Here is a 288,358-nt window from a genome sequence, read left to right as displayed (position 1 = left end):
TTATTTTCTTCCTCTCAGCTACCCCGTTCTGCTATGGGTTATGGGGAGCTATGAGCTCTCTACGAATCCCTTCTGTCTTGCAGAAATCCTTGAACTCATCCGAGATGTATTCACCACCATTATCGCTCCTAAGAGCCTTCACCTTCTTCCCCGACTCCTTCTCGACCAGTGCTTTGAATTCACAGAACTTTGAATATGTCTCGCTCTTCTTCTGCATGAAGAAGATCCAGCACTTACGAGATAAAACATCAACAAAAATCACATAATACCTGTGTTTTGTTGTCGAAGCAACTGAGAAAGGTCCACACATGTCTGTGTGAATTCTCTCAAGGATCGTCGTGGTGCGACTATCCTTCTCGTGAAAGGTGGCTTTCACAAACTTCCCCAAAGTACACCCCTTGCACTGATCTGACTGCGCAAGTGTGCCTTTAGGAAGCCCTATAGTGATCTGTTGCAGTATCTTCAAGGCTCCATGGTGAAGGTGACCCAATCTTCTGTGCCACAACTCGCCATCATCCCGGCTCACCAATCCTTCTGCCTTGCCTGCCATTGCTGCGCATCCATCTACATGCAACTGATAAAGGTTCCTCACTCGAACCCCTATCTTCCGGGTCTCACCAGTTGTCTTGCTGCGCAGGAAGGCCTTTCCCTCGCTGAAAACAACATCATACCCCTTGTCTTCTAACATCGCCACTGAGATGAGATTCTTCTTCAATCCTGGAACATGCATGACTTCCTTCAATACAAAGGGTTTACCAGACTCCCTCTCAAAGGAAATGGTACTGATATCGGTCGCACTGTATCTACCATCATCGCCCATCTCGATGTGCACTCCAAGATATTTGTCCTCCAGATCAGAGAACAAATCTCTATCTCCCGTCATGTGAAAAGACGCACCACTGTCCAAGAACCACACTGATCCCATCACACTTGAAGCCAAGCATGCGATCAATGAAAAATCAAGCTCAAACTGAGAAGCTAAGGCCTCTCCCCCTGCAGATCCAGCAGCTTGCTTGTTCTTCTTCTTCTGCGGACAATTTGTGGCATAGTGTCCGTGCTGGTGACAGTGAAAACACTTCACCTTGGACATATCCTGCTTCTTGCCTTTCACACCAGACTGAGAAGCTTTCTTGTTCTTCCCCTTCTTTCCTTTGGCAGCCAAAGCGCAATTCTCTTCATCAGATACCTTTGATGAAGATCCATTCTCACCTTTATTGTTTCTGAGTTTATCCTTGAGCGCTAGGTCGCTCTTGCTTTGGAATAACATTTGCAATCCATTGAAAGACATTTCAACAACACTGCTGCAAATTCGATTTCCACCAGCTCCCAAACTCAACTGCTTCCGATCTAAAATTCGTGAGAACAAAATATTTCTCGTACAGAGATTGACTGTATGGGCATTCACTGGATATCTCACCTTCCAAAGGAAGGATGAATCCAGAGGCTACCTGGCCCGATTACAGACTCTGCCTGAAGAAATAGAATGTAAACACTTCCTGAATAGTAGATCTGATGATCAATCCTCACTTGATATCCTGTAAAAATCTCTTCTACAAATCAAGCAGCTCCGATACCATGTAGAAACTTTTTCTACAATTATCTAGCTCGCTCTGATACCATGTAGAAACGTTTTCTACAATTATCTAGCTCGCTCTGATACCATGTAGAAATTTTGAATAATTTAACACATATTCACAGAGATTATCCTGATCATACAATTATAAGCTGAACATGTATAATACATAATCTCCTCTACATTGATCATCAATTTACAGAAGCAGAAACATTCACAGGCACACATAGAAGCATCAATCACACATATCAACACAGTATTTTCCTGGGGAAAGCATCTCGCTAAAAACCCCAACTATCTGTATATTATATTGATTGAATCATGTAACAATACATAGTACAATACTCATCCCAAGTACTCAGTACTATCTCCTCATGCTACACACAATACAACTCAGATTTGATCTCCAAATCTCCCCCGCTGCTTTCCTGCCTCCACTGCTCAATACCTGCTTAAGAACTGATGAGAATGGCTCACCAAACTCGTTTTTCACCTGAAAAATAGTCACTCACACTTTTTTGGACGTGAGCACAAGCTATAATGTGGGCAAATACGTGAGCAAACTCATTGGCATACTCAATCCCTTGATTGTGCAAGATCTGGTGCACAACTATAGTCACAACTGATAGCAATCTGATTCTCTACCACCTGTCCCTGTTGAACTGAACATGCACTGACATGCAACTGAGTTAACTGATGTATTAATTAGTTGTATTATGAGTTAATAACTTGTGAATTAATTAATAACTAATTCACCCAACTCATCTCTAGTCTATTTGCCAATTAGACTAAATACAACCAGTTTAACAAAGCTAAACTGAACACAACTCCATCAACTCCACAATCAACTCCACCAAACTCAACTGATTGAGTTCTAACTGAAGTCATGCATGAAACAACTCAACTAACTCATAAGAAAAGCGTATTTCCTTCTGACAACTGCATGTGCCACCTCTATAGCTCAAGCTGAAGTGCTCCAAGAGAATAAGATTAAGTTTATAGTCCAAATATTATTGTGAGATAATAATATTTGACTTTTCTATTTTTGACAGCCAGTCTAAAAATAGACTTTGATCACTCACACTGTGATCACTCACACTTTCATCAAAAATAGAAGTCCATCTATTTTTTCCCAACTTGATCAATCATCCATAAACAGCAACCTGCAATCCATAGACATGATCCATATGTCTAAAAATAGACATAGTCTAAAAATAGACTTGCACCAAAAATAGCCTGCGGGCCCACTTAGTGAAGGCGACTCTTTTCAATAAGCTCCATCATCTTGTTGCAATCTCAACACATAGCAGCAAATCCTTGCTCCTTTGATCCCACATCATCTTTGGATTTGAGTCTAGTCTCCTCAATTTTGCATAGAGACCAAAGTTCATTTAGTGGGGTAGCTTCCTTCTTGGCATATATACTTGATGTGAAGTTACTCCATTCCTTAAGTAGATCCTTGAGTACTACAATTGTCTTTCTCTGTCAAATATAACTTCTCCTAGCTCTTGTAGTTGATCTCTCATCTCAGAGATTTTTATGAAGTAGGGATCTATTCCTTTCTTGGATATCTTCATCTTATACAATTCATTACGCAATGATATCACTTCTCCAGTTGTGCTAACTGAGAATAGCTCCACCAATTTATCATAGATTTCTTTTGATGTTTCAAGTTTGTAAACATAAGGAATGAGAGAGTCCTTGATGGGCTCTATTAGAACTATTTAATCCCTTGTTTCATCCTTATTATACGTTTCTAGGGCTTGAGTTTGTTCCTTGGTAGGGACAGTGATACTCCCTTTGATGTGGTCTAGAAGTTCATTCTCCTTGAGAAGTAAATAAGTCCTCTTTTTCCATGCAAGGAAATTAGCAGTCCCAACCAATTTGTTGCTTTCCTTGCAAAAAGACATTGTGATATGTCTAGAAGAGGACATACAAATACTTACTTGATATTGTTAGTGGTGAAGAAGTCTTGCTACTTCCTTGAAGATTTGATTATTTGTCTTCTTGGATATTAGAGATCTTCAAATTGCCTCCTTCAATGTGCTTTGAAAGAGATTGCTTGGTGATGAATACTTCTTAGTCTGTGAGGCTTAAATTGAAGTACTTTCCTTTTCTTGAAGATGATGTATCTTGATGTAAATTATTCTTTGAATGGATCTTCTTGTAGGTGCCTTTATATGAAAGTCTCTTCTTCTTCCTTTGTAGTCCTTCTTGATGGATCTAGAATGGTAGATGTTATACCTCCTTGTCTTTGATGCATTTGAACCCCTTATCTTGTAGATTTTATGCTTCAACTTTGTATGTGTTCTTGAGATTTCGTTCCTTGATGTGTCACCTTAGCTTTGATACCATGTTGAAGAATCTATGGCATCTGAGTTATGATGAGATTCTTCTATAAATGATAACAATTTGTGATTTACTTTTTCTTTTCTAGTTAACAAGATCTTCTTCTTGTTCTTATTATTGTATGTTCTCTAAATTCATCAAACAGTTACCGAAAACACAAGAGACAAGAACACAAGATGTTGGCTCTCAACCAAGGCAAAACCTCTCTCTCCTAGAGAGGAAAACCCTTCTTCAAATTTCTCTTATTGAAGTTTCAACTGACAAATTCCAAACCCTAGACCCTTAACAAGAGTATCCTCCAAGCACAAGTCAAGCCATTTTCCTTTGATGCAAGATCACTTCCTTTTGCAGCGCTTTTTCCTCCTTCTTCTGGCACTTTGTCCTCTCACTATGTTCTTCTTTCGGCAACTGATAGTAGCCCTAGTTATGCTTGCCTTAGAAGAGATATTTCTCTTTGTTCCTTTGTAGACTTTCTCACTTAGAAAGAGGACCTTATATTTTATCCAATTGATTTCTTTCTTTTGATATAGTTGCAGATCTGATGTGGTCACAGTATGGTTGTAATTCTTCGCATGAGTGAGAGGATTTTTTCACAAAATGGTGCTTGACTCCTTCTCTTTCATTTGATTGAGTAGTCTCCTTCTTCATTTGAGTAAGAGGCCTAACAGAAATTCTTTCCTATCCCAACCAGTTTTATTTGTATGGCTGCAATAGGAGGGTTGTTATGACAACAGAGAGAGCCTCCCTTCCTTCGCACGTGTGATTTTAATAGGCCTTAAGACAGCCCTATAAAACTCTATATTCTTCCTTCCTTCTTTGCTACACTAGAGACACCTTTCGTCATCCTTCTTATACCCTTTACTTGTCTTCCTTCTTTTCTGATTTCAGAGATGAGATGATGGTTCTTTTGTGGTGTCATATGACCCTTTATCTAGGAGTCTACCCCTCTTATTAGGCCGACTTGATCCCTATAATTCGGATTGCTTCCTTTTATGATGTCAACATATGGAGGAGGCTTGTGAATTTTCTTGGAGGTATTTATTGGACTCTAATACATAAATATACATGGTGTAGCATGCCCTTAAGGGTCTTCAATATTCTTTTGATTCTTTGACTACCCTATAGCACTTTGACATGTGCTAGACCTATGAAATGAGAAAGAAACGCATTTCTATAATTTACAAAAATAATATTTCTTTTCTTTTACAAGTACAAAGATAAAAATTACATTTATGAAGACCGAACCTAGTTACACTTTCTTCAAAACCTCAAACCACCAAGTCAACCTCCTCTTCCAGCAACTTTGACCCATAACTTCGACCTTGAAGCAACAACACTTCGACCCAGTGAATTACAGCAACAACAATAGCTTTGACTCAACAAGGATGATCTCCTATATGAACCCACATGAGAGAGAGATAGCCCCAAATTTTGATCTTTCCTTCTTCCTTCTTATCCAAACTTGAACTTCATTTAGCCTCCTTTCCTACTTCGCACTTTTCTAGCTCTTTCTTTTGGATATCGAACTTGTGTGAGAGTGATTGAATGCCCTAAATGAATTCGATCTACTTGTATATATAGGATTGAGGTGAGGTTGAATTGCCCTGTTTGAGGCCGACTTTATCTCATTGACGCCGACTTGGTGTGGAGGTGTCAAATACCTAATTTGACTCAATAACAATTTTTTTTGCATGATTCAAAAGCCCAAGGGCCTCATAAAATGTATAATGACTCAATATAAATCCTAAGAGTCCACAATGGGGACTTTGAATAATAAAATATGACCCAAGCATGAAACCCATGCTTTAATAAGTCTTTGTAATAATTTATAAAAACAAAATATTTTTCATTCTTTTGACAAGTACATTACATAATGACTCAAATACATTTATGAAGACCGAACCTAGTTACATTTTTTAACACTCCTGCTTAACTAGGGAGGTATTCATAAATGTTGGACCTCAAATATGCCCATTTTTCCACTGTATATTACCACTATTCATAACCTAAATTCCTATATTTTTAACTTGTTTCATACCATAATTCCACAGCTTGCCGCCAATTCATATCTTACACTTCATGGTTGATTATCATTAGATTTCTTGAATTTTTAATGATTAGAGATGACTTTGCTATGATTTTATAATGATGGTTTTACCAAGTGTATTTACTGCAAGGAGCCATTGTCGAAATTCTTCATAAGTTAATTAAACTAAATGTTATAGGACTAAGTATAGAATGCAGAATTCCTATAGGTGAAAATATAAAATTTGTAATCAAATGAGGAAGAATATCAGGATTACGAGACATGGGTTTTGTTCAGAATAACCTCATTCAAGTAACTCAAAAATCATTTGGAAAAAATCGTCATCACAAAGAAGTTATGGTTAGGGGAGTATTAAGTACATAATCAGTGCTGAAATGTTGCGTTGAGAACAAAAAACCTAGGTTTAATGGTTTCAGCGACCAAGCCGTGCGAAGGACCACGATTGGGACAGTTGGTTGCACCCTCTAGAATATTTTCATTTTGATTATATTCGATCTATTCTTCTACTTTACTTGGCTATTATCTATTCGTTACTCCACTTAGTTAATTTGTTGCAACCATTTCCATCGCTTGAACTCTTTAAAAAGGTCGTTGCTCTATAAGGAGATATGCATATGCATAGTCTTTTGTAAAGAGAGAAGGAGATATATGCTCAGATTGGACTGGATATTTTAAATGCCTTTCTAGACTATGTTTGAATTGATGTTTTACTGAACATAATATAATTTTTCTCTCAGCATTCATTGTTTCTTGTAAGTGTTATGTCTCTTTAATCTGCACATACTGAATTAGATTGGGATTTCTCTGGTTAGTGGCAAGGGCCCACAACCTCCTAGAAACAAGTCCTGTAATCATATAGATCGTAGGAAGTGTGTTTTACTACAATTCATAACTTTATATCTTGTTTTAAAGTTGTTTTCCAAATAGAACTTAGATTTACTATTTTCTATTCTATACTTAAACCATTGCTATGTTACTTTCTTGAATATGGAAAAACGTATTGTCTTTAAGCCTTTTGAACAGAAGGATGGTGTTAATTAGTATTTCTTGTGCATGAATGATTTCTCAATCATATTTCCATAGTTAAGAATACTGAGAAAAAAAAATTGTCTCCAATTTCAAACGAATTCCGAAAATGATAATTGTGTTATGACCTTAATCTCTTGATTCAAATTGCATTTGGCCTTTATAATTTTAAATCATGTGTGATTGTCAATAACACAGAGTTCTTTTAGTATTTAGTTCTATACGAAATGTCCAGAAACAGAAAAGGCATAACGTTATTCATTAATGTAGATCGTAAGTTAATATATTAAGGGCGGTTGCATAGCTTTGAGATTCAACGTAGTTGTAGTGAAATCATGTTTAGATCTCAGGTTACTTTTCTTTTCCATAGAATATTTTCTGAGTTTATTTAGATCGGTTTTGAATTAGAATGTAAGCTTTGACTTTTGATGTAATAGATATGACCTAAAAATATATGATAAAGTAAATATACCCAGAAATAACAAGAGATAAATAGATAAACTTCTCTTTATTAATATCAAAACCCTTAAGGTAGGGCAACACCATACATTCACTCCTTAAGGAAGGAGAACACTCCACAAGCCATATGCTTGTCCATAAAATATTCCTTGACATCTCTCAATGGGGAGTCTCTAGCCTCTATATAGGATTTATACATACAATACCATGGGTCATTACTATGGTTCTCTCAATACCATCCATCTAATACAATAAGCTTATCACATTATTGCTAACTGCTTGTGGTCCCTTACATGATGTGGGTCAACCACATTATTTATTAACTATGGCCCATCCCATTATTACATTATTCCCTTAGGTACCTCCCTCTGTACCCCATACTATCCCCCCTAGGTATACTACATTCCATCCTCCTTAAACATGTTTCATCCCTGAAAGATAAGAAGAACACAAATACTAATATCTACTCAAAAGAGTAGTCCAATGGTACCATGCACGTGCATCTAGCCATCCAAGAGAAAGGTGAACCCTTGATATAGCTAGTGCCTCACTCGCTTGAGATGGAAGTTGATCCTAGTAGCTCTTTTTTTTTGATGTGTTGTGGGTGGATCATCACCCATCTCTATCTATCATGCGGGGGTTGTTGTCCTTGTGGCTAATTTGTTGCCATCGTGTTGCTTGTTTTCTTTTGGGGTGATGTGGGTGGTGATATGCTGAAGTTTTAACCAACGGTGTATCTTTCTTTAATTCACCACCTAATGGAGCCTGATTGGTATCTGGTACATGTTGTGGCACTTGTTGTTGTTGCTTATCTTCCAATATTACTTCAACCACGGATTCCTCATTTGATGTATCAGTACCTGTAACATTTTCTGCTTCAGCCTCCTTGGACTCTACCTATTTTTCTGGTACCTGGTTTGATGTTTGTGTTTGGTTGTCAACCATCAAAGGCTCATCATATGATGTGTTAGTGTCATTAGAGCTTTGTGCTTCTTCCTCCATAGTCTCTGCTTGGGTGTTAATTGAAATATCATGCAATGTAATTTTCTTCTTTTTATACCAGAGCTTCATGAATTTCTTCAGCACATTAATATTGACAATACCCAAAGATTCTGTTATGAAACCAGCTTATAAAAAGATAGAAAAGAGAGATAAACACCTTAGCATTTAGCCTCTTCAAAGGGGCAACCACCTTTACATTACACAAATGAACAATTCATGGATTATACAAGTGACAAGACCTCCTTTCTATATATAGGAGTCTAAGGGGTCATAATATAATCAGAGTCGACATAACAATATTAATGTAAGGGCACAATAATAACAGTATTGGGCTTCTATGGGGCACAATAATAATAATATTGGGACTACATGGGCACAACAATATAATAAGGGGGTTGCACTAATAACAATAAGGGGTTACACTAGTAGTATAGGGACCTAACATGCCCCTCTCCTTCAAAAATTGTTGTCCTCAACGCTTGAGTAGTTATGGATGCTTCTGTATAAAATTCTTATCCTCTCATGTGGAATCTTCAGTGGGTAAGTTCTTCCACTTAATGAGATACTCTGAAATTGATCGATTTCATAGCTATCAGGTTCTTGTTTCTGTGAGTGCTCTAGGTTCCAATATGATTTTTGTTTTCTCATCAAGTTCTGGCAATATTGTTCGAACTGGGATATTCTCATTATGTAAGGTCGACATTTCTTAAGTGCATGTTTCTTGCCAACATTTCCTTATCATAAATAGCTTTGTGTAAATAATTTCCTTTGATTGGACGACTTTCGAAAGCAATGGGTCTTTCTTCTTGCATTTAAACAACACCAATTCCATTTCCTGACGCTTCATATTCCACAATAAAGGTTTTTGTGAAGTCTGGCGTAGCTAAGACCGGTGCTTGGCACATTGCCTCTTTAAGATGTTCAAAGGCCTTCGTTGCTTCTGGAGTCCATGAAAATGCATCTTTCTTTAATAATGTTGTTTTCAGAATGTCTTCAGTCTTCATTCTTATTTGATGATATACTGAACGAAGATCCAAGTTGGTGAAGTAAATAAATCCATGCAATTCATCCAATACTTCATAAAAGACAGGAATGGGAAATTTAACTTTAATAGTGATTTTGTTGAGCTCTCTATAATCCAGACACATTCACCATAACCCATCCTTCTTGTGCATTAATACTACTGGAGCAGAGAAAGAACTTTGACTAGGTTGAATTCTACTAGCCTCTAGCATTTCTACAACCATACGTTCAATTTCACTCTTTTTGGCATAGGGATATCCGTAAGGCCTTATGTTTGGAGGAAAACTTCCTAGAATAAAATGAATAGAATTATCATGATCACGAATAGGTGGGAGGCCTTTAGGAGTCTCCAATACCTTGGAATGATTTTCCAAGACTTTTTGGAGATTTGGAGAAATAGATGATTTCGATGTGAGAACCTCTAGTGAACATAATTGTGCAATTACTCCTCGATTTTTCTTTCTTTAGAAGTTTTGTCAGTCTGTTAGAGATGATTATCTTTCTTGGCTTCCCTGTGATAACCCTTAATTCAACTTCCTTTCCTTCCGAAGAAAATTTCATGAGAAGTTCTTGAAAATTAAGAGCTATTGTACCCAAGGATTGTAGCCATTGGACACCTAGTACAACATCAGCACCACACATTGGAATGGAAAGTATTAGGCTATTCAATACATATTCTCCCATGGATAGCTTGATATTATGGCACTTTCTAGAGCAATTTATGGTTCCTCCACTTGCAACCATTACTTGACACTCAGGTGCTAGTTATAGGAAGAAATTCAATTCCTTGGCTATCTTATAATGAATACAATTATGGGTACTGCCCGAATCAATAAACACTATTACCTTTTTCTTCTTGATATGTCCTTCTATCTTGATAGTTTGAGGAGTGGTAATTTCGGCCAATGCACTACAAGATATGGTCGGATTCATTTCTTCTTTCTTTGGGGTTGATTCCTCGTGTATATCCTCTTTTTTTGATGTTTCTTGATCATTTTCTTCCTCCTCTTCACAACCTATGTAAAATAATTTCTTCTCAGCACACTTATGACCTTTAATGTACTTGTTATCACAATTGTAGCAAAGCCCTTTTTCTCTTTTTTCTTCCAATTGTTGTGGTGTCAACCTTGTAGGTTGTGGAAGGCTAAGAGAAACAACACTGAGTGGTGGGATTCCTTGTTTCCATAATTTCGCTTTCAATTTTTCTTGCCAACCTGAATGCCTTCTCCAACGAATCAAGTTCCCAAAGACGAACCTCATGTTTAATGTTATCCTTTAAAGTCTCTATGAAGACATCAATCCTTTACTTCTCTATAATATCATTTACCCTTATATTCTGTTTTTGAAAGTCCTCAATGTGATCTACCATTGAACCCTCTTGTTTGAGATTTATGAATTGGCTAAAGAAGGTGTTTCTCTTTGTATCCTCATAATGTGATATCATTTCCTCGGTGAAAATTGACCACGTGACAACTGGTTTACGAGAAGAGTTCCCTTGATACCATAAAAATTGATTCGGTTCTAAATATAAAGATGCAATATGTACCTTCTGTAACAGTTTCGCCTCATGTAGATCAAAATATTTCTCCATCTGTAGTAACCAATTTACCGGATCCTTACCATCAAACTTCCTCATCTCGCCTTTTCTTGATTTTAGGAGCTCGATCTTGAAACGACTGTAACTCTGTAATTTTGGATCTTTAAGTTCTGAAATTTTGACCTGTAATATCCCTCTAAGTCATCTTTCTAACTCCACAATTCTGATCGCAATTGGATTCCCGAAGAAAGATTTATTCCCAATCTCCCATGATGACCTAATTATAGACTAGTTCAGTAAAGTTCACTTGTACGACATGCCACGTGTCACATTTTTAACCTTAGGTTCTGAAAATTATACCCAAACAAAATAAAGTCCGTCCTCTTTCTCTAACTTCTTACGAAATTTCAATCTGATGCTCAGAGAGAAAGTTATGACGATTTCCCCAAGGTCACCTGTTTAGGATGTAATTTGGGAGTCTACAAAAACCCTAACTTCCTCAGATCATATATCTAAAAATATAGCGAGACAAGATCTGAAATTCGGACCTGAGGTTCAGACCGATTTCTTATCAAATGATTTTTTTTTATCTTCTGAAATGTTGTAGAAAAAATTTATAGCGGAAATACCATGATGATCTGTTTGGAGCAACGAAACCCTAGAATCCAAAACTCTGATACCAAATGTTATGAAACCAACTCACAAAAAGATAGAAAAGAGAGATAAACGCCTTAGAATTCAGCCTCTTCGAGGGAGAAACCTCCTTTACATTACACAAATGAACAATTCATGGATGATACAAATGACAAGACCTCATTTCTATATATAGGAGTCTAAGGGGTCACAATATAATCAGAGCCGAAATAACAATAATAATGTAAGGGCGCAATAATAATAATATGGGGACTACATGGGCACAACAATATAGCATGGTGGTTGCACTAATAACAATAAGGGATTACACTAGTAGTATAGGGACTTAACAGATTCCATCCAAGGACATCTCAAAACAACATCCATGTTATCCATACTTGAAGTATAAAAATCACAATGCAACACATACTTATCCATAGAAAGCTTCAAATCTTTATAAACTTGAACACCCTCATTATCAACCTGTGTGTTTTCAATATGTTTTGCTGGAACTTGCAATTTTTTTGCCAAATTAACATTGATAAAATTATGCTTGCAACTAGGATTTATAGACACAGTGGTCTTCTCCTTCTGAATCAACCCATGAACCTGTAATAAGGAGATACTAGCAGAAAATAACCCTTTAGGTTTCTTGGTTTCCTTCTTTCCTGTAAAAATAAAATATTTACTAGTTTTTTTGGTTTCCTTCTTTCCAGTATGAGACCATTTGTCCAAAAATAGTTATTCAATTTCGTCAGCACGACATAAATTCAAAATCTCACAACCAACTGATTTCCACCATATAACAGCCTCATCTTTCAAATAATACCCTATTTTGTCCTTCCAACACCCTGGGAAGTCAAACTTATAAAATGATATAAAATTTTCAATAGTCCGCCCATCATTTTTTTCCTATAAAAAACATCTTGCTAGAAGCCACGAAGAGGGTTTTGAAAAAATCACTTACTTGGCAAAAAATTTAAAATGGCCTAGTTCGGTCAATATTGCTCAGAATCCTTAATATGACCTGTTTTCGAAAATGAAATGACCATTTTGAATCTTCCCATGTGATAGAAATCCCGATCTAGACACTGGAATTTTATATTTGCACTGCAACTATCCTGTCGTCACAAAAAATTCTGCAAAAAAAAAAATTGATTTTAAATCGGCGATATCTCCCTCATCCGGACTCCGATTCAACTGAGTTGCTTTTTTGAAATTGGGTAATTTTTCAAAAGGATCTCAGATATGAAATTAGTTTCTCAAAATTCCCCACAAAAACAACAAAAATTAATTGGAGATCTGATTCTACAACAAAGCTGATTTTTAAATCAGCGATATCTCCCTCATCTGGACATCGATTCGGCCAATTTATTTTTTTGAATTTGGGTATTTTTTTTCAAATAATGCAAATATGCAATTTTTTTCTTCAAATTTTGCACCAAAAGTTACAAATCTAATCTACAAAATCGCCGCCCCAAAAATTTTTGCAAAAAAATAAAAATAAAAATAAAAAATATCTCTCTTCTTGCCCAAGAAAGTGCTTTGATACCACTTGTAATAGATCTGACCTAAAAATATATGATAAAGCAAATATACCCAGAAATAGAAAGAGATAAGTAGATAAATTTCTCTTTATTAATATCAAAACCCTTAAGGTATGCAACACCATAAATTCACTACTTAAGGAAGGAGAACACTCCACAAGTCATATGCTTGTCCATACAATATTCCTTGACATCTCTTCAGGGGAGTCTCTAGCCTCTATATAGGATTCATACATACAATACCATGGATCATTACCATGATTCTCTCAATACCATCCATCTAATACCATGGGCTTGTCACATTATTGCTAACTACTTGTGGTCCCTTACATGATATGGGTTAACCACTTTATTTATTAACTATGGCCCATCTCATTATTACATTATTCCCTTGCCTACCTCCCTCTGTACCCCATACTATCCCCCCTAGGTATACTACATTTGAATTTGAATATGTTGAATTAAGTAGTATAAGAGCATTGATTGAAATTGTTATTTAATTTTCCTTGAATACTATCAGAATTACATGTGTGGACTAGGTAGAATAGAAGGAATCAGTTTGAGTTATTATGGGTTTTCATTAGTTTACAAACCCCGAGGATTGCTTATGAAAGTGATTGGTATTGCTTGTATAGTAAAATTGTTTCACATGTGCAGTAATTTGAATAGCGATTTGTATTTTTATCATTGGTACAATCGTTTGTGTTACTAGTGAAGTGATTTATATTACCTATGCAATAACTTGGATACTGTGCAATGATTTTTTAGCAGCTCATGCAATAATTTTGAATTAGGATTACTGTTGGTTTGGTTTAGAAGCATTTGTAGTACTAGTTGTTTGTTTTATTTATAATGATTTCTTGAGTTAAATAAGTCATAGTTAAAATAGAATAGTGATTCGAGTTTTTGAGATAGATTAAATTACAGTAAAATAGGTTTCTCCACTTCAGCTTTTCTGGATGATATCATTAGATATAGGAATTGGATTTTTCATACTTCATTCTGTACTTCATGATGTTAGTTTAGGCTAGATGCTCTGATCCTACGTTACATGCGCTTGTGCCTTTAACTCTTATGACCCTGGATTGATAATTAATGATGGAATTATAACACATAATTTCCCCAACATTTTTGGCATCGTTGCGGGGAAGGTGTTAAAGGGATTAGAGCATAGTTTCTTTCACAAGTTTTCGGTGTGATCTTAGTTACGGGCTATGAAACAAGATTCGTCCAAAACAGGCCATGTGTCCGAATCCCACGAATCTGACATGATTCGTTGGTAATTCTAATCCAAAAGTGGGACACAATGTGTCCTAACGAGACACGATCGAATCCCGGTCATGTCTCGATTTTGGGATTCGAATCCCAAAAAAGTGAGGGTTGATGATGTTTATGAGGGAGGGTTTAGGGTTTATGAGGTTTACGAGGGTTTATGAGGTTTGTGAGGGTTTATGAGGTTTGTGAGGGTTTATGAGGGTTATTTTTGTTAGAACTATACTGGCAGCTATGTACCCATAAGGATTTTTCAAGACTCGATTTATTTTAGTCCTTGTCATGATTGCACTACCAAGGAGTGTTATCAGGACCAGTTGATCCACACTGGTACAGATGTTCAGTCTTCAAACCAGTAGCTGAACTAGATCAGGGGGCTAGTTCAGACCCATTCACAACTGGTTTGGTACTGACACCAGCTAGTTCACACCAATTCACACACTAATGGACTGTGGGAACACCAGTGGTTCCAGGGAGGGGAATGAAAAATAAGGGGAAAAGAGAAAACCCTTCCTCCTCACTCCCAAACCCTGAAATGCGCAAACTTTACATATTGGTGCCTAATGGTTAAGATATACCTATGTGTGTGTGTGTGTGTGAGTGAATCATTAAATTCTGCATATTTTGTGTTTTTTTTAGTAGACTCGTTCACGGGCCTATTCTGGTTCTATACCAGTCTGACTGTTGGTTGGTTCTGGTTTTAATAACACTAAGTGTGGATAGAATCAGATTACTAAAGTCGAAGTATATATTATATTATTTTAGCACAGTCTTAGATATCATCAAATCTTTACCATTAGACATTTTATCTTTTAACATTGCATTCTGCCACCAATGTCTCCAGTGCCAGTGCTTCTTTGTATGCATGATTTATCCATGCTATTGACATTATGTGGTTTAGAATCTGATGAGTAAAATTGTTGGGAACCTATCTACATTACAGTAAAACTAACATCTAGATGAAGATCTATGTTTGAAATCAATGAATTTGTATCATTAATGAGAATTTGTGTAAGAAATATCTAATTTTTAATATATATATATATATATATATATATATATATATCTATATATATATATATATATATATATATATATATATATATATATATATATATATATATATATATATATATATATATATATATATATGCCAGTGCTTCTTTGTATGCATGATTTATTCATGCTATTGACATTATGTTGTTTAGAATCTGATGAGTAAAATTGTTGGGAAGCTATCTACATTACAATAAAACTAATATCTAGATGAAGATCTATGTTTGAAATCAATGAATTTGTATCATTAATGAGAATTTGTAAGAATTATCTAATTCTTAATATATATATATATATATATATATATATATATATATATATATATATAACGAATCCTACGCATCCTATTCCGCGGGTCAAGGTGTCTGAATCTGACACTCGAATCCCCGTATCCTACGAATCCCGAATCCCAATGTCAGGTGACTTAGGTTACAGGGAAACTAGAGGGTGGATATGGCGGTAACACGTGAGTGAAGAGCCACGCATCCAGCTTGGTTTGGGGTCGCTCCAAAGTCTGGTTGTCCAATTAAGCGAGGAGTTCAAGTTTGGTAAGTTTTTATTGCAATTAGTAGTTTTTATTCATTTAGATTAAAATTCAAGCTCTTTAAAGACAAAAACATTTTTGGGGTGATATAAGAACCCCCAGGTACTAATCCATGTTGCGAGACAGGGATCATCAACTAGTAGGAGAAATTCATGAATGATTAAGAGCTTGAAGAATGTCCCTCGATGTATTTTCTCAAATCCTAGCAGTACCTGGGGTATCTGCCTCTCAGGAAGATTTCATCCTCACCACATTCAAGAAATTATCTATCTCTCCACAACCAGAAAAGGATTTGGAAGTCTCCCTTGATTCCTTTTTCCTATCTACCAAGGAGATCGAGAAATCATGTACCAAATCCAATGAGGAGCATCCTCTTGAACCTGAGATCGAGGAACTTTCACCATACCCACCAGCAAGCCTTCTATGCATTTCGGAGACCAATTATCCATGTTTTCCTGACATGACCGAGGAGGACTTTCAGAGTGGTCCAAATGAAGAAATTGGCCAATACCACCAGGATTACATCAATCATTGGTTCCAGAACACAATCCAGTCAAAGTACCACTCTCATATTCAAATACTCTTTGTATCACATCTTTCAAAACTGTTGATTTTTCATGCTCATGTACTTTTTAAATTTTATATGTTGAATATGGGCATGAATATATCTTTGTACATGATCTGCACATGGCTTCATTGGAAGTAATCTTTCACTTAAAGGTGGACTTCTTTTCTACAATAGAGTAGGAAAGTTTTAATTGTAATAAATAAATGAAAATAGTAAAGAGAAAAATAATTCCTTTTGTGAAAACCAATTTGTCTGGCTCAACTAGATAGGGACTTTGCTTGAAAACTAGGTAACTGGTGGGCAAGGTTCCCAATAACGTTTGTAAATTTTTTTGAGTTCTTCAAATCATTTATCTTTCAAGTCTTTATGTCTTGTACTCGTGTTGATTGATGTGGGATCCCTTAAGGCCCACTTGCCAACAAGCCTTGTCCCATCGACATCAACACATTATTTGGGATCAAGGTTAGGGTTATATAAAGTACCTAGGAGCCCGCATGCCTTAATGGCAGGTTTCTTTTTCATCTACTAAGGAAATAAATCAATGTTTCCTGGTGGATGAATTTTGCAGTCCATTCGACATCAATAAATCCATTCATGGCTAGTAAAATATACCTAGTGCCTTGATTCCCATTGACATCAAAGGTTGGATATCTCGCATTGGTTAACGACCTCCTCAATGGTCAATAATCTAATTATTCTTTCGTATGTTCAACATCGACACCATTTATTCACATATGAAAGATTGCACATGGGTGTGTAGCGGTTGTAGACTATATGGTTTTTTGATATCAACACAAATTTGCAGCAGCTTGGATCTTTGTATCAGCATTTCCATTTTCATTTGCAGTAGTATATTCATTTCCGTAAAGGCTTCCATATAGTAACCTAGCCATTAATTTACAACAGCAGTCACTTTTCCTCATTTGTTTGGGGACATACAACTCCTCAGGCATGGGGGAGAAGGGGACCTTCTGTTCAACCCTAATCTCAACTTCCTTCAGCAAATCCAAAGAAAATTCCATTGCAGCTCTATTTCTTCCTCTCAAATCATATCAACAGTCACATTAGGTCCCGTCATTCCATCATTCTCTTCATCTTGCAACACCGAGCACATCAACAACAAACTTGGTAAAACTTGAAGTAAATTTGACTTCAGATTCTCTAATTCATTAGAAAGTTTAAGAAACTTAATGATTAACCACTTCTCATTCCATGCATTTTATCTTTCCTAAATCATTATCCTTTCATTTCCCTTCCATTCGCTACTCATAATAAAAATACTTATACTATGATTACAAGACCATGTAAAAGAAAATACTTATGGTGTATCAATAAAGGCAGTGTCTATAGTGTCTTCTCCTAGCATTTTGTTCGAAGGATGAAGTCATTACTACCATGATACGATAAAGGAAAATAGCTATAAGCATTGGCCTCGTGATGACAGAGTATGCAAGCACCCATTCACATACTTACCATCTCCATCACCACCTCATTTCATCCATCATCTTTTCCCCATCCATCCCTTTCTTGTCTTCAATTTGTATTCCTCAGTAAATTAGTATGATATGTTAAATGTGAAGAGTGTTTCTCCACAAGAACCAACACCTCCAAATATTCAAGTAGTTCTTCTCCATAAGAACCAGCACCTCCAAATATTCAAGCAATGTTTCTCCACAAGAACCAGCACCTCCAAATATTCAAGCAATGCTGTCCCGCAAAGAACCAACATCTAGAAAATAATGCTAAGAATATGTCAATGAGAAAGGGATCTATTTGCATGAGGATATTAAAATCCTCAGGCATGGGGGGATGTTGGGCCTCAAATATGCCCATTTTTCCACCATATATTACCACTATTCATAACCTAAATTCCTATATTTTTAACTCATTTCATACCATAATTCCACAACTTACCGCCAATTCATATCTTACTCTTCGTGGTTGATTATCATTAGTTTTCTTGAATTTTTAATGATTAGAGATGAATTTTCTATGATTTTTTAATGATGGTTTTTCCAATTTTATTTACTGTAGGGATCCATTACCGAAATTTTCCATAAATTAGTTAAACTAAAAGTTGCAGGACTAAGTACAAAATGCAGAATTCATGTAGGTGAAAATGTAAATTTTGTGATAAAGTGAGGGAAAATATCAAGATTCTGAGATGTGATTTTTGTTCAAAATACTCTCATTCAAGTAACCCAGAAGTTGTTTGGAAAAATTCATCATCAAAAAGAAGTTATGGTCAGGGGAGAATTAAGTACAGAATCAGTGTTGAAACTCTGCATCAAGTACAGAAAACCTGGGTTTGACAATTTCAGCGACTAAGCACGCAGAGGACCACGATTAGGACAATTAGTTGCACCCTCTAGAAGATTTTCATTTGGATTATCTTCGATCTACTCTTCTACTTTACTTGGATATGATATATTCCTTATTCCACTTAGTTAATTTGCTGCAACCATTTCCATCGCTTGAACTATTTAAAAAGGTTGATGTTCTGTAAGGAGATATGCATATGCATAGTCTTTTGTAAGGAGAGAAGGAGATATACGCTCATATTGGACTGGAGAATTGCAGCACCTTTTTGGACTATGTTTGAACTGATGTTTTACTGAACTATAATATAATTTTTGTCTTGGCATTCATTGTTTCCTGTAAGTGTTATGTCTCTTTAATATGCACATACTAAATTAGATTGGGCTTGCTCTGGGTAGTGGAAAGGTCTAACCATCACCTGGAAACAAATCTTGTAATCATATAAATCATAGGAAGTGTGTTTTATTGCGATTCATAAGTTTATATCTCGTTTTAAAGTTGTTTTCCAAATAGATCTTAGATTTACTATTTTCCATTATGTACTTAAACCACTGCTCTGTTTCTTTCTTGAATCTAGAAAAAATGTATTGTCTTTAAGCCTTTGTGAACAGAAGGATAGTGTTAATTAGTATTTCTTGCGCATGAATGATTTCTCAATCATATTTCCAAAGTTAAGAATACTCAGAAAAAACGCTCTCCAATTTCAAACGAATTCCAAAAATGATAACTTTGTTATGAGCTTAATCTCTTGATTCAAATTGGATTTGGTCTAATTTTAAATCATGTGCGATTGTCAATAACATAGAGTTCTTGTAGTATTAAGTTTTATACAAAATGTCTAGAAACAAAAAAGGCAGAACGTTATTCAATAATGTATATTGTATGTTAATATATCGAGAGTGGTAGCATAGCTCTGAGATTCAACGTAACTATAGTGAAATCACGTTTAGATCACAGGTTACTTTTCTTTTCCATAGAATATTTTCTAAGTTTATTTAGATCGGTTTTGAATTAGAATGTAAGCTTTGACTTTTGAAGTCTTTCGAATCTGAATATGTTAAATTAAGTAGTATAAGAGCATTGATTGAAATTGTCATTTAATTTCCTTTGAAGACTTTTGGAATTAAATGTGTGAACTAGGTAGAATAGAAGGAATCAGTTTGAGTTATTATGAGTTTTCATTAGTTTACAAACCTCGGGGATTTCTTGAGAAAGTGATTGGTATTGCTTGTACAGTAAACTTGTATCACCTGTGCAGTAATTTGAATAGTGATTTGTATTTGTATCACTAGTACAGTGGTTTGTGTTACTAGTGCAGTGATTTATATTACCTATGCAATAACTTGGATATTGTGCAATGATTTTTTAGTAGCTCATGCAATGATTTTTTAGCAGCTCGTGCAATAATTTTGAATTAGGATTATTTTTGGCTTGGTTTAGAAGCATTTGTAGTACTAGTTGTTTGTTTTACTTATAATGAGTTCTTGAGTTAAATAAGTCATAGTTAAAATAGAATAGTGATTCGAGTTTTTTAGATTATATTACAGTAAAATAGGTTTCTCCACTTCAGCTTTTCTAGATGATATCATTAGATATGGGAATTGAATGTTTCTTACTTCATGATGTTAGTTTAGGCTAGATGCTCTGATCCTGCGTTACCTGCGCTTGTGCCTCTAAGTCTTACGACCCTAGATTGATAATTTAATGTTGGAATTATAACGCATAATTTCCCCAACAATAACAACATATACAAGTACAAGGAATATCTCAAAACACATGAACTATGAAGAGTTTAGGCACCGAAATTCCATGGACTAGATTCCTGACCAGGGAAATCTATCCAAGGTCCTCCAACAGTTTAGGCACTCATGATGTCATAGACTAGATTCCTAACTAGGGAAACCTATCCGAGGAGGACTAATATGGACTAAAGCTTTTATCCTCTCTAGATACCATCAGGCTTACTTGTTACCCATCAACCCAGGGATCTAAGTGTGTATCTAAGGTCATAGCTCCATGACCAATTCCACCCTCCCTACTTCGGGATCCAGAAATCAATACATAGAGTTGGCTAGATGTCCTCCTAGGAAATGTGTCTCACACATAAAGCCTCAACAAATCTCTTCCAATGTTTTATCATCAACAAGATCAGCAATATCAACTAAACCAAGCATGCTTCTAAGATATTCAAACTTCTTATTTGGAAAATACTTTGTTAGTATATCAATTACCTGACCGTCTATCGAGACATACTGTAGCTTCACGATCCCATCCTGCACCAAGTTCCTAATGTGGTGGAACTTATTGTTGATATGCTTCGTCCTGGCATGAAACACCGTATCTTCAAACATCTTGATACAACTTTGATTGTCATAATTGATCACAGTAGGACCTAGAGGCTTCTCGAATAAATCTGTCAGAAGCTTCCTTAACCATACAATGTCCTTTCCTAATTCACATGCAGTCACATACTTTGCTTCAACACTACTCAAAGCAACAGGATATTTCTTTCTACTAATCCATGAGATCATGGCAAATCCCAAACTAAAGCATCCACCAGTAGTGCTCCTTCCATCAGTCTCACTGCCACCCCAATCAGAATCTATGAAGCTAATCAACTTGAATTCCTTGCTATCATATTTTAAGCGATGATGTATAGTGCCACAAAGATATTTCTGTTGGAAATACTGAGAGGGGGGGTGAATCAGTACTTCTTTTTCCCACTATTGTTTTACCAGTTAAAACATATATATTCAGAACACAATATGAACAACAAGAATAAATGCTTTTATTAATATAAACTGTGTAGTAAAATAGATACAATATATAGATGGTCACAATCAGTTGCCAAGTTCCAACTTGGACTTTGGTGAGGCTCCAACCTCCAGAGCACCAACTCTATTTTGCCAAGACACCAATCTAGGACTTAGGAGCACAAACTCCCAAGGACTTCAATCCTTCCTACTTCTAAGGCATCAACCCCAAGGACTCCAATCCTACTTACTTCTGAGGCACCAGCCCCAAAGACTCCTATCCTTCTTGCTTCTGAGGCACCAACCCCAAGGACTCTGACCCAATCTTGTCAGGATTTATTTGATAGTAATGTTCTGATCTCATAACTCTTCTTTGTTGAGTTCTGTTGATCCAAGTGTATGTTGGTGGCCACCCACCTATCCCATTTGGACCCCCACAACTATCTCTTTCAGTTTTTCAGTTTCCTTAATTATAGCGCAGTTTACTATTTTTAGCAGTTTTTCGGGTCCTAAACTTCCGGATCCGTTTTGAGGCCCTAAACGACATTTTTTGGGAAATCTACCTCTGCAATTTTTTACATAAGCAATTGTCTTTTTCATCGTAGTCCTCGGAGAGATCTTTCCAACGGGCTATCATGCGCGTCAAATGGATATCGTATGCCAAAGTTACGACCCCGGGAAGTTGATGTACCAATTTACCCAAACGGGGCCCATAGTTTGGCGTTTCATCTTCTAGGGTTAGGTTTTGGAATGTTAAGGGTTTTCCATTATTTCTCAATAATAAATAGGCCTTCGAGCCTCATTGTAAAGACAGTTTGAAACAGTTCAGAGGCATGTAGCCGACACATCTCTTCTCAGAGATAAGCTACCATCGCCCTAGCTGGGTTATTACTATTTGTAAGCATATTTCAGTATTCCCCATTAATAAAATGAAGTATTATTTCCACTGCATCTATGTTTTTATGGTTATCGCATCTCTGTATTTATGGTTATCTCTATAATCTATTGCGTTCCTGCTGAAATCTGGATCATCTGACTATTTACAGCTTCACTGTAGTCTCCAAACTACAATATCAATAAAAAACCAGTATTCTTATGAATGAGTCTTTACAGCTCTGCACACTGCCCATGCATAGTCTCCAATAGCCTTCATGCTCTCTGATAATGTCTTCACACAGCTCTAGTCAGTCTACTGTTAGTTGCACTAAGCTCTGCATAAAGAACAACTTCTTGTTCAAGCTTATGTTCTCTGCTAGTTGCTTCTCCCCTTCGACTGTTTGATGTCTTGTTAGCCCTGCGACCCTCTTTCTGTTCTGCTAGATCCTCTCGCTACCTCCGGCTCCACCAGCTTCTTCTGCTATCTCACACTTTGGTTCTTCACCACACCAACCGCTCCCACAGTCCTCTGTTTTTACTGTTTTATGCATTCCCGTGCCTCTATCCATTCGTTTCCTCTTACACCGCCTCTTAGACTTCCTCAACGCTCACTGTCATTTCCTCAACACTCGCTTGATTCTTCAGCTTCCCATATTTCGGTTTCCTTTGTCTATTCATGCTCACAGGACACGTTGAATCAATGGCTAGGTCCAAGTCATATGCAGAGGACACATATTCAGAAAACTGTAACAACGCTCCTGTTTTCTCATGATAGCAGGCGTACACAGGGATGGAATTATTTAATGGACCTGCCACGTCCTGATCGCAATCGCCATCGACATTATTTCAGCCTCCTGAACTATCGGAACCATTATCATATGCATTTTGGCCCTTCAAACCGCACGTAAGTAAAATATGTAAATACACAGGAAATATGAGCAAAAACAGGCGAAAAGGCTAAGGGGCAGATTTCAATATTAATTCACCCGCAACTATTCTTGTATCGGATCCACAGCATATGTCGAAATCGGCACTCAAGGCTTCCAAGGGTCCTTTATACATCAACACCATGATATTTCCGATGACCGATGGACCGATTCTCCTATGAACGCGATATAACAATAGGGTGCTATATAATAGGACCATCGGGTCCGCATACATTATCGCAATCGGTGCTTCCAGAGGTTCTCCTATAAGTCGATCCTAAAACATTGTCGATGACCGATGGTTGATACACCACTGCTCCGATGAACCGAATGCGATATGATATTAAGCAACAGTTGATATTCTCGTCGGGTCTGCAACAGTTCATCGCAATCGGGAGTTTCCCTTTGGCGGAGGTCCGATGCAATATCGCTATCGGTGATCGCAATGGTCCACTTGACATTGTATCGCCGCTCCCGAAGTGTCGATGCGATATAATATTATGTACGGGACCCGATACAACTCAACGCTCCCGTTCATAAAAATTCAAGTCCGCTCTCTGCCTCTGATAGTGTATTTGCCTATGTACACGCCTTAGCCTCTGTTTGCGCCTCCGATAGTGTTAAACACATATATGCATAGTTTTTGCCGTTGATGGGTAAATACATGAGTTTGAGACATATGTATAAGCTTTCTGCCTCCGTTTGCGTTAAATGCATATTTATATGGTTTTTAACCACCGATAATGTTAAAGCATGCATACATTGGTTTTACATGCCTGATAACGTAACTGGATATATCTATATGAGTTCTACTCCCATTGGCTCCCGATAACTCTGTCTGCTTCCTCTGATGCTCTGTCTACTCCTCTGTTGCTCCGATGGTTGTGTCCTCCACTCTTCCTCTATGCTCCTTTGATTGGTCTCTGTGTGCTCCTCTTCTTTGGAATATATATATATATATATATATATATATATATATATATATATATATGGCTCCTCTTGTAGCTCCTCTTGCTCCAATGTGGCTCCTCTCATTTCCATCTGCTCCTTTGGTGGCTCTGTCTGCTCCTCTCGTCTCCATCTGCTCCTCTGGCTTGGCAGTGTCTTTCAAAGACCTCCTTGCATATATGAACGCCTCTCTTGCTCTAATATCCTGTGATATGCTTTGATCTGCCTCCTTAGGTAACTCCTCTTTGCTTATGGCTTGGCTATCCTGATGGCCTTGCTCCTGTCTCTTCATGAATCTGTTCTGCTTCCCCTTGGCTTCATGTCATCCTTTAGTATCCATAATATTGCCATATTGACATCAATGACAACCTAGGTCAACAATCTCCCCCTTTGTTATTGATGGCAATATTCTTCTTCTCTCCCCCTTTGACATCAATGGCAAAGGAGTGCTCTGGGACTCCCCCTATCATAGTGCTCTTCTTCTTTTTACTCAAGATAGAAGGATTGATATTTTATCATCAATTTGCACTTTGCACATTATTCCCTCTTCATGTCTTAGAACTCTGTTATCATGGCTTCAACAATGCTTAAGGATGCTCTACTTTAATGCTTTCATTTAGATTGCAAATGGCCATACACCAAATGTCCAAGTCCAGGCTTTCATGCTTCAATCCATATTGATATCTCCATAGGCAGAATTGAGAGACCTTCATAGTCTGAATCAAGAGTGACCGCCCCTGAGATCATCTTTCTTGCTATCTTTCTTTGGATCTGAGTTCATTTGTGTCTATGTGCTTCTTCTTAACTCACTGCCATCCTTTCCTTGTGTTCTTGTACATATCTCAGCTAGATTCAGATATCCAATCAATGACTGTCCTTTAAATTTATTCTGCTGATTTGCATCTTCATGCAATGCTACAGTTTTGTTATATGCTGCCAGCTGCTCTTACTTCAAACTCCATTCCAGATGTATCTGTTTGTTTGAAGATTGCCTCTATTAGTGTCCATAGTTTCTTTTTTCACATCAAATCCCTGAGTCAATACATTTAGCATCTATAATATCAGCACCATAATTATTTTCCCTATTACATAATCATGTTCTTCAATGGAGTATTCCTGAGAAATGATCTTCAGCAAAGAATGATTGTTAATATAGCTCAACAAGGATTTCATAGGGACTCTTTCACTAATAGCTTCAACAATAATGATCAAGAATCACAGGATCCCCCTAACTGTATGCATCATCTCCTTTTGGCAGAGTCTTCCCATCAAATGCTTAGATTCGCTAGAGAGCTCAAGGGACTTTTGGACTCTATTTCCTTCTCCATACTTGTGTAACTTTCTTCTTTTGCATGGTTCTAGCTTGTGTAAGAGCCCATGTTAAGTTACAATCGCGTGCCATATGACCAATGTTATGACACTTGAAGCATTCTACATTGTTCATGAATAAGAATTCACGATTTCTTCCTGCAAAATTGTTTCTTGGAGGTTGTCGGAGACTATAACATCTATCTCTATGAGATGGTTGGGGACCATAACATCTATCTTTATGATATGTTTTACAGTCTTTTGCCATGTGACCAAAGTTTGTACAAGAATAACAATAACCAAAAAATGAACTTTGGTACCTGGGAGATGAGATTTCCTTGATGTACTTCTGAATCATTTCTGTCTTGAGATCCTTTGATGATAACCATTGCCTCTCGCATCTTTGTCATCATCTACATTTCTTCTTGGAGCTGGGTTTCTTCTTGGAGCAGGATCTCTTCTTGGAATAGGATTTCTTCTATTGTAGCCTTGAATTTTCTCCTTGCCTTTGCTGGAGCTGGGAGCATCACCATTTCTTTCTGGCTTCTTCACATCTCTTTTGTTTAAAGCATTTTCATTCTTGTTTGAGGATTCACCTACATACCCGAGACCTGGTTTATCAGATGGACATCTGTGATAGCTGAGCATGTCATCCAAGGCTTGAGAGCTCTTCAAGATTTTGTTCATCCCTTCAACCTTTTTTCTGAGCAGGACAACCTCTTCTTCCAATCTTTCACGGTCACTATTCTTTTTTGCATGTTGTTCCTCAGCTTCTTCCTTGTTACGAGTAGCTTCAGCTGCTACTATTTTAAGGGAGATGATATCTAACTTCATTTTGAAGATTTCTTCATTCTTTTCTTGACTGCTCTCCATTCTCTTCTCAGCTCCTTGTGCCTGTTTCCTGGCTTATTTTAATTGAGACTTAAGGGAGGAGACCTCTACCTTGTACTGACCGATCTCTTCTTCAAGTTTGTTCACACTCTTGTGCCTTTGTTCAAGTTTACTTGACAAGGTATTTTCCTGCTTCTTTTCTTTATTCAATTGATTTGTCATGGATATGACTTCTTCATGATGCTTCCTTTTGCTTTGATGAAATTCCTTCTTAAGCTTGGCAAGCTCTTCATCCCTTTCTTGTACTTGAAGCTTGATGAGGTCAACTTTCTTCCTTGTTTGATCTTGGTTACCAACTGGAGCTATCTTCTTAAGTGCCTCATTTTCCTTTTTCAAATTGTTAATCTCTTCCATGGCAGTCATAAGTTGAGCGAGGGGTTCTTCTACAAAGTCTTTTTCATTCTCTTCATCTTCTAGGTCTGCTTCAGCCTTGATGTCATCATTCTCATTTTCAGCTTCTATGATGGGTTCAGGATCTCCTTCTTGATTGATGGTCATGGTCAGTGCTCCTTTTGAGTGAAGGTCATGAAGTTTGTCCCATATATCCTTTACTGGTGAATATTTTCCTAGATTGTTCTTTACAGAATCAGGTAGCCCATTTAAGATTGCCTTCATTGCTTTTGCATTGTACTCCTTGGATTCCTCATCCATCCTGCTATCAGCAATCACTGATTTCCAGATTTGAATGCCTTGAGTCTGTAGGAAATTCCTCATTCTTGCTTCCCATATATTAAAGTTCCCATTGAGCATTGGAGCCTCCTCAAATTGATTGTCTTATATTTTAGTAGTAGAGGGAGACACATCCTTACGAGGATTGGAGACTTTCTTCCTTGGCTTCGCCATTTGTGTTCTAAGGTTCAACCTTCAAGCTGTTAGGCTTTGAATGAAGGTACCGGTTCTGATACCAATTGTTGGAAATACTGAGAGGGGGGTGAATCAGTATTTCTTTTTCCCACTACTGTTTTAGCAGTTAAAACATATATATTGAGAACACAAGATGAACAGCAAGAATAAATGCTTTTATTAATATAAACTGTGCAGTAAAATAGATACAATATATAGATGGTCACAATCAATTGCCAAGTTCCAACTTGGACTTTGGTGAGGCTCCAACCTCCAGAGCACCAACTCTATTTTGCCAAGACACCAATCTAGGACCTAGGAGCACAAACTCCCAAGGACTTTAATCCTTCCTACTTCTGAGGCATCAACCCCAAGGACTCCAATCCTACTTACTTCTAAGGCACCAGCCCCAAGGATTCCTATCCTTCTTTCTTATGAGGCACCAACCCCAAGGACTCTGACCCAATCTTGTCAGGATTCATTTGATAGTAATGTTATGCTCTCAGAACTCTTCTCTGCTGAGTTATGTCTATTTACAGCTTCATTGTAGTCTCCAAACTATAGTATCAATGACAACCAGTCTTCTTATGAATGAGTCTTTACAGCTCTGCACACTGCCCACGCATAGTCTCCAATAGCCTTCATGCTCTCTGATAATGTCTTCACACAGCTATAGTCAGTCTATTGTTAGCTGCACTAAGCTCTGCATAAAGAACAACTTCTTGTTCAAGCTTATGTTCTCTGCTAGTTGCTTCTCCCCTTTGACTGTCTGTTGTCTTGTTAGCCCTGCGGCTCTCTTTCTGTTCTACTGGATCCTCTCGCTACCTCTAGCTCCTCCAGCTTATTTTCCATAGCGTTCAACAGCCTTCAACATCATTCACTATTGTTTCTTCTGCTATCTCACACTCTGGTTCTTCACCACACCAACCACTCCCACAGTCCTCTGTTTTTACTGTTTTATGCATTCCCGTGCTTCTGTCCATTCGTTTCCTCTTACACCACCTCTTAGACTTCCTCAAAGCTCGCTGTCATTTCCTCAACGCTTGCTTGCTTCTTCAGCTTCCCATCTTTCGGTTTCCTTTGTCTATTCATGCTCACAGGACATGTTGAATCAATGGCCAGGTCCAAGTCATATGCAGAGGACACATATTCAGAAAACTGTAACAGCACTCCTGTTTTCTCATGATAGCAGGCATACATAGGGATGGCATTATTTAACGGACCTGCCACGTCCTGATCGCAATCACCATCGACATTTTTTCAGCCTCCTGAACTATCAGAACCATTATCATATGCATGTTGGCCCTTCAAACCGCGCGCAACGAAAATATGTAAATACACAGGAAATATGAGCAAAAACAGGCGAAAAGGCTAAGGGGTGGACTTCAATATTAATTCACCTGCAACTATTCCTGTATCGGATCCACACCGTATGTCGCAATCGGCACTCAAGGCTTCCAAGGGTCCTTTATACATCAACCCCATGATATCGTCGATGACCGATGGGTCAATTCTCCTATGGACGTGATATAACAATAGGGTGCTATATAATAGGACCATCGAGTCCGCATACATTATCGCAAACTGTGCTTCCAGAGGTTCTCCTATAAGTCAAGCCTAAAACATTGCCAATGACCGATGGTTGATACACCACTGCTCCGATGAACTGGATGCGATATGATATTAAGCAGCAGTTGATATTCTCGTTGAGTCCGCAACAGTTCATCGCAATCGAGGGTTGCCCTTTGGCGGAGGTCCAATGCGATATCGCTATCGGCGATCGCAATGGTCCACTTGACACTATATCGTCGCTCCCGAAGTGCCGATGCAATATAATATTATGTACCGGACCCGATACAACTCAACGCTCTCGTTCATAAAAATTCAAGTCCGATTTCTACCTCTAATAGTGTATTTGCCTATGTACATGCGTTAACCTCCGTTTGCGCCTCCAATAGTGTTAAACACATATATGCATAGTTTTTGTCGCTGATGGGTAAATACACGAGTTTGAGACATATGCATAAGCCTTCCGCCTCCGCTTATGTTAAATGCATATTTATATGGTTTTTAACCTCCGATAATGTTAAAGCATGCATACATGGGTTTCGCAGGCCCGATAACGTAACTGGATATATCTATATTAGTTTTGCTCCCGATGGCTCCCGATAACTCTGTCTGCTTCCTTTGATGTTTTGTCTACTCCTCTGTTGCTCCGATGGTTGTGTCCTCCGCTCTTCCTCTATGCTCCTTTGATCGGTCTCTATGTGCTCCTCTTCTTTGGCATATATATGGAATATATATATATATATATATATATATATATATATATATATATGGCTCCTCCTGTAGCTCCTCTTGCTCCAATGTGGCTCCTCTCATTTCCATCTGCTCCTTTGGTGGCTCTGTCTGCTCCTCTCTTCTCCATCTGCTCCTCTAGCTTGGCAGTGTCTTTCAAAGACCTCCTTGCATATATGAATGCCTCTCTTGCTTTGATATCCTGTGATATGCTTTGATCTGCCTCCTTAGGTAACTCCTCTTTGCTTATGGCTTGGCTTTCCTGATGGCCTTGCTCCTGTCTCTTCATGAATCTGCTCTGCTTCCCCTTGGCTTCATGTCATCCTTTAGTATCCATAATATTTCCATATTGACATCACTAACAACCTAGGTCAACAATTTCAATATATGCTTGGCAGCTATCCAGTGATCATGACAAGGCTCCAACTGAAACTGACTAAGAATGTTCACAACAAATCATATATTCAACCTATTATTTACCAGATACATCAAAGTACCGACCCATTGACGATAGGAGGTAGGATCTACGAGACTTGAGTCATAGCTCCCCAACATCATGAGATTGGTGATCATGGGAGTAGTCATGGGCTTGGAGTCCATCATCCCAAATTTCTGCAACAACTTGATGATATATTTTCCTTTCCCCAAATATATCTCCCCAGGCTTTTGCCATACTTCCATACCTAGGTAATAGTGGATCAGTCCTAGATCCTTCATCTCAAATTTCGTTGCCAACATCTTCTTGCAATATTGTATCCTTCGCTCCACACTGTAATGAATAGATCATCCACATATAGTAGAATAATGACTAGCTCATTATCCACAACCTTGATGTAGAGATTTGGATCAGCATAACTCTTGGTGATCCCAATTCTTAGAAGGTATGCATCCATTATTGTATACCATGCCCTAAGAGCTTGCTTCAAACCATATAGGGCCTTCTTGGGTCTACAAACATGAGTATCTTTTTTATTTACTTCAAAGCATTCGGGTTGTTCAATGTATACTTCCTCATCGTTTGTCCCATTCATAAATGGTGTCTTCACATCCATTTGATGGATATTCAATCCCATTGTAACATCCAATGAAACCAAAGATCTAATGGTAGTATACCTTGCAGTGGGTGCAAACGTTCCTTCATAATCTATGCCTACCTTTTGAGAGAAACCCCTTGCAACAAATATAGCTTTGTATTTATCTATACCTTCATCAACAGCGTGCTCGATCTTGTAGGCCCATTTGGAGGTGACAACTGATTTGTCACTAGGTCTAGGAACGATTTCCCAAACCCCATTCTTCATGATGGATTGATATTCTTCCTGTATTGTCTTTTTCCATACTTCTGTGATGAACATCTTCTTCAAATATAGATGGTCCAGCTTCAATCAATTTTGTCATATATGTAGCATCTCCAAAATATCTTTTTGGCCTTTTACTTTCTCTAAATCCATGTCCTTCAACATCTTCAAGAGTAGTTTTTAACCAATTTGGCCTCTTCCTTGTATTCAATATGATCACGGGTTGAATAGGCTCACTTGATCCTTCTTCTTCTTCTTGAATTGTAGATGGATTTTCATGTTGTACTTCCTCTTCTTCGAATATTGGTGTATCTTCGTCATCGAAATCAATAGGAATCTCGTTGGATCTTTTGTAGGCATTTTTCATAAACTATAATGTCCCCACTTACTTCAATGTCTTCCTTCCTTGATGTCAATTCTATATGCCTTTTAGAAGAGACTATAGCCAACGAAGATCCCTTTGATGCTTGTAGAATCTAACTTCTTTCGTTTGTCCTTTGGAATGTGGATATAGGCAGGACTCCCAAAGATTAGGAAATAGTCCACACTTGGATTCTTCCCTGTGAATGCTTCCTTAGGTGTCATATTCTCAAGAAATTCTATGAGGACTTCTATTTTGATTATATACCATTGTCAATGTTGCTTCTCCCTATATAAATTTTGGTAAGTCTCGATCAAGGAGAATTGTTTGTATACCTTCTTTAATTGTTCTATTATTTCTTTTGACCACTCCATTTTGTTTTGGATAGTAGGGAAAAACGAGCTACCTCTTAATTCTTGCTTCTTTACAATATACAATCAATTCTTTGGAAGTGTATTCCCCACCATTGTCAGATATCAAAGTATTTATTTTTCTTTCAGTTAGGGTTTCCACTTCAGATCTAAACTCCTTGAATTTTTCAAATTGTTGGCCCTCGTTTTTTAATCAAATTTTGCTTATTAAAATCCACCTAATTTCCATCATTTTACACCATATACCATCCATATACACCTTATTTTGACCTTATTATTCATATTCAAGAAAATAAATTATGTTTTTCAATTTTTAGATATTTTTGCAAAAATTGGATTTTAAGAGTATTTTTAGACAGAATCATAAATTCTTGTAATGGCTATGTGGATGACATATTTGCAGAACACTTGGGCTCAAGATAAATATATGAATTTAAAGCTTGGGAACTAGGACTGAACTAATTCCAATTGGTTCGGTCAAAACAAGCTAAATCAGGGCCGGTCAAGGCTAATCAAACATGACTAGTCATCCAGAAATCCCTAGGAAATAGGGCAATTTTATGATTTCATGGGATTTTCCATATTTTTAGTGATAAATTGGATGGATTCAACTTGGATAGGTGGATATGGATAGATATAGTTGTTAGAGATACTTTAAATCAGTTTGTTTCATGATCTTCTATTTAAGCCAAAACTTTGAAGGCTTATGGAGGTAGAATTAATGTAGAATTTATGTAATTTGATTATGAGACTCTTTGAAGACTGAAAGATAATTGAAGAACCTATTTCATTTCAATTTGTTGTTCATGCTTGGTTGATTTACTGAAGTTGTTGTAGCTGAAATTTCTTCAAGTGTGCAAGGCAAGGGTGGAGGGTCCCCACACCAAGCTAAGTGCACTTCTTGGTTAAATCTTCTTAGTTTTCATAAATTAGTTCTTGTTTCAAATGTATTTAGATGTGTGATGATTATTGAATGAATATTGGTTTAATTCTAATCTACATATGAAGGGACACACAGGAATTTAAGTTAAATTCCCCTTCTATTTGATCTTGAACTAAAACTGAATTTCATTCTCCTTTTCTTATTTGAAGTTATTTTTGCATTTCTGGTTTGAAGCAATGGTGATTATGACATAGTAGAATTGCAAAGGACAATCTGGTCCTCCTTAATCAATAACCTCTTCTTTTACATCTTCTGCGTCATAAACCATTGTTAATTAGTGATTTGGATTTATCTTCATGAAAGTAGTATTGTAGGGAAGGACAACCTGGTTCTCCTAAGTTAGGAGCCTCATCCCTCATATTACATAAGTGAATTAGAAATTGTTAAAATAGGTTTATATCTATAATATGTACTTCCTTAACCCTTTAAATTTTATCTTCTAAGCTTGGCTACATCTGATATCCATACACTGTGGACTTGCCTCCAAGTTTTACAAACCCGGATTGATAATTAAATACTTGTGTTAATTTGTGTTAATAAATTAGCTCAACACAAATACTTCATTTTTTTTCTTGAGAAGGTATGGCCATGTCTTTCTAGAGTGATCATCAATGAATGTTACATAGTAAAGATGACCTCCAAGTGATTTTTCAGACATAGGCCCACACCTATCAAAATGAATGAGGTCTAATATTTCTTTAGACCTTTTTTCACTATTTGAAAATGGTTTTCTTATATGTTTACCCAAAGAACATCCCATGCAAACTCCTTCACGATCTTCTTTTATATCGGGGATGCCATGAACTAGTTGATTAAGAGTGGTAATAACCTTGTAGTGTAGATGACCATATTTTCTATGTCATATCTCAATGGGATTGATTTCCATATCAACCAGGGCTTGAGGAGGTGGTGTAGTGACTCTATATAAGCTTCCTTCATGAACTCCAATAACCCTAGCTTCATCAATACTAGAATCTTTTCTCCAAACCAAGACATTTCCATTAACAAAAGCAACTCTATCCCCTTTACCTTCTAAGAAAGAAATTGAAATCAAATTCTTTCTCAAGCCTGGAACATATAGTATATTGTTGATATGTAGTTTAGCTCCATTCTCCAACTTCAAAGATGTTGATCCCAGGCCTCTAACAACATAGTTTTTGTTGTCTCCCAATTCCACTGCATGAGAAGATGGTACCTTTGATAGAGTGTGAAGTTGTTTACGTTCCCTGTCATATGCCTTGATGCTCCACTATAAATAATCCATGCATTATCATCATTAAGTGCACCTATAAGTGCAACTAAGAACCCTTGACTTTTGACCTTGTTGAATAAGTAGCAGATCTTCTTGATCCAACCTCCTGTAGTATTGAATCCCATTCGTATCATAGGGTGAGTAACAATTTCCTTCAAGCCAACTAAGTGATCTTCTATCTTCCTTGACCTTAACTCTGATCCCATGTTGAGAAATCAATGCTAGTAGAGTTAGGGTTAGATTCTTCTTTCTTGATAATAACTTGTCAATTATGTTGGCTTCTTTTACTTCTTTGTTATATTATCTTTCAACAAGTAATTACCAAAATTATGTGTGTATGAAGATCACAAAAATACAAGACATAAGATGTAGGCACTCGGCCAGGGAAAAACCCTTATCTAGGGGAAAACTCAGTCAAAATCTCTTTTCTTGAGACTCTTCAACCTAGACACGGACCTCCTCTTCCAGCAACTTCGACCTTGAAGCAGCAGCACTTCGACCCAACAAATGGCAGCAACAACAACTTCGACTTGACAATGACTTTGATCTCCTAGATGAACCCACACAAGAGAGAGATATATAGCCCAAATTTTCGATCTTGCCTTCTTCTTCCTTCTCCCAACTCGCACTTCTTTTAGCCTCCTTTCCTACTTCGCACTTTTCCATCTCTTTCTTATAGATCTTGAACTTGTGTGAGAGTGAGTGAATGCCCCAAATGAATTCTATTTGCTTGTATAGGTGAGGTCGAATTGCTTTGTTTGAGGCCAACTTAATCTCCTTGAGGCCGACTTGGTGTGAAGGTGTCAAATACCTAATTTGACTCAATAATAATATAAAATTCATGATTCAAAAGCCCAAGAAGGGTCTCACAAAATGTACAATGACTCTAATGACTCAATATAAATCCTAGGAGTCCACACTGGGGACTTTGACTAATAAAATATGACTCAAGCATGAAATCCATGCTTTAATAAGTCATTGTAATAATAATAATAAAATTATTTTTCATTCTTTTGAGAAATACATTACATAATGACTCAAATACATTTATGAAGACCAAACCTCGTTACATTTTTCAACACTACAGAGATTTGGCTTAGGTCTTCTTGTGGCTCAGATTAGGATTTCTTTTTCCTTAAATCAGGATTTTTTTTTACCTAGGCTCTAATACCATGTTGATTTTTCAATAGTCCTCTAGACTGATAATTGTTTCTTATTATTTCCCTTCTATTGATTTTTTATTACATTTTTTATTCATCATAAAACAATTACACAAAGAACTTCAACAGTAAAAAAAAATGCTAGAGTATCGTAAAGAGACAGCGACACAAGAACACAAGATTTTGCCCTAGGAAAACCCCAACAACCTTTTCCTTAGAGAGATTATTCAATTCAATAGAGATACATCTTAGTTAAATACTAAGTCAAACCTGGTCCATTCTTCATCCTATTCAAGTCATCTTCCCACAGAACATGGTCTAATTTGGTTTGTTGGTGGCTTAGAAGATTTGACTTTGTCATAAAGATTATATTCATGGTTTGCCTCAGTTATGTATGTCTCATAATCAACATAGCCTTCTTCAGAACAAGGGCCTTGATCAACCTTAGAATAGTCCAACAAGAAGCCACAGATTAGTCTTATTCTTAGCCTCAAATTTATCTTATGTTTGCCTCAGATGATGTGATTTTCTTGTCTTGTCTTTGCCTCATACCTTCGCTTCCCTCAAACTTCTCCTTTCCTTATATCTTTGCATTGTGTTGACCTCAAACAAATCGAATTGTTTGGCTTGAAGGAGGATGAAGTGATGCCTATATATAGTGCCTTGAGAGGCCGAATAGGTACCTCTAGAAGTTGGGTCAACTTGACTAGGAGGAGACTGACTTGGCTTCTTTTGGAGTAAAAATTCCTAATTTTAAAAGTTCAGGTTTTCTTTTTTTGAAAAGAGCATGAAAAAATTGCTTCAAAATATTTTTCTTTTGACCCAAGCATGAAGAACATGCTTTACAAATACATTAAGGAAAAAAATAATAATTATGGATACCGACATAGTTACAAAAATTCAACAGGAGGAGCAATGAAAACCAGAAGAGCTCAAGACACTGAAACAGGGAGTGACTCGGGAAGCTAGAAAAAGAGGTTGGAATAGAACGTAAGAAAATAATTGTTTGAATCTAGTGTGACAAACAACGTGTATGCTAATACATAGCATAGAATATAATTGTACACTAATTGTAAGAACAATTGTTGCATATGTGAATAAAGAATTAGAAATTTGATGTTGTCTCTTATCTTGTTTCCTATGAAAATTTTCAATTTCCTCATTGTCTATGTTAGCTTTTAAATCTTTGTTAGCTAGCATATAAATATCTATGAGCTCTACGGGCGGAGATCAAGTCCCTATAGTGCTTGTGTATAAGTTGTATGGTCCTCTATATCACTAGTTATAAGCATATTATAAATTCCATCAACAAATTTGAAATAATGGAAATTATTTTATAAGGTGGCGCTATATATATATAGTGAAAAGACACCAAAGGGGAGGAAAAGATACCAAGTCAAGTTCTTAAAATATTTTTTGAAGTCTTCAATTCAATATTAGTGAGGCATTTGCATTTTGTATGCCCATTTAACGTTAAAGATGTAATATTATTCAATCATGACATTATCATGTAAAGGAGTTATCATATAATATTATTCAATCATGATATATTCATGTAAAGAAGTTATCGTATTGACATTTTAACGACTTAAAGATATTAATAAAAAAAAAATGAGGCCACCAAAATATGACAATAAATAAATTAAAATGAACTAATGACATCTAGAAGGTGATACACTTAAGTGGTTCACAAAGTGGCAAAAAATAGCCCAACTCATTAAGTAAAATATTTGAAACAAAACTATTAACAATAAATCAAAAATTAGAAAAGAGTAATCAATATCTAAAGAAGAAATCCATCAAAATCTTGTTAAAGGAAGCTCATGTCAAAAATCATAATCACAACTTGCTTACAATAAATTAAAATAATGAGATGCAATGCAATAAAAAAATTAGAAGTGAACGAAGATCTCAGGAAGAAACTCAACAAGATTTTATTACAAAATGATGATAAAATTCCTTCAATAAAAATTTAATCATTGCTCACAATCACTAAGTTGGAGGAGAAAAAAACAGAATAGAAAAACCTATTAACATCAATCAAAAACAAATTGATTAATCAAGTTCAATAAAAATAGTCATCAAATGTTAAAGGTCAAGCCATGGATGAAGAAATTGGCACAGATGCGATAAAAATTGAAAAAACAAGTAAAGGTCCACAAACAATCAATTGATAAAGTGACACGTACAAAGTCAATCACAAATGAAGGCCCATATGTTGCCACTGAAGATCCTAGTATATTAGAAGTTCAATGATAAAATTATATTGTCACCCAAATCACAAAATTTATCACAACTACAAAATAATTTTACATTTCTAAATATTAAAATGTCAATTCAACTCATTTCCAAAGAGTACCGAAAATTGCAATCAAATAAGTCATAATAAAATATCGCAACATACAGTTTTACATGAATCAAATTAGGATAGGTTAACCCTTTCACAATGTGATTATTTTATTCAACACTTCAAAGATCATATTGTCTTACTTCTCCAACCAAGACAACATCCAAGGCAAAACATCAAGTAAAATCATTACAAGGAAAAAAACAAAAATCTCTTCTAAATTATGCTTTCAAAATGTACATTTGAAAGAGGAGAAAATATAAGATGCATAACTATAATAATAATACATGATAATGAATAATAATCATAGTCATAATAAACAAAGTAAAGATAATAAACAATATGAAATAGTCCAAGGTACATCCCTCTAATGTGTAGGAGGGAGCAACTGTGGTACATGAGGTACCCCGACCTTGATTTTTCCACCCTTCTTTATATGTCTTTTGCCTTTTATGAATTTCTTTAATTAACTTCTCGGGGCTCAAAGGATAAGAGCATTATTTGTAAGATATAGCAGCGATTACCCCCTTTTAGGTATGGTGGTTCATTGGTTGGGACAATCATGGGTTCCTGAATGATAAAGGAGGCTCATCTACGGCCTATGGAACCAGGGTGATGGCCATGGATTGGGTTAGAGCTCATGCATTAGATTTTGCCCACGTGTTGATTATTTTGTCCCTTGTGGTACAATTTCCTATTAAATGTGGCCAATTATGCTTTTCACTTTTTCTTTTAATTGCTTCAACATCCGGGGCATTATTCTAGACCTTACCCAATGTGGGGGCAAGGGGATAGGGAGGTTGGCCCTATGTGGATCCAAAATGGAAATTTGGACCCAAGTGGGAGAAAAAATGAATGGGGGTATAGTGAGTGGAAAAGGAGTAATATGTGCAGGTAAAGGAGCGGGACCACGCACCCAAAGTCGAGGTTTCCCAAGTAGTACCACCCTAGAACCAAATGGTCAATAAAGGAGATCCCACGGGACTAAGATCCAAGGGTAACAACCAAAAGAGATCAAGGGGACAAGAGCACAAACTAAGCCCACTCTTTCCACCAAATCCCCCCATCAATCCACACTCAGAAGTATCCATGGTAATTAAACCCAATACTCAATTACCAAATGACAAGACATACCTTTAGATTCGGGAGGCCCACCTTCAAACATACAATCAATACAGGTGGGTGAGGGACCACATGACTGGCTCAGGTGGCAGAGAAATGGCACAACGAGCTAGTAGGAGGCTTCAAGGGGTTGTTGGCTGCCGACTAAGGCTCATCATGGAGAAAAATTTCTCCTGGGGATATCACCCACAAAGTGGTGGGTAACATTTGGCTCCAACTGGGACGTGATCTCTTGAAGAAGTGGACGAGGCTGCTCGAACAGGAGCTCAAGAGAACTCCAAAAATCGCTTGGTTAATGTAGGGCTATTATCTACACATGTCAAAGATCAAAGCCACGAGGCAACATGTTTTTCACAGTGTCTTATGATCACCCATGCTTAATGTTAGCCCATAAACCAACAAGAAATAAAATATGCAATTTATTTATTTATTTATTTTAACCTAAATGCAATCTTATATATCACGAGAAACATCATATGCGGTTAGCTCTAATGCAAAAATCATCATGCAATGCATGCACATGTATATGACGAAGCTATTATTAAGTGTAATCATAACACCAATGTATCCAACATATCATCAAGTCAATATAAATATGTCTGCCTATATGATTACTCATGTAGCAAATCCCAAAGCGAATGAAAATCCAAACACATAGAGGATGTTGTGGGTGGGAGGTGGGAAAATATGATGTCCACACATGGATAATTATGCGAGAAGAGGTAAGAAAAATTCAAAAATATGTAATCTAGTCCATGAGATCTTCTCTTGCAACTAAAATATAGCGATGTCAACAACCAAGCTCATAAACATTTGATAGATGGGGCATATCACTTCTGCCATCATTGTTGTTATTTACGTCATGGCTTATGGCCTTCATTGGGTTATGATTAGTAGGAAAGGGAGGTCGATGAGATGGAGAAACACAAGTAGGTTGCACATGATGATTACACTAGAAAAGGGGGACAATGGAATGATCAGAACCCTGAGGGTGCTCCCAAGGAGAAAATGTGTAATCAATGAAGGGCTTCTCCTTGACACTATACCCGGGAGGGTAAAAGGGCTCACAGTTACTTGATATTATGTGACCAAGGACGAGGGAATCACTTGATGAAGACTTAGATGATTACTAATAGGAAAAAGGGAGAACGAAATATTGTATTCAACTGTTTGTGCTTTTCCAAAATCATAATCTAAAGGCTTAAGTGATTTGAACATAGAATCATACTCAAGAGAAGTGGGAGCCCTATCAATGTCCTTAGTACCAAAGAATAGGTCTTTTCTAAAAGGAAAATTGATCATTTCCAACTGCTCCTTTTTATGCAAAGGAAAATGAAGATTCCCCTTCCCAAGTATATCAATGGGTATGTCATCGTGAGTAGTGCCTAAGGGGAAAGGAAGATCAATCTCATCCTCATCCTCCTTGTCAGTGTCGTAAATGGGAGCACAATCAAATTAAGAACCAACAATTTCCCATTTCTCCTTTTCAAAGTGGAAATAATCTTCAATATCGTATTCCAAGGGGCTAATGGGATCATCTCTCTCAAGGTTTTCAATGGAGGTTTCATCAGGAGTAATGTCTTTGAGAAAGGTAAGGTTGGTCTCAATTTCTCTTTCCACAAATTCACCCTTGCCAGCACATGTCTCAAAATCATCATTTTCATTATGTGGACCCGAAAAGGACTCATCTTCTTGCTCATTACCTAGATTCTTAATATCTTGATGATGCTCAATGAAGGCTTCCTCTTGGATGCTTAATGCAGGGGGTACTTGAAAATGTCTAAGAAAGCCATCAACGAACTCTTCAATAGATGAGATGCTTCTAGGTTCATGATCGTGCAGCCATGAGTTATGACCACCAAGAGATCCCCATGAATAATAACATAATGACATCTTGGTGGAAAACCTTCTCTTTTGAAGCATGTGCATTAAATCTTTCTACGTGGTCAATTGCAGACATCGGATCACCATCAAACACGGGCATCCCACGTAGCATCCTTCTCGCGACATGATTAGGATGTCCAGGGATACTAGCAATGTCCAAAGCGGGAAATTTACGAAAGAATGACAACCTATTTCAGATATACATGAAACATGTGTAGGAGTCGCCAAGGTGAAATTAAAGATGCCTAAAAAATGCTTGCTTCACCCTACAAGCATTGACCTTAGAGTTCAATGAAGAACTAGGGTTTCGTTCTTCCAATGGAGTCACCAATAATGATATGTCAATATGTCCTATGAGGAACAAAACACGCATTTCGATCCCTGGCAACGGTGCCAGAAATGTTACCACTCAAACCAGTAGGGGACCTAAAAGGGGTTCCTAAGAGGGAAACTGCTAGTTTAAGGGCAACGGTGGAAGCTTAGCCCACTGTCACCACAGCGAACTCTCCCTGCTCTTTATGAACTTTCACCGATGGGAGGAGTCTTGATAGTGTAGGGATCACTTGTAAAGTATATGTCAATGGTTATGTGAGAACCGGCCCTAAAAACCATTTCCCGAGGATAGAGTGAAGAATGGAACTTGCTTGCTCTTTAAGCAAGGGACTTGGTCCACCAGGGGTAAGGGGTGAGGATTGGAGGGTTGAGGGAGAAAGGATAGGCTTATAAACGAGGTTCTCAATGCCTATAATCCTTGGGAAACTTGGATTCCCAAATGGTCCTTAACAAATAAACTTTATTAAGAATTGGGACCACACGGGGCCAAGTGGACCCAGCCCAGGTTCGAGGATGTAATGTAGCAACCAATGATGTTCCTATCCTGGACAAGGTGAAAGGAAAGGACCAAAAAATAATATTTACTTCGAAAGGTTGAAATGATCCTGTTGAGGTCTAGCCTTGGGGATGCCTAGGAAAAATTTGATCCTAGAGCTAGTTCTTGGGATTCCTGGAAATTCCATCGTTAGAATTGCCTCAAATTTGGAGGAGAGGGAGGGGACCCACCAGCACAGTAGCATATAGGAGATCAAAGTTTTTCTTTGGGTCAATTCCCGGGAAATTGATGCCCTAGGTGACTTAATGGGGCTAGACTTTGGGAAGAAGGGGAAAATGGTAAAAAGAGGGTTAAAATGATCACCCCTTTAAGGGACTGTTGAGGCTCCGAAAATCGGGTCGACAACAAGGGGGATACCCGCCCAATTCGGACCTTGGTTGGCATCTCCTTATCCGTTTGGTATAGCGGGTCCGACTGGGAATAGTGGGACCAGTTTCCCAATCTATGAGTGTGTGTGTGTAGAATTCGATGTTGCTGATCTAACCGTTCCTATTTAAGATATTCTAATTCAAACTTTAATCTAATTCTATGCTATTGTAATCTAATAAACAGCACATCTAAATCTATACTTACCCGGGATGTAATTCTTCTATTATGCGATCTAAAGAGATTTCAAATAACAACTGGTAATAAAAATCATTCAGCGATTATAAGAAAGGAAATCAATCAAGATGAACCACTTCGCATAAAAAGTTAGATGAAACAGTTGTGAAAAACATATCGCATAATGAGTTATGCATACATTAAGCATAAATAAATAGCTATCACCGTACAAAAGTGCCAAATGATAACTCAAGCATTCATGCAATAATACATAAACTAAAAACTGTATATCACTTTAACATATAAGCAGAAATGGTCAAGAGATAAAAGTACCATTTATGACTAGTCCTACTCATAAGCTTCAAGCAACAATGATTTATCTCTCCTTGCTCTAACATCCACTAAGAGTACAGAAGTGCAACATCAGTAGCAGATATCAAATGCAAACATCAACAAATCTTGATCCATTCATTCACCAAAACCTCCTCTGAGGGTGCAAAAGTGCATGTTCTCAGGACAAGTTTTTGATAAATTTTTGGACCCTTCTCTAAATGCATGAGAAGGGTTTAAATACTACTTCCTAAATCTAATAATAACTTATTTACAAAAATTTAGGATGCGATTTAAATGACCACCCTTTTTCTAAGCAAAATTTAAAGTGAAAATTAAATCCAGAACTAAACTACTTTTGTATCTGGTCTTTAAAACTGCATGTATTCAGCATTGGTTTAAGGAGAGTCGGCTGGCTGACTTCTGCTTTGAGCTGAGCTGAGAAAACGGAATCGATGAGAGCTGGTGCCATCTTTTCGGCCGCATTTATGATACACTTCACAGTCATCCACTGACTATGCGGCTTTACCAAGTATGTCTAGTAATGTTCCCAATTTAACCTGTTCAGCGCTTGAATTGCTTTTTCCTTTTCTTGCGCTCTCTGTTTCCATTCCGCCTCTAGTTGTAGTTTGTTCGGTAAATATCCTGGGGTGGTTTCTGCGATCAAATTTGCCCTGTGCAAATTCTCATTTACACAGTCAATAAGACTGCTTGCTGCCGTGGCTGCTGTTTCTGCCGCTTGTTCTGCCTCCCTGATTTGATCGTCCCACTTGTTAAAGAGCAGCTCTTTATGGTTCTCATTTATCCTTGGTGCGCCTGCTCTTTTTCCCTCGTCTTCATCCTGCCAAGCCAAGTACTCAGTCACCCGTTTATCAATCAGATCATAGTCACTTCGTAAATCGACCACTTGATTAGTGATCTTATCACTAGTTTCACAATAATAACCCCACTGTGATATCTTTTGGCCCAACACTTCTTGCTGTTGTAGTAATTGTTCATTCAAGGAAATAGATTCTGAAATAAACTCTATGAGCTTAGGGTCGTCTTTGTGCATCTCTTGTAAATCTTGTAACTGCTTTCCTTTCTCATCCAAACTTTTCTGATATCCTATCTGCATTTGCTGGAAGTCCTATTGCAACCTTTCAAGTTGTTTCTGTACTTCATTATTGGTGTTGGCTTGTTGCAATTGTTGTTGCAATACTTGTATCTGATCTTCCCGTTCTTTCAACAACTGTTGTACTTCCGATGCTTTATCAATAGTCGCAGAGGCGTACGCTCCTGCAATCTGAGATAGTTTGGTGAGATTTTCAGTAGGATTGTTGGTGGGATATTTCCACAAGACATCTAATTGTTCTGCATCTTGAGAGAGTGTATTTTCCAATTTCCTTTTCTTTCTCTGTCTTCTTACCACTACTTTATGTTGGGGACTATAAAATATATCCAGAGGGGGAATTTCTTCTATGTTAAGTATAAGCTCAAAAGATGGGGCAATAGGAATATGCTCCGTATTTGAGACATCGCTAACTATTGGTGTGACTACTTCCTGTGCTACCTGTGTATTGCTCACAAGTGTTCTTAGGGCTTGTCCTTCAAGATTGATCAGTTCGTTGAAGGTTTCCCATTCCTTATCTAATTCAGTCGTGACTGGTAGTGCTTCAATTATGAGAGGAGGAGGATCTTTTTGCGGGGAGGCAATAACCTGTCGTTGTAGAAGTTCCATTGACTGAGCAGTATCTTTGGCTAACTCTTTTCTCCTATCCTGGTCATTTCCAGATCTTTTAGAGTGTTCGAGCATTTCTTGTTCCGATTTAGATTTAGATCCGTTAGTGCTTGAACTCCCACTGAGACTAACGCTTGGAGTTGGTTCTCTTGCGGACAGTCGTAGTTTCTCTAGAGGAATACTGGCTAATCTTCTTTCTCTGTATACCATGAACTTTTGAAAATCTTCTGGAGACAATTGCAATTGAGCTTCGCGAAAAATCTCTTGAAGTGTGCTTTTATGTTAGAATATATCATCAAATAAATCCTTTTTCCCAACGAACACTTTTATCTTGACTGTAGTTGTTAAATTTTGGGCAACTTCATTCGGGTCAAATGGTCTTCCCGAGAATTTAAATAGTTGTAAACACGTCATATTCTGTACTTCAGTGAATGTGTGACCTACATCAAATAACGAAAAGGCCCCACAAGCTACAGGAAATTGTGGCCATATAGCCTTCTTTTTGTCCTTTAAGTCTTTAGTTAGGCCACCTTCTCCACGGGTTTGATATGCAATTTCTCGAGCTAGGAGTTTATTAGGGATATACAAAGGTAGAACATGAGGGGGTGCAGTACTTCCAAATACCCTAACATAAGTGAACAATTCCTCCCCGAACCATCTTGCGATGGGGAGGATGTCTACCTGTGCTTCAGGTGAGCACCTCGGAGGATCTTTATCATACAGCATTCTATACAAGGGCAGCATAATTCCATGACAAATTTGGTAGAAGTATGGAGTGAACTGAGAGTCCCACAATTCCTTATGATAGACATGGATGGGTAAGGGGTCTTGAGTTGTCCACTTCCAACCCATAACAGGGAATTTAGACACATAACATATTGAATCCATAATATATGCAGCTAGGTAAAAAGGAGGATAAATCCTTTGAGATGTGGCCCTTTTGGACCGGTAACTGACAATAGCCGTGATTAGGTTATCTGATAAAATTTTGGCCCAATCTACAATAGTAGCATTTGTGGCAGCATCTAGTAATGGTAACCATTCGGATGAAAATTTATTGATATCTGGCATCCAAAATTGTTATAGACTTTTTTGTGCCTTACAGCTATAAGCATGAAATGTCCATAATTCAAGGGATCCAAAGTCCCTAAAGATGTTGTTACAGCTCCTAATGGAACAAGGTCAACCAATGATAGCTTTTCCCAGAAGTTCTCCACCAAAAACCACTCAGAAATAGTCAATTCAGGATCAATTCAGAGGCTCCACTAGCTGTCTATGTTGAAATGCAGAGACTACACTGGCTAGGTGCACTGCAACGCAGGTGGAAGCACTACCAGGGTGCGCTGAGCGGGAAATGACAAATGGCAAGCTCATTCAACGAGGTGGAAAGACCCTGGAAGCTTCCAGAATCTTCTCCAATGACACTTGCCTCAATGAATTCGACTAGTGATGAGTAAGAGGTTCTCAACCTCCAAGTGGAAGCAAGAATTGACAGAGAGAAGCCACAAGTCAAAACATAAGCTGACTCATCCTCTCTGCTTACATCTATATATGGATCTCTCACCCAGAGATTCAGGAGGCGGGAATTTTGTACTTTGCAGAGAATTGTTGTTGGTTTGAGATTGAGATTAGTACATTGGGTGATTTATGCTTTCTTGGAGGAGAGGAAGGGATTCCTTTGCTGGGAGGTAGATGCTAGATCAGAACTCACTTGGTTGTATCTCCTCTTGGACTTTATTATCATATCAATAAACTATTTGAGTTTCTCCTACATGTTGTGTACCAATGATGTTTTGTTATGCTTACATGTTTAGCTTAATCTGATATTGAGATTTTTATGAATGTATATCTGTATCTTCGTGTAGTTTCTCTCTCTTGTGATCTTGCAGGAATTCGGTGAAGCTAGGCCGGTGAAGGAGCAAGAAGCTGGGAGCTACTGAGGAGAGGAGTGATTTGGATCGGAAAACTAGCGGAAGACACAGGTTAGTTAGATCATTCTCCCTCATTTACATTTCATAAAGAAGAATACTCAATTAGTTTACCTCGTTTGTTGCTAAGGCACTATCACACCTTAGAGTGGGATAGGGGCATTCCGAATTGGATACTTTTCCCAACAACAAATTGGCGACTCCGCTGGGGAGAGTATCTTGTTAGTTTATTTGTGTTTCTATTGTTGTTCTTCTCATAAACTCAGGAGTGCTGAATCGAAATGCATTTGCCATTTTCAAATGCAAAGTAGAGATCTGCCACTCTAGTCCATTCACTGGGCCTATTTTTATGATCTGAACAAACTGATCCACAAGTGCTCTAACAGCGCTTTGTGATAGATCTTAGTCCTCCTTTAAATCATCCTCCTAATTGTACCTAATTGATAGCTTTGATCCGGCCAAAAACTGTAGATTTAACTGCAAACCGTGACCCAGAACCCAGAAACAACTCTCGTTTTTGCTTCAGCGCAGACTCTGTGAAGAGGTTCTGCATTTCAACGCAGGTCCCGTGAAGGATACCTGCGCTGAAGTTCAGTTTCTCTGTGCTGAGGGTGCGCTGATCAGCCTTTGCCTTGTGCAGCTGTGGTTCCCTGCTTCCTTTTGCTCAGTTTTATCTCTGTTTTTTGCAGCCTGTTATCAGTCAGTGTACCTATCTGAAACCCCTTTTCTTTGCCTCAATTTCGCCTCAGTTATATAAAGAAACTGTATTTGTTCTTTGTGTATTTGTTACATCATTTGCAGTTTCCCATTACAAAAGTAAACTAGTCATACTGTCGCCCTTAGATCTAGACCTGTCGTAAGTGTCGTTTTGATCTTAGGAGTGAGTTTGTTTGTTGTTCACAGTTGATTGAGCTCTTACTTTTGTCGTTTGGTTTGAATTTATGCATTTCTAGTGTCGAAACGAGTAAATCATAGTGTCGTAATCGTCTTTTTGATTTTTAAAAAGGAACTTGTTTATGTTTTCACTTGAAATCGAATTCAAATTTGTACAACAGCTTTCTTTTTAGGCATCAATATTAAGAAAGCGAAAACAAATACATGCATTTGTGCATTTGCATTTTGATAGTTTGCATGCTTTGATTTAGGGAAAAGTGCATTACAGTGTGCTCTATGCTCTTTGAGAAAAGTTTGTGTCTTCCTTTTCCCCTTGTAGCTAGGATTTTCATTGTTGAAAAGATATAAAAGCTTTCTTATCATCTTTAGACTACATTTAGGAATTGTATCATACATCTCGTGGTGATCCAAAAAGGCAAACTTCTAAGAAAGATCAACCTAAAATAAATTGAATGAACTTAGCAACGCTTTGTAACTTAACGCACAACATAGAGGTCTAGGCTAGAGACGTGTTCCGGCGTCGTAAAACCTGGTGACTGTCGATCTCGCTGATGGTTGGGTGATTCCTCCTGAGAGACGATAGCGCCAGTACGGATTATGCTCCCACGTACCGTCGAGTATATATTGGGATACCCCTATAGGAATAAAACCTTTATCCATAGGAAACCGTGTCGGCCGCCCTACTGATCGAAATGCGCTGAACACAGCATTCGGGAAGATTGACCGCCCATACCTTAAAAAGTATTCTGCGGTTTTGCAAAAAGTTTGGCACACCCTCTACCTAGAACTCCAGAGCAGTTCCTTTTGGCATTTTTCAGACTCTATAACGGAAAAAGTCCATCCGAGCATTTGTCACTTCAGGCTCGTTAAAACATCGAAGGAGACTAGAGTCATCTTTAGTTTTTTCTCGACTCTTTAAAATTGAAAAAGCAAGTTGTGTCTAAGCGTCGTTAAAATTTATTTTAAACGGAACAATCACCCCTTTTTCCTGCGTTGATCTTTAGGTTGAGAAAATGGAACCCACCAACCAAGGAATTCCCCTTGGTGGAAATCCTAGTCCCTTCTCCTCTTGGGGAGATGTTGGTGTGCCCCATATGGCCACATTGTTGCTTCCAGCACTGACAATTGGCTTGCCGGTCTGGCTCTTCTCAACCAATGTCGTTCAGAACACCACTATTCCTGAACAATCGAATCAACAGTTAGACCAGTCCAGAGTTGCCCACCAGCCTTCTACTTCCTCTAATTCTTCCTCTCCTCCTTCCTCTTCGCTTGACGGAACTGGTAAAACAAAAAACCAAGTTCCTAAGGAGAAGAAGGAAAAGAAGAAGAAAGAGAAGAAGAAGAAGGAGCCAAAAGCGACTGGGGGCAAACAAGTGTCGTCTAACAAAAATCCACACACAGCACTGACTAGGCCTAAATCGCCATGTGTCATATGCAAGGGAGACCACTTCCACAGAGATTGTCCCTGCATCCCTCGGATACTAAGGCACTGGTCCCCCCGTTTGCACAATCCGGTGGATCAACCTCTGATAGCCATGTTGAATGCATACCGTCAACTAGCGAAAGTGAAGTCCTTGGACAAAAAGGGAGAGCTAGATCTCCCTGTAGACTGTGCGAAGGCAATCATGCCATCCACCGTTGTCCATTCTTAGACGAAGCGAAAAGAGTTTTGGATGATCGTCCGGTTTCACGTTACGACTTCCTCCTGGATATAAAAAACTCTTGCCGAGTCCTTCGTTAGTTGAAAATCCAGCTGGCCCGCTCAAGTGGTCAGCTGAAGCGCCGGTCATTGAAGATAAACCAGCTGAATCCATACCTGACAAAAGTCAAAAGGTCGAGGCGGCAGTTGACCCGGTCTTGCCTTCAGAGGATTTATCTTTGAATGATACAGTCACTGAAGAGGATAAAGATGACACCATCCAAATTCTCTTCATCAACACAGACTCCGACAAGCACGGGGGCAATCCCCCCATTTCTTTATCGCAGGAAGGAAGTTTGTCAGAGCGATACCCGGCCGTTTATTCGGTCCCACCACCAAGCAACCTAGTTGTCTCCTTCAACTGGAACCAACTAGGCAGACCCCGTTTGCCAGCAAGCATACCATTCAGAATTATCGTCCAAATATACAGAATGGTCATGGCTGGCACCATCATTGATGAGGGGGCATCTGTGAGTATCCTTTCCTCTATTGCTTGGAAAGTGCTTGGTTCGCCAGCGCTTTTGCCTGAAATGAGAAATATGACAGGCTTCGATAAAGGAACCAGTCGACCTTTAGGGATCCTCCCCAATGTGCCTATCACATTGAAAGGGAAGACCGTTCAAATGAATGTGATGGTCGTTCAAGGACCCTTGGATTATAACCTACTCCTTGGACGAGACTATATATATTGCATGGGAGCCATCGTCTCCTCACTCTTTAGAGTAATGTGTTTTCCGCACGAAGGAAAAGTGGTCAAGCTCGTGGACCAGCTTTCATTTCCCGGATCACGCATCGCAAATAGTCATATACCATCCCTAAATGGTCTTTTCACGCAAGAAATGTCTCAACCCACGGTCCGTCCTCCCGATGAGCGCGAGTAATTCGGAGGGATATGACTGGAACCTAGGGGGCATGCGTCCTGGTCTGCTTCGACAGGAAAACTTTGGGTATAGGGTAGGTTTCCGCAGGAGAATATGACTAGTCTGTACCCCGTCCGTCTTGGAAGTGGGGTTATTCTAGAATAATATTCTCTTGTCAAAGTTATGTGAGTTGACAGAACTGAGTCAATCACCTTTGTCTATCTCGGTAGACATTGCCGAAGAAGTGTTTTGTTTGAAAGATTAATAGAACAATCTTTGGGTGACCTGTAAGAGGTAGGCCTCTCTCGCTGAAACAAATGTTTTATCGGACTAAAGTAGGGGTAACCTTGAAACTCTGTTTTATACCTGGGGGCATGCAAACCTTTTTGAATGCAAGCAAGGGGCGGCTATTTATTTTTTAAATTTTTAGGTCCTCCCTTTAAACCTGTAGGTCTAACCCTTTAAACTCGTAGGATTACTCATTTCCGAACTTGCATAAAGAAAGGATTCCATGAGCAAAGCTTTGTAAGGCGCAAGCTCCATAAAAAATGGGATCTTACATGAGACATTCTTATCATATGACTGGATTAATCGAGCAGTTTTAGTACATAGTTCATGCTCGTTAAAAAATAAACATAAGATTGAGCAGTTTTAGCACATAGTTCATGCTCGTTAAAAATAAACATAAGACCGAGCAGTGTTTTTCCGCGTTTAAGCTCATTAAAAAATGAACTACCCTCCGGTAAGTAACCACCGTGAACGTAACATTATCAGCCATTAAAGCCTTGGTCGTGTTTGCACCGTCACCTCCACTTTTCATTGGCCGATCGTTCACCTCCATATGATTGTTTACCCATTTTGAGGAACAGCTGCGAAGAGTGATTTCACTAGCCATCCTTGTGACACTGCCGTGATTGGAAAATTCCAACCCTTACCTGGAATCAGCTGCTAAGCCGTTTTATCACTCGTTCCTCAAAAGACGAGTCTTCTTTAAGCTCTTTTCATCTGACTCGTAAAATATGAAAAGATTGCTGAGTTTTGGCCTTCCAGCTCGTTAAAGCGACCGGAAGTGCTATCCCTCCTCTAGATTTTAATCTTTTTGGACCTGAGGGATTATTGCACAAAAAGATCGAGCGCTTGTTTTGTTCGGCTCGTAAAAACTATCGAAAATTCATCCCTTCTGTATTGTTTTATACTTTTTCGGACTTAAGGGATTAGATGACGAAAAAGGACTTTCGGAGTTGAATTTACGTACCTTTTTAGACTCTCTAAAAATGAAAAGGACCGAGTTATCTTTGTCGTCAGACTCGTTAAAAACATTAAATAGCGACAAACTTGTCTTTAGACGAGAACGAGTTTCACTATCGCTAGGCTCGTTAAAACATAGCGATGGGTTTGCCCGAAGGGCAAATTATAGAACAAGCATATGTTATCCTCCTCAAGCTTGACAAAAATAAAGAGGTACTGGTCAGCAATGACTGGGGAAAAATTGGGAAGAAACTCAAAGAACTTTATTGGTAGCAAGTCGCTCTTGAACATGACACTTCCACTCCGTGCCTAAGTCGGGTTGGGTTGTTTCATTCACCGGTCACATCACCATGGTCTCGCCATACCATCCAACTTTGGGGTAAATGCTACCAATCCATCACAAAATTGTCGCCGATATGTTCAAAAGAAGTCATCCAGAGAAGTCAACCATGTCCCATCCACTACCATACATTATCCTTCATTCTTTCATGACCGCCACCCTGAACCATATATCATCAGATTGTTTTCACCTCCATCAAAATCATTTGCTTTGTTCCGTGTCACTGATGTGGGATAAATTAAGGCCCTCCTTTGACGGATCGCTTCTTGTCGACATCAGCTCATTATCCAAGAAGTTGATCTAGGGACACCCCCTTCAGTACTTTGAAGCTTGCATGCCTCAATGGCAAGTTTCTCACTTCCGGCGACAGGTATACATCAATGACCTTCGACCGAAAGATTTTGCGTGGTGTTCGACGCCAAGTCCTTTATTCACACCACGTGAATTGTACTGCAATACCTTGAGGGTCATTATCATTATCGGTGATTCCCCTCGCGCTTGTTAACGGTTTACCTCATTGACTGGTAATCAAGCGATGTCTTTCCATGTTCGACTTCAGAACATTTCTCACATGGATCGACTTGTACTTAGAGTGAAGATCGAACGAGTTTGAAGACCCCGGATCTAGTTTCATCCATCCGGGCTGCGATATAAATTCAGGAAAAATAAAGACATTGACATGTACAGCATTGCAACACAGACAATCATCCTACCAAAGGATGATGATTTCAGCAGGATCATCAGTCTATCATCAGACAATTGTCTGTCCTATGTACATAAAAATGAATTTATAAAGCTGAGCATGGGAATGCCCGCCTCAGCTAGATCATGAAAACAGTATGAAAAATAATATATTGTATTGTATCTTATTACAGGTCTCCTCCCGGCATTGAATGAACTTCGGATCCTCCTAATAAAGCATTTCACCCGATAAACGGCCTCATACTTTAGGGGGAAACTGTTATAGACATTTTTGTGCCTTACATCTATAAGCATGAAATGTCCATAATTCAAGGGATCCAAAGTCCCTAAAGATGTTGTTACAGCTCCTAAAGGAACAAGGTCAACCAATGACAGCTTCTCCCAGAAGTTCTCCACCAAAAACCACTCAGAAATAGTCAATTCAGGATCAATTCAGAGGCTCCACTAGCTGCCTGCGTTGAAATGCAGAGACTACACTGGCTAGGTGCACTGCAACGCAAATGGAAGCACTACCAGGGTGCGCTAAGCGGGAAATGACAAATGGCAAGCTCATTCAACGAGGTGGAAAGACCCTGGAAGCTTCCAGAATCTTCTCCAATGACACTTGCCTCAATGAATTCGACTAGTGATGAGTAAGAGGTTCTCAACCTCCAAGTGGAAGCAAGAACTGACAGAGAGAAGCCACAAGTCAAAACATAAGCTGACTCATCCTCTCTGCTTACATCTATATATGGATCTCTCACCCAGAGGTTCAGGAGGCGGGAATTTTGTACTTTGCAGAGAATTGCTGTTGGTTTGAGATTGAGATTAGTGCATTGGGTGATTTATGCTTTGTTGGAGGAGAGGAAGGGATTCCTTTGCTGGGAGGTAGATGCTGAATCGGAACTCACTTGGTTGTATCTCCTCTTGGAATTTATTATCATATCAATAAACTATTTGAGTTTCTCCTACATGCTGTGTACCAATGATGTTTTGTTATGCTTACATGTTTAGCTTAATATGATCTTGAGCTTTTTATGAATGTATATTTGTATCTTCGTGTAGTTTCTCTCTCTTGTGATCTTGCAGGAATTCGGTGAAGCTGGGCCGGTGAAGGAGCAAGAAGCTGGGAGCTACTGAGAAGAGGAGTGATTTGGATCGGCAAACTAGCAGAAGACACAGGTTAGTTAGATCCTTCTCCCTCATTTACATTTCATAAAGAAGAATACTCAATTAGTTTACCTCGTTTGTTGCTAAGGCACTATCACACCTTAGAGTGGGATAGGGGCATTCCGAATTGGATACTTTTCCCAACAACACAAATATTCTACAGAGCATGGCAGCAGCAAAACAATATGGGGAGGTGAGGGAACCAATACTGTACATACCGTGTTTATCTTTCTTGAGCGGTTCGTCTTTTCTGGACCAGTCTTTGGTGGTTTCTGACAGGTTCTGGTTCTCCTTCACGAATTTCTCTATGAATTGCGTGTTATAAGTTGCCTGTGGTTCAGGCAGATGATACATGAGCTTTAAATCCTGCGCAGCGAATGACCCGATGAGCCCTTGACCATGAACCTTGAACTGTCTATTTTTTATTTCTGCGCTATCAAGTATCCACTTGACCATATCTGTGTACGGGAGGATTTTTGGCCTCGCTGCTATCCGATGTAGGAATGAGCAAGCTAGCTCTATTAGGGTTGCTTCAGAAGAACTCTGTGAGCCAGCAACAGCAGTAACTTCCATTACTCTGGGGTTCTCCTCTTCGAGTAGCCTGTACATGCCTTCCCACGTAGCTATTCCCGCATCTCTGTTACAAGCCGTGTCTGTATATAAAGGTGCCATTTCCTTTTCTTTGGAGCTCGGGGCTTTGTTTTTCTTTCCCATTTCAACCTGCGTATTGCTTTGTATCGTCCTCCGTACTCCGTTCCTGCAATTCACAAGTGAAGTAGAAATGAATGACCAGGAAGGGTGATGGGAGAATTTTAAATGCCGCAGACATACCAAATACACCACCTTACGTGAAGTGATTCTTCGAAAAGCACGCGTTCATATTTTATTAATAACTGACAACTAACTCCTTTATTAGCATTTAAAGCGCATAATCATGTGTCAGCTTATGGAAATAGCTTTTCTTGAATATCGTGCCTGAAAGATCTGCGATGGAGCGATTTTGCGATTTGCTTCGCAACATCGCAGATCGCACCATCACATATTGCAACGTCGCAATATCATAAAATCGTACAAACATAACATCGCAGCGTTGATCTGGCCTAACATCGCAACCATCGCTTTATCGCAATATCGCAGAAGTTTTATGTATGACAAATTTCGTTAACCTGTTTCCTACGATATGCGATCTTGCGATCGGCGTCATCGCAAATCGGTAAATTCTGAAGTATTTCTTATAAGTTTTACTTATTGCGACGCGATAGTTGTTCAATACCACAATCTCGCACATGCCGGGATTGCACTTGAATGGTGGCGTCCTACTACCATTTTACGATGCGATTTCTTAAAGTTTTTTCCCTTATCATAAACTTAGGTTTTAAGTATTCCAAGGAGTTTCCTAAGCTTACGGTGGTAACTTTATTTGCGAAAAATGAATTTAAGCACTACTCTTGCTTTTCCTAAATTTTAACTAAGGGTCCCCACACATTTAGTATTTCGAATGACACTTAAATGAGAAGGGGAGGTTGTCGCTGGCCACAACAGGGACCAGTGCCTAATTCACTTGGGGATATGGAGTCAAGGGTGGTGATGAGTAAGAACTTGGTTTCTTGATCAAAGAGGCACAGAAAGTCAACTTCATCCAACGTTGAGAGAGAAAAGAAAAGTGACTTTCAAGCATTTATATTTCAAAGCAAATGATGCAATATTATCGAGACAAATAATCTCTAGGACATTTCATTCATATAATATTGGCCCATACATTAAATTAACTAAAACATGCTCAATTCCATGCTTAGATTATGCAGCGACTAGCCCTAATTTTAGCTGTATGCAGCAACAAGAATAATAACATCAAACTTTACTTACAACGTTATAGAGTATATCCAACCTATGTTTCGTTCACAAGACAAAACTCTAAGACAAGATAAATAGCCGGAATCCATACGTCAAAATTCATCCATCTCCAGAAAATATCCTGCAAGGAAAAAATGTGAAGTTCTCTATAATTAGAGAGATCCCAAGTTAAGTGATGATACAAATAACTGTATCTAACATCACTATATAGCCTCCTAAGGATTTTGAATTAGCCTATGGGCCTACATTAGCCCCTAATGATAAAATAATGTGCAAATAAAACCTTTATTAGTGACAAGCCTTCAAAACTACCTCACAAATGTAAAAATAAGCCTCACAAGGGGCCAAATAATAATATGTGCATGTCATAGGGCCATCCAAAGGTTAAATAATATCCTCAAATGCCATATTGAGGAATAAAATCCTCGGAATATGATCAGATATTGATCCATGACATAAGTGATAGCTCAAATTTCAAAGTGTTCGAAAGAGTGCCGAACCTGAGCGACCGAATAGATCTCGTCTTCCTGATTCCGGCACCATGAACGGTTCGAAAAACCGACACCGTATGGAGTTATCGCAATTTGAAAAGTCCAATAAACTGCAATTTTTGGACATTTGACCAAAATTAATTTGGTTTTTGGAAATATTAAACAAATTATATTCCAAGGAATATTCTTTGGCATATTCCCTGGAAAATTCCCTTTCGGGGACCAATCAGGTGCCGACACGTGGCAAGCTCGGAGGCCGCCACGTGGCCCTGGAATGGTTATGTAAATTTTGTATAGGTCCGGCGGAATCGAACCCGTGACCTCCAGCAAGATAGGACAGCGCTCTACCACCTCCACCCGACGTTGTTTCTTAACATATAATGTTTGTGGTGCATGTTTATTTTGCAACGGTCGGAGGATTGGGGTTCAGGACTGCTAGTGGACCCATGAAATTGTTCACATGTCTCGCAACGTAACTGTCGATTGCAAACAATGTATATGCGGTTGAAGTTAATACGACCGCCAAATTAGCCTAACCGTCGAGGTTATACCACCAGCATATGCGTGCCCAGCAATTATGGTAATGACTACCTCCGACGGTCAGCCTGGCGGAGAGGAGAAATTTAGGCAGATATGCCATTTTAACTGGAGTTAGGTGCAGTTAACCAATTTTGGTGGAGTATCCCTAGGGGATATTGACTAAATGCACTCCAAGAGCAGTTTTCGACCAGAGAGAGTGAAACAAGATGCTAGCTAGGCTAATTGGAGTCTTTTGAAGCCAATGGAACAGTCCAGAGAAACTGAACAACTCATCTTCATAGAGATTTTCATCCAGGAAGATTTTGGAGCTCAGGGCCACTAGGAGTTGGAGGTAGTTGTAGGAGTTGCTAGTACTCGTTCTCAGCAAACCAACAGTCATTCCTGACTGTAATGAGCCTTTTGAATCCATTGCAGGGATATGCAGAAGCATTTGGAGACTTCTAAAGGCCGATATGCTATAGGGAAATTTCAGGCAGCCCAGTGCCAACCGTGGAGGAAGGCCTAGTTTGGGGATGTAATGTTCATTTTGAGCAAATGATTAGTCTATTTTTGGTGTCTGATATGTACTGGAGACAGTATATGAGGTTTCAGTGACATTTAAAGAATTCTGAAGGAGTTAGTGCCATCAAGAAGCTCAGGGTAGCTCAGAGCACTGATTGAAGGAATCAAGTCTAAGGGAGCTTAGATTTGTTTGCAGAGTGATGACAGCCATGACAGGGATATAGATGGTATTCTAAGCCCATTGGTTCAGTTCAATAACCTTTGGAGTTAAGTGTGGAACTTGTAAAAGAAACTTTGCCATAATCCCAAAGAGCCAAGTCAAGATGACAAAAGCTCAAGGAGACGTAGCCCACGATATTCGGGTGAACTCCTAGATTAAATTTGTTGTTATGTGTGGTTGTTTATTTGCTGCATTATATGGCTATTATATGTGTTTAATATCAGCAGAAACAAATGGACTTAAAACACTTAAACAGTTAAAAACAAAAGACATACACCTGTTTCAAGTATTTAATTCCGCAAATGTCATATATAAGCTAAATCATTTTTTTGTTTAACAGAGTGGGAGGTTCTTGTAAGCGTAACAAGTTATCAAAACCCCATTTCAGATCAGGTGGTATCAGAGCAGGTTGCTTGATTGACAGAGCAATAGGTTGCTTGTTTGACTTGAAAGGTGTTTAAATAGTACAAAGAATTTCACTGTTTGATTGTTTGTAAACTGACTGTTGCTTGAGTTTATGAAGGAAGAAGGGCTGAAGGCATTCTCCTTACCCAAAGGACCTCAAGGCAACCCTTGAAGCACAAGAGGGTTTGTTTGCAAAAGGCTGCTTGAATAAGAGTTTGACTCTACAGCCATTAGTTCTTTGAAAGCTTTGTGAATTTTGTTGAAGTTCTTTTGTTCATTTCTATAATGACAACTTCTACAAGTGAGTTTTCAAAATCCTCCTCCTTCACAAGATTCTTTGATGAAGACATGAAGTGAGACTTGTTCATCATGATAGATATGGTGAAACAAATGTATAAAGATGAAAGGAAGAGCACCAAACTTCGAAAGTAGTTGAATTCCATGAAGGAAGAGAAGGAAATGTATTTTGACAAGTTGAAGGAAATGGAGAGCCAACTTCATATTGCAAATATGAACCTAGAAAGGATGCATGAGTTGGAGACACAACGCCTTGTTGCCAAAAAAGCCTTAGTCCAACATCGATTTGAAGAAGAGATAAACAATCCTAGTTTGTCTTCAATTTCCTCTAAGAATGTTTATGTTGGTTCTTTTGAAAAACATACAAGAGGCATAGGGACCAAGTTGATGTCAAAAATGGGCTATGAAGGAAAATGATTGGGCAAACATGCACAAGGCATAGTTGAGCCAATAATGGTTGAAGAAAGGCCTAAGTATTTGGGCCTTGGCTATGGACAATATTGTGGAGAAAATTCCAAAGCAGCCATGAAGGCAATTGAAACAGTTCCTAGAAGGAGTTTCATTTTAGGTTCTCTACCTCAAGTTTGTAAAGATTGTATTCATGGGGAATGCAATTGTTTGAAACATACTTTGCAAAAAGGTGTTCATAAGCATGCACTTGAACAAGGGAGTTGTGAAAGCTCTGAAATCATTGAAGAGATTGATGGTGTTCCAAAGGGAGCCACTTCTTCATTCAATTCACCTTCTCATGAAGGCAACAAAGGTGAAAGAGAAAGGTATAAATCTGATTTCAATCACATTTCTTTTGATTATGTTAAGCATGGTAAATTTCCACATAAGCATTGGAAAAAATTGCATGTTCCTTTTGTGGTTTGGTTAACCATAGTGTTTCTAGATGTTGGAAGAAAATGGCCACATACAAGAAACTTTTGAAGAAAAGGAGGCAAGAAGCCAAAGGTCCATTGGACAAGGCAAATTATGTTGTAAAGAGGATGAACATGTGTTGCAATTATTGCCATAAGCAAGGACATATTGCTAAAAAATGTTGGATTTTGAATCCAACAATGCTTCCACAAAATTTGAGGAAGGTGGAAAAAGAGAATGGCAAGAATGGAAAGGAAGTTTCCATAATTGATGTGTTTCAGGATGATTCACATGTTGATGTCAATATGCAGTTAAAGGAAGCGCCTTTGATGTGGATTGGTAAGAAATGGTTAGAGTTCTTATCCAATTAAAGGTTGCATGTCTTTTGATTTGATACATTTCTTTGCCAATAGAATACAAGTTGCGGGGTTTTACCAGAAAAGGTGAATGGAAAAGTTGAGTATGAGACTCGCTTTATTGCAGCAAAATTATGTTATTTCAGCTTTGTAAGTACATTTACATATGCCTGAGGATCTTGTACTTATGATTGTGCTTGAGAGAAAGTTGAAGAATGGAATACATGCATGAAAATGGTATGTATGAACAAAGGAATGTTGATGATTTCATTGTATTTGAACATGTATGTGTAATTTACTTGATGGTCGATTGCTTTGTTTAAACATGCATGCAATGTCATATTAACTTGGAAAAGTTGATTTTGATTGAAAAACGGAGATAATGATGAAGTGTTTCACAAGAGGTGGAATTCTTTCTACTTTGAAAAAGAATCATCAAGTTCTTTTTGTACATGCTTGACTTGGAGAGTTAGTTGTTTGAAAATGGATGTTTTTGTCGGCTTGTGATTTAGTCGAACATTTGTACACCAAGATGTAAGAGACATGATGTTGATTCACATAATGTGAATTTATGTCGTCAAGTTGTTTTTTGCATTATGTTGTTTTTGGCAAGATGTCAAAATAAGATTTGCAACAGCAAAAGTCGCCATAGAAGTGGTTTGACTTCTTGACACAGTGAAACATACTTTCATTGGTACATATGCAAATTTCAGTTAAGTATGCATATATTTATGATGTAATCTCATGTTTGTTTGAGCCACCTTGGGTCGATGATCAAGGAAGCGATGTTCAGCTACCTTTTGTAAACTTCTCAACAAAAATTCTGAATGAGTTCAAGGAACACAGTTCTTAACAGGGGGACCAGCACATCCAGGAAGGGAAGTGTTGACTACCTTCGAGTTTGGTTCAAAGGCACTAGCCATGCAAGGCAAGTGTATGAAGGCTGAAAAAAAGAGGGTGATGTACTCTCATCTACTGTACAGAACAGTATAACAGTCTTTTGGGGTCCAAAAGATTCCTAATGGAGAGGAGTGATCAGATATTGATCCATGACCTAAGTGATAGCTCAAATTTCAAAGTGTTCGAAAGAGTGTCGAACCTGAGCGACCGAATAGATCTCATCTTCCTGATTCTGGGGCCACGAAAGGTTTGAAAAACCGACATCGTATGAAGGAGTTATCGCAATTTGAAAAGTACAGTAAACTGTAATTTTTGGACATTTGACCAAAATTAATTTGGTTTTTGGAAATATTAAAAAATATTTCAATTATATTCCTTGGAATATTCCCTAGAATATTCCCTTTTGGGGACCAATCAAGTGCCGACATGTGGCAAGCTCGGAGGCCACCACGTGGCCTTGGAATGGTTATGTAAAATTTTGTATAGGTCCAGCAGAATCGAACCCACAACCTCCGACAAGACAGGACAACGCTCTACCACCTCCACCCGATGTTGTTTCTTAACATATAACATTTGCAGTGCATGTTTATTTTTAACGGTCGGAGGATTGGGGGTCAAGACTGCCAGCGGCCCCATGAAATTGTTCACATGTCCCGCAACATAACCGACAGTTGCAAATAATGTATATGCAATTGACGTTAATATGACTGCCAGATTAGCCTAACCGTCGAGGTTATATCGCCAGCATATGCACGCCCAACAGTTATGGTAACGGCTACCTCTGACGTTCAACTTGGAGGAGTGGAGAAATTTAAGCGGATATGCCATTTTAACTGGAGTTAGGTGCAGTTAACCAATTTTGGTGGAGTATCCCTAGGGGATATTGACTAAATGCACTCCAAGGGCAGTTTTCAACCATAGAGAGTGAAACAAGAGGCTAGCTAGGCTAATTGGAGCCTTCTGAAGCCAATGGAATAATCCATAGAAGCTGAAGAAGTCATCTTCATAGAGATTTTCATCTAGGAAGATTTTGGAACTCAAGGCCACCAGGAGTTGGAGGAAGTTGTAGGGGCTACCGGTACTCGTTCTCAGCGAACCAACAGTCATTCCTGACTGTAATGAGCCTTCTGAATCCATTGCAGGGATTTGCAGAAGCATTTGGAGACTTCTAAAGACCGAGATGCTATAGGGAAGTTTCAGGCAACACAGTGCCAACCGTGGAGGAAGGCCTAGTTTGGGAATATAGAGCTCATTTTGAGCAAATGATCAGTTTATTTTCGGTGTCTGATATGTGCTAGAGACAATAGATGAGGTTTCAGTGACATTTAAAGTACTCTGAAGGAGTTAGTGCCATCAAGAAGCTCGGGGTAGCTCAGAGCATTGATTGAAGGAATCAAGTCTAAGGGAGCTTAGATCTGTTTGCAGAGTGATGACAACCATGACAGGGATATAGATGGTATTCTAAGCCCATTGGTTCAGTTCAGTAACCTTTGGAGTTAAGTGTGGAACTTGTAAAAGAAACTTTGTCATAATCGCAAAGAGCCAAGTCAAGATGACAAAAGCTCAAGGAGATGTAGCCCACGATATTCGAGTGAACTCCTAGATTAAATTTGTTGTTATGTGTGGTTGTTTATTTACTGCATTATATGGTTGTTATATGTGTTTAATATCAGTATAAACAAATGGACTTAAAGCACTTAAACAGTTAAAAACAAAAGACATACACCTGTTTCAAGTATTTAATTCTGCAAATGTCATATATAAGCTAGATCATTTTTTTTGTTTAATGGAGTGGGAGGTTCTTGTAAGCATAACAAGTTATCAAAACCCCATTTCAGATCAGAATATGATGGACAAGGGGTTGTCCCCTTGTTCTCCACGTAGTAGACCTGTGGTGCTCCCAATAGGTTTGAGGGCACACAAATGACCCCATGGGTCTCCATATGAATCGGAGATTCCTGTAGATCCTCTGCAAGGGGCCAAGTGATGGAATGAATGTTGTCATGACATCATACAAGTCCTAGGACACCTACCAAAAGTGTGGGGCTCCTGTGGGAGCCTGCTGGGCATAATGTACCAAGCATATCACCATCATCCCAAAAGTGGATCGCTAGTAGTCTTTGAGCATCCATGAAGATTCGTGGAGTGTTGTCTATTGTTGTGAAGGCCCACGGCTCTCTATGCGCACCCTACATGTGTCAATGTAGACATTTGGGGGGGTTGAGACCCCATATAGGGAGACCAAACCCAAATGGAAATCGCCTGTAATCCTGCATAAGATCCAATGCGTCCCTTAGGCTTCCAGTACAATCATTCATTAAAATAATCAGGTAAGAGAGCTTACAAAGCATGGATATCAAAATGGGCACTTCATAATGGCATGCCCTTCCATAGTGGGCTTTGGCATGTACTAGTGTCTCCAAGCTTCAAAGGGGGTTAGCCAAGTACCTTATTAGGTGGTTTTAGCCCTTAGAGGAGATCGTATGCCCAAGGTACATCCCTTTAATGGGAGTGGCAAGTGACAAATAAGTGGAATGCAATAGCGAATGAGGGGCAATTCTGGGCCACATAATGGGGTATAGGGGTAGCTAGATAAGGGGAAGCCCACACCTAGGTATGTAATGTGTAGGAGGGAGAAATCATGGTACATGAGGTACCCCGACCTTGATTTTTTCACCCTTCTTTATATTCCTTTTGTCTTTTATGAATTTCTTTAATTCACTGCTCAGGGCTCAAAGGATAAGAGCATAATATGTAAGATATAGCAGTGATTACCCCCTTTTAGGTAGGGCGGTTCATTGCCCTCCAGGGGTTGGGACAATCATGGGATCCTGAATGATAAAAGAGGCTCATCTAGGACCCAAGGTGATTACCATGGATTCGGGTAGAGCTCATGCATTGGATTTTTCCCACGTGCTAATTATTTTGTCTCGGCCATCTTTTGCATTTTGTGGTACAATTTCCTGTTAAATGTGGCCAATTATGCTTTTCGCCTTTTCTTTTAATTGCTTCAACCTCTAGGGCATCATTCTAGGCCTGACCCAAGGTGGGGGCAAGGGGATAGGGAGGTTGGCCTTATGTGGACCCAAAATGGAAATGTGGACCCAGGTGGGAGAAAAGATGAATGGGGCCATAGTGAGTGGAAAGGGAGTAATATGTGCAAGTAATGGAGCGGGACCACGCACTCAAAGTCGGGGTTTCTCAAGTAGTACCACCCTAGAACCAAATGGTCAATAAAGGAGATCTCACAGGACTAAGATACAAGGGTAACAACCAAAAGAGATCAAGGGGACAATAGCACAAACTAAACCCACTCTTTCCGCCAAATTGCCCCATCAATCCACACTCAGAAGTATCCATGATAAGTAAACCCAATACTCAATTACTAAATGACAAGATATACCTTTAGATTCAGGAGGCCCACCTTCAAACATACGATCAATACAGGTGGGTGAGGGACCACATGGTTGGCTCAAGTGGTAGAGAAATGGTATAACGAGCTAGTAAGAGGCATCAAGGGATTGTTGCCTGCTGGCTGCCAGCTGGGGCTCATCATGGAGAAAAAATTCTCATGGGGATATCACCCACAAAGTGGTGGGTAACAGGGTGGAGGGTGGTATGCTTGGTTACATCAAAAAATAAAAATAAAAATAAAAAAGTAAAAAGACTATGATCTGTTTATGCCATAGCTGAGCATAATTTATATGCATTATTTTGTTGAATTATTTTGGTTTTCATATTTGGGAAATCAAATTTTGAAGTCGCTGGATCACCAGTTTCTCAAACTTTGCAGTAATGCCCGCTATGTTCAACACAATTAGCCCAAAAGAACAAGTCATTTAGAATTCCAATGAAACTTTGCAATAATGCCCACTATGTTCAACACAATTAGCCCAAAAGAACAAGTCATTTAGGATTCAAATATAGTTTTTCAGAAAGAAATTTTAATCCAAAAAGGCAACTCAAGATGTACAAATCAAAATGCCTCAGCAGATATAAACAAAGAGCTAAAAACCATGGATCAAAAGCCATTATTACAAGGCAAAACAAGGCAATTGTCATATGCCATCACAGAAGCGTCCAAAGTTATCCAATCTTATATGCAACTGTTTGATACAAAGCATGAAGTTGAGTATTCCATTTGTCTATGGCCTGGTATTTTTTCAAACCCTTGGATCTGCAAAAATAGAGGAAAACATTTTATAGCCCATCCATTAATTACACAAATGCAAACAAACTTATACGTGTCTATCCAAAGTTCAAACAAGCAAGAAATATTATACTACAAACAACACAAACTCCAAAAAGTGGGGCCATTGATAAATACCTAACATCACCCAGCTCTAAAAGCTGATTAACCTGATCAATATGCCCTGGAATTCGGCTATCTAAGATTAAAGACACAAGAAGTTGCTCCACATCTTTCTCTGGAATATTTAGCTCCTGGTCAACAACACATGAGAATGTTCAGTTTGTCCAAAGTTCAAACCAAAAACCCACAATCAACAATATTTTATACATTCCAGAGTCAAAGAAACTGGTCTTACTCTTTTAGTCACATTGACCTACTTTCAACCATTTTTTATGAATTCCAAAGTAATAGAAACTGGTTGTACTTTTTTGGTCCCATTGACCTACTTTTGTGGTCATCCATTGGACATCAATAAAATAATTTTATCTAACCATAGATATTTTGAAATTATTCCAAAAACCATGTCACTAGAGTTAGAAGTTAGAACAGCAGATGAATAAAACCAAGGAAACCATCTTAGCACCCTCCACCCTCTTCTTCTTGCATTGAATGCTCGTAAGCAATCACAGGAAAAGATCACAGAGCTGCCAGGGGTATACGATAAGGGCTGTTCCAGCTAAAAGGCAATTTTAGGGCATTTCCCTCCCTGTAATAAATTGAAGTGCAACTCCAAAGGCCTTGTTAGCAGAGGATCAGTAGCTCACCTTTGATACAAAGGGTATCCGAATTCTCGTATATGGCTTGATAAGCTTTAGAAGTACTTGTGTCCTTATGTTCTTCAACAAATCTTCAATATGGTTGCGAATGAAAGAATCATCCATTATTGTTGTTCTATTGCTCTGCAAAAAATAGAGGGAAGCTAGATACAGCTATTGTATGGATTGAAGAAAAAGATTATCAAGAAAATTTGCTTCAAATGAACCAGAATTCACTAACATCAAACAAAACTTAACCTTGAGTATTCTTTCAAACTCCAATATTTCATTTCTTTGGTATGCTGCAATAAGATTGGTCATGGCCAAGATCTCAGGGTCATTTTTATAGCTGCAACAAGCAGTATTTTTTTATTAACATAAGAAAGAGAGCACAACTTTCATTCCCAATAACAAAACTACTATAAGTTTTCAGCCTGCCAACTTACGGCTTTGCCTCCCGGGCATCAAAGGGATTCACTTCAGATTGCATCAGCATGTTTGCTAGAACTAGGTATCTGCAAAGGTACATTGCAAACTTATTTATCACAGTGAAACAGCACATCAGATAAAATAAAGAAAAAAAATGTCTCAACTAGAGCTTTTAGCAACCTACTTGAGGCATTGAATTCTGCGTTGATTCCCAGCTTCATCATAATTTCTGAAAGCTTCAAAAAAGTCTGTAGCTGCTTCAACCCATTGTCGTTCCATTGTATGCATTTTACCCCCACATTCATGAATAATGCCCATGATGCGGGGATGAGGTATCGCAGATTTGACAGTCAATGCTTTGTTGTACAATTGCTGCATCAAAGAAACTATTTTATCAGGAAGAAGCATAATATGTTATGCAAAACAAGGAAACAAAGAGGCAGCCTTACCAAGAAGCAGTCGAAGACCAATATTTCAGGACACAGTTAGGTCATTTAGGACTTCAGAAACAAATGTTTTACCTGTATTTTCTAACTCTTCCACCAGCAATTATTGATTGCAGAATCAGCTTTCGAGGTGTGTGTGTGTGTGACACAACATTTTCACCCATGCATAAAATTATTTCTTATTCTAAAGAATAAATCTATCAAAACACAGTTGCTTGAAGCTAACTTCTAGATCAGAAAGAAAAAGTGTTTTTCATCTTGACCCATCCACTCAATGTTATATAAAAGAGATCACATTGTTCAATGGTGATAATCATTCTTGTAACATTAAATTTACATTTTTATTCTTTTGGATATATGGCTTCATCCCAATGTTACCAGACTTGGAATCAACAATAAATCAGCGAGGCAAAAGAGCGAAGAGTTTTAATCAGATAGGGGAAAAACTGAGAAAAAATCGGTAAATTCAATAAATAAAGATATACACATATTGAATTTACATTTTTATTCTTTTGGATATATGGCTACATCCCCATGTTACCAGACTTGGAATCAACAATAAATCAGCAAGGAAAAAGAGCGAAGAGTTTTAATCAGATCGGGGAAAAATTGGGAAAAAATCGGTGAATTCAATAAATAAAGATATACACATATTGAATTAAAAAAAAAAAAAAACATTTTTCATTGATATTCAATAAATCCATGTCCAAACAATGCATAATATCAATAGATGTCCAAATTATCATGAATGAATAAGTATCTCATATATGTCGTCAGTACAAACATGATCCAAAGCACTGAGTTCTGGCTCCTAACCAGGACTACATAGAACCAGAAGTATCTGCTTCTAAAAGTCTATAAAATAATGCATATTAATCAGTAAAAAGTAGCAACTGAAACCTCTTGATTGTTGTTGAAATGATACGACAATGGTTTGCTACTGAAATCTCTGACAGAGCACACATTGAAGCTACACTAGAGCACATTGCACACTACGCCTCTATTACACAACACTATTACGCGAAGTAAACTGAAACTGAAACCATGCCTCTATTACCTTCCCAATGTATGAGTTGCAGGCCTGAGCAATGAGAAGTCAGTTACAGACTGACATTTAATTTTTAACCTAACTAAACCACGCAGTGAAAAATGCAGGAACCCTAAAAGTTAAAACCTGTGCTCGTCGAGTTGAGGGCTAAAAATCACCTAAATCGCAATTAATAGGTGAGTCGCAAGTCAAACTCACGATGACCATGAGTCAAACTTGGTCAACGCAAGTTTGACTAGCCCAAAGTTGAATTAGATCATTTGAGGGAAGAGCACAGTTTGACTCGCGATTAATCGCGAGTAATCGAAGATTCATGTTTCACTACTTCATCATTTTCTTATAATTTAATAATGGCTCCTATCAATACCATGACATATATCACATTCTCTCAAGAAGAAAATCATAACAGGAGGCATTTTTAAGCCCAAGTCAGAGAAGAGACCTGAGATTGAACTTTTGAACAAAAGTGTGTGGCTAAAGTTTAAACACTAGGGACAAGAGTCTCATGGTTCAATTAGAAGTCACACTGCAAAACAATATCTTTGACTTGGCAGGTATATTATTTTATTTGGGGTGGTTATGGAGGTCACTACCATGAGGTGTGTGGCACATGAGGGTCACACATGTGACTTGGCATGCTCTTGTACTTGGTATCCTTTCTATTTTTGGAGATTATTCTTGGAGTGTGCACATGTGGAAGGTTCCTCGCAATTTTTGGATATGCTTGGAGGGTGCACTTATGGATAAATTTCATGTTAATCTTGGATATATATATATATATATATATATATATATATATATATATATATATATATATATATATATATATATATATATATATATATATATGTATGTATTTCAACGATTTTGGCATGGTCAAAACCCTAATTATTCATTATCTTTTTGGAATTGCTTTGTGGAGATAATCTACTTGCTATTTTGGGGTTTTGACTACATCTTTTCTTGTGGAGTGCTCAATCTACATGGCATCTTGCACATTCATCCATAGAATTGGTTTCCTTACAATTCACGCATGTAGAGTGATTGCACATATACACAACCTTGGAGGATGCACTCCATGTGAAATTGACTTGGTTTGTGCCTATTTTTGGTGGTGCATCCCCTTCATAAGCACATTACTATTGCTTTTGGATGAGGGAAAATTGCCTTTGAGACGCTAACTTTCACATGTTGTAACATGATCAACCAATTTAAGACAGATCTAACTCCTTTATTAAAATATTTGTGGGACTTGTCATGGAGTTAGTTAGAAAATAATAATATTTTATCTGTATGAGAGAAGAGACTCACTCTCCTCTATATAAAGAGGAGCTCTCTCTACATTGTAATGGTGGAGAATGTGGGAATTGAGGAGATCTTCCCCTTGGGCTACATTTTACATCATTTTGGTAAGAATGATGGAGAATTTGAGGTATATTTTCATTTCATGTGAGTCTCTATTCTGCACTTATATTTTGTGTTTGATTTTATATTGAGAGACCCTTGAGCATGTTGTGATTGCCATTATAATGAACCATGATTCATTTTGGACAGAATAATGTGAGGATTCAACCCTCTTACGTCTGTTGTGATTATGTTAACCTACCACATAATAAACCCATTTTTGTTACAATAGTAATAGTTACCCACCAAAATGGGTAACCCTATAGGAAAAAAAATTGTCCTATTTTGGACAACCAACCAACTAGTAACCCTACAAATTTTCTCATTGATGATGATATGCCAGTTTCCTCCGTCATTTGCACCAGTCATGCACCTCTCACCATCTAGCATTCCTCTTGGATGAAAGTGGGCTACCAGCCTACCACTTAACAAGTACTACAACCATTTTGCAATCGAATGCTTTTACTTAATGTTTTGGGCATTTTAATAAGAATAAAGGGGTGATCTAGATGATTGACCAATTTTGATTTTAAACTTGTTCTCTCAACTTACCAAGGGGGCTAGTCTTTAGCCCTAGTCCAGTGGGACCTCTTCCAAGGCATTAAGGTTATAGGAGGGGCACCACTTAGGATACCTTGATTCAAATAGCATGTCCATTACCCTTTCCACACTTAACATATTTCACCTCATCATTCCTTTGATACCACCTCCATCCTTCAAGTTAACTATCATTGGTTCACTGGGATTTGGCACTCGCACATCCACATCCTTTAGTAGGTCTGGAAAACTTTTCCTTAGAGGTTGATGCAGCGAAAAGAATGAAAAAACATAAGATGGCCACAACAAAAGAAAAGAAAACATTAAAATGCAAAAGATGGACAAGACAAAAATTAGTGCATGGGAAAAAGCCTAGCACGAGCTCTACCCCCTCATTAGCCATCACCCGATTACTGAGCAATTCATGCTCCATCTCATCATAAGGAACCCTTGCACGTCTCAACCCTGATGAAAGAGAAATTGTCTCATAATTGCTATATCATAAAGAGAAAGCTTTGATCCTTGAGTTATGCACCAGTTAAAAGCGTTATCAAAAACAAGTAAAAGGCGCACAAAAGGGGTGGAAAAAGCAGGCCAAGGAAAGCGGTAACTTACATCTCCACTATTGCTCTCTCCATTACATCTATACACTCAAGATGTGGACTAGCATTAGTTGGTCCCCTGACGACTGTAAACACCTCCCCACCTTAAACTCGATGGAAGATGTTCAATTGCTAATCCAACCTCCCTTATAACAGTTGGGGAGATGGTATAGTAATAATAATTTATTTGTCTTAAAAACTAGAAATAAGTATCACCGTTGCGTTCATCTCGTCAAGACGAATCCGGTGATGTAAAATTTCACCTCAATCTGACCTCTAGATCAGAAGTAATGATCCTTTAAAATTTCGATGAATCTAAGGTTGCCACATCATCAACCCTACCACATGGACCCTCGTCAAGACGAATCCGGTGATGTAAAATTTCACCTCAATCTGACCTCTAGATCAGAAGTAATGATCCTTTAAAATTTCGATGAATCTAAGGTTGCCACATCATCAACCCTACCACATGGACCCACGTGGCCAATCCTCCCAGTGCCACATAGCAAGTTGTAATTAGCTATCGACCCGCTCCTTACACACCAAATCTTGGCTCTAAGCCTAGGCTATAACTCCCGGTGTGCCATCATTAGTTTCCTCCAAGGTGGACTTTTCGAGGTCTGACCTCCACTACCCCTGGGTTCCATTTCCCTAGAAAATACTCCTAGGCTACCCTAGTTGTTTCTTTCATGCGTACTTCATCGGGTTGCTCCAAGGTGGGACTACCGAGGTCAATCTTCCACCATCCCTGGCTTAACTCTTGGTGTTCCCCAAGAATTACTTCTGGTAAGCCTCTATTGTTTTCCTCTGGGGTCAAGCTTCCGCTATCCCTAGCGTGCTTCCCCGGCAATAACTCTCTAGGATACCCTGACCATGTCTTCTGAGCGCTTTTGATGTTTCCCTCTGGGGAAAGATAACTCTGGTGTATCACATCCCTCTACTCATCCTCTTGGTGATAGGGATAATCCATCCTTTAATCCTACCTCTTCCAAATTGAGGCTTCTTCTCAGGCCATGTAGATTGGGTTGAGCAGCCAAGACTATAAGGTTAAACCTAAGCCTAAGGTCACAACCACGCCGCTCACAGCAAAACTTCGCCATGCCCAAAATTAAGGTGGCTTCACCAGATCATAAGAAACATGCTTGATCTTGAATCCGGTAGTTTTTCGTAAGGTTTTTCTCCCTTATGACACTATGCGCCATTCACAAAATAGTTCTACCTTGCCCTGGCTGCGATGGTTCTACCTATGTTGCATGGGTTCCCGAACCCGAGGGTGGGGTTCTCGAACCCGTCCCGGGTTCTCGTCCCCAAGTACCGGATTCAGGTTCGGGTGCTTTTGAGAAGAACCCATAAGAACTTGGTTCTTCATTAAAAAATTGGGTTCATTTGTCTTGACGGGTACAGAGAACCCTGATGATGGGTACTTGGAACCCCAAAATCAGGTTCTTTTGGGTTATTTGGGGTTCATTTTAGTTTTTATATTTTATTTTTTAATTAATTTAATGGGCTTCCCCTAATATTCTAGGTAGCTAGTTCTTCATCTTGCGAGAGGAATTGGAGTACTTATGCCTTTATCCATTTAGTAAAGAGAAATATGTTGGGCTCAAAGAAGGCAAAGAACTTATTGTACGTTCATAGCACACCGTCTCATATCTCGAAAAGACCCTGGATACGAGGGTCCTTTCAAGAGATGGGATCAATACACAAACGATGCTATGTGTGTGGACGAGGAGATACAACCAGATGGCCTTATTGAGCTACCTCCAATTGCTATGGATGAGCAAGAGCCTCAAGATGAGAGTGATCCCTACCTGGAGAGCATGCTAACTGAAGATCTGAGTGATGTTGATGACATCGCTTGAGGAAGCCATTGTTCACTATTAGATATTTTTATTTTAGTATTTTAAAATTTCCCAGTTCTTGTTTGGAGATGCCTTAAGACAAATTTTGAATGTAGTATGACAATGGACATATATCATGATTCTTATTAATATGTAAACTCCAATTTGCACTTGATATCAAACTAGAAATTTTGAAATTTCATTGTGAATGTTGAATGTTCAATGATGTGCATGTTTAAATATTTAAAGTTTAAATCATAAATATTTTAGTTTTCTTGTTTAAAGTTGAAAAATATACAAATTCATATATATTATAACTTGTAAAATATAATATATATATATATATATATATATATATATATATATATAAAGTTTAAATCATAAATATTTCAGTTTTCTTGTTTAAAGTTGAAAAATATACAAATTCATATATATTATAATTTATAAAATATAATATTTATATCTATATATATATACCGCCGACGAACCCACACACCCTGTTTCGAAAAATGACGTACCCATCCCCGTCCCCACACCTGTACCCGTCCCCAAACCCACGTTTCCTGGCAACATAGGGTTCTACCCATGTCCAAACCTTCGCCAACAATTCGCCACAACCATTAGAGTTTGCTAAGGCACCCAACGGTGTTATCCCTCTTGAGCTTACCACAGGTTTCTCCTTTCAGGATCCATGGGTTTCACGAGGTACCAAGAAGGCCACAAGGAGACCAGTACTCCTTGAAGACCCACACTCCAATGCGCACCCTAAGGCTTGCAATGACCTGGCCAACAACACTGTGGTGCTTGTCGAGAGTCTCCATGACATTTGGCTATTAGCAGGGACTAGAGATTTATTCCTCCAAAAGGTAACATTCCCTGGAACACCATGGCTATCACCATCCATTCAAGCAAGAAGCTGCCACATCATCTCATTACCAAGATATGGCATAAATTACAGTGTTCAACCTAAGGAGATTCAATATCAATGCAAGTAGAACGAGAATGCATTCTGTTGAGAATGCAAGGTTGAAACATCAGGTCAACCCATCCTATAAGGTCACGCCCTAGTCATGAGAGCTCATAGATCCTTTAAACAAAATCCTTGTTCTAGTGAATGTGCATACCCATCACCTGGGCACACATTACAACGGGCTAAAGATGCCCCTCATGTAAATCACAGATCAATAAGAATAAGGGAGGAGGAAAATCCTCAGCGTTACCATATTGTAACAAGAGCCATGCCAGTGCAGACTATCACAAATGTAAGCATCATATTGTAACAAGAAGTCCTCTTCTAAATATTTTTGTAATCAAATCAAGCCTCTTATGGGTTATTCCAATGCCTTTTATATTCTTCATTGTCCATCGGTTAATTGTGTAACAGTAACAATACAATCACATATTTTCCTTGTGCATAGCAAACACCATTTCAACCAGAAATGCAACATACAATCATGTATTTTCCTTGTGCATAGAAACACCATTTGAACCAGAAATGCAACATAAAATCATTAACATGTAAAGGATACATAATAGTACTTATCTTGTGAGTTTTTTGGGCAACTGAGTCAGGGACTATGACTCTCCACCCAACTGTAGATAGTTGTAGCTAGTGCTCTCTTCGAGCTATCACCCTCGAGTCAAATTCGAGAGACTGAGAAGGTTTGCTCAAGGGATTGTCTACCAATTGTTGGTCGAAACAGAGACTCCAAAGGCTCTCCCCTTTCCACCCACAAACCACATAGCAGTCCACAATTTCACAGAATTGAGAGGCCTGCTACCTCCAGCCTTCAGTTGTTCAACAGCTAGAAATCTCCAGGGAATCCAGAGGCTTCACCTCTACCCTGAAACATAACCTTCAGGGAATCTAGAGGCCTCACCTCCACCCTGAAACATAAACTCCAAGGAATCCAGAGGCTTTACCTCCACCCTGAGGCATATAACACAATGGTTCCACCCACTAAGGGAATCCAAAACCCACTGTAAATCAAACAAACAAGAAAAGGAGACTCCAAAACTTCTTGCCAAGAATCCAAGAGTTAAACCTCTACCCAGGTTGTCATAGGATTCCAGAGAAAAGCCATCTCCACCCTCCAACCCCCTGGGTGTCCCGAGGTTTACCCTCACCTGGAGAAGCTCCTCCTGTCCCCTACTGCTCAACCAGAAAATAAGGCAGCTCCTTTGGGAGCCCTGGAATGGACCAAAAGTGCCTTCCTGCATATGCTTCTCCACAGTGATCTTTTCTATGTGTTCACCTCCACAGTGGTTCTCTCTGCCTTCCTACTCACAATGGATCTATCACTCCCTAGTTCTCGTGCACGGTGATTCTTTTCCTTTTCTTTCTGTGAGTTTTTCCCCAATCCGCAACTGCATGACTTCTGACAGATGACACTACCAGCATATCCTGCCAACCCATGGCAAGTGGGCCACATACTCCTCTGTCCTCAGTTGGTTACTGCAGTTTCAACAACCCATTCCTTCCTGTGTGCTCTGGTGTAGCTTCTTAACAGCACAGGTCTGCTTTATTTGTTGTTGTGTCCTTCTTGCTTGTCAAAACTCCCAAGGGGGTATGGTTTTGGCATACCTTCTTGCAATTCATAAATTTTGACATATTTGTCCATTAAAGGCATAGCAACCAGCCTTCAATGGTTATCCCCAGACAATCCCATCTCTCTTGCAACAAGTAAACTAGACATCTCAAGCAAGCAACCACCCAGTCTCTGGAATCTGTGTCCCATACTCATCCTGTAATTCTTTTATGAAAATATTTACAATGCAAAATGAGATTAAGCAATTGGGGTTGTCACAAAACCCTCCCCCTTGGGGAAACACACCGTAAGCGATGTTCTTTACCGATATGCAATAAAAGACAGCATAAGTAAACCCATACTTCTTATGGAGCTTTATATGTACAGCTCTATACAATATTTACACATGTACATTTGCTTCAACCAGCAAACAAAAAGGGATATGCTTCCCTCATTGAGTCAGCCATTTCCCAAGTGGCTTCCTCGAGCCCAAAGTGCCTCCACTGCACTTTGACTTGCTCTATTGCTTGATTCTGGAGCATGGTGCTCCTCCGATCTAGGATGCATAGTGGCTCTAGATGGAACTCTCCCTCTGGTTCCACTTGTAGCACAAACCAATCAATCACATGATTAGAATCTTGTGCATAACTTTTAAGCAAAGAAACATGGAAAACATCACGGACTATTATTGTGTCCAATCCTTTCAAGGATCTCAAAGGGCCCACAGTACTGTGGTGCCAACTTGGCACATGACCCAATCATTAAGGAACTTTTCTTGGGTTTAATCCGCAAATAAACATGTTCCCCAACTTGAAACTCTTTATGTATCTTATGCTGGTCTACATAGCCTTTTTGTTTGTCTTGTGTTGGTTTTTGTAGCATCGAATGGTGTTCTAGTCTTAAGAATTTGTGGAAGAGACTAAAACCCATGAGTTCTCCACAACCCAGAAATCATTTCTAGAAATTCCACGGTCCACCTAGAGATGGCTCAATTAAATTAATTGACCATAATTCCTAAGTCTAACTTAGGAAAAATGGTTTATTAATAGTAATTAATTAAGAAAAGTGAGAATTCTCAAGAAACTCACACAAATTGAGTTGAAGATGATCTCAACCATTGATTAAGATTTAATTGTGGTCGTTGGAGTCCCAACTAGAGATTATAAGAAGAGGTTGATGGGTAGATGGAGAAACACACTTGGTGAGTGAGTTTCCTGGGCAGTTCGATTTTCTAGAGAGTAGTATTTTGCCAGAAGAGTTCAAGTCAGAGAGGGCATGCAGAGACAATTAGTCCGGAGGAAGTCTTCCAGTCCCAGAGAGGCAGCGACAAGACGGTTGAGTTTTCTCAGTGGGGTTGCGCAGGGCCTATGCAAAAGCTTCAGAGGTAGAGTTCGATTTGGCCAGTCAAAGGGTCAATTCAGTTGTTGGAGGCTAGGAGAATTCCTGGAAGGGGCCAGCGAGTCACTCTCAAAGGCTGAATTGGGCAGATGGCCTGATTAGTTGCAGTTCCCAAGCAGAGCGTACAAGAGCCTGTGTAGGTGTGATGCAAAGGCTGGCGCCTCACGACTTGGTGAGGAGGCTAAAACAAAGTTGTTCTCCAAAACCCAAAAATCATTTCTAGAAATTTCACCTAGAGATAGCTCAATTAAATTTATTGATCGATAATTAAAAAATGCCTAACTTAGGGAAATCGATTAATTAATAGTAATTAATTGAGAAAAGTGAAAATTCTCTAAAAACTCACACGGGTCGACTTGGAGATGCTCTCAGCCATCGATTAAGTTTTAATCTTGGTCGCTAGAGTCCCAATTGGAGATTATAAGAAGAGGTCGATGGGTAGAAGGAGAACACACCAGTGCAAATACTTAAATGCCCAGGCAGTTCAAATTCCTAAGTGTAGGAGTGATTCAGCAATGGAGATCAAGCCAAGAGGCGAGTAGTAGGTGGCAGGAGAGGTCAGCAGTGATCCAAAGGAAATTTTCTAGTTCCTGAGAGTCAAAAAGAGGAGGCCGAAATTTTCTCCACAAAGCAGCGCAAGGACTGCACAGTTGCTTCAGCAAAGGAGTTCGATTTAGCTAAAGGGGAGAACATTTTCAGCGCCAGAGATCAGGAAGATTTTCCAGAGGGTCGGAGAAGAATTTTCCCAGTCAACAACAGCCATGACGGCTTGATTGGTAGCAGTTCCAGGTTGAGCATGAGAGGGTCTGCGTAGCGGTGACGCAAGAACTGTGCAGAGCAAGGTGGATGGATTGCTTTTCAGAGGCGGTTAGGTGTCGAGATTGTTCGAATAAACGGTAAAATCCCTCAGTAAACTTTTTCCAGTATTTCTCGTGTAGAGTCGCTAGTTTGGTGACATGTACTCAAAATTTCTACTGCATAATAATAATATAAACCCTCAATTGTTGCAACTAGTTTTCCCACATTGGATTTTTCCAAGGACTTTTGTCCAAAATAACAGTGTTATTTTTATATGTGTGCGCTAGCATTTCTTAATTTCTAACGCTTTTATTTTCCACGGTATTTTATTTGTGAAGATTGCAGTGTGATTAATTCGTTGTTGTCGTAGCAATAAACTGCATAATTAATTTAACGTTAGAAGAATTAATTCCAGTTGCTGCAATAAAAATTTCATAGAAATTTTCACATGGTATCAAAGCGAGTTTGACAGAGAATAAGATCAGACGCAGAAGAAGAATTTTTTGTTGTTCAAAGGGAGCAATAGGCCGAAATTTTTTGGGGTTGCACAGTGCCTAGCTAGGCAATGCGAATTGTTGGGCAAGGGTTTCATTTTCCAGTTGCAGTTGCATGAAAATTTGATTTGTCCGGAATAGTGATTCCAGCAGAGGGTTTTGCAGCAGTTTGCTAGAGTAGAATCGGTGTTGGGTGGAAGAGAATTTGCACACACAAAGGGAGGAATCTCTAGATTTTCCTGAAGGCTACTTCTAGTTCCAGTTTTCTAGAGGAGATCCACAATTTTCCAGTTGCAAAAGGTCATGCGAGTTTGCCAGGATAGCCAGTTCGAGTTGTTGGGGCTACAATTCGTGTGCCATTTTTCCAGAGAAGGACATTCGGAAAGGCTAAGCGAGTGGTTCCAAGATGCAGCTGAAGGCAAAGCAAGACAGATAGAGTAGGTTTGCGCATTCCAAAAGGGAGTGTGAGTTTCAGAACAAGCAGTCTGTTGACCACTCCGTGTCAACTACCCTATAGCAGTACACTTTTTCACAAAGGGATTCCATCATGTTCGAGCATTCAGATCATCTTGGATTCATCATCATCAGTTGTCATTTTGTCAAAGTTGTAAACCCATTCTACAAAATATTAATGTAAATTATTCTAGTAAGACCATGTATGTATGTAACAACCTAGGTAATCCTATTATCTTGGCAATGAATTTCATCCTAGGAGGTTTTTCGTCTCACTGATTCAGCTGTGTTTCTAAACACAAATGATCGGCAAAGTTTTTCCCTCCAACCTCACCCCAAAGCTAGGGTGGAATTTATCGTCAAGGTCTTAGGTGAATCTTCGTGTTTTAGTCGAGTCTTTTGTAAAAGCGATTTGGGAATAATTTGAGCTAATTAGCTAAATTATTTTATTACAAATCACTTGGTCCACTAGATCATATTGAGTCGCAGAATTGGGAAATAAATTGAGGGTCTATAACGAATGGTTGTGCCCCTTTTGAGGGTTGAAATGTAATTACCTTATATAAGAAAAAAATTGGTGCATGGTCCCTCATACTTAGACACCATGGCTAAAATATTAAAGGGTGGAAAAAATTATTAATCCCTTCAAGTGTCAATTAACTAAATTTTCTAGCAAACATAAATTAAAATCCCCAACCAGAAATTTAATTAATTAGAATCAAAATTAAAGTCCTAGAGAAATTAAATTATGCAAGTGGAAAATTCGTGGGTCCTAAAGAAATTAATTTTTGGAGGTCCCGCACCAAGGGAATATTGAAAATTTTGAGAAAAATTGGACCCTTGGACCTTGGTGGTTAAGTCAAAGTCAATTTTTTAAGGAAACTCACTGAAAATAATTATTTTTGAGCTAATAAAAAATTGGTTAAATGAGAAATTCGAAAATTTCCCAAAAATAAAGTTTTTTTACAGTGGAGATTAAAAGATGATCAAGCATTTATCAACAGTCGAGATTATTTTGACGAAGATCAAGCAAACTAGTCATTATTTTCCACTTCGAGGATTTATCTATAAATTAAAAGTAATTTTTTTCTCAAGATATTCTATCGTTGGATCGTGTACTCTTGAAACTCTCTTGTAATTTTTCTGGAATAATAATAATGCAAAAGTCTTTGGGGTTTTCATTGTTGGTGGTGTTTCTCTCCTGCTTCTTATGGTAATACTCCTAATGCTCTGTTGAATAATATTTTAAAATATGTTGATCATTAGCCTTTGTGTAATAACTTATTGCATAGGTATCTTGCATTAATTATTGGATCTAAGGTAGCATTTTAATTTGATTGAATTAGCGGGTATCTCTAATTATTGAGGATTATATTGCTATTTTATGCCTCTATTGATCTAACAACTTGATCTTGAGTGTGTAGAGATCTCTTTATATTTGAAAACTTGGGCTTGAGGGGAAGTTCTCGATTGAACCAGCCAACTCCCAAGACATAAGATTTAAAGAGCCCTCCTGATTGGATCCCATGGCATATCTAACGAAGACTTTCTTGCAGAATTTCTTGGCCATTGCCTCATTTAAACTCATTTATCTTTAATTTAATTGTGCAAATAGAGATAGATCTTCTAATTAGAGCTATTAATCACTAGACAGTGGAATGGAGTTGGACTCATGTTCCTCTTGATCTAGTCCACTGTTAATATTGTAGATATTTTGTAAACAATTTTTTTTTTTATATTAGTCTATTTTCTGCCTAGCCGAGATTTTAGCTTTGATTCCCTAACGTTTTAGGCAGAGAAATCATTTTTTTATGGTTTTTCAGGTTCATTCTTCAAAATTTGATTTCAATTGACTTAAACCAAATTTTCTTGAAAGACAATACCATTGTTGTTCTCTTGAAGTCAATTTGATCAAGCTGCAAGCAAGGGGAGCTTCTTTTCCTATTTAAAGCAAGATTCCTTCAAAGGTTATCACTGAATAAATAAATAATTCTCTATACATTTTCTGATATCATTTTCGAAGGATCTTACCTGGGGTTTTCAAGATATTTTTTGCAAATCTAAAGTAATGTTTTGGGTGAAGCTGCAGCGTTTTATATTTTTTTGGGGACGTCTTTTTCCACTAAGTTGTAAGCCTGGAGAAGCCCATTTTCTCATTTGAAGTGAAGTCCTTCATCTCTGTATTCTTACAGCTTGACTGATTTTTTGTTTTAGGGGTTTTCAAACGAATCTGCAGGGATATTTGTTCAAAGCCTTGGAATAACTATAGAGCAAAAATTTTGGAAGCCTTTTTTTCTCTTTGGAAGCAAGATCGAATTTTCTGAGCCAGAAGCAAGCAATTGAAGGTTGGCATCTTGAGATTTAAATTTTCAAAGGGTTTACGTTTCATCTTTCTAAGCCACAATTGTCCTTAGGGATTCATTTTCGATTGTTGAAGAAAGCCCTCTTCAGGCTATCAAAACTGTTTATGGAACTCCGTCTTCATCTATGGGTACTTTCTCTTCATGGCTGTGAGAAAAAACATCTAAAATAGCTGAGCGGAATTTCTGAAGTCGATCACTTGGAAGTTGATAATTAAATCTGAGGCCGGAAGGTTTTCATTTAAAATTGGACCTTGAACGTCAAATTTTAAAAGCCGGTTTTTCTATGGTAAGGTCGATTTCCTTTTTGGGAAAAATTTCATACATCATGAGCAAGTCCAAAATAAAAAGTTTGGTTCCTTATGAGATAATTTTGAGTGAAAAAAGAGCAGCTCCCATAGAAGCAATTTCTATGGTGTGTCTTATAAGGTATCTAAAAAGAATTGAGCAAATGGGAGTAGGTAGATGGTCGAAAGTTATCTTCAATGAAGGCATGAGTTAAAGAAAGAAATCATGGATGAGAGAAAACAACAAATGGATACAAAAAGTCCCACAAATAGCAAGGAGTAAAATAATTTTGTTATGGAGAAACTCTGTAAGTGTATATGGGGAAAAGAGTTGGGTAGAAAGAAGTACTATGTTTAAGAATTCAACCCCACTTGTGATCTCCAACAAGAAAAGTACATTGGAGCTAGCATTCCATGGAGAGCAAAGATTCTTATTGTTCACTTAAGAACTAACTCACATCAACTTCGGTGTGAAACGGGACGGTGGAAGAGACTTAAAGAAGCTTGGGAAGAACAGGTGTGTACTTTTTCCACTTCTGGGGCATTGGAATTGCAAAATCATTTCATTTTGGAATGTGATGTTTTCAAAGACATCCAGGAATGTTATGGCAGTGTGTTAACATCAATTGTTTGGCATTGTCTTTTCAGTGAGGGGACTATTAGAAGGTTGGGTCAGCTCATCATCAATTTGAGTAAGAAAATGATTGAATTGCAAAAGGCAAAAAACAGGGAGGCTGGTAGTCCCATAGACTACTTTTAGTCTCATGGACGTTAAAATATCATTCATTCATTCATTCATAAAGCTTATAAACCATTATAAATTTTTCCTCATTTTAATTTTTAGGGGGTGTGACACTTTTCTTTTTAAAGGAAATTCGATTTGGTTTAAGAGGGAATTTTTCATATAGAAATAAATTTCTTTGGTAAAAAAATTAATTTTATGCCTTGTTGCTATTTAAAAAAAAAAGACATTTAAATTTTCATTTATTAATCCCCCTCAAAGTTTTAATACCCCTTCATTTGTGTACAGAAGTTCTATTGTAATAAAATTATTTTCCAAAGGGTGCTTGGGGTCCCACCCCTTGTCATTGTTTGATCTAGTGTGCAATTGCTAATTATTTGATCTCTATTATCACTTCGTCACATTTGAGTAGTGCATGTCTTTTTCTCATGTGTAAAGTGGTATAACTTAAATTGGCAATCTCATCTGCCATATTTTGTAATAATCATTTGCAGTGTTGCACAAATTGGCAAAAAATCTTGATAATATCGTATTATCGCGATTTTTTCAAAATGACGATTTAATCGGGCGATAGAATCGGAAAAAAACAAAAAAATAAAAAAAAAATTGCCGATTTTTTCGAAAAAATCACGATTTTTACTGAAAAAAGCGTGGGCCCCTCGGGCAGCGCGTGTTTATTAGGAAAAACGCGATTTTTTTTTTTATTTCATTTGGACAGCAAAGGGCGCGGTGGGGTTTGGAGAGTTGGAGAATTAGAGGCTTGGAGATTTTGGAGCTAAATCAACTACCTAGAGGCGAAAATAGAAGAGTGAGCTAAGGATGAGACACATTATCTCCATAAAACCAGTATGGGCACCAACGTTTTGTGTTTTCATTGTTTTGTAACTTTGTTTTTGTTTTTTTTCTATGTTTTTGGTTGGGTTTGGAATGGGGTTTTTGACATTTGTCCAATATAATTCTTTTTAAGTTTTTTTGGTTGGGTTTGGAATGGGCCCATGGGGTTTTTGACATTTGTCCAATGTATTTTTTTTTTTAGTTTTTTTGGTTGGGTTTGGAATGGGGTTTCTTAAATTGTATGTAATTTTTTTTAGTTTTTGTAAAATGTAAATAGTAAAATACTAAATTGTAAGTTTGTAACTTGTAAATACTAAATTGTAATCCTTATTTTCCCATAGATTCACTGAAACACCATTCAAGTTTTCAACTTCAAAGTTCAAAATCAAACATGCCAAGGAAATTGGACACTTTCTGGGAATTTGGTGAACCTGCTGCTATGAATGATAGAATAAACTTGTCTTGCAACTTGTGTGGGCACCATATGTCCGAGGGGCTGTACAGATTGAAGTATCAACTTGCACAAATCCCTGGATTTGATGTAGGGCATTGCACAAAGACAAATCCTGAAATCATCCGAAGAGCCATGAAAGCATTGGAAACTTTAGACCACACTAGAGAGGCCAACGCAGAAATGAAGAGGCAACTAAAAAAATCAGCTGAACAAGGAAGTGGCAGTGGTTCTACTGCAGCATCAACCAACCCGGTAGTTGCCTCATCATTTTTTGTTCCTCGAACCACACCTAGTTCACAGCCATCTATCAGTTCAATGCTAAAAAAAATTGAAAAAGAACAAGCTGACAAATTGCTGGCAAAATTTCTCCTTTGGAGTGATATTCCTTTTAGCATTGTAAGGAATAATCCATTTTTCCAGCCTGCTCTTGATGCTATTGTAACTGTTGGCCCAGGGTACAAAATCCCTTCTTATCATGACATGAGAGGTCGGATTCTTCAAAATGAAAAGCTTGACTGCACCAAAAGATTGGAGGATTTTAGGGAATCATGGGCACAAACAGGTTGCACTGTGATGTCAGATGGTTCCACTGACCAAAAGGGGAGAACCCTTATAAACTTCTTGGTTAGTTGTCCCAAGGGGACTATGTTTATCAAATTTGTTGATGCATCTGCACAAATCAAAGATGCAAGAACTTTATGTGATTTGTTGGATGTGCTTATTTTGGAGGTGGGTGCAGAAAATGTTGTCCAAGTCATAACGGACAATGCTGCAAATTATGTTGCTGCTGGTAGGATGCTTATGGACATGCATCCTACTTTATTTTGGACACCTTGTATTGCACACTGTATTGATTTGATGTTGGAGGACATAGGGAAAATTCCCTTTGTCAAAGATATTGTTAAGTCATCTAAAAGCATTACAAAATTGATATATAATCATACATCTGTGCTTAGCTTGATGAGAAGATTCACCAACAACAAAGAGTTGGTGCGCCCCGCCATTACACGGTTTGCCACCAATTTCATATCTCTTCAATCCCTCTTGAATTCTATGTGGGATGTGAAGAGAATGTTTCTTTCAAAGAAGTGGTGTGATTTGCCAATGAGCCGCAAACCAGAGGGAGAGTCCATATGCACACTAGTTTCATACCAGGAAGACTTCTGGGCGGGAGTGCAAGAGGTGTGCGTCGTTACTGAACCTTTGGTAAAGGTTCTTCGGTTAGTTGATGGTGAGAAGCCCACATTGGGCTATTTGTATGAGGCCATGGACAGGGCGAAAGAATCCATTCGAGCCTACTATGATAATAAGGGAGATGAGGGGTTTCAGAGACAACTCCTATGGGGAGTGATTGATGAACGATGGAACAACACACTCCATCGTCCCATTCATGTTGTTGGGATTTTCCTGAACCCCGCATTTTCTTACGCATGTGGGTTCGTATTTGATGCTGAGATCATGGATGGATTCTTAACCTATATCAGAGGATGGTGAGATCTCCAACAGAACGTACAGAAATCTCTAAAGGAATTGAGACATATAGGATGGCAGGTGGCACATTTGGCTTTGACATGGCTGTGACTGATAGGACGATTAAAATGCCAGGTATTTTTTAGTTTGTTTCAAATTTCATTCTCTTCAAATTCCACTTTTTTCCTTATGTTTATTTAAAATTTTATTTGTAATTTTGTTGTAGATGCATGGTGGAGAATGTATGGTGCCAGAGTACCCCTTCTGCAAAAGCTTGCCATTCGGATCCTCAACCAAACATGTAGCTCCTCAGGATGTGAGCGCAACTGGAATGTATTTGAAAAAATACACAACAAGAAGCGCAACAGGTTAACACTTAAAAATTTAAAATATTGCAAATTTCCAAATAAATTTTTGAATTCATTAAACAATATTTTTTTATAATTATTATTTCATGATCTTTGTACAGGTTGGAGTCCCAGCGACTTAATGACATGGTCTACGTCTACTACAATCTTCGATTGTGGGTGAGGCAACTTGAGAGGACACCTGATATGGAGGCCATCTCATTGGATGGGATTGACACCACTGCTGCATGGAGGGTTGAGTCCGAGAGGCCTCTCATGGAGTCTGTTGATGATTGGTTAGTGCAGGATGTAGTGGAGGGGGAGGGGGAGGAGGAGGAGGAGTTGGAGCAACAGGAGGAGGAGGTGACACCACCTGCCCGGACTACCCCTGCCAATAGTAGAGGACGTGGTCTACCTCCTGTAGCTCCTACTCCTAGTTCTTCAGCTTCTAAAGCACAGCAGACTCCACTGCTAACTCCACCAGCACCAGCATCTACATCTAGAGGGAAAGGGAAAGCTATGGCATTTTCTCGCAAGAGGGGCAAAGGAAATCAATAGTATTAGACTTTAGTTATTTTGTTCATTTCATTGTATATGACATTATGACTCATGAGATACATTATTATATTTTTTGTTGATATTTTGAGGCTGAGTTGGGACTCAGGAGTCAGGACTTACTATTCAGGACATGATTCACTGTTATGTGTGATTTTAGCACTAGAAATGATATTAAACATCTTATATATTAGTTCTTTTATCATATTTATGTGTCAATGTATTTATTTTATGTTGTAGATGGTTTAGATATTAAAAAAATTGAAAAAAAATGAATATTTTTGTACCAAACGATTTTTTCTCGATTATTACAAATTTTTCCGATTTTTTCCTCGCGTCGAAATTATCCCGATAACAATTAGTGCAACATTAATCATTTGTGCTCAATAATTCATGCATTATAGGTCATATCATTTAATCATTTAAGGAACTTGTGTTCTTTATCTAACACTTTGTTTCATTGAGTGATCTCTATTTACTTCATTGTCATAAATTAAACTCACCTTCTACTTAAAAAGTTCTTTTAATCATAAATGGATTGGTATTTCATTTCTTTGAAGCATAGTAATTAAGCTATGTTGCATGAGTTTCTGGAACGTGGGAACTTTGGGAACTTGGGTACAGGTGTTGGGAACGGCTAGAGGTTTCTCCAAAATTTACAGGAAACAGCGAATCGGGAGCGATAATATTATATAATAAAAAAATAAAAAATACAAAAATATAAAAATAAAATAAAATAAATTAATTATATAATTTATATAATAATCTAAATTAATATTGAATCAAAATATTCAAATATTGGAATCAATTTAAATATATAAATAATAAAAATATAATCTCTCTTATATATAAATATATTCTCTGGGTGTCTCTCTCCCTGAGTCTCTCCCTTTTATATATATAAAATGTCAAGTTCATTGTTAGTTCTCTGACACGTGACTAGTCTTTGAAACAATCTCGCTTAAAAATGCAAATGAACAATTTTACATATGTTTCTCTAGTTATTCTTAAGAGAAAAAGCAAAGAAACTCTAATATTTAACTTTCTAAGCATTCACTGCCACATACAATATGCACACACAATCTTTTGTGATATATATACATAAACAGCAAAAGAAATATTCATTAGCATGACATCCCAAATATTTCCCTTACGTCGAGGTGCCACACGCTTCCTTAACCCATCAAAAGATTGCTCCAGTTTCTCAATTAAGGATATCAGTGTTAAGGGTGTCTTTGCCTTTCTTCCTGCGATGGTTTCAACATAGGCGCATGTTTTGTGGGCAGTTTAGCATATTTCTCTATAGGCTTTGTATTCCCCAACCCCAGGGAACATCAGAACTCCAAAAAAAAACAGTCTTCAAAGCTCCCCAAACTTTCTCCAGCTCCCATTGCAACTCCCACTGAAAAGGTAACGTTCGCATACAGTTCCAAAGCTCCCGAGTGCAGGAACCATTGGAACGGGTTTCCCACCTCTCGGGAGCGGTTACGGTGTAACAGAGTAATTAAGCCTCATTGAAGCCTTGTGTTAGTATTACATTAGCATCTGCATCATTCACCTAACTTGCACCCATCTTGGGTATATCGTTAAATTGTGAGCATATTTATTTCACTTGCAAAGTTATAATATTGCTCTTATACATCGTCATATTTTACTTGAGCATTTTGCTTTGAGGTACATGTTATATTTATCAGCTCATGCTTTAATATTGTATCATTTTCTCGTGCTAACGCCTTTTCTTGTAACACTGCTTATTAGCAACTTGAAGCTTTCAATATTCATGCAAGTGATATAATATATTTTGAGCATTGTTCACTAGGCACTGGTTAATATCTGTTGTCAGCCCAGGAAGTAACTCCTCAAAGCAAATTATGATTTTTCATTAAGACTGATCATAGATATATACATGGAGGGAAAGACTCTTAGGCTTCATCTCCAAATGTCTCTTCATATTCCAATTCTCCTTATATTCAATATACATTATTTTACATGGATTACCTAATCCCAAAGATTAGGTGTCAACATTCCCCCCCTTAATCTAAAGGGATGTTGGTGAGTCCAAGCATCATTCTGAATCTTTCGAACTTTTCTCTTCCAAGTGCTTTGGTGAAGATGTCTGCAATCTTCTCATTTGTGGAACAATGGCATAGGTGAATTGTCTTGGCCTCAACATGATGTCGAATCAGATGGTATTTTGTATTGATATGCTTTGTTCGATCATGGAACTTTGGGTTCTTGGCCAACTTTATTGCAAAAGTGTTGTCAATCATGAGAGGAGTTGAATGCACTTGTTTCTCCTACAAATCTTCTAGAATTTTCCTGAGCCACACAATTTCCTTTGTTGCTTCAGCTATTGCCACATATTCTGCCTCAGTTGTGGAATCTGCTAGAACTGATTGTTTGCGTGACCTCCAGGAGATAGCTTCTAATCCAAGACTCATAGCATAACCTGAAGTAGATACCCCAGTTTCTTTATCTCCATCGAAGTCTGAATCAAAGTATCCAATTAAGCTAAAGTCGCCCACCTGTGTATACTTAAGTCCAAAGTCTTGAGTTCCCTTCAAGTACTTTAGAACTCTTTTCGCAGCAGACCAATGTCCCTCACAAGGCTTTTGCATAAACCTAGAGAGGATTCCAACAGCAAATGAAATGTTTGGTCTGGTAGTAGTCAAGTAGTTGAGACTTCCTACAAGCTCTCTATACTTTGTTGCATCCTCAAATTATTTTCCTTCAGTGGATGTGGGCTTTAAGTTTTATTACATTGGAGTAGTCAAAGGATTGCACTGAGCCATGCCAAACTTGTTCAACAAATCTGCAATGTACTTCTTCTGAGAGAGTAATATAAACTTCAGAGGTTGAGTCGCTTCAATACCAAGATAGTAGTGAACATACTGAAAGTCTATCATTTCAAAACCTTTCCTCAATTCCTTCTTTAATCATGCAATACAGCTCTCATTGTTCCCTGACATCAAAAGATCATCTACATATACCACAAGATATACAATTGTTTTGCCAACTTTCTTGACAAACAAAATTGCATCATCAAGATCATAATGTTTGAAGTTGAGTTTCAGAAGATGCTCAATTAACTTCTCGTACCAAGCTCGTGGTGCTTGCTTGAGGCCATACAAGGATTTTACAAGCTTGCATACTTTGTGTTCTTGACCCTTCACAACAAATCCTTCTGGCCAGGACATAAAAACATTCTCTTTTAGATCTCCATTCAAGAAAGCAGTTTTTACATCCATTTGATGGACTTTCCAACCGTTCTGAGCTTCCAAGGCAAAGAGTGTCTAGATGGTAAACCATTTTGTTGTGGGGAAAAAATTCTCCTCATAGTCGACCCCTTCCTTCGGTGCAAAACATTTTGCCACAAGCCTAGCTTTGTTCATGTCAAGTGAGCCATCAGCGTTATACTTGTTCTTGTAGAGCCACTTGCATCATATTGGTTTGGTTCCCAAAGGAGGATCAACCAACTTCCAAGTTCCATTCTTTATTAAGGCATCATATTCCTTTTGCATCGCTTATTTCCATTCATCATAAGAAGCAGCTTCTTTGAAAGAAGTTGGTTCAAAATCTGAAGACAAATTCAGTTCACAATTATAGGAAACATCCATATCAACAAGTGAATCAGAATCATCTACATCATCTCCATTATGTCTAGTAGAGCTCCTTGTTACTGTCTTTCCAATCTCATCAGGATGAACACTTTCAAGTGTCTTTGTCAACCATTTTGGAGGACCTTTTTGAGATGGCCCAAGCTGCTCAGTTGACTGAGTTGGGGCTGAATCAAGATTTAGTCTCCCAATTTTGTCAATCACATCACTCAAAGTGTCATCTGGATCAGTGGTTGGAGCTTCATGCGAGGGAGAAAGTGCTTCAGAAGAAGATTCCACAGATTGATCCAGTATAGGAATCCCCCTTTCAAGATGTGGAATCTCATTATCAAATTCTTGAAAAGACTTTACATGTCTGAATCTATTCAAGCGTTCAAGTTGTCGCTCAACAACAATATCAACCCTAGAAGATTCAAGAAAGATCACATCTCTAAACACTACAAACTTCTTATTAACTTCATCATAGACACGGTATGCTTTGGAGGTATTTGAATACCCCAAGAAGATATGCTTACGACTCCTTGTGCCAAGTTTGTTTCTTCATCCCTTAGATATCAAGGCAGAACAGGGGGAACCAAAGACCCTGAGATGCTTTATCGAAGGAAAGTGGCCATACCACATTTCATAAGGAGTCTTATTTCTAATAGCATTAGATGGACACTTATTCTTTATATACACATCACATAGAATTGCATCAACCCAAAACCTCAATTTTACATTCTTGAAAAACATCATGGAACGTACCATATTTAAGATTGTCATGTTCATTCTTTCAGCTACTCCATTATGTTGGGGGTTATAAGGCACATTTGTTTGATGTTTGATCCCATGCAGGCAAAAATAGTTTTCAAATTCACTTGAAGTGTATTATTTTCCATTATCAGTGCGAATAGTGTTGGACACAGATTGTCATTGATGTCAATATGGCAATATTCAAGAAGAGGAGACAGAGCATGTCGGAGCCGAGAGGATCAAAGGAGCCACATATATCGGAGCAAGAGGAGCCATCGGAGGAGCTATCGGAGCAAACAGAGCCGAGAGGAGCAGATGGAGCAAGAGCCATCGGAGTCATCGGAGAGCAAGTAGCTGAACAATTTGGTATCAAGTCTCTCGAATGTAACTTGTATAGCTTAATCCACTGTGTATTGAAAGTGTTGGAGCACTTATTTTCTGCATGATATGTGATTGAAGCCTTGGGAGTCATTTCCTTTTTATACAGACTCCTTAAATCATTTTACAAGTGCTATATTGAATATCTCTGTTTACACAGAGAATTCAAAATATTTCCCCTTAGGTGGGACAGTGGCGGAGTTGAAAGAATATTAATTTTGGTCCAGACCCATATCGGGTCCGGAAACCAAATATCGCATCGAAGGAGAGGCCTTAGAACAGCCGAAGTGAAAGCTCTGAATTAACAGAGCCGAAATATTATGAAGCCAGTATAAAGTAGATCGGGTCCGGAAAGGGCCTTCAGCAGTGCAAAGTTCCGACTTCCGGAGCCGAGTCCCTTATCAAGTGAAGTGTAAAACCATATCAGGTCCGCAGAACTCTTGTATCGCATCGGAGCAGCGAAGGTAGCGATCGCCGAAATCATCCGGAGCCGAAATTATATTTGGAGCAGCCTAAAGGAGATCAGGTCCGCAACCCATCAAGACTCGCCGATAAGGAATCCGCCGATATGACGGATCCGAATTAAGTTTAGGAAGAAATGTAAGGAGGCATCGGGGCCGCGTTACATCGGAGGAATGGGTCTATTGTTTATAGCGAACGCCGATGTTCATCGGACCCAAAACAATATTAAAGGGAGTCGAATCCGTCGATATGACGGATCCGAATTAAGTTTAGGAAGAAATGTAAGGAGGCATCGGGTCCGCGTTACATCGGAGGAATGGGTCTATTGTTTACAGCGAACGCCGATGTTCATCGGACCCAAAACAATATTAAAGGGAGTCTAAAGCCATATCGGGTGTGCACCTCGTCGGAGGTCTAGGCTTAAGAGTTATTGCGACCGCCGAAATCCGGACCCGCCGATAATTGTAAAGGCGGGTGCATAATAATTGAAGTCCGGCATTTGAATTAGAGCGGGGGTTTATAATGTTTTCCGTGTATTATATGATACATGGCCGCGGGGTTAAGGTATATATTAAAACCTGTGTGATGGTTGATTAATGGCTCGGGTGGTGGCTTCCGATGGTTGATTATTGATAGAAAGCGTCGAATAAAAGGTGGCTTCCGATGGTCGATTAAAGCGCTCGGTGATGGTTGATTAAAGCGCTCGGTGATGGTTGATTAAAGGCTCGGTTGGTGGCTTCCGATGGTTGATAAAACGCTCGGGTGGTGGCTTCCGATGGGTGATTAAAATGCTCGGGTGGTGGCTTCCGATGGTTGATTAAAATGCTCGGGCGGTGGCTTCCGATGGGTAATTAAACGCCTCCGATAAAGCCTGTAAGGTATTAACCACAGGTCAAGGGCCGAGTTTTATTTAAGAAAGGGGAGTTTGGGTTTTTCTACTCAGTTTTTGGAACACTTGTATAGACAGAAGAAGCAAAGGAATGGAAGCCGAAGTGTCAAGCGATCAAGTGAGGAGGAAGCCAAAGAGCCAGCAAGTAAGAGGAAACGAATGGACAGGAGCATGGAAGTATATAAAAGCAGCAAAAACAGAGAACCTAAGGGGTGGTTCGTGAACGGTATAACCTGAGCATGAGATAGTGAAAGCAGCAGAAGAAAATGGGGCAGCAGAAGCAGTGGAAGCTGAAAAAAGCACAGCAGCATACCAGTGTATACCAAAGAGGTTGGAGCCTCAGAATAGAACAGGATTGAAGTCCTTGGGAGTTGGTGCTCCTAAGTCCAAGATTGGTGTCTTGGCAAAATAGAGTTGGTGCTCAGGAGGTTGGAGCCTCACCAAAGTCCAAGTTGGATCTTGGCAACCAATTGTGACAATCTATTTATTGTATTACTGCACAGTTATATTAATAAAAGTATTTATTCCTGCTGTTCATTTTGTGTTCTGAACATATATGTTTTAACTAGTAAAACAATAGTGAGAAAAAGAAATACTGATTCACCCCCCCTCTCAGTATTTCCAACAATTGGTATCAGAGCAGGCTTCTTCATTCTAGCCTAACAACTTGAAGAAGGATCAGCAACCATGATGAGAAATCATGAAGCATCAGGAAAACCTCCTCTGTTTGATGGCACTAACTTTGGGTTTTGGAAGAAAAGAATGACTTACTATTTAATGTCCCTTGGACCTGAAGTCTGGCATTTTTGTCAAACTGAAAGCGACTTCCACTCTTCCAACAGACCAAGACGAGAGGAAAGCCTACATTGCAAATGCAAAAGCCATGAACTCTATCACTAGTGGAATCACTGATTCCGAGTTTACAAAAATCATGCACTGTAACTCTGCCAGAGAAATGTGGGAGAAGCTAGTTAGCTTGTACGATGGAGACTCAAAAGTCAAAAAGGCAAAGCTTCAAACTCACAGAAGACAATTTGAAAGTTTGAAGATGGAAGAGGAAGAAGATATTGCAGCATACCTCCTCCGAGTAGCTGAAGTGGTAAATTCCCTGAAAGGATTGGACGAAAAGGTTGAAGAAAGTACTATTGTACAAAAGGTATTAAGGTCCCTTCCAGACAGATTTGACTCCAAAATAAGTTCTATAGAAGAATCAAAGGATCTTGACACCCTCAAAATGGATGAACTCCATGGAATTCTCACTGCCTATGAAATGAGGAAAGGTGGACCTAGCTCCAAAGATGCAGCATTCAAGGCCTCAAAGTCAAAGAAAGGGAAAGAAAGGAATGACTGTAGTGATGAGTCAGATGTGGAATCCGAATTGGCTCAATATGTACGAAAGCTGAAGAGAGGATCTAAGCTTAAAGGCAAGTATCCTCTTATCTGTTTTAAATGTGGTAAAATAGGTCATTATGCAGCAAAATGTCCTCATAAACAAGACAGTGATGATGAAAGAAGTTCTAAAAGAATGACATACAAAAAGAAAGGGTTCAATAAGAAAAACCTTCTCTCCAAGCAAGGCGAGTCTGATGAGGATGAGTTTGTGGTCATCAAAAAGAAATCAGATGAGGAAAGCGATCATGATGAAAGCCAAGAAGCATTATTCATGGCACTCACAGATGATGATGACTCGGGGCAAGAAGGAGATGTGGATGAACTGTTAATAAGTGCTATTGAAGAGAACGAGAAACTATGGAACAAAATTATCTCTCTCAAAGTGGAAAACAAGGAAATAAGAAGGAGAGAAGATCTCTTGGAAACAAAGCTTAAGGAAAAAGAAGAGACTTGTGAAGAACGTGAGGCCGAAGTAGTATCTCTGAGAAAGGAGTTGGAGCAAATTAAAAAGGGCTGTAAACGCTCTCAAATACTTGATACTATTCTGAAAAATCAAAAACCTCAACATGATAAGTCTGGAATAGGTTTCAAGGGAGAATCCTCAAGCACTAAGAATAGTGCGAAAAGCTATGCCGATGCACTTTCCTGCAACCCAAAAGATGAAAAAGTATCTTATCAAAAGTGCATCTCAGATTCCAAGAATGAAGAAAGAGTTACTCCAAAGAAGAATGTGGAGTCGAGTCATGGACACTACAGCAAATACAAACCTGTACTCCACCAAGGGCCCATCAAAAATCCAAAGGACGAGGGAGGAGTAATTCTCAGAAAGGAAAGCAAATTAAACCGTGGTTGCTTCAAAACCATATTTCTTGGACACTGTTTTCACTGTAAAAACTTCGGTCACCAAGCTAGACACTGTATGGCTCGCAGAAGTGAAAAGACAATGCAAAAGGACCGAGTAATCAACTCATCTGCTCCCAAAAGACAGGGACAAATCAAAACCTTCAATTCATTCGATCCCTTGACTAAATTTGATCTGACTTGTTCTTTTTGCTACAATAATGGACACTATGAACAAAACTGCCCACTCAAAGGAAGAAAGACGAGTAGCAAGATCTCTGCAATGGACAAATGCGGCCTGGCTCTATTTGCTCAAAATAATGGAAACCAGTGGTTTGTGGATAGTGGATGCTCCAGACACATGACAGGAGACAGAAGGAAATTTATCTCACTGAGCAAAAAGGAAGGGAATGTGTCCTTTGGAAGCGGAACTGGCAAAATTGCAGGAAGAGGAACAATTACTCTGATCAATGGAAAAGGAAAAGCTCAAGATGCTCTACTGGTTGACGGACTCAAACACAACCTTCTGAGTGTCAGCCAAATTTGTGATCAAGGACATAAGGTTGTTTTCAGCACCAAAGACTGTGAAATAAGGAACTCTGCCTCAAGGAAACTTGTGGCAAAAGGAGTGAGAACACCAGACAATATTTACGTTCTGAACAAAATTCAGGAAAACAAATGCTACTTGAGTCAGGCAGATGAGAGTTGGTTGGGGCACAAGAGACTTGGACATACCAGCTTCGAAAATCTGGTCAATATCAGCAAGATCAAAGCTGTACAAGACATCCCAAGGTTGTCCAAACCAAAGCAAGCAGTGTGTAGTCCATGTCAACATGGAAAACAGACCAGAACCAGCCACAAGACAAAGGAACACTGTACATCAAAGCCCTTGGAGATCATCCATGCTGATGTGTGGGGGCCAACTAGAAATCAAGCACTCCAAGGAGAAAGGTACTTTGTGTTATTTGTTGATGATTATACTAGAATGATGTGGATATATTTCATAAAGTATAAATCTGAAACCTTTGAGTGTTTTAAGAATTTAAAAGCCCTTATAGAAAACGAAAAAGATTCAAAAATTAAGTGTCTCAGAACAGACAGAGGAGGAGAATTCACATCAAACGAGTTCAGTGAGTTCTGCAATATTCATGGAATTAAAAGGGAATTCTCGGCTGCCAGAACACCTCAGCAAAATGGGGTAGTTGAAAGACGAAACCGAACTGTCCAAGAAATGGCAAGAACCATGCTGTTAGCAGCTGACCTACAACCTAAATTCTGGAGGGAAGCAGTAGGGACAGCTGTCTATACATTGAATCGGACTCAATTAAGGCCAAATTGTGACAAAACTCCTTATGAGCTATGGAAAGGAAGACCTGCTTCGGTGAAATACTTCAGGATATTTGGAAGCAAGTGCTTCATAAAAATAAATGATGGCTCACCTGGAAAATTTGATTCTCGGGTTGATGAGGGGATATTTCTTGGATACTCTCCACGGAGCAAAGCTTACAAGTGCTACAATTATCGACTGAAGAAAATAGTGGAAAGCATCGATGTAAAGGTTGATGAAGATCTTCCAGAAAAGGAAACTGAAGAACAAGAAGATGACTTCCTCATTGAAGAAGAAGAATCTAAAGAAGAAGAGATAGATGATGAAGAAGAAGAAGAGGAAAGAGAACCATCCCATACCCCATCAAAGATGAAGTATGTAGAAAGATACCATCCAGAAGAACAAATCATTGGCGATAAAGATGAAGGTGTGCAGACTAGAAGAAGGATAACCACCTCACCCAAGAGAAAAGCCATTGCCCTCCTATCTATGATAGAACCAGAAACATTCACAGAAGCAAGTAAGGATCCTCATTGGGTAAAAGCAATGGAAGAAGAAATGTCCCAAATTGAAAAGAACAAGACATGGGAGCTGGTACCTCGTCCAAAGAACAAAAACATAATAGGAACCAAATGGGTGTTCAAAAATAAAATGAATGAGGAAGGAAAGGTTATCAGAAACAAGGCAAGACTTGTTTGCAAAGGCTATTCGCAAATTGAAGGAGTTGACTTTGAAGAGACGTTTGCACCAGTGGCCCGTATGGAAGCTATCAGGATGTTTTTAGCATTTGCTTGCTCGAAAGGATTCAAAATCTATCAAATGGACGTGAAATCAGCATTTCTAAATGGGGAACTCAAGGAGGAAGTCTACATGGAGCAGCCAGAAGGTTTTGATCTAACAACAGGAAAGGACCTAGTCTGTAAGTTGAAAAAGGCTTTGTATGGGTTGAAACAAGCTCCTAGAGCTTGGTATGCAAGACTGGATAACTATCTCCAACAACAAGGCTTCAAAAAGGGAGTGGCTGGAAGCAATCTATACATAAAGACAGATCAAGGTAAGTTACTAGTTGCTCTTGTTTATGTCGATGATCTGATTTTTGCTAGTAATAATGATGAAATGAGCCATGAATTTTCTCAAAGCATGGCAAAAGAATTTGAGATGTCAATGATAGGAGAACTGTCCCACTTCCTTGGACTTCAAGTATCTCAAACCAGAGCAGGATTGTGTATATCTCAAGCCAAATATCTAAAAGACATGCTCAAAAAATATGGAATGGAGGACTGTGCACCCATGAGCACTCCCATGACCACAAACTGCAAACTGAGCAAAGATGATGACTCCCCTCTAGTAGATGCAACTCATTACAGGTCAATGACTAGAGCCCTCCTATACTTAATAGCTACACGACCGGATATAATGCAAGCAGTAGGAATGGTGGGAAGATTTCAATCGGCTCCCAAACAATCCCATTTATTAGCCGTAAAAAGAATCCTCAGATATCTGAAGGGAACTTCAGATTTCGGTCTTTGGTACCCAAGGAGCTCAACACTGACTGTAACTGCATACACCGATGCTGATTGGGCTGGAAATATAGATGATCAGAAAAGTACTAGTGGAAATGCATTCTTCCTAGGAGACTGTTTGGTATCCTGGCTCAGCAAAAAACAGTCATCCATATCATTATCCACAACCGAAGCCGAGTATATTGCTGCAGCAGACTGTTGTACTCAGATACTATGGATGAAGGAAGTGCTAAAAGATGTCAACATATGTACAGATCAACCAATTACCGTTTATTGTGACAACACTAGTGCTATCAGTCTCAGCAAAAATCCAGTGATGCACTCAAGAACCAAACATATACCAATCAAGTATCATTTCCTCCGTGAGCAAGTAGCTGAACAAAACATCGCTCTGGAATATATAAGTACTAAGGAGCAGATAGCTGATATTTTCACTAAACCTCTTCCTCGGGAAGTATTCGAACACCTGCGACAAAAGATGGGGGTTATTCCTTTATCATCACTCAAGTCTATTCATAAAGATGCAGCAGGACAGGGAGAGCAACTTGACAGGGGGAGTTCGTCTGCATTCCTTTGCCATTGATGTCAAAGGGGGAGAAGGCAGAAGAATATTGCCATCAATAACAAAGGGGGAGATTGTTGGACACAGATTGTCATTGATGTCAATATGGCAATATTCAAGAAGAGGAGACAGAGCATGTCGGAGCCGAGAGGATCAAAGGAGCCACATATATCGGAGCAAGAGGAGCCATCGGAGGAGCTATCGGAGCAAACAGAGCCGAGAGGAGCAGATGGAGAAAGAGCCATCGGAGTCATCGGAGAGCAAGTAGCTGAACAATTTGGTAACAAGTCTCTCGAATGTAACTTGTATAGCTTAATCCACTGTGTATTGAAAGTGTTGGAGCGCTTATTTTCTGCATGATATGTGATTGAAGCCTTGGGAGTCATTTCCTTTTTATACAGACTCCTTAAATCATTTTACAAGTGCTATATCGAATATCTCTGTTTACACAGAGAATTCAAAATATTTCCCCTTAGGTGGGACAGTGGCGGAGTTGAAAGAATATTAATTTTGGTCCAGACCCATATCGGGTCCGGAAACCAAATATCGCATCGGAGGAGAGGCCTTAGAACAGCCGAAGTGAAAGCTCCGAATTAACGGAGCCGAAATATTATGAAGCCAGTATAAAGTAGATCGGGTCTGGAAAGGGCCTTCAGCAGTGCAAAGTTCCGACTTCCGGAGCCGAGTCCCTTATCAAGTGAAGTGTAAAACCATATCGGGTCCGCAGAACTCTTGTATCGCATCGAAGCAGCGGAGGTAGCGATCGTCGAAATCATCCGGAGCCGAAATTATATTTGGAGCAGCCTAAAGGAGATCGGGTCCGCAAACCATCAAGACTCGCCAATAAGGAATCCGTCAATATGACGGATCCGAATTAAGTTTAGGAAGAAATGTAAGGAGGCATCGGGTCCGCGTTACATCGGAGGAATGGGTCTATTGTTTACAGCGAACGCCGATGTTCATCGGACCCGAAACAATATTAAAGGGAGTCTAAAGCCATATCGGGTCCGCACCTCGTCGGAGGTCTGGGCTTAAGAGTTATTGCGACCGCCGAAATCCGGACCCGCCGATAATTGTAAAGGCGGGTGCATAATAATTGAAGTTCGGCATTTGAATTAGAGCGGGGGTTTATAATGTTTTCCGTGTATTATATGATACATGGCCGCGGGGTTAAGGTATATATTAAAACCTGTGTGATGGTTTATTAATGGCTCGGGTGGTGGCTTCCGATGGTTGATTATTGATAGAAAGCGTCGAATAAAAGGTGGCTTCCAATGGTTGATTAAAGCACTCGGTGATGGTTGATTAAAGCGCTCGGTGATGGTTGATTAAAGGCTCGGTTGGTGGCTTCCGATGGTTGATAAAACGCTCGGGTGGTGGCTTCTGATGGGTGATTAAAACGCTCGGGTGGTGGCTTCCGATGGTTGATTAAAACGCTCGGGTGGTGGCTTCCGATGGGTGATTAAACGCCTCCGATAAAGCCTGTAAGGTATTAACCACAGGTCAAGGGCCGAGTTTTATTTAAGAAAGGGGAGTTTGGGTTTTTCTACTCAGATTTTGGAACACTTGTATAGACAGAAGAAGCAAAGGAATGGAAGCCGAAGTGTCAAGCGATCAAGTGAGGAGGAAGCCAAAGAGCCAGCATGTAAGAGGAAACGAATGGACAGGGGCATGGAAGTATATAAAAGCAGCAAAAACAGAGAACCCAGGTGGTGGTTCGTGAACGGTATAACCTGAGCATGAGATAGTGAAAGCAGCAGAAGAAAAGGGGGCAGCAGAAGCAGTGGAAGCTGAAAAAAGCGCAGCAGCACACCAGTGTATACCAAAGAGGTTGGAGCCTCAGAATAGAAAAGGATTGAAGTCCTTGGGAGTTGGTGCTCCTAAGTCCAAGATTGGTGTCTTGGCAAAATAGAGTTGGTGCTCAGGAGGTTGGAGCCTCACCAAAGTCCAAGTTGGAGCTTGGCAACCAATTGTGACAATCTATTTATTGTATTACTGCACAGTTATATTAATAAAAGTATTTATTCCTGTTGTTCATTTTGTGTTCTGAACATATATGTTTTAACCAGTGTTGCACACATCGCGATTTAATCGCGATAAAATCGGAAAATCGCGATTTTTTCAAAATGCCGATTCAAATCGCGATTTTTATCCAAAAAATCGGCGGAAATTTTTTTTAACGATTTTTATCGAAAAAATCGCGATTTTTTTAAAAAATCGCGATTTTTTCGAAAAAATCGCGATTTTTAAGGAAAAAATCGCGGGAGGCGCGGGCAGCGGGGGTTTTATATGTAAAATCGATTTTTTGTTTATTCATTCAGCAGTCCGCCGCGGAGGAGAAGGAGGAGAAGGAGAAGAAGGGAGGGAGAGGGTTGCCGTCGCTTGTGGGAGCCGATTTTAGGAGGAATCCAAGCCAAGATCGCGAATTTGTCCATAAACCAGGTATGTAGATTAATTTTTTTTTGTTTTGGTTCTCTAAAAACTTTGTTTTTCATTGTTTTTAAAGAATTTTTAGAAATTTTTCATTGATTTGGGATGGGTTATTTGTTATGACTATGAGAACCAATTTTTGATTTTTATTTTCTCATTTTCTTTAAACATTGTTTATTTTTTTTGATTTTTCATTGTTTTTTGGGTTTAGAAATTCAAATTGGGATTTTGGAAATAATTAGCTTGTAATTTTGCAAATGCTAAATTGTAATTTGTATTTACTATTTACTATTATCATTTATGTAATCCTAAATTCCTATTTCCTAATCCTTATTTTTCCATAGGTTTGCAAATTCAAAATTCAAAAACAAACATGCCAAGGAAATTGGATCCTTTCTGGGAATATGGTGACCCTAAAACTCCGAATGATAGACAAAACTTGATTTGCAAGTTGTGTGGAAAGGAAATATTCGGGGGGGTGTACAGGTTGAAGTTCCACCTTGCACAAATCCCTGGACGTGATGTGGGGCCCTGTCTAAAGACAAATGCTGAAATTATCCAAAAAGCCATGAGAGCATTGGGAGAATTAGAGCACACTAGAGACGCCAAAGAAGAACTCAAAAGGCAACTAAGAAGGTCAGTTGAAGGAAGTGGGCCAAGTGGCACAGGTTCTACTGCAGCGTCAGTCAATCCGTTTGCTGCATCATCATATTTTGTTCCTCGAACCACACCTGGTTCACAACCAACTATCGGTTCAATGATGAAAAGAACTGAAAAAGAAAAAGCTGACAAGTTGATGACAAAATTTCTCCTCTGGAGTGATATTCCTTTCAGCATTATAAGGAATAATCCATTTTTCCAACCTACTCTTGATGCTGTTGCCAGTGTTGGCCCGGGGTACAAACTCCCTTCTCTTCATGATTTCAGAGGCCGGCTTCTTCAAGATGAAAAGCGTGACTGCACCCAAAGATTGGAGGATTTTAGGGCATCATGGGCACAAACAGGATGCACTGTTATGTCAGATGGTTGGACTGACCAAAAGGGGAGAACCCTTATAAACTTCTTGGTTAGTTGTCCCTTGGGGACTATGTTTATCAAATCTGTTGATGCAACTCATCAAATCAAAGATGCAAAAAATTTATGTGATTTGCTGGATGTGTTTATTTTGGAGGTGGGTGCAGAAAATGTTGTCCAAGTCATAACGGACAACGCTGCAAATTATGTTGCTGCTGGTAGATTGCTTATGGACAGGCATCCTACTTTATTTTGGACACCTTGTGCTGCCCATTGTATTGATTTGATGTTAGAGGACATAGGGAAAATTCCCTTTGTCAAAGAGGCTGTTGACTCATCAAAAACCATCACAAAATTTATTTACAATCACACATCTGTGCTTAGCTTGATGAGAAAATGCACCAACAACAAAGAGTTGGTGCGCCCCGCCATTACACGGTTTGCGACGAGTTTCATATCTCTTCAATCCCTCTTGAATTCTATGTGGGATTTGAAGAGAATGTTTGTTTCAGAGGAGTGGCGTTCTTCGCCAATGAGCCGCAAACCAGAAGGAGAGGCCGTCTGCAGACTTGTTTCATACCAAGAAGACTTCTGGGCGGGAGTGCAGGAGGTGTGCGCTGTCACAGAACCTTTGGTAAAGGTTCTTCGGTTGGTAGATGGTGAGAAGCCCGCAATGGGCTATTTGTATGAAGCCATGGATAGGGCCAAAGAAGCCATTCGGTCCTACTATGATGACAAGGGAGATGATGGGTTCCAGAGACAACTCCTTCTATGGAAGGTCATTGATGAGCGATGGAACAACACACTCCATCGTCCCATTCATGCTGCTGGCCTTTTCCTGAACCCTGCATTTTCTTATGCATGTGGGTTTAATTTTGATGTTGAGGTCGTGGAAGGATTATTAACCTGTGTCCAGAAGATGGTGAAAACTCCAGAAGAACGTATGGAGGTCTCTAGACAAATTGAGCAATATAAGTTGTCAGGTGGCACATTTGGCTTTGAGATGGCTATCAATGATAGGACGGTTAAAATCCCAGGTATTTTTTAGTTTGTAGTATGTACTTTGTAACTTTGTTTCAAATTTCATTGTTTCTTCAAATTCCATTTTTTTCTTATGTTTATTTAAAATTTTCTTTGTAATTTTGTTGTAGACGCATGGTGGAAGATGTATGGTGGCAGAGTACCCCTTTTGCAAAATCTTGCCGTGCGCATCCTCAGCCAAACATGCAGCTCCTCGGGATGTGAGCGCAATTGGAGTGTATTTGAAAAAATACACAACAAGAAGCGCAATAGGTTAACACTTAAACATTTAAAATATTGCAAATTTCCAAATAAATTTTTGAATTCATTAAAGTTTTAAACAATATTTTTTTTATAATATTAATTATTAATTTATTATTTCATGAACTTTGTACAGGTTGGAGTCCCATAGACTTAATGACATGGTCTATGTCTACTACAATCTTCGATTGTGGGTGAAACAACTAGAGAAGACACCTGATACGGAAGCCATCTCATTGGATGGGATTGACACCACTGCTGAATGGAGGGTTGAGACCGAGAGGCCTCTCATGGATCCCACTGAGGATTGGTTAGTGCAGGATGAGGGGGAGGAGGAGGGGGAGGAGGAGGAGGAGGAGGAGGAGCAGGAGCAGGAGCAGGAGCAGGAGGAGGAGGAGTTGGAGGAGCAGGAGGAGGAGGTGACACCGCCTACCCGGGCTACCCGGGCTACCACTACCACCAGTAGAGGACGTGGTCTCCGTCCACCTCAGCCTCTTGTAGCTGCTACTACTAGTTCTTCAGCTTCTAGAGCACGTCAGACTCCACTGCCATTTCCACCACCACAGGCACCAGCTTCTACATCTAGAGGGAAAGAGAAAGCTGTGCCATATTCTCGCAAGAGGGGCAGAGGAAATCAATAGGATTAGACTTTCATTTTATTGTATATGACATTATGACATGATGAGATACATTATCATATTTTTTGTTGATATTTTGAGGCTGAGTTGGACTTGGGACTCAGGACTTACTATTCAGGACATGATTCAATGTTATGTGTGATTTTAGCGCTAGAAATGATATTGAACATCTTATATATTAGTTTTTTTATCATATTTATGTGTCAATGTATTTATTTTATGTTGTAGATGGTTTAGATATTAAAAAAATTGAAAAAAAATGAAAAAAAATGAATATTTTTGTGCCAAACGATTTTTTCCGATTTTTTCCCGATTTTTTCCCGATTTTAACGATTTTTCCGATTTTTTCCCGGCGCCGATTAAATCCCGATCGCGATGTGTGCAACATTGGTTTTAACTAGTAAAACAATAGTGAGAAAAAGAAATACTGATTCACCCCCCCTCTCAGTGTTTCCAACAAATAGAGCCAATATGAGATTGTGTATCATTTTCAATCCATGCATGAAAGTTCTTGAATATTTGAAAAGCATCAGATTTGTTCTTCAATAAATAAACCCAACACATTCTGGTGTAGTCATCAATAAATGTCATGATATATTTATTTCCATTTGCAGAAGGAACATGCATTGGGCCACATAAGTTTGAATGAATAAGTTCAAGTTTTTTGTGTGCTCTGGAATGTGAATCATGAAAAGATTGTTTGTTGTGCTTTCCTTAGATACAAGCATCACATTGCTTAACTTTCCTAGGAATTGTAGGCAAACCAGTAACACCACTTTTCTTCAACATACGAAGGTTGTCATAATTCAAATGTCCAAATCTAGCATGCCATCGAAAACTTGATGGGAATGTACCTTGATCATGGTGAGAACTGTATGAAAAGTTTTGTGCCCGAGCAGAGGTACCTTGCAGCATCATAAGTCTTTCTTCGTCTTTCCCCGCCATGACCAATGTTCCACCAAGACTTTGGGAGGGGAAGACACGGGTGCGGGGAGACGCACAAGCGGGATGTGTGAAAGTACCCTCAAATTTTAGAGAAATATAAGGCGGACGAGGAAACATAGAGGTATATAATTGTTTTAATATATATATATATATATATATATATATATATATATATATAATTCAAATTCAAATTCAATAATGAAAGCATAAATATATTGATCCATACATAATTGAATTAAATAATGAAATACACTAGTCCATTTTCATCATTCATACTAGTACATACATCATTCATACTCATCATTCATCCATACACCACGAGATTCAATAATGAAATACATTGATCCATATTCATCATTCTAGAATTTACATTGATTTAAAAATTAAATTTATCATTCATCATTCTAGAATGTAAATTGATTTAAAATTTAAATTCATCACTCATCATTCTATAATCTAATTAATACTAAACAAAATAGATTATAGTAGATAACAATGTTATCAAAACCGAATTACTGATCAAATCGAAAAACCCTCTGAAAGGAGAACCGGTCAAAACTAGCCTAGTACCGGTAAAAAACCAGACCAAAAAACCAATCGACCAAAAACACCTAAAATATTCAAATTTTAGAGAAAAACATATATATTCATGTGCATCCATATGAATCCAAACCATTTATACACAAATAAGCAAAAGTTCTCATTTATATAGCATGTAAGGGTGCACATAACCAAAATAACATTGAGTGCAATCCATCTCTGAACTGAAAATACATCAACAAACAAGCTCTAAATGGCCTCTAGCATCCAAAAAGTCATGCTACAACAAATACCTACATATCATCAAAGTCATTACCTATATTGGGACCTATGTCATCAATATCACCCTCTAAAACATTAAAATGAGATGAAAAAATGTAGCATGTCAAGTCAAGATTTTGTTTGAGTGATGGGTACATTTTTAGTAGGGTCATGATAGAGGAGTTCGACAACCAACGCCACTAACATCAAGATACATAGAGGGGGCTTGGTGCTCTTAATTAAATCTTACTTCCATAACCTCGTACGTGACAAAATCCAATGGAAACACCCCTCTGATCCTGAAACCCTGAAAAACTGTGAAGTTTGCTGGATTTTGAGTGAGATCTAAATTCTAGGTTCTCCGTATGAAATCCAATGAGGTCGGAACCATTCTCAAACATCCTGAGTCATTTCATGGTAATGTTATAAATTTAAGTAAAATGATGAAAATGAAAGATAAAGGAGAATGTCACTTTTACTTTAAGAATTTAACATTACCATGAATTACATAGCAATAATAGGGCCATAGGCTTGAATATTAGATTTCCCCACACAAAAGTTCTTGAAACTCAAAAGGGGTGCTTCTAGGCGTCCCCCCTCAAAAGGGGTGCTTTTGGACGTCCCCCTTTTGGGGAGACGCGTCTCCCACACTAAACGTTTCCCCCTGCGTCTCCCCAAAAGGGGGACGTGGGGAAACATTTCCCCAGGCATCCCCCCGTCTCGGGTGCGTGGGAAGCGTGGGGTGCGTGCACCCAACCCTGGGGGACGCGTCCCCATGGAACACTGGTCATGACAAGTGAGTGATCTTATGCTTTTCTGACCTCGACCTTGCCATCAAATATATGAATGGAGTGTCCTTGTTGGCAGATGTGGACCAAAACCAGCAAGTTTCTCCTCAGCTCCGGGAGGTATAGAACATCATGTAGAAGAAAGTCTGGAAAACCAGGCAGTTTGAGCCTAATGGTGCCAAGCTCTGATGGCTTGAGTTTTGACTTATCAGCAAAGTATATTGCTCCATCAACATTGTTAGTGAATTCTTCAAAAAAATCTCTCTAAAAGTCATGTGGCAATTTGTTCCTGAATCAAGCAACCAATCATCTTTCCATGAAGTAAGTGACGCATTGAACAAGTCTTCAGTTACTCCAGAATTGCAATGTGCCACAACATAGTGAGCGAATCTGGGTGCTTTACCTTTCCCTTTGTCATTGGTTTTACCTTTCACTTCATTTCTTTCCTGCTCAATTTTGTCCCAAGGCAACTTACATGTGGATGCATCATGTCCATCTCTATTGCATCGTATACAATGAAGATCAGACTTTTCTAGTTAGAACTGTCTTCCCCCCCTTGCCTCTAAAATTCCTTCTTCCTTTTTCTCTTCGGCCACCTCTTCCTCTAGAAGAATCTTGTGCATGATTCTTCTCTCTATGTGCAAGACACACAACTTCTTCAGAAGACCAAGAAGTTGTCTTCTTCCCAAAAGCCTTCTCTCTCTCAGCAAACTTCTTCTCAAGGGAATCAAAGGTAATCTCCTTGAGGTTTCCACTTGTTTGCAATGACTCAAGATAATTTGAATAAATGGGATATAGTGCCTTGGCATAAGCTATGAGAGGAATGCCTATTTCAACACCAGTGGTTTTTATATCATGCATAATGGATCTTACTTTTGATGCTAAAGCAAGAGGGTCATCATTTTTTAATTCAATACTGAACAATTTAATCATCAATTGGACAACTTCAAGTTTAGAGTGTGAGTCATACAGTTCCTTCTGTTGATTTCTGGTAGCATCGGATGTGTTCTAAGTCTCAAATTTTGCAAGGAGGCTTGGGCACATGTATTCCAAAGAACCCAGAAGGTGTTTTACGAAATTCCACCTGGAGACAGTTTTATTAAAATAATTAATTATTTTTAATGGGACCCTAAGTCTAAACTTAGGAAAATAAAATAATTAATGGGTATTAATCTAAATGTGGGTGCAACTTCTAGAAGAAGACAAAGATCAAGTAGAAATGATCTTAGCCATTGATTAGCTTCTAATCTGGGTTGTTGAATGTCAACAAGGAGATGATTTAAGGAGGCTTGAGGGTCAGTTGGAAGACACACAGAGAGTTTATCAATAAGATCGAATTGCTAAAGCTAGAGGCAGCGCAATGATTTGTAGTGATCACGCAGGGAGGGGCAAAGGGAGTTGGCTAGAGGATCCTCTCTGAAGCCAAGGATACTTAGTAGGGAGGCAGAGAGACACAGAGGAGGCAGCGTAGAGGCCAAAGAGGGTGAAGCAGAGCCAGGAAGGGCTCACGCAGGCCCCACGCAAAGCAGCACAGAGGCCTTAAGCGCAAAAGTCTGAGTTTGCTAAGGAGGCTGACGTTTCTGAGCCGGGAGGGATGGAAAAGGCTTCTGAGGGAAAATTGATTCCCAGTTGAGTTGATGCAGGGCCTTACAGGTTGACGCAGGGCCCACGCAGGGGTAGCACAGAAGTAGTCGGGGACTCGTTGGTTCAGCGGCCGGATTAGTCAGGACTTGCAATGTAGAGTGAGGTAATCTCACTAATTTCTCTTGCTGAGTGATACTCTCTGTAACTGGATTGTCGGGAAGGCATCCAGTAGTTGTATTCATAAATACTTCATCTTAATAATAAAAAACCCTTAGATCTGTTGCACCGGTTTTCCCACATTGGGTTTTTCCAGGAACATTTGTCCAAAAACAACTGTGTCATTTGTGTGTATCTTTCTCTATTGTTCAATTTCTTGTTTCGACATATTATTTAAATGTTGTAGGTTGCAGTGTATATATTTCAATGTTTGCCGTAGGAAACTACAAATAACTTGTTCATGTAAATCCAACAAGTAGAAGAAATATCATCAATGTTGCAGTAGGAATTCCCGGGTTTAAGGAATTTTCACACCTTCAACTTCTGTAAGGCTTCAAAAGCATTTGAGAATGGTGAAATATGGTGACTCACCTCTTCATTTACAGATGTTGCAATCAAGGCATAAGCCTTGTTGTTCTTATTTTCCCAAATGGCAATCTCCTTATCTGAATTGGGATTTGCAGGTTCATCATCTCCTTTTCCTACACAAACTCCTTTCCACAACTCATTGAAAATGAGAATGTGGTTTATCTTCCTTGACCATTTGGGACAGTTCTCTTTTCCAGAGAGAACTTGTTGGGTCCCTATAATACTAGTGATTACCCCATTACTATTGTAGTTATACCCCTTATTTATATTGTTGTGCGCCTATTACCCCCATATTGTTATTTCTGTGCCCCATAGAATCCCTATATTGTTATTTTTGTGGCTTTATATTATTATTGTTAGGTCGGCTGGATTATATTGTGACTCCTTAGACTCCTATATATAGAAAGGAGGTTTTGTCATTTGTATCATCCAAGAATTGTTCATTTATGTAATGTAAAGGAGGTTGCCCCCTCGAAGAGGCTGAATTCTAAGGCGTGGATTTATCTTTTCTATCTTTTCTTGAGCTGGTTTCATAACATTTGGTATCAGAGCTTTGGATTCTAGGGTTTCGCTGCTCCAAACAGGTCATCGTGGCATTTTCGCTATAACTTTTTTTCTGTGACGTTTCAGAAGTCGCAAAAAAAACCCATTTGAGAAGAATTGGCGTTGAACCTTGGGTCCGAATTTCAGAGCGTTTCACGCGATATTTTCGGAGATATGATCTGAGGAAGTTGGCCTTTTTGCAGACTCCTGAATTACATTCAAAACAGGTGACCTGGGGAAAATCGTCATAACTCTCTCTCTGAGGATCGGATTGAAATTTCGTAAAAAGGTACAGAAAGAGGACAGACTGTAGTTTCTTGTATGTGTGTTTCAGATTCAAAGGTTGAAACAGTGACTCGTGGCACGTCGTACAAGTTCGCTCTACTGAACCAGTCTAAAAGCAAGTCACTGTGGGAGATTTCACATAACTCTTCCTTGGAGAATCCAATTTGGCTCAGACTTGTGGCATTGGAAAGAGGACGCAGAAGGCTACTACAGGTAGCAATTTTAGAACTGGATGATTCGAAATTACAGAGATACATCAGATTCAATATCAGGCTTCTATAAAGTGAAAAAAGGTGTGTAGTTTTTTTTTTTAATTTTTGTGTAAGCTTGGTTTAACGGAATTCAAAGGGCATAGTAAAGCATTATTATCGGTAACTGATGCCCCGAGGAAAGAAAATGCAAACACCTAGTAAGGAACCTGAAAGCTCTAGCATGACTCATGAAGAAGAGAAGAAATGCTACATGATATATCAAAATTACAAGAACAAGTGCAACAAATGTCACGCTCACAAAAGCTAACAGAAGCTAAGATAAGTGGCGTGGAATCTAAAATAAAGGGCATGGAAGCTAAGATGGATGATTCGAAGACAGATTTGAAGAGAGACATGGCAGATTTGAAGATAGATTTGAAGACAGATATGTAAGAATTGAAGAAGTTGCTACAAGAAAGTGTCACTAATGGTGAAAAGGTAGTAAAGGAAACTCATGATGAGAACAAAAGAAATGTTAATCATGATACCATAGATGCTAATGTTGGATCGAAGACTCACCATGTTCCAAAAATCGATATGAGGAAGTTTGATGGCAAGGATCCCGCCACATGGATATTACAGATGGAGCAATTCTTCGATCTCAATAATGTGCAAAACACACAAAAGGTACGTATGGCAACTTTATATTTGGAACCAAATCAGTTTGTATGGTATCAATGGCTTTGTTCTCGTAAACAATTTATCACTTGGGCAATTTTTACGGAAGAATTGATAGCACATTATGAGGATACAAAAAGCAACACTTTTTTTAGCCAATTGATAAGTCTCAAACAAAAGGGTTCAATAATGGAGCACATTGAGGAGTTCCAAAAATTGAACATAAGGGTAAAAGATATTCCAGAGGAGCATAGGATTGATGTGTTCATAGGGTCTTTAAAGGATAATATCCAACATGATGTGCGCCTTTGGGAACCTGATTCATTAGAGAAGGCATTCAGGTTAGCAAGAAAAATGGAAAGCAAAATTATGGCAACTAGGAAGCATACCATTCACAACTATAAAGACGGAAGTGTTGTTGCCCATAGTCTTCCACAACCTACAAGGTTGACACCACAACAATTGGAAGAAAAAAGAGCAAAAGGGCTTTGTTACAATTGTGATAGCAAATACACAAAAGGTCATAAGTGTGCTGAGAAGAAATTATTCTACATAGATTGTGAAGAGGAAGAAGAAAAGGAGCAAGAAAGGTCAAAAGAAGAGGATATATTCCAGGAACAAAGCCTAGATGAAGAACAAATAAATCCGACCATATCTTGTAATGCATTGGCGGGAATTACCACTCCTCAAACCATCAAGATAGAAGGACAAATCAAGAAGAAAAAGGTAATAGTGTTGATTGATTCAGGAAGCACCCACAATTTTATTCATTGTAGGGTAGCAAAAGAATTGAATTGCTTCCTATATCCAGCACCAGAGTGTCAAGTGATGATTGCAAATGGAGGAACAATAAATTGTTCTGGAAAGTGCCATAATATCAAGCTATCCATGGGAGAATATGTATTGACTAGCCCAATGCTTTCCATTCCAATGGGAGGTGCTGATGTTGTACTAGGAGTCCAATGGCTACAATCCTTGGGTACAATAGCTTTTAATTTTCAAGAACTTTTCATGAAATTTTCTGTGGAAGGAAAGGAAGTTGAATTAAGGGGTATTGCAGGGAAACCAGGAAAGATAATCAGCTCTAATGGCATGACAAAGCTTCTAAAAAAGGAGCAAAGAGGTGTAATTGCACAATTATGTTCGCTAGATGTTTCCACATTGGAATCATCTATTTCTCCAGATCTCCAAAAAGTCTTGGACAATCATTCCAAGGTATTTGAGACTCCCAAAGGTCTCCCACCTATGCGTGATCATGATCATGCTATTCATCTGATTCCAGGAAGTGTTCCTCCAAACATCAGGCCGTACAGATATCCCTATGTCCAAAAAAGTGAAATTGAACGTATGGTTGCAGAAATGCTAGAGGCTGGTATAATTCAACCGAGTCAAAGTTCTTTCTCAGCTCCAGTAGTATTGGTGCACAAGAAGGATGGATCATGGCGCATGTGTCCAGATTATAGGGAGCTCAACAAGCTCACTATTAAAGATAAGTTCCCCATTCCTGTCATTGATGAATTACTGGATGAATTGCATGGATCAATTTACTTCACCAAGTTGGATCTTCGTTCGGGATATCATCAAATCAGAATGAAGATTGAAGACATTCCGAAAACGGCATTTAGAACTCATGAGGGTCATTATGAATTTTTGGTCATGCCTTTTGGCCTTACCAATGCACCTTCAACATTTCAAGGTTTGATGAATTCAATTTTCAAACCATTCCTTAGAAAATTTGTGTTAGTATTTTTTGATGATATACTAATCTACAGCAAGTCTTGGAAGGATCATGTTGAACATGTTGACAGGTGCTACAACTATTGGAGGAGAAACAATTATATGCAAAAAGATCCAAATGTTTCTTTGGAGTCCAGGAGGTGGAATATTTGGGTCATATTGTATCTCATGAAGGAGTTAAGGTAGACCCTAGCAAAATTAAAGCCATTAAGGAATGGAAAATCCCCACATCCATAAAGCATCTGCGAGGATTTCTTGGGTTGACAGGGTATTATCGCAAGTTTGTTAAGAATTATGGGAGAATAGCAGCACCTCTAACAACATTATTGAAGAAAGATTCATTTTCATGGACTCCGGAAGCAACAAAGGCCTTTGAACATCTTAAAGAGGCAATGTGCCAAGCACCGGTCTTAGCTACACCGGACTTCACAAAAACCTTTATTGTGGAATGTGATGCTTCAGGAAATGGAATTGGTGCTGTTTTAATGCAAGATGAAAGACCCATTGCTTTTGAAAGTCGTCCAATCAAGGGAAAGTTTTTAAGCAAAGCTATTTATGAGAAGGAAATGTTGGCAATACTCCATGCACTTAAGAAATGGCGACCCTACCTAATGGGAAGACACTTCAAGGTAAAAACGGATCATGATAGCCTTAAATACTTTTTAGAACAAAGATTATCCTCTGAAGAGCAACAAAAGTGGGTCACAAAGATGTTGGGTTATGACTTTGAAATCATCTACAAAAAAGGGAAGCAAAATGTGGTGGCAGATGCACTCTCAAGAAAGGATGAGGATGTGGAAGCATTGTTGTGTGCCATTTCTATTATCCAACCAGATTGGATAAACGAAGCAAAGGAGGAATGGAAGAATGACGAAGAAGTGTGGGCACTTATTCGAAAGCTACAACAAGATTCCAGTACTTCTGATACATTTAGCTGGCAAAATGATTCGTTATGGTACAAAGATCGCTTATACCTCTGTAAGAATTCCCAGCTAAAACAAAAGATTCTTATGGAATTGCACACTTCTCCCTTAGGAGGGCACTCAGGATTTTTAAAAACTTACCACAGGGTTAAGAAGGAATTTTTTTGGGATGGCCTTAAATCAGATATTCAAAAGTTTGTGGCGGAATGTTTGGTTTGCCAACAAAATAAAGTTGAAACAATTAAGACACCGGGTCTATTACAACCTTTATCCATTCCAAGCCAACGTTGGGAGGAGGTTTCAATGGATTTTATCACAGGTTTACCCAAGTCTGAGGGAAAGAGTGTCATCATGGTGGTAGTTGACAGACTTACCAAGTATGCACACTTTTGTGCATTATCACATCCATTTAAAGCCAGTACAGTTTCTACTGCATTTATGGAAACAGTTCAAAAGCTACATGGAAACCCAAAGATTATTGTAAGTGACAGAGATCCCATTTTCACTGGAAATTTTTGGACAGAATTATTTTCTTGTCTTGGTACTCAGTTAGCTCATAGCTCATCTTATCATCCTCAATCTGATGGGCAAACTGAGATAGTAAACAAATGTTTGGAAGGATATCTTCGTTGCTTTGTATCTGATAAACAGACACAATGGGTCAAATGGTTGCCTCTGGCTGAATGGTGGTATAACACTTCCTTCCATACAGCAACAAAAATGACCCCATTTATGGCACTTTATGGGTATCAACCACCATCCATCACATCATATTTAAGAGAAAATTCTAAGGTTCAGGCAGTGGAACATCACATCGAACATCAACAACAAGTCCTCCAACTCTTAAAGGATAACCTCGTGTTGGCACAAAATAGAATGAAACAACAGGCAGATCAACATCGCAGTGAAAGAAGTTTTGATGTAGGTGATTGGGTATTCCTACGGCTACAACCATATAAGCAAATGTCCCTAAAGCAAGCTAAGAAGGATAATAAATTATCACCAAAGTATTATGGTCCGTACAAGGTGTTGGAAAAGATTGGTACTATGGCATACAAATTGGAGCTTCCTGCAGCTTCTCGATTGCACCCAGTTTTCCATGTTTCATGTTTAAAGAAGGTTATAGGCGACAAGCTCCCAGTTCAAACAATATTGCCAGAACTTGACGAGGAAGGAAAAATTATATTGGAACCGGAAGCAGTCACAGAAACAAGAACTCGACAGCTACGAAATCGATCAATTTCAGAGTATCTTATCAAGTGGAAGAACTTATCCGCTGAAGATTCCACATGGGAGGATGAGAATTTTATGCAGAAGTATCCAGAACTGCTCAAGCGTTGAGGACAACACTTTTTTGAAGGAGAGGGGCATGTTGGGTCCCTATAATACTAGTGATTACCCCATTACTATTGTAGTTATACCCCTTATTTATATTGTTGTGCCCCTATTACCCCCATATTGTTATTTCTGTGCCCCTTAGAATCCCTCTATTGTTATTTTTGTGGCTTTATATTATTATTGTTAGGTCGGCTGGATTATATTGTGACTCCTTAAACTCCTATATATAGAAAGGAGGTTTTGTCATTTGTATCATCCAAGAATTGTTCATTTATGTAATGTAAAGGAGGTTGCCCCCTCGAAGAGGCTGAATTCTAAGGCGTGGATTTATCTTTTCTATCTTTTCTTGAGCTGGTTTCATAACAGAACTACTCTAACAATAGATATCAATGAATACATTTTAAAATCTGTGTATTGTGTAAAAAATGTACCCTGTTGGCAATATATTGTAAATAAAAAATTTAAATTGCCCTTCTGGTTGCAAAAAATGCACTTTTGGTGGTAAATTTTGTAAAAAAAAAATGTACTTCTAGTGTATATATATATATGAGAGTTGTTATATGGGGGAACGTTATATGGGGAAGGTAATGTATGGGGGAGGTGGTATATCGGGGAGGTGGTATATCGGGGAGGTGGTAACTGTGGGGGAGGTGATAACTATGCGGGGTCAATGTATTGACCGTGCGTTAATTGTTAAGAAATGGCAGTTTGGTAGTAGGCAGGTTCAGGCCACGAGGAGGGCGAACCGGTGGTATGGCAATTTGGTAGGAGGCAAGTTCGGGCCTGTGGTATGGCAGTTATATATTATAACCGGGAGTTGGGAGAGTGGCGGAGGTATGCGGAGGGAGATATGAACCTGTATGGCGTATATACTACTCCAACGCAATGCAACCATAGTAATATAGTCAACGCAACAGAGAGCGATGTGAGCTTTATAATCAAAGGGAGATACAACCAAGTGGAAGGTGGAGTTATATAATTGTGTGAGGATGGTATAACTAGTAAGCAGTAAGTGTTATAACTGTCGGCAGGGAGTAGGTGTTATATATGGCTCAACGTAACACAGTCACGGGAATTCCATTCCAGTTCAGTCCATTCCACGAATATTTAATGCGTAGAAGATGACAAGCCTTGAAACGTATATAAGGGCAATGTGAAGGCATCCTGCTCACATATATTCATAACCAGCGGAGGAGCATATGTGGAAGGGTATAATTGTGCGGACATCATTCAATAGGTGAGAAACATAGTCATGCCAACCGGTGGTCAATATCATTAAACGCTGAGTTATAAAACATTGTTTTGAATGCAGACAGTTTTTGAAAAAATCGGCATACCATTCACGCAGGAGAGCTCACCTCTAGCTTTAATGCACCTTTGTTCGATTGTTCTCACCGCACCACAGCTCCTACAGGCAACAAACCTCCAGCACCCTCATGCGTTCAACATCTCCAGGCAGCAAACTCTAAATGGTAGCAGAAAACTGGCAGAATACATGAGTTACAAGTCTAAAATAGGACCTATGCTCTAATACCATGTCAGGCAAGGAGGTAACTCCTCAAAGAAAATTGTGATTTTGCATTTGACTAATCGTAGATATATACATGGAGGGAGGGACTCTTGGGCTTCATCTCCCAGTGTCTCTTCATATTCCAATTCTCTTATTTTCTATTTACACTATTTTACATGGATTACCAATCCCAAAGATTAGGTGTCAACATCTGTTAATTTTTCTATTGCCTCAATATCTTTAAATGCTTCATCTTGTTAAGACATGCTTTGCTCATTTAATTAACACACTTGCTAACTAATTCTAATTTAAGTTGCTTAGAGAGGTAGTGATCTTGCCTTGAGTCTCCTAGGACTTGTTGTTCCAACAAGTTTTCCCCTTGTCATCATCCTTAGGGACTACCCCCCTTGACTTAGCAAGGAGAGAGTCTAAACGGAGTGAAAAGGGATTTAGAGTGACAGTCCATGTTCTGAGTGTTGCGCCTTAGGTGTACACTCCAGGCGACAACACAGTGGAGCAAGAGAACAGGAGGAGATTCTAACTTTGAGATTTTGCAGAGATGACCACAATCGAGCTTAGAGATCTAGACAGATTGGATGGTGCCTCCAAGTATGTCATTTGGAAGGCCAGGATGTCCTTTCTCCTTGATGTGCATGTACTGAAGACCTATGCAAAGAACATTGTGGCACAATCTAATGATCAACAACAGCTAGAGAACTTGAGAAAGGAAATGGCCAAGACGAAGCGAATGATTCTCAATGGAGTTCGAGATCATATAGTCTCACATAGAGCTAGCAAGAACATGGATAAATCCAAAAAATTTCGAAGAAGCTCTGAGTCAAGCTCTGCTGTAATATTTTTTCTAGAAATAATAAAGAAGACTTTGAGGTTTATTCATGGTGGTGTTCCTCCTCAGCTTCTTGTGGTAAATTATTTTCAATCATGTTCTTAATGCTCTATTGAATATTATTTTATAAGTTATTTTTCTTTAGCCATTGATTGGATTAGCTATTTGCACAGGTATCTTGCATTAGCTATTGGGTTTAGAGAAATCCTTCTAACTTGATTGATCTAGCAAGTATCTCTAGATCTTGAGGGGTTATGGTGTCTATCTAGCCCCTATTGATCTAATAACTTGATCTTAAGAGTGTAGAGATTTCAGAGATTCAGATCTTGGGCGTGAGGGAGAGTCTTCAGTTGGACCAGCCAACTCCCAAGACAAGAATGCTTAAGAGCCCACTTTGTTAAACTTTAGGCCTTATCTGATGATTGGTTTTTTTCAAAGATCTTGGCCAGTGCTCACCCATTTAAATTATTTCACTCATCTATTTTAATCTATTGTGCATTAACAACTAGATCTGCTTATAAGAGCCATAAATCATTGTGTATATTGTATAATAGAAATTTTGTAAATAATTTAAATTTCTAACCTTTGTATAGATCTGATTTATTTTGTACATGTTTTGTATAAATCTAACGTGGGTTGTCTAGATCTAGGATTTAGTAGCTAGGATCTTGTACATAAAGTTCCTTTACAGGTGTAAACCCCATCAATCTGGAGGAGAAACAAGTTTATTTGAAGATCTAATTTCTTCCACTACAATACAAGTGTTTCGGGATCTTTTCTCTTTTTTTGGGCAGCGTTTTCATTTGGGCAAGGATTTCGTGGGGCTTCAAAGCATATAGGCCCTTATTGGGCCCCAAACTACAAAACCCACATATTCAATCTTGGACGCAAAGGATAGAAGTGAAAGCCGCCTGACAAGTGTGGCATTTTGTTGAGAAATTTTGGTGATTTTAAGATCTAAAGCAAATCCAAATTTTTGCAGGGTTTCCAGTGTAATTTCTTAGGGGTTTTGGCCTAGCGTGGGCACCTTTAGCCCTTGTCATGAGCCAAAGAGGCTTCCTCCTCCTGGCCGCAAGCCCTGAGGGCCGCCTATACCTCTGTCGTGGCCTTTTTTCCTTCATTTTTCTCTGCCGCTGGCCCTAAGGCACCCTACCTTGTCTGTTGCAGCCTCACTCCTGCTCTTGCCTTCCTTTGCGGCCCTTTTTCTGCCATTCTCTGCCTTCCATTTGCTCCGTTGGCCCTCAAACCCTCAACGCAGGCCTAAAAGGCATCCCCAACCCATCCCTTTGCTTGCTGCCGCCACCAAAAGTCTTCCACTTGCCTTCTTCTAGCCTGTCGTGGCCCCTAAGGCCCTCATTCCTCACCACAGACTCTCTTTGCCTTCTTCTCTGTCCTTATACCCCTGCCGTGGGCCTAGAGGCCTCTTTTTTCTTAGGCCACAGGCAATTTCATGGTTGTTTCTTGTCATATATTATTTCTGGGCTAATTACTTGGTTTCCAGGTATAGCGTGGTGTTTGGAGAGGATTTAGGTGTTAGGATATTCCGACACATAGGAAATAGTTAAGTATTACTTGGTCTAGTGTAGAGTTAGGTAAAGTGTGTTTCTTTACGATGTACTTTTGTAACTTACAATTTGACAGTCACGATATGTTCTAGACATGAAGTGATCTGACGGTTCATTCTCTCCTCGGTATTACCGAGACTTGATCTGTGGCTTAACACCTGATTGGTCCATGATCTCTATTTAAAGAGCATGGAGGGTCAATGTAGGGTAACCGTTCATGAGAGAAACTTATGTAGATTTTCATTCTTTTACTAATAAATTTCCTGAAGTGGCCGCGTTGGCTTAGGCCGTGGACTATTTCCCTCTTTGAAGGTTTTAACCACATCAAGAATACTGGTGTATTGATCTGTGATCTGTTTGTGAGTGGTGTCCTTTGGTGTTCTATCTGAGGAACTTACCCTGTAAATTCCTACATTAGGCACTTGTTTGGGGGGCTAGCACTCAGATTCGTGGTCTTATCCGAGCACACTAGCCCTTGAGGCTAGGTCGTGGACTCTCAAGGCCTTGCTGCTCCCATTTGTAGCCCCTTTCGGTTACTGTCTACAATCAGACCTGAAGTGAACTATATTGCAGACCTTAATCATAATATTGACATCTACTCATTATTTGGCAATCAGTTAAAATTCTGGGCTAATTCATTGATTTTTGGACAAAGGTATTGGAGTTATTGAGATTGCAGGTGGTCCAACCCTCAGAAAAATTGTGGACAAGTATCTCCAAGCCCTTGGGGCTCTCTGGTTTGCTTTTCAAAACCCTCACTGATCCATGTTTGCAGCATTTAAACATTATATTACAGTGGAAAGATAATTATGAAACTAATCTAAAATCACTCAACAAAATTTATAAGCAAGATCACAATCCATTACATTAATTGATTTGTTGTTCTTTGGTTCATCGCATGACTTATCGTTGACTGGTATAAAAATTACAAAGGTCTGAACTATATAAGTTGCATCATTACTTTTCCACTATTGGTTCTCTCTTTCTAGCATACTAAATTCAAAGCAAAAGGAAACAAGGACTTTGGGACTGATTTAGCACTAAATTGCATCATTGCATTGTTGAAATCTGGAAACATATCTGAGGCTTAAGTTTATTTCCATTGTTTGCTTGCTTCAGTTTAACCTTTAAGAGAGTGGTGATTTTAGGACTGTTTTGAGCACTTGGCATAAGAATTGTCCTCTACTGCTGTCATAAATTTATTTGTCATTCCTTTGTCATTTGCTTACTGCTGTCCCAATTGCTCATAAGTGGCTTTAAGTGTTTTCATTAGCTCAAAAGGAGGTGAAAGTTCTAGACCTGTTTGGCCTTAATTTGGCATTTGACATCTTGCTGCTGTCCTGTGGATAATCTCTGAAACATAAGTAACATAATGCTGTCCTAAATTGGTCATTTGTGTTATTTAAGATCTGAATACTTACGTGGCTTTTAAGTGCTTTCACTGATTCATAAGATTATTAATATTGGTAAGGAGTATCTTGTTGGGCAACTTGTTTACTTCTTTCTAATTGGTACAAGAACATTGATGTAATTCCCATTTTTGTTTCATTGCTTATACATCTTGTTGGAAGATAGCTTTACATTGACAATTTAAGGGATTTGTGAACCTCCTATGTTGAATTGTCATTGGCATTTTCTTATTTAACTAAGAAGCATTGGTTACATTGTCTAATATCATTGCCATCCTGAGCATTTCGGTAAAACATTTATCCTATTGGGCATATCTTGTTAATTTGGCACGTTCTCTTATGGTTAAGATTGTCTCTTGATATCAGTTTGCAAGTACTTGTTTCTTTAACTCAAGATTTAGTTATAGTTTAAGTACTTAATCATTAAGAAAAACTTATACTAAGACTCACTCTCCATCCTTGCACCGCATCCTAAGTTAATTTGCATTAATAACTTACCCCCAAGCATAAGCTTGGTTGATAGACCTCTAGGGAAACCCTTCTCATCTAGCTTGAGGGGCTTAACAACTCTTCGGTGGTTAACACGGTGACCTTGCAGTCGTCAAAGTCACAGTCTCTGCAGCACCATCGTTGTCGCAATACCTGTACATTTTGAGTGACAACAGGTCCCAATCAGAGACAGGGTTCACGAGGGGAGAAGAAGAAAAAGAAGGATCTATCTAAGATCAAGTGCTTTAGGTGTGACGAGTTTGGCCACTACAGTACTCAGTGTCCTCAAAGGAAGAAGGACAAGCAAGAGAAGCAGGATGAGGCGGCAACATCCGCAGAGATAGACAAGTTGTCCTCCAGGCTAGAGGAAGATTTTGCTATGTTTGCAGCTATACCTCCAGGGTGAGGTGGGGCGATATGGAGCTATACTCCCAATGCAACACAGAGATTGGGGCATGGTCCAGTGAGGTGAGCATCAGATGGTGTTACCTCATGGATCATTACCCTGCTACAGGGGCCCATAGTATTCAGTTGCAGGAGGATCAGTGTCAGTTGTTGCGGTCAGTTCCAAAGTGATAGTTGCAGACTAGTTACAGTCAGATGTTGAGGAGCGCAGGGCAGTGTTGATAGCAAAGCAGGAGACTTAGTGCAGCGTCAACAGCATATTTCCCAGTGGACAGTGCAAAGGCTAGTAGTACTAAGATGCTCAGGAGACAGTTACAGCACAGAGACATAGTTGATTCAGTATTTTGGATGCTTCTCAGTTGCAATAGCAGCAACAACAATTGAGAGGAAGTTGCAGTGCAGATGCAGAGTTGGCAGCAGTACAAGATGTACAGTGCAGTGTCAGCAGTAACATAGATGCAACAGCACAATTCAGTACAATTAGTGGCAAATAATCAGGATCAGCGCAATTGTTGGTGGACAATGGCAGGCAGCTATAATTGTCAAACATCAATAGCGTGGTTGGAAGATGTTGTAGAGATAGGGTGTTGTGACAATTGTGCAGCACTAGTTGGAGAGAACACCTTCCTCGCTAAAAGGGAGTGTTAGTTTTTGTAGCACCGGATGGTGTTCTAGTCTCGAGACTTAGTGGAGAGGCTAAAACACAAGAGTGCTCCAAAACCCAGAAATCATTTTTGGAAACTCCACCTAGAGATAGCACAATTAAATTAATAGATCGATACTTACAAAATGTCTAAATCTGACTTAGGGAAATCGATTAATTAATAGTAATTAATTGAAAAAGGTGAGAATTCTTATGAAACTCACATGGATCGACTTGGAGATGATCTCAGCCATCGATTAAGTTTTAATCTTGGTCGTTGGAGTCCCAACAAGAGATTATAAGAAGAACTTGATGAATAGAAGGAGAACACACTAGTGTAGATACTCAGTTGCCCAGGCAGTTCGAATTCCTAAGTGCAGGAGTGATTCAGCAGTGGAGATCGAGCGAGGAGGCGACTAGCAAGTGGCAAGAGAGGTCAACAGTGATACGGAGGAAGTTTTCTAGTCCTTGAGAGTCAAAAAGAGGAGGCAGAAATTTTCTCTAGGAAGCAACGCAGGATTGAGCAGTTGCTTCAGCAAAGATTCGATTTAGCTGAAGGGGAGGATGTTTTCAATTCCATAGGTCAGGGAGATTTTCCAGAGAGTCGGAGAAGCATTTTCTCAGTCAACAGCAGGCAAGACGACTTGATGTTGGACATTAGATAAACAAACGCTCCCCATGTGTTTTGTGACATGGACTAACTGCCTCTCGTGGATCCTTATCTCTAGCGATGTGATCGTTAACTAACACCTGTGGGTTTTGGTCTAACAACAATCATAATTCCCAACAATTGGTTTCAGAGCTTGGTTCCTTCAATAGCAGTCTAACAACTGGAAGGAGATCATGGATTATACTAAGAATAGAGTTCCTTTGTTCAATGGAAATAACTATGCACTTTGGAGTGGAAGAATGCAGGTTCATTTGTTGGCGCAAGGATACGAAGTATGGGAAATCGTTGACAAAGGCCTCACACTGCCCAAGATGAACAAGGTAAGAAAAATATAGTATATGATGCAAAGGCTAAAGATCTTATTATCAGTGGGCTTATCAAGTCTGTTTATCTTAAGGTATTGAGTTGCAAAACTGCTAAAGAGGTATGGGGCAAGCTTGAAAATATATATGCAGGTGACTCAAAGGTGAAAGAAGCAAAGCTTCAAATTTTTAGGGCAAAATTTGAGCAACTCAAAATGAAGGAAGATGAAGATATTGTTGCATACTTTCAAGATGTTGATGAAACAACAAATACATTGGAAGGTTTGGGAGAACTTGTAGAAACGAAAATTGTTGTCCGAAAGATCCTCCGAACCTTGTCAACAAGATTTAACCCTAAGGTATCTATCTTGGAAGACAGATCGAATCTGACCAATCTCAACATAGATGAATTGCATGGAATTCTTATGGCATATGAAATTGAGGATTGAAGAAGAGGATGGCACATCTTGATCTCACTTAGAAACACCATTTGTTGCATCCAAGAAGAATGTTAAGGACAAGCAGACTCCGAAAGCAAAAACTTGCAATTGTAAGGATGAGGAAAAGGAAGAAGATGAAGAAGAATTCTCAGATCAAGAGTTTTCCTACTTCATGCGGAAAATGAGAACAAGTACGGGAAAATTCAAAGGTAAACTTCCATTAATATATTTTGATTGTGGTGAGGTTGGGCATTTTGCATCCAAATGTCCTCACAAAAATAAGGTTGTTACGAAAGGAAAGAAAAGTCCTAGGAAGTTCAACAAGCAAGGCAAGAAGAAATGGTTTAAGAAAAGTTTCCTCTGCAAAGAAGATAGTTCCTCATCCGAAGAAGACAATGATAACGAAGAAGAATTCAATGGAAGAGTATTGTTTATGGCCAAGCACAATAAGCAAGAGGCACCTAATGAAGAAGGAGACGAAGAAGAAGAATGACTGAGGTTGAATTTCAAAATGAAGTGATCAGGGTTAGCAAAGAGTTCAAGGCCGAGAAGAAGCACATCAACACTCTTGAAGACGAATTAAAGACAAAAAGGGAACAGGTCCTAAATCTTAAAATCAAGGTTGAAGAATACAAACGAATTGAAGAATCGCTCAGGAAATAATTAAACGAAAGCAACAAGGAAAGAGAAGCATTGGAAGCTAAAATCGTTTCTCTACGAAAGGAAGTAAAAAATGGAAAAACTCTTCAAAACTACGCCAACAGCTCAAAGACTTTGGATGAACTCATCAGCAACCAGCGATCATGCAGCGACAAGACTGGTCTTGGTTACAAAGAAAAATTCAAAAAGGAGTCAAGTCCTTCTATGACAACTAAAGAAGATGGATATGCAAAATCTACCAAGCAGGTAGATCTCCCAGCTAGATCAAGAGATCAAGACTCGCAGGAAGAACCTTGGAAGACAATTCCTTGAAGAAGATTTCCTCCCAGGTATCAACCTATCTTTTATGGTCATTGTTATTCATGTGGAGGGTTTGGACCAAAGTTTTTAAAACCGGAACCGGTGATCGGACCGGTCCACCTAATGAACCGGTTTACCGACCGGAACCGGTCTAACCGGGACTGGTTTGGTCTAAACGAACCGGTTTTTAAAAAATACATTAAATAATTAATTTTTAATGAAACAAAACTATTTTTAAGATGTAAAACCATGATAACCATCCAAATCACTTCTGGTGCAGAAAAAGCTGTCGATCCATAGAAATCCTCCAGGCCTCAAAACTCTATCCCAGTCGAAGATGACATAGTCCAAGAATTGTAGATCTATCCAACCATCCAGAAACCGCGTAGTATGGATGAGATCCAATGTGTTGTCAAAGAAGGGTAACCTCTGATTGATTGCTAGATAAAGAGGAACAAGTCCTCTAAGAGCAATTGTCTCACTGAAAGGAGCACCAAGATTGATAGTAGCTGAAACAATTGTTACATTAAACTCTCTCATTCTAGCTGCAAATGTCCCAGTTCCGATACTGAAATCCAACCCAATACGTATCTCCCCAGGTTTAATGCTCAGAACATCAGCAATAAGAAAATCTGGATTGTTGGAAGAGTTTTGAACTTGCATCCATCTGGGAAATTCATGACTAGTAAGGTTAAAGCATTCAGAACATTTGAAAAATCCTTTGCGAGACCTATTGTTTGCTAAACATGTGAAATTCTTGCACTGGTAATGACTCCAACGAACATTCCTATCATCCGGGAGCTTCCAAAGGGATTCATTGATGGGAAATGGTTTCTGGTAATACTTAGGAGCTCTTGCAAAACATCTTCTTCTTGGTAAAGGATCACATCCATGAACCATTAATTTTTGAGCTATATTCCAGTCATCTTTACAGTAGTCACCAATATCATAGCCCATGTATTCTTCAAGTTCTTCTTTCATGGAAAAGCAAGCATGACCAATGCTTGGGAACGTTCCATTTGCTCCAAGAAAATTCTTCTTACCCAATCTGTTTTCCTTTACTGTAATATACTTGCGAACTTCTTCTATAAAGAAGAAATCTGCCAGTGGATTGGCTTTCTCATCAGTGGAAGTTCCAGCTACTTCCATTGGATCTTTAAGCTGAGTATTGATATCTGCGTTTTCAGGTACCAAATGCACCCCAGGAAGTCTTATTTGATCTAGGAAAATTTTAATAAAATCCACAGGGACAAGAATTTCTGCAAGAACTGTGCTGAATTTCAAACGCTCTGATTCAACTGTCTTTGGGCCTTCGGATCCTTCGCCATGCATCTCCTCTAAGGATTTTTCTATCATATTCTGAATTCCCTCTACTTTTATCTTCATGTCTTGGAGTTTGGAAAAGAGTTCTGCAGATGTAACATTTGGATATTCTTTATGGATGTAAAAGTGTTTGCAGTTGTTTGCATCATTCACAAAGAAACCTGAAGAGTAGAGTTTCACTAAGCTCGTCAAACTGAGAACTACTAGCACTCCTAATAGCAATTGAAGACCAGATACCACCTTGGTCAATTTCCCTCTTTGAAAACAAGTTAATCTCTGCATTTTTTCTCCGGGTTAAATATTGATCCACACACAGAGGAATTCAGTGGACCTTCTCAATTCTCCTTATGATATTGCTGTCAATTAAACGTCTGCAGAAAGATTAATGAGGCCTTTTCTACCGTAGAGGCACCGAACAAATCTTTTATCCACATAGCAGAACATCATGCTGGTTGGAATATAACAATCCATTTTGCAGCAATTCTTCAAAACCCCACTGTAGACATTGTCATGGAAGGACTTTGCATGAAGTAGGACCAAAACTTACTGTAGAAATAGGGAACAAACAAGCAGGTGGCCTAAAACCGGCCGGTTTAGGACGAAACCGGCCGGTTTGTTACAAACCGGCCGGTTCCGTCCTAAACCGGCCGGTTTTCACCGGTTAGGGCACAAAAATGGATAAATCAGCATTCAAACCGGGTTTTTTGGCCGGTTTAGACCGGCAGGCTTGCTAACCGGCCGGTTAGACCGGTAACCGGTTTTTAAGAACGGTTTTTAAAACATTGGTTTGGACATGGAGCTGCAGAATGTCACATGTATGTTTGGAATGAATATAATTCCAGGAGATCTCTCAAAAATGGATATTCCAGAACTCAGCAGAATATCAACACATTTGATCATTTGAGAGATGATGTCGAATGTTAAAAATGTAACAATTTTGGACACTTGGCCAAAGATTGCAGACTTCGAAGTTCTTCAAAGTAATTCTTGCAAAATCAGAATGAACAAGTATGGAAAAGGAACACTGAAAGGTGTGCTCTCGCTCTCAAGGCTCAAAGCAACAAAAACGTATGGTATGTTGACAGTGGTTGCTCAACGCATATGACTGGAGATAGAAATAAATTCATATCCTTGAAAGAAAAGACGAATGGAACAGTCTCTTTTGGAAATGGCAGGTCTTCAAACGTCATAGGAGCACATACGGTCACTCTTGGAAGCAAGGATGCATTAGCAAAGGATGTGTTGATGGTTGAAAATATGATTCACAATCTGCTCAATGTTGGACAAATGTGCGATCAAGGACACACAATGTTATTCAACTCGAAGAAATGTGAAATCAGGAAAGGCAAGTTTGGTAAAATTGTGGCTACAACAAGCAGAGCTCCAAACAACATATATATTTTGGATGAGACACCTAAAGGGTGTTTCTTGGAAAAAGAAGACAAGAGTTAGTTATGGCACAAACGAATGGGACATATAAATTTCGAAAATTTAGTCAAGATCAACAAAAAGGAAACAGTTAGAGAAATGCCAAAAATCTCAAAACCTACCAGTACGACATGTGAATCTTGTCGACACGGCAAACAGACAAAAGTCAAGTTCAAGACAAAGGAACATTTTGTGTCACGTCCATTGGAATTAATACATACTAATCTATGTGGTCCTATGAGAACAAAAGGTTTAGATGGTGAATTATACTTTATGTTAATGATAGATGATTACACTAGAATGACAGCCGTCAATTTCCTGAAGAAAAAGTCTGAGGCATTTGAATGTTTCAAAATCTACAAGGAATTGGTCGAAAATGAAACCGATTTGAAGATCAAATGTCTAAGATCAGATAATGGCAGAGAATTCACGTCCAAAGCATTTCAGCAATACTATGACGAACATGGAATAAAAAGGCAATTCTCAATAGCCAGAACACCACAGCAGAAAATAGTAGCTGGAAGAAAAAACAGAACCGTATAGGAAATGGCTAGAACCATGTTAAAAGACTCAAACATAGACGATAAATTCTGGGTTCAAGCAATTGATAATACCATATTCATTATAAATAGAGGCCTGCTTAGGAACAATTATAACATGCCTCTGTATGAACTATGGAAAGGAAGAACAGCTAACATCAAATACTTCAAAATATTTGGAAGTAAATGCTACATCAAAAGAGAAGACCAAAAATTGGGCAAGTTTGATTCCTATGTTGACGAAGATATTTTCGTTGCTTATTCGCGCAAAAGAAAGGCTTATAGATGCTACAATTTGAGGCAAAAACAAATAGTTGAAAGTATAAATGTTACTTTTGATGAAGACTGTGTTCAAAAGGACAACAATAAGATCGTCTCTTCAAGAAAATCTAAGGGGCATGAGGTAGAATCTGTGAAGGATGAAGAAGAAGCTCCAGAACAAGACCAATCAAATAAGGAAACACCAGTCAACCAAGAAGAAATAAGAAATGATCAGCAAGATGTACAAGAAGTTTCTCCAAAAGGTTCAAAAGAATGGTATCAAAAGAATCACCCCTCAAATCAGATCATCAGAAACATAAATAAAGGAATTGGAACCAGAAGAAGTCCACAGCTTCGTTCAGCATAGCAAGCCCATCTTGCCCTTTTAGCGATTTTCAAGCCTAGCAATTTTTAGGAAGCTAGTCAAAATGAACACTAGGTAGCAGCTATGAATGAAGAACTGAATCAAATTAAGAAGAACAACACTTGGGAATTGGTTCCGTGAACAAAGGACTAAAATGTTATTGGAACTAAATGGGTCTTTAGAAACAAATTGAATGAGGATGGACAAGTTACAGGAACAAAGCAAGATTAGTCTGCAGAGGATATGCACAAGTTGAAGGAATCGATTTTGAGGAAACATTTGCTCCCATTGCCAAAATGGAAGCTATCGGGATGTTTCTCGCTTACGCATGCTTGAGAAAAATCAAGGTCTACCAAATGGATGTTAAGTCAGCCTTTCTAAATGGTGAATTGGAAGAAGAAGTTTACATTGAACAACCCAAAGGTTTTCTACTCACTGACAAAGAAAACTATGTTTGCAGATTAAAGAAGGCACTATATGGTCTCAAACAAGCTCCTAGGGCTTGATATGCTCGTCTTGATAGGTATCTACATAATAAGGATTCAAGAAAGGAAGCGCTGACAACAATCTCTATGTGAAAGTGGATCAAGATAACCTAACGATTATCGAGGTATATGTGGATGACATAATCTTTGGAAGCAATGATGACAGATTAAGTAAAGACTTTGCCACAAAGTGAGTTTGAAATGTCTATGCTTGGCGAGCTGACATACTTTTTGGGGCTTCAAATTTCTCAGCATGATAAAGGAATATTCATATATCAAACCAAGTACATCAAGGAAATGCTCAAAAAATTTCAGATGGAAGATGGTATCAGAGCATAGGTCACAAGTTCGATACACACCCGACTCGCGTTGGGGGGGAGATTGTTGGACATTGGATAAACCAACGCTCCCCGTGTTTTTCGTGACATGGACTAACCGCCTCTCGTGGATCCTTATCTCTGGCGATGTGATCGTTAACTAACACCTGTGGGTTTTGGTCTAACAGCAATCATGATTCCCAACACTTGATTGCCAGTAATTCTAGGTTGAGCATGAGAGGGTCTGCGCAGAGCAGGGTGGACGGCTTGCTTTTCAGAGGTAGTCAGGTGTCGGGATTGTTCGGAGAGGGTAAAATACCTCAGTATATCTTTGTCAGTATTTCTCTTGGGTAGAATGGTCAGTTTGGCAACATTTTATTGTACTCATAATTTTTGTTGCATAATAATAATATAAACCCTCAGTTGTTGCAGCCAGTTTTCCCACATTGGTTTTTCAGGGGACTTTTGTCCAAAATAACGGTGTTATTTTTATGTGTTTGCGCTAGCATTTCCCAGTTTCCAACGGTTTTATTTTCTGCAATATTTTATTCGTGAAGATTACAATGTGATTGATTCATTGTTTCCATAGCAATAAACTACATAATTAATTTATAGTTAAAAGAATTAATTCTAGTTGTTGCAATAGACATTTCATAGAAAATTTCAAATCTTGTGCCACCTTTAAATTCTATCTTATAATCTACATTTGTTGCTCCATTTCCTTCAGAATATCAAGTTCAGGACCCTATTCATTGGATCGTTCAACTGATACAAGTATTTGCAACTCCCCCCATAGAGTGCCTCAAATGGGCTCATTTTCAGAGACTCTTGGTAGCCATTATTATATGTGAATTCTACAAGTGGAAGGTACTCTTCCCACTTCTTTTGTTGGTGCATTACATACATCCTCAAGGTATCTTTGAGGACTTGGTTCACCCCTTCGGTTTTCCCATCCGTCTGTGGATGATAAACAATATTAAAGGCCAATTCAATCCCCAATCCTGCAAATAGCTCCTTTCAAAACTTGGAAGTGAACTTAGCATTCCTATCTGAAATGATCTTCTTGGGAACTCCATGCAACCTTACAATCTCTTTTATGAAAGTTTAAGCTCCCTCACTAGCTGAGTTGGTGGATTTAACCGCCACAAAATGAGCCACCTTGCTCAACTTGTCAATCACCACCATAATTGCATCATCTTGTCTGGAGGTTTTTGGTAACTCGGTAATGAAATCCATGAAGATCACCTCCCACTTCCATTCTAGAATGGGAATGGGCTACAACAAACCTGTTGGATGTTTGCACTCAGATTTTACTTGCTAACATTCTATGCATTTAGCCACAAAATCAACCACTTCTTTCTTTAAATTTGGCCAAAAACAAAACTTTTTAATGGTTGGGAGTGCCTTTTGGTATCTGGGATGGCTTGAATATGGCTTGTCATGGAACTCTCTCATGATGAGCCTCTTCAATTCCTCACTATTAGGCACATAGATTATATCCTTGAATCTGATTAGACCAACACCCATGAGATGATACTCTTTATCCTCACCAACTTGTTGCAACTTTTCCCTTAATTGTTGATACTTTTCATCATGTTGCCCTACATATTTTACCCTTTCCACCAGGTCCACTTCATAAAGGCTTCTGGTTGCCAAGGCATTCAGTTGAATCCTTCTGCTAAGTGCATCAACTACTTTGTTCTCTTTTCCCTTTATATATCTAATTTCAAAATCAAATTCACTGAGTGTGGCTAGTCATCTTACTTGTCTTGCATTTAACTTGGGTTGTTCAAATGAGTACTTCAACCCTAAATGATCAATCATAAGTGTAAATTTTCTCGCAAGGAGATAATGCTTCCACATCTTCAATGCAATATGATGCATGAATGATGGCGGCCAACCCCAGATCATGAGTTACGTGATTTTGCTCATGTTCATTTAGCTTTTGGGACTCATAACATACCACTTGACCTTCCTGTATCAAGACTCCACCAAGCCCCTCCTTCCAGGCATCTGTGAATACCACAAAATCCATATCAAGATCTGCAATCCTAAGGACCGATGCGTTTCTGAATAACTATTTCAATTGCTCAAAGCTTGATGTGCACTCAGTTGTCCATTCAAATTTCTTTCCATTTCTCTACAAGGATGTGATGGGATGGTCTATTTGGAGAAATTCCAGATGAATCTCCGGCAGTAACCTGCCAATCTCATGAAAGATCTGACCTCATTCACATTCTTTGGTGTTGGCCATTCCATGATCACTTTAACCATCTCAGGATCAACTGCTACTCCCTCCATTGAGACAATATGTCCCAAGTAATGTATTTGTGATTGGAAGAAATAGCATTTACTAAGCTTTGCATATATCTTATTCTCTCTTAGCAATTGCAAAATCGCGGCCAAGTGCCTTTCATGCTCTTTTTTAGTTCTTGAACCACCAATATATCATCAATAAAAACAATGACACATTTGTCCAAATAAGAACGTAACACACTATTCATTAGCCACATGAAAGTGGCAAGGGCATTAGTAAAAGCCCAAAGGGCACTACCGCAAACTCATAGTGTTGTATCTTGTCCTCAAAGAAGTCTTGTGGATATCCTCCACTTTGATACGCACTTAATGATATCCAGACCTCAGGTCGATCTTAGAAAAGATTGTTGCTCCTCTCAGCTGATCGAATAAGTCATCAATCTGTGGCAACTAATACCAGTTCTTAATAGTCACTTTATTCAATTGTCAGTAGTCAATATAGAGTCAGAGCGTCCCATCCTTTTTCTTCACAAATAATACTTGGCCATATGTAACATTTATCAAGCATTTCTTTCAGCTGCAACTTCAACTCAACCAGTTTAGGAGTGCTCATCATGTACAATGCTTTGGATGTTGGTGCTGCCCCAGGCACCAACTCAATCAAAAAGTCTACCTCTCTGTGAGGAGGCAATCCAAGAATATCCTCTGGAAACACATGTCTGAACTATTGCAACACGAGATATTTATGTAGTATTTCACTCTCTTCTTTCTGCATGGCTATTGGCATTGCCATCACTGGTAATTTGCACAACAAACAATTGACAACCCTTCTTGTAGCTGCATTTGGCATGCATGGCTATAACTTGCCTCACCAAGGTGGGATTTCGCCTTCCCTGCAATACACTTTTCCTTCCCGCTTCATCTAGTCATTCCAAATTTCCATTGCCTTCCCATAGCAATCAACCTTTGTATGGTGCCTATATAGTTAATCCATACCCAATAGTATGTTGTACACACCAAAGGCAACACGTTTAGGTGCGTTGTTGCTGCCATGTCTTGAAGCTCAATCTCACATGACGTGACCCAATGGCTCACTCTCCTCTTCGTCCCTATCACCAATTGAACCAACTGCAGTTCTACATGCAATTCCTGGGCCAACTTGCATTTCTTCACAAGCTTCGGGCTAACATAATTGTAGTTAGAACTAGGATCAATTAAAATGGAGACAAGTTGATTACACAACTTACCTTCCATCTCAATGATGGATGCTTGGTGGTCCGCCTGGCGATTGTCCACTGCTGCGTAGATTTTAGGCAAATTCTGAGCCACATCACCCACTGTGCAAGCTTCCTGGGCATTGTAAATCTTAGGCCCTGCATTCCCTTGATGCAGGCAGTCCCTTTTCCAGTGGTTTTCACCACATGTCCAGCACTTTAGTGGCTCGTTAAATTCAGTTTCCGCTGTTCTGCCACAGGTTGTTGTGTATTTCAACTAGCAGCTTGGCTGGATTTTTGCTGGAGCCGATTCATAGCAGTTGGGTGCTTACTTCCCTTTTTATCTATGACTTTCTTGGGCCAATGCTTTTTATTTCCCACGTTGTCCTTGGAATTCCAGTCGTTTTTAATTTTTGGCCTATGCTTTGCCTGCTCATAGCAGAGTATTAACTTCTTAATGGCATCGTTCAGCGTCTGAGGTTCCAGAATCTCAATCCAATCCTTGAATGCTAGAGGTAGGTCACTGAAAACTTGTTGGATTTTTTCCTTCTCATTCTTGAGATATGGCACGTATCTCATGTTAATTTTTGGCAACTCAGTGACAAATTCCAACCATCGGACTAGATTCCTCTTTTCGAGAGGACCAATTTTGACTTTTGAAGCACTTGATTTGGACAAGGGAGAGTGAATTTTTGAAGTGAAGCCCACCGGTGCACATATTGTCAAGTCGGTCTAGAGAGACTAATTAGCCCTCCTCCAACACCAATAAATACAAGTGACCTCCAACTCATTTGGACACACATCAACTCACTTCTCATCTTTCCTCTCCTCGTTGGTTCATACAAATTGCAGGCTCTCTTCACACGTGTGGGTTGGAAAAGAAGGACGAAATTTCAGGTGGACGTAATCTGAAGCAGACTGCAACTTTCACCAACTTTGACCAGCGTTGACTTTGATTTTTTGGGCTAAATTTTGGTTCGATCTTTTGAGGGCGTTTCTGTCTTGGCAAGCTGCAACTTTCGGCACAAAAACTGAGGAAGTCTGGGCACTTTCACTGCAAACCTCATGCAGACTTTGACCGCAGGAAATTGTAGATTTTGACCATAGTTTCACCGAGTTTGCCTTCATATTTTTCAGACGTCAGGTTGACTGGCACTAAGAGCAATAATAACTGGGCAGTTTGACCAAGTGATGACTATGGAATTTGACTGCAGGAAATTACAAACTATGACGCAACTTTCTCTCTCCTTTGACTGATTTTGACAGAGATATCTTTCAGTGTTTTGGGCTAAACTTGACCAGCATTCAAGGCTGCATTTATTGTTTCTTTGACCAAGTTAATTGGAGGGTTGACCATTGACTGTTGTGGACTAGTTAGGGCAGACTTTGACTGTTGTTGACTTGGACAGAATTGCAGATTTGAGATAGTTGACCAGATTTGACTTTTCATCATTGGTATATTGGATTTATGGTTGGTTGACTTGGTTGATAGTCAAAGCCTTTGAATTTGACTCTTGTTGATAGATATTTCTCATTGTACTCTTTGTTGAACATTTTATGACAATCTAATAGAAGAAGAATTACAAAGGGTTTTCCCCTTGTGGGTTTTTTCCCTAGTTTTTTACCAAACCGGCGTCTCTTGTTGATGTGTTGATTGTTTCCCATTTGTCATCGCATTTACTGTTTTATCTTCAATTACTATTGATGAATGGAAGAATTAATCACTATTGAAAAGATTGCTAATTGACGAATTGGATTGGGCTAGAGTAATTGATTTTGAATAGAGCACTGTAAAAATTAACATGGTATCAAAGCTAAGGTGAAGAACAAGCCCATAAGGAGACGAGTTGAAGAAATCATCTTTGGAAAGTTGAAGGAGCCTATCTAATCAAGTCAAGATGTCTTCCCCATTTTTCAAGGAACATGAGAAGTTGGGTGACTCATCAAGCTTTGTCGCATGGAAATTCAAGTTGGAAATCATAGATGATAACAAAGATGATTTGGAATTCATTCATGGAAAAGTCCCTGAGCCTCTGGAGAATGCTTATGTTGCTGTCAAGAACAAGCACAAGAAAAGTGAGTTAAAAGCAAACAAATTATTGTTGATGCTTTACAAAATCATTTACTTGCTTATGTTGGGAATTTGAATAAGTCTAAGGACATGTACGATAACTTGGTCGGCTTGTATGAAGTCAACAACTTGAATGAAATCATCACCTTGAAAGATCAATTGAAAGACACGAAAATGAATAAAAAAGAGATTGTGCAATCCTATATCATGAGGATCTCTTGTCTAAAAAATCAATTGCAGAGAGCCGGAGAAATTGTACCTGACAAGGAATTGGTTATTGTGACTCTTAGAGGTCTCCCTCCTATTTGGGAAACCTTCATTACTACCATTAGCAACAACAAAAATTTTCCGTCATTTGATGAACTTGTTGGAAAGCTCACTCAAGAAGAATCCAGGATGATTTCAAGAGGGAGAATTCAAAAGCATGGAGAAGAAGAACCCATCGCATTTGCTACTCAAGATAAAAGGAAAAGGGGAAAAGGAAGATCATCTAGTTCGAAAAGGTCCTCTCCCGATTCAAGGGACTCTTATAGAAGACTAAGGGATGTTGAATGTTTCAATTGTCACAAGCGTGGTCACTATGCTCAAGACTGTCCGAAAAAGAAAGATTCTCCAAGATCTGATTGAAGCTACTACAACAACAGGTATGATGATAGAAGAAGCGATGGTCGAAGAAGTGATCATAAAAGAAAGCCAGATGATAGAAGAGACAGATATGATCGAAGAAGAAGAGATTCTTCATATGATCGAGAAGAAAGTCCTCGTCCTCAAAAAAGTCAAGAAACTCTAGGTATGAAAATAACATAGAATACATTCTTATTTCAGCCCTTTCTAGTTCTTCTCCTCCGAATCAGTACAATAGTTGGTTGGTTAACAGTGGAGCTTCTAGACACCTCGTCGGGTATAAGGAAGTTCTCTCAAATCTGGTTGAGAGGGAGACTAGTTTGAAGATTATTCTCGGGGACAACTCTACATATTCAATGATGGGCTTTGGTACTGTCATATTTGATTTGGACTATGGAAAATCTATTATTCTTCATGAAGTAATGTATGTTTCGGAATTAAAGAAGAACCTGATATCTATTTTTGCCTTGGAAGATAATGGAATGAGAATAGCCTTCATTAATGGAAAGGTTCTCTCCTGGCCGAAGGGATCCCGTATGAAAGATTCCTTTACTTTGGGATCTAGAGTGGGAGGACTATATAGAGTCATTGGAAGACCTCTTCTAGCAAAGATCCACGACACCAATCATCAGAGTAAGATATGGCACCGAAATAAAAGGAAGTCCAGGGGACCATTCCCCTCTAACAGGATCAAGTTTGATGATAATTCTGAACATGATATTGGAGCAATGAGAGAACAGGTTTGGAAGGATACTATGACCGAAGAATCAATTATGAAGAAAGATGTTTGGGACATTAGCTTTGAAAGGTACAAGGAGGAAGTATGTATCGATCAATCTCAAAGGTTTGATGTATAAGACAGGAAGTCTCTCATTAGTAGTTTGAAGCAAGCACCCCGAGCCTATGCCCGTATTGATAATTACTTGGTGAAGCTTAATATCTCAAGAAGCAAATTGGTCCAAGGTATGAATTTGACTTTGACTTTATATATTGACGATCTATTTCTGACAGGTAGCAAACCTCAGGTGATTACGCATAGGAAGGATTGTACTCTAAGAAATACTTACAGAGATATGAGTCTATATGGATACACCGGATTTCGGCATACTTCGATTAATGAGAAAATTGTAGCATGGATTGATGTGACCATTCCGAGCAAGGGTTCGCGCTGACCGAGGACACTGAGCCAGCTCTTACCCCCCCTGTTTGAGCTCCCAAGGTGAGGAATTGAGATGTAGAGCTCCTGGGATTGAGGGATCTCTGGACAATAGGGTGTCACCCCTATTTGTCACCAATAGGGTCGAAGATGTTGCTCCCCTATCTTGGTCTATGCAGAGTAGACCCCAATTGGCATCTGTCTTTCCCACCCAACTAGCCAATGGGTGTTGGTTGCTTGAGTTAGGCACAATCCTTACTATTTATGGTAAGTGCCATCCCGCTCAAGCTAGAGATGTGCAGGTGTTCTACAACTTGACACTTTTGGGTCATGTTGGGAAGGTTGGCATAGGTTTCCTGAGTCGTAGCATTGCCTCCATGATGCCAGAGTTTACCGGGTGGTAGCATTGGCTCCCCGCTGGCAGAGTTCCTCGGGTTGTAGCATTCACTGCCCACTAGCAAAGGTTTCCCAGGTCATAGCATTGGCTCCCTGCTGGCAGTAATTGTGAAAATTCTACTGCAACATCTGATTTACTTTGCCTACTTATTTCCAATAAGTTATTTATGAAATCCCTTTAATAAACATTAAAATAAATTATGTTGCAGATATCACACCATAATTCAGAAAACAAACACATGCACAAGAATCAACACATCGACACAAATATTTTGGACAACTGTCCCCGGAAAAAACCCAATGTGGGAAAACCGGTGCAGCAAGGGAGGACTTTATTATTCAGTAATTCCTCTATACAACAGGGTGTCAAACTGGCTTACCCAACAGAGAGAAAAATTCTCCAACACTTCATTATAAATAGAGGCCTGCTCAGGAACAATTGTAACATGACTCCGTACGAACTATGGAAAGGAAGACCAGCTAACGTCAAATACTTCAAAATATTTGGAAGTAAATGCTACATCAGAAGAGAAGACCAAAAATTGGGCAAGTTCGATTCCTGTGTTGACGAAGGTATTTTCGTTGCTTGTTCGCGCAAAAGAAAGGCTTATAAATGCTACAATTTGAGGCAAAAACAAATAGTTGAATTTATAAATGTTACTTTTTATGAAGACTGTGTTCTAAAGGATAACAATGAGATCGTCTCTTCAAGAAAATCTAAGGGGCATGAGGTAGAATATGTGAAGGATGAAGAAGAAGCTCCAGAACAAGACCAATCAAATAAGGAAACACCAGTCAACCAAGAAGAAATAAGAAATGATCAACAGGATGTACATAAAGTTTCTCCAAAAGGTTCAAAAGAATCACCCATCAAATCAGATCATCGAAAACATAAATGAAGGAATTGGAACCAGAGGAAGTCGACAGCTTCGTTCATCATAGCAAGCCCATCTTGCCCTTTTAGCGATTTTCAAGCCTAGCAATTTTTAGGAAGCTAGTCAAAATGAACACTAGATAGCAGCTATGAATGAAGAACTAGATCAAATTGAGAAGAACAACACTTGGGAATTGGTTCCACGACCAAAGGATTAAAATGCTATTGGAACTAAATGGGTCTTCGAAAACAAATTGAATGAGGACGGACAGGTTACAAGAACAAAGCAAGATTAGTCTACAAAGGATATGCACAAGTTGAAGGAATCGATTTTGAGGAAACATTTGCTCCCGTTGCCAAAATGGAAGCTATCGGGAAGTTTCTCGCTTATGCAAGCTTGAGAAAAATCAAGGTCTACCAAATGGATGTTAAGTCAGCCTTTCTAAATGGTGAATTGGAAGAAGAAGTTTACATTGAACAACCCGAATGTTTTCTACTCTTTGACAAAGAAAACTACGTTTGCAGATTAAAGAATGCACTATATGGTCTCAAACAAGCTCCTAGGGCTTGATATACTCGTCTTGATAGGTATCTACATAACAAGGATTCAAGAAAGGAAGCGCTAACAGCAATCTCTATGTGAAATTGGATCAAGATAACCTAATGATTATCGAGGTATATGTGGATGATATAATCTTTGGAAGCAATGATGACAGAGTAAGTAAAGACTTTGCCACAAAAATGCAAAGTGAGTTTGAAATGTCTATGCTTGGCGAGCTGACATACTTTTTGGGGCTTCAAATTTCTCCGCAGGATAAAGGAATATTCATATATCAAACCAAGTACATCAAGGAAATGCTCAAAAAATTCCAGATGCAAGATGGTATCCGAGCATAGGTCACAAGTTCGATACACACCCGAATCGTGTTGGGGGGGAGATTGTTGGACATTAGATAAACCAACGCTCCCCGTTTGTTTCATGACATGGACTAACCACCTCTCGTGGATCCTTATCTCTGGTGATGTGATCGTTAACTAACACCTATGGGTTTTGGTCTAGCGGCAATCATGATTCCCAACACTTGGTTGCCAGTAATTCTAGGTTGAGCATGAGAGGGTCTGCGCAGAGCAGGGTGGATGGCTTGCTTTTCAGAGGCAGTCAAGTGTCGGGATTGTTCGGAGAGGGTAAAATACCTAAATATATCTTTGCCAGTATTTCTCTTGGGTAGAATGGCCAGTTTGGCAACAGTTTATTGTACTCATATTTTTTGCTGCATAATAATAATATAAACCCTCAGTTGTTGCAACCAGTGTTCCCACATTGGGTTTTTCAAGGGACTTTTGTCCAAAAAAACGGTGTTATTTTTATGTGTTTGTGCTACAATTTCTCAGTTTCCAACGGTTTCATTTTCTGCAATATTTTATTCGTGAAGATTGCAGTGTGATCGATTCATTGTTTCCATAGCAATAAACTGCATAATTAATTTATAGTTAAAAGAATTAATTCCAGTTGTTGCAATAGACATTTCATAGAAAATTTCAAATCTTGTGCCACCATTTTATTCTATATTATAATCTACATTTCTTACTCCATTTCCTTCAGCATATCAGGTTCAATAAGGACCCTATTCATTGGATCGTTCTAGCTGATACAAGTATTGCAACTCCTCCCATACAGTGCTTCAAATGGGCTCATTTTCAGAGACTCTTGGTAGCCATTATTATATGTGAATTCTACAAGTGGAAGGTACTCTTCCCACTTCTTTTGTTGGTGCATTACATACATCTTCAAGGTATCTTTTAGGACTTGGTTCACCCCTTCGGTTTGCCCATCTGTCTGTGGATGATAAACAATATTAAAGGCCAATTCAGTCCCCAATCCTACAAATAGCTCCTTCCAAAACTTGGAAGTGAACTTAGCATCCCTATCTGAGATGATCTTCTTGGGAACTCCATGCAACCTCACAATCTCTTTTATGAAAATTTGAGTCACCTCACTAGCTGAGTTGGTGGATTTAACCGCCACAAAATGTGCCACCTTGCTCAACTTGTCAATCACCACCATAATTGCATCATCTTGTCTGGAGGTTTTTGGTAAACTGGTAATGAAATCCATGGAGATCACCTCCCACTTCCATTCTAGAATGGGAATGGGCTACAACAAACCTGTTGGATGTTTGCACTCAACTTTTACTTGCTGACATTCTATGCATTTAGCAACAAAATCAACCACTTCTTTCTTCAAATTTGGCCAAAAATAAAACTTTTTAATGGTTGTGAGTGTCTTTTGGTATCTGGGATGGCTTGAATATGGCTTGTCATGGAACTCTCTCATGATGAGCCTCTTCAATTCCTCACTATTTGGCACATAGATTATATCTGATTAGACCAACACCCATGAGATGACATACTTTATCCTCACCAACTTGTTGCAACTTTTCCCTTAATTGTTGATATTTTTCATCATGTCGTCCTACATTTTTTACCCTTTCCACCAGGTCCACTTCATAAAAGCTTATGGTTGCCAAGTGATTCAGTTGAATCCTTCTGCTAAGTGCATCAGCTACTTTGTTCACTTTGCCCTTTATATATCTAATTTCAAAATCAAATTCACTAAGCGTGGCTAGTCATCTTGCTTGTCTTGCGTTTAACTTGGGTTGTTCAAATGAGTACTTCAACCCTAAATGATCAATCATAAGTGTGAATTTTCTCCCAAGGAGATAATGCTTCCACATCTTCAATGCATGAATGATGGCAGCCAACACCAGATCATGAGTTGCATGATTTTGCTCATGTTCATTTAGCTTTTGAGACTCATAACATACCACTTGACCTTCCTGCATCAAGACTCCACCAAGCCCCTCCTTCCAGTCATCTGTGAATACCACAAATCATATCAAGATCTGCAATCCTAAGGACCGGTGCGTTTGTGAATAACTATTTCAATTGCTCAAAGCTTGATGCGCACTCAGTTGTCCATTCAAATTTCTTTCCTTTTCTCTACAAGGATGTGATGGGATGGCCTATCTTGGAGAAATTCCAGATGAATCTCCTGTAGTAACCTACCAATCCCATGAATGATTTGACCTCATTCACATTCTTTGGTGTTGGCCATTCCATGATCGCTTTAACCTTCTCAGGGTCAACTGCTACTCCCTCCCTTGAGACAATATGTCCCAAGTAATGAATCTGTGATTGGAAGAAATTGCATTTACTAAGCTTTGCATAAATCTTATTCTCTCTTAGCAATTGCAATATTGCCAAGTGCTTTTCATGCTCTTCTTTAGTTCTTGAACACACCAATATATCATCAACAAAAACAATGACAAATTTGTCCAAATAAGGACATAACACACTATTCATTAGACACATGAAAGTGGCAGCGGCATTAGTAAAAGCCCAAAGGGCACTCCCGCAAGCTCATAGTGTTGTATCTTGTCCTCAAAGAAGTCTTGTGGATATCCTCCACTTTGATACACACTTGATGATATCCAGACCTCAGGTCGATCTTAGAAAAGATTGTTGCTCCTCTCTGGTGATTGAATAAGTCATCAATCTGTGGCAATTAATACCAGTTCTTATTAGTCACTTCATTCAATTGACGGTAGTCAATATAGAGTTGGAGCGTCCCATCCTTTTTCTTCACAAATAATACTAGGGCTCCCCACAGCGACACACTTGGCCATAAGTAACATTTATCAAGCATTTCTTTCAACTGCAACTTCAACTCAACCAGTTTAGGAGTGCTCATCATGTACAGTGCTTTGGATGTTGGTGCTGCTCCAGGGACCAACTCAATCGAAAAGTTTACCTCTCTGTGAGGAGGCAATCCAGGAATATCCTCTGGAAACACATGTCTGAAGTTGCAACACGAGATATTTATGTAGCATTTCACTCTCGTCTTTCTGCATGGCTATTGGCATTGCCATCACTAGTAATTTGCACAACAAACAATTGACAACCCTTCTTGTAGCTGCATTTGGCATGCATGGCTGTAACTTGCCTCACCAAGGTGGGATTTCACCATCCCTGCAATACTCTTTTCCTTCCCGCTTCATCTAGTCATTCCATTGCCTTCCCATAGCAATCGACCTTCGTATGGTGCCTATGTGGTTAATCCATACCCAATAGTATGCTGTACACCCCAAAGGCAACACGTTTAGGTGCGTTGTTGTTGCCATGTCTTGAAGCTCAATCTCACATGACGTGACCCAATGGCTCACTCTCCTCTTCCTTCCTATCACCAATTGAACTAACCGCAGTTCTACATGCAATTCCTAGGCCAACTTGCATTTCTTCACAAGCTTCGGGCTAACATAATTGTACTTAGATCTAGGATCAATTAAAATGGAGACAAGTTGATTACACAACTTACCTTCCATCTCAATGATGGATGCTTGGTGATCCGCCTGGAGATTGTCCACTGCTACGTAGATTTTAGGCAAAGTCTGAGCCACATCACCCACTGTGCAAGATTCCTGGGCGCTGTAAATCTTAGAGCCTGCATTCCCTTGATGCGGGCAGTCCCTTTTCCAGTGGTTTTCACCACATGTCCAGCACTTTAGTGGCTCTTTAAATTCAGTTTTCGTTGTTCTGCCACAGGTTGCTGTGTATTTCAATTAGCAACTTTGCTGGTTTTTTGTTGGAGCCGATTCGTAGCAGTTGGGTGCTTACTTCCCTTTTTATCTATGACTGTCCTGGGCCATTGCTTTTTATTTCCCGCGTTGTCCTTGGAATTCCATTCGTTTTTAATTTTTGGCCTACACTTTACCTGCTCATAGCAGAGTTTCAACTTCTTAATGGCATCGTTCAGCATCTAAGGTTCCAGAATCTCAATCTAATCCTTGAATGCTAGAGGTAGGCCACTGAAAAATTGTTGGATTTTGCCTTCTCATTCTTGAGATATGACACGTCTCTCATGTTAATTTTTGGCAACTCAGTGACAAATTCCAACCATCGGACTAGATTCCTCTTTTCAAGAGGACCAATTTTGACTTTTGAAGCACTTGATTTGGACAAGGGAGAGTGAATTTTTGAAGTTAAGCCCACCGGTGCACAAATTGTCACGTCGGCCTAGAGAGACTAATTAGCCCTCCTCCAACACCAATAAATACAAGAGACCTCCAACTCATTTGGACACACATCAACTCACTTCTTCTCATCTTTCCTCTCCTCATTGGTTCGCACAAATTGCAGGGTCTCTTCACACGTGTGGGTTGGAAAAGAAGGATGAAATTTCAGGTGGACGTAATTTGAAGCAGACTGCAACTTTCACCAACTTTGACCGGCGTTGACTTTGATTTTTTGGGCTAAATTTTGGTTCGATCTTTTGAGGGCATTTCTGTCTTGGCAAGCTACAACTTTCGGCACAAAAACTGAGAAAGTCTGGGCACTTTCACTGCAAACCTCTTGCAGACTTTGACCACAAGAAATTGTAGATTTTGACCATAGTTTGACTGAGTTTGCCTTCAATATTTTTCAGACGCCGAGTTGACTGGGACTAAGACCAATAATATCTGGGAAGTTTGACAAAGTGATGACTGCAGAAAATTACAAACTATGACGCAACTTTCTCTCTCCTTTGACTGATTTTGACAGAGATATCTTTCATTGTTTTGGGCTAAACTTGACCAGCGTTCAAGGTTGCATTTATCATTTCTTTGACCAAGTTAATTGGAGTGTTGACCATTGACTTTTGTGCACAAGTTAGGGCAGACTTTGATTGTTGTTGATTTGGACAGAATTGCAGATTTGAGATAGTTGACCAGATTTGACTTTTCATCATTGGTATATTGAATTTATGGTTGGTTGACTTGGTTGCTAGTCAAAGCCTTTGAATTTGACTCTTGTTGATAGATATTTCTCATTGTACTCTTTGTTGAACATTTTATGACAATCTAATAGAAGAAGAATTAGAAAGGGTTTTCCCCTCGTGGGTTTTTTGAATTTTCCCTGGTTTTTTACCAAACCGGTGTCTCTTGTTGATGTGTTGATTGTTTCCTATTTGTCATTGCATTTACTGTTTTATCTTCAATTACTATTGATGAATGGAAGAATTAATTACTATTGAAAAGATTGCTAATTGAAGAATTGAATTGGGCTAAAGTAATTGATTTTGAATAGAGCAGTGTAAAAATTAACATGGTATCAGAGCTAAGGTGAAGGACAAGCCCATAAGGAGACAAGAATTGAAGAAATCATCTTTGGAAAGTTGAAGGAGCCTATCTAATCAAGTCAAGATGTCTTCCTCATTCTTCAAGGAACATGAGAAGTTGGGTGACTCATCAAACTTTGTCGCATGGAAAGTCAGGTTGGAAATCATAGCTGATAACAATGATGTTTTGGAATTCATTCAAGGAAAAGTACCTAAGCCTCTAGAGAATGCTTCTGTTGTTGTCAAGAACAAGCACAAGAAAGGTGAGTTAAAAGCAAAACAAATTATTGTTGATGGTTTACAAGATCATTTACTTGCTTATGTTGGGAATTTGAATAAGTCTAAGGATATGTATGATAAGTTGGTCGGCTTGTATGAAGTCAACAATTTGAATGAAATCATCACCTTGAAAGATCAATTGAAAGACACGAAAATGAATAAAGGAGAGACTGTGCAATCCTATATCATGAGGATTTCTTGTCTTAAAGATCAATTGCAGAGAGTTGGAGAATTGTACCTGACAGGGAATTGGTTATTGTGACTCTTAGAGGTCTCCCTCCTATTTGGGAAACCTTCATTACTATCTTTAGCAACAATAACAATTTGCTGCCATTTGATGGACTTGTTGAAAAGCTCACTCAAGAAGTATCCAGGACGATTTCAAGAGGGAGAATTCAAAAGCATGGATAAGAAGAACCCGTCGCATTTGCTACTCAAGATAAAAGGAAAAGGGGAAAAGGAAGATCATCTAGTTCGAAAAGGTCCTCTCCCGATTCAAGGGACTCTTATAGAAGACTAAGGGATGTTGAATGTTTCAATTGTCACAAGCGTGGTCACTATGCTCAAGACTATCCGAAAAAGAAAGATTCTCCAAGATCCAATTGAAGCTACTACAACAACAGGTATGATGATAGAAGAAGAAGCGATGATCGAAGAAGTGATCATAAAAGAAAGCGAGATGATAGAAGAGACAGATATGGTCGAAGAAGTATCGAGAAGAAAGTCCTTGTCCTCAAAAGAAGTCAAGAAACTCTAGGTATGAAAATAACATAGAATACATTCTTATTTCAGCCCTTTCTAGTTCTTCTCCTCCGAATTCGTACAATAGTTGGTTGGTTAATAGTGGAGCTTCTAGACACCTCGCCGGGTATAAGGAAGTTCTCTCAAATCTGGTTGAGAGGGAGACTAGTTTGAAGATTATTCTCGAGGACAACTCTACATATTCAATGATGGGCTTTGGTACTGTCATATTTGATTTGAACTATGGAAAATCTATTATTCTTCATCAAGTAATGTATGTTTCGGAATAAAGAAAAACCCAATATCTATTTCTGCCTTGGAAGATAATGGAATGAGAATAGACTTCATTAATGGAAATGTTCTCTCCTGGCCGAACGGATCTCGTATGAAAGATTCCTTTATTTTGGGATCTGAAGTGGGAGAACTATATAGAGTCATTGGAAGACCTCTTCTAGAAAAGATGCACGACACCAATCATCAAAGTAAGATATGGCACCGAAATAAAAGGAAGTCCAGGGGACCATTCCCCTCTAAAAGGATCAAGTATGATGATAATTCCGAACATGATATTGGAGCAATGAGAGAACGGGTTTGGAAGGATACTATGACCTAAGAATCAATTATGAAAGAAAGATGTTTGGGGCATTAGTTTTGAAAGGTACAGGAGGAAGTATATTGATCAATCTCAAAGGTTTGATGTACAGGGCAAGAAGTCTCTCATTAGCAGTTTGAAGCAAGCACCCCGAGCCTATGCCCGTATTGATAATTACTTGGTGAAGCTTAATATCGCAAGAAGCAAATTGATCCAAGGTATGAATTTAACTTTGACTTTATATATTGATGATCTATTTCTGACAAGTAGCAAACCTCGAGTGATTAAGCATAGGAAGGATTGTAGTCTAAGATATACTTACAGAGGTATGAGTCTATATGGATACACCGGATTTCGTCATACTTCGATTAATGAGCAAATTGTAGCATGGATTGATGTGACCCTTCCGAGCAAGGGTTCGAGCTGACCGAGGACACTGAGCTAGCTCTTACCCCCCTGTTTGAGCTCCCAGGGTGAGGAATTGAGATGTAGAGCTCCTGGGGTTGAGGGATCTCTGGACAATAGGGTGTCACCCCTATTTGTCACCAATAAGGTTGGAGATGTTGCTCCCCTATCTTGGCCTATGAAGAGTATACCCCAATTGGCATCTGTCTTTCCCACCCATCTGGCCAATGGGTGTTGGTTGCTTGAGTTAGGCGCAATCCTTACTATTTATGGTAAGTGGCATCTCGCTCAAGCTAGAGATGCAGGTGTTCTACAAATTGACTCTTCTGGGTCATGTTAGGAAGGTTGGCATAGGTTTTCCGAGTCGTAGCATTGCCTCCACGCTGCCAGAGTTTATCGGGTGGTAGCATTGGCTCCCCGCTGGCAGAGTTTCTCGGGTTGTAGCATTCACTGCCCGTTGGCAAAGGTTTCCCAGGTCATAGCATTGGCTCCCCGCTGGCAGTAATTGTGAAAATTCTACTGCAACATCTGATTTACTTTGCCTACTTATTTACAATAAGTTATTTACGAAATTCCTTCAATAAACACTAGAATAAATTCTGTTGCAGATATCACACCATAATTCAGAAACAAACACATGCACAAGAATCAACACATCGACGCAGATATTTTGGACAACAGTCCCCGAAAAAACCCAATGTGGGAAAACCGGTGCAGCAAGGGAGGATTTTATTATTCAGCAATTCTTCAGTACAACAGGGTGCCAAACTGGCTTACCCAACAGAGAGAAAAATTCTCTAGTACTTCTCCCAATCCCAGCATCAGCCTGGCTGACCTCTGCGTAGCTCCCAGACACTCCGCCTCAGCCCTCGCTTCTCTGTATCAACCCTGGGCCTCTTTGCGTCACCCACGCAGGCCCTCTAGTGACTGCGCAGTCTACTGCTACCCCCGTGTCTGCCTCTCCTGCCTCTGCGCTAGTCTCCTGGTGTTGATCCTGACCCTCTGTTCCGTACTTGCTGCCTCCTGCTGCTCTCTAGACCACTAGTTCGAATTTCTCAGCGAACCCCGCTCCAGAAATTGAACTGATTGGTCTCCCTTGGTGTGTTCTCCAACTGACCCTCAAGCCTTTTCTTATACTTTTCTCGTTGGTCCATCAACAGCCAAGTTTAAATCTCTAATCAACGGCTAAGATTAGATTTGGCTCGATCCATGTCTTTTGGACCATTCTAGCCCAGTTTTATACTAATACCCATTAATATTTTATTTTTCCCAAGTTTAGACTTTGGAACTCCATTAAAAATATTAATTATTTTAATATCTCCCAAACCGGTTAGAATCTGCGCAAAGCATTTATGGGTCTTGGAGATCTCATGTGTTTTAGCCTCTCCACCAATTTTCATGGCTAAAGCACATCCGATGCTACCCCAAATCAACACTGCCTCTTAGCGAGGACTATGTTCTAGTAATACTCCTCTCTGAGTATCACCCTGATCATCGAGCATCGGTCCCTGCGCTGATGCTAAGCCTCCCTGCCCAACATCCTCTGCACTGCTGCATCCTGTACTGTTGCCCATTTCTCTGCTACTACCACTACTGCATCTGTACGACAGCTCCCTCTGCATCCGTGTTGTTGCTGATCCTTTCTCCCAATACTGCATCTACACTGCAACTCCCTCTGCATTCGTGTTGCTATCACCCCCATTTCTGCTACTGAAACGGGTTCTTTATCATTCCCATCTTTTCCATGAAGTAATCAAACTTTGTCCTTCCAAGGGCCTTGGTGAGGATGTCTGCCACCTGTTCTCCTGTTGGAGTGTAGCTCAATTGTACAGCTCCTCGTTGGACACAGTCCCTGACAAAGTGACACCGGATATCAATATGCTTTCATCGATCATGAAACACTGGATTCTTAGAGAGCTTGATGCAACTCTGATTATCACACATGATCTTGGTCGCCTCCATTTTTTTCTGAATAGGTTCACAAGTAGTTTTCTAAGCCATATGGCCTCACACGAAGTTGTGCTCGCCGCCATATATTTTGCCTCAAATGAGCTCAGATCATGGACTTTTGTTTCCTAATGCACCAGGAAGTCATTCCTAATCCAATGTTGAAAGAGTACCCAAAGGTACTTTTTCAATCCACTTAACTTCCTACCCAAACTGCATCAGTAAATCCACTCAATCTAATATCCTTACCCCTGGTGTACAAGAGTCCATAATCGACAGATTCCCTGTAAATACCTGAGAACATGTTTGGTTGTTGCCCAATGCACCCTCTTCGGTTCCACCATTAACTCACTGAGGGTGTCGACAGCGTAGCAAATGTCTGGCCTAGTATTAACCAGATACATCAAAGACCCTATGAGCTGCCTGTATAAGGTGGGATCAACATCCTTGTCTTCTGATGCATCAATCTTCTTCCAATTGGTGATCATTGGAGTAGCCATGGGTCTCGGGCGGTCTCTTAAATAACACAAAATGCAGAATATATGGCCGAAACACCTCCCCCAAAATCATGCAAAGGATCTCTCAAATTCTCGAGATTCCCATTCAAGAAAGATGGACTCACTTCTTTTATCTAGGATTACCCATCTCAAAAGAGAATCTGAAAGCAGAACTATGGATAAAACAAGTTGAAAAAATGAAAGACAAAATCCAAAAGTGGGGTATGATGTGGCTTAACATGGCAAGTAGGGTCATTCTGATTAAAGCCTTACTCACGGCCCTCCCAATTTATTAGTATGCTACAATTCTAGCACCGGCAAGTTCCCACAAGAAAATGGAACAAATAATAAGAGGCTTCCTCTGGCAGGGAGGGAGACAAGAAAACAAAAAGTTTAGTCTGGTAAAATGGGAGCAAGTTACATTACCGTATGAAAAAGGAGGATTATCCATAAGACTTCCTGGCCTAATGAATGCTGCATTAGGAATGAAAATTATGAGGAGGATGATAACAGGCAAGGAAAGCTGGTGGAAAAAAACTCTCGCCACAAAATACATGAGGCAATCGAGAACAAAGTTACTGACTGAAAATATTCCAATTAGACCATGCACACAAATTTGGAAGCTTGTGAAGAAGATAAAATGTCTAATTAGCAATCATATTTCTAAAATTCCAGACAATGGGAAAACAGTCTTAATATGGGAGGACAGAATTATGGGGAAGGAGCCCATAAACCTCCTTCCGGGCCATGAAGACATTCAAAAATGGATGAATGATAGAGGTTTGAAAACTCTACATTCAATCTCCAAATGGGAAGATCGAAATTGGCAAGAATGGCACACCACAGGAATTCCTCCAAATCTGAAAGGTCAATGGGACAGTCTTAGGCAGCACCTCAAAGGAGCAGCACCAACAAGCATTGAGGAAGAAGACACTTTTGCTTGGGATCCAAGCGGGGGATGTTACACAGTCAAGACAGGCTACACAACTCTACAAGAACAACAGAACCAACACGATTGGGCTCCATGGAAGTCAGTATGGAAGATTGAAAGCCTCCCTAAAATCAAAATCTTCATATGGACCCTATTAAAAGGGAAAATTCTCACCTCTGAAAATCTCAAGAAAAAAGGGTTTCATGGCCCATCCAGATGTCCTATGTGCCTGAAGGAGGAAGAGACCATTCAACATCTCTTTTTGGACTGCATAGTAACTAAAGAGTGTTGGAAACAACTTTCAAGCCCCCTGGAAATTAATTTAAATTTCTCCAAAACTTTTTTGGATTTCTTTCGAGATTGGGAAAAGGCATACCCCTACTCGACAAAGAAAAAGGCAACAATAAACAGGTTTTGGAAATGTCTTCCAACAGTTCTGTGTTGGCAAATATGGCTTTCAAGGAACAAGAGTATTTTCAAAGACCAAACACCAAGAATAGGGAGAATTTTATCAAAAACTTGGGGCCTGATATCTGAATTCCTAAATACTAAAGGCACTACTGCAATTGATTACAACCTCCTACAGCAAGAAGAAAGAGACTGGATCAGTAAAGCAACAATAAAAAACAATGGGAAAAAAAGTCTCATGCATACTCCTACAACTCAGAACTAGAAAATCCGATTAAATGAAGAAGAACTCACAAAATGGAGAGAAAATCAAAAAAGTTATTGCTTGTTCTTTGATGGGGCATCTAAAAACAACCCAGGGAAAGCAGGCGCGGGAGGTATCATAATTGACCCATGGGGGAAAGTGATGGTCTCCTATGAATGGGGACTGGGAGAAACTACAAACAACAAAGCAGAAGCATACAGCTTGTTAATGGGCTCAAGGATAATTAAAAAGAGAGCCATCAAAGATCCTTTAATAATGGGAGACTCAGCAGTCATCATAGAGGCAATGACAAGCAAAAAAAATCCTTCAAATTCAACCATGAATAGGATATACAAACGAATAAGAAGCAATCTGGACAATGCAGGTAAGGTTACTTTTAAGCATATTCTGAGAGAGCATAATAAAACAGCAGACAAATATGCAAATAAGGCAACTGATAGAAGTGAAGGAGACATTAAGGAAAATGAGGAGATATACTACAAGTCAATCCCTTAGATCAAATCAGTCACCATGCGAAAAACACTTTCCTCAAAAAAAGACAGAACACCAATGAAATGATCAGAAGAAGGACATCAACAAATCAATGGAGAGATATTTCAGAAGCCCATTTCATGAGAAAATTACGTGTGTTGTCACACAGAATGTCTAGGCACCACAACCATGCTTAGCTTTGGGGTTGTCACCCTGATCCCCAATCTCTTTGTTTAAGTTGTCTCCCTATAAATTATAATAGGCTAAGGGGGGTAGACCCTATGGAAAAATGGAATGAAGAAGAACTAGTTAGCAAACAACCAATTTGGGAGACACAGCGAGGCGATCAAGTACTTGATTAATATTTAGCAAGACTTAGGATTTGATTAGATTTTAAACAAGTAATACCAGTGCCTTATGGAGTCAACGATCTTGCTAGGGAAATGAAGACCAAGTAATTGATTAGCAACTGCTGCTTAGATGAATGACTATCTTATATGAAATGCAGATCCTAAACTTAATGTGAGATGCAGGAATCTTTGTTAATTTTAGTTAAATGCCTACTTAAATTGTGAATCCTTAATCCTTTCTGTGTTGAGTTTGATTTCGTAGTAATTGGTAGAGAGAAGATAAGGAAAAACACACTAAGGTGTGATTAACGATACCTCTTTTGAACTTCTAACATACCCGATGCCTCTGGCGCTGCAGAGAGCTGTGGCTCTGACCACTGCAAGGTCACCGTATTAAGTACTATTAAAACAGGCTTCTCAAGAAAAAACAGATGGATATCTATCTGTCTATCAACCAAGCTTATGCTTGGAAGTGAATTTTATCTATGCAAAGTTAACTTATATGCGAATGCACTAGATGATGGAATGAAGTTAGACTTGAAGAATGGAAAACACTTGTGTCGCAAAAGCTCTCAATTACCCAAAATTAAATGTTCGCTTTACTGGATGAAGACTTAAAATAAACCCTTGAAAATATTACGATTAAAACACAAGCTTATTTCAAATCTTTCTGATACAATTATAGCTCAAAGAGAACAAAACCTCTTTGCAATTTAATATTAATGTCAACAAATTTTCACAAATATTCATCTTAGAAAACTGAGATATGCAATCTATTGTAATTCCACGACGAAGTTCTTTAACAATCGCTTGAAAAACATTCACAAAATGTCTAACATGTAATGAGCATTAAATAATTCAAGCAATGACGATAGATAGATGCAAGATATTCAACAGATGCACAATGTTCTAGCAATTAAATTTCAAGAGATCCAAATACTTTAAACAAACATGAAATTTAAATGCCAACCAATTTCGATCCCAGAATTAAAGGTTTATGTTTAGTGACCCAAATCTAGGAAAATTTACCACTTTCCTATAGTTAATCTTTAGATGCAAAAAATTTAAACGTGTTTAACTATAGAGAAATAAAATATTGATACCACAACTATTGTCTTTAGATTTTTGTCTTTAGCACAAAAGACACCAAAAGGAATTTTAAATTGACAAATTAGTTAGTCCTTAGGAAAACCTTTTCAATGTGCTAAGCTTATGAAACTAAACTAATGTGGCAAATAAAGAATGTAACCAAAATAAATCAAGAGATTTAATAATTTTTAAAAAAATTTAATGGGCCAGAGGCCATAAAATTTTTAAAATCTTTTAACGTTAAAAATTTACTTTTGATTTAAAAGAAATTAGGATGTCCCAAGGTCACATAAAAAAATTTAATGAAGCCCCTTCCCTTTGTTTTTAGTGTTTTAGGGTTTTTTTAGAGTTTGATTAGAAATTTTAAATTTTTTATGATTTTTAATGTTCAGAAATTTTTTAATGTTTTTTAGAGTTTTTAACTTTTAGGATTCTTTTTTATGATTTTTGAATTTAAATAAAAAAAATCCAAAGTCAAAATAAAACAAAGTTAAAAAATAAAAAATAAAACCAAAATCGACCTTTTAAATTTTTTCATGTTTTAGATATCAAACCTAATCTAAATCATAAAATAAAATAAAAAAAACATGCCAAACTTAAACCTACGTATCTAACCCAACTCACTAGCATACCAAAAAAAAAGGAAATCGAATGAATAAAGTCGAAACCAATGCTAACACATAAAAAAAATCGTTTTTTGTTTGTGTTTGCAGGTTCGAGCTCGACGACTTGGACGACGGTGGAAAAGGGAGCTGCGAGAAGGGTTAACAATGGAAAGGACGCAGGGAGCTCGAGTTGTAGGTCGACGAGGAAGGGAGAAGGAGCTGCAGGGAAGATTTGCGGATAGGCAGTGAGAGGACTGCAGGAGGATGGACAGACATCGGGTTCCAGAAATTTTTGAGGGATGGACGCATGAGGGAAGAAGGGATGCAGGAGTGATGGAGATGTCGGGCAGCGCTGGTTATGAAGGCAGGTAGCACGCAAGTGAAGAGCAAGGAGAGATTTCGAAGGTTAAATGGAGCTGAGGGGGTTTCTTCAAAAAAAAAATGGAATTTGAACAGTGAACCCAAAAAAAACTCAGGCAGCAAACAAATCGGCGAAATGGTATCCCAGAAACTCTTTAAAAACTTTCCAGAGATCTTAATTAAAATTTTAAATCCTTCTGCTTCAGATTTCTTTGAATAAAAACACTTAAAAAATTTCTCCAGATTTAAAATATTTGAAAACCCTTGGACTGCAAAAATAATGCCCCTGCAAAAGCTGGTTTTGAGGTCAGATCTTACCCTCCAGGGCCTAGATCTGGCTTCAAAATCAAACTTCACCTTCAAATCTGCAACCTATTCCTGAAAACACAAACACCCAGAACCCGGATATACAAAAATAAATGAAAACCCCAGAAACCCAAGTTAGAAAAATAAAAATAAAAATTACAGATCTATGCACAGGAATAGCAGATCTACCAGATATGGCGAGTGTGAGTCCAACTCCACTCCTAGATCTGATAATCTAAGGCTCTTAACAGCGAGATTTATCAATTTAGCACAATTTTTTTTCAAATTTTAAATTTACAAGGAGGTGCTTCGCCCAAAACCCTTCATGTATCACAAATAAAATTTCTTATGATAAGCCCGGGATCAAATCAAGCTGGGCTCTTCAGAAAATACGAATCGGGAGTTGGCTAGTCCAACCCCCGATCACTTGATGATCTAAAAAATCAAGAATTTTCTGCACAACTCAATTCAACCATCAACATAGGGCGAGAAAACGATAATAAAATTTAGATTTAATAGAGATACCTGCTATTATATTCAAAACTTAAATTACCATTCAAACCCAAGCGACTGAGCAAGATACTTGTACTCAAATCACTCTTCAGAAAGCTATCATCAATGGATAAAAAGAAATCTATGCATGAAATGGACACATCTTACAGTATTTCCACAAAGAGTAACACCAACAGAAATTAACCCCAAAGTCTTTCTTTATTGCTCATAAAAAGATTACAAGAGAGCTTTTCACTTAGCACACGACTCAAAGATCGGATGATTTCAACTGACAAATGGCCTCCTATTTAAAGATAAATCTTCCAACGGCTAGGTTGAGTGATCCTTGTCAAAGCAATCTCGACCGTCGATGAGAATTAAAATGTCTTTTAATCTCATCCATCGAAATACTAATTTTTGAGGAAATTCGAATTTTTTAATTAAATGAATTTTAATATACTCAAAAATAAAAAAAATTGAGTTAATTTCCTAAAAAATTTGACTTTGACTAAAACCCCAGGGACCAAAGGCTTAAAATTTAGCAAAATAATTAATTTACCTTAGTCCTGGGACCTTTCAAAATTTGAATTTTAAGGACCTACGAATTTTGCCTTCGGAAAATTTAAATTTACCTAGGACCTATAATTAATTAAAATTTTGGCTTAGGATTTTTATTAATTTTTGGCCAAAAAAATTAATTAATTAACCTATGCAGGGATAAATTATTTTTCCAACCCTCAAGACACTTTACATCATCATTTTCATATCTTTTACATCACAAAGGGGAAAACCCATCTGAAATAGACCCTCACAGACTACTCATTTCTGCGACACAAATATAATCCAGCAAACGAAGCAATTTGTAATAAAATAACCTAACCAAATAGTTAAGATTATTCCCAAATCACTTTTACATAGACTCGATCTATAACAGTAGGACTCGCCTAAGATCCCAATGACAAAATTCATTCCGCCTTTGGGGTAAGGCTGAAAGAAAACTTTGCCGATCATCTGAGAATGGATTAGTGAGACAAAAAACCTCCCGGAATGTAGATCGTCACCAGAAAAGTAGGTTTACCTAGGCAGTTACATACATGACACAAATCTGCTAAGATTATTTACATCATATACATGCAGAATGGGTTTACATTATAACATGACAATCAAGTTGATGACGAAAGTTGGACGACAGGGACAAATCGATCAGGCACAATCCCTTTTGTGAAAAAAGGGGGTGTACTGCTATGGTTCGTTGACACGTAGTGGTCAACAACGTGTATCTCAACAGAAAATTCTGAGAGTATCCACTTTCGACTTCAGCCCGAAGATCAAGGTGGATAAAGATCTTGTGTATCGGAGCGGTGATGCGCACTGTTTTCTCCTCATCAGCCATCGATGCAGAATTTCCTCCTTAAATAACAAGCACTCCTCAATTCTTTTCATTGTATCTTTGTCAAAGAATATTCAGAAACACTTCTGCATCATTCCTCCCACAAACCTCAAGAAATCCTCTCCACGCATTCGCTTCATCTGATCCATCCTCTGAGCCATTCACCCATTTTTTCTTACTCTCTTCGTCATCGCTCCGAGTCTCCCCTCATAAGTGCATTCGCTCGATTCACTCCTTTGTGCACAAAGGATCAAAAGAAGTGCCTATTCTCCAATGACCCCCATTGCCCTCACTTTTCAAAGCACAAGCTCTACTCCCCCCCTCCAGTCTATAATAAGAAGTTCATTGTTGCCTCTGCTACCATATTACCCCACCGCCTCACTAGATTCGCAGTTTTTATAAATCTGAGATCTTCTCTCATCAGCTCTCCATCAACCATCCTTTTTAACTGCTCTATCTCTGTGTGAGAAAGAAATAAATGAACAACAGCCCATTACCAAACTAGCAGCCCATTTCAACCCTGAAGCCTTCAGAACAACCCATTTCAAAACTAACAGTGCACCCAACAGCAGCAAGGAAGTCTCACAAAGTTCTCCAATATCACAAAGGAAGGGAAAAAACAAAACAAGCAGCAGAAAGCAGAGGAAAAGCATATACAAGAGACACAGGAAGCACTACAAAATCACAGAGAAAGAGGGTATAAAGATGGAATTTAACCCAATAGAGAAAGCAGCTAGGAATGATGGTTGTGCCACCTGTAAGGCCAACAAGTTTATGATTAGCAGGTTCCAAGAAGCACTCCAAGATCTAAGAACAGAGATGAAAATGGAATTCAACTACCAAAAAAGGAATATGGAAAGCCAGAAAGCGGAAATACTTGCATTAAAAAACAAATGTGTGCACTTGGAAGAAGCTGTGGCCTACATCAAAAACTCCACTCTGAGCCAGGAGGGAGAAAATTCAGTCTGTCAAGGAAAAAAGCAGAATTCTTATCAGGAGCACTCAATAAACCAACACTGAGCATCTTCAAATACTACAATAGATTTTAAGTAATATGCGTTGTAAATTTATCTTATTATCAGGCCAATATGTACGGCAGTATGCTAGAATAGTTATAGGTAGCAATAGAATTTTGGGACTCAATCATAATATTAGGGACTGTGTTCCCACTTTTCTTCTACAGCTTGACTCCAACCTCCATCAAATGTAACAGGAGCATGCTCCTTTTCTCCTTTTGGAAATACAATCAATAGCTGATATTGTCAAAAAAAAAAAATTAACATCTCAACAGAGCTAGGAACTTGGAGGTGTATTCCTCATCTAACATTTGTCCCATTCTGAGCTCACAAAATTCCTTTGCCTTGTTGTCATAATATCGCTTAGACAAATATTGGTTCTTAAAAAGCTTCTCAAATTCACTTCAAGTCAATTCTTCCTCAATGATGCCTCTGACATTCTTCAGATCTTCCCACCAGATGTTTGCCTTTCCCGTCAATCTATAGGTGGCAATATTAGCTTTCATATTTTCAAGATAATCATGAACCCTGAAAAGACTTGCTCATACCCAGCAACCAAGCTTTTGCATCTTCAAATTTCTTCATTTCCCCATCAAATGTGGGTGGTTTGGTTTTCTTGAGTTCCTCTAGCATATAATCCTTTTTTCTTGCTTCTATGATGATGATGATGAGAGTGATGATGGTGCCTTCTGGTAGTGGGGCTAGAAGGTTTGTTGGAATGAAGCACGTAAATTTTGGTTCTTCCTTTTGGAGTGCACAATGATGTGTTTCCCTTCACGGTGTCTTTACTTTCCCATATATGCCTCTTCTTGGACCTGCCACCATCTGCCCCATTTGTTATCTCTTCTAATTCTCAAGGGATTCCCTTACCTCTATTAGTAGTCCACAACTCATACTACTTCCGAGTTTGCAAATCCAAGAGGCTTTGCAAGATAACTGCATTGATTTCAGCTTGTTTTTCCTGAGCTCTCACCAGCCTTTCATTGTCTGACTTAAAACTTTTGACCTCAACCTTTAGGCTTCTCAAGGTGTCCAGCCAATCCGAAGAGTTTCCCCTCCCCCTTGGTCAACTGATCTTTCTTCTTCATTTGATCTAGCCTCTTCATCTCAGTGTTGTGATTGATCAGAGCTATACTGCACCATTCTGGTCCTCATTCTTGTGTCTTTCATAGTCTGTTGTTGCTTACAATGTGTTGCAGGGTCACATAAAACTGTTAGCCACATAATAAATAATTCAATAGCAAGACATCATGCCCCTGGTCCTACCTCTTACAGGTTGTTGTAGCAAACCATCTGCAACAACAATCCCTATCAGCAAATCAACAATTATGAACACAACATATAGGCTTGCATAATCAACGAAATATATCACTATCAACACCACTTTTAATTTATTAAATTCAGTGAAACAAGTTATTTTTCAGCTCCTACTAGTTTAACAGTCACAACCCAGCATATCAGTTATACATATAGTCAAACAATTAGGTCGGCTTTTAGCACCTAAACATTTGCTTGGTTAATTTCTAAATATCATCATAAATCCTACTTGCGAAATCGTACTGTTACTTGCCCCATGAAAGAGCACATCCAATCCAAGTGTTGAACTTGGATGCTTTGATACCACCTGACGCCTCCCAACCTTAACCTCGGTGGAAGATGTTCACTTGCTAATCCAACCTACCTTATAACAGTTACGGAGATGGGATAATAATAATAATTTTTTTTGTCCTTAGAACTGGAAATAAGCATCATCGTTTTGTTCGTCTCGTCAAGACAAATTTGGTGATGTAAAATTCTAGCTCAATCCAACCTCTGGATCAGAAGTAATGATCCTTTAAAATTCCGACGAATCTGAGGGTGTCACGCCATCAACCCTACTACGTGGACCCATGTGGCCAATCCTTCCAACGCCACATGGCAAGTTGTAATTAGCTACTATCTTGCTTCTTACACGCCAGATCCCGACTCCGCACCCTAGCTATAGAACCTGGTGTGCCACCATTAGTTTCCTCCAGGGTGGACCTTCCGGGGTCAGACTCCGCTACCCTTGGTTCCATTTCCTTGACAAGTACTCTCAGGCTACCCTAGATGTTTCTTTCAGGCATACTTCATTGGGTTCCTTCGGGATGGACCTCCCGGGGTCAATCTTCCGCCATCCCCAGCTCTACCTCCCAGGGTTAACTCCCGACATTCCCCAGCTATTACTTCTGGTAAGCCTCTATTGATTTCCTCCAGTGTCCAGCTTCCGCAATCCTTGGCTGTGCTTCCCAGACAATAACTCTCCGACATACCCCAGCCATGTCTTCTGAGAACTTCTAATGTTTCCCTCTGGGGAAAGCTAACTCCAATGTACGACATCCCTCTGCTCGTCCTCTTGGTGATAAGCATAATCCATCCTTTAATCCTGCCTCTTCCACGTTGAGGCTTCTTGTCAAGCCATGCAGATAAGGGTTGAGTGGCCAAGACTATAAGGTTAAGCCTAAGCCTAAGGTCGCAACCACACCGCTCACAGCAAAACTTCGCCATGACCAAAATTAAGGAGGCTTCACCATATCATAAGCAACATGCTCGATCTTGAATCTAGTAGTTTTTCATAAGGATTTTCTCCCTTCCAGCACTATGTGCCATTCACAAAGGAGTTCTACATTGGTCTGGTTGCGGTGGTTCTACCAACGTTTGGACCTTCACTAACAATCTGCCACGGCCATTGGAGTTTTCTAAGGCACCCACCAGTGCTATCCCTCCTCAACTTACTACGAGTTTCTCCTTCCAACATCCATGGGTTTCACGAGGTACCGAGAAGGCCACAAGGAAACCAATACTCCTCGAAGATCCACACTTCAAGGTGCACCCTAAGCCTTGCAGGGACCTGGCCAGCAAAAATGCAGCACTTGTCGAGAGTATCCAACACATTTGGCTATTAGCAAGGACCAAAGGCTTATTCCTCCAAACAAGGTAACATTCCCTGGAATAACATGGTTATCACCAACCATTCAAGCAAGAAGCTTCCACGCCATCTCATTACCAAGATATGGCACAGATTATAGTGTTCAGCCTAAGGAGATTCAATATCAGTGCAAGTAGAACGAGAATGCATTTTGCTGAGAATGCAAGGCTGAAACATTAGGTCAACCCGTCCTATAAGGTCGTGCCCTACTCATGAGAGCTCATAGATCCTCTTAACCAATTCCTAGTTCTAGTGAATGTGTGTACCCATCACCAGGGCACACATTACAGCAGCTAAAGATGCCCCTCATGTAAATCACACCTTAATAAGAATAAGGGAGGAGGAAAATCCTCAGTGTTATCATATTGTAACAGGAGCCATGCCAGTGCAGACTATCATAAATGTAAGTATCATATTGTAACAAGAAGTCCTCTTTTAAATATTTTTGTAATCAAATCAAGTCTCTTATGGGTTATTCCAATGCTTTTTATATTCTGCATTGTCCATCAATTAATTGTGTAACAGTAACAATACAATCATGTATTTTCCTTGTGCATAGCAACACCATTTCAACCAAAAATGCAACATACAATCATGTATTTCCTTGTGCATGGCAAAACCATTTCAACCATACAATCATTAACATGTAAAGGATACATAAGAGGACTTATCCTATGAGTTTTCAAGGCAACTAAGTCAGGGACTATGACTCTCCACACAATCATAGATAGTTACAACTAGTCCTCTCTTGCAACTATCACCCCCAAGCTAGATCCCAGAGACTAAGATGGCTTGCTCAAGGGATTGTGTACCAATTGTTGGTTGAAACAGGGACTCCAGAGGCTCTCCCGCCTCCACCCACCAACCACTTAGTAGTTTGTTGTCCACAAAATTGCACACCCAAAAACGTGGGAAAAATCCTCAACGCCATAAGGTGTGTGCTTTGTGGCAGCGCTCAAAGAAGGGGTTGTTCCCTGATCCCAACTCTCTCCATTTAAGCTCTCTCCTAGCTAAGCTAAGTGGGTGGTTACAAAGGATAACTTGTAAGAGATAACAAGTTCTAGGAGATGGTTAGTAAAGCTATCACCATTCAATATAACTTGAAATGAAATTAGAGATTGATTTAGCAGGTAAAAATGTTTATGAGCATATAAACATCAAAAATTTAGATAAATCAATAGATTTCAAAAAATATCCTATAAGACAAATTGAAAGAGACCAGTGCCTTTAAATATAAGTTATATGCTCAAGAAGAGATCACGACACTTGCAAATGAGATATGATTTTCAAGTTACAAGAATTGCAAGCTGCAAAACAAGTGTTAGTGAGTCAAAACCACAATAGATTATATACAAACTGAGATATGAGCAACAAGATTGAATTGGAACTTGCTAGAGAACAAAACTTGTACTTAAAGGAAGGTGCTCAATTATGATATATCATTTAAAGGACAATTAGCAATAAACACATGAACAAGTACAAGAATATGAAATTCTTGCAAGTAAATGATAAGCTCACAATCTAAATTGTAAATTGTATGCAAAATAAATAAAGATATATGTGAATGTGTGAAACAAAGTGGTCTTGGTAAATATTATTATATGCATATTCTAAGGTTTGACTTCCCCTCAATTCCTCCAACTTGGTAAGGACTAATAGGTAGTTGCAAGAAGGCTAGGATGAGGAAGCTATGGCTTCATTAACAATACCCATCTAAGACTTCAATACAACCTGCATGCCTTCATTCCTACAAGGGACCTAGCCATGCAAGAGCACTGTGAGGTCGTGCGTTTTAACCATTGATCCAAACTCAAAATTATGGGAATTAAATGATAATTGAGGAAGTTTCCTAAATGTCTATCAACCAATCTTATGCTTGGAGGTAAATTTTAGAGAAATAAAAATGCAAACTAAATGGTAAATTAATACAAGTGCTTAAAATGAGATTGACAATTGAAGTGAGATGCTTCAAGTGCGAAATGTTACAGATATGTCAATACCAAAATACCTTTTCACTTTAATGATCATATTAGCAATTAGTGAATTGAGCACAAATAAATGTGAAATTAGCTTATGTTAATGACCAATGAGGCAGGCGAAAATGACTCAATGAAGCAAAATCAAATTAGATAGAGAAACTAGAGAGATTACTTCAATGAAAAACGAAAATTATATCAAGTAGCCAATGAAACTTCTTAATGAAACAAGAGCCAGTTAGTCTAAATCAATGATGAATGATTAAAATTTAAAACTTCTTGCAAAAATGAAGAAGGAATTAGATATAGCAATAAACTAAGCTAAAAATGCAAAAATGAACAAGTTAGTCAACAACCATCAAAGAGATCCTCCTTCCAAATGAGGATGAGGGATACCAAGGGGAAAAACCCGAAGCTCCCTCAAGAAAAGATTTATTTTATTATTATTACAATTAAAACCCTCTTGGAGAGAAGAGAGGGTTTAGATCTAGAGAAGGGTTTACAAATAGAGCTTCAGAGAGCCAAAACCCTTCCTAAAAAAATCAAAATGCCAACAAAAAATATTTGCAATGATTACTAAAAGAAATACAACGAAAGAAATCCCGAAGAGAGGATTTGTATTCTCTTCCACTGAAATTCGCTCAAAGGGTAGATGTCCAAGTTTCAAGAGCAAATTTATGCACAATAGGGAGAGAAATGCCCTCTTTTTGCTTGTGGGTAAGAGAAAAAAGGCCTCAAAAAAATATATGTATTATTTTCAAGCCTCAAGGAGTGAATCCCTTCAAAATCGTCTTAAAACCCTAGCCATCTAGCAGCTCTATGCAAGAGAGAGCAATATAAGGGTTTCTATCCACGAAAAATGGTAGAAGGATATTTTTAAATTTGAGATCTTTTGATCCTCAAGATTCCTTATCATTGGAAAATGTAACTAGTTTTGGTCTTCATAATTGTCATTGTACTCATGCCATTATGTATATCTTATGTTACAAGAAAAAGAAGAAAGAAAAAATATTATTTTAAAGCATGGGTTAAATGCTTCATTTTATTGGTCATCATGATCAAGCATGTTCTTCATGCTTCTAGGGTTTGTCAAGTCAAAAGAATATTTTTCTTGAGTCAAGAGAGTCATTATCATTTGTATAAGACCCTAATGGGCAAGTTGTAACATGTAAAAGACATTAATTATGAATCTAGAAAGTCAAATAAGCCCCCTAGCACAAGTCAGTCCTACTAGTTACAAGTCGCCCTAGAAGAGGCTATTCAACATCCACAGATGTGTATAAATACAAGCGTCTTTGGCCTCTTTTGTCACCAATTCGATCCCTCAAGCAAGAAGTTCGATCTGAAGCAAGGACAAGAAGAAAGCAAGAGCGAAGGTCAAGGAAGCAAGAAGAAACCAAGAAGACGAAGGAAAAATCTATTTTTGAGCCTTATTCTCTCGCACTTGTGAAGGTTAGGGTTTTTGCAGCTTCTGGGAGGTCGAGAATTGCAAGTCTGAATTGCAGGTGGCCGAAAATTGTAGATATAAGTTGCAAGAGGGTCGAATAATCTGATTTGACCTAATTTAACTCTCATTGACTTTGGAGACATTGACTTGCTTGAAGGAAGACTTCTTGAAGGGTTGACACATGCCAGAAAGAAGGATTTATGTTGTTCCAAGGGACTGAAGTTGTAGATCTGAAGTAGAAGGCCGAAACTCTGAAGTGAAGAAGATTTGAAGAGGTTTGACATTTGTTGACTTGGTCAAACTTTGACTTGTTTGGAAGATATTCTTGGAGGGCTGACTTGGTGCTTGGAGGAGGATTTAGTCTAGGGTTTTAGGTCTTGGTTTTCTCATTTGAAGCAGATTCTATAAGAAGAGAAGATATTATTTACGGGTTTTCCCCTTAGAGGGGTTTTGCCCTGGCTTCGAGCCTACTTCTTGTGTCTATTGTCTTTATTGTTTATGCTCTTGATAATTGTTTGATGAAGAGAACTTAATTAAGAATGAAACAAGCTAATATAAAGATCACAATTTTTTATCAAGGATAAGGAGAGAAGTTTAAATAACTGCCCTAGTACATTCTCCAACACTTATAAATCTTGTCAAGACGTCCTTAAGGAAACCCCTCTTCTCAAGCTTCTCTATAAATCTACGCAAGCAATAAAGGGAGAGATCAGATCTAAAACGAGAGAAATCAGATCACAATAATATACAATTAATAATACAAATTGCAAGCCTCAAGAGTGTGAGGACACCTCCGCTCCTTGGGCAAGCAAGAAATAAGTCCTAAAATAACTAGATCGAATCAGTAAAGCACATAGAATAAATAGATTTGAAGTTAAAATTAATAATATTTCCAAGATATGACAAAGAAACTCCCTCTTCAAAGAAATTGTTTGATAAGCCCTTGAGGAAAATCATTATGGGTTCTTCAACCTTTATTTGCTTGAGAGTTGGTTGGTTCAACCAAAAACTTCCCCAAACACTCAAGATCTGTTTCAGAAAATTATAGATCTCTACACACTTCAAAAGATTTTGTTAGATCCACAAGGGATTGGACTACACAATGAAAAAGAAGACTAGGGGTTCAACCAAAAACCCACTAGCGCTTCTAGATCTAGAGTGGTCCTCCAATCCAGAAAATTACACAAGATACCTTGTATAAATTAATCCAAAAATGGCAAATGAAACTAACAAATTATGGATCAGATAGTATAGAGCATTAAGCACAAATAAATCTGAAAAATATTACCATAAAGAGCTGAAGAATAACACCATAAGAATATGGCCCCAAAGACTTTCTTTATTATTTAGAAAAATATTCAGTACAAAATGCAACAGAGCTTCATTGGCTAAGTAGCTCGATTTTTCAATGATACAATAAGGAGTTCTAAGGCTCAATTTATAGAAAATATGGGATAGGATCCCTCTCCAAGTGAAAACATCTTGGCCCCAAGTGAAAACGTCTTAGCCCCAAGTGAAAATGGCTAGATCTCAAGTGAAAACAACTAGATCTCCTTCCAACAAATCGTAACCCTTGATGAGTATGTGCAGATCTTGAGGAAAGGGAGACATTACTCCCATACGGAGACTGGGTTGGCTGAAAAAATGATGTTGGAGTGGCTTGGACCACTCAAAAAAATATTCTCCACCTTTTTCCTCAACCAAATTCCCTTCAAATCAACCAACTTGGACCATCTCTTCAAAAAACTCAATCTACTGGGACATTAGCTTCTTCCTTGGACCATCAAATTTTCTCTTGGTGATTTTCTTACTTGATTTGTGGAAATTCCATCACTTTTTGACTTGACTTTATTTCTTGGGAAATTCCAAGTCATTTTTTATCATTTTCCGCTTGGAGAGAATTTTTATTTTTCGGCTAATTATTTGTCAATGTTTGCCAAAAATTGGAAAATATGGGTTTTGAGGGGCAAATACATATTTTTTTACCCTCAAAGTGTGTCTACATAGAAAGTTGAGGCGTAGAGTTCAAATTTTGAGTACTCCTACCCCCCTACAACTTCTATGGACAACACTTATTACATCATATGTCAAATTTACATATAAAATCCCATCCAGTGGCGAATTTTTGACAATCAAAAATCGACGCTTGGACTCAACCAAATTTCGTGAAACTTTATAGATGATTTAGTATGGTAATATACATTGTCTCTAGACACTAGGACTCACCTAAGACTCTACCATCAAGCCGCACTCTAGCTTTGGGGTATATCTGGGAGAAAAACTTAACTGATTATAAGTGTTGAAAAACACAAAAAATGAACTAAGGAAAAAAAAAAATCCCAAGAGGGAACTCACTTGCCAGTATAGTACTAAGCTACCTAGGCCTTTTACATGGCACATTTTCATCATACTAGAATCATTTTTATAATATCCCCGTAGGGCTGTGGAATTTATACAACAGACTAAAGAGAAGAAGCAGATGAATTATGATGAAGTCTGGACATCTATTTGATATGATGATGCATGAATCCCTTTAAAGTGTGCTTTAATCATGGAACGTTTAACATATCTTCAAAAGCAATCTAAGTGGTTAACACAATCCACAATTTCACTGGGAATCGAGAGGCCTGTTGCCTCCACCCTTCAACTGTTCAATAGCTAGAAAACTCAAGAGAATCTAGAGGCTTCACCTCCACCCTGAAACATAAACTTCAGCGAATCTAGAGGCTTTACCTCCATCCTGAAACATATAACATAGTGGTTCCACCCACTAAGGTGTTGAAAAGTGTAACTAGGTTTGGTCTTCACAATGACATGTAATTGTTATTTTATATAATAAATGTAGAGAAGAAAATAAAATTATTGTAATGCTTGCATCATGGGTTTTATAAGCAAGAGATTTTATTTTTAATTAAGGCTAAAGAGTCATTGTCATGTAATGAAGGCATGTTACACATTGTAAAGAAGTCAAATTTGTCTTTGAAAGTCACCCTCCAAGACCTTGTCACTAGCCCTCCCAAGTTGGCCTATAATGTAAGGATGATTCGAGGAAGATGAAGTCGGCCTACTCCAAGGGATCATGTCGGCAAAACAGTCATGAACCAACCACTATATATAGCAGTGCTCAGCCTCATTTGGAGGACATCAATCCGATGAAACAAGTCTCTATCTCAAGTGCGAAAATCGTCTTAGAAGGAGCCTAAAGGTAAGCGAAGGAAGAAAGAAGGATAGCGAAAGTTGCAGATCCGAAATTGTCAAGAGGAGGTTGAAAGATTGCAGTCACAATAGGTTGATCTTGTTTGGGAGAAGTCTTCGCTAAAGGAAGTTGAGTTAGATAGAGAAAAGTCTCTCTGAAGGAGGAGATTATTTGAGAAGTCAAATCAGATCTAGGGTTTCTGTTGTGAAGATAAAGGATTGCAGACCTACAAGAAGAGGCCGAGAATTTGAAGGAAGCCGAGAAGAGGAAGAGGAAGAGCAACATTGATCTAGGGGAGAAGAGGAGGCTTGTGACTTGGTCTTGGAAGGGCTCTAGTGTCAAGGGTCTTTGTCATGGTCTTGGTATTCGTCAATTGAAGGTTCTATAAGAAGAATTTTGTTTGGGTTTTCCTCTCAAAGAGTGAGAGGTTTTGGCCCTGGCTAACAGCCTATACACTGTGTCTCTTGTCCTTTTATTGTTCATGAGTTGGTAATTGTCTTGATAAAAAGAACACAATAATAACACAAGAGGAGAAGGTCATAATCAAGAAGTAAAAAGACACTCGCAAGCAATTATTATAACAGAGAAATCACCTATCTATTGATGCCCTAGATTTCTCAACATAAGGGAATCTAGAACCCGTTGTAAATCAAACAAACAAGAAAAGGAAACTCCAGAACTTCCTACCAGGAATCCAAAAGCTAAACCTCTACCCAGGCTGTCAAGGGATTCCATAGAAAACCCATCTCCACCCTCCAGCCCCTAGAAAATAAGACAGCTCCTTTGGGAGCCCTAGAACAAACCAGAAGTGCCTTCCTGTGTGCACTTCTCCACAGTGATCTTTTATGGGCATTCTCCACCACGGTGGTTCTCTCTGCCTTCCCGCTCACAGTGGATCTCTCTCTCCCTAGTTCTCGTCCAAGGTGGTTCTTTTTTTCTTTCTGTGAATTCTTTGCCCAATCCATAACTGCATAACCTCTAATAGATGACACTACCAGCAAATCCTGCCAACAAATGGAAAGTGGGCCACGTAGTCCTTTGTCCTTAGTTGGTTATTATAGTTTCAACAGCCCATTCCTTCCTGCATGCTCTGGCGTAGCTTCTTAACAGCACAGGTCGACTTCATTTGTTGTTGCGTCCTTCTTTCTTGTAAAAACTCCCAAGAGAGTATGGCTTTTTGTGTACCTTCTTGTAGTTCATAAATTTTGACATATCAATCCATTAAAGGCACAGCAACCAGCCTTCAATGGTTGTCCCAAGACGGTCCCTTTTCTCTTGCAGCAAGTAAACTAGACATCTCAAGCAAGCAACCACTCAGTCTCTATAATCCATGTCCCATAACTCAACCCATAATTATTTTATGAACAATATTTACATTGCAAAATGAGATTAAGCAATTGGGGTTGTCACAACCATGGCACTTGACCATGAAGTCATTCCCTTCCACTACCATCGATTCTCACTAGAACCTATGGATTGAAGGTTTCACCTTGGAAATTCAACGTCCCCTTAGGGGCTAGAAGCACCAAGTAAGGTTGATTACCTAACCACCCCTTACAAAGGTAGAGAACACTTTCACGGGACTTGGTCTAGTGAGATATTTGAAGGTGATCCTAGTTTGAATTATTATTATGCCCCTAACACTTAAGTATGGTCCACTTAGATGCATCTATGGTTATTGTCTCTAATGAATGGTTTCTTTCACTTGAATTTGAGATGGTGTTTCCAATTGGTTTAGAGCAGTGGAGGCCCTGAGGGCACTCTATTCCACTCTTACTCCACATGATCCCTGAGCCATACTACAATTTCGGAGAGCATGGTAACCTAGCAAATGCAGTGTTGCCCTTATTTAGCATAGCATTGGGCACTTCGATGATATTGGCACTTGATAGACACCCCAGAGTACCCTCAGATGCTAGAACGTCGAGCTTCTCTCACTTAGCATTGAGGAATCTTGATGATGCACTAGTGGACCACACATGTGTTGAATTATGTAACTATGGTTAGTCTTCATAATGTATATTTGGCCACTTGATGTATTTAAATTGATTATTGTAAAGCATATTTAAATGCCGGAGTTAAAAGAAAAATATATTTTGAGTCAAAGTCCCATTGAGACTTTTAAGAGAAGAAAATTTGAATTTTGAAATCGAAATTTTTGGCTCCAAGTTTGTCAAGTCGGCCTCCCTCTAAGTCAAGTCGGCCCAAGAAAAGGACACACCCATTCGACCAAGCAAATCATTATATAAAGGCAGCTCAACCTCATTCTTCCACCACCAATTCGCACTCTCTCAAGAAGACAGTTTTTGGGCATCTTAGAATATCAAGAAGGACAAAGATCAACAAAAATATGTCAAGGCTATGATGCATGTTCAGGATTTGTCAGTGTTCTTATGGGGAGAAGCATTATTAACAGTTGTATATATTCAAAATAGAAGTCCTCATCGAATTCTGGAAGATATGACCCATGAAGAAGCGTTCCCTAGACAAAAGCCAGAGGTTGGACATATGAGAATCTTTGGTTGCCCTGTTTACATTCATGTTCTTAAGGATAAAAGGAACAAGTTTGAACCTTCAAGAAAGAAAGGCATATTTGTTGGTTATAGTGAATCATCAAAGGCCTATAGAATCTATATTCTAGAGCCGCGACAGATGGAGGTCAGCAAATGTCACGTTCGATGAGAAAGTTGCATATTGGAAGTATAAGGAAGTCTCCATGGATTCCTATGATGAAGTAAAGTAGGAGGCTTCGAAGGAAGAGCATTCAAGTTCTACAAAATGTCTTGAAGAGCCAGAAGGGCCTTGTGAACCAGTGGAACCGGTTGTTGTCCTTGAAATCAGAAAGAGACCAACATGGCTTAGATCTACATTGGAAGAAGCAAAAGGACATGCAGCTCCTGATGGCACATCCAGAGAAATTAAGAAACCTAAAAGGTTTTCTAGCTATGCAACTCTCATGACTAATCTTATTGATTCAGAGCCTTCAACTTATGAAGAAGCAGTTAGCTAACAAGTATGGAAGGAAGCCATGAATGAAGAATGCCAATCCATCATGAAGAATGATGTTCGGGAGATTGTGTCAAGGCTAGAAGGGAATTCAGTGGTGACTTCTACGTGGATATACAAGATCAAGCATGTTGCAGATGAAAGTATTGACAAATACAAGGCGCGATTTGTGGCTAGAGGATTCTTTCTAGAAAGAGGGAGAAGATTATGATGAGACCTATTACCACTCAAACCAGCATGGGACCTAAAAGGATTTCCTAAGAGGGCAACTGCTAGGTTAAGGGAAACGGTGGAGGCTTAGCCCAATGTCACCACAGCTAAGTCTCCCTGCTCTTTATGGACTTTCACCGATGGGAGGAGTACCAGTATTGTAGGGATCACTTGTAAAGTATATGTGAATGGATAGGTGAAAAGTGACCCTGGAAACCCTTTCCCAAGGATGGAGTGAAGAATGGAACTTGCTTTCTTTTTAAGCAAGGGACTTGGTCCTCCAATGGTAAGGGGTGAGGATTAGAGGGTTCAGGGAGAAGGAATAGGCTTATAGACGAGTTTCTCAATCCCTATAATCCTTGGGAAACTTGGATCCCCAAATCGTCCTTGAAAAATAAGCTTTAATGAGAAGTGGGACCACGCGGGGCCAAGTGGACCCTGTCCAGGTTCAGGGATGGAATGTAGCAACCAATGATGTTCCTATCCTTGACAAGGTAAAAGGAAAGGACCAAACAAGAATATTTACTTCAAAAGGTTGAATTGATCATGTTGTGGTCTAGCCTTGGGGATGCCTAGGCAAAATTCGATCCTACAGCTAGGGCTTGGGATTCCCGGAGATTCCACTATCAGAATTGCCTCAAATTTGGAGGAGAGGGAGGGGACCCACCAGCACAGTAGCCTATAGGAGATCAAAATTTTTCCTTGGGGCAATTCCCAGGAAATTGATACCCTAGGTGACCTAATGGGGCTAGATCTAGGGGAAAAGGGTAAAAAGAGGGCTAAAATGGTCATCTTTTTTGAGGGATCGGTGCCTAATTCACTTGGGGATATGGAGTCAAGGATGATGATGAGTAAGAACTTGGTTTCTTGATCAAGGAGGCCCAGAAAGTCAACTTCATCTAATGTTGAGAGAAAGAAAATAAAAGTGACTTTCAAGCATTTATAAGTCAAAGCAAACGATGCAAGCTTACCGAGACAAATAATCTCTAGGACATTTCATTCATATAACATTGGCCCATACATTAAATTAGCTAAAACATGCTCAATTCCACATTTCGATTATGGAGCAACTAGCCCTAATTTTAGCAGTATGCAGTAACAAGAATAACAACATCAAAATTTACTTACAACGTTATAGAGTATATCCAACCAGCATTTCGTTTACAAGACAAAGTTCCAAGACAAGATAAATAGCCCAAATCCATACGTCAAAATTCATCCATCTCCAAAAAATATCCTCCAAGGAAGAAAGTGAAGTTCTCTACGATTAGAGAGATCCCAAGTCAAGTGATGATCCAAATGAATGTATCTAACATCAATATATAGCCTCGTAAGGGGTTCAAATTAGCCTATGGGCCTTCATTAGCCCCTAATGATAAAATAATGTGCAAATAAAACCCCTATTAGTGACAACCCCACCAAACTAGCTCACAAGTAAATAAGCCTCACAAGGGGCCAACTAATAATATGTACATGTTGTGGGGCCCTCCAAAGGCCTGATAATGTCCTTAAGTGCCATACTAAGGAATAAATTCCTTGAAATATAATGGACAAGGGGGTGGCATGTTGTTTTCCAAGTAGTAGACCTGTGGTGCTCCCAGTGGGTCTGAGGGCACATAAATGACCCCGTGGGTCTCCATATGAATCAGAGATGCTTGTAGATCCTCTGCAAGGGTCTGAGTGGTGGAATGAATGCTACCATGACATCGTACGAGTTCTGGGATACCTGCTAAGAGTGTGGGGCTCCTACGGGGGCCTGTTGGGCATAATGTACTAAGCATATCACCATTATCCCAAAAGTGGATCGCTAGTAGTCTCCAAGGATCCATGAAGATTCGTTGAGTGTTGTCTGTTGTTGTGGAGGCTAATGGCTCTCTATGCACACCCTATATGTGACAATGATTACTAACATATATTAAATATTAAAAGTCTTATTTGATATATTAGTTTAATCATTCTAATATTTATAATAATGATTACTACCTTAATTATTAGTATTAATTATTATTAATTATTAAGTTTATTATTAAGGTTTAGTGATATTAAGATTAAGGATTATAATAATAATTTAAATTAATAAATTAACTCATCAGTAATTAATAAAAAATTATTCAAAATCTACAATTAATATTTTTAAACAAAGCCGACATTCATCTCATCCTAAAATCTACTCTCCTCATAACTATTTAAATCCCTCAATTAAGCTCTTCTACTATCAGCATTCAAGAAAGTCCTGATGATGGATCCCAGTTGGGATTTGAAACGTTGACGGAAAATGGTTTTTACTATGGATTCTCCAGTAACTAAGTCTATAGGGAGAACTCCATCTGCTAATCCATCTACCAGTCGGTACTATTTCTGCCAACAATGCACTGCTTTGCTCTACTGAACTATGAAGAAGTGATCGAGAATGTATCATACCATTCTCTACAGACCCGAAGTCAGTCCCAGATAAAAGAGTGTCTCATACCACTCTTACTAACATGAAGTCAGTTCCAATCAAAAGAGAGTGTGTCATACCACTCTTACTAACTCGAAGTCAGTTCCAATTGATCCCAGATCAATATCAGTCATCCTAGCATAGGGAGTACGGTAGTACACGATGCGTCCATCGGTAGTACTATGGTCCCTATCCTCATTTCCCTACTCATTGGCCAGATGAGAGGTACTTCCCATGAGTCCCAAACTGCATGGGTAGGATGTCTCAGCAGGAGAAGGATGAGCCAATCATCATGCCTACATGTCACCACGGGGTATCACAGGGAAAGGTTGAACCACTCACTGTGTACATAGCAAGCCATTAGGGGAAGGTTGAACCACTCACCCTATGGTTGCTCATCGCTCCAAGAAGTACCCCAAGCCCCCCGGAGTTCCCAGAGCTCAATGTCCATATCATACAGGATCCTCAGAAGAGGATCTCTCCACGACTTCTAGTCGTTCTCGGAAAGTCAAGAATTTGACCTTTCCCGAGGGCTTTGTTAGAATATCGGCGACCTGCTCATCAATCCCAATGTGATGGAGCCTTATTGCTCCTCGTTGTACCATATCTCGGATAAAGTGGTACCTAATATCTATATGCTTGGAGCGATCATGAAACACGGAATTCTCTGATAATCAGATCCCACTCTGGTTGTCATAGAGAATCACGGTGGTATCCAGCATATGTCCAAACAGTTCACTGAAGAGCTTCCTCAACCAGATAGCTTCACAGGAGGCCATACTCACAGCTATATATTCGGCCTCAGTGGTGATCAAGGTAACTGACTTCTGCTTCCTGCTCATCTAGGATATCGAAGCAGAACCTAAAGAGAAACAGCACCCATAAGTGCTCTTGTGATCCACCACACTGCTGGCCCAATCAGAATCCGAATAACCATGCAACCTCACATCTCTGGCAGTGTATCTCAGTCCATGAGTGATTGTGCCCCAAAGATATCTCAAAAGATTCTTGGCACCAATCCAATGTAAATGATGAGGTTCAACCATATATTGGCTCAATGTATTAACTACAAAAATATGTCCAAACGGGAGTTCACCAAGAACATCAGTGCTCCTATGAGTTGGCGATACTCAGAAGCATTGCCCAATTCAGGTCCAACAGTACTACCACATAACTTCTTGAAGTTAAGTTCCATCAGGGTAGTCACAGGCTTGCAGTCCACCATCCCAAATTTTTCCAATATCTTCACAACATATTTTCCTTGAGATAGGAAAATTTCTCCTGGCTTTTGCCAAACCTCCAACCCTAGGAAGTAGTGCATCAGTCCTAGGTCCTTCATCTCAAATTCGAAACCCAACTCCCTCTTACATTTGTGAATGAGAGAGTCTGCACCTGTCAGAAAGAGGTCGTCCACATAAAGTACCAGTATGAGAGGTTTATCATCTTCAACCTTAAAGTAAAGGTTTGGATCGGCTTCACTTCTAGTGAATCTCAGCTTCATCAGATGGCTATCAATCCTCTCATACCAAGCCCAAGGTGTTTGCTTCAAGCCATAGAGAGCCTTCTTCAACCTCCATACATGAGATTCTCGGTCATGAACCTCAAACCCCTCGGGTTCTTCCATATAGACTTCCTCTTTGACCGAACCATGCAAGAAAGCGGTCTTGACATCCATCTGATGTAGATTCCATCCTTGAGAAGCATCAAGGGCTATGATCGAGTGGATGGTGATGAATCGGGCAACAAGTGCAAATATCTCATCGTAATCTACACCTTGCTTTTGAGAGAAGCCTCAAGCAACAAAGCGATCCTTGAACTTTTCTACACTTCCATCAACTCCATGCTTGATTTTGTATAGCCATTTAGAGGTGACAACCGATTTGTCTTGGGGTCTAGGAACCACATCCTAGACATCATTCTTCATAATAGACTCGTACTCTTCATTCATAGCATCTTTCCATACTTGTTGCTTCACGACTTCTTCAAATGATGAAGGTTCATTTTGTATGATAGTGCTCATGACGGTCAAGTATCCTTGATACCTGTTCAACTTCTTCAAATGATGAAGGTTCATTTTGTATGATAGTGCTCATGACGGTCAAGTATCCTTGATACCTGTTCGGCGTCTTGCTCTCATGGAAAGTCCCCCTTGGTGCAATATGTCTCTCGGCATCTTCAAGAGTCTCCCTAAGCCATGAGGGTGTCCTCTTGGAGGAGGAGGGCTCTTGGAGAGGAGGATCAATAGGATCCATGGGTTCATCAACATCCGACATCATCTCGTCCTCTTTTTCACCCTGTCTTCCGGTGTTAGCTTCTTTGTCCTTCCTTGGGATAGGAAGGTTGTTGATCTTGTTGAGAGCCATATCTTCGTCAAAGGTGACATCATGACTTATCTCAACTTCCCTTTGACTAGCCACATAAATTCTATAGCCCTTAGATTCCTTTCTTCCCAGATGCACCCAATTTGCTTCTTTTCTCTTTCGGCGCATGAAAATATACGGGACTTCCAAAAATTCTAAAATGAGAGACATCGGGATTCTTACGAGTGAACATTTCTTCGGGAGTCTTGGAGGCCAATGCTTGATGAGGGCATCAGTTTTGAACATACACGGCGGTATTCGTCCTTCGGCCCATAAAAACTTCAGAAGCCCTTGATCATGGAGCATGGCACAAACAGCTTCCATAATAGTATGATTCTTCCTTCCACACCATTCTTCTCGGGAGTGTACGGTGTTGTGGTCTCCCTCTTAATGTCAGCATCTCTGCAATAGTCATGGAATTCATTTGATTCGTACTAAGTCCCATTATCAATGCTTAATATCTTGATTCTCTTCTCGGATTGATTTTTGATCATGGCTTTGAAGTGACAAAACCAGGTGAACACTTCATCCTTCTTTTTCAAGAAGTAGATCCAAGTCTTGAATAGTCATCCATAAAGGTGAGATAATATAAGTATCCTCCCAAAGAGTTTATGGGCATCATACCAGATATGTCAGAGTGGATCAACTGCAATATATCTGTGGTCTTGCTATTACTTGAGGGGAATGGGCCCCTTGTAAGTTTTCCTTCGGCACATCTCAGACATACACCTTCATGCTCTACTTTGAACTTGGGCATACCTGTCACCATCTGTCTCACATCGGGTAGAGCCTTATAATGAAGATGGGAAAACCTCCGGTGCCATAGCTCAAATTGAAGAGGTGTGTCGCAAGACATGGCTCCCAATGGACTTCCTCCAACTTCATACAAAGTGTCAACCCGAAACCCAAGAGTAGAAGCATCTTTAAAATTCCTTTTCGAAACACGTACTTTTCCATCGATGAATGCCACCTTGTATCCTTTGTCTTCCATATCCGAAATGGACACCAGGTTCTTCTTGAGATGAGGTGCATATAGAACTTCTTGTAAATGAATTGTGTTACCTTGATTCAATTGAAGGGTAACATTCCCTACTCCCTTCACAGGATAGGTGGCATCGTCTCCAAGAATAATCTCCAAGTTTGTCTCCTTCTCTATGAGATTAGAGAGAGCTTCCTTGTATCCGGTGAAGTGCCTTGAGGCACCACTATGAATTAGCATAGTGGCCAAACTTATTGCAAACAAAGCACCTACACTTCCTTCCACCCTTTGATCCGGGCTTTCCATTGAAATGAACTTTAGACCCTGCATTATTTCCTCTTTTGGAATGAGCGGAGAAAGCAGTGGGGTTGCCTCTATTAGAAGGCATTTCTTGCTCCAACATTCTTGTTTCTTCTTGAATGCATCTCGACATTGATTCTTCAGACCCTAGAATTCGATCATTATAGAGAATAGTGGTTCTAAATGTATACCACTCGGGTGGGAGTCCTCCAAGGGTAGTGATAGTAAGTTCCTTGTCAGGAATTACCTCTCCAATTGACAGAAGATCATTCTTGATCTCAGTGATCCTTAAGAAGTAGGATTGAATATCCTCGTCCTTGCCCTTCTTAATATCCTTCAATTTATTTTTGAGAAATAAAATTTGATTTGCATCACTAACCTTGAACATGCTGACCAGCCTGTCGTAGATTTCCTTGGAGGTGTTTAGATCAGAGATGTAGGCCACCAGACGCTTGTCAATGGAATCTCTGATAATCTTCTTCGCTTTGACTTCAGCCTTGTTGTACTTGTTCTTTGTAGCAGCCAGTGCATTTGAAGGAGGCTCAGGGATTTTACCCCTCACATAATCCAACACTTCTTGTTCTTCCAATGTCAGATCAAGAGACATCTTCCATCCATGATAGTCAAACTTTTCACGGAGCTTGTCTTCAGCCGGGAAGTGGGATGAGGAACCCATTGAGCCTTTTGTCCTTGTCCAACTGTCTTCGGTGATTGCTCTTTCACTCTTGCTTGGGCTTTGTCTTCACCTCAACTCTGATACCATGTTAATTTTAGGTATGTTCTATGCTTAAGAGCAATTTACTTCAATTTAGCCCAATATCAATATCCAGTTTAGCAATCACATTAGCGTGATAGTAAAACGCAGATAAAACATAAACATAAACAGTAGAAGACAAGCCAAGACAAGAGAACACAAGATGTGGCACCAGCCAGGGACAAACCCCAATGTGGTGAAACCCTTGATCAATTCTTCGTATATTCTTCAATAGTTCAACAGAGAGAGATAGTACAAATTTACAAATCTGATAATTTATGACAACAGCAATAAAGCCCTAACCAGAAAAGTCAACGTTGGTCAAACAAGGCATAATTCCTTCTCTAAGCAGCTTGATCAAACTCAGTCAACTTCAACCTCCAACAACAAACCCAAACAATCCAAAATTGTCCGAAAAATTCAGTTAAAGTCTGGTCAACAGAAGTCAAACTGCAACCAGCAACTAGGGTAGTCAACATTGGTCAAACCAAAGATCAAATCACCTCGGTTTCTATGCCCAAATCTGCAGCCTGCCAAAGAGAAAATGCCTCACCCATAGCACAGTCAAAGAGAGGTCAACGCTGGTCAACGCAGCCCAAAAGACAGCCTTCTAAAATTCGGTCAACGCAGATCAACACAGTCAAACAGCCAAACAGAAAGTGCCCTTTGCACGTGTGAGAGATTGCTGCCCAGATTAGCGTACCCCATCAAGTGAGGAGAGAGAGGGATGATGAGATAAGATGATGAAATAATGCCTTGAGGTCTCCTCCTTTTATATGCAACGTTGAGGATGAACTGGGTATAAAAATGCTTGTTTTGATTGCCGCCCGATCTTGACAATTTGTCAATAATACAAATAAATTCATATCTTCATCTTTACATGTCGGAATCGGATGATCTTTACATCAGTCCTACACCTCTGAAAGAGAGGAATCCAAGAAAAATATCTGTTGTCATAAATAAGGTGACCCATATGGAGTTTGGCCCTAGTTGCCAATTTTAACAGCTTTGGCATGTGCTAGTGTCTCCAAGCTCTAAAGGGGGTTTACCAAGTACCTTATTAGGTGGTTTCATCCCTTAAAGGGGATAGTATGTCTAAGGTACATCCCTCTAATGGGGGTGGCAAGTGATAAATAGGTGGAATGGAGTACGAAATGAGAGGGGCAACCCTGGGCCACATATTGAGGCATAAGGGTAGTAGCTAAATAAGGGGAAGCCCACACTTGGGTATGTAATGTATAGGAGGGAGCAATTGTGGTACATGAGGTGCCCCAACCTTGATTTTTACACCCTTCTTTATATGCCTTTTGTCTTTTATGAATTTTCTTTAAAGTTTAATTATCTGCTCGGGGCTCAAAAGATAAGAGCATGATGTGTAAGATATAGCAATGATTACCCTCTTTAAGGTAGGGCGGTTCATTGCCCTCCAAGGGTTGGGACAATCATGGTTTCCTGAATGATAAAGAAGGCTCATCTAGAACCTCTGGTACAAGGGTGATGACCATGGATTGGGGTAGATCTCAATTATTGGCTTTTGCGCACGTGCTAATTATTTTTGTCCTGACCATCTTTTGCATTTTGTGGTACAATTTCCTGTTAAATGTGGCCAATTATACTTTTTTTTCTTTTCTTTTAGCTACTTCAACCTCCAGGGCATCATTCCAGGCCTGACCCAAGGTGGGGGCAAGAGGATAGGGAGGCTGGCCCTATGTGAACCCAGAATAGAAATGTGGACCCAAGTGGGAGAAATGATGAATGTGGGTATAGTGAGTGGAAAGGGAGTAATATATGCGGATAAAGGAGCGGGACCACGCACCCAAAGTCAGGTAACATCCAAAAGAGAACAAGGGGACAAGAGCACAAACTAAGCCTACTATTTCCGCCAAATCCCCCCATCAATCCATACCCAGAAGTATACATGATAAGTAAACTCAATACTCAATTACCAAATGACAAGATATACCTTTTTATTCGTGAGGCCCACCTTCAGACATACAATCAATACAGGTGGGTGAGAGACCACATCGCTGGCTCAGGTGGCAGAGAAATGACACAACAAGCTAGCACGAGGTTGCAAGGGGCTGTTGGCTGCTGGCTGAGGTCCATCATGGAGAAAAATTTATCCTAGGGATATCACCCACGAAGTGGTGGGTAACAAGACCTTTGCTCCAGTTTCCAGGTACACCTCCATTAGATCTATTATTTCTCTCGTTGCTTCATTGGGATGGAATTTACGTCAGATGGATGTGAAGACTACTTTCCTCATTAGTGTGATTGAGGAAGAGGTGTACAAAGAGCAGCCTCAAGGTTTTGAGGTGCATGGAAAGGAATCACATGTTTGCAGGTTAAAAAAGACCTTGTATGGACTCAAACAAGCTGCAAGAGCTTAGTATGCTCGTATTGACAACAATCTGATGAGATTGGAAATTACCAAGAGCAATGTTAATCCAAACCTCTATTTCAAGGTTGTGAAGAATGAACTTGTGATCCTATTGCTATATGTTGATTTATTTCTAATAGGTTTTGAGCCTCTCATCATGCAACGTGTTGCGTAAGAAGCAGTTGGAATCTGAATTTGATATGAAGGATCTTGGTTTGATGCATTATTATAGACTAGAAGCATGGCAGAAACCCGACAAAGTCTTCCTTGGTCAAGGAAAGTATGTTATTGAGATTCTTTAGAAAGTTTCCATAATGGACTATAAATCCATAGCTACTCCCATGGTGAATAACTTGAAGAAGTTAAGGGGTTTGGAGTGATGCAAAATACCTTCCTCATTAAAAGAGAGTGTTGATGTTTGTAGCTCAGACAGGTACTTCTGCACAAGTTTAAGTGTTAAGACATGTGGAAGTCGTCCAAATTTTTCATTTTAGCATATTCAATTAAAGGAATTGATTAAACTAAAACGCTTTTTATAAAAGTGAGTTTAATCTAATGAAATGTAAAGGTATTTCCATTAGTGAATTATATGAATCTTAATCGTTGATCGAAACTTAATCTCAATCATCTAACTAGTTGAGAGCTTACAGTTATGGAGACTTAGTCTTCATTGGTTAATTGATTTGGTCAATAACTCAAGATTATAAAAGCAAAGCTAAGTGAAGGAGAGAGATACATAAGAAACATTGAGTGATTGAGACACAAAGATTAGTGACTCAACAAGATCTCAGCAATGGTGATAAAGGAGCTACATCCAAAGATAAAGTCCAAGGAAGAGAGCAAGCAGAAACGTTGCAGCTAAGTAATTAGCCTATACTCAAGCCATATAGGGGAGCCGATCTATAGGTCGAACGCAGCCAAGCGACAAGCAAACGCATGGCCATATAGTAGCAGCGTGCGCAAGCCACACAACAGGTAACACGTGGGAGCCATACAGCAGATTGACATTGTCCATATAGTTCGTATAGCAAGCCAAGGAGCAACGCAATAGGTTGAGGATGATTCAAGGAATTTTCAAGGGGCATACAAGCCATACATGTGCCAAGTAAATTCTGAAATTTTTGCTATCACTTGTATTTGTTTTCAATAAAACATTTTCTCGATAAGGAAGCCCTACAAGTAAGCTTTGCTATTATTTAATGAGAAGCTAATTTGAAGTGCAAAAATATTTCTATGTGCATGTATGGAAATTGGTTTCATTTGCTTCCACTATATATTTAATTTTTCCAATTCAAAATTCTAGTGGATGCATTTTATTCGATAAGCTAAATTTAAAATTTATTTTTATCAAGGAAATTAATACGAAGTAATTTTCCAATTTATTGGGGTTAGAAAAATTAATATTGACACCTATTTGGCAACATGGTACATGGCTTACACTTGTTAAGAAATGTCCATGAGCAAGACAAGACAAGTAAGTGGCAGAAAAGGCTTGAATCCCATCTGTTGTTTTGTATTGATCTCAACATGTGAATTTATAATACATCAATTGACCTTCTCGTTAATTGAAGTTAGAGATGGAAGGATTCTACTAAATTTAGAAGTGCGCTAAATTTGGTAGAGGGGCCCACAAGTGAAGCTAAGGTGCAATTATATTTTCTCTTAATTTTGACTTACGAAGATTCTAATTTTCCTATAGTAAAAAAGTAAATCGATCTCAACTATTTGTGGAGTTGATGAGCCAGTTCAACTTGAGTTCGATGGGCCAGTTCGAATTGGTTTCAATTGACCAATTCAACTTGAGTTGATGGTCAGTTTGATTTTATAAAAAGGGAAGGGCGCATACTTGGATAATCAAATTATGCAATAGAGACTTGTGTGTTTTAGCTCGGCAAGAAGAGGTTCCAGTTCAACGCACTAGGATAGAAAGAAATACACCAAATAACCTCAACAATTTATTTAGTAAGCATGCTCGCTTTCCAAGGTCGAGTCAATCTGCGCAAGAGGGTTGAATAGCTTGTACAATTACATAGAGCTATGTATGCAGAGGCCGAATTGGTCTGAAAGACACAAAACAGTGTGTTGTGGGACAGTGAATTACAGGGGAATTTTTCCCAATGTTTGTAATAAATTTTCTGAGATTTTTATTGAACAAAATAATAATAAAGCACACAAGTTGGCAAGCTTTCCCCGATTGGGGTTTCCTAGGTTATTTATAGTGTATTGTTGTTACAATTGGCAACTAGGGCCAAATTCCACCTTAGACAGCTCATATGATGGAGATGATATTTTTATTAGATTCCTCTTTCCAAGAGGTGCAAGATTGATCTAAAGATCATCTCATTTTGACAAGCAGAAATGGAATTATGAATTTATTTCTCCTATGGACAAATTGTCAAGGTCTGCTCCAGTCAAATGTAGGCTCATGAAGCCCAACAGATGTGTCTATTCACCCTCAACGTTGTGTATAAATAAGAGAGACATTTTCCTCATTTGGACACCATCACTCAACAGATCTTTCTCTCCTCTCCTCATTGGTTCGTACAGGAAAGGAGCAACGCTTCTTCTTCTCATGTTGACTTGGATTGACTGAAAATTACAGGCAGAAATCGCAGCACTGTTTTGGGCTATTTGCAGGGACGTTGACCAACGTTGATAGAGGGTCAAATCACCTTCTTTGACTGTGATTTTCAGGCAGATAATCCGATCTTTTGAGGCCGCATCTCCTGGCACGAAAATCGAGAAATTTGGAGCATGTTGACCTGTGTTGACCGCAGCGTTGACTTTTCATTGACCAAGTTTGACCGAGAATTTCAGGATTGTTTTGGGTTTATTATGTCTGTCTTTGGAGGTTGATTTGACTAGGTTTGACCAAGCTCATTTGGAGGATATTTTCTGCTGGTTTGACCAACATTGACTTTCTGGTTAGGGTATCTTGTTGACTATTGTTTCGCTGGACTGTTTTGATAGTTATTGGGCAAGTAAACTTTGTATGATGTACTCTCTCTCTCCCTGCTGAACTATTGAAGAATAATAAGAAGATTTGATCAAAGGCCGCACATTGGGGTTTTTCCCTGGCATCCGCCAAATATTGTGTCCTCTTGCCTTGGCTTGTCTTCTGCTTATTTTTTATGTTTTATCTACATTTACTATCAGTGTTAATCTGATTGCTAATCTGGAAATTGATATTGGGCTAATAAGAAAAATTAACATCACCTCCATGCTCACTCACATCACCTCCCAGCTCACTCACATCACCTCCCAGCTCAAAAGATGGGGGTTCTGCAGACCCTCTTCACTAGGGCTTGTAGAATTTCAGATGATAACCATACCGATGAAGAAATTACATACCTGAAAAGAACTTTCGCCAACCTAGGATACAACAGTAGAAGCATCCTCAAAGCTATTAATAAGGCAAAGACAGGAAGCAATAAAAATAAAACAATAAACCCTGTAACTTCTAACGCCTACCTTCCATACATTCAAGGTGTCACAGACAAGATAGCCAAAATTCTCAGGAATAAAGACATCAAAACTTCATTCAAACCCCTGTCAACGATTAAACAAAATATGAAATCTGTTAAGGACAGCCAGGATCAGCTTCAGGGGAAAGGTGTTTATGTCATAAAATGCTCATGTGGTAAACAATATATAGGAGAAACCGGCAGGTCTGTAAGGATAAGACTCAAAGAACATAGCGCGGACATCCGCAGGGAAAGAACTCGCTCTTCTGCCTTAGCTGAGCATGTAGGTAAAACCAACCATCACATATGCCTCGAAGAAACCAAAGTCGTTGCTAGGGAAGAACACCATTTCAAGAGGAAAATTCGTGAAGCTATTGAAATCATAAAACATCCTATTAACCTTAATAGGGATGGAGGCTGGGACATTAGCAAAAACTGGAACTCTCTGCTTAAAAAAAGTTATTCCCCCCACCCTCTGCAGTCCCCTTCCCCCTCTCATATTTCCGTATCTTAAACTTGCCCCTCTCTCATCCTTGTTAATCGTGCTTCCGTTAGAATTGATGTCCTGTAGCCACCAAGGTTTATCTTGAATCACATCATATTTGAAATCTAATTAAATAATAAATCAATTTATATCTAGGTCAGTTAAGCTACATAGTCTAGATTAATTAAAACAATGCAAAACCTAATGTATTAACTTTATTAATTAACATTATGGTCAGAATTGTAAAACAATATAAAACCAAATTAATTAAATATCATATAACTATATTAATTACTCTATACAAATATTAAATAATTACACAAAGCATAGAAATGTAGATCCAAGTTAATTGTACATTAGAATCCTAACTAATAAAACAAATTTATAAACCTAGTGCATTAATCAGAGTTAATCAAACAATAAGCATCCAAAATAAAACTATTCTAATTAAAGCAACATAGATTTATGCAAATTATTCAATATAAAACTTTATTAATAGCAATTATAATAACAATAGAAAACTAAATCAATTAAAACAACATATAACTAAGCTAATTAATACAAATCTAAAATAATTACACATGCATAGATTAATATACATCTAGGTTTATTGAACAATAAAACCTAAGCTAATAAAACAAACATATAAACAATGAACAGCTAAAATAATAAACAAAATAAAAACTATTCTAAGTAAATATACAACATAATACTTAATTAAATACTTAAATATAATACTTAAATATGCAATATAATACTTAATTACACAATACATAGATTAATATCTAGGTTAATTAATCAATATAACCTAACCTAATACAACTAATTTATAAAACCTAATGCATTTAATCAAACAACGAAGCATCTAAATTAAAAACAAAATAATAAACTATACTAATTAAATACACAATATAATAATTAATTATTCAATATTCAAATCCTTCATAAAAAATAGACAATTAAAATTACAAAACCTAACAAATGTACAACGACAAAGCTAGGGCATATCCAATTAGTAACTTAAACAAAATAAAAATTTAATTATTTATTAAATAAGCATTGGTCGGCTAAACTCCCACGCTGTCTCCCTTCACCATATTTATCGCAAAATCTTTTTCCTCTTCTCTGTATATCATGTCCTGATGATGAGTCTTGCTCTAGACTCGAAACGTCGACAGAAAAAGATGAACACTGTGGATGATCCGAATTCAAACTCTAAAAAACCACTCCACAGAAACCTGCAATCCAAAAAAGAGCATACCATTGTTATCTAAAATTAACATGGTATCAGGGTTGAGGTGAAGACAACGCCCAAGCTAGAGTGAAGCCAAGCAATCACTAAAGGAAGTTGTTGGACAAGGACTTGGAACTAGTCCCAGTGACACCTACATCCTTCTTCAAATCCGAGGACAAGCTCAAGGACAAATCCAACTATCATGCATGTAAGATGATCTTGGATTTGATTTTGGAAGAGAATGATGCCATGGACCATGTCAAGGGAAGAATAACTGAGCCTCCCTCAAATGCAACCGGTGTTGTTCAAACAAAGTATAAGAAAGGTGAGACAAAAGTTAAGAAGATTATTGGTGATTCTATTCATAAGCCTTTGGTAGCATATATTTCTGATTTAGAAACATATAAGGAAATGTATCAAAGATTGGTTGGGATGTTCAAAGTGAACAATGCAAATCAAATTCTCTTTCTCAAGAACAAGTTGAAAGAATTCAAGATGGATACAGGAGAATCCATCCAATCCTACTTCATGAGGATTACCAAGACCAAGAATGATCTCTTATCTATTGGAGAAGTCATTGGTGACAGGGAACTCTCTTATTGCACTTGGGGGCCTTACAAGAGATTGGGATGTGTTCAACACTACCATTCTTAACAATGACAAGATTTCGGGATATGAGGAACTATTGGCCAGATGCACTCAAGAAGAAATAAGGATGATGGAACAAGACAAACCCTCAAATGGAAACAATCCTACCACCTTCTCCACTCATTCTAGAAGAAGGAACAATGCTGGTCCAAGGAATCAAGGACAAGGGTTCAAGCAGGGATTCAAAGAAGGAAGAAAAGGAAGGTGCTTCAATTGTAACAGGTTTGGCCACTTTGCTAGAGAGTGTCCTCACAAGAAGGATGCTCCAAGGGATCATGGCAACAATAACAACAACTCAAGAGCAATGGAAATCAAAGGATCAACAGGTTCAATAACAAAGGGAAGAGGAATGCACCTGCTACTCGAAATGGAGGTGGTCGTCCTCCCAAGAAGTCGAGAAACTCCAGGTATGATGAATTTAACGTTGCAAAGCAAAATGAATTTTATCTTATTTCTGCCCTCTCCACCGCCTCTCCTCCAGATATATTGGACCATTGGTTGATTGATAATGGTGCCTCAAGGCGCTTCACTGGGTATAAAGAAGCTCTCTTAAACTTGGTTGAGAAGAAGATAAATATGGAGATCATACTTGGGGATGTAGGAATTTACAGGGTAAGTTCCTCAGACAGAACACCAAAGGACACCGCTCACAAATAGATCACAAATCAATACACCAGTATTCTTAACGTGGTTAAAACCCTCAAAGAGGGAAATAGTCCACGGCCTGAGCCAACACGGCCACTTCAGGCAATTTATTAATAAAAGAATGAAAATTTACATAAGCTTCTCTCATGAACGGTTACACTACAAATGACCCTCCATGCTCTTTAAATAGAGATCATGGACCAATCGGGTGTTAAGCCACGAATCAAGTGTCGGTAATACCGAGGAGAGAATGAACCGTCGGATCACTACATATCGTGACCGTCGGATTGTAAGTTACAAAAGTACATAGTAAAGAAACACACTTTACCTAACTCTACACTAGACCAAGTTATACTTAACTATTTCCTATGTGTCAGAATATCCTAACATCCCCCCTTAAGAACAACTTGGGATAGGATTGAAGGATGTACAAATATGACACAATAGGAGAAGGAAGGAGGCATTAGAGCCTATCCCCCCTTAGTGACAACTTCCTGAACTCCAACCATAAATCGAAGTTTAATAAACTTCACCTCTGTGAGAGCCTTTGTAAAGATGTTTGCAACTTGATCATCTGTTGAACAATATTGCACTTCAAGAACATGGTCGTGAATGAGATTTCCGATGAAGTGCATGTGCAGTTCAATGTGTTTGCTGCGCTGATGTTGGACTGGATCTTTGCATAGTTGAATGGCACTTTGATTATCACACCAAAGTGTAGTCGGATGCTGCTGCTAAAAGATAAACTCTGACAGGATCTGACGAAGCCACAGGGCTTCCTTACTAGCTTCTATGGCACCACGATACTCTGCTTCTACTGAAGAAAGAGAAATGGCACTTTGTTTCTTGCAAGCCCATGTAATAGGTCCTGAACCAAGAGTGAACACATAACCTGCAGTAGAATTCTGATCATCAGGGTCACCAACCCAATCAAAATCAGTGAAACCAACCAATAGAGGAGATGCTTCTGCATTGTAATGAATCCCAAACTGAACTGTACCTCGAACATAACGAAGTATTATTTTAGCCGCTTTCCAATGACTTTCATGTGGGTTTTGCATAAACTGAGCAATAAGGCCAACAGCAAAGGAAAGGTCAGGACGAGTATGGATCAGATACAAAAGTTTTCCAACAAGTTCACGGTATAAGGTAGCATCAACTTCAGGGGAAGTACAAGTGACTGAAAGTTTGGCTCCAGACTAAAAGGGAGAAAGGGATGGCTTACAATCTTCCATGTGAAAATGGCGTAGAATATCACATGCATACTTGGACTGGGAAAGGGAAATACCTTCCTTGGATTGCAAGAGTTGAAGACCAAGAAAATAATGCAAGTGTTCTAAGTCTGTCATTTCAAACTTCTTTTTAAGGTTGGACTTAACATGGTTTATAAGGTTGGGATCACTACCAGTAAAGATAAGATCATCAACATAAAAAACAAGAATGATAAGAGACTTGCCCACTTTCTTGGTGTAGATAGTACTGTCAGAATGACACCTAGAAAATCCAGTTTCTAAAAGAAAGCTATCCATTTTGGCATACCAAGCCTGAGGGGCTTGCTTGAGACCATAAAGGGATTTCTCAAGCCGACATACAACGCTGGAGTCTGGTTGTATAAAGCCAGTAGGTTGTTCCATATAGATTTCTTCATGCAAATCCCCATGCAAGAAGGCAGATTTAGCATCCATCTGATGGACTTCCCATCTGAAAGAGGCAGCAAGGGAAAGAACAAGGCGGATAGAGTTCACTTTGGCAACAGGGGAGAAGGTTTCACTATAGTCAATGCCTTCAACTTGTGAAAAACCCTTAGCAACAAGACGAGTTTTATGTTTATCAAGTTTTCCATCTAGTCCATACTTGGTTCTATAAACCCATTTGCATCGGAACAAGATCCCATGTATCATCTGCCAATAATGAATGATATTCTTCATTTATAGTTGCGTCCCAATCTGGATGGCCTGAAGCTTCTGCAAAGGTGTCAGGGTCATAATTAGCTGAAGCTTGAGCTAGTAAAGAAGAGGCTCTATCGAACTAAGAACGTGTACGTCGTTGATCTGTAGGATCACCGACAAGAGCACCTGCTGCATCCCGAGTAGCACGGACCCATTTTGGAAGCTGAGGAGCTGAAGGAGGATCCTGAGAAGGTGGGGGGGGATTGTCATCATCTGAAGAAGAAATATTTTCAGAAGTAGAAGGGATAGAGAGAGGTGGCACATCCGTCGAACTAGGCTCGTAGGCCGATATATTTTCAGCAAACTTTACATCTCTTCTAATGATAACATTTTTGGACTTAAGTGGAATAAGTCTGTATCCTTTGACATCTTCAGAATATCCAACAAAAATACATTTTTCACTCTTAGGTTCTAAAGCTTTATGTTTCTCATCTAGAATATGGGCCCATGCTTCACTTCCAAAAACACGAAAGTGACTTACATCTGGTTTAATTGAGCTCCATGCTTCTTCTGGAGTGATATTCTTTAAAACCTTAGTAGGAGTGCGATTTATTATGTAATTTGCACAGTTAATTGCTTCTACCCAAAAATTAAGACTAAGTCCTTTAGATTGAAGTATACATTTAGCCATTTCGTTTAAGGTGCGATTCTTCCTTTCAGCTACACCATTTTGTTGTGGAGTATATGGAACAGTGTGTTGCATTTGAATTCCATTCTCAGTGCAAAAGTTGATGAATTTGTTGTTAACGTATTCTCTGCCATTATCAGATCTTAGCTTAAGAATTTGATGTCCAAATTGTTTTTCAACAAAGGCCTTAAAGGCCAAGAACATGTTAAATACTTCACTCTTGAGTTTTAAGAAGTATACGCAAGTGCGTCTGGAGAAGTCATCAATGAAAGTTAAGAAATACTTGTAGTCAGAGAATAAAACAACTGGAAGTGGACCACATATATCACTATGCACAAGCTGTAAAGGCGCTGAGGCGTGCCAAGAGGCACGTTTTTCAAAACTATCCCGGTGATGTTTTTCGAGTACACATCCGGAACAAACACCATCTCTGCAAGATACCATTGGAAGACCTGTCACCATATTTTCTTTACATAGATTCTGAAGGGAGCGATAGTTTAAGTGACTAAATCGCTCATGCCAAAGTTAGCTCACTTCATCATTATGAGCAACAAATACCGAGGGAAGATTTGATGACCCAAAGTTGTTAAACTTATACAACCTTGTAGAATCATCAGCAATGCCAGTAGCTAAAATCTGTCTAGGATCTCTTAGGTCCTTAATTACAACATCGTGAGGTGAAAATTCAACGATTTTATCTTCACCTGAATGAGTTATCTGATATACAGATAGAAGGTTGCAAGATAAGGTTGGAACACATAATACATCATTAAATTGACCATTGTCTATATGAGCAGTTCTAGTCCCTACAACACCAAGAGATCTATCATCACCAACATATATATTTTTGTTGTTACAATCATTTAATGAAGAAAACATGGCTTTGTTTTTGGCCATGTGATAAGAAGCTCCAGAATCGATGAACCACTCATGAGAATTAGAAGAAGAAGATACATTTAGTGCATATCCAAACCAATATGTTTGACAACCACATGCAGAAAGTGCTATTCCTGAATATGAAGTTGAAGTTGAAGAGTGCTCCAAATGGATGTTATGCTTCTTCATTGTTGCTTCCAAGGCTTCCATATTCTTAAAGCATTTGAATTCTGAGTGGCCATCTTGATTACAAAAGTGGCAATGCCTATCAGTCTTCTTCCCTTTGTTTTTATTTTCCTTGTCATTTTGTTGAAATGATTTTTCATTTTGAGACTAAAATTGCTTAGGACCCTTGTTTGGTTTAGGAACATTCTTTTTAGGATACAGCTTCTTAGGATTCTTTGAATTTGGTTGTTGTTAGGCGGCTAATGCTTTCTTAGAAGAGTTTCCAAGATTAAGAAGACCAAGGTGTAAGAGTTTTTCTTGTTCTCTTATTAAAGAATCACAAAAGGCATCAAAGGAAGGGGACTTGTAGTCTTGTCCTTGAGAAATGAAGGCTTCTCTTGTAGAATGGAAGGTGGAAACAAACACAGAGTACGCTGGTCCCAACTTAGTAAGAATGGAATAGATAAGATTACCATCTTCTTTCTTAACCTTAACACCTTTCAAGAGAAGTCTAAGAGTCTTGAACTTGGACAAAAAATCTTCAATGGAAGAAAAATTATTGGGGTCCAATGTAAGCAACTCATTTTCGAGTTGATGGGCTCTAAGTTCATTTTTAATTCCAAAAACTTTAGTGATTTGTTTCATTGCTTCATTAGGAGTATCAAGTTCTGCGATATGGAATCTAAGGTCTAGAGAAATAGGCATCCCTATCAACCCATGTGCTTGATCTTGCCTATTTTCCCATTTGGTTGCCTTATTTTCATCTTTCGATTTGGCTTCTTGGCCTGAGGCTATGCTATAAAGACCTTTACTTCTAATTAAATCCACAATGTAGGACCACCATTGGAAGTAGTTGATGCTGTCAAGAATAACTTGGCATGGACTTTCCATTTTAACATAAACTGAAGCTATAGATGCTGAAACTAAGTGTTCGAATGGAAAGATCTCGAAAAATTAAGCTGATTCAAAAAAATGACTCTGAAAACGGCTTCCGGATGAAGAAGTTATGGCTTTTTGAAGAAAATTTGTTCGAGATGCCGACGAAGTGCGGGAATGTGCGGAAATGAATGATAATGTTATACTTAAAAAAAAAAAAAATCACCCCCTTTCCAAACTTAATCTAATTAGCTCAACAAAAAGAAAGACTTGAACTCAAGACCTCTATTCTCATAAAGTAACTTTGAACCAAGTGAGCTAGTTTAAAAGGTTAGTAATTTTTGGAAAAGGAAAAGGGGTTTTTTTTTTTTTAGTCACCGAAGCTTTGGGGTGCGTGCTTACTTAAGAAAACTCTCCTGTTGCCTACAAAACAAAAACCACAAACCCAAAACAGACATACAAAAAAAAAACAAACCTTATGGTTTGAAGTTAGCTTTACCCAGAAACTAGCAATTTTCCTCAATGTTTCTGATTTTCCGAGATCACACTAAGGCGCGGCGGAAAAGAGCATACGCATGAGAGAATTCCTTCCTTTCTGTTTCTGATTTACCCAGATCGCACAGAGTCGCGGGCCAAAGAGCATATGCAGAAATGAAAGGTATAGATCCAGTAATTAAAAAACAGAGCTAAATAAACTGAAATAAACAGAGAGAAAATAACTAAAAACTGCAAATAAACACTGTATACCTCCAGATCTTAAAAATGACGTAGCTAGGGCTACCGGAAACCTTTTCGCGTCAAACGAAAGGGGTTCCTCACTGGAACAAATGCTCCTAACACAATAGAGCAGTCCTCTCGGCCCAAAAGCAGTCAGTAACAGTAGATCTAGGAAATGACAATCGGATGCAGTTCTACGGCTTCAGATTTGGATCACCAACGGATGCGGCTCTCAAATAGCTCTGATACCATGTAGGAATTTACAGGGTAAGTTCCTCAGATAGAACACCAAAGGACACTGCTCACAAACAGATCACAGATCAATACACCAGTATTCTTGACGTGGTTAAAACCCTCAAAGAGAGAAATAGTCCACGACTTGAGCCAACGCGGCCACTTCAGGAAATTTATTAATAAAAGAATGAAAATTTACATAAGCTTCTCTCATGAACAGTTACCTTACAAATGACCCTCCATGCTCTTTAAATAGAGATCATGGACCAATCAGGTGTTAAGCCACGGATCAAGTGTCAGTATACCAAGGAGAGAATGAACCGTCGAATCACTACATATCATGACCTTCGAATTATAAGTTACAAAAGTACATAGTAAAGAAACACACTTTACCTAACTCTACACTAGACCAAGTTATACATAACTATTTCCTATGTGTCGAAATATCCTAGCATCCCCCCTTAAGAACAACTTGGGATAGGATTGAAGGATGTACAATATGACACAATAGGAGAAGGAAGGAGGCATTAGAGCCTATGTGTCGGAATATATCATTTTTGGATTTTTGGATGTCCCGTATATTTTCATGTACCGAAAGAGAAAAGAAACAAACTAGATGCATCTGGGAAGAAAGGGACATTCGTGGGCTATAGTGAAACTTCGAAGGCATATAGAGTATATGTAACTAGTCAAAGGGAAGTGGAATTAAATCATGATGTCACTTTCGATGAAGATTTTGCACTTCGAAAGATTCAAGATCTTCCTATTCCTAGGAAGGCCAATGATGATGTTGATGCAAAAAAGCAAGATGAATATCCCTCCGATGTATCGATGCCTGATGTTGAAGGACCGATGCTTCCCATAGATCCACCTCTTCATGAGCCCTCTACTACAAGAAAGAGGCCTTTGTGACTTAAGGATAATCTTGAAGATGTCGAGAAGCACATTGCACCGAGGGGGACATCTCGTGAAAGCAAGAAGCCGAATAGTTACCAAGGGTACTTCGTTGCCATGAGTACTATTATACAATATGAGCCTTGTACATTCAAAGAAGTCGTGAAGCAACAGGTTTGGAAGGATGCGATGAACGAAGAGTATGAATCAATCATGAAGAATGATGTCTGGGATGTGGTTCCTAGACCCAAGGATAAGTCGGTGATCACTTCGAAATGGCTCTACAAGATCAAACATGGAGCTGATGGGAGTGTTGAGAAATTCAAGGCCAGATTTGTAGCTTGGGGCTTCTCTCAAAAGGAATGAGTAGACTATGATGACATATTTGCACCGGTTTCCCAATATACCACCATATGTTCGATCATAGCCCTTGCTGCCTTGCAAGGATGGAACCTTCATCAGATGAATGTCAAAACTACCTTCTTGCATGGTTCGCTTAAGGAGGAAGTATATGTGGAACAACCCGAGGGGTTCGAAGTTCAAGATCGTGAGACACATGTATGCAGGTTGAAGAAAGCCCTCTATGGCTTGAAGCAAGCCCCTAGGGCTTGGTATGAGAGGATCGATAGCTATCTTATGAAGTTGGGGTTTACAAGAAGCGATGCTGACCCGAACCTATAATTCAAGGTTGAAAAGGACAGACCTCTCATTCTAGTCCTTTATGTGGATGATCTCTTTCTGACAGGTGATGACCCTGTCATTCATCAATGCAAGAGGGAGTTGGCTTCTGAGTTTGAGATGAAGGACCTAGGATTGATGCATTATTTCCTAGGGTTGGAGGTCTGGCAAAATCCAGGCGAGATTTTCCTTTCTCAAGGAAAATATATTGTGAAACTACTTGAGGTATGTGGGATGGTGGACTGCAAGTCCGTAACTACTCCGATGGAACTCAACTTCAAGAGGCTATGTGGAAGTGTTGTTGGGCCCGAATTGGTCAACCCTGTCGAGTATCATCAACTTGTGGGGGCATTGATGTTCTTAGTCAACTCTCATCCTAACATATGCTTCGTTGTAAACACGTTGAGTCAATACATGATCAAGCCTCATCACATTCATTGGATGGCTACCAAGAATCTCTTGAGATATTTGATGAGCCTCATCATTGGGTAACTATATGGACCTTAATACACCTCCTAGCTTATTCAAATCAACTCTTCTCATAATTTATTACATATTTTGATTGTATTTTGCTTAATGAGATGAGTCAAAGTGAGATATTATGCCTAGTGGACTAATATGCATTGATTGCAGGTTTTTGAGAAAAATCATGGAAATTTTGGCTAATTAAGGGTTGAAACTCGAATGAGACAAGGAGGAGAGATTATAGGAGGTAGATCCTCCTCATTTACTCCTCACTCATTCGAATATGCCTCCATCAATCACATTAGCTCGGAGTACAAGCAGCCAAGTCATAGAGATCAAAAGGAAGTCGAGCAAGTGACAGTTAAAGAGCTAGTTTATCTCAAGTTTGGGAGACGAGCCTCTCTAGATTTAAGGAATTCATTGGAGACTTCAGTTGTATAAATAAGGAGGCCAAGAGCCTCATTAGGATTCGAATTTTTGTTGTAAAAACACTAGTCATTTTCGAGTTCAAGACTTGTGGAAGACATTGTTATGTAATTTTTTGTTTTGATAATGAGAATGAGCATTTCCTTGATCCAGCACTAAGTTGACTTAGAGGGTTGAAACTCTTGGGTTAGGGCCCAACCCTAGCAGCAAAGGCTCCTCTTCTTGTAATTATATGCTTGGATTGATTTCATAGATTAATGGTTGAATTGTCTTTAGTATGATTTCATTGCAAGTAGTTGTGGATTTGATTAGTTTGCTTCCATTTTTGGCTTACTTCAGCAGTAGCTTAGAAGAGATAAAGGAACATCAAAAAGCTGTCAGTAGGTGGTTTTGGCCTCACTCCTTCCTTCAGGGATCATGGTTTGAGGAAAGAACTCCTATGCAGCCCCAAAAAGACAGAATTCTACTTTCTCATGGAATTTACGGTTTTCTATACTTAGGCCAGCATTTGATGAGTTTGGAAGAGTAGGATTTAGTTATCATTTCTTCCATCTTCAATATTACATTAGATCTCATCAATGTTTCATATTATTCTGCAAGTTTTCCCCATGCATGAAATAGGCAGCTAGCTCATGAAATTTTGTTTAGTTAATTGAAATCCTTCTTGTTTACATGATTTATGGATAAATGTCAATGGTTGATGCAATGCAAGAGTTTCAGCAGTACATAGAGACTTCATGATCAGCAACCTCATCCCAACTTCATCCATCCATGATCATTCCTTTCTTTCACTAAAACCCTCACCAATCTCATCATTTCACAAGAATACTTCTCCAAGCTTGTTGAGCAAATCCAACCATCTCCCAACTCTGGTTTTGAGTTCTGAAGTGGTCCTAGGCACTCCCTTACCTCATTCCATCCACCAACCACCTTCCCTAAGCCTTCCATCACCTTCAACATCCCTCCTTTTGCTCTCGGTTGTATCCTGTAGGAATACAGGGGATCCTATAGGAATTCAAGACATCCTGTAGAACGCATTAGGACATCCTGTAGGTTGACCTGTAGTGGCCTATTTTGAGGCCGAATTGTGGGAAAAGCCCCTAGGAAGCTAGAAAAGGACCCCTACTTGTCTCCCAAGCCTTCTGACCATTCACCATCATCCTTAAGCCACCTGCCACATCACCAAAAGAAGTTAGCTTTCACACTTTCACACAAAAAAGGACAAAAAGAAAAACAGAGTTATTTTATTCATTTACATGCACAGCAGTAGAATGTTTGATGTTTTGATTTTGCATGCCTAGGACAGTAGGATTGCATACATGTTAACTTAGCATTCTTTTGAAGCAAAGCCTCTTAGCAGTTAGTTAGAAGAATGGTGTGTTTTAGCATTTGATTTCAGTGTTTTTCCTTACTGCAGTAGACAAGCTTTCTCTTAGTGTAGATTTCTCTTTTCCTCATTGGTAATCAAGCCTCTTCTATATCCATAGAACTCTGGTTTGAAAAACCTTAGTGGTCTATCGTCAGCTTAGCAGTGACAAAGAGCAAACCCATCACATTTACTTGTGCATATAGCAATGTCACCTCCAAGTTTGTACGAACCCCGAGTTGATAAAGTAAAGTTGGTAGCCCCAATAGTTGCAGCATTCTTGCTGCAATACTGGTGCTCATCAATATCTCCAGGGCACTATCCACTATGGTTTGAGATACACTGCAGGGAATTTAGGGCTACATAGATATTCAGATGTTGACTGGGCTGGCAGTGTGGTGGATCGTAAGAGAACGTCTGAGTGTTGCTTCTCTTTGGGGTCTTCTTCTATATCCTGGATGAGCAGGAAGAAGAAATCAGTGCACTAAGCACTGCCGAGGCCGAATACATTGCTGCGAGTATGGCCTATTGTGAAGCAATTTGGTTGAGGAAGCTCTTCAGTGAGCTATTTGAGCACGTGCTAGATATGACCGTGATCTTCTGCGACAACTAAAGTGGGATTCGTTTATCATAGAATCTTGTGTTCCATGAGCACTCCAAGTTCTTTGATATCAGGTACCATTTTATCCAGGATATGGTACAACAGGTAGTAGTTAGGTTCCAACACATCAAGAAAGATGAGCAAGTTGTTGACATTCTCACAAAGCCTCTCGGGAAGGTCAAATTCTTATTCTTCCGAGAGAGACTTGGAGTCATGGAACGACCCTCTTATGAGGGTCCCGTATGAGTTGGACATAGAGATCTGAGAGCCCCTGGGGGCGTGGGGTACTTCTTGGAGCTAGCTATGAGCAATCATAGGGTGAGTGGTTCACCTTCCCCTAGTGGTGCGTTGGATACAGGGTGAGTGGTTCACCTTCCCTTATGATACCCCCTTATGGTTGACATGTGTGTAGGGTGAGTGGTTCACCTTCCCTTATCCGGACACATGCATGTAGGGTGAGTCCTTCCCCTACAGTTGACATATGCATAGGATGAGTGGTTCACCTTCTCCTCTGGCATATGAGCAGGATGAGTGGTTCACCTTCTCTTGTTGATGCCCCGACACACATCCTACCCATAGAGTCTGGGATGTTGAAGAATCAAGGGCAATTAAGTGTAGTGTGATTCTTCTTGCCTTGATAACAACTTGTGGAGTCTTTTTACTTTTTCTTGGTAGCTTAATCTTCTTCTTAGTATTAATGCATATGTGTGTACTTCATCAAACTGCTACCAAAAACATATGAACAAGAACACAAGATGTTGGCTCTCTGCCAGGGCCAAAACCTCTCTTCTCTTGAGAGAAAAACCCTTCGGTAAATTCTCTTATTTGAAGCTTCTTATTGATCAATGCCAAACCCTAGACCCTTGACTAGAATGTCCTTCAAGCACAAGTCAAGTCCTTTCTCCTTTTTGCACTTTGTTCCCGGACACTTCCTTCTTTCGCCACTTTGTTCCCCGGCACTTCGTCCTCCTCCTTCCGACACTTCGTTCTTCTTTCAATTGTTGGTAAACCTTGTTGCACTTGCTCTAGAAGAGGCACTTATTCTTGGTCTATGATGAGACTCCTTATTCGTGATGATCCCTTCCTTTCTCTTGACCAAATGAGCTTCTTCCTTGAGATGTAGGTACAAACTTGGTATGATTGTCCTACAGCCCTAATTTCTCGCACATGTGGCGGTTTACTTGATGTTGCAGGCTCTTTTCTCCTTCGCTTGAGTGCCCTTATTCTTTGCTTGATTAGGAGGCCTTATAGGCCTGATATATCAGTTGTAAGTTGTTGTCATAACCACAGAGACAACCCTCCTTTTCTTGCACGTGTGGCTGTAAGTTGCCCTAGGAATAGTCTTCTTAAGCTCAGTTGTGTACCCTTCTTCTTCGCTGCACTTGGAGATCCTTTCTTGTCCTTTGTTCACCCTTTACTTGCCTCCTTACTTCGCTAATTTCAGAGATATGAGTGTGTTCTATTTAGAGGAGTGGACAGCGTCTATATATAGAGGATTGTCCCTCCTTTAGGCCGACTAGAGGACAGTAGGCCGACTTGACATATTTAATTCGGATTGCTTCTTTTGATGGTGCCACATGCTTGGAGGAGACTTGACTTTGCTTGGAGGTGACTTCTTTGACTCTAATACATAAGTATACCTATAGTAACATGCCCTTAAGGTCTTCCATAATTTCTTTTGACTCTTTGACTCACCTATAGCACTTTAACATATGCTAGACCTATTTCAATGAGCAAGAAACTCATTGACATATATTATAAAGAAATATTTATTTTCTTTAATAAATACAAATATCAAAAGTACATTTATGAAGACCGAACCTAGTTACATTTCCTTCAACACGGGACTCATGGGACATACCTCTCATCTGGCCAATGAGTTGGGAAAAATTGGTTAGGGACCATAGCACTACCAATGGACGATCGTGTACTGTCGTACTCCCTATGACTAGGCTGCATGGTGTTCAACAACTTGATCTGGGATCAAGGACTAACTTAAGTCAGTGGAGAGTGGTATGATATATTCTCGATCACTTCTTCATTATTTCTTCATGGATCAGCAGAGCAGAGCAGGGATGTCAAAGATGGTACAAATTGACAGATGGCTTGGCAGATGGATTTCTCCCTAGTTGAAAAGGAGTGTTAAAATTGGCAACTAGGGCCAAACTCCACCTTGGATAGCTCATATGATGGAGATGATATTTCTATTGGATTTCTCCTTTCGAGAGGTGCAAGATTGATCTAAAGATCGTCTCATTCTGACAAGCAGAAATGGAATTATGAATTTATTTCTCCTATGGACAAATTATCAAGGTCACTCCAGTCAAATGTAGGCTCATGAAGCCCAACAGATGTGTCTCTTCACCCTCAACGTTGTGTATAAATAAGAGAGACCTTTTCCTCATTTGGACACCATCACTCAACACATCTTTCTCTCTCCTCTCCTCATTGGTTCGTACAGCAAAGGAGCAGCTCTTCTTCTTCTCACGTTGACTTGGGTTGACCGAAAATTACAGGCAGAAATCGCAGGATTGTTTTGGGCTATTTGCAAGGACGTTGACTAGCGTTGACCGAGGGTCAAATCACCTTCTTTGGCTACAATTTTCAGGCAGATAATCCAATCTTTTGAGGCCGCATCTCCTGGCATGAAAACCGAGGAATTTGGATCAGGTTGACCACAGGACCTTTGACCGCAGCGTTGACCAAGTTTGATCGAGAATTTCAAGACTGTTTTGGGTTGATTTTATCTGTCTTTGGAGGCCGAGTTGACTGGGTTTGACCAAGCTCATTTGGAGGAGATTTTCTGTTGGTTTGACCAACGTTGACTTTCTAGTTAGGGCATCCTGTTGACTGTTGTTTAGCTGGACTTTTTTAACAGTGATTGGGCAAGTAAATTTTGTATGATGTACTCTCTCTCTCTCTGCTGAACTATTAAAGGATAATAAGAAGATTTGATCAAAGGTTTTCCCCACATTCGGGTTTTTTCCTGGCATCCGTCAAATATTGTGTCCTCTTGTCTTGGCTAGTCTTCTACTTATTGTTTATGTTCTATCTACATTTACTACCAATGTTAATGTCAATGCTGATATGGAATTTGATATTGGGCTAAAAAGAAAAATTGAAGTAAATTGCTCTAAAGCATAGAACATACCATTGTTGTCTAAAATTAACAATTGTTTATTGTGTGCTTGTGTGCTTGTCATTTTATTTTCCGTTGCTATTATTATTTAGAATACTCAACACATTTAGTAAAACAAGTTTGGAGTTCAGTCTTTCAGTTTCCTCATCTCATAAATTTGTATTAAATTAACAGTTGGGTAATAGAAAGCTAACATGGTATCAGAGAGAGTCTCTGATTGAAGACCAAAAAGCATGTTATTTTCCTCGAGAGCAAGTGAAAGGCACAGGAAAGGGGATGCAGTTCACTTTAGGGTTGCGCTAGGATTTATGGTTGTGTGACCAAGGTGTAATATGTGCATGGGTTTTTCAAACAGGCTATGCGAAAGGGTTTCTGAGTGGTTTGAACTTGCAGAATGGTGTATTTGGGGTTGAGATTTGAGGACAACCTTGAAGGGGCCTCAAATTTCTGTTCTTGGAAGGAGAGGATTGGTGTAGTTTTGGAGGAGCAAGGGGTTTAGGAGTTTGTGGATAGTCTACCAGCCCAATAACAAGAACTTCAACAGTTGACCTAGCACAATAGGAAGGATGCAAAGGCCAGAAGAATAATTCTTGAAGGAGTCAAGGATCACATCATACCTCACCTTTCTAGAAAGAAGTCAGCTCAGGCCATGTGAACAATTATCTTAGGGTTGTACTAGGGTACAAGTGAGGCAAGGAAGTTAGTACTCAAAGATAAACTCAAAAATATCAAGATGAATAAGTCTGAGTCTGTGATTTCTTACCTAATCAGATTCACCAAAGTGAAGGATGAATTAGCTGGAGTTGGGGAGACTGTCTCAAACAGAGACCTTGTCAATTTTGCACTATTGGGTTTCCCCGCATCATGGGAAAACTTCATTGATGCAGTGAGTGGCAGAGAAAAGCCTCCAGATTGGGAGTGATTATGGAGTGATTGTGTGCAAGAGGAGATCTGGAATGAAGCTAAATTTGGGTCTCATGCGCAAACTGAGGAAGAGGAAAACTTTGCCCTGGCTAGTAAAGGGGTCAAGGCCAAGGGAAACAAAAATCTAGGAGAGGCCGAGACCAGTTCAGGAGGCAAGAAGAAGAAAGATCTCAATAAAGTGAAGTACTTCTCTTGTCATCAGTTTCGGCACTATTCTACCATGTCCAAACAGGAAGAAGGGATCCAAGAATGATCATGTGATAGCATCGGCAGAGGTGGAAGAGTTCACTTCTCAGTTTGAGGAGTTTTCGCTCATAGCTTGCATGGCAAGTTCAATGGCCAGCAACGTGTGGTATATTGATAATAGAGCATCCTGTATATGACCAGGAACAAGGGATATTTCAGCCAGTTGACAGAGAAGGATATGCAATTTTATATAGAGATAGGAGATGATGTCGGGTACCAAGCACAAGGCGTGGGCACAGCGAAGTTTGAGAGGGAGTCTGGAAATCCTCTCTACCTTAGAGATGTCATCTATGTCCCAAGGTTGAAGAAAACCTTGTTTCAGTCTCAACCTTGGAAAACAAAGGTTATAAGGTTATCTTCAGCAGAGGACAGGCCTTCCTCAAGCCCTTAAATTCTAGATTAATGAAATAGATTGGAGTTAATGTGTGGAACCTCTATAGGTTACAGTTTGAGACAAAAGTGGCCTTGAGCAACATAGAGATCAGTGTGCATAGATGTGACCTTGGGGAGCTTTGCCATAGGCGTATGGGTCACTTACACCATGAAGCGTTGAAGATTTTGAGGGAGATTGCCACAGGGTTGCCACAGTACAATGTAGATCAACATGACATGTGAAAAGACTACACACTTGGCAAGAATGCCAAGACATCCTTTCCCGACAGATATAACAGGACCAAGAGCGTCTTGGAGCTAGTACATTCGGATGTATGCAAACCAATTTCCTCTCCATCCCCGATGGGATATAGATATTATGTCACCTTCATTGATGACCACTCAAGAAAGACTTGGATCATCTTCATGAAGAAGAAATATTAGGTCTTCTCGAAGTTATGGAGTTCAAAGCCTTGGTGGAAAAATACATTGGTAGGAGGATCAAGGCACTGAGGTCAAAAGATGGTGGGGAGCGTTGAGAAATCTAGGGTAGCTGGATTAGGTGATTTCTCTTACTTTGAAACTGCTTGTAATATATATTAATTAACTTTACTAACTTCTTCTTTATCTTTATTATAATTAGCGTTCTTATCATCAAATAGCTACCAAACCATAAAGAACAATGAGACAAGAGGACACAATATATAGGCGATCAACTAGGGTGAAAACTTCTCCTGATGAGAGGAAAACCCACAAGAACTCTTCTCTTCTTATAGAACTTCAATTGATGAATTCCAAGACCTATGACCCTTGACCAAGACCCCTCCAAGGCCAAGTCAAACTTTCTTCTTAATGAACTTTCGTCCAGCTACTTTGACCTAGCAACTTCCAACAACTTCGACCCCAGCAACTTCAACCCAACAGCTCCTAGCAACTTCGACCCCTAGCACTTCAACTTGCCCAACAACTTTCCAGCGCTTCGACTTGCCTAGCAACTTTCCAACACTTCGGCTTGCCCAGCAATTTTCCAGCACTTCAACTTGCCCAACAATTTTCCAGTACATCAACTTGCCCAACAACTTTCTAGCACTTCGACTTGCCCATCAATTTTCCAGCACTTCAACTTGCACTAATTCTTGCACGTGTGAGGAGAAGATAGCCCAAAAAAATATTCAAAATTTTGCCTCTTTAGTTTTCCTCTTCTTCGCTCTCCTTCTCTTCCTTGATCGAATCTCTTGTGATAAGTGAGGTCGAAGTCTCTTATATATAGGGTTCACAAGGTGTCGAATATTCTTTCATGAGGCCGACTTGTTCCTTTATGTAGGCCGACTTGTTGCTACTTGTTTGACAAGATCTTGGAGGGTCTTTTACTTTATTTTGACTCAAATAAATTTTCTTTACAATATGTAACATGCCCAAAAGGGTCTTCCATACATGAAAATGACTCAATTGACTTGTAGACTCAATGACAAGCCCTAAAAGCACTCAATGGGTGCTTGCCCTAAAATTAAATTTCCCTTGAGCATGGAACCCATGCCTCAAGAATGACAACTAATAAATTTATTTTTATCTTTACAACAAATACATAAAATCATGATTACATCCATCATTATGAAGACCGAACCTAGTTACATATTTCAACAAGGAGTACATCTCCAACACCTTCAGAGACTTGTGAGCCAAGGTGGTCATCAGGAGAGAGCTCACTGCACCTCATAACCCTCAGCAGAATGGTGTGGCTGAGCGTAAGAACCAGAGCATTATTGGAGCGACCGGGGCTATGTTGCATGAATAAGCGCTACCTATGTTTCTTTGGGCGGAGGCATGCAACACTGTGGACTTTTTGCAAAACAGGTGTCCACACAAGGTGCTAGGTAGAGTCACACCAGAGGAGGCTTTCACAAGCAAGAAGCCTAGTGTGTCTCACTTCCGAATCATTGAAAGCCTTGTTTACAGCCACATTCCTTTTGACAACCGGAAGAAGAAGATGGAACCCACAGCAAAGAAGGGAATTTTCGTGGGCTACAGCAAGACATCTAAGGCATATAGGGTGTATATTCCAACACTCAGGAAGACAGTGACTAGACGTGATGTAAAGTTTGAGGAAGAGAGGGCTCTCGAGAAGTCCTTGGAGTGAAAGCAGGGTGCAGCATAGGAGGAGGAGCAGCAAACTCCCAACCAAAAGGCTCAGCCAACTTCTCAGGCTTCATCGCAGCCAATTGTTGGGAAGGTCGACCAACACGCAGTTGAGGAGAAAGCATAGGAACAGGAGGAGATAGTAGAGTTAGAGGGTCCCACTCAGCCAGTGACTCCCAGTGCAGAAAGAGGACAAGCCAAGTGGGTAGATCGGTTGATTAGGGAGGCTTAGGAGAGAGTTGGAGCCCCCAGCTCCACATTCAAACAGAGTAAAACAACCACAGAGATATGTGGGGTACATGGCACTTATGATTGAGGTGATAGACTCAAAACCTTCTTGTTATAAGGAGAAAGCCTCTCAGCAAGTATAGTGAGATGCCATGGTGGAGGAATATTCCTCTACCATGTAAAATGATGTCTGGGATATTGTGCTAAGACCAGTTGACAAGTCAGTGGTTGGTTTACGTTGGGCGTACAAGATTAAGCATGCAATTGAAAGGAGTGTAGAGAAGTGTAAGGCTAGATTCATGGCCAAAGGGTTCTATTAGGTCGAAGGGATAGACTATGATGAGACGTTCACACCAATGGCCCGATATTTGTCAATTAGTACTATTTGGCAATTGTAGCGCATATGGGGTGGAAAATCCACCAAATGTACGTGAAGACCGCCTTCCTTAACAGAGTTGTTGAGGAAGAAATATATGTTGAGCAACCTAAGGTATTTGAGACTTTCAGCAGAGACACACATGTTTGCAGGCTGAAGAGAGCTCTTTATGGGCTCAAGCAAGCACCGAGGGCATGGAATGCTTGGATAGATAGCTACCTTCTCAGTTTGGGCTTCACCAAGACTGAAGTTGACCCTGACCTGTACTATATTGTGGTTGAGGGACAATCTCTTATTCTTTTGTTATATGTTGATGATTTGATATTGACAAGGGAGAAGGAGCTCATTTGTGACTATAAGAGAGATCTTGTAGAAGAATTTGAGATGAAAGATATAGGGCTTATGCACTATTTCCTTGGATAGGAGGTTTGTCAGCGTGATGGGGAGATATTCTTGGGACAGAGTAGGTATGTGTAGAAGATTCACAAGAGATACCACATGCAGGATTGCAAGCCCAACACCACGCCTCTAATCACAAACTGGAGGAAGGTGGATGCTACCAGAGGTGAGAGAGTGGATCCCACTCTCTATAGGCAATTCATAGGGTCGTTGATGTATCTAGTGAACACACGACCAAACATTTGCTTTACAGTTAACCAGTTGAGCCGACCAGAATGCATTGGGTTACTACTAAGCACGTGTTAAGGTATCTCAGGGGCATAGCAGATTATGGGTTGTTGCACAAGCAAGTTGATGGAGTGAGTCTTCAGGGATTTACAAATGTGGATTGTTTCAAGGGGGGGGAGGGGGGTGTTCAACAAATAGGAAGAGCACTTCAAGTTGTGCTTTCAATGTTGGGTCAGCAGTTGTTTCATGGTTCAATGGGAAGCAGAGATTAGTAGCACTGAGCTCAGCTGAGGTCGAGTACATGGCTACCATCTTAGCAACTTGTGAGGCTATTTGGTTGAGGAAGCTACTTGTTGGGTTGTTCAATCAGAGGTTGGAGACCACAGTCATAAACTATGATAATCAAAGTTATATCAAGCTCTCTGAAAATCCAGTGTTTCATGACCGCTCCAAGCACATCAAGATCAGGTACCACCATATCAGAGATTGTGTTCAGAGGGGTAAATTCAGACTTCAATACATACCTATAGAGGAGCAGACAACAAAAATCTTGACCAAGGCATTGGCAAGGGGAAGATTTGTCTACTTCAAAGATAAATTGGGTGTAGTACAAAACACCTTCCTCTGAAAGAGGGAGTGTTAATTGAAGTTAGAGATGGAAGGGTTCTGCTAAATTTAGCAAGGCGCTAAATTTGGCAGAAGGACCCACAAGTGAAGCTAAGGCGCACTTATATTTTCTCTTAATTTTGAATTTGGAAAATTCTAATTTTCCTATAGTTAAAAAGTAAATCAATCTCAGTTATTCATGGAATTGATGGGCCAGTTCGACTTGAATTCAAAGGGTCCGTTCGACTTGAGTTCAATGGGCTAATTCAACTTGAGTAGATGGGTTAGTTTGATTTTATCGAAAGGGAAGTGCGCAAACTTGGCTAATCAGATTATGCACTAGAGACTTGTGTGTTTTAGCTCAGCAACAAGAGGTTCCAATTTAACGCGCTAGGGTAGAAAGACAGAGGTTGAATAACCTCAATGATTTATTCAAGAAGTGCGCTCATTGTCAAATGCTGAGTGAGCCTGTGCAGGAGGGCCGAATAACCTCTACGAGTCTACAACTGCTTATGCAGAGGCATAGTTGGCTTGAAAGACACAGAACAATATGTTGAGGGACAGTGAATTGAAATGGAATTTTTCTTAGTGTTTATAATCAATTTTCTGGGATTTTTGTTGAGCAAAATAATAATAAAGCACACAAGTTGGCAGGATTTCCCTAGTTGAGGTTTCCTAGGTAATTTTTGGTATTATTGTTTATTGTGTGCTTGTGTCTTCATGATTTTATTTTTTTATACTATTATTTGTTATAATACTCAACATATTTAGTAAAAAAAAGTTTGGAGTTTAGTTTTTCGGTTTCCTCATCTGAGAATTTTTTATTAAATTCGCAGTTGGGTATTAGAAAGCTAACAATTGTAGAAAACTCATCAATGGATCATCATGACACCTCATCAAGATAGAATGACAACTGTATTCTCAGACTTTGTGATTGTCTAGGGACTCTCAGTCTAACATTCCCTCCTCAATCACAAGTCTAAATAATTGTACCAATAACCTTTGTTATCTTCATCTCAAACTGTTGAACTGAGTTTCAATGAAGATACGCCTGAAAACCCACCAATATTTATATATCTAGAAGTGATCAGTTGCTATGTTTGAACAGTTTCGTTGAATATTTGAAATGATTTTTGGTTGAGGAGACCAGCTACTATGTTGGAATTCTTAATTTGCTGACTGAATGTTGATAAGACTTCAAAACTTGAAGCCTGATATCTGATGTTCCACCCTATCAGGTGCAAGGAGAGAAGTTTTTCAATAGTTCATTTTTGGAAAGGATCCAAGTTGGGGCTTTGGATTCTTTAGGTGGTGGTTTTTCTAGTTGACCACTAACCATCTTCCATGGAAACTGGTGGTTTATGGTTTACCACTAACCAATCTTCTTTGAATAATGTGGTGGTTTCTAGATGACCACTAACCGATGCAACTTGATTTGAATAATGTGGTGGTTTTTGAAAGACCACTAACCAATCCTACTTAAATTGAATAATGTAGTGCTTTGTAGATGACCACTAACCTATCTTCACTTCATCAATTTACTCCTCCCCTAAAGGTGTAGGAGAGTCTCTTCTTGAACTCTTGTCTTTACCTTTGATTTGACTAGGCGATAAGGCTGATGTAGTTTCTTCACTTCTTGATTCCATCTCCAGGAATTTATCCATCCGTAATTAACTGTCTTTTTTGCCTTATTCTACTTTCGACATCTTTCTAATAGGTGATTTGTCTTCTCATAATGAAGACAAGGATGGAGATCAAAACACTAACTCTCCATGTGACCATTTCTCTGACAATGTTGGCACTTTTATCAATACTCTTAGTTTCATCAAAGAAATCCTACACTTACAAATTGAACTGGTTTTGAGAAATATGTAGTATGAATGTTGTTTTCTTTAGTGTATCCCATCCATGTTGATTTCTATTGAATGAGATTTCTTCCCAATGTATGATAACCATCTCAAAAAGACCATTTTCTTGTTCTTTTTCTTCTTCACAATTGATGTTAATGTTGATATCCTATGCTTCATTCATTGATTCCATTAAGTCATTTGTATCACATTGTGCATCAATCACTTGTATTATGTCTCAGCTATCACAAGTTACATCAACTTTTGCCATTATTTCAACTGTATCACATGTTGCATCAAACTTTGTATCACATGTTTCATCAATTTTTATTATCAACTCTTTTGTGCCACAACTTGCATCAACTATCCAAAAGAATTCATGTGTATCACAAGATGCATTAACCTTTTCTATTAGATCTTCTGTATCACAAATTGCATTGACTTTCACTATAGACATTGCATTAATCATGTCATCAATTTGATCCTACTTTTCTCTTAATTTAGTTTGAAGTGCATCAAACAATTGGTCCTTCATATATATTTCGTTTTGAAGATCTTTTATAACTGCTAGTGTGTCAGCCATTTGATCAATTATGGTTTGATTTTGCTTTAATTTCCACTCAAGTACTTTGATTTTATTATGTAATTCATGGTTGCACTCTTGCAAATCTTTAATTTCCTGGGAGGCATTTAGTAGACATTTTCCGCCTTAACACATTTTTCACTTAACTCACTCTCTTGTACTCGTTCCTTGATCACAATCACTTGATTTTTATGTTACTTAAGGGTGTCGGGTACTACCTATCATGCACCCTAAATTTTGATTACAATCTTGAATTTGATGACACACTTGAATTTAGTTACAATGACTTGGATTTTGATAACAATGATTGACTCACTGGACTTGTCCCCCTTCAAGGAATTATGTGCTAATGCGCACAAGAGCACACAATTTTTCCTCGGACCCTCCTATTCAATTTCAAGCAGAGTTTATTACAATTCATTTTGACTTGAAAGGGTTTAATATTTTGTCCCTTGCAATGCTCCAACCAATTTGATTTTAATATCTTCTTACTTTGACCAACTTCACAATCACTTGTCGAAACTTGTACATAAACACACAAGTACAAGTGTCCTTAGACCCCCTTATTCAATTTCAAGGTGGTCTATCTTGAGAAATCAATGCTTATAGTAATTAGGGTTTGATTCCTCTTTCTTGATAATGATTGGTGAATTATGTTGGCTTCATTTACTTCTTTATTAGTTTATCTTTCATCAAGCAATTACCAAATTATATTTATATGAAGACCACAAGAACAAGAGACACAAGATGTAGGCACTCAGCTAGGGCAAAACCCCTTCAAGAGGAAACCCAGTCCAACTCTTCAACTAGTAGATTCAAATCAAGATGAGACAATCCAAGACCTCTTAGACCTAGACAAAGACCTCCTCCAACCACCAAGTCAGCCCTTCCTTCCAATAGATGATCCTTGTCAAAGTCTCCAAGTGACAACTTCCCAGTAGCAGCTTCAATCTAGAATTTTGGCCCCCAGCTTCAGATTTTTGGCCCCCAACTTCAGAATTTCGAACCTACAGTAGACTCAGAAATTTTGACCCCTAGCAATTGCCCAGAAACTTTGCACGTGTGAGAGATAGATAGCCCAAAAACTCGAATAATGTCTTCCTAGCTTCTTTCGTCCTTCTCCAACTATTTCGCTCTCTTTTCCGCTTCTCTTCCTTCAAGATCGAACTTATTGAGTGAGTGCTACAAATAGGTCGAACTACCTCTCTATATATAGCCTTTTTGCTAGGTTGAATTGCCCTGATGTAAGCTGACTTCATGGGGACAGGCCCCACTTGGTGTGGAGGTAACAAATAACCTTTTTGACTCAAAAATAATTCCTTTTACATGATACAAAAGCCTAAGAAGGGTCTAATAAAAATGACAATGATTCTAATGACTCAAGACAAAACCTAAAAGCCTTCAATGGAGACTTTGACCTACAAAACATTGACCCAAGCATGAAACCCATGCTTTAATAAGTCATTTTCTTTAATAATAAAATTTATTTTGAAAAGTACAATTATGAAGACCGACACTAGTTACATTCTTCAACAATCTAGGACAAGAAGCAGAGAAAATAAAATTTTATTAGAGGATCTCTCTCTTGCGATTACAACGATATTCAAAGAGAGAGATTCAGCATTCAACATATTCTCTTTGACAATGCTTTGACAAGTCTTCACTAGTTTTCTGACCACCTTTTGCTTGCACTTAATTGAAAGTTGAAACCCAAATATAGCCCTAATCACACTGGCTTACAATCACCTTTAAAAAAGGGTCTACCAAATTCCTCAATTCTTAAAACTTGATACAATATTACCCTCATAAAAAATGTTATCACTCCATAATCTTCTTTTCACTCTAAAGTAACATTACATTAACTTCTTATCTCTCCAAAGAATATTTTAATAAAATATTCTTTATATATATATATATATATATAACTCCGCCCTAGCTCTACATAACTCTTTCCCCTTTTTCTTTCAATATAGCAGTTTTAAAAAAACATATAAAATAACTCCTACACATAATCTTACATAACTCTTTCCCTTTTTTTTTTTAACATGCCCCTTTAAAAGTACTTATAAAATTTCGTGCATTATAAGAAATATATTCCATTTAAAAACAAAAAGGCATTTGCAAAAAGGTTGACTTTTTTGAAAAAAAACTAATGTACGAAATAGCATGTATGTCAAAGAGAATATTGTGGATAATAAATCGATTGTGGAGATTTCTTTCTAGTTTTTTCAGGTAATCAAAACATGGCCAATTCGCAGATCTTCGACACATCAATCTCTGAAATTTCCACAATTTACAAAGGCTACCCGATTCGTTTGGTAAATTAAAGATATCTCTGACTCGTTGATCGTGGGGTTCCCTACTATCAGTGACAACTATCCAGTAAAATGGCTGATTGCTACATGTAAACCGAGCCAACTACAAATGAACAAAACCCAACTCTGAAACTTTGTCAACTAAATTAATGTTGAACTACAAACTCGCCAACACATATTTGTTGCTCAGTTCCTGAAAATGATGGGGCAATTTGAAGTTCCAAGCCTCAGTTTGGCATTGCACATAGTTTCGGACACTATCCATAACTCCTCCCACAGTTATTTGGTGAAAATGAATAGAAATGCAATCCATCACATCACAACTACTTGTTTGGCATGTATCTTCCATTTGCTAAGCTTCAATAATCACAAAATATGGGGATTGAAAATTATAGCAGATCTCAATTGCAGAAGGTAATGCCCATTAAGAATTGACATGAGCGCATATCAATATGAGTAGATTTGTCGAGCGTCAGTACTTTGACAAATTTTTAGAGCTCATAATATATTTTGAGATATTGAGGCAGGTGTGAAGACGTGGAAACAGATTTTGTGGCAATGGAAGGAAAAATTTACCTAACAAAGGACTTAAATTGATCTGCGCTTGAACGTACTTTCCAATTTTTAAGATTCGACCTCTGCACCGAACCTGTTGCAAGTATATGAGCAAGATCTGCCACCGCAATAAATAACAGCACAAAAAATTGTCACAAGGCACCTTTTGTGGAACTCTTATTGGGTCACCGCAAACCCTAAGACTCTCCTCTAAACCAAAATGCCATTGGACATTGTGGGTATTTGATTTGTTCTAGCAGGGTGAAAGAGAGTCGTTCAAGGCCACCTTTCCTCTTAAATGTCGCGAACAATTAGAATTCTGCAAAGAGATCAGACAACGGAGAGCCCTGCAGAGGTTTTAGGGTACTATAACTTAGCCCCATAGCTCTGGAACACTGCTAATACGCTAATGTTGTCCACCTTAACATGGAACCTTACGCGAGATGCTCAGACCCGCTTTATTGCTTCCAACAATAAGAATGAATAGTTTTGATTCAAATCTCGGGTATCACACTTTCTCAAAAAACATTGGTTGGCTATTAACCTAGCAGCTCTAATAATATCAGCTACTCATAACTCATGCCATGGCTCTGATAAACCTCACTGCGACTCTGATACCATGTTAAGAAATGGCCAGGAGTGAGACACATGCAAGTGGTGAAAAAGGCCAAAAACCCATTTGTTGTTTTGTATTGATCTCAACATGTGAATTTATAATACATCAATTGACCTTCTAGACCTAGATCACATTGACAACTCATCAGCGGATCATCATGACACCCTCATCAAGATAAGAATGACAATTGTAATCTCGGACTTTGTGATTGTCTAGGGACTCCCAGTGTGACAACACTATCAATTACTGCCTCATTAATGAGGAGCCCCGTTCCTTGATTGAACCCAAGGGCCCATATCCCATGGATGGAGAACGTGCACAAGCAACAAAACCTAGAAGATGAAAGTCCTACTGCAAAAAGTGTCCAAAGCATGACTTATAGCAAGGTAAAGAACAAAGTTACAAACACATCCCTAGAAGAGGAACGCCATACATTGCAGGAGGTTTAGTGAAGGTAATATGGCAAGACAGCAGAACACCTTACCTTGGAATTCTGTTGGAATTATCAGAGGATAACACACTTGTAGTCTTATACTGAATTATGGTTCCATGTAAAACATTTCTTACAATGAAGTCAAAGTGAAGCACAACTAACATGCAAATAAAAAAATAATCCTGCTAAAATGTAGACTTTCCTATAGCTGCAAAAGAATGAATTCAGAAAATATTGTTGGATATTCAACTAGAACCGGCTTTCTTAGACAAATTTATCACAACATACTCATTATCCCCAATGCACAGTTGAAAAGTATAAAGTGGCTCTTGATTTCTGTAGCTGTTGGAGGTCTTCTTATAGCTTTGTGTCTTCAGCATGGAGAAGACTTCGATTTGCCTCTTCGGGTGCTTGCATGAAAAGTATAACTGATTTTTTATTTCTTTCCTAAGTATAACTTAGGAAAGTTCAGTAATTAATTATTGAGAACTATTAGGCCTAAGTCTAATGATAAGTTACTTTATTTAAGTGACTTAGACAATATAATCTAAACCATGGATCTCAAGTGATCTTGGGATTTAATCCTAGCCATTGATCACTTAAGAAATTAGGGTTAGGGATTTGGCCTAATGAAATTATAAGGAAGAGGGAAACACACATTATTATTGTTGAACGCTTGAGCAAGATATTTTCTCAAGAGAGAGGCTCGACTCGACTGAGGAGGAAGAGGAGAAATTTGCTAAGGAGATTTTGGGAAAAATTCAGAGGAGCCAAGTTGGAAAGAGAGAGGGCCGAGTACAGCAAGAGAAAGAAGGCGGGTTTGCTGAGTGGAGGCCAAGTACAGGCTAGACCCACAAGTGTGACAGCAATGGTGCCGTACAGCAGGCCGATTTCTTCTAGCTCGCAGTGAATTTTTGAAGTCGATTTTAGGAGGCTGAGTTATAGGTTTCCTTGCAGCAGTAAAACTTGTGTGTAAAAATTTCTATGTGGGTTTAACCCAGATTTTCCAAATTTTAATAAAAATGGCAGAGAATTGTTTGGGTGAAGCTTCATGCTTTTGCATGCTGTTGCATGTCTGATTTCCCATAATTATTTTCCACTGCAAATTAATTTACTGGGTTAGAATATCAGTGTATTTATTTTACAGCAAATTTGGAATTTATCTGAGAGATATATTTTCTAGGTTTTGCATTAGTTGTTGAGATAAAATAGATCAGAGCTGATATTAAAATTCTAACAGTGGCTAACAGAAAAAAATGAGTTATCATAACAAAGACGATATCACATTACATTCAGAAAGACAGAAAAACAGAAATCATATGGAACAAGAAGCAGAAATAAGATAAATGCATGGACAAATAAAGAGCAGGGTCAAGACCGAAAAAACATGCATCAGCAAACATTTTTTTGACAAAATTAACAACAAAAGGCTTCAAACAGTCAAGTTACCTTTAGTTTCTTATTGTTCTTAGTTTCAGTGTACATCTGGATCTCAATTGCATACACCTCCAACAGCTGGGTGCCCTTTTTATGGTCATCTGTTCCATCCTCTCTCTGACAAGATCGGTGAAGCTCCTTCACTGTCTATGAAAGAGGAAAGAAAATAATTGTTCAGCCATGTTGCTAACTATTCACTCAAGAATCTAGTCCACTTGCAATAGTAAATAAATAAGCATAAAGCAAAACACTAGGACAGACAGCAATCATATGAAACAGAATCATTTGTGTACCTTGTTCATTCGCCCGTACTCTCCTCTATTAAACCAGAGCTTGCAAAGCTTGAGATTTGTCTTGAACCAAAGCCTCTGTTGTGGCAGCTCCATAAATATTTGAGAAGCAACACAAAGTTAAAAGGACAACAACTACGGAACAACATAAAAATGTGAAACAGCACCTCATTTTTTGCCTCTTCAAGGGCCTTCAGTGTAGTTTGATAAAAATCTTGTAATAGATCAATGTTTTGACCGGCCGATCCAGAGACAAAATCGATGATATTATTTAAACACTTCTCACTGTAGTTTCGAGTCACAGCAGATTTAATGTATGTCAACATCTCCCGGTAAGCATCCATCATTTCTTTATAGTTTCCCAAACGATAATGCAGCTTAACCGTTTGTTTCAGAGCCTTAAATCCCCTGATTTATAAGCAAAATGATTATTTCCATGTTCATCATCACCTAGTATAAAACCAAACAAAATGTAAATCTGAGATAAATGAATGTTAGTGCGCATGCACCCTGGTATATTGTTTCTGTTGCTCAATGGTCGGAGCAGGGCATTAAAATAAATCATCCTCTGTAGGCTAAGTGTCACAATAAAGTTTGACATGAGAAAGAAACATCTCACCACTGATCTTTTTCAGGTTCCATCCTGACAACATCGGCAAAACCAGAAAGGGCAGCTTGAGGATTGGACTCCACCAAACCTACAATGAAATTATGCATTATCAACTTGTCTCTCAAACCAAGATACATGAAACTGAGCATAAAATGGCATCCAATGCATTATCTTTGAATATAACATCGCTATAGGCTCTTTTCTTTCAGACTCACTAAAATGATATGCTGCAGTTTCAGGTATAAATTTATTGGCAAGCAAACCTTACTAGTCCCAGTATTTTTTGACTTACTAAAGTCAAATGCGGCAGCTATACATATTGATGAAAAAGCAGATGAATCAAAATAGATCCCTCCCAAGTGGCCAACACGCTACTAGAAACGGGGACGTTGAACCACCCAGTAGCCATTAAGTCAGGCCAGATAGTTGTTCAATGTAAGCAGGGTCCCACCTCTTGATAGGGACGTAGGTCTAGCCAGTATTGTGTGATAAGCAAGCATTATATCAACAAAACAGAAAGATGAACCAAACTAGTGCCAATGGTACATAAGATAAGATGAGACAATTTTATTAATGTCCAACATATAACCACAAAGTAGGTCAATTAAACTATAAGATGCATCCAGTGCAAATACAATGTAGGGGTGTGAAAGCAACAACTATATCAATGTTGAAGCAAAAGAAAAGAAAAAGGAAGGAAGCATAACTAAGTGTCAAGCTAAGTCATTCACTAACGAACTAAACACAAAAAAGTACAATGATTTAGCAGAAAGGTCGAAGCTTAAGATCCCAATGCCAAGCGAGAGAGAGGAGGGAGGATGTCAAGCCCTGCAAATCTTGATGATCAAGGGTGTCGAGGAGGCAAGGTACCAGCTTGTTGTCAAAGTCGTCAATTACTATGACAGGGTCGACGCAATAGTGGATAATGTCCTTCAAGGAGTGACCAACATTGAGCAGATCTGGTTGTATGACCTTGGGAATGCATAGGAACAAGCAATCCAAGATTGGAAAAAAGACACTCCAAATAGAATTATGGCTACTCAATTGAAGCTAGAAAGTAGCCCACCAACAAGAGGCACCTCACACTAGGTCCATCTATAGCTAGTCTTTCTATTAGACTGATGGTGCTTTGCAAGGAAACTCCTCACAAGCCTCAAAGATGTTGATCAACCAACTTGTAGTATTCTAGGGCAATTTTGCACTAGGGTTTCATATGACACTAACGTTTCAACAATGTTTCTTCCTCTGATAATACAGTTATTGTATCCTTCAATTAACAATACTAGCTTTCTCAAATCAACAGAACAGTATTATCGCTCAATAAATTTAATCCTTCACACAACAATGCAATAAACCAACAATACAATGCCATTGTTCAACAGATCTACATAACTAAATAATCCATGCCAGAATAATGTTATAGATCCACACAATAGTATTATCCACATCTAATAGTGATAAATTAAACTAATGCAATAATACCCTAACCAAGAATCTAACCAATCCCCGAACTAGAAATCCTAAAGCGACTTCTGTCTGGACAAACTATCTCAGGTTTGCGCTTGATCTTTGTACAGCCAAATTTCGAGTATGATGCAAGTATGCCCTTCATGCTTCCGCAGAGTCCCTATTGCACTGTTACAATTTCACACCCTCCTTCAGGACTTTGGATTGCTTCATAAAACCCTAGATGCCTCAGATTCGCACTCCAATTTTCTTGGTCTGCCCTTCGTGCTTCCATACGATCTCTATCTCTTTGTTACAGGTCTGCACCCTCCTTCAGGACTCCGAATCAGTGGATCTTTGCTTCAGACAACCTATAAAGATTAACCAATGAAGATCGATTTGTTATAGGAACCACGAATTTGATTGCAAACAGGTCTTGCTCAACCTCAAAAAATACAGGTTCCATTCCTGTGGTCTCGGATCCTGCCCGAGATCAAACTTCGATGCTTACAACTACTTCAGGACAACCTTCGGCCTACTATAGAACAGCAAGAACACAGGCCTCAGATAGAGTGGGATATTTTTCTACCCAAAATTATAATTTGCCCTCAACAATTCGACAATCTAGAAAGTGCCAACCTCAGGGACTGCGGCCTACTTCAAAACGAACTATTTACCAATCACACGATCTGCCCAGACTTTAGTTTCATAAAAATACTCATCCAACCTTAAGGTGTTTAAAACTTTGCACATATTTTGCTCATAGAGATAATTCGTTGCTCCTTGATATGAAGAAAAACCTTGTGCTAGAACAAAGTAGACAGATAAAGGATGCAAAGAAACTTATCAACTAGGGTGGAATCTTTCACCACTGAAATTGATAGGAGAGAAGGGGTATTAAAACCCTCAAAGCTCAGCGCAAGAAAACAAATGATCTGATCCACACATCATGATGATGATTTGATCTCAACTCCTCTCTATTGATAGATTTCTCCATGGCCTTCAAAATGTAAGGGATTGTGGGTGCAACCCCTAGTTTTGGGTTCCTTTGCCCCAGTCGACCCAACTTTTGCCCCAAATTGGGAAAAAATTGGGTTTTACCCCTTTATCAAGACTATAGCCTATGGCGTCAAATAGGTTATTTTGTCCCTCATTAACCTTCAATTTGAAGAGGACATTACAGTCCCCCCTACCCGAAATTGCTTGCCCTCAAGCAATTGCAGATTTGGGAGTTGTAAAATTTGTTCTCCTTCCCCTGTGGCGTCCTCCTCGCATAGATCCTTCCACCTAATAAGATATTCTAGAATTACTTTCCCTCTTAACTTCTTTTCTCTACGGCCATGGTTGTCTTTGGAATCAATTTTTTGAGGTTCTAAACGACGTTCTTTCGAAAAAAAGCTAAACGTGAGTCATTAACTAACATTTGCAGTCGAAAGTTGTAATCCTCGAATGGATCTTTCTAACAAGGTATAGTGCGCGTCAAACGAAGATCGTATGTCAAAGTTACAACCCCGAGAAGTTGAAGTTGATGTACCAATGTACCCCAACGGGGCCCACAGTTTTGGCACTTCATCTCCTAGGGTTAGGTTTTTAGATGTTTAGGGTTTTTCATTGTTTCTCAATCATAAATAGGCCCTCGAGCCTCTTTGCAACACAGCTCAAAGGCATATAGCCGCCACATCTCTTCTCAGAGATAAGCTACCATCACCCGAGCTAGTTTATTTCCATTTTGTATCTAAGCATATTTCATTTCTTTGATATTAATGGAATGAAGTGTTATTTCTGTTGCATCTCTGTATTTATGGTTATATCTGTATTTTGTTGCGTTCTTGTTTAAGTTCGACTCAATGTTATCAGAGCAATCTGTTCTTTCTCTGTTTTTCTTTGCATGTCCTCAACGAGGTCAAGGTATAAGGAGTTAGGGCTCGAACTGGTTGAACCTTTGCAAGACCAGCCTCGCAAACCTTGACGGCCTCCCATGGCAGAAGAAAAGAAAGATGAGGGAGCATGAGATCCTTTCAAAATATTGCTCGAAGAAGCCCTCGAGCGACAAAGGAACGCGATGATGGACAACTTTGCCCAGATCCTTCGGCAGCTACCCACAGGCAATGCATCTTCTTCCAGCAACCACTCTGGAAGCGCCACTCCCTTTAAGGTACAAGTTAACTTTGACATCCCCATATTTGAAGGTCAGATAGATGTGGATGTCGTAGATAAATGGTTAAATCTGCTAGAAGGATATTTTTCAGTTCATGATTTTTCCAACCAGGAAAAGATTACTTTTGCACTCCTCAAAGTCGCCCCCCACGTCAAGGACTGGTGGGAAACCTACTGTGAGAAGAGGGACGAGAGTGAACCCTCACTATTTTCAGCCACACCCACTTGGAATTCTTTTCAAGACGCCATCAAGGAACAGTATTACCCTATCGAGAGCTATGAGGATAAATACATAAAGTGGACCACAGTGCGACAGGGAAGGAACCAAGACATGCCAGAGTCCACAAATATTTTTGATACCCTTCGCACAAAGTTGGGTATCAAGGACTCTGAGCGACATTTAGTACTCAAGTACCGCAGTTATCTACACAAGTACATCCAGGACGAGATGGAGCTCCTAGACATCACCTCGCTAGGCGCTGTCTATCGACCGTTGTCAAGATAGAGCAAAAATTTAAACAGAAGAAGCGAGACTCTGGATCTGCAAATCCGAAGCAAGGGAGAGGTGCCCCCAAACCGCAGAACAAAGGACAAAGCCAAGGCGGGGCAACCCAAGACAACTCGTTGAATCCATAAGAAAAGAACAACACCACGAAGACAAAGAAGGACACGGGAAAATCGTATGAGTTCCATAAGAGCCCCACTCACAACACAAGTGAGTGTTGGGCCGAGCAGTCATCGGTGGCCAAGCTAAAGCCTTCTAAATCAGATGCATGTTCTGAATCTGAGTCAAAGTCCGATAAGGGGAATGACAAAGGGAAGCAGATTATTGACGCGGAGCCCAGTGCCACCGTTGCCACCACCAAGATCCAAAGGTATGAGCCCGAAGATCTAGAGGATGGGGACCGCCTCTTCCACTCACAAATGTGGGTGAAGGGTTCTCTGCTACAGTTCATTGTCAACAACGAGAGCCAAAAGAACCTCATTTTACCAGAGGTCGTGAAGCGGTTGGGCCTACCAACCACAGCACACCCACAGTCATACACCATCGGGTGGCTTCACCAAGGACGAGATCTTCGCGTTAGCCAGCAGTGTCGTCTTCCCTACAGCATCAAACCCTTCATAGATGAAATATTGTGTGATGTTTCTCCTCTTGAAATTTGTGATGTATTATTAGGCCAACCATACTTGTGGAAGCCACATGCTATGTATGAGTCTAGGCCTCGCACTGTTATTATTACTTTGGGCAATAAGTTGTACAAGATACCGGAGGTAGCATCGCCTACCTACCGCCATCTCTTTGATCACTGCGAAGTAATGCAATAAGATCATTTCCCAGACCGGGAATTTTTTTTCCTTATGATTCGCCCTCAGGGGAAAAAGAAGATTGTGGCCACAGCCTCCAGACAAGGCTCCTCTACATAGCAGCAACATATGGACAAGGTCATGGAGGAGTATAGGGACATCTTCACCTCACCCACAAGGGTACCTCTACACTGTCAGGTCAAGCACTCCATCGATCCAACCCCAGGCATGCCGCTACACAATGGACCAATCTATCAACGCTTTGTTCTGGAGAACAATGAAATCAAGAGGCAAATTGAAGTGCTATTACAGAAAGGGCACATTAGGCCAAGTTCATCACCTTGTGGGAACCCGATCGTGTTGGTAGAGAAGAAGGGCGAGACCTGGAGACTTTGTATTGACTATCAGGCGCTGAACAAAATCACTGTTTGGAATAGGTATCCAATCCCACGGACTGATGACCTTTTGGACCAACTCAAAAGGCCCAAATATTTCAGCGAGATTGACTTGAAGTCCAACTATCACCAAGTACCAATCGAACCCTCTGATGTGTGGAACACTGCCTTCAAATCCAAGGAGGGCATTTTCGAATGGTTGGTCATGCCTTTCAAGTTGACAAATGCCCCCGCAACCTTCATGAGATTGATGGACGACATCTTGTGACCTTTCACCAACTCATTCGTGGTGGTGTATTTGGATGACATCTTGATCTTCAACCAGAGTTGGGAAGAGCACCTCCACCATATTCGACAGGTCCTCCAAACCCTGCGGCAACACAAGTTGTGTGCCAATTTGGAGAAATGCACTTTTGGTATGACCCAGGTTCAATATCTGGGGTACATCATTGATGAACGGGGTGTGCATGTGGAGCCAGCCAAGATTCAAGTCATTCAGGATTGGCCAGCCCTGGTTGAGAGGGAGTGATATGGGAAAAATGTATTCTCCATGCGTCATGCACTAGGCCAAGACTAACAATCATGCATCTAGTGAAGGCACTAGGAGGGAGAATGGAGGATTGGATAAGCATATGGGACTGGCACTCCTTGAGGATTGAGAATCCAAGATAGGAAGTAATCTCGTGGACTGATACTCTTTAAGGATCTGACAGGGTATCCAAGATAAGAGTAGTCGAAGAGGACCGATATTCTTTGAGGATTGGGAATCCAAGATAAGAATAATCTTGTAAGGACATACCTAGTGAACATCTGAATGGGGTATGTGCCTTGAGAGGTTGTGGTGTTGGTGTCCATATGTATGCCTCCCAGCATTGTGCTCTAATCTTGTGGAGAGTTAGAGCTTGTTAGTCAAGGCTTTGTTAAATTGCAATTTGACAATGTTGGTTATGATGTTGATGCTTAAGAATGGCTTATCAATCCGACTCTTCTTATGAGAATATTTCAATTTGAGAGTATCCTTGTACTGTTTGTGGAATTATGAATACCTCCCTAGTTAAGAGGGAGTGTCAGAAAATGTAACTAGGTTCGGTCTACATAATTTGCATCATTATGTATTTCATGTAAAAAGTAAAAGAAGAAAAAGAAAATATTTTTTTTTCAAGCATGGATTTCATGCTCAAGTCAATTTGCTAATTAGGTCAAGCATGTTCTTCATGCTTCCAGGGTTTTCCATGAAACAAATTATTGTACTAGAGTCAAGTCCCATTTGGACTTTGAAAAGAAAGTGGAAAAAGATTTGTATTTGAGCAAAAAATATCAATTTATCCCCACAAGACCATGTCGGCCCTGAAAGGGACCCATTCGACCTCATTTGAAGAGAAGCAAGCAAGTTTCGATTTTTGTGCCAAGAAGAGCGAAATACAAGTGAAGAAGAGCAAGAAGTCAAGAGAGAGAGAGAAAAAATCAAGAAGGAAGAAGAATCAAACTTTCTACCCCAAATCTCTCACACGTGCGAAGTTGTAGGGTTATTGTAGGGGCTGAAGTTGCATACCTACTACAGGTTTGAACTTCTGTTGCATGCGGTCAAAATTTCAGATTTGACCAAATTTGGAAGGCTTTGACTTGAGTTGACTTTGACTTGTTGAAGGAGCTTGGAAGGAGGGCTGACTTGGGTCTTGTGGGAGGTCTTGGTCTTGGTGTTTGGGTCTTGGATTTCTCATTTGATCTGATTCTATAAGAAGAGAAGATTTTACTGGGTTTTCCCCTTGGAGGGGTTTTGCCCTGGCTTGGAGCCTACATCTTGTGTTCATTGTCTTTTTGTGATCTTCATGGTTTATGGTTTTGGTAATTGTTTGATGAACAGAACATAATAAAAGTAATAAGAAGCCAACATATATTCACAAGCAATTATCAAGTAAAGAGAAATCACCCTATTTGTTTCCCTTTTGATTTCTCAACAAGTACCTAGGGCATCAATTCTTGACCTCCTTAAGGGCAATTTTGGCTAATCTAAAGCATCTAGGACTCCATATGCCCAAAGGACAAGGCATTGTTTCAAGCCTTTGGTGATCAAACTCAAATATTCTACATAAATTTCTTCTTCTAAATTTTGATCCCCTAAACTAGGACAGTTAGGCTAGGGTATAGAGTGAATTGGTGGATTCCAGGGCATAGAGTGAATTGGTGGATTCCAGGAGCATAGGCATCAAGGTTAGGGTTTTATCTACAAGACCTCAAAGTTTGGCAAGCATCCAATTGATTTTCATCCATAAAATATCTCGGCCTAAGTGTGCCCTAAGAGGGAAACCCTGGCTTGTATTTCCTTAACTTGGGGACTTCTTTGAGGATTGTATGAGCTTAGTACTTAGTGAAGCAAATCGTAAGAAGCCCTTTCTCCTCCTTGCCTAGATCTTCGGAGTACCTTTGTCCACACTAATTCACGAAACCCTAGATCTTGCGCAAGTCCTTTCTAGGTCTCTTAGAGGGAGAGAAGAACCTTTAGAAGTGTCATATCACCTAGCATCACAAAACACTAGAATATTTATCAAAGGTGATTACCCATCCTATCAGGACTCCTTCCATCGGTGAAAGTCCATAAAGACCAGGGAACATTGGTTGTGGTGACAGTGGGCCATGGTCCCATTCTTATCAATTAGTCTAGATCTTTGTCCTACAGGCTTTCCCTCCTTAGGGCTTGCTAGATTTTGTGGTAACAAAGCCTACATAAACCAATATAAAAAATTGAATTTTCTTTCAATAGTTATAATTTCATTTCGCTGATTTGGAAGGCTCCTTGGCATGTGGGAATACCTCCTAACACTACAAATTATCACTCCCTCATAGGGAGGGATATTTTCTCCTGCAACAAATTTCCCTTTAGCTGAGAATTCCCCTTCATAAGAAAAGTTTCATGAGCATGCTGCATAGATACATGTGTATAGATAACTCCATCCTGGAGTAGGCAGTGTAACTCCTTATATAACTAGGGTTGGTAAAAGTCTATTATGACTCCTTAGGCAAATGTATCAATCTCCTCTTGGTCATGACCTAGCCTAGGCATCAAATTTTTCTAGCATCTTGGAGAGCATTTGCCTTTGGACCATTCACCTTTCAAGTCAAAGTTGGTTATGACCTAGCCAAGACCATCTAACTTTTAAAGGTGAATTACATATGTCCCCTTTGGTCGACATAGCCAATTCCTTCCAGCAGCCAAGTCCTTTTGGCTTCTAAGGAGAAGATCTGTCCAATCTTATCATTTCCATGGGACATTCATCTTTGGTCGACCTAGCCAAGTCCTTTTGGCTTCAAAGGTGAATGTATTTTATACTTTGCCCTTGTAATCTTCTTGGGCCATTTACCTTTCTAGTCAAAGTCCTTTATGACCTAGCCAAATCCTTATGGCCTTTAAAGGTAAATATATATTCTTCTTTCCTTGATTAGAGTCCTTTAAGACTTCAAATGATAGTTAGCCCAATTCTATAAAGACCTCAACATTCCCTTTGAATGAGGGATACATTCTGCCAAACTTGATACTAAATTATATAAGCTTTTCTAGGCAGACGATTATTAGCAGTGTGCTCATTTGGAGTTCCATTTCTCCTTTCCGATCATGGTGGCCTGATCAAATAATTCTTCAAGAAGCTACCCAAGCTTTTCTACATGCCCTCAAAAAAATTCTATAAGTCTGCTTCTGCAAAACCAAAATATCAAGCTAAGGTAATACCCCGAGGTGTGCTTTTATTTAAAACATATCCAATCGTTCAATTTGCACCACAAAGGTACCTGTTGACCACTACCGGTCAACTACCCCTGCAGTACACCCCCTCTTTTCTTGGCAGAAAGGGGTAGCACCTGAACGACGTGTCCATGCCAACGTGCAGTCATCAGCAGCTTGATCATTTTAATTGTAAACCCAGTCTGCATGTATGAATTGTAAATAATCTTAGCAGATATGAATCGTGTGTGTAAATTGCCTGGGTGGACCTAACTTTCTAATGATAATCTACGTCCCGGAAGGTTTTTCGTCTCACCGATCCCTGATCGGCAGAGTTTTCCTTCAGCCTGACCCCAAAGCCGGGATTGATTTTGTCATTCGAATTTTAGGAGAATCCTAGTGTGTTAATCTGCTAGATTATAGTCGTGTCGCAGAACTGGGTGGTTATTGAGGGTCTATGATAAAGGGGTTTTCCCCCTTAAGATGTAAATTGTAAAAGTCATGATGTAATGTGTCTTGAGGGTTGGAAAATGTTTTAAATCCCCTCATGAGTCCTAAGTCCTAGGTCCTAGGTGATGTTTCCAAAGGCTTAGTTCGATGATCCATTTAAGAAAATAAATAAAATAATTAAATAATTAAAAAAATTAAAAAATGAAATAAATAAAAAATTATAAAATAAAGCAAAAACCCTAAATAATAAAATAATAATATTTTGAGTGAATGCATGCAAAATATTATTTTTTTTAATAATAAGTTAGCAATTTCGACGGATGAGATTAAGAGATGTCTTGATCCTCATCGACGGTCGAGATCATTTCGACATGGATCACTCGAACTAGCAGTTGGGATCATTTCCTTTAAGTAGGGTGCTAGGGGTCATTTCAGATCATTCGATCTGTGAGTCTTGTACTGAAAAAGCTCTCTTGTAATCTGATTTCTGGTTAATAAAAGAAGACTTTGGGGTCCAAATCTTGCTGGTGTTACTCTCTGGAAGTGTTGTGAGATGTTTAATTTTCTGCATATTCTATTTTTCAGCCATTAATAACAGCTTATTTTTAGAGTATTGTGAGCACAGGTATCTTGTTCACTTGCTAGGGTTTGAATGTTGTTAGGGTTTCTGAAGTAATGACAGGTATCTTCATTACTTTCTGAGATCGAGCAGCATTTTTGCCCTCTTTACTGATGGTTGTTTTGAGTTGTGCAGAAAACCCTTACTGAAGAAGATTGGTGGGCGTTTGGGGAAGTTCTAGGCTGAACCAGCCAACTCCCACAGGCTCTTCTTAGCAGAGCCCAGCTGATTTTGCCCTGGGTTAATCATTTAAAATTTCTTTCCTGTTTTGCATGAGAGATTTTCTCGAGTCTGTTCACAGCAAAATTCAAGTTTCTGATATTTCGAAAATATTACTGCAATTATTGTTAAATTTGGTTGTTCTAGAGCTGTAAATTTTTGTGATTCTAGGTTAATTTTGAAGGGTTTTACTTTGAAGTTTTGCATATATCTGCCGGGCTCTTGTTTTCTGTTTTCCAGGGTTATCATTGCGCTGTCTAGGGTTTTGCAGGCTCACGCACTTCTGATCTGAGGCTGTAAAACATGTGCTAAAACTGTGATGGGCATCATTTCATGTATCAGTGCATTAGCTGGATAAAGGAGAACACATTCAATCCATCTGATCAGCAAACTAAAGGCCAGTCGATCTCATCACCAAGCTAATTCAATTCGAATAATCAGCAAACGCCAGCGTGAAAGGTTTCAGATAAAACATCGGTCGGTATTTGCGCAGAAGCTTCAGGTAATGACTGCAATCTCGAGCCAGGTAACTGCTGCGTTTCTCCATCTTCAGTAAATCTCAAATTGATTACTATTGCCGCCTTCATCTGTGCATTTGTGCGTTAATCCTGCTCACGCATTTGTTCATCATCCCTTTGAGAACGTTATGCTCTTGTCACCCTGCATTCGTAATTTTTTCGGCCTGTGAGGAAATGCATTTTCGTTTTAGAGTTTATGCGTAGGTTACAGGTGGTCTATACCCTCGTCTAGCCAAGGGAGACCGCGGTGAATGAACAGTTCGCTTTTCCTATTCCGCTTTGCTTTCTCAACATGACGAGGATTCACCTGAAGACGTCTCACTGTTCAGTGCAGGGTTTCGGGTTAGTTCTCCTGTTGCACTATGGCAAACGTGATCAGGTATTTTTAAACGTTTCACGTCTTTCTTGATTTGCGTAGGGTTCTGGCTGTATTTCCGATTTTATTTTCTTAGGTTTTCTTGAATTGTATTTTGAATAAAAACAACGAGGGTTAAGCCTAGGTAAGAGTAGTTTTAGTTAGAGTAGCTGATACGGTGAATCCGAGCGGGAGAGCTAGGGTTCGGAGACGAAGCCCTCGACGGCGCTTCAGGCGCAGCGAATCGAGCACAGGCTCTGACCTGATCTGTTGCAGAAGGACAGAGCGGCAGACGATCAGAGCACGGCAATGGATCACGACCAGGGGGGGGCGTCAAAGCCCTCCCCCTCATGGCAAAGCACAGGCCCTGAAGTCACTTTTGGATCGGTAGATCCGAACATTTTCAGCAAGGGAAAGAAGCAACAGGAACCTGACAAACAGGCTAACGACAATGAAATGCCAGATGAACAAGAGAATCATGCAGACAAACCCCAGGTCACCTCTTCTACCTGTCGACCGGTAGCCAAGGTAAGGCCACGAATCGAACTGCCTGGTGACAAGATCGATAGCCGGATCGAGTTCATGACAGCGCATGCGATCATTGGGAAATTTATAGGGTACTGGCCAACTGAACGTGCCCTAAATGGATGGATTGCAGCAAAGTGGAAGCCCAAGGGAGATGTCTCCCTCCAGTTGGGGCCAAAGGGTTTCTTCACGGCTATCTTCTACTGCCTAGAAGATAAATATCGGATCCTAGGAGAGGGCCCGTATTTCTTCAATTCGGCAGGGCTCTACATCACAAACTGGAAGCCCAGATTCACCCCAGACAAGGAGGACCTCACCTGGGCACCGGTCTGGATCAGATTATATTCCCTCCCGGATGAGTACTGGGAAGAAGACTGCCTAATGGGCATAGGCAATGGAGTTGGCAAATACATCAGGGCTTCAGAAGAAACAAGAACCCGTAAGTATATTTCCTATGCAAGAATTTGTGTGTATATCCGATTGAATGAAGCTCTTCCTGAATCCATTACCCTCACCCATCGAGACGAGGAATGGACCCAGCCCCTGGATTACGAACATGTGCCTTTTAGGTGCAGAAGATGCCATGCATTAGGGCATCTGTTCAGGGACTGTCCACTCAATGCACAAGCAAGCCCTCCTGAATCCTCTGAGTCCCCAGCGCAAGATGGTTTCACCAAAGTCACAAACAGAAGGCGTGCGCACAAAAAATCTCAGAATGCGCCTAAAGCTCCACCTACCAAGTTCCACAAACCAGCCTCGAAGAACAGATTTGAGACCCTCAATGACACTCCAGAAGATCAGCCCCTGGACAACACCAGCAACTTCGCTCGCCCCTCCTCATCCACCCACCCCCCTTCCAGCCCCCCTCCCAAATCGAAAACCCCCATTCAAATCCCGACCATTCTAAGCAGGCACCAGGAAGCTCCCGTGGAAATCCTCAAAGAAATGGAGGTAGATGAAAGATCGAAGCCCAATCAGAACTCAGAGACTGCACAGGAAGATACCACTGAAGCTGAATTAATGGAGGAAGAAACCGAAAGTGTAGACCTCCACGGTTTGGATATCAACGAGCTAGAGCTAGCATGCAGGAAAGAGGCGTATGACTCCATCGCTGAGACTGAAATAGAAAAACTAGAAATGGTCATTTCCAAAGCTTACCACCAACAGCAGCTAGGGATTCAAGCTGGAGGCACCTGGGATGGAAGACTGCGTCCGAAAGATTTCAAAAAAAGAGGACGAAAAACAGTGCTTCAACGCACAATAGAGGTCGGCAAAGTCTTAGTGGACTCAGGCAGATACGCGAAGCTTACGAAGTACTTCAGCCCCACCCCAATCAGTTATCAATGAAGCTAGTCTCTTGGAATCTAAGAGGGCTCAACAGCCCCGCAAAATACAGAATGCTCAAAAACATGATCAAGATGGAGAAACCGCAAATCTGCTTCTTTCAAGAAACCAAATGTAACAGTCACACGCTGGGTCGAATACTTTCCAAGGCCTGGCCAGGTTGCCATTCAGTGGCTGTGGATGCTACCGGAGCCTCGGGAGGGCTTGGCATAGCCTAGAACACTCAGGCAATAGCACTCACTGACTTCCACGCCTCCCATCATCTCATTCAAGCTGCCTTTCACATTTTAGGCACAAAGGTACATGGAAACTTGTCCAATGTCTATTTCCCGCAGGACGGAGGCAGCAAAAAAGCGCTCCTAGACACCATCGAAGCGCTCAACATTAACAGACAGCACCCGCTATGGATTGTTGCAGGGGACTTCAATATGATTACCAAAATCGAGGATAAAACGGGAGGAAGAACTAGATTGGAACCTGAAGTGGAACACTTCAAGGACTTCATCCAACACGCCTCACTTATAGATATGCCCTTCTGCAATGGAACGTTTACATGGAGCAATCACAGAAGGGGCAAACATCAGATCGCCTCCAAACTGGATCGCTTTCTGATCTCGGATAATGTGGTGCACCTTGGGGGGGACTTCACTGCGGAGATTTTGGCTCACTCAGGCTCAGACCATTGGCCAATAGCACTGCACTGGCAGCGACCGGGGAACAGCACCAGGAAGCCATTTCGATTTGAAAGCTTCTGGCTAACACACCCGGCATTCAAGGACTTCGTCAAAACTATTTGGGCCTCCTTTGTCCCTCCAGCAGGCACCAAAATGTTCCAGCTTCAACAGAAACTAAAATTCCTAAAAGGCCACCTCAAGCGCTGGAATAGGGAGACCTTTGGGAATATTTTTGAAGCCCAACAGCAACTCAATAGGGAGCTCAAGCTACTCCACCAGACAATAATCAACTCAGGGCATACGGAGGCTACCTTAGACAGAGAAAAGCACATCTATAATCAGCTCGAAGAAAGGAGGAAGCAGGAAGAAATTTACTGGAGACAAAAATCAAGGATCAGGTGGCTCAAAGAAGGGGAACGCAACACTAAATTCTTTCATAACACAACAGTGCAAAGAAGAATGCACAACAAGATTTCCTTCATCCAAAATCAGGAAGGGGCCAAAGAGGAGGAGCATGAAAAAATAGAGGAAATCCTCCTCAATCACTTCCAGCAGGTTCACCAAGAGCCGATGACGGACCGGAGGTTAGCGATTGAGAAAATCACCAGCAACATTCCCAAGCTAGTAACAGAAGAGCAAAACGAACTGCTCATGGGTCCAATACTCATCCAAGAGGTTGATGAAGCAATGGCGCAGCTCAAAGAAGGTAAGGCTCCTGGCCCTGATGGCTTTACAACTACTTTCTTCCATGCTTTCTGGGATATGATTAAGGTAGAGGTCTGGCAAATAGTGGAGGAATCTCGGGCCCTTCGCTGGCTGCTGCCATCTCTTAACTCCACCTTCATCACTCTCATTCCCAAAGAGGAGAATTCCATCACCCCTGACAAATTCAGGCCCATCGCTCTCTGTAACGTCCTTTACAAAGTCATCACCAAAGTTATTGCCAATAGACTTAAGCCCCTTCTTCCTAAGCTCATCTCTCCGGAGCAATATGGATATGTGGAGGGCAGACAGATTCTGGATGGTATTATACTCTCCCATGAGATCATTCACTCTCTCAAGCAATCCAAACAAGCGGGCATGTTACTCAAGCTTGACCTCTCTAAGGCCTTCGACAAGCTCAGCTGGTCCTACATACAGCACATGCTGAAAGCCTTTGGCTTTAGCGCCACCTGGGTAAGATGGATCATGAGCCTTATTACCTCCTCCCACTTCTCCATTCTCGTCAATGGGCTACCCTCTCGTCCCTTTAAACCCTCCAGGGGAATCAGACAAGGGGACCCCTTATCCCCCTTCTTATTTGTGATCATGGCGGAAGGTTTAGGCAGACACATCAAGCAGGCTCTGCACTCCAATCAACTTCGAGGAATCTCCATTCATAATACCCCAGCTTCCTCTCATCAACAATTTGTTGATGACACCATGCTTTATGGTTACCCTTCTGCTCAGGAAGCCTCATGTCTGAAATCCTTGCTCAATGACTTCTCAAAAGCCTCTGGAACCCACGTCAATAACACTAAATCCCAAATATTTTTCTTCCATACCCCTCCCTCTGTAAAACTTGCCGTCTCCCGCATCCTTGGTTTTCAGACCGCCTCTCTCCCTTCCATTTATCTGGGGGCGCCTCTCACAGCCTCGGCCATAAAGCAACCTGCTTGGCGTAGCCTCCTTGAGAAGATGGAATTCAAGCTTAACTTATGGACGCATCGTTCCCTCAATCTGGCAAGCCGAGCCGTGCTTCTCAAATCCATCCTCCAAGCAATGCCCCTTTATCTGTTTTCCATCCTGGCTGCTCCAAAGTGGGTCTTAAAGAGACTGAGGAATCTGCAACGCAACTTTCTTTGGGGAAGCTCAGCTACTAACCGCAAATGGGCACTAGTAAAATGGGACACCACCTGCAAGTCCAAGCACAAAGGCGGCATCGGTCTACGAGATCCTGAGCACAGTAACATCATCATGACCGCTAAAATCTGGTGGCAATGGCTGACAAATCAGGACAAGTTATGGGCAAAAATTTGGACAGCCAAATACACCAACAACATGCCTCAAGCAGAGCTCATAAGATACAAGCCCACTATCCCAGGATCGCTCATTTGGAATGCGGCCAAACAGAATCACCAGCTGATTCAGAAACACAGCTTCTGGGAAATAAGAAATGGTCACAAAGCCAGATTCTGGAGCGATGCTTGGAACCAGCTACCTAAACTCTCAAATGTTCTGCCGGCAGCAATAATTCATGGCAGACAGGAGCAGCAGCAGGCCAAGGTGCATCAATTTTGGATACAGGAAATGGGACCTGGCTTCAGGAAATGGCTACCTAGTAACCAAATAATCAACATAACCAGCACCCAGGAAGCAGCAGCCCTTGAAAGCGAATTGAAAAAGAGAAGCATAAGGTATGATAATAGGGAGGACATTCTTAGATGGGGTTATCTTCCCAAGGGTTCTTACACCACTTCTGAAGCTTATAATCTATTAGAAGACACCCCCACCATGCCGGATCCTCTCTGGGCAAGAATATGGAGCTTCAAAGCCTGGCCCAAAATAACTCATTTTCTTTGGATGGTGGGACATAAAAAGATCCTCACCTGGGACAAACTGAGGAAACGCAACTTCCACGGACCCTCGTTATGCCATAACTGCTTTCAAAGTGAAGAAACCTTGCAGCACCTTCTGGATACCTGCCCGCTTGCTACTCAGATATGGGAGAAGGTAGAATTCAGAAGTCAAAGGAGATGCAGAGAGGCGGGAGGCATCATAGACACCATTCGGCAATGGCCGAAAAGACCTTACAACAGTGAGTTGCTCAACCACCTATGGAACATAATCCCAGGCATCCTACTATGGAATATTTGGAAGGAAAGGAATAGGCGCATATTCAAAAATCTCAGCTCAAATATGGAGGACATATGGAACAGAATGCATGATAACCTCCAAGAAACCATGCTACTGAAAGCGTGGACTCAACAGGATCTCCCCACTGCAGACAATGAGAAAAACATCCTAAACAACTGGGGGCTGCAAATGCCACAAGAGCCAACAGCTCAGCAGACAGCAAATTGCAAAGGCAAGGAAGACGGAGGATGGGAAGCTCCACCTACACACTCATACAAGCTCAATTTTGATGGAGCATCGAAAGGTAATCCTGGGCCAGCAGGATTTGGAGGTATCATCAGGGATCACAAAGGAATCCCACAGCAGATATACTTTGGCAATATAGGTTGGGACAACAATAACTCAGCAGAGCTGGAGGGAATGTGGCAAGGGATACTGGCAGCAAGACGTCATAATCTCCAACCGCTGATCGTGGAGGGCGACTCTCAAATCCTGATAAACATGGCCATCCGCATTCAAAATGGCTCGCAAGCCAGGAAGGTAGCCAATAGCTGGAGACTAGAAGCTAGACTCAGCGGCATGGCTGATGAGGTACGCAATTACAATGCCATCTCCTTCCATCACACAAAAAGAGAAGGTAACAAGATAGCAGATCTCCTTGCTAATATTGGGGTAGACTCAGACCAGCCCTTCCTTGAGGGCAACCTGGACATCATTCCTAGCAACCAACGCAAACAGGAATGTGAGAGTCTCATCCACAGGGATAATGAAGCCCCGGATGCGGGTGCTGACGTGCGGAGAAGGGGCGGGCCACATGCCCAGCATGTGCCACCCCGTGTTAAACCCACGGCTCCTTGAAGGAGGCCGTCAACTGGCATTCTATCTCCTCATCCGCGCAATGCAGCAGTTAATGCCATTGATGGCTGAGGAAAGAGGTAGATGGAGGAGCAGAGCGCAGTTATGGAGCGCCTGCAACGAGGGAATGAAACAGAATATGAGGAGCTTAATGTGTCGAGCAAGGAATATTGGTCTGCTGAGTACTGGAGGGTGCAGAAGCACAGTGAGTTCAGGCCGGTGGAGATTTCATCACCCCGCGGCTCAGCTGAAGCCTGTCTCTGTGGCCATCCTTGCCGCTGGTCCGAGAGAGGAAGGCAATTGGCATACCACCAACGACAATTGGGAAAATGGAATGGTCTGGAACCAAGAGGGAGAATTCAATCTGAGTTCTGTGCACCAGAGGACAAAAAGGGAAGGTATTGGCACTGCTACCGAGTTCAAGTTCATTCTCAGGCAATCAGAGGAGGCATTAGGGACACCATGGTTAAGGTACGAGAACGACAGCCCAGCAGAAGGGGACCATGGAGAGGCTCCTCCTCACGAGCCCCTGCAGCAGATGAGCATCATCATTGTTGTTGCTGTTACTGTCATCGACGAGCCCGAGCAACCCAGCTCCCCATTAGACAATTCATGGAGGTTGGGAGTTCCAGCGAAGGGAAGTCGGTGCTTCCAGCCTTTGGCTCTGTGGTATTCACTCTGGGCAACTCTGCAGACATTGCAGGGGTCAATGCCCACATTTCAGTCTTATTCACCAGAATTCCGGAAGGAATTGAGGATGGAAATCCTAAGGGCACATTGGAGATGCCAATGGAAGACTCTGGAAAGGAAATTGATGTTGGAGACGGCACGACGGAGATGCCAATGGAAGGCTCTAGAAAGGAAATTGAAGTTGGAGAAGAACCGACTGTGGAAGAGGTCACTGAAACTGAGCCACCATCGTCTGAAACCGGAAGCAAGGAGGACCAAAATTCGCATGCCCTCTCACCTCCATTGGGGCCAGCCCCTCCAGGCGTCGACGAAGAGGTATGGAGGAAAATGTGGGAAGGACGTGAAGAAGGTGACGGGTGGGCGTACGTGGTCGAAGACAAAAGCCTCTGTGACGAGGCGGAAGAACATCTGGCAGCCTGCCTCCCACCCACCGCCCGACTCCAGGATTAATGCTTCCACGGGTATTCTGATTTTGTCATTCGGTTATGTTTGCTGGCAGTCGTTACTTGTGTCTCTGTTATGTTCAAATTTGTCTGGTCTTTGGTTTAGTCTCACTTCTGTTAGGTCTATGTGGGGTTACAGTAAATGCATTAATCGCCATGGCTATCATGCGCTCTCAGAAGCTAGCCCCTGCGTGGGCAGTCATATGTTTGGTCTAGGTAATGTTATTCCCCAGAGTTTCTGATAGATTTTGCCCCTGGGTGGGGGCTTTTGTTGTCATGAGAAGTTTTGAGAAGTCTTGTCGATGCTGCCCCTGCGAGGGAGCTTTCAAGTCTACAGTCAAGGTTCCCAGGGTGCTTCTGCAGGCCCTGGAAGACATGTCTTTCTGTTTGTAAAGTTTTTTGTACATATAATTTGAAAGTTTAGCTAGTTTTACAGAGAAAAAAAAAGAGTAGTTTTAGTTAGATTTTAATTTTGTTTTGTTTTAAATTTGTTTCATAAATCTCTGGCTTTGTTTTATGATATATATATATATATATATAAATTCGAAAAAGAAAAAGGGGTTTCGTTTTGATTTAAAATTTATATTTTTCATATGTAGTTTAAATTTCATTTTTTAGGGTTAGTTGTATTTTTTATATAGTTAGGTTCTAGATTAATTTTCTTTAGATTTTCTTTTTATTTTTAGATTTTGTTTAAAAAAATATATATATTTTAGAATAGATTTTGCATTTAGTTTTTTGTTCTAAATTTGTCCTGAAAATCATAAAAAAAAATTGTGGGAAATATTTTTGCCAGTTTCAGTCTTGGCTCGGGAATTAACTATGTTTCATCTTTTATGCTGAGGTTAAAAAATTTACATGGGAATTGGTGTTTAATCTGATTCAAATTTTCATCTGATGGTTAATTGCATGAATGTGGTCTCTTGTTATTATTTTACATGATTATTCAAAGCACTTTATCTCTCGAAATCTTAATTTGCTGGAACATCACTAAGTCATTAAGCATTTTTCTCGTATTTGATAAAAGTTAATTTTCGCTTCAGGCTTTGATGATAAATGATTGCTCTTGATGAGGTCATATTTCTGCAGCATCTAGTAATTAAACGATTAAACATTTGCTCCACTAGGCACTGGTCTTTTAACTTATAAATCCATTTTAGTGTTATTCATATCGTGTCTCCCAACCAACTAGTCGACAGTTGGTCTTCATCATCTCACAGGGTCTACCCCCCTTAGCCGCGGGAGACAAGCTTAAACGGAGGGATCGGGGATCAGAGTGACAGCCCCCGGTCTGAGGGTTGTCGTGTCAATCTGCGCGACAACATTTTTTGGCGTCGTTGTCAAGGACATTTTATTCTCGGTGTTTCAACGACAATCATCCTTCTCATTTCTTATCCTTTCATCTGGCCCGGCAACGCCAACATTTTTTGGCACCGTTGCCGGGGAAAGTTTTTTCTGTCCTTGGTTTATTCGACATTCATCTTCTCATTTTTCATCATCTTTCATCTTTCTCATCTCTCATTTGAGCTGGCAGATTCAACATTTTTGGCATCATTTGGATCTTTCATTGCCTTATTTTTTGTCATATCATCAGCTTCTCTTCGGTTTGTTTCTTTTCTGGGTGGCGACTCCATTTTCTTATTTTTTCCCAGACAAGAAGCCTTCCTCATATCTGCTTGTGTTTCCTTTTTGGATCCTAGAATTAGATTCATTGTTCAAGTGGCGACTCCACTTCTTTCATCTATTAATTTTCTTGAGCAGAAGTCTCTTTCTATCATCCATTTGATCCCTTATTATTCATCATGGATTATTCATTTAAACCATGTCATTTTACTGATAATCTCCATGATCTTCCGAAAGAGGCCATTTCTAAATTATTTAAGTTCTCGGGTGGTGATTCGGTCGCTGTTAGACAGCATTTAAACAGGTTTACTTGTGTAATGATCATATATTGTAGACTTCCTCAATATAATCATGAAGATTTCAAGATGCGTCTATTTGTCCATTCTTTAAAGGGTGATGCTTTGAACTGGTTTAATAGTTTTCCTGAAGATTCCTTCATTTCTTTGCAAGACATTGTCAATGCTTTTAAAGATAGATATGGTGATCCAGATAGCTCGCCTTGTGCCCCTAAAATTATGCAACAAAATGAAAGTAATCTTGTAAAAGGTCCAGCTGTCCAAGACAATTCTTCATATCAGAATGTGTCATCCACCTGTACTATTGACGATCAAGTTCATGATAATGGAAAAGCAGGGACAAGTGACAACGAAAAGGAAGATCAAAAGCAAATTATACAAGAACTAATGATGCTGGTAAAAAATATGGAGATTAATCAAACTAATTACGTCAATGATGTGAGAACTTTATGCACCCACCTGGAAAAACGTAATAGGGAGATGGAGATTATGCAAAATCAGCATGCTAAAGAAATTGAGGCCATGAAGACTAATCATGAAACAGAATTTAGATTCATGCAAAGCAAAATGTCAAACTTAGAGGAAAATATGGCGACCATGAAAGCGGATCATGATAGGGAAATTAATTCTATGCAAAATAAGTTATTAACTATGGATGAAGAAATGACTATCATGACGTTCGATCATAATAATCAGTTGACCACCGTGCAAGCAAATCATAAGGAAGAAATAAACTCCATGCAGCATTGCTTGATGAACATAAAGGAAAAGAACGATAAAGTAATAAAAGATATGGAAGAATACCATGCTAGGCAAATCAGTAATATAAAGGTTGAACACTCTAGTCAGATGGATGTCATTAAAATACAGGTTCAAAAGTTTCAACAATGGTCAAAGGATGAGAGAAACCAGGGGACATCAACAGATCAAGAGCCTTCTCATTTGTCGCAACAAGTTCCATCTTATTATGAGGAGGTCATTGGTTCAATTGAAAGATGGTTAATTGAAGGTGATCCAGATAGACTTAAAAATGATAAAGATCAGATGCAGGATAAAGAAAGACATGTCACGCATATCTTACATACTTCATCTGATAGCTTTGAAGCAGAAAGTTCCATGTCATCAGTAACACAACCTGCCACAAAGAAGAAGCGCAAGAGAAAGAAAATGAGAAGAAGGTTTGATGCATCAGACGGCCACGAGCAGCTTGATTTTCGGATAGGAAAGAGTCCTACTATATGCAGAATTGGACATGGCACATCCGACAAGCAGCCGATAGATTTGCCTGAAAGCAGGCAAATGCTCAGTATACACTATATTGAACACATCTGATGCCATGGGGCATCCTTTGTATTGTATTTCTAACCCTACTCCTTGTTTTTCCGCATTTTCATTTATGTTTTACGATTAGATTTACTTTTCTAGATAGTTAATAAGTGAAGAGCTTTTATCTTTCCTGTGCTTAATGTATATGATGATTTTTGGATGGATGCTACTTATATTTTATTGTGTGTTGCGTGGATGCAGATTCTGGATTCTCACATTCCTACAGTGCAGCAACGTGTCCCCAAGTAGAGCCAGATGTTGACCACTACCGGTCAACTACCCCTGCAGTACACCCCCTCTTTTCTTGGCAGAAAGGGGTAGCACCTGAACGACGTGTCCGTGCCAGCGTGCAGTCATCAGCAGCTTGATCATTTTAATTGTAAACCCAGTCTGCATGTATGAATTGTAAATAATCTTAGCAGATATGAGTCGTGTGTGTAAATTGCCTGGGTGGACCTAACTTTCTAATGATAATCTACGTCCCGAAAGGTTTTTCGTCTCACCGATCCATGATCGGCAAATTTTTCCTTCAACCTGACCCCAAAGCTGGGATTGATTTTGTCATTCGAATTTTAGGAGAATCCTAGTGTGTTAATCTGCTAGATTATAGTCGTGTCGCAGAACTGGGTGGTTATTGAGGGTCTATGATAAAGGGGTTTTCCCCCTTAAGATGTAAATTGTAAAAGTCATGATGTAATGTGTCTTGAGGGTTGGAAAATGTTTTAAATCCCCTCATGAGTCCTAAGTCCTAGGTCCTAGGTGATGTTTCCAAAGGCTTAGTTTGATGATCCATTTAAGAAAATAAATAAAATAATAAAATAATTAAAAAAATAAAATAAATAAATAATTATAAAATAAAGCAAAAACCCTAAATAATAAAATAATAATATTTTGAGTGAATGCATGCAAAATATTATTTTTTTTAATAATAAGTTAGCAATTTCGACGGATGAGATTAAGAGATGTCTTGATCCTCATCGACGGTCGAGATCATTTCGACATGGATCACTCGAACTAGCCGTTGGGATCATTTCCTTTAAGTAGGGTGCTAGGGGTCATTTCAGATCATTCGATCTGTGAGACTTGTACTGAAAAAGCTCTCTTGTAATCTGATTTCTGGTTAATAAAAGAAGACTTTGGGGTCCAAATCTTGCTGGTGTTACTCTCCGGAAGTGCTGTGAGATGTTTAATTTTCTGCATATTCTATTTTTCAGCCATTAATAACAGCTTATTTTTAGAGTATTGTGAGCACAGGTATCTTGTTCACTTGCTAGGGTTTGAATGTCGTTAGGGTTTCTGAAGTAATGACAGGTATCTTCATTACTTTCTGAGATCGAGCAGCATTTTTGCCCTCTTTACTGATGGTTGTTTTGAGTTGTGCAGAAAACCCTTACTGAAGAAGATTGGTGGGCGTTTGGGGAAGTTCTAGGCTGAACCAGCCAACTCCCACAGGCTCTTCTTAGAAGAGCCCAGCTGATTTTGCCCTGGGTTAATCATTTAAAATTTCTTTCCTGTTTTGCATGAGAGATTTTCTCGAGTCTATTCACAGCAAAATTCAAGTTTCTGATATTTCGAAAATATTACTGCAATTATTGTTAAATTTGGTTGTTCTAGAGCTGTATATTTTTGTGATTCCAGGTTAATTTTGAAGGGTTTTACTTTGAAGTTTTGCATATATCTGTCGGGCTCTTGTTTTCTGTTTTCCAGGGTTATCATTGCGCTATCTAGGGTTTTGCAGGCTCACGCACTTCTGATCTGAGGCTGTAGAACATGTGCTAAAACTGTGATGGGCATCATTTCATGTATCAGTGCATTAGCTAGAAAAAGGAGAACACATTCAATCCATCTGATCAGCAAACTAAAGGCCAGTCGATTTCATCACCAAGCTAATTCAATTCGAATAATCAGCAAATGCCAGCGTGAAAGGTTTCAGATAAAACATCGGTCGGTATTTGCGCAGAAGCTTCAGGTAATGACTGCAATCTCGAGCCAGGTAACTACTGCGTTTCTCCATCTTCAGTAAATCTCAAATTGATTACTATTGCCGCCTTCATCTGTGCATTTGTGCGTTAATCCTGCTCACGCATTTGTTCATCATCCCTTTGAGAACGTTATGCTCTTGTCACCCTGCATTCGTAATTTTTTCGGCCTGTGAGGAAATGCATTTTCGTTTTAGAGTTTATGGGTAGGTTACAGGTGGTCTATACCCTCGTCTAGCCAAGGGAGAACGCAGTGAATGAACAGTTCGCTTTTCCTATTCCGCTTTGCTTTCTCAACGTGACGGCAATTCACCTGAAGACGTCTCATTGTTCAGCGCAGGGTTTCGGGTTAGTTCTCCTGTTGCACTATGGCAAACGTGATCAGGTATTTTTAAACGTTTCACGCCTTTCTTGATTTGCGTAGGGTTCTGGCTGTATTTCCGATTTCATTTTCTTAGGTTTTCTTGAATTGTATTTTGAATAAAATCAACGGTTAAGCCTAGGTAAGCGTAGTTTTAAGTTAGGTTTTAATTTTGTTTTGTTTAAATTTGTTTCATAAATCTAACCTTGTTTTGTGATATATATACATATATAAATTCAAAAAAGGAAAAAGGGGTTTCGTTTTGATTTAAAATTTATATTTTTCATATGTAGTTTAAATTTCATTTTTTAGGGTTAGTTGTATTTTTTATATAGTTAGGTTCTAGATTAATTTTCTTTAGATTTTCTTTTTATTTTTAGATTTTGTTTTAAAAAAAAAAAATATATATATATATATATATATATATATATATTAGAATAGATTTTGCATTTAGTTTTTTTGTTCTAAATTTGTCCTGAAAATCATAAAAAAAAATTGTGGGAAATATTTTTGCCAGTTTCAGTCTTGGCTCGGGAATTAACTATGTTTCATCTTTTATGCTGAGGTTAAAAAATTTACGTGGGAATTGGTGTTTAATCTGATTCAAATTTTCATCTGATGGTTAATTGCATGAATGTGGTCTCTTGTTATTATTTTACATGATTATTCAAAGCACTTTATCTCTCGAAATCTTAATTTGCTGGAACATCACTAAGTCATTAAGCATTTTTCTCGTATTTGATAAAAGTTAATTTTCGCTTCAGGCTTTGATGATAAATGATTGCTCTTGATGAGATCATATTTCTACAGCATCTAGTAATTAAACGATTAAACATTTGCTCCACTAGGCACTGGGCTTTTAAATTATAAATCCATTTTAGTGCTATTCATATCGTGTCTCCCAACCAACTAGTCGACAGTTGGTCTTCATCATCTCACAAGGTCTACCCCCCTTAGCCGCGGGAGACAGGCTTAAACGGAGGGATCGGGGATCAGAGTGACAGCCCCCGGTCTGAGGGTTGTCGTGTCAATCTGCGCGACAACAGTACCATATACAAATATCAAGATACATCAAAAGTTCGAATAATTGTTTATACAAAGTGAGATCCATTGTCTCAGAAATGCATTTGTGCAAAGTCCTTTACTTCACTTTTTGAAACCAAAACTTTGTCTGTCATTGGAGCAGATTTTCATGTAATAGTTCTAGTTGCTCCCTCTGTCACGGAAGCAAATACTTCTGCAATTTCTTCTTTGTCATGTGTGTAGGTTATTCTGCCACTTCTACTCTCTCTCATTTGGAAAACCTTACATTATCGTTTCTTGATGAAGTACTTGGTCAAACCTCACTTAGGAGGTCATGAAAGAGATAATTATTTACAAGCAGATATAATGAGAAGAGATTGAGAAATAAAGAATAACAATAATCAAGTAAATGACCAGAAATAACACAAGATATTAATCAAAGAGAGTGAGGGACAAAAGGTACTTATCTTCTAAATAAGAGGGAACCTTCTTGACACGTGCATCCTTCCATGTGCAATCTTATCATCTTTGGCCTCATCATCAGTTATGTTGCTTGCCTTTCCTTCCTTGCATGAGCTAGGGTTTCTTCATTCAGCGGAATCATTGTCTTTCAATACTTTGGGTCTAGCTCTAGGGCTTTCTTAATCATATCCTTCCAAGATTTATCTAGGGTTTACAAACCCCAAGACTATCATATTTTCAAGAAGGGCTCATAGCACAAGTTCTCTTTTGTTTTTGGAGCAAATTTCTTGATCATAGCTTAAATACTTGAAGGAGAAAACCTTTGTCATATACTAATTTGCTCTAGCAACAACTAGAATCAAGCAACGGCTTCAACAGCATATAATCATAGTCACAATAGTACAATGCAAGCCATCCTTTGCATTCTTTGACAAGAACCCTTGCTCAGTCAAAACAATACTTCTTCTTTTGAACACATATCTTACAATATGATGTATCTTAGGTCCGTACAAAGACTTCAATCCAAACAATCTTGGTACAAGTATATGGAATACATTTGTACATTTAATTTAGTAGGCCTTATTTGGCCATTAGGCCTTATTAAACCTTTTTTTAATCATTATCCAAATTCATATTTGTGATGATGTCATATTCTTCTTGAAATATGACTTATATACTACACTATGTTGCAGGAAACGTTGGGCCTGAGCCCGTTTCTAGGCAGAAACGATACGGAAACGTGTTTGGTACGGCCTGGAAACGCGTTTCAAGCCACACTTCCACGTTTCAGGTGGAGGAAACGTGGCCCGGTACGGCCTGAAACGTGTTTCCAGGTCGTACAACCACGTTTCAATGATAAAGTAACTTTTTCAGTTTTTTTCTTTTGATTTTTCGTTGTTATTTTTTTATTTTCACTCCCTGCCAATTCAGGAGTGATAGAGGGAGCTATTGAAAATTGGAAACAATTTTTTTTTAGTGCGGAAGCCTAATGTTCAAGCCTATAGCCCTAGTGTTGATATGCAGTTCATGGTAATGTTAAATTCTTAAAGTAAAAGGAATTCTTAATGTTTGAGAGTGGTTTCGCCCTCATTGGATTTCATATGGAGAAAGTAGAATTTTAGATCTCACTCAAAATCCAGCAGACTTATTGTTGTAGCTCATTCTGGCACAACTAAAACATCAAAGATCTTCAAGAAAAAATTCCAGTACGAGATTAAAGTTGCAAACTTGATGGCGCCCAGTAACATTTGTTGACGACTCTACAAAGTGAAAGCATTCTTGCTTTTATTAAAATGATAAGAATGATGAAATGACTCATGGTTTCTTTTCAAATGTTTGGAAAAGGGGACAATTTTATGGGAGTTATTTAATGTCAGTGAGCAAGACAACACACCAACATGATAATTGGGCCACAAGTTATATAAGGGTTGAAATGTCCTTTTTATTTGAACAATACAGAATATATCTGCCATTTATATAACAAATGCAGCTCAGCATGAAAAGGAGCATGGGTATGTATGTTGAAAACATTAAAGAGGAAGTTGTTTTATTTCCTGCATATGCACTTTTATTGGTTGTTGCAGGAGAAGAGCATCGCCATGTAGGATCAAATATGCAGTGTCCAAAGATCTATTCATTTTCCTACTATTGGTGGTCTGGAAATTGGAGTACACTCTATAAATGATGACCTAGAGCATTCTGGTACATCACAAGGAAATGATGATGCAGTCCATGGAGGTAGCAGTGAACTCAGAGAGCTTTCACAGTCGGAGCTATCGACACTTCCTCTAACATTAATGAAAGCCTCTTCAGAATTTCATTCTGACTTGAAACACCAGTTTGACACTACCATGGAGAAGTTAATAACTTCCATTGAGGAAGTCATTCAAGATGAGACTTTGGCAGTTGTTCCTTGCTCGGAGAGAATGTCTTATCTGGAGACAAGCCTCCTTTTTCTTATTGAGGAGTATAAGAAGTATTTAGTTACAAAGGAAAGGAAGTAGACCAGTTAAATGAAGAAGCAAATGTGATGAATTCAATTAAAACTCAGCATGAAGAAGGAATTAGGGAACTCAAGCACCGAAAAGCAATTGAGATTTCCAGTTTGACAATAATAACAAATTTAGAATTGAAAGTTATTATCCTACAAAATGAAGATGCACCAGCAGGTCCATTTTGTACGTTTAAAGAGCTTTGCAAGGATTAATTTTGAAATACCAACCCAAGAGGGAACGAGTTTCCTCTATTTGACAGAGTCTGAGCCAATATTTTTGGAAATTGATCTTATCAGTTCTTTGAAGAGCAGTTCTTTTGGCTTATGTTGTTTTTCAGAATGCAAAACCTCGGGAATGATTGATAAAAAACGTAAGGGTCCTCAGGCAGCAAATTTTATCTGCACTTTCTGATCAAACAGAGAAACGTTTCGAAAATCTATGATCTGGGTTTTTTATAGAAGGGCCCAAATTGATTTTAGCACAGGAAGTTTTAAAAAATTCGGTGTGGTTTGCTAATTCTTTAAAAGCCAGTTTTTGCAAAAAAAAACGTCCTGCAAATTAGGGAATGACTTATTCTGCTGGAATTCGATGTGTATAAGGAAAATTTCGTTCTCGGATGAGACTGAGAGTTCATAAAACAAAAGTCGTTGTTCAAGATAATGCACAGAAATTGTTCCAGTCTAAATTGATTTCACTTGGAAAAGACGTCGATATAATAAAAACTCATGGATTTCAGTGAGGCACAATTTAAAGCATGGATTCCAGCTCCTCCAATGTGACCTCTGTTGAAGTCTAGACAACAGTAACATCGTAATAGAGAAAAGGTTTAGGTTGATGATGAATCAGGAGTATCACCTGGGCAACATTCATGGAATCCAGAAGGTTATTCTTCTGGGCCCTCTCCTCTTGTTAATCTCAATCATACATCCAATTGGGCAGATGATGAATGGGATACAAGTCCGAGAGGAAGAGGAGATCGGTCTTTTAGAAGGCAGTGTTTCTCATCCCTTGCAATTCGAAAGCCTGAGATATTAAAATGTATCCAATGGCGCTGGAAGTAAATAAATGTTTATACCTTTGCACAAGTGTAAATAATTAATGATCCAGATCATTCACACTCAAATCCAACAGTCACGGGAGGATAAACTATTCAAAGTTTAAGCCAAAGTGTGGTCTCGGGAAGCAGTATATCAAAACTGCCCATGAATAGATCAATGGTCAATATTCATTACGGCATCACCCCGTCTCTATTCCAGAAACCGCCAGAGGTGTTCCCATAGGCTGTTTGAGGTTTTTAATAATGGTATGTGGTTTGTCAGCATGTACATAGTGAAGAGTACTGGGACCCGCACACAAATTTCCATAACTTCCATCTCATTTCAACCTTCGCATGAAGGCAAAGATTTGGGCCCACACCTTTTAGTATGTGTGTTGGGCCTAGGAATTATCCTTAAAATACATCCACTTTCACTCCATTCACACATTTTCTCACCTCTATTCCACCACCATGTCACCAAATCAACTTCACTTTCATCATTAAATGGGTTACCATTGTGTTTTCCAAAACATTATTAATTCTTAGTATTTTTAAGTGAATTTATGGTTAAACTCTAGAAAATAATCTCCATATACTTTTACCTAACAATTAGAATGAGTTTGTTGACAAGTGTAGGTATAAAGGAAGCTTCCAAGGCATCTTTATGTGGCACTCTATGTTCAAATTCGAATTTGAGGAGATCATGGACCTCATGGAGAAGATCATGGACCTCATGGAGGAGATCATGAAGGATAGAGTTATGTGTCACCATTGGTTGAGAAATATGTGGGTCAAAGGAGGGAATAGTGGATTTACATTTATGAATTTGTTATCATAGCTTTTGTATAAATAGGAGTGTTATCTCCTTCATTTGTAATCTTCATTTTTGTAATCTTAATTTTTAGAATTTAGAAACTTAGTCTTTCATTTGTAATTTTAGATTTTAGAATCATTGTGATGTAGAGTTTAGGACCTCTTGGAATGTAGAATTTGGAGCTTGTAATTGCAATTTGCAATTGACGATAAATAAAGTGGATTGGATTTTCTTCTACATTTGACTTCTTTCTAGGTGTGCTTGTGGAGCTATGGAGGGCCCCCATTGCCTCACTTGCATGCTCGTTTTGTTTTGGTATACTTTCATTTTATGCTTGTTTGTGAATTTCATTAGATTAAATTATTGGTTCATATGTTTGAAATATTAACAAATGACCTTTCGTAAGAAAGTATTAGTGTTTCTTTCAATGAATCTGATTTTTTATTTAATGTTTGATTTCATTAGTTTAAGTTTCTGATTCATATGCTTGAGATATAAATGAATCGTCTTGTGTAAAAGAGCTTTAATATTTCATGCAATCAATCAGAATTAGGTTTAAGTGCATTAATTTCATTAGTTTAAATAGTTTGTTGATTAAGATGATTAGAAATATTAATGAACAGTCTTTTGAAGACAACTTTTGGGATCATGTTATTCCAATGTCCTTCATACACATTTTCAAGAGTACTTGCTTTATCATTTGATCAAACAACAGTCTTCAAGTGCCACAGGGATTTGATACTTGAAAGTACTTTCCAATCATGAAAGTACTTAATCTGGGTGCTTAATCAGTTGCTAGGATGCAATCAAAAATGTTGGTCATCTGATCCTCGGTTGGAATATGTTGCTCAGAACCAAGTGTAGATTTCTTCTGAGTCTATGTAGCTTTGAGGGTTGAAGACATCACATACAGTGAAGAGGATTCTGAATTTGTAGAATTTTCTTTGCAGATTTCCAATGAGAGATGAATGGAGCTCTCATAACATCAAAAACATTCACTAGAAGTATCTCAGCACATTCTTAATAGACATAGGATTGAAATATTCCAAGTTTAAGCATGTAATAGACTATGCGAATATTTTGATAAAGATATGAATATGCCTTTGATCACTTTCTTGAGTCTTGACCTTTCTGGCTGTCATATGAATTCCTTTGGAATCCTTCTGAGGTCATTTTTGACCCTCTGAAACCAGCCCCGAGGTCTTTTCAGCCTTCTGTAATCCATACTAAGGCTTTTTGGTCTAAGGTATTTCGGACTGAGGCACTCCAAACTGAGGTACTTTGGTCTTTACATGGATTTTGACTTATGACTTTAGTCCTCTTTTTATAATCTTCATTCTTTTCATAAGCAAAGATTGAACTCGGGCTAGCGAAAATTTGACCACAAATTTCTCCAATCTTGGCTTTTCCAAGTCTCTTAATGGCTACTCTTTCACCTAGGCTCTAATAACATGTTGAAATTTTCAATACTAGAAACTGATTTTCTAATCTTGATAATTACTTCTAATGATTTATAATTAAATTGTCTAATGTCACATGAATCATTAAGCAATTATACATAGAAAATCTCAACCGCAGAACAATGATAACAGTAGGATCATAAAAAGACGGCCAAACACAAGAGACACAAATTTACCCTGAGAAAACCCGACCTTGGGAAAAACCCAGCAAACTTTTCTTCTAAGGAGAATTCAATCTTCAGCAAAAGTTTACAATAAATATTGTCTAGAAATTTGTGCCAATTCTCAAGCCCAACTACCAGTCAAACCTGGTCAAAATTATTCCAAACTGTAAGATCAAATCATTCAAAACATAGAAATCAACACTGCTCAACAAACAGAATTTGGGTCAACAGAGATCTTTGGTACTATGGTCAATGTTCTAAAGTCAATTTGGCCTGTGGTCAATGTCCTGAGGTCAAATCCGAGCAGCAGATAGATTCGGTCAATGGTCAAACTTGGTCAAACTTCAAATTGCAGTCAACTTCGCCCTTCTTCTTTGTCCACTTATGTGACTACTTCAGATGAGATGTCAATTGTTGATTGGTTTATCGAATTGGGATGTCTTCTTGTGTATTTATAGTGATCAAATGGGTGCCCTTTTGACCAAGGGTCACCTCTAATGGTGGGACCAACCTAGGCTTCTTGGATCCTACATAAACCAATATAAAAAATTGAATTTTCTTTTAATATTTATAATTTATTTTTGTTGATTTGGAAGGCTCCTTGGCATGTGCGAATACCTCTCGATGCTACAAAATGCATCAATTGTTGATCTCAAGTGGGTTAGGAATCAATCCTAGCCATCCATCACTTTGGAGATTAGGCTATGGATTTAGCTCAAAGAGAGGCGACAGACACAATTTTGAGAGTGATTTTCTTAGTGAATGTGATACTCAAGGCCAAGAGATGAAAGTTGACAAGAGATATTTCTACAGCAACGAAGTCACCCCAACACAAGTAGTATAGTTGATTTTGTAGGGTCGTGCCACTTGTGGAAGGAGGAGGTTGATTTAGAGGAGTCACAGCTTCGCACGTCCCGCAAATCTAGTCATAGAAAACGCACTCGTTGAGCTTCATCTCGCACAAGGAACGATACAGGTTCATGGAGCAAGGTTGTTGATTGGGGGTTTGATCCAAGGTTTTTTTTATGGCCGTATAGGCCATTGAGGTGCACAACTTATTTCAGAAATATGTTGTAGCTTGTAAATTTCTCAGTGGGCCATATTCCTAGTTAAGAAGCTCTCACTATTTTGACAAATAAAATTGAAGGTCAATTGGAGGAGAATTTTATGTGTGTGATTGATTCCTATATTTTGCTTTAGTTGTCTAAATTTTCTAAGTTAAAATTTCCACTGTATTACATTTAGCAATTGCAAAAATGTTTTATGGGTTATAAAAATCAATGAAGCATGACCCGTATTAGACCCACGAGTACCCGTGGGTCTTCGCGGGTTCTATATACCGAGCCATGTCACTCGCATAGAACCCACATTTAAGACCCGGACTCAGCGGTTTTGTCATAGAACTCGTGTACCCGTATAAGACCCGCGGGTATTCTATACAACCCGTATCGGACCGTATAGAACCTGTCGAGCCTCAAAAGCCACAAAATGTTCAAATTTTTTTTTTTCTTTTTTGGAAATGAGTTGGAAGGAAAGGGAAATTGGAGGGAAGAAAATGCTTTATAAGCACCTCTCTCCCTTCCATTTGTCATTCACATGTCATTTAAGTGTTTGGCTAATTTGTATGAGTGTTGAGTGACTCCATTGCAGTGAAGGAGCTCTTGGAGGAGGCTAAAGGAGGCTTCATCGGATCAAACCCAGCTTCAGGTAGGCTTCATGAACCTTGTTTGAATGTTTTCCATGTAATTTTTTTGTATTCAATTTAGTTTCTTTTTTGTTTTGAATTTTTTTTAATGTTTGGGCCTGTCGCTGAGTTTCTCAACCACACAGGGTGGTTGTGTGGCTGAGAAACTCAGCCACAGAGCCTGCGGGTTGAGGAACCAATCCTCCTCAGCCCACAGGCCCTGTGGCAGAGTTTCTTAGCCACACAGCGGCCCTGTGTGGCTAAGAAACTCAGCCACAGGGCCAAAAAAATTTGCAAATTAAAACAAAACAAAAACAAACAAACAAAAATTTCTTCCAGATTCTGTCACCATGCCACCAAAGGGTTCTAGAAAGTCTCGTGATCCAGCATGGGCACATGGTCAACGAATCATTGCCAGTAATGACCACCATATCAAGTGCAATTATTGCAATGCCACAATGCATGCAGGCATAAATAGGCTGAAATACCACCTAGCCAGAATTCCTAGGAATGGTGTGGGATGTTGTCAAAGTTGCCCTGATGAAGTCACTACTGAAATGGCAGCTGCTTTGGAATCCATTAAAGAAGAAAGTTTTAAGAGGGCAAGAAGGAAGGATGAGATTGTTGGGATAGGTAAATCTTCATCTCAAAGTGAAACATAGATTCAAAGTCCAAGTATTGGTAACTCCACTTCAAGTGTTGTGGCAAACGGGAATTTAACCTATTCTTTCTTTAGTCCTTGTACAACTCCAAGATCTCAACCAACCTTGGATAGTTTTAATGAAAAGAAGAGGAAGGAGGCATATATGGCAGTGAGGAGGTTTTGGTACCATAACAATCTTTCATTCAACTATGCAAAGTCTTATTTTTATCAGCCCATGGTGGATGCCATTGCAAGTGTTGGCCCTAGATACAAAGCCCCATCTTATAATGCACTTAGGGGGAAAGATCTACATGAGGAGCTTGAGTGTATCAAGGAACAATTGGAAAGCATTAAAAGTTCATGGAAATTTACAGGTTGTACAATTATGTCTGATGGGTGGACAGATCAGAGGGGTAGAACAATAATAAATTTTGTTGCAGCTTGCCCTAAAGGAACCATGTTCCTAAAATCCATTGATGCTTCTGCAAATGTAAAAGATGCACGTTTGATTTTTTCATTGTTGGCTGATGTGGTGGAGGAAGTTGGGGTTACAAATGTTGTCCAAATAATCACGAACAAAGCAGCAAATTATGTGGCAGCTGGAAGGTTGCTTTGTGCCAAATATCCCACCATGTTTTGGACTCCATGCAGTGCCCATTGCATAGACTTGATGCTAGAGGACATTGGCAAGTTGGAGTGGGTGCAAGATGTTGTGCAAGAATGAAAGCAAATTACCAAGTATATTTATAATCATGCTTGGGTGTTGAACCTTATGAAGGAATTCACACAGGGTGAACTTAGTCGCCTAGTTGTCACACAGTTTGCTACGAACTTTCTTTCCCTCCAAAGCCTTTTGTATGAGTACCAAGCTTTGATAAGAATGTTTTGAAGCCAACAATGGGTATTTTGGAAAGATAGCACAAAACCAAAAGCATTGTCTGTGAAAGCATCTGTCTTTGGTGATAGTTTGTGGAACAAAGTCACTGAGATTGTGATGACAGCTAAGCCGCTTTTACGCGGCAAAGTTGTATCTTTACGAAATTAGCGTGTGGACCTGTGGGTTATGGGCCCATGTATATATCGGAAACCTTCAAGTCAACAGAATTACAACAAAACCCGACCAATCAACCAACAATGGTTGATGGCCGAAACTCAACGGAAATAAACCCCAATTCATAACTTATCGGGTCCACCAGAAATGTTAAACCGTGCGCACATTCGAGCACAATTACCGTCCGATCAATCAACCAATGGACAGTCTTGATTGTCGAAACCCAACGAGGTTTTAATCTCGTTGTATAAACCCTCATCACGTCCGTTTTTGGAATTAATTGCCGCGCTTTTTTGCACGCGATATGCGTCCGATCACCCATTCAACGAACAGTCCGATCCTTCGGAACCTTAAACTCTTTTTGATGATTTTCTCGGGTCCGTTTTTAGAATTAAACTTCAGCGCTTGTTACCATGCAATGACTGTAGATCTGTTGGATCTGTTGGATCTGTTGGGCCTGTCCGATCAAACGGCTATGATGGTTCCTCCAGGTTCTCACGATTTTTGTCAAGGTTCTCTCGTTCCACCAATATTATCCGTTGATCTAGATGATCCGACGGTGTCGCTGCGTTACTCAATCGACTCCAGTTTCGATTGAAACGCTTCTCATCCGTTGATCTATTCTGAAATCCAACGGCTCTCTCGTTGCTTATTGATGGGACTCGCCTTACAACACTTTATTTCTGCCATACTCTATTTAAGGCGAAGTTCATAGGAACTTCGTCCTTTACACTCGTACACGCATATTTATCAACCTTACAGAAAGAACGTATATATAAAGACACAGACACACAAAACTCATATAACACACAGATGTACAATAACACGTATATTTCCATTATATACATAATTCGATTACAGACTAAGGCCTCACGACCCGAACTCACAAATTGCCCTGTGACTACATTGTATCCTTCCTCTCCCCCTTTCACACAACACATACTCTTTTATAAAGGAAATTACAAAAGCGTGGATCATCTAAGATCCACGATTTCCTCCTACAAATCGCCAAAATCTCTCTATTTGCATACATGGCAATTAATTACATTTAATTAAGCCTTCTAGAGACTTATCAATTCATCAATTTAGCTCTGTTTTAAACAGAATTTGCCCCCGTTTACAAAGATTGTCCACTTTTCCCCTTTCACAGCTTTGGATTCTGATTTTAATGAAGGGTGCTCGGATGCTCCTGCATCAGATTGTCAGCTTCACTGAGCCCCCTGTGAAAGTCTTGAGATTGATGGATGGAGAGAAACCTGCAATGGGATATATTTATGAGGGCATGGATAGGGCCAAAGAGGCCATCAAGACTTTCTATAAGGGAAACGAATCTAAATATATCCCTATATGGAAAATTATTGATTCCAGGTGGGACAAGCAACTACATTCACCATTGCATGCAGCAGGAGCATATCTCAATCCCAACTTATTCTATAATGAGGGGTCTAGCATTCAAAGAGATCCCGAGGTGATGAGAGGTGTCATGATATGCATTGAGAAGATGTTCTCGGATCAAGATATTCAAGACAAAATCAACATACAACGAGATATGTACAAGGTGTTGGGTTGTGTTATATTCTTTCCACGACTAGCCCACGTAGTTAACCGGGGGGTTAGAGGGGGGCGGAGCCCCCCCTCTGTTGTGCTGATTGCGTAGCAGGGGGGTCACAGGGGGTTTGAGGGCTGTAGGTAACCCCCCTCTATCGGGTCCGGGGCAGCGCCCCGCAAAATTTTGTTCTTTTGGACCCTATATTAGGTTGGGCAGACCTACCTATGGTTTTGTGCATGATTTTCGCACATGGTTTTGGACGCGATGGTTTTCAGTCCATGGTTTTGGACGCGATAGTTTTTGGTCCATGGTATTGGATGGCTTCGGCATATATAAATATGTATTGTAACATTGAAAGAAATAATGAAAAATCAAGCTGGTAGTCCCGGTTTTGGGATTCAGGGGAAAATCTCTATGTATATGTGTTTTATGTGTTATGCTCTCGCATTGTTTATTTTCTGTGTTTTAGAATTCATATGCAGGTAATTTATGTACAGGGTTAAAACCTACATTTGGTATCGGAGTTGTTTTGGCTTCAAGGGGACGCCTTTGTTGTTGAGGGGTTTCGCTCGGGCCTGTGGTAGACCCTGTTCAGTGGGAGATCTGCGGGATCAATTCTGGTGGTGAAAGAAGATGGCGAGCTGTGGAAAGATGGAGATCGAGAAATTTAATGGTCAGAGTTTTGAGTTATGGAAACTCAAGATGGAGGATCTGTTGGTGGATAAAGACCAGTGGATCGCGGTAGATCCAGGTACTAAACCAACGGGAGTGTCTGATGAAAATAGAAGAAGTTGGATCAGAAGGCAAAGAGCACAATATGATTGTGTGTCTCAGATTCAGTATTGTTGAATGTATCAAGGGAAGCTACGACAAAGGCTTTGTGAGACAAGTTAGGGACTTTGTACCAATCTAAGTCTCTGGTGAATAAATTGTGCCTACGAAAAAAGCTGTATAACCTGAGGATGAAAGATGGAGACTTAATGACAGAGCATCTAAACGCATTTAATATTGTGGTAAGTCAATTATTATCTATTGATATTAAAATTTCAGATGAAGATAAGTGCATCAGTTTGTTGTATTCTCTACCAGATTCGTGGGATAGTCTGGTTATTGCAATAGGTAGCAATGCAACGGCTTTGCAGTTTGATGAAATATTTTCATCCTCGCTGATGGAGAAGATGAGACGGAAAAATATGGAGAGCCAGAATGGTGATGCCTTGTCTGTACGAGGACGGTCCCAGAACAGAAACAAAAATAAGTCATCGAGTGGGAGATCTAAATCTAGAGGGAGATATAAATCTCCAGGAAAACCTGTAAAGATGGTTTGCTGGAAATGCGGAAAGGAAGGGCACTACAAAAGAGACTGTAAATCTAAAGCTCCTAACAAAGGAAAGGAATCTGATGATGCTCCTTCTGCAGAGGCAAAAACGACCTCAGATAAAAGTGGGGATGTGTACTTGGCTTTTTCAAGTACACATGTAGATCATGAAGCATGGTTGATTGACTCAAGTGCATCCTTTCACTTCACTCCCCATAGAGAGTGGTTCTGCGAGTATGAGAAATATGATGGTGGTGATGTCTTCTTGGGGGATGACAGGAAGGCTAAAATCTTTGGTCGCGGAAAAGTAAAGTTGAAGTTGCAAGGTGGAAGGGTTAGAACACTTTCGGGTGTTCTGCATATTCCTGCATTGGCCAAAAATCTGATTTCCGTAAGCAAGCTGGATGATGCAGGTGTAAAAACAACGTTCGAGAAAGAGACCTGCAAGATGGTTCGTGGAGCACTCGTATTGATACGGGGTGTTCGAATTGAAACTTTGTACAAGCTGCAAGGTAGCATTATTGTTGATAAGTGCAACAGTTTTGTAGTCCCTGAAAGAGGCGCAAAAAATTTAATGGTCTCTGGAGAGAAGACCATGTTGTGGCATCAAAGACTTGAACATATTGGAGAGAAGGGTCTTTGAATACTTCATGGTAAAGGTATGGTAGAAGATATGAGTAATATCTCTCTAGATTTTGATTTCTGTGAAAATTGTGTATATGGGAAGCAGAATCGGGTGAGTTTCCCCTCTAGTGGTAAGAGGGCGAAACAGATATTAGAGCTTGCGCACAGTGATGTCTTTGGACCGGTGAAGGTTCCATCACTGGGTAAGTCTGTGTACTATGTATCATTTATAGATGACTTCTCAAGAAATACATGGATATGTTTCCTTAAGAAGAAATCTGAAGTCTTTGACAGGTTTAAAGAATTTAAGGCTCTGGTGGAAAACCAAACAGAGAAGAAGATAAAAGTGTTGAGGACAGATAACGGTGGAGAGTTTTGCAGCAAGGAATTTGAAGAATTCTGTAAGAAGTGTGGTATAGCATGGCATAAGACTACTCCATACACACCTGAGCAAAATGGAGTTGCAAAAAGAATAAACAAGACGTTGATGGAAAGGGCAAGAAGCATACTCAGTGGTGCCGGGTTAGGACAAGAATTCTGGGCAGAGGCAGTGGAGACAGCGTGTTACCTGGTCAACAGATCACCTTCATCAGTGTTGGAGGATAAGACTCCACAAGAGGTATGGACTGGTAAGAAATCCTCTCTTTCACATCTGAGGGTATTTGGATGTGATGCATATGTACATGTTCCAAAGGAGAAAAGAACCAAGTTGGATAGTAAATCTGAAAAGTGCATCTTTATTGGGTATAAGGATGGTTTAAAGGGTTATAAGCTTTGGAACCCAGTAACAAGCAAGGTTGTGTACAACCAAGATGTGGTGCTCAAAGAGGTGAAAGATGTTATTAAACGTGAAGTCCAACCAAAGGAACCTGAGAAAATAGAGTTTGAACTTAAGGAGGGAGAATCAGACTCTACAGCAGAGGAGGAATCAGAAGATGAAGAGCCACAAACTCCGAGTGTGAGAAGATTAGTTCGAGAAAGAAGGCAGCCAGAAAGGTATAGTCCATCTACTTTCTGTTCAAATTTTGCTTTATCTATTACTGACGATGATCCCAGAACTGTGAAGGAAGCAGTAGATTCAAAGGATGGCAAACTCTGGAAAGAGGCCATGGTTGATGAAATGGCATCTTTGCACAAAAATGAGGCTTGGGATCTGGTGGAGTTGTCGGCTGGAAGGAAACCCATTGGCAGCAAATGGGTGTTCAAGAATAAGACAAATGCAAAAGGAAAGGTGGAGAAATACAAAGCTCGGTTGGTAGCAAAAGGTTATTCTCAGGTGTCAGGAATTGATTTTGGTGATATTTTTTCTCCTGTTGCCAAGGTAACTTCTATTAGATTACTTTTATTCTAAGTCACCTGACACGGGGATTCGGGACACGTAGGATTCGGGATTCGTGGTGTCGGATTCGGGACACGCTGACCCCCCGGAATAGGACACGTTAGGACACGTTATATATTATTTTATTAAAAATATATATATATATATATATAATATATATTTCAATATATATATATATATATATATATATATTAAAAATTAGATATTATCATATATCTTACACAAATTTTAATTAATGATACAAATTTATTGATTTCAAACATAGATCTTGATTCTTCATCTATAGCTATGCCTATTAGTAATTACTAATTAGCATGCATAGTACATACAAAATTCAAATAAATGTCAGTGGTACTGGTCACATAAATGATAAATTTATTAAAAATTTAAATCATGATTCATAATTCATAACTGAAAGACAACTTACAACTAGATTTCACCATTTTTTTTAAATGGTGCAACCCTTTCAAAAGAACCAGATAAAAACTGAATCAATCAAGGTGGCACATCATGCTTATTTGACCTCTAAATATCAACAATAATATTTGACCACTTTTTTCTCTGTAAATAACGTTGTTCCATCCAAGCAAACCAGATTCAAGATGAAAAGATATTCTTGTCCAGACTCCAAACCTTTGGGTTATATATCTCACATCTATACTCAAGAAAAACTGAAAGCAACCACTTCGTCAAATGCTTGCTTTGATATTAAAATATTGAACTCCATGCCAAATCTCAAGCAAGGAATCTCAATGAACCAAATCCCATTTATTACAGCAGCATTTAGCATCTCAGTGAAGCAAGGGTTGTTCAAATTTGGCTCTTGAATATGCAACTACATTCAAGACAGAGGCCATATTTCATTAGAAAATCATCCAATCAATCAAAGAATAAAACCACCATTTCACACAGTTAGGATATGGAAGATACTAGAATAGGCCTTTCTTTTCTGGCAACTTATAATCGATTCATTAATCGCCAATCTTATGAACAGTACAAAAGAATGCTGAAAACTCTGGCTTGACACGTCCCAAAAATCGCGACACGCACTGCAAATTTGGGACACGTTATAGGACACGACGTGTCCTGAAGTTTGGACACGAATCCGCAGAGAATCGTGTCGGATTCGTTGGATTCGCGATTCGACAGGGCTTTTGGACGAATCCGATATCTTAGCTTTTATTTGTTGTTGTTGCTTTTGATTTTGAGGTAGAACAGATAGATGTGAAGACATCATTTCTTCACGGGGATCTGGAAGAGAAAATCTACATGAAGCAACCTGAAAGCTTTGTGGTGAAAGGCAAGAAAGAACTGGTATGCAAGTTAAAGAAGTCTTTGTATGGGTTAAAACAGTCACCAAAAATGTGGTATCAGAAATTTAATACATTTATACAGGGACTTGGCTTCACTAGAAGCAAAACAGATCACTGTGTGTATTTTAAATTAATTGGTGACCGTGTTATTTATCTGGTCTTGTATGTGGATGATATGTTGCTGGTTGGAAATAACAAAGAAATTATCTAGGATTTGAAGACCTAATTGTCCTCCAAATTCGACATGAAAGATCTTGGCGCTGCAAACTATATTTTGGGCATGGAAATTAAAAGAGACCGGGAAAAAATGAAGCTCTGGTTAAACCAGAGGAAGTATGTGGAGACAATACTGCAGAGGTTTAATATGCAGGATAGTAAACTGGTGAAGGTTCCTATTCCTGTAGGTGTGAGATTATCTGTTGAATAGTGTCCCAAGACACAAGAAGAGGAAGAGAACATGTCCTGTGTTCCATATGCAAGTGCAGTCGGTAGCCTGATGTATGCAACGGTCTGTACTAGACCAGACATTGCACATGCAGTGGGAGTATTAAGCAGGGTTATGTCAAAACCAGGGAAGGAGCACTGGACAACAGTGAAGCGGGTTTTCAGGTATTTGTGTGGCACTAGTGATTATGGTTTGTGCTACCAAGGAAGACCAGGATTGAACAGAGTGTTGGATATTCGTGGCTTTGTTGATGCAGACTGGGCTAAAGATCTGGATCACAGAAGATCTACAAGTGGGTATGTGTTTAACCTATTTGGAGGTGCAGTCAGTTGGATGAGTAAGAAACAATATGTAGTAGCATTATCAACTACAGAGGCAGAATACATGGCAGCCACTCATGCAAGCAAGGAAGCAGTTTGGTTGCAGAGATTGTGTTCAAGTATGGGGTTAGTACAGGGAGCTATAAGGATAGACTGTGACAGCCAAAGTGCAATTTTCTTGGCAAAGAACCCTGCATATCATTCAAAGACAAAGCACATTGATGTTCAGTATCACTTTGTGAGGGATATGATAGAAGACAAAAGGTGTTGCTAGTAAAGGTGGACACTTTGAAGAACACTGCAGATGCATTGACAAAATCTGTGAGCTCTGAGAAGTTCTCTTGGTGTAGAGAAACAATGGCCGTTACAGAGCTAGATAAATAACTAAGCTTTCTTGTGGCCTCCTATGGAAAGAAAACAACAAGTGGGAGAATGTTGGTTTGTGTTATATTCTTTCCACGACTAGCCCACGTAGTTAACCGAGGGAAAATCTCTATGTATATGTGTTTTATGTGTTATGCTCTCGCATTGTTTATTTTCTGTGTTTTAGAATTTGTATGCAGGTAATTTTTGTACAGGGTTAAAACCTACATGCAAGTAATTTCTGGACAGGGCCAAAGAGGCCATCAAGACTTTTTATAAGGGAAATGAATCTAAATATCTCTCTATATGGAAAATTATTGATTCCAGGGGGGACCAGCAACTACATTCATCATTCCCGTAGCAAGAGCATGTCTCAATCCCAACTTATTCTATAATGAGGTGTCTAGCATTCAAAGAGATCCCAAGGTGATGAGAGGTGTCATGATATGCATTGAGAAGATGTTCCCGGATCAAGATATTCAAGACAAAATCAACATACAACGAGATATGTACAAGGAAGCATCTAGCATGTTTGGATTCAACTCAAGCCAATGTCTCAAGGACAAGAAAATGCCTTGTAAGTGCAAATTGTTAGAACTTAGCTTGTAATTTTGCTAGTTCTCTTTTATATGTTTGGCATTGCAAACTGATAATCTTTGTTGTTATTTTTTTACAGCTCATTGGTGGATAGATTGTGGCACTGAGGCACCACAATTACAAGAATTCGCCATCAAAGTTTTGAGTCAACCCTGTAGTACTTCTTCTTGTGAGCGCAATTGGTCAGTGTTTGAGCACATCCACATCAAAAAGAGAAACAAGTTGGAGCATGAGAGGTTGGAGAAGTTGGTTTTCATCTACTACAACCTTTGAATGCTCACAAAACAAGTGCAACCAAAGGATACAGATCCAATTTTGTTGGATACTATTGATTTAGAGTCTGATTGGGTTGTGGAGGAAGAGGCCCCTGATTTGAGTTGGCTTGATGAAGAGACTGAAGAACTCTCTAGTTTTCCATCTCAAACGGAGACTCCAAATACACCTGCCTCACAGTTGCTTCAGCATCCGATGTTACTACTAGCTCCACGAGGGCTTATTGTAGGCGTGGTTGTCCATGAGTGATGAGACTCAAAATAGTTATGAGACAATCATTTATCATTTATGACATATGTATTTGAATTTTGAACTTGCTGACGTTTTTTATTTTAATTATGGAATCATGAGTCCTTTTCTTATTCAGTATCTAAATGTTTTGCTTACAAAAATAGAATATGTTATGTTGTACTTTTATGGATATGAGATGATGTTATGAATTATTGCATATATTGTGGTTTTTATAACTTATAAGAATTGGAATTGTCATTAGTTTCTTTTTTGTGCTTAGGATTTACCATATTTTAACGTTTTTTTGTATTTTGACGAGTCTTATAAGGGTCGTTCTCGAGTCTTATACGAGTCAACAAGTCAATACCGTAACGAGTCTTATACGAGTATGAGTCGTGCAACTTTGATAAAAATTACTATAAATTAAAATCAGACCTGGAATTTAGAAATTAACAGGGTTCGTATCCAGGAAAACCTCTTCCTCCAGTCTAATGACAACTATAACATCATACTTCTAAAAAAGGGTACAGCCCTTGAGATTATCACCCTAAATAATGAGACAAATTTATTCACCTTACCAAGGGCAAGAAAAATGGAAAAAAAATCTTAGTACCTTCAAGAATCTCTTTCGAACTTTGAACACTAAACAAACCAATAGAATCAAAATTGAGCTTTCAAATCTCAAGATAGGTGACTTTGAAAGCAATGGGGAGTGTATTAGGGGGTTTAAGAACCTGAAAGCAGACCTCATTACATTAGGAGAAAAGGTAAAATACTATTCAAAATAAGTATTGTTCTAATAATCTCTTTTTAGCATTATTTTGGTATTTTCTTCTCTTAAGGATGCTTTTACTAATGTTATCCAACATCAAGTCACATTAGGAAATCTAAGGGAATTACAACCCCCCACCTAAAGATCAAGCACATCCAAAGGGTGCCTTAGACATTTTAAGCGAGAAAATTCAAAATCCTCCAAAATGATAAAACTCATCTACAACTATTGTGAGAAGAAGGGATATGCCTTCAAATATTGCATCATTCATCTTCGAAAGATTCAAGAACTTGTAAAACCTACAATTGTCTGTGAGGATCTCTTTTCCAATATTGTTCAACCTTCTCACAAGACACATTTGATTATGCATTCTGCATATTGTTGTTCCTCTTCTCCACAGGATTGCTAACTAAAGCTACCAAGCACATGACCAAACACTAGCATCTTCTCCTCATCGATAAATCAACAACCTTTCCTCCTCATTACTAGATCATGGCACCAAGAAACCTTGAGCACTCTCTCTGAGTGTCTACAATCAATGCATTCTTCAATGATTTCGAACTCCTAGCAAGGATTACTTCTTCTTTGTGGTTCATATCTTATTATCTTACATGACAAACATTTATTTTTACATCTTAGATTTCATAGATTTGTGTATTAATTTTAATTTACCTAGAAGTCCTTGTGACCTATTTATGGTCATCTATTGCACACTAATAAAATTACCATACCTCATCTTATCTATATGATTATCAACTATAGCACAATGGAGATAGGATAGGACAAGCTAAGATAATTTTATTAGCGCCCAACAAATGACCACTAAAGTAGGTCCATGGGACTGCCAAATACAATCATGTCAATACAAAATGAGAAGCACAAAGATTGATCCTATAAAAGCAAGATGCAAAAAGCTAAGTGTTGATCTAAGCTAAAGCCTACGAACCATACCATAGACATGGAGAGCATATATGAAAAAAGAATGTGCAAAGCACATGGATCCAAAATTTGGAGTGCCAATAATAATAATGCCAATATATGAAGGTTTGCTAAAGCTAGCTCCCCTGACACCTAAGCCCAAGTGGAGAAAACTCAAGGTAGAACATTGTCCAAAAGAGAATATAGAGGAGGATGTGGACTGCGTAGTATGCTAATACTTAGAAGAGGTTGACCACCATTAGGCCCTTGGTGATCTTGTCTAACTACTAGTATGGTATCTAGACTAACAAGGCCGTTGTGTTAAAATTGGCAACTATGGCCAAATTCCACTTTGGACAGCTCATTTGATGGAGATAATTATTGCATTGAATTCCTTTTTTCGAGAGGACCAAAATCAACCTAAAGATCACTAAATTTGGACAAGGAGAAATGTGATTTTGAAGTGAAGCCCACAAATGTGCAAATTGTCAAGGTCGGCTACACCATCACGTAGGCTCATGAAGCCCAAGTGACATGCCTCTTGACCCTCAACGACTTGTATAAATAAGAGTGACCTCCAACCTCATTTGGCACTTCATCAACTCACTCATTCTTCTCTCTCCTCATCTGATTGGTTCTTATACCTCATTGGGTCGCTAATTTTCTCACATGTGTGGTGGGAAGGAGAGAACAAATTATAGGGCCGAAATTCTGAAATTTTCTGCAATTTGACCAGCGTTGACTTTGACTGGCACCTTTTGACTTTGATCTTCAGGGAGAATTTTTGTCTCAGCAGGCAACATTAGACACAAAAAACCGAGATTTTCTAGGTTGTTTGATCTGCATTAACCACGGGCCTGTTTGACCACAGGGTTCACTTTTGTTTGATTGGGTTTGACCACTCCAAAGAGGAATGTTTTGACTGTTGTTTAACCAGCTAAGGAGGCCATGTTGGATGCACTTTGACCGAGTTGCTTGTTAGTGTCAGTCTTTCCAGCCTTCCTCTAGTAATCAAACATGCTCTTACAAAGTGATCTCAGAGTGTCAAGGTCAAATTTTGTCATTTCAGTAAGTCTTCAAGCAAAATTTGGTCACTAGGCATTAGGTCTAAGGTTTGCTTTCACTCCTTTCAAAGTTGCCCAAATGTCAGTCTATGTCACTATTTAGCTGAGTCTATCATCATTCAGAGGGTTGTCATCATCATGTCAGGTTCCATTGGGTCATTTTACACCTTGTTCATGCTTCAGTTGCACCTAGGCAACGTTCATTTCCCTCTCCTAGGGTTTTGAAGGCAATTTCTCTTGAATGGTCAAATCATTAGCAAAACTTGTATCCAAATGTTCATACACCTTCCCCTATCCTTCATGTACCTTCTTAAACACTTCCCATCACTGAGATCCCCCGAATTCCTCATTTTTGCGCAAACCCTAGTTTCTTGCTACAACCTGGCAATTTTCTAGGTTGGGCTTGTGTTTTGCCCTTTTGGACCCCTTCCCCTCACTCAATCTCTGAGATTCCACTTTCCCCTACTTCATAACATCCCTCCCTACTTCCAAAAATTTTCGCAAAAATTTAGAAGCCCCTTATCCCCTTCATTTCGCTTCATTTCGACAATTCCCTTGTTCCACACATCGGGATAGGTTTTACTCAAATGATGTTTCTGAGCAATCAAAGATGAATTTAGGAAAACTGAGAGAGGTTTTTGTCCACAATAGGCCAAGGAAGAAAAACCTCCTTCACTTTTTACACAGGTGTCATGGTTTTAGAGAAATGTCAAAAATACAATCGCCTCGGAAGGATTGATGCACCTCTGAAGTGACCTTGGGAAAATCAAGTTTTCTCCTAGCTTGGTTGGCCAAATGACTTGCTTAATGAGTCAAATGATAACTAGACACAAAGAGCTTTCCAATGAGCTATCATGTGCTCAATTTGGAGTTGAAGAAGGCATTCAAAAATTGACTGTAACAGCACTCTGCCTTGGGCAGCCTCATTTGGCACATTTTGACCAGTCTTGGGAGATTTGATTTTTGACAAGGTAAATGAACTCCAAATTAAAAAATTCTAATTGGGTTGGAAAGTAGACTCAAATACCTTTTCAACGAGCTATCCTCGCCCGATTTCGACACCGGGAAGGCCTCCAAAAGTCTCCTGTAAAAAGGCACTACGCACAAGGCTATATGCGCCGCGCTTTCCCTGTGCGTCGTGCCAGTGTATTTTTGCACTGAGAAATGAGGCTATATGCGCCGCGCCTTCCATGTGCGCTGCGCCAGTTGCCCAATGCGCCGAGCCATCAACAAATTCACAAATTTGCTCCAAATCGCCCGAAACCTGTGGACCATCACTTGTTCAAGTAACCCTCTGATTATTGCTTTTCATCCAAGATTAGTGCTTGTTAAATGGTGGTTGTCTTATGGTGTTGGATAGAAAAATCAAACCTACCAAGGAAAACGGTGTTAGGGTTTTGTATTAACTGTTTGGCTGCCAAGTTACTACTCCCACCTCACATTCCCTTACTCCATTTTTTCCTTGATTTCCCTATTTCATAAAGTCACCCACTCTTATATTCATTAGTTTCATATCCCATACCCCCAATTCCTATTTCACAAAATCCCAAACCCAAACCCTAGTCCATATACTATACCCTATCCTAACATTCCCTCATATCCCAAGTTACTCATTCCTAAGTCCCACTATCCCTATCCCTAAAGTCATTGCATTCCCTATCATTCATGTCAGTTGTAAAATTCCCAAAACCTCAAATCTTCTAAACAGCCAAGTAATCGTCCATTGTTCCTACATTTGTCAAAATTCCAAAGGGCAAACATCACTTGACAAGACCCCACTGTCCACACTGCCCTATTTCCCACAGTCCCTCCCACATTTGGCAATTGCGCCAAACTCTCATTCTTCATCTCATTGAAAGCCAAACAGACTTTGAAACACCATGAAGGCGGACAGACAGTAACTTTACAACTGAAACTGCATGCATCAGGAGGACATTGGAACAGCGTAAAAAGCAAGATCGACTCCGAATCTTGGCTGAAGCTTCTTTGGCTGGGCATGGCACTTGATGAGGCACCTTCAACCCAAATTTCAAGAAATTTGGAAAAAAATTTGTCAATTTTGAAAATTTTTGGCACAAAAAACAGGCTTTTTCTCTGCGCAGCGCTTAGGATTGGGAGCTCCAAATCACAAATGGCTTGCAGTTTTGGATTTGTCATGAAAAATCATGAATTTTGGTACTTGAACAAAAAATTTGGGCAAGTTTGGGTCCCCAAAAGGTCAAAAAACATGCAAAAAATGACATCACTGCCCCTATTTTGACACACAGGAAGCAGTCTTGAGAGAATGCACTTTTGGAGGGGCAAATGGACACCAAATTGGAAAATTCCACTTGGGTTAGAAAGTAGACAGGCAGGGCTTTCCAACAAGCTAACTTGAGCTCAATTTGGACTTCAGAAAGTGCCCCAAAATCAGCAGCAAAGTAGCGCGACGCATATAGAAATCAGCGTGGCGCATAAAGATTTTTTGCCCAATTTTTCATCTTTCAGCTCAGAAATTCGGCCAGTTTGACTAGTTTTGCTTTGTAATGTAATTTTTGACTTCTCTTGATGTAATTGATTGAACATGATGTAATTTTGACACTTAATTACTTGTTCTAGAAGATTCATTCACCAAAGAGTGAAAATTTAATGAATGAATCAGTTTCTTATCTTATAGAGGCAAGTTGTTTTGACTGCCTAGATTTTAGTGCTTTGTTTAGAATTGGTTGAAACAGCTCCTAGAATGATGAGCTCGACCCCTAGAGGCAAGGGAAGAGGTTGGCTTGCCTATATTATGTAATTTCTAAGTCATTTTCATGGTTGGACTCTTGGGAAAAGCTTGACACTCTATTGTACATTCACTTCTGCATTTTTGGCAAAGGAAAGACCAGGGTTTTGCAGCACTGTTTGGGATCCTTGTGGCTTTATGTGTTGATGGTGTGCTTCTTTCAGTATTTGTAAGTTGTTATGTGTATCATTTTCCTTCTCTCATATTCTGCAATTGAACAAATGAAGTGTTAAGGTAGAATCCATAGTTTGTTATGCTCTGCCTTTAAATTTGTTTGATTTTTCATGTTTTCATCTGTTTAAGGAGAATCCTTGAAAGTTTCTTGCTCTCCTTAGCTTCTCATCAGTCAGATCTAGCCATTCATTCTCTTTAAAAGCATCAAGACGATCGCCTAGCTTGCCCCAAATAGACCTCTGCAAAAACTGTGTCTCATCCCCGCACCCAAAATTGCCTTTCCCTTTGATTCAACAAAAACCTCAAAAATCAACTTCAAACTCCTTGTACTTCATACCTAGCCTAAGATCAATTGCCAATTTAGTCATCTCGAGCCTTATCGATTACCTTTTGCCGAGATTGACCCGGAGAGAGCCCTCTCCTGTCCACGTAGGGCTAGCTACGGGGCTGAGCGTGGTTTGATGTGGACCTAGAACCTTGTCTTTTCAGCCTGAGACAAATCTAGGCTCTAACACTGCTAAAGGATTGTTTTGACCCTTGACAGTTGACTAGTTTGGGCACACACTGTTGTTGATTTGATTGTTGTTGACCAAGGACAGTATTGCAGATTTGACAAGGTTGTTTTAGACAGTTATTTGACAAGTCAATTTTGACTTTGACTCTATTATTGTACTCTCTCTCTCTCTGTTGAACATGTGATATAATAATAAGAAGAATTGATCAAGGGGTTTTCCCCATCTTGAGGTTTTCCTTGGCATTTGCCAAATACTGGTGTTCTCTTGTCTTGACTTATCTTCTGCATTTATTGTTTATGTTCTATCTACAATTACTGTCAATGTGATTAATGGTTAATGTGAATACTATTGGAAATAATATTTGGAAATTGTCATTGGGCTATCTAAAAGACAATGAAGTAATTGTTGCAAGCATAGAACATACCATTGTTATCTAAGATTAACATGGTTTCAGAGCCTCGGTGAAGACAAAGCCCAAGCAAGAGACAAAAGCAATCACTAAGAGATCGGTTGGTCAAAGATTATTGGACAAGTCTCAATGGATTCTGCATCCTACATCAAGACGGAGGACAAGCTCAATGACAAATCTGACTATCATGCATGGAAGATGACTTTGGACCTAATTTTGGAGGAGCATGAAGTATTGGATTATGTGCAGGGAAAAGTGGTGGAGCCTCCTTCAAATTCACCAGATGCTGCTAAAACAAAGTATAGAAAAGGTGAGGTCAAAGCAAAGAAAATTTTGATTGACTCTATTCAAAAGCATTTGGTTGCCTATGTTTTTGATTTGGGAACTTCTAAGGGAATATATGATAAGTTGGTTGGGATATCAAGATGAATAAAGGGGAGTCTACCCAATCCTTCTTCATGAGAATAAATCAAATCAAGAATGACCTAGTATCTATTGGAGAAGTTATTATTGATAAGGAGCTCACTCTCATTGCACTTGCAGGTCTTTCAAGACCATGGGATGTATTTACCACCACCATTCTCAACAACGACAGGATACCTGGTTTTGATGAGTTGTTGGCAAGATGCACTCAAGAGGAGACAATAATGATGGAGAGAGATAAGTCCTGCAATGGAAATGAACCTATTGCCTTATCCGCTAATGCAAAAAGGAAGAATAATGATTGTCCAAGAATTCAAGGTCAAGGATCTAAGAAGGGATTCAAAGAAGGAAGAAAAGGAAGGTGCTACAATTGCAACAGGTTCAGCCACTATGCTAGAGAGTGTCCTCACAAGAAGAATCCTCCAAGGGATGATGACAACAACAACAACAATTTCAAAGGCAATGGCAATCAAAGGAACAACAGGTTCAACAACAAAGGAAAGAGGAATGCTCCCGCTGCTCGAAATGGAAATGGTTGACCTCCCAAAAGGACAAGAAATGTCAAGTATGATGAAAGTAATGTTGTAGAAAAACAAGATGAATTCTATCTTATTTCTACTCTATCTACTGCCTCTCCTTCAGATACTTTGGATCATTGGTTGATTGATAGTGGAGCCTCAAGGCACTTCACTAGATATAAGGAGGCCCTCTCAAATTTGGTTGAGAAGAAAACTAATCTAAAGATCATACTTGGAGATAATGCCACCTACCTCGTGAAAGGGATAGGTATTGTCACTCTTCACTTGAATCAAGGTTAAACCATTCATCTACAAGATGTGTTGTATGTGCCCGATTTGAAGAAAAACTCAGTGTCTATTTCTGTGATGGAAGATAAAGACTTCAAGGTAGCATTCATTGATTGAAAGGTACGTATTTGGCATAGAAACCCTAAAGATGCATTTACTCTTGGATTTAGGGTTGATAGTCTCTATCAAGTTGGAGGAAGTCCTTTGGGAGCCTTGGCGAGTGATGCTTATCTTTAATGTGAATTATGGCACCAGAGATTTGCCCACTTACATTACAGAGCGTTACCTGGGGTAAAGAAGATGGTCACAGGGATGCCCAACTTTAATATGAACCATGAAGGAGTTTGTCAAGGTTGTGCAACTAGGAAATATATAAAGGGACCATTCCCTTCTAGTGAAAGCAAGACAACTGATATTCTTCAATTGGTCCATTCTGACCTATCTAGTGCCTTGCTCATAACCTCATTGGAAGGATGCACATATTATGCAATCTTTGTGGATGACTTCTCACACAAAACATAAATCTGTTTTTTGAAGAAGAATGATGAAGTGTTCAAAAGGTTTCGTTCTTTCAAGGCATTGGCAAAAAATCAAAGAGAGAAGAAGATCAAGATGTTGAGGATCGACAATGGAACCAAATATGAAAAATGAATTCAATGACTTTCGCAGAGAAACTGGCATTAAGAGGGAGCCAATTGTTCCATACAATCCTAAACAGAATGGCATTGCTGAAAGGAAGAATCGAACTATTATGGAAGCCACCCATACCATGATCTATGATCAAGGTCTACCAAAGTTCTTATAGGAGAATCTGGCAACACTGTTGTATATGTTCAAAATAGAAGCCCACGTTAAGCTTTGGATTTCAAGAAACCCAAGGAAGTCTTCACTAGTAGGAAGCCTGATGTTTCTCATTTTAGATATTTGGTTGTCCGATATACTTTCATGTGCCTAAAGAGAACAAGAATAAGTTGGAAGCCTCTGGGAAAAAGGTATATTCATCGGCTACAGTGAAAATTCAAAAGCATATAGAATCTATGTACCTAGTCAAAGAAATGTGGAAGTAAGTCATGATGTCACCTTTGATGAAGACACTGCCCTTGGGAAAGCCAGAGATCTCCCCATCTCAAGAAAAGACAATGATGATGCTACTGAAAAACAAGATGAACCTTTGACGGATGAGCCTATGCCCAATGTCAATGGTCCAATGGATCCTAGTGATCCCTCTACCTCAAGGAAAAGACCAATGTGGCTCAAAGATACTCTTGAAGATGCTGAAAGGCATATTGCTCCAAGAGGGACATTCCGCAAAAGTAAGAAGTCGAACGAGTATCAAGGGTACTTGGCTACCATGAGTATTATTGTTCAAGTTGAACCATGCACATTCAAAGAAGTCATAAAGCACCATGTATGGAAAGATGCAATGAATGAGGAATATGGATAGATCATGAAGAATGATGTTTAGGACGTGGTGCCTAGACCTAAGGATAAGTCTGTGGTCACCTCTAAATGGATTTACAAAATTAAACATGGAGTTGATGAGAGTGCTGAAAAATATAAGGCCAGGTTCGTAGCTCGTGGCTTCTCTCAAAAGGAAGGAGTGGACTATAACGAAATATTTGCACTAGTTGCCCAATATACCACTATCTGATCTATTATTGCTCTCGTTGCTAATCAAGGATGAAGCCTACATCAAATGGACATCAAAATTGTTTTCTTGCATGGCTCACTTAAGGAGGAAGTTTACTTGGAACAACCTCAGGGGTTGAGTACAAGATAGAAGGACACATTTCTACTGGCTGAAGAGAGCCCTCTATGGGTTGAAGCAAGCCCCTAGGGCTTGGTATGAAAGAATTGATAGCTATCTTATGAAGTTGGGGTTTACTAGAAGCTATGTTGATCCAAACCTATACTTCAAGGTTGAAAAGGACATGACTCTTATTTTGGTCCTTTATGTTGATGATCTATTTCTAACAAGTGCAGACCCTCTTATTTATCAATGAAAGAGGGAGTCGACTTCCGAGTTTGAGATGAAGGACCTAAGATCGATGCATTACTTCCTAGGCCTGGAGGTCTAGCAAAAGCCAGGCAAGATTTTCCTTTCTCAAGGAAAATATATTGTGAAATTGTTAGAGAGATGTGGGATGGTGGAATGCAAGTCTGTGTCTACTCCAATGGAACGCAACTTCAAAAAGCTATGTGGAAGTGTTGTTGGGTCTGAATTGGCAAACTCTTCTTAGTATAGACAACTTGTGGGGACCTGATGTTCTTGGTAAACTCTCGTCCGGACTCCAAACATATGCTTTGTTGTAAATACTGAGTCAATTTATCATTGAGCCTCATCACATCTATTGGATTGCTGCTAAGAATCTCTTGAGATATCTTCGTGGCACAATCGACTATGGGCTAAGATACACTGCTGGGAATTTGAGGCTACATGGATATTCTGATGCTAATTGGCTGGCAATGTCGTAGATAGAAAGAGCACGTTAGGATATTGCTTCTCATTGGGGTCTGCTTCAATTTCATGGATGAGCAGGAAGCAGAAATCAATTGCTTTAAGCACCGTCAAGGCCGAATATTGTTAAAATTTGGGTACTAGAGGACAAGTGGTTCCCTAAGGATTTGATCTTTAGCCTAGGGAAAAGTATCCAAATTTATTTTTTACTTTTCTCCTAAAGTGACTTTGTAAGTGGTAAAGTCAATTTAATTTAAAAGTGACTTTATAAGTGGTAAAGTTACATTCTAATTTAAAAGTGACTTTATAAGTGGTAAAGTTACATTCTACTTTAAAGGTGACTTTATTAAAGTGAATGAAGAATTAAAAAGTGAAAAAGTGACTATGGAAATAAAAGGCTAAGTGGGTCTTTATTTAAGTGGGTGACTTAAAAAATGGAAAGTGAGAATTAAATGCACATTTATTCTCATCCCTAGATCTAAATGAATCTCATCCATTAGATCTTAGGGTAACCCAAAAGGTCATTTAGAGAATAAAAGGAGAAGAGGAGGAAAAGATCAATTCATTCTTTCATGAGCATTTGAGAGAAAGAGAAGAGAGAGCAAGGAGAAAATTTCTTAGCAGTGAGGAAGTGAAGGAGAGAAGCAAGAAGATATTTCAGCAAATTTAGGCAGCAGCATTTATTGGCACGCATCCCAAAGAAAAACCATACAGCAGGAGAAAGACACAGAAATCAAGGAAGAGGGACAGCAAGTTCTGGGCACATTTTTCGAGGCTGGTCGTACAGCATTTAATGTTGTTTTATTGCTGTAAAAATTTATGTTTTCGCTGTTTGCTGATTGGCACAATTTTCGAGGTGGAGTTCAAGCACAGAAATTGAGATAAGTTGTAATTTGTGGTTGCTAGAATTTTTATTGTGTATTTCAGTTTCTCTATAAAATTATTTTCAGAAATAAAGAAGAGCTCTCAAACTAGTTTTCCCCAAGAGTTGTAGGGGGTTTTTCCAATGTCACATTGACCAAAAATCACTGTGTTATTTTGTGTGTGGCTGTCATAATTTTTCTGTGTTTTATTTATGCAATTTCAGCAGTTGTGAAATCTCTAAAATTTGTGTTTTTAGAAAAAATATTATCATTTCCAGATTTTAGAATTTTTATTATGCTTGGATTTAGAACTAAATGCATGGAGTGATAAGGAAAACTGATAACTTGAGTGGGGGTTGAAATTTCTTCATGGTATCAGAGCTTGGTTGGCTGAAAAGAGCAGTTTGGGACAACAAAGTGAAAATTACAACAAGCTGATTTTTACACAGAAAACAGAAACCTTTACCACAGATTTGAAAATTTCAATTTGGTAGGACAGTGAAACATGTCTTTGGGTTTGAGAGTTGAAGACAGGTTGGATGGGCAGAACAAATACAAAGCATGGAAGGATAGAATCCAGAGCATCTTTGAGGAAGCAGAAGTCTAGGGCATTATGGTAAATACCGCACAGAACCCAGTAGCAGCACCTGCTGACCCTGTACAGTTGGCAGAGTTTAACAAAAAGAATGCTAAGACAAAAAGATTGATTCTGGAAGGAATCAAAAACCATGTCATTCCTCATGTGAGAGGAAAGACTTATGCACATGAGATGTGGGCACCCTTGACCAGTCTTTACCAAAGTTCAAATGAAAATAGAAAAATGGTCCTAAAGGAGAAACAGAAGGCCATCAAAATGGCTAAGACTGACAGTGCTACAACATACCGCACAAAGATCACTTCAATGAGAGATGAGTTGGCAGCCGTAGGTGAAATCATTGCACCCACTGAGTTTGTGAGAATTGCTTTGAATGGTCTTCCCAAGACTTGGGAGAATTTTTTGGAAGGCATTGTTGCACGGGAAAACCTTCCCGATTGGGAGAGGTTGTGGGATGATTGCATTCAAAATGAGATCAGAAAGAACCATCTTGGGGCAGCCAAACAGGTGGAGGAGGATGACAATGTGGCATTGTTAGCAAGAGGCAAGAATGGCAGAGCAAAGAAGCAAGCTTCCAACAGTGGAGGCAAAAATCAAAGGTAAAGGCAAGCAGCAGAACAAGGAGAAGGACTATTCCAAAGTCAAATGTTGGAATTGTCGAAAGTTGGGACACTATATTGTTGTGTGTCCGGAGAAGAAGAACAAGAAAGGGAAAGACAAACCCATGGCAGCTTCTACAGAGATAGAGAGCTTCTCAGAGAGATTTGATCGAGAGTTTGGGTTCATAACTTATGAGGCCACTAGTGCAGGATCACCTGCCATACAGGTTCAGAGGGAGTGTGCATTCCCCGCTACTAGTAGAGCATCTTCTAGCATTTGGTATGTTGGCAGTGGCGCTTCCCGCCACATGACAGGAGTCAGAGAGTATTTCTTAGAGCTTTCAAAGGGTGATACTGACATGGAGGTAGTACTTGGTGATGACAACATTGTTAGAGCAGTCGATGTGGGGACATTGACATTTGATAGGGGACCCAAACCTCCCTTGAAAGTGTCAAATGTTCTATATGTGCCTGGAATGAAGAAGAACCTGATATCCGTCTCAGCACTTGAGGATAGAGGGTATGATGTGTTGTGCAGGAGAGGGTAGGTGCTTATATATCCTAGGGGAACTCCAGCTTCTTCAGCTAGAGAGAATGGTTTGCGCCATGCCAAGGTGTACAAATTCTCATTTCAGCCCCTGATGGCATTGAGTAGCAGCACCCGAGACAGGACCGACAGCAGATCTAGCAGTTCAGAGTTGTGTGAGATTTGGCACCGCAGGATGGGGCACATGTATCATGGGGCCTTGAGTACATTGCGGGAGATCACCACTGGTGTGCCAGATTTCAGTTCTGATCACCTTGATGTATGCAGAGGATGTGCTATGGGGAAGTTTGCTAGATCCCCTTTTCCCAGCAGTGACAGCAGAGTGACCGGGATCCTTGACTTGATACATACCGATGTGAGTGGTCGGATGTCTCATGTATCATTGAGTGGCTATGAGTACTATGTTTTATTCATTGATGACCACTCTAGGAAGACCTGGATTTATTTCTTGAAGACCAAGAGTGAGGACTTCAAGCGGTTTCAAGAGTTCAAAGCTCTTGTGGAGACCCAAACAAGTAGGAAGATCAAGGTCCTCAGGTCGGACAATGGAGGGGAGTATATCCTTGGTGAGTTTGTTGATTTTTGTGTTGAGGCAGGCATTAGGAGGGAGTTCACAGTTTCTTACTATCCCCAGCAGAATGGGGTTGCAGAGAGGAACAGATCCATTGCAGGGCCTGCCAAAGCCATGCTTCATGATCAGGGATTACCTTTATTTTTGTGGGCAGAGGCCTGCAACACTGTTGTGTACTTGCAGAACAGGAGTCCACATCGTGCCTTGGGGAATGTGACTCCGGAGGAGGCTTTTTCTGGGAAGAAGCCTGATGTTGGGCACTTTCTTATCTTTGGGTGCCTTACATATTCCTATGTCCCCAAGGAGAATAGGACCAAGCTAGAGCCCACTGCAAACAAGGGCATCTTTGTGGGTTATAACGAGACCTCGAAAGCTTATCGGATTTATATTCCTACGTAGAGGAAAGTGGTTGTCAGGCGGGATGTGAAGTCTGAGGAGGAGAGAGCTTTCATGAGGTTACGGGAGTTAGAGTATCTAGAGTCACCCGACCCTTAGGAGCAGCTGAGTCAGTCACAGGGATCCAGTGGTCAGGAATCATGAGGTACGTTGATTACAGTGTCAAGTCCATCAGTGAGCAGTCGCTCTCAGAGTCAGGTGGGTGGTTCTTCGAGCAACATGCAGGGCAGTCCGCAAAGCAATTCACAGGGTAGTCCACTAATGGACAGTTCGCACGGTACTTCAGCATCTACAGGCACAAGTTCATGCATGAGGCCAGTTGACAGGCCTTCAGGAGTTCAAGCTTATGATGATGATGAGGATTCTTTCACTCTGATAGGAGAAGTATGCTCAGGGAAGAGGAAGCCCAAGTGGCTTCAAGATACCTTGCACGAGGTCACATCAGTTGCTGGGCCAAAGAGACAGATTAGAGAGAGTAAACCACCTGAGCGGTTCTGTAGTTACATAGCATTGGTAACAAGCATTGTTGACTCCGAGCCTTCTAGTTATGAGGAGGCAGCTAGCCAGCAAGTCTGGAGAGAGGCCATGATGGAGGAGTATTCTTCTATTATGAAAAAAGATGTTTGGGAGGTAGTGTTGAGGCCTGAAGGTAAATCAGTTGTTACTTCTAGATGGCTCTACAAGATAAAGCATGTTGCAGATGGCAACATCAAGAAGTTCAAGGCTCGATTTGTGGTGAGAGGTTTCTCACAGGTAGAGGGAGTTGACTATGAGGAGACCTTTGCTCCCGTAGCTTGGTATACATCTATTCGCTCCATTATATCGATTGCAATAGAGATGGGTTGGAAGATCCACCAGATGGATGTGAAAACCACATTTCTCAATGGCTTCATTCAGGAGGAGGTTTATATTGAGCAGCCACAGGGCTTGAGGTGCATGAGAAGGAGTACTATGTATGCAGATTGAAAAAGGCACTCTATGGCCTGAAGCAAGCTCCTAGAGCATGGTACTCAAGGATTAATACATACTTGCAGCAGTTGGGTTTCACAAAGAGTGAGGTTGATCCGAACCTATACTTCATTGTGGTGGGTGAGGAGCCTCTCATTCTGGTGTTGTATGTTGATGACTTGATCATCACTGGTGCAGAGAGACTCATTGAGGGTTGCAAGAGAGATCTTGCTTTAGAGTTTGAGATGAAGGATATCGGCTTGATGCATTATTTTCTGGGATTGGAGGTGTGGCAGGAGGAGGGGCATTTCTTCCTGGGACAAGGGAAGTACATTGTGGATATTCTTAGCAGATTTCACATGGAGGACTGCAAACCTATGTCTACACCTATGATCATTAACTGGAAGAAGCTTCACGTTTCTGATTCCGAGTTGGTGGATCCTACTCTATACAGACATTTGATTGGTTGTTTGATGTATTTGGTCAACACTCAACCAGATATATGTTTTGCAGTTAACACTATGAGTTAGTTCATGTGTGAGCCCAGGAGAGTGCACTGGGTGGCTACAAAACACATTCTTCATTACTTGCAGGGGACAGTGGATTTTGGTCTGGATTATAGACAGGGTGATGGAGTGAGACTGGAAGTGTACACGGATTCAGATTGGGCAGGTTGTGCTTCAGATAGGAAGAGTACTTTCGAGTGTTGTCTTGGGTTGGGTTCGGCAATTGTGTCGTGGATCAACTGGAAACAACAGTCAGTTGCATTGAGTTCAGCTAAGGCAGAGTATATCGCTGCTAGTTTGGCTAGTTGTGAGGCCATATGGCTTCGCAAGATGTTGTTTGGTCTATTTGGTCAGGCATTGAGACCTTCAGTAATTTACAGGTCAAAGCATATTGAGATCAAGTATCACTTCATTAGAGACTATGTCCAAAAGGGAGTTGTCAAGCTTGAGTACATTTCTACAAATGAGCAGGTAGCGAACATTTTCACCAAAGCCTTACCACGGCGCAAGCATGTATACTTCAGAGACAAGATGGGAGTGGTGAGGAACACTTTCCTCGGTAAGAGGGAGTGTTAAAATTTGGGTACCAGAGGACAAGTGGTTCCCTAAGGCTTTGATCTTTAGCCTAGGGAAAAGTGTCCAAATTTATTTTTTACTTTTCTCCTAAAATGACTTTGTAAGTGGTAAAGCCAATTTAATTTAAAAGTGACTTTATAAGTGGTAAAGTTACATTCTAATTTAAAAGTGACTTTATAAGTGGTAAAGTTACATTCTACTTTAAAGGTGACTTTATTAAAGTGAATGAAGAATTAGAAAGTGAAAAAGTGACTATGGAAATAAAAGGTTAAATGGGTCTTTATTTAAGTGGGTGAGTTAAAAAATAGAAAGTGAGAATTAAATGCACATTTATTCTCATCCCTAGATCTAAATGAATCTCAGCCATTAGATCTTAGGGTAACCCAAAAGGTCATTTAGAGAATAAAAGGAGAAGAGAAGAGGAAAAGATCAATTCATTCTTTCATGAGCATTTGACAAAAAGAGAAGAGAAAGCAAAGAGAAAATTTATGAGCAATTAGGAAGTGAAGGAGAGCAGCAAGAAGATATTTCACCAAATCTAGGCAGCAACATTTATTGGCACACATCCCAAGGAAAAACTGTACAACAAGAGAAAGGCAAAGAAATCGAGGAAGAGGGACAACAAGTTCTAGGCACATTTTTCGAGACTGGCTGTATAGCATTTAATGTTGTTTTATTGTTGTAAAAAAAATTGTTTTGGTTGTTTGTTGATTGGCACGATTTTCAAGGTGGAGTTCAAGCACGGAAATCAAAATAAGTTGTAATTTGTGGTTGTTGAAATTTTTATTGTGTATTTCAGTTTCTTTGTAAAATCATTTTCAGAAATAAAGAAGAGCTCTCAAATTGGTTTTCCCCAAGAGTTGTAGGGGGTTATTCCAGGGTCACATTGACCAAAAATCACTGTGTTATTTTGTGTGGGGCTGTCATAATTTTGCTGTGTTTTATTTCCGCAATTTCAGCAGTTGTGAAATCTCTAAAATTTGTGTTTTCAGAAAAATATTATCATTTCCAAATTTTAGAATTTTTATCAAGCTTGGATTTAAAACTGAATGCATGGAGTGATAAGGAAAATTGATAACCTGAGTGGGGGTTGAAATTTCTTCAAATATATTGTTGCTAGTATGGATTGTTGTGAAGTTGTCTGGTTGAGAAAGCTCTTCAATGAGCTATTTGAGCACGTGTTGGATACCACTGTGATCTATTACGACAACCAGAGTGGGATTCGCCTTTCAGAGAATCCTGTGTTCCACAACTGCTCCAAGCATATTAACATCAGGTACCACTTTATCCGAGATATGGTACAACGGGGAGCAATAAGGCTCCAACACATCAGGACTGATGAGCAGATTGTTGACATTCTCACAAAGCCCTTGGGGAAGGTCAAATTCTTAGCCTTCCGAGAGAGACTTGGAGTCGTGGAAGGACCCTCCCATGAGGGTCCTGCTTGAGTTAGACATTGAGCTCTGGGAGCTCCTGGGGGCCTAGAGTACTTCTTGGAGCTATGTGCGACCATAGGGTGAGTGGTTCACCTTCCCCTATAGGTACGTTGTGTACAAGGTGAGTGGTTCACCTTCCCCTGTGATACCCCATGGTGATATATGAGAGCATAGGGTGAGTGGTTCACCTTCCCCTATAGTTGATGATATATGCATAGGCTGAGTGGTTCACCTTCTCCTGCAGATGCCCCAGTATGCATGCTACCCATGTAGTCTGGGACTCATGGGAAGTACCTCTCATCTAGCCAGTGAGTTGGGAAAAGAGGATAGGGACCATAGCACTACAAATGGACGCATCGTGTATTATCGTACTACCTATGTCTAGGATGCCTGGTGTTCAACAACTTGATCTGGGATCAAATTCAATTAGGGTTCTACCCCTGGACTGACTTTTGTCAATGGAGAGAAGCAAGGTCTTCTGATTCACTCTCGATCGATTCTTCTTCATTATCTACATCAGTGTTCAGTAGAGTTGAGATGAGATGCAGAGATGGTATGGCATGATGATCAATGGTCAGATATTGGCAGGTGGAATTCCCCCTAGTTGAGAGGGAGTGTTAAAATTGGCAACTAGGGCCAAATTCCACTTTGGATAGCTCATTTGATGGAGATAATTATTGCATTGAATTCCTCTTTTCGAGAGGACCAAAATAAACCTAAAGAGCACTAAATTTGGACCAAGGGGAAATGTGTTTTTGAAGTGAAGCTCACACATGTGCAAATTGTCAAGGTCGACTACACCATCATGTAAGCTCATTAAGCCCAAGCGACATGTCTCTTGACCCTTAACGACTTGTATAAATAAGAGTGACCTCCAACCTCATTTGGCACCTCCAACCTCATTTGGCACCTCATCAACTCACTCATTCTTCTCTCTCCTCATCTGATTGGTTCGTACACCTCATTGAGCCGCTAATTTTCTCAAACATGTGATAGGAAAAACGACAAAAATTACAGGGCCAAAATTCTAAAAAAATTTACAGTTTGACCAGGTTTTGACCAACGTTGACTTTGACTTTTTGGGAACCTTTTGACTTCGATTTTCAGGGAGAATTTATGTCTCAGCAAGACACATTCATTGACATAGAAACCGAGATTTTTTGGGTTGTCTGACCTGCATTAACCACAGGCATGTTTGACTGCAGGTTTGACTGGGTTTGACCGCTCCAAAGAGGATCTTTTTTACTATTGTTTGACCAACTAAAGAGGCCGAGTTGGATGCACTTTGATCGTTGACTGGTTAGGGCACATACTGTTGTTGATTTGACTGTTGTTGACCAGGGACAGAATTGCAGATTTGACAGGGTTGTTTTGGACAGTAATTTGACAAGCCAATTTTGACTTTGACACTATTACTGTACTCTCTCTTTGTTGAAAATTTGATATAATAATAAGAAGAATTAATCAAAGGGTTTTCCCATCTTGGGGTTTTCCCCTGGAATTTGCCAAATACTGGTGTTCTCTTGTCTTGGCTTCTCTTCTGCATTTATTGTTTATGTTCTATCTACAGTTATTGTCAGTGTGATTAATGGTTAATGTGATTGCTATTGGAAATTGTCATTAGGTTATCCAAAGGACATTGAAGTAATTATTGCAAGCATAGAACATACCATTGTTATCTAAAATTAACATGTTGTGGCCTCTGAGATGTGGGGACAATCACACAAGCCCACATTGATTTGAAATTAGAATCAAGGTTGTTATTCAGAGCATCATAAAAAAAGGAGGTGATCATCCAGGTGGAGACTATTATTGGGGGTGGCCAAAGAGTATGGGAATGAAACCAGACGATGTGGTGATGTCAACGTCAACACTACCAGATTTAGTGATATTCTCCATGTTCTAGGAGTTGGCCCAAATCTTTAGTTACGACATCATACACACCAATAAAAAGATGGAATTTTTGTTAACTTGATGCACTGTGAAGGACATAAGCGATGGTTTTAAAGTGGTTGTTGCAGTATATTGTGATGAATCTAATCAGATGAATATAATTTAAAATAGGGAAGACTTTTCTTCCCTAGAACAAAAGGGGTTTATTATTATGGTAGGCAACATCGATGACATGAGCATGTTATGTCATCAACGTCCAAGTCATTGTGAATTTTTCCTTTGATGAATTTCCTACTCATGGTCCAATAAGACATTTTCCTATACTTCTTACATATGATTCGTCAAATGAGTCCCAACATATCTTAGTAGATCTATCTCCTTTACATAATAAGGTTCTCCTCCTATCATAATCGGACAAACAATTGGGGTTCCAACAACCATATTGATGATTTGTCCATCTCCAAACCCATGAAAGTTTCTTCTTCTATACAGTATGCTACTTCCAACACTCCTGCAATGGATGAGCACATTAGTGTTGATGATGAGGCAGACTAATTGAGTAATCCATGGCCCCTGCCCAAGTGAGCCATATCCACACTTGTAGATGTGGTTGATTTTCTTGCAAGCCCATCAAAGCACAATCACGAGCCTCCTCCACTACAAAATCTTATCTCCATGGTCAATAAGATGCTTGCCAAACTAAATCTAACTAAATCTTCCTCTAACTCTAACTATCTGGAGCACTCTTTGTGACCAATGGCCCTACTAGGTACCTCATGGAGTGATATGGTGCTTATTATGACATGTCATAACATCTCTATGTGGTGCGTGTTCAGCACCAAGTGGGGATGTAAATATTTGTGATGCAATGTCATCTCAAACATAGTTTCTTGCACACCTAGCCAGGTACCTCATGGAGGAATATGGTGCTTATTATGGGAGATGATATGTCATGACTTCTATATGTGGCCCTTGTTTAACATTCAGGGTGGATGTAAATATTTGTGATGTAATGTCTTCTCTCCATCATCGGCCCGTAACTTCTCTTGGGGAAAGCACTTCATATATCATGATCATTCGTTCATTCTTGTACAAGTGATTTTCGGCTAAAGGCACCATAAAGCATTGCACTCTCATTTTCCTAGGTTGATCTATCCTGTGCTAGGTTATTTCTCTCTCTAGCACACTTGTGCTAGGGTTTGTTTCTCTTTCAAGGGCTGCATCTCTCTTGGTTGTCTAGTGTTGTTTTTTTGGAGTCTGTCAAGTTATTGCTGTATACCTTTTTTTGCAATGCTGATTTCCCCGTAGTCTTTTGAATAGGTACTTCAAGAGAAACTTGCCTCAAATGTTAATCTACTTTTCAAAGAAAACCCAATTTCTGAAGCAAAGAACCACAAGAATTTCACAGGATGTAATACCCTAACAAACATCTGTGTTTTACATTGAACATGCATAATCGTGCTTGTGCTTCTAATAATGTCGAGTACTACTTGAATGATTCGGTCCAGCTAAAAAACAATTTACTAAAAATAAAAACTAAGTAAATTAGCATATTTTTTGTCAAATGTAAATTCATGCAGCTGCATAGGCAAGTAACCTATACCTTTAGAGTTGTAATACTGGTTTTCAATGGCAACATCTTCGTCGTCTTGTTCTTCATCGGAGTATTCGAATCCATAATCCATTTCATCTTCATCTGAAACAAAACCATAAAATGCAGATTGAATTTGGTGTTAGGAGTTAACTGAATTTTGGGTTTGAAGTGTTATCGAGTACAATTGAAGTTAGGGCTTAGAAGATAATTTTCGTCCAAGTTAAACCTAAAAAAGTAAAATCGGCTGTACCGGAACCCATCTGGATGTCTGCTAGAATTTGATGGCGAAGCAATTAGCTATGTCGAATTCCGCCCCTTCATCTGCAGCATTTGCTGTTGGCCGGAAGGACCGAGCCTCCGCTGTAATTTAAAGTTAACGCCGAAACGGGAGGATTTCATAACGAACAAAATTAAACCAAACCAAAAAGACAATGAACGTCGAATGTTTTTCACTGCCACGTCACTGCATTGAATTGTAAACGTCATGTGTGTTAACTGCCACGTCATTGCATTGAAGGAAATGAGCGGCAATGTGAAAATAAAATATAAAACAGATTGTGAAAGTTAAAGTGGGTGGTGATTAGTTTTATGGAGGTTTATATGGCTGGCCTCTATAGGCGCTCTAGTATAGCATAGAGTAAATGTATTTGTCTAGTGTAGAGTAGATGTGCATGTGTACACTCTAGTATAGAGTAGATGTGTATTTGTCTAGTGTAGAGTAGATGTGTATGTGTAATGTAAGTATGTAAATAATTCTAAATGTCAGTTTAATTAAAAAATAATAATAAGTTAAAAGCCATTGGGGATGAGTCAATTAATAATAAAATGTTAAAGTAATAAAAATAATAAAATTCAATTTGTTATGTTTTGATTTTACTATTAACTTGTGAATAGGTTTTGTTACATTACCATGAGTCAATACCATGGCTTATCAATAGGCTAAGCCCAAAAACCATAACTTATTTCACAACCAAAATGTTTTATTACAATATGACAAGATTCTTAACCATGGATATTCACTCCTACTTTACAGTGGATATTATTAACTTGTAACAATTTGGCTCTGCAGCCTAGTACATAATAGATGTGTAGGTGTAATGTAAGTATGTAAACAATTTTAAATGTTGGCTTAATTAAATAATAATAATAATAAGTCAAAAGTGATTGGAGATGAGTACAAACATCTAAATGTTGGCTCAATTAATAATAAAAAGGTAAAGTAATAAAAATAATAAAATTAAATTTGTTATATTTTGATTTTGTTATTAACTTGTGAATAGGTTTTGTTACAGTAATATGAGCTAATACCATGGCTTATCAATACGGTAAGCCCAAAAATCATAACTTATTTCACAACCAAAATGTTTTATAACAATATGACAAGATTCTTAACCATGGATATTCACCCCCACTTTACAATGGATATTATTAACTTGTAAAAAATTGGCTTTGTTACAATACCATGGACCAATACCATGGCTTATCAATACCACATGCCAAAAAACATAACTTATTTCACAATCAAAATATTTTATAACAATATGAAAATATTCTTAACTATGGATATTCATCCCCACTTTACCATGGATATTATTAACTTGTAAATAGATTTTGTTACAATACCATGGCTTAACAATACCACAAGCCCAAAAAACATAACTTATTTCACAATCAAAATATTTTATAACAATATGACAAGATTCATAATCATGGATATTCACCCCCACTTTGTCATTGATATTATGAACTTGTGAATAGACTTTGTTACAATAGCATGGTCTAATACCATGGTTTATCAATACCACCGCCCAAAAAATCATAACTTATTTCACATTCAAACTATTTTATAACAATATGTCAATATTCTTAACAATCAATATTCACCCCCACTTTACCATGGATATTATTAACGTGTAAATAGGCTTTGTTACAATACCATGGCTTATCAATACCACATGCCCAAAAACTAAAACTTATTTCACAAAAAAAAAAAAATAATAATAATAATAATAATAATAATTTAATTTTATAACATTTTTTTATAGAATTTAGGCTTCTGTGATCCATATCAAGTTTTTGAAACATATTTATTTTTTAGTTATTTATTTAAATTAAAAGTAAATATTTTTCCCCTAATTTTTGGTCAAGTCAAAAGTAGTCATTGGAGTGACGTGATCTATCTCTCTATTTAACATCTGATTCTTGATCTTGTCCTCACAGCCTCGAGAAATGAATTTTGATGTGGTTATCACCAAAAATATGTCTATGTCTCAAAGATATTTTTTTAATTGAAGCTAATAGGAAAAGGGTTATGATTAATTTTGAGATATATCTAAACCCTCTATTTTCATGACTATTAAAAATATTCCCATAGAAATTAAATTAAGTTTTGAATAAAAGTAAAAATGGGAATACTTTCTATATTTAAATATGTGAAATTTATATAACTAAGAACCAACATAGGTCCATCTTAATGACAAATGAATTTTGATGTGATTATCACCGAAAATATGTCTCAAAAATATTTTTTTAATTGAAGCTAATAGGAAAAGGGTTATAATTAATTTTGAGATATATCTAAACCCTCTATCTTCATGACTACTAAAAATATTCCCATAGAAATTAAATTAAGGTTTGAATAAAAATAAAAATGAGAATACTTTTTATATTTAAATATGTGAAATTTATATATCTAAGAACCATCATAGATCCATCTTAACTAAGGATCCAAGCATGACAAGAAGCAAAGTGGAGTAAGAGAAGGGGAGAGGGAGGGAGGGAGATAGTGACAAAGTTGGAGGGTGGAGAAAGAGAAAAAGAGAGAGAGAGAGAGAGAATGATGGGGGGGAGACGAGAGAGGGAGGTGGGAGAGAGATGAAGGAAGAGAGAGAGGAGGGGGACAGAGAAGAAGAGAGTGGGGGGATGGAGTTGAGGGGGAGAGAGGAAGGAAAGAACAAAGACAGGGAGATAAAGGTGGAGAGATAAAGGGAGTGACAAGGGAGAGAGGGAGAGAGGAGAGGAGGGATGATAGAGAAGAGGTTGGGAGAGAAGGGCAAGAGAGAGAGAGGGAGGCACAGAGATGGAGAGAGGAGAGAGAGAGAGAGAGAGAGTGATGGGGGAGAGAAAGGGAGAGAGAGGTGAGAGAGGTGGAGTTGGAGGGAGAGAGAGAGAGGGAAGGAAGGAGAAAGACATGGAGGGAGAAAGGTAAAGAAAGAGGAAGCGTTGAAGAGAGAGTGAGGGAGAGAGGAGAGTGGGAGGGGAGAGAGAGCAGAGAGGAAGAGGGAGGAAGGGAGAGAGATAGATATGGAGAGAGAGTCTGTATGTTTAGGGGCTGAGATAGAGAGACAAAATAAGAAAGAGACACATAGATACAAATATAGATATTATATTATTATATATGGTTTTTTTAAATCTAGTGAAACAATTTAGGGTGGGATTGTGATTTCTTATTGTTTAAAATGTTATTTTGAAAACATAAATAGATTCAACATCCTAAAAAATATTCAATATTAATAGTGGGTGGTTGTTATTAGCATGACTCTAGAAATAGATTTGTTTGTTGATCACTATTAGTTTAATATTGACCAATGCAACTTATAATGTTTAACTTTGAAAAATAAATATTTATTTTTCAATATTATTTAAAAAAAAATTGATTAGACCATAATTTGAAGGTTTGTTGCAACTTTTACATAACATAATGTCATATGATAACTCTCTCACATATTTTATTCCATAATTTATGGATATGGTTGCAATATTTATGCATTATTTTTAGATATTTGTGTAGTGATTTTTTATTCTTAAGTTTTCAAGAAATTAAATAACTTACTTCCCACCATAATTTAAGCAAGTCTTTGCATAAAAAATGGATAGGAATAAGATGTAAATAAATATATTTACCAGGAATTACTTCTCACCATTGTCTGGGATGGTAGAGATGTTGTAATGTAATGTTTAACATTTTGACCAAGTAAAATTACATAAAAATAAAAAATAAAAAGATTAATGTAATGTAAACATTTTAATTCTGTGTAGATGTGTAAGTGTAATGTAAAAGTCAATTCAATTAAAAAGAGAAAAAGTCAATTCAATTAAAAAGAGAAAAAGTTAAAAATATATCGGGGATGAGTGTAAACACTTAAATGCTGGCTTAATTGATAATAAAAATTTAAAAGTAATGAACGAAAACTTAGAAGGAAAAATAAAAAGTTAAAAGGAATAAATAAAAAGACCTAGAATGATTGTAAAATTTAAAAATGGGCTCAATTCATAATAAACTTTCCATCTTAATCTCGGATTGCCATGTAAACAATTATAAATGTCAGTTCAATTAAAAAAAGAAAAAGTTAAAAAGATATCGGGGATGAGTGTAAACATTTAAATGTTGGCTTAATTGATAATAAAAATTTAAAAGTAATGAACAAAACTTAGAAGGAAAAATAAAAAGTTAAAATTAATAAGCAAAAAGTTAAAAGGAATAAATAAAAAGATGTAGAATGAGTGTAAAATTTAAAAATGGGCTCAATTCATAATAAACTTTCCATAAGGGAGCACCGAGAGGGATCAAATTTCTCGATGTGAAAACCTATTTTTTGAGTGTGAAACTTGAGGAAAGGATTTCACCTAGAGAGGTGAAAACCTCTTTTTTAGTGTGAAACTTGAGGAAAGGAGAGGTGAAAACCTCCTTTTTTAGTGTGAAACTTGAGGAAAGAATTTCACCTTGAGAGATTTGATCCCTCTTGACGCTTGATAGATCCGAGGTTAAAATGGATTTCGATTGGACATATAATATTCTCTCTCAATATATCTATATATCTCTTTGTCTACCTCTCTCTTTCTCTCCCTTTGTCTCTCTTCCCCTTCTCTCCCTCTCTCTCTTCCCACTTGCTCTCCTATTTCAATCTCTCTCCATTGCTCCCTTCCTCTTTCTCTCCCTTCTCTCTCTTCCCCTTCTCTCCTTCTCTCTCTTCCCACTTGCTCTCCTCTCTCACTCTCTCTCCATTGCTCCCTTGTCACTCCCTCTCTCTCTCCACCTTTCTCCCTCTATGTATTTCTTCTTCCCTCCCTCTCTCTTGCCCTCCAACTCCAACTCTCTCTCCTTCTCTCTGTTGAGTCCTCTCTCCCACCTCCCTCTATCTCTCCCCCATCTCTCTCTCTCTCTCTTCCCTCGAACTCTATCACTATCTCCATCCCTCTCTCCTCTCTCTCCACTCCATCTTTGATTCTTTCTCTCTCTCTCTCTCTCTCTCTCCAACTTTGTCACTATCTCCCTCCCTCTCTCCATCTTTGTCTCCTATCCATCTTTATGTCTCCCTCTCTCTTCCCCTTCTCTCCATGTCTCTCTCCTCTCCTCTTCTTTGCCTTCCCTCCTCTCCTCTCTCCCTCTCTCTCCCAATTTCTCCCTTTCACTTCCTCTCTCTCTCCACCTCTATCTCTCTATGTCTTTGTTATTTCATCACTATCTCTCTCTCTCACTGACTACCACCCCCCCTCTTTCTCTTTAATTTGACCCCATTGTATTGTGTTTAAGAAAGTATTTAAGAAAAACAAAAAACAAAAACAAAACTTAACTGGTTGTAAAATATTGAACCTATATTTTGGATCAATCATGTCAACTAAAATACAATAATGAAAAACTTTTAAAAATCATGCACTCTGTTTACTCTATTATTGTTAATCACTTTGCTTGCTCTCATCTCTTAGATCCTTAGTTAAGATGGATCTATACTGGTTCTTAATAATACTATTTATAGTATATAAATTTCATGTCTTTATATATAAAAGTATTATCATTTTTAACTTTATTAAAACCTTAATTTATTTGGCTATATCTTAAAAGTAATTATAACCTTTTCCCTTTTAGATTCAACTATAAAAATGTTATAAAATTAAAATGTTTTAATTGTGAAATAAGTTATGGTTTTTGGGCATGTGATATTGATAAGCCATGGTATTGCGCGATGGTATTATTACAAAATCTATTTACAATTTAATAATACCAATGGTTAAGAATCTTGTTATATTGTTATAAAATATTTTGATTGTGAAATAAGTTATGAGTTTTGGGCATGTGGTAATGATGATCCATGGTATTGGTCCATGTTATTGTAACAAAGCTTATTCACAAGTTCATAATATCAATCACAAAGTGGGGGTCAATATCTAGGGTTAAGAATCTTTGTCATATTGTTATAAAATATTTTGATTGTTAATAGATTATGTTTTTTGGCATATGGCATTGATAAGTCATGGTATTGTAACAAATCCTATTTACAAGTTAATAATATCCATGGTAAAGTGGGGGTGAATATCCATGGTTAAGAATATTTTCATATTGTTATAAAAAAATTTGAATGTGAAATAAGTTATGTTTTTTTGCCCTGTGGTATTTATAAGCCATGGTATTGGCCCAAGGTATTGTCACAAAGCATATTTATAAGTTAATAATATCCATGGTAAAGTGGGAGTGAATATTGATGGTTAAGAATATTTTAGTATCGATATAAAATATTTTGATTGTAAAATAAGTTATTAAGAGTCTTGTATTGTTATAAAATATTTTGGTTGTGAAATAAGTTGTGGTTTTTGGGCTTGTGGTATTCATAAACATGGTATTGGCACATAGTATTGTAAGAAAGTGTATTCACAAGTTAGCAATAAAATCAAAATATAACAAATTGAATTTTATTATTATTATTACTTTAACTTTTTATTATTAATTGAACCAACATTTAAATTTGAAAATTTCTTTATTACTTTTAATTTTTTACTATTATTTGAGCCACATTTAAAATTTTACACTCATCCCCGATATCACTTTTAACTTTTATTTTTTTTATTTTTTAATTGGGCCGACATTTAAAATGTTTACAATACTTACATTACATCTACCTCGAGATATTTGATCACGATAAACTTTCTGCATTTTTAAATCTTTTTTGGAAAATGCTAAGAGTTATAGTGTCAGTATTTAAATTTGTAATAAATAGGGAAAATTGTTTGGTAGCAAGGCTGTTAACATTTTTTGGAAATTTGAGTAAATAAATAGACAAGTTTGAAGTAATTTTTAAAGCGTCTGGAGGACTCAATACTTACATTGGACCCTCTCCATTGGGAAGTGCTAATAATTAGCTTTCCAATGGTATATGGAAGTCTCAAAATGGACTTCGAATCAAAAGTTAGAGCATATTGAAGTTGCCCTTTGAAAACCAAAAAAAAAAGAAGGAGAAAATGTCAGTGTCGAAACCCGAATCCCGCATATCGGAGGTTCATGGCACATCGCATATCGCATATTAGAGCATAGACCGATATCGGCATTCGGCATTCGGCGATCGACGAATTGCAAATGAGGCCGAGTGACCACATTTTAAAAGTTGTGATATGAAAAAGCATCGATAGTGTTAAACTGTTGGGAAATGCCGAAACAAAATAGCAAAGGATTTTCATTGCAAAACGGAACATGGACATGCCTTTTCTCTCTCCTCAAAAGGAATGTGTGGTGGAATACAATTGGTTTCGATAAAGCCACATGGCAGCTAATGTGATCATGATGTGGTCGTACAGTGGACACGTTGTAGGCAGTTTCATCATTTTCAGGGGTCATAGGAGGCCGAAATAGGGTGACACATGTCACCACTCATGAGGTGACATGTGGCAATGATGATGTCACATATCAGATATCGGCTTTCACAAGTTGAGGCATGTCGCAACTCTCAAAGTAAAACCTTCGATTGAAATCCTCCGATTGAAGGGATCCGATATGAGGGCTGGCCCACAGTCACAAAGCTACAACCACTCCAGATTTCAAGGAAGAAGATCAGTATTAAGAAAACTGATTTCCAGTTTTTAATGTTAGATATTTTCTAACAGAATTGAAGAAGAACGAAGGAGCATTTGCAAAGGGACCTGTTATGATAGAAGAAATGCTAAAACTACAGTTGGGGACCTGTTCTACTTTTAAGGGAAGCAGTTGATCAGATACTTCTTTTGCCTGAATGCAAGCATGTTTTCCTATAGTTATTCGAGGACATTTAGAATATTCAGTCCCTCTTTCTTCTAATCTCCCAAACAGTCATAGGACTTGTGACTTTTCATGCTTTGTACAACCTTCTCATTAGAGCTATGATCTCATTTGTTTAATAGTTGAACTCCACGCCCAATGGTTTTGAAGATCACCCAACCAATTCATCCATAGATCTAAATCTGGCCCCCTGAACTCAATTGCACAAAACCTTCTACTATAGTGACCGCAAGGTATTTGAGTTTTATGGAGAGAGTCCTCTCCGAGTTGAAGGGCCAGCTTCAACCTACAAGAGGCTTGAGGTTACCTTGTTATTTCCTTTTACAGCCAGGGAAATTGCAGAGTGATAACATTTTGGCATCATTGTCGGGGAGGTGAAATTTCATGTCAAATCATCCCTCATAGAATGACAAAGACCATATCTTCTCTTTGATGGTGAAAAGAGCACAGACACAGAAAGGTTGTGCATCATTCACCTGGGGACTCCATTCTCAACTGAATCTGGAGCTCAAACTTTCATGACGACTTCCCTGGCTGAAGAATCAGTTATCTGAAGAACTATTTGGCGACTGCGTTGTCTCGAGATGGTGGTTTACATATCTGCAAGGTATGATCCTGTGAATTGTGCTCATATTCCTAGTTTTCTGAATCACATCCCTCACATAGATTGGCAGACTTCTCTATCAAAGTTTAATGATCGGGAAAGGGATGATGTTGATTTACATTTGATCAAATTTCATTTGCATATTCATAAGTTAGGAGTTTACTTGTCTGAAGACTGCCTCATGAAGATGTTTATGGCTACCCTAGAAGAAGACATGAGATCATGGTATGAAAGACTACAAACTAATAGCTTGTATTCTCTGAAGGATTTCCACACAACATTCTTTGAGCATTATAGAGAAAAATACCCTCCCTTATTGTTGTTTGAAGATTGTTGTGAAAACTATGAAATTTTCATTCTCTAAAAGATGTGCATGGTAATGAAGAGTTAATGGATGATGAAATATATGAAACCCTATGTGAATATGCATCCCAAAAACAATTGGTAGTTTCCTCCTTGGATGAAAGTGAAATCAAACAGGATTTCTATGATGACAATTTGCAGTAGTCTTGCCAGTCTTTCAATGATCAAGATATATGTGAAGATGGTCGCTCCAGTTGCCCTTCATTATTTCCTTTCCTGAGTTTTCAATTTAGAAAGAAATTTGTGAAGATCAGAAATTTGAGTTTCCTCACATAGAAACCCTAGAGGGTCATGATTCATTTATTGAGTCTAATAACAATGTACAACAGGTTTGTTGTTTTGAGCTTGATGAACATATTCAGCGGTTTCCAAATGATCAAGAAAGGGATGATAATATTGAATCAGTTTGTTCTTCATTCCATTCTTTTTCTCAATTTTCATTTCATGAAGAGACTTGTGAAGAACAAATTTATGAAATTGCATGCACAGAAACTTTAGACAATGAAATCATTCATGGTGATAACTACCTAGGGTTGCACGAAAATTTTGAAGAAGAGCAGATTTTTCTAGATCTCATGGATGTGGACATTTTTGCTATTAATGATATGATTGCCTCAATTGAGGATATACATGACAAGATTGATGAACAAACTGCTCCCATTTCTTTTGAATATAGCCCTCAATTTCTAAAAGACTACTTCCTTCCTGTTGCCAATCATTAAGTAAATGTAACTAATCATGCTTTTGAAGATTATTTTTCTAACTTGTTGGAATCATTAAGAGGGAAAAAAAAAAATTCTCCAAGTCAACAAGGGGTAGCTTCTCATGTTTTCCAAGACACTATGGCTAGTCTGTTAGAATCATCAGTGATGGTAGGGTTTGTTTTCTTCATAGTCAGAGGGATTGGATTCAGTTTCCAGTTGAGTTGCCATTTCTTAAATTTTTCTTTCTTCTTAAAGAAAATGTGAGCAGAAATCAGTTAAGCAACCATTTACTTCCATGGTTGCATTCAATTTTTTATTTCACCTAGTTGGGTAGATACTTTTAGTAGGTTAGAGTAGGAAATGGCATGCAAATAACCGTGGTTTTTTAGCAATGAGTTTTTCAACTTCCATTTTCAGTATGCAATGTGCAGCAAGTGTGGATGAAACTTTATAAAGGACTTGAAGCCTGAAGCAGGCCCTAAGGTTATGCTGAAATTCATCAGAAAAATAAGAAGTTTCTTAGAAACAATTGTATTTTTTACTCTTAATTTTAGAGTCTGTAAAATCATCTTTTAAAATATGAAGTTCTATTTCTTAGTCAGTTTTGCTTTTAGCTAAATTTTATAATGGATGAGGCAACTGGTCTATGGGAGGTTCTTGCTGCCATCATTGATCAACAACATCCTCAAGGAGCCAACTTCTATCACAATAAACTTTCCACATTTTTAAATAATTTTTGGAAAATGCTGACAGTTGTAGTGTCAATATTTAAATTTGTAATAAATAGGGAAAATTGCTTGGTAGTAGGGTTGCAAACATGTTTAGGAAATTTGAGTCAATAAACGGAGACATTTGAAGTCATTTTTCAAGCATCTAAAGGGATCAAAACTTATATCGAACCCTCTCCATTAGGAAGTTCTAAGAATTAGCTTTCCAATGGTATATGGAACTCCCCAAATGGACTCTAGAATCAAAAGTTAGAGCAAATTGAAGTTGCCCTTTGAAAACCAGAAAATAAGGAGAAAATGGCAGCATTACAAATGTCGGATCCCACATATCGAAGGTTCATGGCACATTGCATATCGCATATCGGAGCATAGAGAAATATCGGTGTTCGATGATTGGCGAATTGCAAATGAGGCGAAGTAACCACATTTTAAAAGTTGTGATATGAAAAAGCGTTGATAGTGTTAAACTGTCACGAAAAGCCAAAAAAAATAACAAAGGATTTTCATCGCAAAAAGGAGCATGGACATGCCTTTTCTCTCTCCTCAAGAGGGATGCGTGGTGGAATACAATTGGTTCTGATAAATCCACATGGCAGCTGACATCATCATGACATGGTAGTACAGTCGACACGTGGCAGGCAGTTTTGACAATTTCAGGGGGTCATAGGAGGCCAAAACAGGGTGACACGTGTCACCACTCACGAGCTGACATGTGGCAGTGATGACATCACAGATTAGAGATCAACATTCGCAAGTTGAGGCATGTGGAAACTCTCAAAGTAAAACCTCTGATTGAAATCCTCCAATTGAGGGGCTCCAATATGAGGGTTGGCCCAGGGTCACAAAGAAGAAAAGGTGCGGACCGAGAACTAAGGGTAGTCGCATATCAGTGATTTGTAACATGTACCACTTGAAAATACTCTGAAAATCCTCTGATAGAGGGCCTCTGATATTGGGGTTGGCCCATAGTTGCAAATAAATCAAAGAGCCAAAGGTTGGGGCCACGCATATCGAAGAGTTCACACCCCGCACAGTATAGAGTGGCATACAATAAAAAAATTTGATAGAGGGAGCTCTGATATCGGGACTAGCACGCCAACTTTAGAGTTTAAAAGAACCTCAGGCTTAAAGAATTTAACAAAGGAAATAGCCCTCAGTAATGAACAAAAGACTTAGCACTTCAAGGCTAAGCCAATGGTCACAACCCTCGATCATAGGGCGAAGAAATGTAGGAAGGGGCTAAAAGCACAAGGGACTGAGGAATATTAGTGAAATAATAAAGTGAAGATTTCTCTAATAGAAACATACAAAGTGTTAAATATGGATGCGACGACAACTATTGAAACACAAGAAAAGAGGGATCGTATTTTTGGAACGGACAGTTACAAATTGTTGCGAAAACAACTACAACCACTCCAGATTTCAAGCAAGAAGATCAGTATTAAAAAACCAATTTCCAGTTTTGAATGTTAGAGATTTTCTAACGGAATTAAAGAAGAACGAAGGAGAATTTGCAGAGGGAACTGTTATGATAGCAGAAATTTCAAAACTACTACTGGGGACGTGTTCTACTTTCAAGGGCAGTAGTTGATCATATACTTCTTTTTCCTGAATGCAAGCATGTTTTCCTATAGTTATTTTAGGATATTCAAAATATTTTAAATTTTATCTTTTGCATACATGAACTTGAGAGATATTTAAAATATCTTTGTTTCTGTAATTATGTGAGGACTATTATTTTGGAAAATAGTTATGTAGAGCACTATATAAAAAATTTATGAATATGTAAATAGAGGTTGGGAATTATTGGAAAAACACTTGTAATCCAGATATATTTGAGCAATCTTGAATGTATTCACAGTGTTTTATGAGCAGTTAGTAGGAAATTCATGTGTTGCTTCTTCCTGTCAGTATTTTCTCTATTATATAATTATTTTCTTCCATGTCTCATAATGTTTTTTATGAGATTGGGTTTCATTGATGCTCCTCTCTTAAATTATCAGTCATTAATATTTATTGCTCCAACCATCTATAAACTCAATTTCCTTCAGTCCCTCTTTCTTCTAATCTCCCAAATAGTTAAAGGACTTTTGAATTTTCATGCTTTGTACAACCTTCTCATTGGAGTTGTGATTTCATTTGTTTAATAGCTAGAATCCATGCCTAATGGTTTTGAAGTTCACCCAACCAATTCATCCATAGATCTAAATTTGGCCACCTGAACTCAATTGCACAAAACCTTCTACTACAGTGACCACAAGGTAGTTGAGTTTTACAGAGAGATACCTCTTCAGGTTCAAGGTTCAGCTTCAACCTACAAGAGGTTTAAGGTTACCTTAGTTATTTCCTTTCATAGCCAAGGAAATTTTTGAGTGATAATAGAACCCATGGTATTGATTCATGGTATTCATGTGGAATATAGCCCATTTAAAGGGGGAAATTAAACCAACCCAAATCCATGTTAACTCAGGATCTACCGAGTGTCGAGAGGGATAAAATCTCTTGTCACTCTAAAAGAGGTTTGCGTCTCAAAATATTTTATCCATTTAGGCACTTGCTAGATCTGGAGTTAACATGGATCTAGGTTGGTTTATGTCTTCTTTTGCACTTATGTAGGAGTGAAATTGTAAATGTGTAGACTTACTAGTGGCTACTACCCAGAAAAATTTGTGCATGTCCATGTGCATCAATAAGGAATTAATTATCCATTTCACATCTTAATTTGTTGCTTCCTTTCAAATCAAGACTATGGGATTCTATTTTCCTATTAACCATTATTAATTTAGCTAACATTGACTAACGTAGGTTATAATTTTTTTTATGTTGTTTTTCCCATAACATATTTTTAACTTGAATGACACGGATAAGTTGTTTTGCAACGCTTGTTTTTATTGGGGTTTAAACTCGCACAGCGAGTGAATAAGCATCAATCCATGATAAATATCAAAGCAAGTTGTCTTTAGTGAGACTTTTTGGAAGCTTTTCCGATGTAATTTCTCTAAGATTTGGCAGGAATTTATTGAAATCACAAGCTTGATGGGTAATCCCTGCGCAATCGAAGTGCCCTAGGGGTTTTTCAGGGCATTGAATCCATATATACAGTCAAAAAACTAGTTTAAATAACAAAAATCAAGATTTCACCTCAAATTTTTCTGCTGGATTCCGGCACCGGAAAGTCCAAAAAGTTGCACTAAATACAACTCCAATATCAAAGCACTTACGTCATTATACATTTCATATTGCTAAAATTAAAAATATCGTTAAAAATAACTAAATTATAACTTTGTTGTTATTATTATTATAAGTTAAAGATATATAAATGTGGATTAAGAACACACACACACACACACAAATAACCCCTAGGATTAATTTAATTAGTCAAGTTTTTCTCATCGTTAAAGCACCTCATTAATGGGAATTCATGGGGTTAATTCTCTTCGACATCTTTGGGGTTAGGATTTTCTAATAAGACGGTGGGATGTGATCCCTTCAGGTGGATCTTCCCGGATATTTCCTTGGAAAATAAATGTGCGTGTGTGAGATTTTTGAAGAAAAATATATAATATTTGATAGTGTTTTTCATTACATAAGGAAAAGTTTATAATATTTTTATTTTTATTTTTATGTTTTTTACAAAGATGAGAAGGATTTCTATTAACTGGATGCCCATTTGCCACAAAATAAATAAGAAACTTTACATTATGTTCCATTAAACAAAATTTCCAAGAAGGATGGAAGAGGAAATTCAAAGTCTACATCAAGCCTACTATTGGAATCATATTAGATACAAAAACTATTATTACTATACACACAGCAAAATTGTCCACATAACAAAATGCATTTATACTGAGCTGGCATAGGTTACGAAGGGGGTTTGATAAAATTTTGTCGGAAGGGCCACCCAGGGCACTACTAGCTATGTTGCAATTTTCATCTTGAGCCCTCTAAAATTGTAGGTCAATGATTTGGCAAGGTATCTAGTCCAATTCATCTTCCAACTACATTATTTTGACTTGGTGCTAATGTACTTCTTAGGTTAGGAAGAGTATATTGTATAAATGTAGGTGAAATTGTTGGTGCAGGGCACAAATCTCTTCATAGATGTCAATAAGAGGGTGCAGGCAATGGTTACATGGGCCAAGGTTGTCGAAAGGCTCATTGTTGTGGTTCATCGTGCTTTTGTTGCTTAGACTATTAAGCGGACAACCCTTGTCCGAAGGGAGAAGAGAATAAGCATGACACCAACTTAAAGGACTCCCAAAATCAAATATACTCATTATCCAACTTAAGAGGAGTAAGCAAGACAAAGAAACCATAGAAAAAACCAAAGCCCCATGCAATAGGTCCCCTTCGCCAACTCGACTCATGGCGATATATGCACAGAGCAACAAAGAATCCTTTAGAACAACATTAGGAAACACTCTCAATGAAACTTGAACTTCCCGATTTATGCTCTAAAGAACCCTCAGGACATCAATGTTATTCACTATCAAAATAAACTAGGGAATTGTTGCAGGGGAGAGGAAATTTAAACTAGCTAGAATCCTATAAGTTTTGAACCTAATCATGTGATGAAGAGAGGGTCAGATGAAATTCAATCACTTTTGGAGGACAAACTCTGCATAGGAGATGAAGGACCAAGGAACTCTCTATACGGAAATGATGCCACATATACACCAATATGTATCCCATTTAACCAAATCTTTCAACAAAAACATTACTTAGATCCTTCCATAAATGCAACATTCACTGCAATGATATCCCATGCTTCAGGAGATGCCATCGTTCCACATTTCATAAACTCCTTCCCTCGAAACGCCATCAGTCCAAGTATGAAGACTGGAGTAAAGGAGCAACGGAGTCCCAACTTGAGCATCTTCATATGCCAAGAATAAATGAACCCATTGATTTCATACACCCGTGATGCACTTTGACTGAAAAGACCTATATGTGACACCATTTATTATTCATAGGGCAATTCTCTATGGGAGTAGGCTTGGAAAGGAGCCCAATATTATTCTCATAATGTTTGTATAGTTCTAGACCTTCAATTCTAATGGAAGAGATGAGACTCATAATCCTTTTGATAAAATTCATGGGAGCACTATCGTGTTTAAAGAGCAATTTATATTGTATTTCCCTTATTCCATTAGACATGCAAGAGTGGGTTGTGTGTCAGGTTCTTTGTTTTGACATTGGAGGATATGAAAACAGGTTGTGTATGGGAATGTATCTAGAGTGAAATTAATTCTTAGAAGGAGGGAGGAAAGAATATTATTATTTGGAACAGAGCTTGAATGAAGATGATGAATTGTAACCAGGGGTTCCCCCAAAATAACTATGGGAGATATACCTCTATCTTTGGCCAACTGTAGGCCATGGTAAAACACATACTATTTTGTCTGGTTGTTTGTTTTTTGATCTAGGCCTCAAGCAAACTTTATTTCCTATTCTCTATGAGGATGGAAGAGAATCCCCCTCTTATCACCCCATAAAAAATTATAATATTTAAAAGTATTGATTTAGTTATTTTAAAATAATTTTGAGATTTCAATATGAAAACATTTTATTGTGTATAAATAAAAACCATTATTTAAAATACTTTGTTAAGAATATATATAGGGGTAAATTTAAAATTTAAAAATATTTTTGGATTTTATAATATTTAAATTTATTGATTTAGTTATTTTAATATAATATTAAGCTTTTTGTAACACCCTCCTCCCACATCTACCCAAGTAACTAGCTAACCGGGGTAAACATGTGACAAGAAGTTACTATGATATGATTTGACCTCCTAATTGACGTTAAGGAAGTGGAATCGATAGAAACACACCGTACAAACCTTCAACATCAGCAATAGGACCCCTAGGAACCATCCCAACATTTCTGCTAACCAACCCCTGGGTCCCACTGAGTTTTTAAACCTCTTGACCTCTGGACGCTCCCATGCTATGGACATGCTGATGAGCCCCAAAATTGTACAATTATTTGGGCTCATTCAACCTCCTAATTTGGCTTAGTCCACCATTCTCATTTGTTTATTGCATGTTTTTTATTATTTTTATGTTAATAGAATGAATTTGGTTAGTCATTATGCCAACAAGTCTAATGGGTGCTTTGTGTAGCCTTTTTGGTAAACTTGGAGACAAAATTGAAGGTCTTAATGAGCACTTGGCAGCCAAATTCGTGGGAGAACAAGCTAGAGGATTTGTAGGAAGGTGTCCCCCTCATTTATGGGCCCTTACCTCGAATTCTCCACCATCGGCTCGGAGTTCAAGGGCCACCGAATCCATCAGCACAAGGGCAGCCAAGCAAGTCAAGTAGGACTGCTGTTAACTACAAGTCTTGGGCAGCCAAGTCCCTAACTTTTAGGAGGACTGTTGGGTCCTCAAATTGTATAAATAAGAGGGCTTGGGGCCTCATTTTGGTTAGCTAGTGGTTAGTCATTTTGTAGCTAGTTAGTCATTTTGTTTTAGCCATTAGTTAGCTAATTTGTAGTTCGATTTTTATGCAATAGATTAGCTTTGTTTTCAGCTCATGTTCAAGTTCTCCTTGTGGACAGTTTTGATGTACTTTTCATTTCTTGATTAATAAAGATGGATCCAGCTTTGCACCAGCTCTAAATCTTTCATGGGAGGCTGTAGCTCTTGGGGTTGGGCCCATCTCAAGCGCCCAGTACCTCCCTTGTTTCTCTTTATGTGTGTTTGCTGCGTTCTTGAGAAAAAATCTGCTCTTTAGATTTAATTCATGCTTTGTTACTTAGGTTGCTTTTGATGGTTAAAGTAGTTTCTTATGTTTAAGATAGATTGGTAGGAGTTATTCATGCGTTTATATCTCTTTGATAATGTTTTGTTCACAGGTTGTACGTGATTATTTTCATGAATAAGGTTGTTGTCCACCGATTTCACTAACTTGTTAGATAGATCACATGATATTTCGATTGCATGCAAGATGTAGTTGGTTTGATCAAGCAACCACTATGCAGGGCATCTTCATCACCTCCTCGTTCATTTGAG

General features: G+C 39.0%; 3 protein-coding genes across 3 annotated transcripts; 1 reads left to right on the top strand and 2 right to left on the bottom strand.

Moving 5' to 3' along the window:
• Positions 1-63,262: 63,262 nt before the first annotated feature.
• LOC149199545 (COP9 signalosome complex subunit 2-like) lies at positions 63,263-271,318 on the bottom strand. The gene is made up of 12 exons (XM_089399404.1): positions 271,168-271,318; positions 270,927-271,019; positions 207,264-207,342; positions 206,812-207,052; positions 206,648-206,722; positions 206,367-206,501; positions 64,827-65,014; positions 64,660-64,728; positions 64,472-64,562; positions 64,223-64,357; positions 63,594-63,709; positions 63,263-63,443 (listed from the first exon to the last, which is right to left on the bottom strand). Exons 1-12 carry the CDS (start codon positions 271,175-271,177, stop codon positions 63,353-63,355), a joined length of 1,323 nt encoding a protein of 440 aa, XP_089255530.1. The 5' UTR covers positions 271,178-271,318; the 3' UTR covers positions 63,263-63,352.
• Positions 98,588-100,518, top strand: LOC149199547 (uncharacterized). The gene is made up of 3 exons (XM_089402481.1): positions 98,588-99,443; positions 99,558-99,699; positions 99,824-100,518. Exons 1-3 carry the CDS (start codon positions 98,636-98,638, stop codon positions 100,326-100,328), a joined length of 1,455 nt encoding a protein of 484 aa, XP_089258607.1. The 5' UTR covers positions 98,588-98,635; the 3' UTR covers positions 100,329-100,518.
• On the bottom strand, positions 120,198-121,568 carry LOC149199546 (putative methyltransferase At1g29790). Its single transcript, XM_089403658.1, has one exon. It carries the CDS (start codon positions 121,566-121,568, stop codon positions 120,198-120,200), a length of 1,371 nt encoding a protein of 456 aa, XP_089259784.1.
• Positions 271,319-288,358: the final 17,040 nt, after the last annotated feature.

Source organism: Pinus tabuliformis, chromosome 2_1 (genome assembly GCF_031772625.1).
Source record: "Pinus tabuliformis cultivar Carrire ecotype Pingquan chromosome 2_1, CPIR1, whole genome shotgun sequence".
In the NCBI taxonomy this organism is placed as follows: Eukaryota; Viridiplantae; Streptophyta; class Pinopsida; order Pinales; family Pinaceae; genus Pinus; species Pinus tabuliformis.
This window is presented reverse-complemented; position numbering and strand designations above follow the sequence as displayed.

Coding starts and splice junctions, on each gene's coding strand:
- LOC149199547 (XM_089402481.1), top strand. CDS start 98,636: ATGGACAGGCATCCTACTTTATTTTGGACACCTTGTGCTGCCCATTGT. Junction 99,444..99,557: donor TAGGACGGTTAAAATCCCAG/GTATTTTTTAGT, acceptor ATTTTGTTGTAG/ACGCATGGTGGAAGATGTAT. Junction 99,700..99,823: donor CACAACAAGAAGCGCAATAG/GTTAACACTTAA, acceptor AACTTTGTACAG/GTTGGAGTCCCATAGACTTA.
- LOC149199546 (XM_089403658.1), bottom strand. CDS start 121,568: ATGCAGAGATTAACTTGTTTTCAAAGAGGGAAATTGACCAAGGTGGTA.
- LOC149199545 (XM_089399404.1), bottom strand. Junction 207,343..270,926: donor CCAGTATTACAACTCTAAAG/GTATAGGTTACT, acceptor ATTTCATTGTAG/GTTTGGTGGAGTCCAATCCT. Junction 63,444..63,593: donor TTAGAGCTGGGTGATGTTAG/GTATTTATCAAT, acceptor CTATTTTTGCAG/ATCCAAGGGTTTGAAAAAAT.